Genomic DNA, 288,358 nt, shown 5'->3' with positions numbered 1-288,358 from the left:
GTACCGCAGTCCTGAGACAACAATGTTTCAGATTTTATTACATCACAGATACATTAAGATTAATTTCTATGACCACTTTAGAACATCACCATACGTAAGAACAGTCACACCTCCTGTAGACTTCACAATTCTTAATTGGTTAAAAGTTCCCATCACTGTTTAGCTTTCCGATTTTCTGATCAGTCAGAAGAAGAGAAAAACAAACAAACCACGGATCCGTTATTTTTAGCATCACTTATGATCAGTTTGCATCAATTTATGTCACTTCTGTCAGAGATCACTTATGTTTGACAGGAGAAAATGTCCTGCATGCAGAGCTTTTTCTCTCATCAAAAATAACTGATCTCTGGTCAAAACTGATCATAACCAATGTTAAAAAAAAAAAAAAAAGACCAGTTATTTTTAGTGCAAATTGATGCTAAAAATAATGGATCTGTTTTTTTTGTTTTGTTTTCTGTTTTTCTGATGGATCAGAAGAACGGAAAACAAAACGGTAATGTGAACCAGGCCTTATCTGACAACCTCCAAACATCTATATGCATAATGAGGACTTACTGCTCTTTATACTTCATGATAGTTAATTGGCTAAAGGTTTTCTAGCATGTATGAGAATGCATATTTTAACCTTTAAACCATCTTCCACCGATCTCATTGTCATTAAAAGTGTTTGTCCATAAACTAAAGAAGCTGACAGGTGTCCAATAATCAAGTTTCTAGAAGAACCAGTGAAGTACATCAGTTTGTCACTAAGGGCTGTTTCACATGAGCGAGTCTATTATCGGAATCACGCTCCATGTGTGAGCATGATCCTCCGTTCTGGACTTGCAGGAGCACATGGCATTATACTGATTTATAATGCTGTGTGCCTCTGCTTAACATTACTTCTACAGGATCATACTGACATCTTTATGTCAGTATGATCCTGTAGAAGTAAGGTCATGTAGAGACACATAGCTTTATAAATCATGATAATACTATCATGACCAATGCTCCCCATAGAGTCTAGACAGACTGTCTCGCCATTCTCGATGGGTTTGGCCAACAATTCACTAATGTTTATGGGGGCCTTAATCTGGCTCTTCTCACAAGTCCGCTGTTTAATCAATTACACATTGTCCCACAAACACAGAGAATCTGAACAGTGCTATTACTAATGATGGAATCATGCCTGGGTTGATCATGGTGACAGATGCACTTTTAGGTTAGCCATCATAGCAGGTGAGAGCGAAGTGAGAGAAATAAAAATTCAAACAAACTGCAATTCACTGGGCAATCACAATACCACCGGATTTGTATAAAAGCAACACAGTAACAAATAAAACAAAATATTTGTAACTCGTTAGCACAACGACTAGATACAGGATAAATTATATGGCCTGTAGAAAGGAGAAGGGTCTAAAGCAGTGATGCCCAACCCAGCTGTGTTATGCGGCCCGTGCAGTGAACGAAGGCAGGGCTTGCGGCGCTGTGCAGGGAGTGCAGTGCCGCCGGCAGGCCATTGCCATTCAGTGAATAATTAACTGAATGGCTCAGGCGGGTTGAGCGCAGCCAGCAGTGACAGAGACAGAGGAGGGGAGGTGACGTGGGCAGTGCCGCAGCAGGGGGATCAGCCTATGAAGTAGCGTGTGTGCTTTGAGTCAGGTAGTGTGCTGGCACCTATCACACTCACTTGTATGCTCGCTGCCAGCCGCAGCTGACCCTCCTCAAGGGAGGAAAAAAATTTCCATCTTTGCAGCCGCTCGCTCGATCCAGTGCTCCTCTCTAGTCCTCCTGAAAACGGCTGTGTGCCTTGTAGTGAATTGAAGTGACCACCAGTGTTGTGTGTCACAGACAGTGTGTGTGCAAATATAAACTGTAGCCGAGCTGAACCTGCTGCTGCTTCAGTTAATAACACCACTGTGGTGTGTGTGTGTGTGTCAGGGCATTATTACTGTGAAGGGGGCACAGAGGGCATTACTACTACAAAGGGACACAGAGGGCACCATTACTATAGAGGGGGCACAATGGGCATTATTACTATAGAGGGGGCACAATGGGCATTATTACTGTGAAGGGGGCACAAAGGGAATTACTACTACAAAGGGACACAGAGGGCACTATTACTATTAAGGAGGCACAATGGGCATTATTACTATAGAGGGGGCACAATGGGCATTATTACTGTGAAGGGGGCACAAAGGGAATTACTACTGTGAAGGGGGCACAGAGGGCATTACTATTATAAAGGAGGCACAGAGGGCATTACTATTATAAAGGGGGCACAGAGGGCATTACTATTATAAAGGGGGCACAAAGGGCATTACTACTACAAAATGCCCAGATGTGCCCCCTTCACAGGGGTAATGCCCAGATGTGCCCCCTTCCCAGGGGTAATGCCTAGATGTGCCCCCTTCCCAGGGGTAATGACCAGATGTGCCCCCTTCCCAGGGGTAATGCCCAGATGTTCCCCCTTTACAGTGGTAATGCCCAGATGTTCCCCCTTTACAGTGGTAATGCCCAGATGTTCCCCCTTTACAGTGGTAATGCCCAGATGTTCCCCCTTCACAGGGGTAATGTCCAGATGTGCCCCCTTCACAGGGGTAATGCCCAGATGTGCCCCTTCACAGGGGTAATGCCCATATGTGACCCCTTCACAGGGGTAATGGCCAGATGTGACCCCTTCACAGGGGTAATGCCCAGATGTGCCCCTTCACAGGGGTAATGCCCAGATGTGCCCCTTCACAGAAAAAAATGCCCAGATATTTGCCCCTTTACAGTAGTAATGCTCATACATGCCCCCTCAAGGTGTTTGCATTTCTTTCTGGCAAAGCTACCTGGTTCTGGCCCGCAAAATTTATACCATGTGTAGTGCGGCCCTCCGGCGAGAAATGGTTGGGCACCACTGGTCTAAATCATTCAGAGTGCACAGCTGTACATTCAATAAGAAAGAGGGTTCACCAATTAAATAGGGCAAGGATAGGAATGAGGAAAAAAACTAAATCTATAGAACATTACCACTTACAACGGCCCAGCTAAATGAGAGTACAGCCAACATCTATGTATACAGAAGAGCTAGAGCACCATCTAGAGGAGAAGTTCAAACTAAAAATCCATAGGAACTAAAATCTATTCTGATAATTAGCTCAGATAGAGCCAAAGTCATCAAAAACATAGGGATAAAATCTAAGGGCACAGAGGCAAAAATAAATACATGCCCATCTGCGAGGTACTTCCACTCAAAATGGCATGGCAATATACATGGTATCAATAAAGGATGCTACCAAAAGTAAGAAAATGAAGAAGAATAGAAAACAGAGAAGAATCAAATAGAATTAACATTACAAGTTACCAATTTCTTGACAGTAATAGCGGATCAGTAGAAAGTACCACAGTGTATAAGTTTAACTCTAAACAGGGTGTGTCAGGTAACCATAAAGGATACCCATAGGTGGCAAATACAGTTGCAAGAAAAAGTATGTGAACCCTTTGGAATGATATAGATTTCTGCACAAATTGGTCATAAAATGTGATCTGATCTTCATCTAAGTCACAACAATAGACAATCACAGTCTGCTTAAACTAATAACACACAAAGAATTAAATGTTACCATGTTTTTATTGAACACACCATGTAAACATTCACAGTGCAAGTGGAAAAAGTATATGAACCCTTGGATTTAATAACTGGTTGAACCTCCTTTGGCAGCAATAACTTCAACCAAACATTTCCTGTAGTTGCAGATCAGACGTGCACAACGGTCAGGAGTAATTCTTGACCATTCCTCTTTACAGAACTGTTTCAGTTCAACAATATTCTTGGGATGTCTGTTGTGAATCGCTTTCTTGAGGTCCTGCCACAGCATCTCAATCGGGTTGAGGTCAGGACTCTAACTCGGCCACTCCAGAAGGCGTATTTTCTTCTGTTTAAGCCATTCTGTTGTTGATTTACTTCTATGCTTTGGGTCGTTGTCTTGTTGCAACACCCATCTTCTGTTGAGCTTCAGCTGATGGACAGATGGCCTTAAGTTCTCCTGCAAAATGTCTTGATAAACTTGGGAATTAATTTTTCCTTCGATGATGGCAATCCGTCCAGGCCCTGACGCAGCACAGTAGCCCAAACCATGATGCCCCCACCACCATACTTCACAGTTGGGATGAGGTTTTGATGTTGGTGTGCTGTGCCTCTTGTTCTCCACACATAGTGTTGTGTGTTTCTTCCAAATAACTCAACTTTGGTTTCATATGTCCACAGAATATTTTGCCAGTACTGCTGTGGAACATCAAGGTGCTCTTGTGCAAACTGTAAATGTGCAGCAATGTTTTTTTTGGACAGCAGTGGCTTCCTCTGTGGTATCCTCCAATGAAATCCATTCTTGTTTAGTGTTTTACATATTGTAGATTCGCTAACAGGGATGTTAGCATATGCCAGAGACTTTGTAAGTCTTTAGCTGACACTCTAGGATTCTTCTTCACCTCATTGAGCAGTCTGCGCTGTGCTTTTGCAGTCATTTTTACAGGACGGCCACTCCTAGGGAGAGTAGCAGCAGTGCTGAACTTTCTCCATTTATAGACAATTTGTCTTACTGTGGACTGATGAACAGCAAAACTTTTTGGAGATACGTTTATAACCCTTTTCAGCTTTATTCAAGTCAACAATTCTTAATCGTAGGTCTTCTGAGAGCTCTTTTGTGCGAGGCATCATTCACATCAGGCAATGCTTCTTGTGAAAAGCAAACCCAGAACTGGTGTGTGTTTTTTATAGGGCAGGGCAGCTGTAACCAATACCTCCAATCTCATCTCATTGATTGGACTCCAGTTGGCTGACACCTCACTCCAATTAGCTCTTGGAGATGTCATTAGTCTAGGGGTTCACATACTTTTTCCACCTGCACTGTGAATGTGTACATGGTGTGTTCAATAAAAACATGGTAACATTTAATTCTTTGTGTGTTATTAGTTTAAGCAGACTGTGATTTTCTATTGTTGTGACTTAGATGAAGATCAGATCACATTTTGAACAATTTGTGCAGAAATCCATATAATTCCAATGGGTTCACATACTTTTTCTTGCAACTGTATATACTTGAGTGGATGCATCAAAAGCTATGAACAGGAGAGGGATAGAAAAGAGAAACTCAGAGATGTGAGAAGGTATGTGGCAATAATGAATGGGCATCAAAATTTGGAGTGCCTGGCTCTACAATAGCTTCATCAGTATGTGGCGTCAATTCCGCGCTGCAGGCGCCATCTTGATTTTTGTTGCAAGCATACTCTCTCAGCTTCTCTGCGGCAGTAACAGGTTGAGATGGACCCATTTCAGTTCTAGAGGGTCTTTCACGTCTTTTTCTAAGCTAGAGGGAAATCTTGGCTGCAATCAGTCTCTGAAGGAAATGGGCTCAAAAGGATGCTGGGTTGAATCTAGAGCACCACACTTCTGATCACATCAAGATCGAGCCACTCGTCCCAGTCTTCATTGTTAATGGCTTTGCTGTAACCGACAAAACTGTGTTCCCATTAACAAATGAATACTGAATAAACAATGTGTTCTAATTAAAAGGGGTTATTTTATTTTGCTGTTACTAAGGTGACATAAGATTACCGTAAGTCATGACCTCCAGGTGGCAGTACATGGGAGCTACAGAAACAGCGTAGCACAGCAAGCTATGCTGTTTCTATGGTAGGTAAACTTTAATATAATGCTGCTGTGCCTTGTACGGCCATCGGTACTTGGCCGCAACCCAGCTGCATCTCAACCATAGGAGGACCGCTCCGTGGGGCTGTACCCTTTGACATCAAGTCTGAAATGCAGGTGTTTTTTTTTATCACACAGGACTGTCTAGACTTGATACAAGTTGAACAAAGCACGAGCAGTGATTAGGATGAGGGAGTAAGGGAGGTCAGTTTTTGAATGTGATCATGGATGTTTTCATACAATAAGGATGGGTTTCCACACTGCAATTTTCTCACTGAATAAAAAAATAAATAATTAACAAAAACAGCATCGTAAAAAATGCATTTGCTCTTTTCACAGGCAAATTGCGTAACATTTTACCTGTAAAACCAGTATTTTATTGTAACAAGGACAGCACAGTGTAACCCAGTTTTAAAGTGTCCCTCAACATTTATAATAACTTTATTTACAGGTGAAACTCAAAAAATTAGAATATTGTGCAAAGTTCATTTATTTCAGTAATGAAACTTAAAAGGTGAAACTAACATATGAGATAGACTCATTACATGCAAAGCGAGATATTTCAAGCCTTTATTTGTTATAATTTGGATGATTATGGCTTATAGCTTATGAAAACCCCCAAAGTCACAATCTCGGGTACCTTTTGCTCAGGGGGTATGGATTAATTAGCTGACTAGAGTGTGACACTGAGCCTAGAATATTGAACCTTTTCACAATATTCTAATTTTAAGCTGCATTAATGCAATTCCTTTTAAGTTGCATTACTGAAATAATTGAACGCTTGCATGATATTCTAATTTTTCGAGTTTCACCTGTAAACCTGTTCTAGATGTGCTGACATTTTTTTTTCTTATATGCTTTATATTTTTTTCCTAGCAAAATAAACACCTGAAATTCGGGTGGCTATTGCGCTTTAGAATCCGTACCCTCATACACTGTTGTGTATGGGAGTACAGATTCCCCAGCAGCTGCACTGAGCGATGTACAGGTAGGAGCTCCATAGCACAAGGCAGCTTCTGTCTGTACCAACTCCCGCTGCTCTGCTAAAGCCTGGATTACACAGGCTGTGTCAGGCACTAGCCCTGTGCTTGCTCCTCTCTGCTAATAGCGTGCACCGATCTGCAGGCTATTAGCAGAGCGAAGTGGAGTGAGCGCAGGGCAGGAGCTTTCAGGTACACTTTTACAGTGAACACATTTTCAAATTAGTGAAGAGTTGTATAACTATAATATACCAAGTATATCAGAAAATTATAGAATGTCTCATTACACAATGAATTCAGTTTTTTTTTTACATACAACAGACAAAGAGAATACCACACTTGGTAAGACCTGAGCGCAAAGAGTTTGATACGAGGTAAAACTGATTAACATCATCACAAATGCTATCACAAGGAGAAACAGCACAGTGAGTGTCAAAATGAGTGATAATAAATAGGTTAAATATAATAACTTCAAATGTGTGGTTTCCTGGGCAGTCATAGACATTATTTAAAATTATTAAATCTATTCAAATTTGTCTGATATAATTAGAAGATTGACGTTTGATATTTAATCGAGTGTGTCATCTCTAAAATCGGTTTCAAAGTAAGCATATCGTCATGCAGGGCAAGTGCCCCGGAGCAGAACCATACCTTACTTCTGAAAGTCTCAGCCTTCAAGTCTGACAAATGCCTCTTTTTATTTTTATGCAAATAAGATTTTTGGAGCACTACAGACTCTGTTTGATGCACCTTTGTTCCGATAGCCCTCTTGTTTGATTGATAGACCCTGAGACTTCAGAACCAGTAGGGATGACACAGAGGAAGCCAGGTGCACCGAACGAAGCAGCCGTACCCAGGTGTCACGGCGGACGGGATCTCAGATACACAGATAAACCAACAAACCAGATACTAGGCGAGAAGCAGGGGAAGGGTCACCTCCTAGCAAATCCCTGACTTCTCTCCCTACCCTGCTAAGCCCACATTCAGACCTTGATGGTAGGAATAATGTGTCCTCGTGCCTGGGCTAAAATACCCTAGGATCCCTGAGATGGTGAAAAGGGGAATAGGAGCAGCCTGCTCCCTCAGAACCTGGAGGGGACAGAAGACACACAAACAACCTAGACAGCAAACAACGAAAACAGAAACCAAACTTATCTGATCTGAGCTGGAACAGACAATCCTTCCTTCCTTGCTTCCAAGGCCAGACTGATTTCTATAACCCGCACAGAACACTGGGATTGAGTGAGATTTAAACCAATGACCCCACCCAGTGCACCTGAAGGGAGGCGGATCCAGCATGACTCCAAAACAAAAAACTAAACACGTGCTGCTATTCTGGCCGACCTCCGCACATAGTCAGAGCAGGGTATGACAGTACCCCTCCTTCTACGGGTGACCTCCGGACACCCCGGACCAACCTTATCCGGATGGGATCTATGAAAAGCCCTCACCAGTTGGCTGGCACTGACATCCAGCACCGGAACCCACATCCTCTCCTCAGGGCCGTATCCCCTCCAGTGTACCAGGTACTGAAGGGAACCCCGAAGAACTCTAGATTCGAGAACCCTGGAGATCTCCAACTCTAAATTTCCATCGACCAGAACAGGAGGAGGAGGCAATGGTGATGGTTCCACGTATTTTTTCAGTAAAGACCTGTGGAACACATCATGGATCCTCCAAGTCTGCGGAAGATCCAGCCGAAACGCTCCTGGATTGATCACCGCAGATATTTTGTACGGACCAATAAATCTTGGACCCAGTTTCCAAGATGGCACTCTCAATTTAGTGGACAACCACACCAGATCACCCACACACAGGTCCGGACCAGTCACACGTCTCTTGTCAGCCATTCGCTTATACCTTTCACCCATCTTCTCCAAATTCCCTTGGATCCTCCGCCAGATAGAAGACAAGGCAGAAAAAAATCTCTCCTCCTCTGGCATCCCAGAAGAACCAGTCCCAGAAAAGGTACCAAACTGAGGATGAAAACCGTATGTGCCAAAAAATGGCGACTTACCCGTGGACTCCTGCCTACGGTTATTCAAAGCAAATTCTGCTAGGGACACCCAAAACATTATTGGCATAAAATAAAAAGATGCATTTCTTAGGGTTAGAGTAATGGATTTTCACAAGAAAGTTATAGATGTGATTCGGGCCTTCTACGCTACATTGTGGAATTAAACTGATTTTGAAGGTGACAGACTCCCTTAAAATATTTTGTTCCCTCCTCCAGGACCCTCGTATCTCCCAAGCCTGCTAAAATTCATTAAACATTTGGTGAACTATGATTGTGTAGTAGCACTTCTCAGAGCGATCTTAAAGGGGTATTCCCATTCCCATCGCTAGGATTTGCCCCCATTGTCAGATAAGTGTGGGTCCCACCACTGGGACCCGCACCTACAACGAGAACGAAGCGGGGAGCGCTGTGGCTGATTTCCCGGGGTCCGTCCACCACCAAGTGCTGCTCCCATAGAAGTGAATGGGAGCGCACCACGCATGCGCGGTTCATGCTCCCATTCATTTCTTTGGGGCAGACGGCAATAGCCGAGCCTCGGCTATTTTCGGCGGCCGCATAGAAATGAATGGAGGGCGGCTGCACATGCGCAGTGTGCCTTCCGTTCACTTCCCGACTCCGTTCTCATTGTAAGTAGGGGTCCATAGCAATATGCCCCTATATACCAATTGAACAAGTGATGATAGGGTCATTTCAGTTCATTGTATCTCAATTGAATGTAAACGTGCACCATCTGTAATATGGAAAATTATAGGATCTGTCTTTTTGGACTGGCTATAGGGTTGGTGACCTATTGCCGGAGCACAAAGATGAAACTTTCCTATGAACAACTGTGTACAAAACATCTGTAGACAGACAGTATAATGTACTCTCTAACAAGTTCCTTGTAGGCATCTTGAACGTCTGTCTTTTCTCTTTTTGGGACGTGATATGTGATCTGAATAATCATCCAGCTATCACTTTGTCTACAGAAAATTGAACATTTCTTACCTCATCAACTGTCTGGGCTGGGTGAAGTCGGAAGTTGACAGTAGCTCTTGCCGTGTGAGGGATCACATTTTCCTGAATAAAAATACATGCAAGCGGTAAGAAACTGGATGAAACATATTCCCTACTGTGGTGCCATATATGAGACAGCAGACAGGTAATGATACAGAGTTAGGAGTGCTAATTTCTGCAACAAATACTTTATGATCACCCCAGCCAATCAGCTGTTATCTTGTGTTAACTTGGAAAGCGGCGATAGAGTTACAAGGTAACAACTGATTGATTGTTGTAGGGGCGTTGGACCCTTACAGATCAGATATTGATGGCCTAGCCTGAGGATAGGCCTCCAATATCAAAATCCTGGACATCCCTTTTTTGAATATGTCATGACTCCTATAAAAATAATGGCAATGTGGACAAAGTCTTATAGGGGTATTCCAGGACTTAAGGCAATACACAGCAGATAGCTGAAAGACATCTCTCCTGACCTCCCCATACACGCTAGGATGCGTAAGCATGTATTAATGGAAATCAATAAGCCGCTGCCAAACATCTTTGACAGTGGCTTACCTCTTGTGAGAACAAAAGATCAGGCACAAAGAAATCCAACACCTGGGCCTTCTTTTCTCATACATCATCTGTCTCAGGAAAGTAGGGCACCTCATAGACATTACTTGGTCAGATGGTCCTGCTAAAAATGATGGGTTTGGCCTAAGTGAATGTGATATGTATCGGCACCTCAACACTTTAGTGTCTATTCTTTAGTGTTTATCCAAGAACAGTTTGTCCATACGTCAATTCATAAAAATTTTAGCCAGTTATTAAAGAGGACCTTTCACCGATTCTTACCCTATGAACTAAGTATACATACATGTGGAGCGGAGCCCGGGGATCTCTCTGCACTTACTATTATCCCCGGGCGCCGCTCCGTTCTCCTGCTATGTCCTCCGGTATATCCGTTCCCTAAGTTATGGTAGGCGGAGTCTGCCCTAGCGCTGGCCAATCGCATTGCAGAGCTCACAGCCTGGGAGAAAATAACCTCCCAGGCTGTGAGCTCTGCGCTGCGATTGGCCAGCGCTAGGGCAGACTCCGCCTACCATAACTTAGGGACTGGTATCTCCGCCTACTATAACTTAGTGAGCGGAGATACCAGAGGGGAGAACGGGAGAACGGAGCGGCGCCCGGGGATAATAGTAAGTGCAGTGAGATCCCCGGGCGCCGCTCTACATATCTGTATAGTTAGTTCATAGGGTAAGAATCGGTGAAAGGTCCTCTTTAAGTAATCTGCATAAAATTTCTGATGATTGGTAAACCCTCATTATTGGGAATGGTACACATTTAGGGTCCATTCACACATCCGCAACTGTTTTGCGGTCTGCAAATTGCGGATCCGCAAAACGCGGATACCGGCAATGAGCGTTCCGCATTTTGCTTTATGATAGAAATGCCTTTTCTTGTCCGTGGCTGCGGACAACAATAGGACATTCTCTATTTTTTTGCGGGGCCATGGAATGGAAGTGCGGATCGGGACAGCACACGTGGTCCAACCGCATCTTTTGTGGACCCATTAAAACGAACGGGTCCGCAAAATTGCGGAACGGATAGACCCATTATGTGGATATGTGAATGGACCCTTACTGTATATCCTTAAAGTGAATGGTGGTCGGTGGTTAAATTTTCCATGTCACTATTAAGGTTTTCAAAAAATCCTAAAACTCTGCAGTTTTTACTCTGGCCACTAAGCCTAATAATAGACACCACTTCTTGGTTTGTTCAGATCAATGAATCTCAGTCACAGAGCATGCCTAGAAAACTTTCCCACAGAAGTCAATGAGGTCCCCTCTTATCTATTTTGTCTACGGCCCATGGGGCTGCTGTAAAGCAACAGCTCAGGTAAGATGGTCACCCTCATAAAATATTTGCAATCAGAAAAAAATAAAAATAAATTATTTCTCCATGGTAACAGATGAAAAAAAAACCTGTGTAGTCTGATCCTGGTCAAACGGTAGGGATCATAACTCCAGGATCAGACTGCATATGGTTTATTTGCTGTCTGGTAGCATGGAGATACATAGGTCTCCATAGCAGCTGTAGACACAAAATGGTAGAAAGGCTCACTTCAGCAAATGGCATTTATCATGTACAAGGCACTTACTAATGTTTATCGCCTCCTTTGCTGATCACATTATACACTGCTCATTTCCAGGGGTTAAGACCACCCTGCAACCCAGCACACTATAGGAAAAGGAGCCGGCCTCTCCAGTGCCCAGGACTAATGTGATGGAAACATCATACAAGCCAGCAAAAGAGGCAATATGGGTAATAAAAATACATTGGTAACTGCCTTGTATTAACTTTGTCTACATAATAAATGCCCCTTTAAGGGGGCACGTCCATCACACTTTATATCACATACTAATAGCCTAAATATGAATATTTTATTTATTTTGGGTGGATAATTTTTTAAAGTCACTCCATGTATACTACTTCCTGTCCTGGCTCTTTAACGTCTTCTTTGTTGGACTTTTAAAAAGCATGGCAAATGGTCTCGCTTAAAGGGGAACTAAACCCTGAATAAACATAAATAACTTAAATGCATTTAATCCATACTGCAAACATAACTACATATATCTACAAGGTCTCATAAGCAGTTTAGTAGAGATCTTGCTCCAGAATGGCTAGCTGAACGTTCTCTGCTAGATCTATATCAAGCTGACATCCGAAGGGGAGTGTCTTTTCTGTTACAGCTCAGGGGGCGTGTCCATGCTCTCCCTATCACAGCTCTGGAGGCAGTTGAAAGTTGAAACTGAGCATGTGCGGCCTTCTCAGTGAGCAGGTCAAAGAAATAAGAAATTAAGTAGCACTGTACAGATACATTTTACTGAATAACTCAGTAGCTATACAAAAATTTTAATTACATGCAATTACAAAAATATTTAGATCCAGGTGTTGATTTGAAAACTGTAGAATATTTTTCGTGGGACAACCCCTTTAAAGTGGCCCTGGAAAAAGCAAACTAAAAGTGGCTTCATGTTGTAGGTGGGACAACACAAATAGGCGGGGTCAGCAATACCATAGCAGAAAATATCATAGTGCAGCAACATATATTGCCCCAAAAGCTGTCTCACTGTGGTGGCCATCAATAGATACAGCCAGAGAATTCAGGTACATGAGCACCTGATTCTTACAGCTTAATTACCCCAGAGAGCTTATTATGTATCCCACAGCGGCAAAAAGGAGGGTCTGGGTGGCCCCCTGGGCATCGGCCCACCGGTTAGTTTCCCTGTAAGGTCTATGGCCAATCCGCCCCTGGCCTGCAATACTATAGGAGTCCCTGCCCTTGGTACCCAAAGCCACTTTGTCTCCCTCTCTTAGATCTATCACCTACCAGCCTTTTTAACTTGTTCATTACACTCCAACCAATTTGGTTTTACCCCATTTACCCACTGAGACACAGCTCAACAGTACAGAGAAGTGTTGAAGGACCTATAAAGACCTGAGTGGTGTCACCATTTTGGCAAAGCTCATGTGCTGTATGTGTGAGAAGTTAGGTTATTTACTAACAGAAATACATCTATACTATGCACCACATATAGCGGCATGGTTAGTCCTAGAGGACATTGATACGTAATTGTTCCAGGTTATATTGTAGGCTGCTATCCATGCGGGACTCCATATGGTGGTGTCATTAGAGGAATGCTAGCTATTGCACGTTGGCACTTTATTCTGTTTCCACATTTTGTGTATGTATATGTGTATTTAATGATAAGACAATACATTTTGATATATGTACTGGTATTTGGGTACTTCGTTTTGTTGAGTTGAGTAATATATAGAGGAAGTACACCTGTGTACGCACGTGCTGTATTGATCCATTTGAATAATAAAAACACCAGGTGTTGTAGTTCTTGCCTTATAATCACTACCTGTAAAGTCCTCTGATAGCCCATAACATCCTAAAATTGCTGGGAATTGTTGTTCTCTCCTCTTATACCCCTCTCCATGTACTGGCCATTGATGCCCCATAATAACAGCTTTACATGCTTGAGTAGCAACAACTATCACTAGAGACGAAGATCTAAAAGATTTATGCCAGATGCAAAAGGTTTCCATCAGAATAGGCAGTTTCTCTCACTGACTGTTGCTGCAAACTCTTTTTTTGTTATATTTAGATATATATTTAGTATTTTGTAGTATATTACAGTTTCACATGCTGTAACCCAGCTTTTTCTTTTTAGGATCCTGAATAGCAAATCTGCCCCTGTGGTATCATTTAGGAATGGGGAGTGGGATTTATTTTGATAGATATAGTATTCTGTAGTCTATTCCAGTTCCACATTGTTGTAACTAAATCTATTTTGTACTATTACTAACTAGGAGATTTCTTCTGACAAAATATTTACACTCACTGTGTAGACAAAAGTTATCCAGACTAAACCTAGACCCCTCCACATACACTTCCTGGCTCATGCGCACTAACATGAGAGGTGGGAAATGACAGGGCTGCAGCTTGAGAGAGCAATGTGCTGCTTTTCTATTGTGTTTTTCAGGATCTGCAAATAACAAAGACACATAAGGATATTATGTTTTGTTGTTGTTTTTTTGTGTTTGGATTCTGTCTTTAGTTCCCCTTTAACTTTTTAGGTAGACCATTGGTGCAACCAGAGCAAGCCTCCCTATAAAGACTCAATTAGAGCGACACACATTACACTAATCAATGCAATGCTATTCTGTGGGCATCTTTATCTAGACCTATCAAGAGAACAATGGAGCAGTTATACTATTAATCAAATTCTACACCTGCAGGTAAATTCTTCCCCTCACATCAGCAGTAAACCGACAAAGGATCAGACTACTTTCACACCTGCAGCACAACGATCCGGCTGCAAGAACAGCCTGCCAGAATTAAAACCGCAGGTGTAAAAGTAGCCTTACCTATCTTTCTTATGAATATAAAGGAGGTTTTATCAATTTGTATTTCGTTTTCACTGGAAAGTATTCTTGAAATGAAAAAAATAAATAAAACTGCCACAATTCTTCAAAATTCTTTTCCTATGAATATTGAGTTTAAAAAAAAACATTCCTTTCTGGAAAAGTGGAAGTGTCCCTTAACCCCTTAAGGACTCGGCCCTATTTCACCTTAAGGACTTGGCCATTTTTTGCAAATCTGACCAGTGTCACTTTAAGTGCTCATAACTTTAAAACGCTTTGACTTACCCAGGCCGTTCTGAGATTGTTTTTTCGTCACATATTGTACTTCATGACACTGCTAAAATTGGGTCAAAAAAGTTAATTTTTTTGCATAAAAAAATACAATTTTTACCGAAAATTTTGAAAAATTAGCAAATTTCAAAGTTTCAGTTTCTCTACCTCTGTAATACATAGTAATACCCCCAAAAATTGTGATGACTTTACATTCCCCATATGTCTACTTCATGTTTGCAGCATTTTGGGAATGATATTTTATTTTTTGGGGATGTTACAAGGCTTAGAAGTTTAGAAGCAAATTTTGAAATTTTCAGAAATCTTCAAAATCCCACTTTTTATGGACCAGTTCAGGTTTGAAGTCATATTGTGAGGCTTAGATAATAGAAACCTCCCAAAAATGACCCCATTCTAGAAACTACACCCCTCAAGGTATTCAAAACTGTTTTTTCAAACTTTATTAACCCTTTAGGTCTTCCACAAGAGTTAATGGCAGATGGAGAAACAATTTTGAAATTTAAATTTTTTGGAAAATTTTCCAATATAATCAATTTTTTCCAGGAGTAAAACAAGGGTTAACTGCCAAACAAAACTCAAAATGGGTTGCCCCGATTCTGTAGTTTGCAGAAACACCCCATATGTGGTCGTAAACTACTGTTTGGCCGAACGGGAGCACATAGAAGAAGGGGAACACCATATGGGTTTTGGAAGGCAGATTTTGCAGGACTGGTTTTGTTTATACCATGTCCCATTTGAAGCCCCCTGTTGCACCCCTAGAATAGAAATTTCAAAAAAGTGACTCCATCTAAGAAAGTACACCCCTCAAGGTATTCAAAACTGGGTTTACAAACTTTGTTAACCCTTTAGGTGTTCCACAAGAGTTATTGACAGATGGAGAAACAATTTAGAAATTTCTATTTTTTGGAAAATTTTCCAATATAATCAATTTATTCCAGGAGTAAAACAAGAGTTAACTGCCAAACAAAACTTAAAATGGGTTGCCCTGATTCTGTAGTTTGCAGAAACACCCCATATGTGGTCGTAAACTACTATTTGGCTAAACGGCAGGACATAGAAGAAGGGGAACGTCATATGGTTTTTGGAAGGCAGATTTTGCTGGACTGGTTTATTTACATCATGTACCCTTTCAAGCCCCCTGATGCACCCCTAGAGTAGAAACTCCATAAAAGTGACCCCATCTAGGAAACTACGGGATCAGGTGGTTGTTGTTTTGGGACTATTTTAGGGGTAAATATGATTTTTAGTTGCTCTTCATTACGCTTTTTTGAGGCAATGTAACAAAAAAAAAAATTAAAAATTGTTTCTACATTCGCTATTTAGTTTTGTGGAACACCTAAAGGGTTAACATAGTTTGTAAAGTAACTTTTGAATACCTTGAGGGGTGTAGTTTCTTAGATGGGGTCACTTTTTTGGAGTTTCTAGTCTAGGCTACATCAGGGGGGGCTTCTAATGGAACATGGTGTCAAAAAAAAAACTGTCCATCAAAATCTGCCTTCCAGAAACCGTATGGAGTTCCCTTCGTTCTATGCCCTGCCGTGCGGCTATATAGCCATTTACGACCACATATGGGGTGTTTCTGCAAACTACAGAATCAGGGCCATAAATATTGAGTTTTGTTTGGCTGTTAACCCTTGCTTTATTACCGGCAAAAAGGATTCAAATGGAAATTTTGCCCAAAAATGGGTGTTTTGGCACCGTTTTTATTTTATATTTTTAACACCGTTCATCCGAGGCGTTTGGTCAAAAGTTATTTTTATAGCGACGACTTTTACGCACGCGACGATGCCCAATATGTATGGCTCTCAGACTTTGGAGACACTAAGCAGGCATCCTAAAAACTGCGGCCCTCCAGATGTTGTAAAACTACAATTCCCACCATGCCCTGCTGATGGCTGTAGGTTGTCTGGGCATGCTGGGAGTTATAGTTTTACAACATCTGGAGGGCCGCAGTTTGAGGATGCCTGCTCTAAAACTAATATTTTTTTGGGGAAAAAAAATTGTTTCCGTGCCTCCAAAGTCTGAGAGCCATAGTTTTTTATGTTCTCTAGTGGACTGTTGGGGATTATAAAAATTTAGTACTCCATGAAAGTGTGATACTCCCTGAAGCAATTGATAATGCAGAGGCCCGGATGATCGGGGCACGTGTCACATTGAGTAGTGGTGTCCTTCCGTATCCCCCTCTTGTGACACACTCTGCATCTTTTTTGGGTTCGTCCCTTCTTTCCAGTATGGGGGACCACACCTGGAAAGTGTTGGCCAGGGACGATCCGGGCGCCTCCAATTCCCGAGGTACTCCGGCCTGCTCTTTCCCGGTCCGAAAAGATCAGGTCTTTGAGGACTGCCTCATAGAATTGGAGGAATGTCCCTGTGCTGCCAGCGCTTCGGGATAGTACAAAAGAGTTGTACATGGCAACCTGCACCAAGTAGACCGCAACTTTTTTGTACCATGCCCGGGTTTTGCGCATGGCATTATATGGCTTGAGGACTTGATCAGAGAGATCAACTCCTCCCATATACCGATTGTAGTCGACGATACAATCGGGCTTGAGGACCGTTGCCGCGGTACCTCGCACAGGGACTGGGGTGGTGCTGTTACCGTGGATTGTGGACAGCATAAGGACATCCCTCTTGTCCTTATATCTGACCAGCAACAGGTTTCCACTGGTAAGTGCACGGGTCTCACCCCTGGGGATAGGTACCTGGAGGGGGTGGGCAGGGAGGCCGCGTTGATTTTTCCGCACGGTCCCACAAGCGAACGTGGATCTGGCGGCAAGGGACCTGAACAAGGGAATGCTGGTATAAAAGTTGTCCACGTACAAGTGGTAACCGTTATCCAGCAGTGGGTACATAAGGTCCCACACGAGTTTCCCGGTAACACCCAGAGTGGGGGGACATTCTGGGGGTTGAATCCGGGAATCTCGCCCCTCGTACACACGAAATTTGTAAGTGTACCCTGAGGTACTCTCACAAATTTTGTATAGCTTCACGCCATACCTCGCCCGCTTTGTGGGAATATATTGGCGGAAACTGAGTCTCCCCTTGAACGCAACGAGAGACTCATCAACCGCGACCTCCCTTCCAGGTACGTAGGCCTGCTGAAATGTGGCCCCAAAGTGATCGATGACCGGCCGTATCTTATACAGCCGGTCATAGGCAGGATCACCTCGGGGTGGACATGCTGCATTATCGGAATAATGCAGACATTTCCGGATGGCCTCAAACCGGGGACGTGTCATAACCATACTGTACAGTGGGGTCTGGTATAGGACGTCCCCACTCCAGTATTGTCTGACACTGGGTTTTTGGACTAGACCCATATGCAGCACGAGGCCCCAAAATGTCCTCATCTCGGCTGCACTGACCGGCGTCCAGCCACCGGGTCTAGCCAAAAATGAGCCTGGGTTTTGAGCGACGAACTGTTGGGCATACAGATTCGTCTGCTCCACCATCAGATTCACCAGTGGGTTACTGAAAAAAAAACTAAAATAGTCAATTTCAGTAAACCCCACTGTGGGAATCTGGATTCCAGGATTGCCAGCAAAATCCGGAATCTCAGGCTCAAAGTCCACTGGGGGACACCAGCTAAGTTCATCGGCAGGGGGCTCCGGTGGACTTATTTGGTGGGCCGGGAAACCAGTACGAACCCCAGGGCGGCTCGTACTAGGGTGGGCCACAGGATCCCTAGCATGTGGGGCCCCTGGCTCCGCCTGGCGGCGTCTCCGCCGCCTTGGTGGCTCATCGTCATCCGATGATGATGAGGAGGATGCGGATGACAAAAGGAACGTGGGGTCATCCTCATCCTCACTGGGGCTCTCGGAGTCGGAGGCAATCTGGGCGTATGCCTCCTCGGCCGAGAACATCCGGCGGGCCATGGGTGTGTGTGCGTGTATGTGTGCGTGTGTGGCAAACTTTATTATATGTGCGTGTGTGTGGGGGCAACGGGTGTTCGCGTACTAAATAAGGAAAAAAAAGGGGCAAGTGTTTAGAAAAAAAAAAAAGTTCAAAGTTGCTGATCAGCGGTACAACGCTGATCAGCGGTGGGGCGGTGAGGCGGGCGATGCGCTAACAGTGGCCGGACAAAAAAAGAAAAGTGCCGGACAGTCAGCGCACGCAGAAAAAAAAAATAAAAAAAAAAGTGGTGGTAAGGGTGGGGGGGGGGGGGGGGGGGGGGGGGGGGGGGGGGGGGTGGTGAGGTGGGGGCTGGTGGGGGGAAGGGTGGGGGCGCTGGTGGTGGTGGGGGGTTGGTGGGGGGGGGGCAAGTGGCAGGGGGGGGTCTGGGGATTAGATGGATCAGAAAGAAAGAAAGAAAAGAAAGTTTAGTAAAAGTTTTTTTTTTCCCCTAACTTTTTCCTTCTTTCCCTTCCTAACGGTGCCTCTCCCTCACTGACCCTAACCTACCTGGGTGGCGATGGGTGCAGGAGGGTGATGGACTACGATTAGGGGGACTCAGGAGCTGGACGCTGGACGGTGCTGCACGGTCAGGGTGCTGGACAGGAAGAGGAGGGGAGAGAGGAGCGCAGGAAGTTTGAATCTCGCGCCTCTCTCCCCTGCACCAATCAGCACCCTGGACAGCAGCGTTCAGCACCAGGGCCAGCGCCGCCTCTCCAAATCCTCGGACTGCGATAGGTGGTGTATAATTACGCCACCGATCGCAGTCTTTTTCCGGTTCATCGGGTCACAGGACACCCGAATGGACCGGAAACGCAGAAAACCGCAGGTCTGAATTGACCTGCGGTTTTCTGCGATCGTCGATACGGGGGGGTCAAATGACCCCCCCCTGCATTGTTACGGGATGCCGGCTGAATGATTTCAGCCGAAATCCCGTTCCGATTAACCCCCGCGGCGACGGAATAGCAAATTAAAGCCATGACGTACCGGTACGTCATGGGTCCTTAAGGATTCGGGAACCATGCCGTACCGGTACGTCCTAAGTCCTTAAGGGGTTAAAGGGGTTGTCTCATCTTGCCGTTACTAAGGCGAGATGAGACTCAGTCCCGACCACCGCCCAGCTGGGAAACAGCAGAACACTCCAGCGCTCGCTGTTTCAGTAGCTCCCATTGCCATGCATTAGAGCTACAGAAACAGCGTGGCAAAGCAAAATATGCTATATCCCTAACTCAGAAACAGTATAGCTTGCAGTGCTAAGCTGTTTCCGTAGCTCTCATGCTGGAGCACTCTGCTGTTTCCCGGCTGGCTGGTGGTCGAAACGGTGTCTCATCTTGCCTTAGTAACTGCGAGATGAGACAGCCCCTTTAATGAATCCAATTTACAAAGTTGCAAAGTTTTTCTATTGCAGATTAACTTACTTTTACATATCTTCTAAATCAGAATTTCTAAAGTATGTCAGATGTTGTGCTAAACAGTAATATTCCAATGGTTTCCATACACAAGCTCTGCAGGATAACTAAAGCTTGGACTGACATGAAGTATCCTAAGGGGCTGACGTTTCCAAAACATTCGGGATCCATCACATTCCAAATAAAAAAATCTCTGCATTACACTGCAATCTCCCACTGTGTATTCCATTGGTCTCATGAAGATTTCATTGCACCAAGGAAATACTGATGTAGTAACCGTACACTGCACAGTACCTTCACTCCAGCGTTAAAGATGGTTATGGCAGTAGTTGTCCGCACAATGGCACTGCTCGATGGTTTCTGCTCTAACACTCTAAATAAAAAACCAAGGCAGCAATTACATATACTGATTTAACATTATGTATAGGGTACATGTCTGCACTTCAGAATGGAGGTGTCTTACCTACTGATGATAGGAGAGAAGAGCCACAGGTTTGCCATCATAACATTAAGTGGGAATGCAAACTGTAACACAGAGTAAATGTCACATAGTATACGCTAACCGGGCGATCACACAGTCATTCAGTTTTACTGCACGAGAAGTCAGTTATACAAAAATGATAATTACACTTACTGGTAATTTGATTTTCAAGAGTCCATGACAGCACCACGAGAGAGGGTCCGCCTCCCAGGACAGGAAACCCACAAGTATAAAAAAGGAGGAAACTCTCTATTTCTCAGTGGTTTTCAGAGACGAGAAACCCTCCAAAATCCAATCCTGCGACTTTTCTCACTTGTTTGGCTGAAGGCATATGCACTCTCCACGTTTAATTATATTTATATTTTCTTCTTTTTTTTTTTTTTGCACACCTTGTGACAATACCCAAGAACCGTCACCAACACCGAAGTAAACATGGTGGGAAATTTAGGGGTGCTGTCATGGACTCTTGAAAATAAAATTACAGGTAAGTGTAATTATCATTTTTGCCTATCGTCCATGACAGCACCATGAGAGATTCCAGAGAAAAACTAGGATGGGACCACGGCCTGGAGAACCTTACGACCAAAGGACAAGTCAGAAGAAGAAGAAAGATCCAACCTATAGTGCTTAAAGAAGGTCAAAGGAGATGACCAAGTTGCGGCTTGGCAGATGTCTTGGATTGAAGCTGCTGCTCTCTCTGCCCAAGAAGTTGCCACCGATCTTGTTGAGTGAGCCGACCATCACCGGGGAACCGGCTTCTGTAGGGAAACATAAGCTAAACAGATAGCCTGCCTTATCCACCTAGCTATTGAACTTTTTCTAGTTGATTTTCCTTTATTAGGAACTGCAAATTGTATAAACAAAGTGGTTGTCTTCCTCCACCCTTTGGTAGCCTCTAAACAAGCCACCACACATCTCCTAACATCCAAATGATAGAGCACAGTTTCCTTAGGGTTCTTAGGGTCATCACAAAAGGAAAGGAGAAACACTTCCTGGCCCTTGTGAAAATCCAAGACTACTTTGGGGAGAAATGCTGGATTGGGGCGAAGAGTAATCCTGACCTCCTGAATGGACATATAAGGAGGGTTGATGGAAAGAGCTTGCATCTCACCTAATCTCATGGCCGATGTGATGGCCACTAAAAAGACACATTTTAATGTTAGAATCTTAATGGAGACTTCAGAGAGGGGTTCAAAGGGCGCTTTAACCAAAGCCTGAAGAACCAGGCCAAAGTCCCAAGGAGGGACCCTTGCGATCCTAGCCGGGGTGTTCCTGGCAACGGCCTTACAAAATCTAACAATCAAAGAATGAGCAGCTAGACTTGAATCAAACAAAACAATTAGGGACGAAATCTGAACCTTTAAGGTACTTAAGGCCAACCCCTTATCTAATCCCCTCTGGAGAAACTCTAAAATCCTAGGGATGCTAAGCTGACAAGAAGATGAAGGAGGTATCCCTAAAAACTAAAAAAAAAACGACCATACTAGTATTTGCTTGTAGTCACTTCCTTCCTACTCTTTAATAAGGTAGAGACTACCAACCCCGGTAGCCCTTTTTGGATCAATAGCGAAATTTCAAAAACCAAGCCTGGGGGATGTATCAATTAGGCCTTGACACAAGAGATCCAGATTTTCCGGAAGGACCCATGGCTCCCTGACTGACAGTAGTCTTAAAAAGGTGAACCAAAAGGGGGCTATCAAGATCAAAGAAACTCTGTCTTCCCTTATTTTGTTCAACATCCTGGGAATCAATTGTAATGGAGGGAAAGCATACAGAAGACCCCTGCCCCAGGGATGAAGGAAGGCATCCACTGCTGTGGAAGAATTCCCTGGACAAAGGGAAAATAAACTGTTTCTTCTTGTAGCAAAGATGTCTATGTCTGGCAACCCCCACAGGATTAATATCTTTTCAAATATGTCCTGATTCAGGGACCATTCCCTCTAGTCTAGTCTGTTTCGACTTAGGTAGTCTGCTTTCCAGTTGTCTATACCCCTGATATGTAGAGCTGAGAGTGACAACCTTCCCTTCCAACAAGGGGAATATTTAATTTGTAATTCCCATCAACTCCTTGGATCAGGTTCCCCCCTGATGATTTAAGTAGGCCACCACGAAACCATTGTTGGACAAAACCTTTAAATGACGGTTCTTAAGCCAAGGCAGGATCTTCTGTAGAGTCTTCAGAACTGCTGTCAATTCCTTTGCATTTGAAGAAATCTCCCAATCTGCACTCTGTCCAGAAAATGGGCCCCCCACCCAGACGGACTGGTGTCTGTAGTGACTACTCAAGGGTTTACCACCTTCCATTGGACCTCCTGATCTAGATTCTCCTGTAACAGTCACCATTCCAGTGACCGACGGGTCTTCCTGGAAATTAGAATCTTGCTGTTCAGCTCCTCTAGTCTCCCTGACCATGACTGGAGAATCTCCCACTGGAGATCCTTGGAATGAGCTTGAGCCTACAGAACTGCTGGAATGCACAATGTCAAGGTACCGAGGACGGACATAGCTTTCCTGACTGAAACATGAGGGCACAGAATTAGATCTCGCACCACTGACCTTACTTTGTTCACTTTGTCCAAGGTCAGAAAGGATCTCTGGGAGGTCGAGTCGAGCAAAATCCCCAGGAACCTCTGCGACTGTAGGGGGATCATTCTGGATTCCTCAATGTTCACTATCCAACCCAATGATTCCAGGATCTGAATTACTTGGTCTGCCTGTGAAAGACAACTCTGCCTGAATGAGGCTACTATAAAAAAAAATCGTCCAGGTAGGGAACAAACAAGATGCCCTCTTTTATGTGAGCAGCTATCTCCGCCACCAGCTTGGTAAATATACGGGAAGCCATAGAAATCCTGAATGGAAGCACCTGGAACTGAAAGTGTCTTACTCTCCCCTTCAGATGCAGTGCCACTCTGAAATTTTTGATGACCAAGATAAATCGGCAGATGGTAATACGCATTCTTTATATCCAGGACTACCATAAAACAATCTTTGTAAAGGAGGTCTACTACAGATCTGAATGTCTCCATCTTGAACTTTCTGCAATTCAGAAATCTGTTCAACCCTTTTAAATTTATAATTGTCCTGTAATCCCCATTTCATTACTAGAAATAGATTGGAATAATAACCTAAACCCTCATCTCCAGGAGGGCAAGGAATAAGAGCACGTTTTCTTAACGACGTATCCACCTCTCTTCCTAGCGCCCCTTGCGAATTTCTGACACAAAAATTTGCTATGGCCGGGTACATCAATCTCTGGGGCCCGATCCCAAGATTGACAATCTGACTCCTGAAAGGGATACTTCCGCTTCACAGATGACAGAATAAATCTCTGTTTATCTGGATTTTTCCATTAATTTGATATTAAGGAAGATACATTTTTATGAATAAAAAAATTATGCTACTTTTTTCCTTCTAGACCTTCAAACTGTTACAGCTGTGTCTCAGTCTCTGTGTTGTTTGCCGCGACACGTTTGCTGTGCATGCTGGTTGCCTGGGGCAACGTGTAATTTATGCAGCATGTGTATACACTTCTCTTTTAAGGTCTGTTTCCCTTCCCTGTCTGGTGCTTCTGGGGTTGACTACCTGGCTAGGTGTGGTCACTAGGTGCTTATATTGCCTGTGGCTGGTAGCCTGGAGTTTAGTTGTCCTCCAGCCTCTGTTGGTGCTGGAGCTATTCTCCTGTCCTGGGTATTCCATCTGCCCAGTTACTGGCGTGCTGGATTCTGTGCTTGTTGTTTGTACTGTGTCCTGTATGGCAGGGATGCTCAACCTGCGGCCCTCCAGCTGTTGTAAAACTACAACTCCCACAATGCCCTGCTGTAGGTTGATAGCTGTAGGCTGTCCGAGAATGCTGGGAGTTGTAGTTTTGCAACAGCTGGAGGGCCGCAGGTTGAGCATGCCTGCTGTATGGTGTTTGGGTTCCAGTACATATTCATGGGTTCCAGTTGTTGTGGTGTGGACTGCTGGTGTTCCTTTCAGCAGCTGCGGCAGGTAAGTGACCAAGTATACCTGTGCTCTTGTTCCAGTGGTTATTCTTGCCACTGGTTTCTTACCTGTCGATCCAGTTTTGCTGATCACTGTCTTCTCTTTATATGTGCATGTTATGGGGATTCCTTTCGTTGTGGAATGTTCTAGGGGTTAGGTGAACCCGCTCTGGAACATGGCAGTTTGTTTTGTCTTTCCCCTTCATTGCATCTAGACTGGTGGGAGAATCCTGTTCATCCGTGTCTTGGAATAACAGGTCGTCTCAGTCCTGTCACTATTCTAGGGATCTTTAGGGTTAGTAGGGCCCGAGGTTCCTGTGTATGAGCCCTCCTACCATCTGGGTCTGCTCATACGGATAGGAGTCAGGGCGAGGATTAGGGATGCTCTAGGACAGTGATGTCGAACGTTTTAGAGGCCGAGTGCCCAAACTGCAACCCAAAACCCACTTATTTATCGTAAAGTGCCAACACGGCAATTTAATCTGAATACTATAGTTCAATATAGTATATATTCCATGTACTTTATCATTTAGCTATAATATCCTGCCTACATTCAGTGCCCTGCCTGTGCTGTTCATAGTGTGTTCTGTGCTGATGAATGGCAGAAAAAGTCTAAGGCATATTGGTACACCATAGACTTTTTTCACAGTGCGGGTGCCCACAGAGAGGGCTCTGAGTGCCGCCTCTGGCGAACCGCCATCACTGCTCTAGGAGGTTACTTGCTCCTTTTTCCGGGTGTCCTGGCCTAGTTTCTATTCCCATTTACATTCGGTGTTCAAAGGGGAGTTTCCCCCCACTCCCCACCGTGACACAAACATTACATCCTGAATGGAAAGGACCTATTTTTGGTCTTCAATGTTCATGGTAGCTCAGAAAAAGAATCCGAGCCCAGCTCCCCGATTTCTAACAAAAAGTCTTCTTCTTCTGAACTAGAGATATCAGGAGTAAACCGGAGATTTATCTTGAGATTTATGAGGAACTTTCTTGGATTTAAGCGCGTTCCCCACTTCCTCTCTAATTAACTTCTTCATGCATTTCATCATGGAAAGTGATTCTTCTGCAATTGCAGACTCAATACAAGGGCGACAAAGTAGCTTAGTATAGGCGGGAGCTAACTTTGCTTTACACAATCCACATTCTTTGTATTTTGTTTTAGAGGATGCCTTTTTAGTTTTATTCTGAAAAACAACAAGACTGCCATAAGCCCGTATCCATAGAATGTCACATACCACCGTACATACCCTCCATCCATACCACAGGCGCAGGGGTAGACGGCTCCTTTTGGTCACTAGTACTCTCCATGACCTTAAACAGCCTGGATTCGGACCTTTCCGACAAGGATCTCGGCTTGTAGCTGGGTTCTGACTTTTAAAACCGGCTTTATTCCCGCCTTCCTGGCCTGCAGGGCCAAATCTCGCGGGATTTATGACGTTGCATGCTCACGCCTCTTCGCACGCGTGATCCATCAGGCCGCCCTTTATTATTATAATGGGACTCCGCCCCCTTCCTGACATAGCGTGCCGCATAGGAGCTGCTCAACGTTCAACAGCCTGGATCCCCGTGCCTGCCTTCCGCCGGAGATGCCTGCAATAGCGGCGGGTTCTGCCACCCGGTTAGTAAGGGAAGAGTGAGCAGAGATGGGGTTTGAAAACACATCGCCCACACAGTCGCCAGTACAGACCTCAATCTTTGGGGCCCCCGTACTCTGATGCTTCCCGCGTCTTCCGGGTTTGTGGAGCTGGGAAGCTCCTCCTTTTTTATATCTGTGGGTTTCCTGTCCTGGGAGAGGCGAACCCTCTCTCATGGACGATAGGGAAAAAAGGGTCAACTGTTTCTCTAGAAACAGCCCTACTCTTGTTCCCTGTGTTTGTTCACTTCCATGGGGCAGAGCTGCAGTACCAAAACATAGCATGACTGTTGTCCATGGGCTATCTTTGGAAATAAAGTATACACTTTCCTAGACAAACCCTTCAAATGATGGTTCTGAAAATCATCAAAATAGAAGACAAAGGCTTGAGTCAAGAGGGTTGCTTTTAGTGATGAGCGAAGCAAGCTTCAGATGCTATATTTGAAGTTGCTTCATTCAAAACTTCAAATTAATACTGTACAGAGATCCTTCTCCGTAAAGTATTAAAATGTATGGGCTCTGCTTTGGCACCAGTCAGAACCGAAGCAGAGTTCAATTCCAAGTTTTCTAGTGGTTTTCCAGTGTAAAAATCAACTACCAAAGTTATTTTTTTTAAACTCGCTTTATTGAAAAATGGTAAGCAAATTATGTGACAGTACATTCCAAAATTACTGTGATGAACATAGTCATACAATGTTATAAGGAGATCAATGCACAATTATACATTTCGCATCAGTACATACAGTAATATACAGGACACAGTATCCATATTACCTCGTTTTGACTGACGTCATTGGGCAGAGCAATACATTTATGCTGTGAATTATTTCAGTTGAATCTAATTAACAGACCCTGATATCGTACAATTGGACGGGTGCATCCCTCAATCCATCGAATACAGATGGGCCGTCGTAGCAGTCAGATGGGAAGCACACCAAGGTCCCCATATTTTCTTGAATTTTTGAGGACAGCCCCTACGAGAATAAATGATCCTTTCGAAGGGAATAATATTATTAACCATGGTTTTCCATTGTCCAACCGTAGGAGGTCTGTCCGCCATCCATCTGATTGCAATGGCTTTCCTAGCCATAAATAGGGTTTCTCTAATGAAGGTGAGGGTGTAACGTGATCGTGATTCATCTTCCACAATACCCAGAAGACAAGATTTAGGGCACACCACCAGTGAGCCCGGGATCAGGGACGAGACCACATCCACCACCCCTCTCCAGAACAGTTGTATGTGACTACAATCCCACATTAGGTGCCAAAAATCCGCATTCAGTTGTGAACACCTGTGGCACTCTGTGTGCTGTCTCCTACCCATTCTAAAGAGCCTGGTTGGGGTCAAATAACACCTATTTAAAATGAAGAGCTGTGTCAATCTGTTATTGAGAGATGGAGATGCCGCCACTGGAGCCTCCAGAGCTCTACCGAAGTTATTTAACAAAGTCACGCGCGACTTCATGAAAAACTGGCTTCGGCTCATCGGAGCCCAAACATTTTAATACTGTATGGAGACGGATCTCCGTACAGTATTAATCTGAAATTTTGAATGAAGGGACTGTAGCTTCGAAAGCTTGCTTTGCTCATCACTAGTTGGTTTATTTTTATACACAATGTAGTGAGGTCAAGAATATTACATATGATAATTTTGCTCTAATGGTCCCTTTACACGGGATGGCTATCTAGCAGAATGTCGGGAACGCTTCCTGACAATCTGCTGATCGCTAGCGGAGAAGACCGGTGCATTCATATGCACCTATCTCCTTCAGAGTATGGGGAGAAGCGATCGCTAATGCCGTCACTCTTCCCCATAACGACTTGCTGTTTCCCGGCAGCAGACTGTGTGTACACAGCACAATCTGCCACTGGAAAACAATGATATTCTGTGCTGCACAAAAGATCCAATTACCCGATGAACAAGTGTTTTGCTCCTTCATTGGGTAATTGGTCGTGCATTTACACCTCAAGATCATCGCTAACGAGTGTTACTACTAACGCTGGTTCGCGATGATCTATTCAATTGTCGGCCAGTGTAAAGGGCCCTTTAGATGACCTTCCTCAACAACATAAGTCTGATAACAACATATCAGACTTATGTTGTCGCCGAACATGGACTTTGCATCCGGGTTTCTATTGTCTAAACAGAAACCTGGTGGCTATGGAGCCAGCTCAGCTCCTGAGCAGGAACTATCTGTATGGTAGATGTCGGTAAGGGGTTAAATCCCAAATCAAATCCTCCAGTCCACTCCTAAATATTACTATTAGACGTAAATGACAATGGTACTGTGGGGAAAACATTTCTTACCTCTCCTGCCAACTGCTCAAACATGGAAACCTCTGGACCTTCACCAAACATATTAGGCATCGGATTTTTTTCCAATCTGTGCAGGTTTGAAAAATAGAATTGTGCAAGAATAAGAACAAATATATTATTAAAGGGCTATTCTGGTTTCTGGAAATATTTCATTGTATCATATAAATTCCAAACAGCTCTCAGGAGGTTTGCTTGAAGACACTGAATGGGACCCTTCAAAGAATATAAATCTGTCCTTGTCATGTGAATCTCACAACACATGCAGGTCCATCACACAAGCAGGATGGATTTACTTTCTTATATGGAAGTAAACAATGAAAGTCCTCATTCAATTACTACAAGCTGAGATCTTGAAAACTACACGATGCAATGTTGTTAGTGAGAAACAATCCACGTTGACCATCAGATCAAGATGCAAAACACTGTGCTCCCCCCTTATAAGCCATGTAAGAAGCAATACTATCTGACTGCAGACAATACACTGGGTTGACATTGCCTGGCAGGTAAAAATAAATAAATCACATCCTTTCTCTTGTAGAAAAACAGTTAACCCTTTGTGACAGAACAGCTCAATACTTTTAATAAAGGCCACTTAAAAAAATATGATTACCTGGACACAGCTGCTGCAAGGATCCCAATGCTAGTCTCAGCAGGAGGCATCGAGGAATGCCCCGGAGGTTGGTTCACAGTCAAGTTCAAAGTAATGGATCCTTTCTCAGTGATACCAATCCTGTGGAAAAAACAAACCATATTTACTCCTCTGTAATGTAAAGGATCTGCTTCTTCTGAAAGACTGCACAATGATTTTCAAAATTCCCTCTGTGTACAGTAGTCTGAAAGCGTTGAAGGGCACCCAGGCTAAAGACTGCACAAAACAAGTCTACAAGGAATCTGGGTTTATCACAGCAGCCATGCAAAAGATCTTCCTTTATCTGGATGACTAACTGGAGGCATTCCAATAACAACATTATAACAATTTCCTTTAAACAAAAGACAATTTCACATAAAATTTTAAATTCTGTTCATCTTCTTGTCCTTACTTTGGGCGGCATGCCTTAAAGGGAACTTGTCACCGGGATTTTGGGTATAGAGCTGAGGACATGGGTTGCTAGATCGCCGCTAGCACATCCGCAATACCCAGTCCCCATAGCTCTGTGTGCTTTTATTGTGTAAAAAAAAGATTTGATACATATTCAAATTAACATAAGAGTCATATCTTACTTGTGTGACCAGAGAAGAGCATTTTCAAGCTCTGACTCATCTCAGGTTAATTTGCATGTGTATCAAATCGTTTTTTATACACAATAAAAGCACACAGAGCCATAGGGACTGGATATTGCGGATGTGCTAGCAGCCATTTAGCAACCCATGTCCTCAGCTCTATACCCAAAATCCTGGTGACAGGTTCCCTTTAAGGCCCTATTAGGGCTTTTTCACACGAGCGGATGCCGTGCGGGTAATTTGCTGCGTGAAAGTAAGCCAAGCCCCGTTTCGGACAGCAGAGACACGGAGCATTAACATTATTGATAATGCTCCATGCCTCTCTGTGACCTTTTTACTAAAAAATCTGTGAGATAAAGTTGTCACCGTGATTTTGTAGTAAAAATGTCACAGAGAGGCAAAGAAAATTATCAATTATGTTAATGCTCCGTGTCTCTGCTGTCCGGAAGGGGGCTTGGCACTCTTTCACACAGTGGATTCCACGCACGGGATCCGCTCGTGTGAAAGAGCCATAAAAGGGCCTAAAGGCATGCCGCCCAAAGCAAGAGCCCTTATACAGGTCGATCTGATGATACCTGATGTCGTCTAGTATGAACGTTCCTTCCCAACCACTGCCCCATGTAAATATGCCTAGTGGTCAGCTGGGTGATGGCATCTTTCATGCGGGATTAATCATTATCTGTCAGCAGCACATTAACCTCTAAAAATGGGATGTATTACCAACAAATGCAAACTGTATGGGGAGGAACGATGAGTTTGTTCTCCTGCAATATGATGTCTGCCACACGTAAAAGGCAGTTAACAAGCACTGGTCAAAAATCTCCTCTGTAAAACGAGTCTTAACCCTTTCAGCCCCAGAGGGTTTTTCGGTTTTGCATTTTCATTTTTCACTCCCTGCCTTTCCGGGACATAATTGTTTTTATTTTTCTGTTCACATAGCTGTATAAGGCTTTGTTTTTTGCTGGACAAGTTGCACTTTCTAAGTCCACCATTTAATATTGCATGCGATGTGGTGGGGATCTGGAAAAAAATTCAAAATGGGTTGGAATAGGAAAAAATAAAATAAAAAAAATAACACTTTCGCAACAGTTTTATGGGTTTTGCTTTTAAAGCGTTCCCTATACAATAAAACTGGTCAGTACGATTATAGCGATACCATATATGTATAGTTTTTATTGCATTTTAATTACAAACAAAAAGATAAAAACTTTGAAAAAATATTATGACCCCTGTTGAGGGACGTGTTGAATTTAAATATATATGTATATATGCCCTTGCATACAGTTGCAAGAAAAAGTATGTGAACCCTTTGGAATGATATGGATTTCTGCACAAATTGGTCATAAAATGTGATCTGATCTTCATCTAAGTCACAACAATAGACAATCACAGTCTGCTTAAACTAATAACACACAAAGAATTAAATGTTACCATGTTTTTATTGAACACACCATGTAAACATTCACAGTGCAGGTGGAAAAAGTATGTGAACCCCTAGACTAATGACATCTCCAAGAGCTAATTGGAGTGAGGTGTCAGCCAACTGGAGTCCAATCAATGAGATGAGATTGGAGGTGTTGGTTACAGCTGCCCTGCCCTATAAAAAACACACACCAGTTCTGTGTTTGCTTTTCACAAGAAGCATTGCCTGATGTGAATGATGCCTCGCACAAAAGAGCTCTCAGAAGACCTACGATTAAGAATTGTTGACTTGCATAAAGCTGGAAAGGGTTATAAAAGTATCTCCAAAAGCCTTGCTGTTCCTCAGTCCACGGTAAGACAAATTGTCTATAAATGGAGAAAGTTCAGCACTGCTGCTATTCTCCCTAAGAGTGGCCGTCCTGTAAAGATGACTGCAAGAGCACAGCGCAGATTGCTCAATGAGGTGAAGAAGAATCCTAGAGTGTCAGCTAAAGACTTACAAAAGTCTCTGGCATATGCTAACTTCCCTGTTAGCAAATATATGATACGTAAAACACTAAACAAGAATGGATTTCATGGGAGGATACCACAGAGGAAGCCACTGCTGTCCAAAAAAAACATTGCTGCACGTTTACAGTTTGCACAAGAGCACCTGGATGTTCCACAGCAGTACTGGCAAAATATTCTGTGGACAGATGAAACCAAAGTTAAGTTGTTTGGAAGAAACACACAACACTATGTGTGGAGAAAAAGAGGCACAGCACACCAACATCCAAACCTCATCCCAACTGTGAAGTATGGTGGTGGGGGCATCATGGTTTGCGGCTGCTTTCCTGCGTCAGGGCCTGGACGGATTGCTATCATCGAAGGAAATATGAATTCCCAAGTTTATCAAGACATTTTGCAGGAGAACTTAAGGCCATCTGTCCACCAGCTGAAGCTCAACAGAAGATGGGTGTTGCAACAGGACAACGACCCAAAGCATAGAAGTAAATCAACAACAGAATGGCTTAAACAGAAGAAAATCCACCTTCTGGAGTGGCCCAGTCAGAATCCTGACCTCAACCCAATTGAGATGCTGTGCCATGACCTCAAGAAAGCGATTCACACCAGACATCCCAAGAATATTGCTGAACTGAAACAGTTCTGTAAGGAGGAATGGTCAAGAATTACTCCTGACCGTTGTCCACGTCTGATCTGCAACTACAGGAAACGTTTGGTTGAAGTTATTGCTGCCAAAGGAGGTTCAACCAGTTATTAAATCCAAGGGTTCACATACTTTTTCCACCTGCACTGTGAATGTTTACATGGTGTGTTCAATAAAAACATGGTAACATTTAATTCTTTGTGTGTTATTAGTTTAAGCAGACTGTGATTGTCTATTGTTGTGACTAAGATGAAGATCAGATCACATTTTTTGACCAATTTGTGCAGAAATCCATATCATTCCAAAGGGTTCACATACTTTTTCTTGCAACTGTATATGCATGTATATTGGCCCTTTTGCATGGGCCGGTCCAGGTGGTATGGGTGTATACATGGAGATGTATGTATGCCCCCTTGTCAGCATACATCTCTATGTATAATATATCCATATGCAGGTGGACTTATTTATTACTGCCCATTTATGATATTGTGTATATGGACATGCATGTAGATGTGCCCCAAACATCTATATGGATGTATATACCTAAGTGCCCCCAGGTTGGGTAGTATGTATATGTGTACATATATATGTATATATATTGATCAGCCTGGTTCGTTTATGACGTGGGAGTGTGTGATGTTATGTTGTAGCAGCTGGGGGCTTACAGCTTGTGCAGGAAGTCCTTTGTTTCAGTTCTAGCATTCCGTCACACGACCCCACGATGATGTCATCACCCTCCTGTTGAAGAAGGAGGAGGGGGCTGCTTTTGTGCTATAAAACCCCAAACCGTACAGAGGTGCGGTCTCTGGGATTCCTGGACTGCAATGAGAGACACATGGGAGCTGCACCCTGAAGGAAGAGAGGCCACATGGCCCTGAGAATGGCTGAGTACCCCTTTCCCTCCAGACCCCTAATACACCTGCCCTGATTCACCCCTTCCCTGCCACCAACTCATACCCCTGTAGCTGCCCTGTAATCTGCCTGCATACCCCAGTAGTAGCTGAGTGTTGGGTGTGATGCTAAGGAATGTATGTATGTGTATTGTACAGCTAGAGGGTGGGGTGGAATTGGGAATTGTCTAGTGTAGTGAGGTCTGTATTGTGGTGTGTACGTCTATATGTATATATATTTATAACCATTGATCTATAAATATATATAGATATAGCGTATAATTAGATTTGTATTGTTGTAAGTGATCCCCCCCTGGTTCCCTTGCCTGCCCATGATTTAACCCCTACATTCCCTGATCCACACCCTGGGCCCTGATTAACCCTTGCCTTGCTTGTGACACCCTGGGCCCTGATTAACCCTTGCCTTGTTTGTGTCCCTGGTACTGGGCACCCTGGTCCCCCAAACCCCTGCCCTGATTTCCCTTATCCTGTGCCCCTGATTGTATTTGTGGTTTACTCACACCCCTGTAAGACCACCGTTAACCCTCGTCGTACCCCGTAGGGATAGAAAGTAGTCAAGTGGGTGGGTTGTTATATACTTGTATGTGTGAACTGTATAGTTAGTTGATGGGTGGAAATGGGAACGTGTAGTGTAGTTTAGGATTGTATATTTGTAGTGCTGTGTATTGTTAGTGTATTGCGTGCTTAGTGTATTAGGTTGTAATAAATACCGTTATATTTGTACCCTTTGTGTAGCGTGTACTTGTTAGCGGTAGCGAGTTAGTAAGGCGCATGCAGCTAGCGTAGTGATTAGTGTAAAGCATAGCGAAAGTATTGTATTGTTATATAAAGGTATAAACGGGCGGAGTCATCAATAGACGGCTCCTCCCATTTATGAATATTAATTATTGATATTTGCATAAATATTGGTGATTATTATTCCCCCTTTACAACCCCTATGTAGTTATGTATACAGAGCTGTTTGGGGGCTTATTTTTTGCAGGGCAATCTATACTTCTCAAATAGTATTCCAATAGGTTACTGGCACTCCTGTGGTTAATCTCTTCCCGCTGTGTATATTTGGTCATGCTGGATTTTATCAGAGGGAACTCTCCTCAGTGCTGCTCTATGCAGTATAGATATATAATTCTATGTTTAACCCCTTAAGGACTGATTTTTGGTTGCTCTATATTACACTTTTTGTGAGGCAAGATAACAAGAAATAGCTGTTTTGGCACCGTTTTTATTTTTTGTTATTTACAACATTCATCTGACAGGTTAGATCATGTGATATTTTTATAGACCAGGTTGTCACGGATGCGGCGATACCTAATATGCATACTTTTTATTTTATTTATGTAAGTTTTACACAATGATTTCATTTTTGAAGCAAAAAAAATCATGTTTTAGTGTTTCCATAGTCTGAGAGCCATAATTTTTTCAGTTTTTGGGCGATTATCTTAGGTAGGGCATGATTTTTGCGGGATGAGATGGCGGTTTTATTGGCACTATTTTGGGGTGCGTGTGACTTTTTGATCGCTTGCTATTACACTTTTTGTGATGTAAGGTGACAAAAAATTGTTTATTTAGCACAGTTTTAATTTTTTATTCTTTACGGTGTTCATCTGAGAGGTTAGGTCATGTGATCTTTTTATAGAGGCCGGTCGATACAAACGAGGCGAGATCAAATATGTATACTTTTATTTTTTTTATGTAAGTTTTACACAATAACAGCTTTTTTCAAAAAAAAAATATGTTTTAGTGTCTCCATATTCTGAGCCATATAGTTTTTTTTTTTTTTTTGGCGATTGTCTCAGGTAGGGCCTCATTTTTTGCGGGATGAGCGTGACCGGTTAGATTGGTACTATTTTGGTGGGCAAACGCCTTTTGATCGCTTGCTGTTGTCACTTTTTGTGATGTAAGGTGACAAAAAAATGGTTTATTTAGCAGTTTTTATTTTTACGGCTGTTCATCTGCAGGGTTAGGTCATGTGATACTGTTTATAGAGCCGGTCAGACTACGGACGCGGCGATACCCAACTATGTATACTCCCCCCCCCCCCCCCCCCCCCCCCCCCACTTTACCTAATTTTTTTAACTTTATTTTGGGAAAATTACGTTTTTGTTTATTTTTACTTGAAAACTTGAAATTTTTTGGGGGGAAAACTTTATTTTTCAAACTCTTTTTTTCACTCTTATTTTTTGTCCCACTTTCGGACCTTGAACTTTGGGGGGTATATTGCTTTATAATGCATTCCAATACTTCTGTATTGGAATCGCATTGGCTGTATGAGTAATACTGTGTGTAATTACTCATACAGCTTCGGGGCCTCTGACGATCCAGGGGGCTGGATCTCACAGGCTCGTCACCGGAAGGCAGCGCAGATGCCTCAGGAAGGCATTGAGCTGCCTTCCATGCCATCGGGTCCCCCCCACAGCCCCATGGGGACCCGATGGCACCACGGCCGCACCAGGTAAAAGCCGCAAACCGCAGGTCTGAATTAACCTGCGGTTTGCGGCGATCGCCGACACGGGGGGGTCACGGGACCCCCCCCTGCGCATTTAGCCGAGGTGCCTGCTCAATGATTTGAGAAGGCACCTTGTTCCGATCACCGCCCGCCGGCAATCGGAACAACACATGACGTACCGGTACGTCATGTGTCCTTAAGGACTCGGGAAACATGCCGTACCGGTACGTCATGTGTCCGTAAGGGGTTAAGAGACAAAGGGGGTCATTTATTAAGAACGGCGTTTCAGATGCCGGTCTTAGTAAGCCCTATATCTGGAGGTGGATACGCCGAAGTTATCAAGAGGCGCCGCCCTCTACATAACTTCGGCGTATCCACCGAAAGTCTGAATGTAAGATAGCTTACATTTAGACAATTTTCTATGCCTAAAACAGGCATTAAAAAATTATGACCGAGATGGGCTGCTGACCCGTCCTGAGGATAGGTCATGAGTGTCAAAATCTCGGAAAAACTCTTTAGGCTACTTTCACACTAGCATTCGGGTGTCCGCTTGTGAGCTCCGTTTGAAGGGGACTCACAAGCGGCCCGGAACACATCCGTCCAGCCCTAATGCATTCTCAGTGGACGCGGATCCGCTCAGAATGCATCAGTCTGGCAGCGTTCAGCCTCCGCTCCGCTCAGCACGCAGACACCTGAACGCTGCTTGACAGCGTTCGGCTGTCCGCCTGGCCGTGCGGAGGCAAGCGGATCCGTCCAGACTTACAATGTAAGTCAATGGGGACGGATCCGTTTGAAGATGACACAATATGGCTCAATCTTCAAACGGATCTGTCCCCCATTGACTTTCAATGTAAACTCTGGACGGATCCGTTCAGGCTACTTTCACACTTAGAATTTTTTCAAACTATAATGTAGACGGATCCGTTCTGAACGGATACAAACGTCTGCATTATAGGAGCGGATCCGTCTGAGCAGACATCAGATGGACCCGATCTGAACGGTAGTGTGAAAGTAGCCTCAAACGGATAGTTCCATCTAACCGTTACTAAGGCGAGATGGGACTACGTGACAATCACCAGGTGGCCAGGATACAGTAGAGCACAGCAAGCTATGATAGCTTCTCTAATTCAGAAAAGACATAGCCCTTGCTGTGCTGCGCTGTTTCTGTCGCTCCCATGCACTGCAATTAGGACCTACTAAAACAACGGATCGCTGGCCCACTTCCCTGTCTCCTGCCAACTTCCCTGGCCGGCACCATTTCGACTTACGGTAGTAACGGCAAGACAGGACAAACCGTTTTACCAGGGGCGTAACTAAATGCTCATGGGCCCTTGTGCAAGAGTTCAGATTGGGCCCCCCTTCCTCAGTGCTTGTGGCCAGGGAAGCACATTGCCTTTGTGCTGCCTGAGGCAGAAATTGAAACGGCACCTCCACCCATGCCAAATACTTGACCTAACACCCTTCCCTCCAGTCAGAGATCTAACTAGAACAACATGCACTTTCTATAATACTGGTGTCTTCATATGCAGCACAAGGGTCGTTGGGCCCCCTCAGGCTCCTGGGCCCGGTAGCGACCTGCTACTCTGCAACCCCCACCCCCCCTATAGCTACGCCCCTGCCTTTTACTTAAATTCTAAAATTTTCAATGCTCGTTACCGATAATCTGCCCGGCAGTCTAAAGGGCCTTTACACTTAGACACTATTAGTAACTCTGTCCTAATGAGTTAATATTTACTGAAAACTTATCTCAGTGAATAAGCATTAAATCCTAACTTGAGATTCTCCTTGAGATTTTATAATGTCAAAGTCCAAAAACACTGGCTGAAGAGTAAAAGAACTGAAGTTGTACATTTATATGGCCTCTGAGTAACAAAGTAACATAGTACATAAAGGCAAAAAAAAGACATTTGTCCATCAGTTCGGCCTGTATCCTGCAAGTTGATCCAGAGGAAGGAAAAAAAAAAAGCTGAGGTAGAAGCCAAATTTTCCCCACTTTAGGGGAATAAAAGATTCTTCCGACTCAATCAGAATAAGTGCCTGGATCAACGACCCCTCTAGTAGCTATAGCCTGTAATATTATTACGCTCCAGAAATACATCCAGACCCCTCTTGAATTCCTTTATTGTACTCACCATCACCACCTCCTCAGGCAGAGAGTTCCATAGTCTCACTGCTCTTACCGTAAAGAATCCTCTTCTATGTTTCTGTACAAACCTTCTTTCCTCCAGACGCAGAGGATGTACCCTCGTCACAGTCACAGTCCTGGGGATAAATAGATGATGGATAGATCTCTGTACTGACCCCTGATATATTTATACATAGTAATTAGATCTCCCCCTCACGTCGTCTATTTCTAAAGTGAATAACCCTAATTTTGATAATCTTTCAGGGTACCTGTAGTTGCCCCCATTCCAGTTATTACTTGAGTTGCCCCTCCTCTGTACCCTCTCCAGCTCTGCTACTGTCTGCCTTGTTCACAGGAGCCCAGTACACACGTACTCCATGTGTGGTCTGACTAGTGATTTGTAAAGTGGTAGGACTATGTTCTCATCACGGGCATCTATGCCCCTTTTGATGTAACACCATTATCTTATTTGCCTTGGCAGCAGCTGCCTGACACTGGTTTTTACAGCTTAGTTTGCTGTTCACTTAATTTCCTAGGTTCTTTTCCATGTCAGTGTTACCCAGTGTTTTACCATTTAGTATATACGGGTGACCTTGCATTATTCCTTCCCATGTGGATAACCTTACATTTGTCAGTGGTTAAACCTCATCTGCCACTTATCTGACAAGCCTCCAATCTTTCCAGATCCGTCTGCTAGCTGTATACTGTCCCTTTCTGTGTCAATTACTTTACACAGTTTAAGTGTAATCTGCAAAAATATATATATTTTACTGTGCAAGACTTCTACAAGATCACTTAATAAATATATTGACGCAGAATAGGCCCCAACAGTGACCCCTGAGGTACTCCACTACGTGACTGTGACCCCATCTGAGTGTGTTACCGTTAATAACCACCCTCTGTTTTCTATCATTGAGCCAGTTACCCACATACAGATGTTTTCTCCCAGTCGAGCAATTCTCATTTTATATACTAACCTTTTATGTGGTACAGTGTCAAATGCTCTTGCGAGAGGTCCAGATATACGACATCCATTGATTCGCAGCTGTCAAGTCTAGAACTTACCTCCTCATAGAAAACTGATTAAATTAGTTTGGCATGACCGATTCCCTCACGAAGTCATGCTGATATGACGTTATTTGCTGACTTCCGGTGAGATGCTCTAAGATAGCATCTCTTAGAAAACCTTCACAACTGTTTAACCCCACAACAGATGTTAAACTTACCGGCCTTCATAAGTTTCCAGGCTCTGTTTTCTGGACCCTTTTTGAATATTGGCACCACATTTGCTATGCGCCAATCCTGTGGGACATTCCCTGTCAGTATAGAGGTCCGCAAATATCAGAAATAAGGCAGTCTGGAGTAACTCGTAAGAAGATGATCCTGTACTATACAGAGCTACAGGCTTTTTGACTCCTTCGTAAAGACCTCCCTCCACGACTGCCAACCCCTTCATCTATCACAAAACAACAACTTTACTCCACGAGACTTGTAGTTTCTCTACAACTTTCATGGCTCCTTTGTGTCCAGATACCTGAAACCACAGCAGAAAGACTTTAAGAGAAAAATAAGAAAAAGGGGAAATGGAATAGCACTTCTGTTGCCATCATAACAGAACGCCCAGCTATCTTTGGTAGACATTGAAAATGAATGGGTCGGCACCGTTCTGCAAAATTGCGGAACGGATCTAGACCCCCACTTGATACGGACGTGTGAATGGACCCTAAAGGGCTTGTCTCACTTCACCAAATAGCATTTATTATGTAGAGAAAGTTATTTCACACCACTTACTAATGTACTGTGATAGTCCATATTGCTCCCTTCGTTGTCTGGATTACTTTTTCCATCACATCATACACTGCTTATTTCAATGGTTACGACCACCCTGCAATCGATCAGTGGTGGTTGTGCTTGCACACTATAGGAAAAAGCACCAGCCTATGTGTGCTCCCACGGCCCCGGCCACCAGAGAGGCTGATGCTTTTTCCTATAGTGTGCAAACACGACCACCGCTCCTAGGGTGGTCGTAACCATGGAAATGAGAAGTGTGTGTGACGGAAAAATGAATCAAGACAGCAAAGGAAATAATATGGACAATCACAATGCATTAGTAAGTGCCTTGTATTAACTTTCTCTACATGATAAAAGTCATTTGCTGAAGTGAGACAACCCCTTTCAGCACATAACATGCCAGGGATCGAATAGGATAAAGATTCCCTTGATGATCTTACATTTACCGCTGATTCCCTTGATGATCTTACATTTACCGCTGACATTAAGGGGTATGCACATATACACTGCCCATCCAAAAAAAAAAAATCGCCACCAAAAATATTTAGTTGGACCGCCTTTAGCTTTGATTACGGCACGCATTCGCTGTGGCATTGTTTCGATAAGCTTCTACAATCTCACAAGATTTATTTCCATCCAGTGTTGCATACATTTTTCACCAAGATCTTACATTGATGATGGTAGAGTCTGTCTGCTGCGCAAAGCCTTCTCCAGCACATCCCAAAGATTCTCAATGGGATTAAGGTCTGGACACTGTGGTGGCCAATCCATGCGTGAAAATAATGTCTCATGCTCCCTGAACCACTCTTTAACAATTTGAGCCCGATGAATCCTGACAGGGTCATCTTGGAATATGCCCGTGCCATCAGGGAAGAAAAAAATCCATTGATGGAATAACCATGTTCAGGTAGTCAGCTGACCTCATTCTTGGAGCAACATACTGTTGCTGAACCTAGACCTGACCAACTGCACCAACCTCAAATCATAGCACTGCCCCCACAGGCTTGTATAGTAGGCACTAGGCATGAAGGGTGCATCACTTCATCTGCCTCTCTTCTTACCCTGATGTGCCCATCACTCTGGAACATGGTAAATCTGGACTCATCAGACCACATGACCTTCTTCCATTGCTCCAGAATCCAATCTTTATGCTCCCTATCATACCTTTTTTTTTCTGGTTTGCCTCACTCATTAGTGGTTTTCTTACGGCTACACAGCTGTTCAGTCCCAATCCTATGAGTTCCATTCGCATTGTACGTGTGGAAATGCTCTTGCTTTCACTATTAAACATAGCCCTGAGTTCTACTGTTGTTTTTCTTCGATTTTATTTCACCAAACGTTTAAGAGATCACCGATCACGATCATTTAGGTTTTTTTCCCCACCACATTTCTTCCTCGAATACGATGGGTCCCCACTATCCTTCCAGTTTTTAATGCATTTTAGTAGTTTCTGCAATCTCCTTAGATGTTTTCTCTGCTTGATGCATGCCAATGATTTGACCCTTCTCAAACAGACTAACATCTTTTCCACGACCACGAGATGTGTCTTTCGACATGGTTGCTTAAGAAACGAGAAGAAACTCATTGCACTAGTTGGGGTTAAATAACTTGTTGCCAGCTGAAAGATAATCGCCCATGCAGTAATTATCCAATAGGAGGCTCAAAACTATTTGCTTAGTTAGATCCAGGTGGCGACTTTTTTTTTGGGACAGGCAGCGTATAACAATCATGTGTGTTCAAAGCAATCTGTATAATAGACAGCGGCTATCCTGGTTGTGTATAAAAATATATTACAACGTTAGGAACTGGGCTCCAAGTTCTTTTATATGTTCTGTAACATACTTCAAAATGGACTTTGTTATCTGCCATTTACCTCCTCATCATGTCCTAGTCCGATATAGAATGATCGTTTGGGTTTGTAGCCTCTTTTTAGCAATAAATCAAGAGCTTGAAGAGCTCCCTGTGGAATAGAGAAAATGGAGATATAAATTATCATTGGAGAGAGGGTTTTCTGACAGTCTGGTTGTAAGGGAAACATTAACGCAAAATTTTCACTGGGGTTTTCATGAAGCAACCAGTCTGCCTCAGATTACACAGGTTTTCTCTCAATGGATTTTACAGGCTAAAAAGAGTTGTGCATGTTTGTCACCTGGGCAGACCTGAGAAGGGAAGCCTACTAACCTGCTTCCCAACGCTGGCTCCTGCACTCTTTGGACCTATGCTGATCTGCTTGGGTCCCAGGATGTAAACTTCTAGTTTGATGCTGCTACAGCCAATTCATGGCTGCAGCAGTGACCTGCTCCCCTGACTTCATGTCAAGCGGTCAAGTGATTCAAAAGGAGCAGGTCACAGCTACGGCCAGTGACTGGCTGCAGTGGCGTAAAACCAGACAGCCTGTTGGTATTGCTGACAGGTATCTTTTAACATCAGATTGACATGGGGTACAATAAAGACATACTTGTACCCCAAGTTCTCCCATGAGAATTTAATGACTGTTTTTAAAGGGAACCTGTCACCTGGATTTTGGGTATAGAGCTGAGGACATGGGCTGTTAGATCGCCGCTAGCACATCTGCAATATCCAGTCCCCATAGCTTTCTGTGCTTTTATTTTGTCAAAAAAATGATTTTGTAGATATGTAAATTAACCTTAGATGAGTCCTGTCTCCTCCATGCTTCAGAAAGGAGTCCAGCATTCTCTGACTCTGAGCCAAGCCACACCCACTGTGAAGGAGTCCAGTACCGCCCGCAACTTCCGAATCTCCTCCTTGCTCTCCGACGTCACAAAGCTAGAGCTTCACAATTTCAGTTCGTCCCCTGAGGCTGATGCCAGCACAGGAAGGGAACACTATGCCAACACTGCGCATGTGCTAGCTCGCGCATCGCCAGATTATGGCGCTCTAGCTTTGTGACGTCGGGGAGCAAGGAGGAGATTCGGAGTATGCGGGGCGGTGCCGGGCTCCGGAAACGTTAGTAACAGCTCCTTGGGCTTCTTACTTGCCTCATTTACATATATATAAAATAGTTTTTTTGACACAATAAAAGCACTATCCTCAGCTCTATACCCAAAATGCAGGCGACAGGTTCCCTTTAAACAATCCAATTTTAATGGTCCCATGGTCTCTTAAAGTTTTCCTATTTACAGCTCAGCAGTAAATCACTGGTTTCAGTGATGATGATTTAACTGTACTGATATTGCCGCTGCGGGAGACGTAAATATAGGGGATGCAGCAACTGGGCCCACAAGGACCCCCACACCACACTATTTGTTTAAATAATGCCAGGTTCCAAACACACAAAAAACAACCAAGAAAACATGACATCATATCCTAGAGTGTCTTTATTTGTTCTTGTTTGATTAGATATCACAATTGCAAAATACGAAAAATACAATAGAAAAGCAGTGTATTGTTCTCTCAGGCTGCAGCCATGTAATCTCCCCCTCCTTCTCCCTCCTCTTATGCTGGTGTATATGGGGTAGGAAGTTTAGGAGGAGGGCGCTGGGTGTAGTCTGGATAACTTATGTCACACATTTCGAAAGGGGCCATTTTATTGGAAGGAATCTCCAAGTTAGTAACAGTATAAAATAGATTTGGTTACACCATGTGGAATTGGAATAGACTACAAAATACAAACTCTCCCAAGATAAATCCCCCTCCGCACTCAAATATATACATATATAATCCAGAGAAGGGTTTGTAACAACAGGAGGTGAAAGAAAATGTCTCTTCTGATGGACACCTTCCCCATCTGTCAGAAATCTATCTGATCTTCCTCTTTAGTTATAGTTGTTATTATGCAAGTGTGTAAGGCTAGGTTTATACAGTGTATTTTGGGCATGGATTTTGGTGCAGATTCCATGCCAAAAACATACAGCCAGATTTACAATTAGCTCAAGTCAAAATAATGGAGTGAAAAAGTCGCATTTTTATGTGCAATCGCTAAAACTGCGCAAAAATTTGCTACTTTTATTGGCTCTGCGCTATGCTCGCTAGTTTTCTAAAAGTGGGCGTGTTTCCTTATGTAAATGAATCTCTAGACAGATTTACTATTGCGACAATTTAAAAAGTCGCTAAAAATTGCACAATTTCACTCCGGTGAGGACCATGATTATCTTATGCGACTTTTTCGTAAAGATATGCGACTTTTGTAAAGCTGCTTACTGAAGAATAAACTGCTACTGTCAAACCACATTTATCACAGTATTAAAGGACCATTAATAAATCTGACTTAGCCTAAAGTGACTTTGGACATATGTAAAAGTGGAGTAAGATGTAAGTGTAATGATAAATCTGGCCCATAGTATCTGAGCTGAAGGCAGCGTGTTATTAAGCCAGAGAAGCTGAACAGATTGATGTGTAGCTTTGTGGGAAAAGGTTCAGTAAAACTTGTATTTTATACATTTATATCCACGCTGTCAATCACTGATAGGACCGTCTCCTTGACTTCAAAGCCCAGAATGAGCAGGAATTTAAAAAGGTATAAAATACAAGTTCTACTGATCTTTTCCCATTAAACTATAGATCAATGTGCTCAGTTCCTCCTGTTCTACAACCACAATGTTTGTAGCTTACATTGCGTTTTCATGGTGACTAAACCATACCAGCGCTTTTTTGGTTCCGCTAGCGATTTAAAAAACCCCACTGTGGAAAAAATAAGGGCCCTATCCATTCTTGCGTGAATTCAGTGTCCAGAATTTCCATTGAAAATGGGCACGAATAAAAATCCTCACCGAAACCCACCCCCAAAAACCACATAAAAATGATGAGGAAATACAAGTGCATGCAAAAAAAAACCCATATCAGGTTGTTTTCAGAGCTGAAATCCTCATGTGAACCTAAAGGGTGATATTATGGAGCAACCAGTGGACATTATAGGAAGAAGGGTGTAAGAGGAAGAACTATAACTTCCAGGAGGTCCAGGCCGTTATGGGCAATCAGTGCTCATTAACTGGAGAGGGTTATAAAAGCACAGAACTACAACGCCCAGAATTTCTATGATATTATTAAGGACTGTCAGAGGACATTACAGGGGGCAAGTATAAGGAAAGTACTACAACTCTAGTTTTTGACAACTTATAGAGGGAAATACGAACCTCACACACAGCAGAGGTGCTCCGCCCACATGGTGATATCACCCAGGTCCTTCACCACTTCTCTGCCCTGCTGAGCTCTGTCTCATTGGATTAAATGGGGTGAAATGAAGCTGGCTGAAGTGGAGTGACCCAGTTTGAAAAGGCTGGAAAATTTTGCAGCAAGTCGCCCTGCAAAAATGAAGCCCTGACACAACTTCCATAGAAAGAAAAATAAAAAAATGATGGGGATGCGGCCATGCTAAAAGAATTTTGGGGCACATTATTAAGACCAGCGTATTAGACACCGGTCCTAATAAAGGCCCTGTGCTGGCAGTGGATTGGCTGGAGTATGTAGAGGAGCAGGCCTCTTTAAAACTTTTGGCGTATTCACTGCCCGCCTCTAATTGTAAAACAGCTTCCTAGTTGTCTTACATTTAGAACATTTTCTACCCCTAAAACAGGCGTAGAAAATGGTAAATCACCACATCCACAGTTCTACACTTGGCGTGAGCGGGGTGAGTTTGCAGATAGCGGTGCAACTAACAGTTGCACCGTCACCTGTGCCTGAAATACACCTAATATAGACGTATTTCAGTATAGTAAATGACCCCCTTTCTTCTTTTTAGAAAAGAGGTTTTATTACACAAAAGTAGTAAAACGTAAAAAAAACGATATGTATTTGGTATCGCTGAAATCGTACTGACCCAGAGAATAAATATATCATGTTATTTATGCTGAAAAATGAACGTTGCAAAATTTATAACGTAAAAACTCAGTGGCGATTTTCACGCATGGTTGCTAGGAGATGATCGGGATTTGGACCCGATCATTATTATTTTCCCTTATAACATGGTTATAAGGGAAAATAATAGCATTCTTAATACAGAATGCTAAGTAAATTAGGGATGGAAGGGTTAAAAAAATAAATAAAATTAAACTCACCTTATCCACTAGTTAGCCCAGCCCGGCTTCTTTTCTTAATTCTTCTTTGCTGACCTGGCAGGAAAAGGACCTTTGTGACGTCACTGCACTCATCACAACGTCCATCACATGATTCATCACCATGGTGATAGATCATGTGATGGACCATGTGATGAGCGCAGTGACATCACCAAAGGTCCTTTTCTCAAAGAATAAGACAGAAGAGAAGTCGGGCTGCGCGACAGAAGAGAAAGGGATTCTTTACGGTAAGAGCAGTGAGACTATGGAACTCTCTGCTTGAGGAGGTGGTTATGGTGAATTCACTAAGGCCTCTTTCACACGGGCGTTGCGGGAAAATGTGCGGGTGCGTTGCGGGAACACCCGCGATTTTTCCGCACGAGTGCAAAACATTGTAATGCGTTTTGCACTCGCGTGAGAAAAATCGTGCGTGTTTGGTACCCAAAGCCGAACTTCTTCACAGAAGTTCGGGCTTGGGATCGGTGTTCTGTAGATTGAATTATTTTCCCTTATAACATGGTTATAAGGGAAAATAATAGCATTCTGAATAGAGAATGCATAGTAAACTAGCGCTGGAGGGGTTAAAAAAATAATAATTTTTTTTAACTCACCTTAATCCACTTGCTGGCGCTGCCGGCATCTCGTCTGTCTCCTTCTGTGCTGAACAGGACCTGTGGTGAGCATTAATTCCAGGACCTTTGATGACGTCACTCTGGTCATCACATGATCCATCACCATGGTAAAAGATCATGTGACGTACCATGTGATGACCGGAGTGACGTCATCAAATGTCCTGTAACTGTACTTAATGCTCACCACAGGTCCCATTCAACAAAGGAGACAGAAGCAGATGCCGGGCTACGCGATCAAGTTGACTAAGGTGAGTTAAATTATTTTTTTTTTTTATACCCTCCAGCGATGTTTTACTATGCATTCTGTATTCAGAATGCTATTATTTTCCCTTATAACCATGTTATAAGGGAAAATAATAATGATTGGGTCTCCATCCCGATCGTCTCCTAGCAACCGTGCGTGAAAATCGCACCGCATCCGCACTTGCGGATGCTTGCGATTTTCACGCAACCCCATTCACTTCTATGGGGCCTGCGTTGCGTGAAAAACGCACAAAGAGGAGCATGCTGCGATTTTCACGCAACGCACAAGTGATGCGTGAAAATCATCGCTCATGTGAACAGCCCCATAGAAATGAATGGGTCAGTATTCAGTGCAGGTGCAATGCGTTCACCTCCCGCATCGCATCCGCGCGGAATACTCGCTCGTGTGAAAGGGGCCTAAGAGTTCAAGAGGGGCCTGGATGTATTTCTGGAGTGTAATAATATTGCAGGCTATAGCTACTAGAGATGGGTCGTTGATCCAGGGAGTTATTCTGATTGCCTGATTGGAGCCGGGAAGGAATCTTTTTTTCCCCTAAAGTGTGGAAAATTGGCTTCTACCTCACAGTTTTTTTTTTGCCTTCCTCTGGATCAACTTGCAGGATGACAGGCCGAACTGAATGGACAAATGTCTTTTTTCGGCCTTATGTACTATGTTACTAGTCCTGCAAAAAAACAAGCCCTTATATGGCCATAAATGGAAAAGTAAAGTAAAAAAAAAAAAAAAAAATTATGATTTAGACGTGAAAATTGTTTATGGCACAAAGGGTTAATGCCAAAAGAGGCTCGTTTCTGACCGTGCACTGAGGTTATAGGTTGATGCAATAACATTTCTTGATGTAGAGATAAAAATCACCTGAGGTAATTCAGGTAATACCCGCTAACAAGATAGTCCAGAAAAGAATGATAATCTCTACAGACCCATTGTGTCAGCAATCATTGCCTGGATTCAATACACCATTAGCAATCAGTGATGCTTTAAGGTTCTGTTCACATCTGCACTGAAGGCATCTTTTGGAGCCTCTGTTGTAGATTCTGTCAAATGTGATAGAAAAAGAAACTCAGTATTCAGCGCTATTTTTGGCACTAAATTCCAAAAGACCAAACTGTAAGTCACCTGGGTCCATTGGGCTACACTGGTGGCCATGGCCTGACAGATCCGTCAAAGTTTGAATTCTACTTTTCTGCTCCTAAGATGGAACAAAAAAACTGAATTCCTAACAGAGATGTGAGCTCAGATTCTGTTTGCATCCACAGTCATAATCAATATATACTAATTACCGGTATCACATTATTAATGTATTAACAGCTTTGTGTTTACAGACTTACAATTACGCAACATTTGTTGTCCAGGGCTCCTCTTCCATATATGTAACCATCACGCTCTTCTCCAGAGAAAGGTGGCACGTCCCAACCTTCAGGAGGGGCTGGTACAACATCCAAGTGAGCAAGGATCATGTAGGGCTTTAGACTTTGGTCTGAGCCTTGTACTGCAAAAAGGTGACTGTATTCTGCCACCACTTCATGTTTGATAATGCTTGAGGAGAACACGCTTGGAAACACTAATTTGCACAAAAGAAAAAAAAAGTGAAAGTACATAAAAAAAAGCCAAAGTGTAATGGTGGAAACAAATGGGTTCATCACAGTCTATATTTAAAGTTCACAAGATTCCCACACTAAAGGGCCACCAGTCAAACCATAATTTATGGGGTCTGATGCCTCCAATAACATGAACAGGGATGCTGTTTCAATAAGAGTGCCCATACATGTAGTGGCTGTATGAACTGCAAATTGGAGGTGTACAGCAAATTGGTTTGGTTTTGCAATGTTATTTTCAACCAAATGGAAATCACATAAACCAAGCTTGCCCTGTGGCAGAAAACCACATTGTGAAACTGCAGCAATTCACAGCAAGCAAATCACTTTTTATTTACTTGTCATATTCATATTTTTAACTTGGGCTGTTTCATTTTTATTCTGTAATTTATTGTTTTACTTTATTGCTTTACTTTATTGATCGATCTCTGCCTGGGACTAGATGTAGAGTGCCGGCCCACATTATCAATCGTTTGTAACAATTTGTTCCGATTAGGTTAATCAGGTGGACCTAGAGCACCTACCATTTAGTAATAGCCGGGTGAGCCACCATTACCTTTTCTTGTACTGAAATCACTAGTCAAACCGACATCAACCTTAAAGGGGTTATCCCATGACTAATGTAAAAAATTAAAACCAGAGATCATATAGTACATGCCAATCTCTTTCTAACAAAGCTAGAACCAGCCCTGTACCTCACATGGATCCAGAGATCTCTCCATTCATTGCTCTGCTAGATTTATATCAAGCTGACAGCTCAAGGGGCGTGTCTTTTCTGCTGCAGCTAAGGGGGCGTGTCTCAGCTCTCCCTATCACAGCTCAGGAGGCAGCTGAAGGATGAAACGGAGCATGTGCGACCTTCTGAGTGAGCAGGTCAAAGAAATAAGAAATAAACAAACAGCAGGTTGCGCTATACAGATACATTTTATTGAATAACTCAGTGGCAATGCAAATTTTTTATTACATGCAATTACAAAAGTATTCACATCCTGGTGCTGGTTGGAAAACTGTAGAATATTTTTCATGGGACGACTACTTTAATGATTATGGATGGCTTCTTCAGCTTTTTTTCCCAGACACAATGCCGCTCTCGACAAGGAGCTGGGTGAAATACGGCAAATCTCATGTTCAGAAATAACATAGTAACATAGTGTATAAGGCCGAAAAAAGACATTTATCCATCCAGTTCGGCCTGTTATCCTGCAAGTTGATCCAGAGGAAGGCAAAAAAAAAAACTGTGAGGTAGAAGCCAATTTTCCCCACTTAAGGGGAAAACAATTCCTTCCCGGCTCCAATCAGGCAATCAGAATAACTCCCTGGATCAATGACCCATCTCTAGTAGCTATAGCCTGTAATATTATTACGCTCCAGAAATACATCCAGGCCCCTCTTGAACTCTTAGTGAATTCACCATAACCACCTCCTCAAGCAGAGAGTTCCATAGTCTCACTGCTCTTACCGTAAAGAATCCTTTTCTATGTTAGTGTACAAACCTTATTTCCTCCAGACGCAGAGGATGTCCCCTCGTCACAGTCATGATGGGATAGATCTCTGTACTGAACCCTGATATATTTATACATATCAATTAGATCTCCCCTCAGTCGTCTTTTTTCTAAAGTGAATAACCCTAATGTTAATAATCTTTCAAGGTACTGTAGTTGCCCCATTCCAGTTATTACTTTAATTGCCCTCCTCTGTACCCTCTCCAACTCTGCTATGTCTGCCTTTTTTTACAGGAGCCCAGAACTGTACACAGTACTCCATGTGTAGTCTGACTAGTGTTTTGTAAAGTGGTAGGACTATGTTCTCATCACGGGCATCTATACCCCTTTTGATGTAACCCATTATCTTATTTGCCTTGGCAGCAGCTGCCTGACACTGGTTTTTACAGCTTAGTTTGCTGTTCACTAAATTTCCTAGGTCCTTTTCCATGTCAGTGTTACCCAGTGTTTTACCATTTAGTATGAACGGGTGACTTGCATCATTCCTTCCCATGTGCATAACCTTACATTTTTCAGTGTTAAACCTCATCTGCCACTTATCTGCCCAAGCCTCCAATCTATCCAGATCCCTCTGTAGCCGTATACTGTCCTCTTCCGTGTCAATTACTTTACACAGTTTAGTGTCATCTGCAAAAATATATATTTTACTATGCAAGCCTTCTACAAGATCATTAATAAAAATATTGAAGAGAATAGGGCCCAAGACTGACCCCTGAGGTACTCCACTAGTGACAGTGACCCAATCTGAGTATGTACCGTTAATAACCATCCTCTGAGCCAGTTACTAACCCACATAGAGACAATTTCTCCCAGTCCAAACATTCTCATTTTATATACTAACCTTTTATGCGGTACAGTGTCAAATGCTTTGGAGAAGTCCAGATATACGACATCCATTGATTCGCCGCTGTCAAGTCTAGAACTTACTTCCTCATAGAAACTGATTAAATCCAATCCCTCATAAAGCCATGCTTATATGGCGTTATTTGCTTATTTTCCTTGAGGTACTCCAAGATAGCATCTCTTAGAAAACCTTAAAACAGTTTACCCACGACAGATGTTAAACTTACCGGCCTATAGTTTCCAGGCTCTGTTTTTGGACCCTTTTTGAATATTGGCACCACATTTGCTATGCACCAATCCTGTGGAACACTCCCTGTCAGTATAGAGTCCTTAAATATCAGAAATAAGGGTCTGGCTATGACATTACTTAATTCTCTTAGAATAAGGGGGTGTATGCTATCCGGTCCTGGCGATTTGTCTATTTTAATCTTTTTAAGACGCCGCTGTACTTCTTCCTGGGTCAGACAGGGCACTTTTAATGGGGAATTAACTTTTACATTCTCCATTTCATCTGACAGTTTATTTTCTTCAGTGAACACAGTGGAGAAAAAAAATATTTAATAACTTTGCTTTCTCCTCATCGCTTTCTGCAACTCCCCTCATTACTCTGTAGAGGGCCGACACCTTCAGATTTATACTTTTTACCACTTACCGTATTTTTCGCCCTATAAGACGCACCGGCCCATAAGACGCACCTAGGTTTTTGGGGAGGAAAATAAGAAAAAAAATATTTTTAACCAAAAGGTGTGCTTTTGGTGGGTTTGGAACTAATGGTGGTCTGTGGATGGCACTATTACTGGGGATCTGTGAAGGACACTGTTATGGGGGGATCTGTGGATGACGGACACTGTTATGGGGGGATCTGTGGATGACGGACACTGTTATCCCTTTTTTTTTTTTGTTTGAGTCAAAATATAAGTTCTTATCAACAAATGGATCTAGCTTTTTGCCAGTTATTTCATGAAATGGCTTAGTTACAGCAACTGAAGTGTACGGACTTCAGTTGCTGTAACAAAAAAAAAAATTGCTTCTTTTGGCCTTCCATTAAAAGTAACCTAAATAGTCACATTTGTCCCGTGTCATAACTCCTCCCCCAAAAATGACACAAGTGTGGAAATGCTTTTATTTATTGTTCAAATACATTCTTAAATGGGAAAAAAAAAAAATATTTTATATGATGACGGTAATCTTATGGTCCTCAAAGGGTTAAGGGGGGATCTGTGGATGACGGACACTGTTATGGGGGGGATCTGTGGATAACGGACACTGTTATGGGGGGATCTGTGGATGACGGACACTTATGGGGGGATCTGTGGATGACGAACACTGTTATGGAGGGATCTGTGGATGACGAACACTGTTATGGGGGGATCTGTGGATGATGGATACTGTTATGGGGGGATCTGTGGATGATGGATACTGTTATGGGGGGATCTGTAGATGACTGATACTGTTATGGGGGGATTTGTGACGGACACTGTTATGGGGGGGGATCTGTGGCTTGCACTGTTACAGGGGGATCTGTGGCTGGCACTGTTACAGGGGGGGGATCTGTGGCTGGCACTGTTACAGGGGGGGATCTGTGGATGGCACTGTTACAGGGGGGGGATCTGTGGATGGCACTGTTACAGGGGGGGGATCTGTGGATGGCACTGTTACAGGGGGGGGATCTGTGGATGGCACTGTTACAGGGGGGGGATCTGTGGATGGCACTGTTATATATGTGCCATCCACATACCCCCCACCCCATAACAGTGCCATCCACAGACCCCCCCCAGCTCATAACAGTGCCATCCACAGACCCCCCCTCCCTCCCCCGCCGCTCCAGTATACAAATATAAAATGTCTTATTCAATTAAAAGTGATTACACATGCCCCCTCACTCCTAATAGTACCGTACATCCTAACAGCTTCTGTACAATGCAGGCAGGCAGGCCGGCGCGTCACTCACTGACATCACTTGCCTGCGCCGCCTGCTTCATTCATAAAGTAGGCGGTGCAGGCACGTGACATCAGGGAGTTACGCTGCCGCCCGGCCTGCCTGTCTGCATTCTACTGAAGCTGTTAGGATGTACGGTAATAATAGGAATGAGGGGGCATGTGTAATCACTTTTAATTGAATAAGACACTTTTAATTGAATAAGACATATTTGAATATTGCAGCACTTGAGCGGTGGGGCTATAGTACAGTGACTGCACCGCCCCGCCGCTATTGCCGGCCCCCAGCTCCTCCCAGTTCCTCCCAGCTCGCTCAGCATTCGCCATTTTGGGGGGAGAAAAAGTGCGTCTTATGGGGCAGAAAATACGGTATATAATTGAAAAACATTTTAGGGTTATTTTTGCTCTCTTTGGCAATTAATCTCTCGGTCTCTAGTTTGGCTGCTTTTATTTGTTTTTTACATAATCTATTTTTTTCCTCATAGTTTTTCAGTGCTTCTGTGCTACCCTCCTGTTTTAGTGATTTATATGCTTTATTTTTGTCATTTATTGCTTTCTTTACAGATCTATTTATCCACATAGTTTTTTTCTTGTTCCTTAACCTTTAATTCCCATAAGGTATGTACCTCTCACAATTAGATTTTAGGATGCTTTTAAAAATATCCCATTTTGTGGCTGTATTTTTATTTTTGAGGACTTTGTCCCAGTTAGTTAGGCCTATGGCCTCTCTTAGTTGGCTAAATTTTGCTTTTTTGAAGTTTGGTGTTTTTGTTCCTCCCTGAAGAAACACTCTTTTGAATGATAATTGGAAGGTTATTACTTTATGGTCACTATTTCCCAGGTGTCCCCCTGCACATCTGTTGTTCTGTCAGGTCTATTGGTTAATACTAAGTCCAGTATGACCGTCCCTCTAGTCGGGTCCTAAACCAGTTGAGAAAGGTAATGGTCTTTGGTTATTGCCAAGAACCGGTTTCCTTTATGAGATATATACGTTTCAGTTTCCCAGTCTATATCTGGGTAGTTAAAAACCCCTTAATAACCACCTCATTATGATTTGCCGCCTGGTCTATCTCGTTTAGGAGCAGATTTTCAGTGGACTCTGGTATATTATGTGGTTTATAATAAACTCCTATTAGTAATTTATTATTGTTTGTGCCTACATGTATTTCTACCCACAGTGACTCCACATGTTTATGTCCCTTACTTATATCTTCCAGGAGTGTGGGCTTTAGACAGGACTTTACATAAAGGCAGACCCCTCTCCGGTTTTGGCGATCCTTTCTAAACAGACTGTAACCCTGTACATTAACCGCCCAGCCATGTCTCAGTTATTCCCACTATGTCATAGTCCTCATCACACATCACTAATTCCAGTTTCCCAGTTTTATTAGTCAGGCTTCTGGCATTAGTATACATACATTTAAGAGGTTTATGTATATTTTGTACCCCACACTTTTCCATCTGAGCTGTTCTAGTCCCTCCTTCTATTTCTCCCCAATCCCATTACCTTGCCCCTGGTCTCTATTTGCACTATCTTCCCATACTATAACAAAACTATCCTCCACCCCAGTCCCTAGTTTAAACACTCCTCCAACCTTCTAGCCATCTTCTCCCCCAACACAGCTGCCCCTTCCCCATTGAGGTGCAGCCAATTTCTACGATAGAGCCTGTAGCCAACAGAGAAGTCGGCCCAGTTCTCCAGGAACCCAAACCCCTCCTTCCTACACCAGTTCCCGGTCTTTGTGCCAGATTGCCCTATCTGTACCCCTAATAATTGAGTCTCCCACTACCAGCACCTGTCTGGCCTGCCCAGCTCTTCTGGTCCCCTGCTTCCTGGAGCTGACATTCCCCTGACTGGCAGAGGAAGTGTCCGGCTGCAGCAGTGCTCTCCCTGAACTGACATCCCCCTCATCTTCCAACCGTGCAAACTTGTTGGTGTGTGTCAGATCAGGGCTTAGCCTCCCTGGCACTCTTCCCTCTACCTCGCTTCCTAACTGTTATCCAGCTAGCTATCTCACTTTCCTGACCCTACTCGCTACCACCCTCCCCTACATCTATCCCATAGAGTGCTTGCTCAGTGAGCAGCAAACTCTTTTCCAAATTGTCAACACTTCTCAGTGTTAAAGTTCGCCCATTTAGATACTCAATGTGCGATTTGCTCACATTTTGAACAAAGATATGCACCCTCAAAAGGGTGCTCCTGGACTGGATACATTAGACAAGATGTGCACTGGACTGCACTGTCAATAATGGAACACATACTAAGTGGGGATTATGCAAGAAAAAAAAGAGAAAAATACAATATATAGTCCAGTGATAAGAACCTAACTTACTATAGTCCCCTCCTAAAGTCCCTGAATCTCAAGTTACATAATCTAAAGTCACACAGTTAATACAAACACACACTTGAACTCAAACGCTCACAAACTCGCATTATTTGCTGCTTGTATAAATGCAGTTCTCAAACCAGCCTGCTTTTTCCCCTCTGGATTCAAAGGACTGAGCTGCCCTCAAGGCTGGCTATTTAACTTCTCCTAATTAGACAGCCTATTTGCTGTAAAGGACCCTATCTGGGAAGGGTTTATTTATTACACAACCACTGATGCCTAAACGGCTACTAACCACTCTTGTCCCAGACTAATAAAACATAACTTTTACTTATTAATCTTTAAAACTCGTGAAAAGATATTTAGTGAGCTGACTAAAGAGTTAAAAACACTGTGCCCCATGAGAGATGCTATGAATGATAGGTCAGTAAGGTGTATAGGTAGGCGGGAGTGCACTAACACCGCTCTACCACACACCACCGTCCCAGCTGTATTAGACAGAGTACTTTGCTGTGCCTGATGTCTACTAGACCCCCATACCTGGGGTGTAAGCACCAATGTAAGATAAGCCTTATGCCACTGAGTGTTTTACATCAAGCACAAAAATTGCAGCATAACTCAATAGAGTACAGCAAATTAAAACCTAAATTCTGCCCCCCAACATGTTTCGCCAGCTACTCTGGCTTCATCAGGGGTATCGGGCAGACTTGAGTAACAAACGCTGGTAAGAGAATTTATCGGCTACTCTCTCACTTCCTGTGAGAGAAAGCACCAATCCGAAGGGGGTATGCATCTAACTAGTTAGTTGTAACCTATCGTTATCGGTGTTGTTTTTATGACAGGTTAGTAGCGTCACTCTTAAGGGGGAGGTCCTGAATGACCAGGTGCGCAGTAGTGATCGCCGCAAGCACTTACCCTCCGTACGTATCCATTGCCTTCTAGTGCGCATGCACTGGGACTTAAAAGAAGGAGCCAGCTGCGCAGTGGCGATCGCCGCAAACACCCTCTATTCTCGCCAAATGATTTCCACTACGCATGCGCTGGGACTTAGACAAAAAACAGGCTAGGAATGACACTGCGGCTGCTCCTATACTTAGTTCGTATTTACCGCTAGCTCATATGCGCATGCGCGTGCCATTATGTGGCCATTGCGCATGTGGGAGAAATTAGCAACAAAACAGCCCATTATTTTCCACTGCTCATGCGCTAGGACTTAGCCAGAGAAAGCCTGGCTAAAGATGACACTGCAGTTGCGCCTATACTTGGTTAGTATTCATGAAGGTTGGTATGCGCATGCGCGTGCCAATTAGTGGCCATTGCGCATGTGGGAGAACCTAACAATATAACAGCCCATTACCTTCTACTGCGCATGCGTTGGAACTTCAAAGTGAGACTCCACCAGAGAGTAATACTGCGGCTGCGCCAAAAACTTAGTTCAGATGTACCAGAAGGATCACATACGTCTGCGCGAGCCAATTGATAACAATTACACTTATGAGAAACCTCAAAAAAAGGGGGGAAGGCCAACAGGGGAAACTCCTACACCTGCACCCATACTTTATTCGTATGTGCCAATGATTAGTCGATGCTTGCGCTACAGTTTCCTAGTTTCCTCATAAGGGGAATGGTACGAATAGATTATTCTAGTTTACAGACCTGCCAGAAGAGACCCTAAGGCTCCATTCACACGTCCGCAAAATGGGTCCGCATCCTTTCTGCAATTTTGCGGAATGGGTGCGGACCCATTCATTCTCTATGGGGACGGAATGGATGCGGACAGCACACAGTGTGCTGTCTGCAGCCGCAATTGCGGAGCGCGGCCCTGATTTTGGGTCCGCAGCTCCGCAAAAAGATAGAGCATGTCCTATTCTTGTCCGCAGCTTGCGGACAAGAATAGGCATTTCTATGGGGGTGACGGGCTGGTGTGTTGCGGACCCGCAAATTGCGGGTCCGCAACACACAATGGACGTGTGAATGTAGCCTTAGGACTACATGATTCCTCTCTCTCATCATGTTGTGATGGTAGTTATCTAGATCTATTTTTTTTACCGTATTAGGCTACTTTCACACTAGCGTTCGGAGCGGATCCGTCTGATGTTTCATCAGACGGATCTGCTCTGATAATGCAGACGTTTGCATCCGTTCAGAACGGATCCGTCTGCATTATTACTTAGAAAATTTTCTAAGTCTGAAAGTAGCCTGAGCGGATCCGTTCAGACTTTACATTGAAAGTCAATGGGGAACGGATCCGCTTGAAGATTGAGCCATATAGTGCCATCTTCAAGCGGATCCGTCCCCATTGACTTACATTGTAAGTGTGGACGGATCCGCTCGCCTCCGCACGGCCAGGCGGACACCCGAACGCTGCAAGCAGCGTTCAGGTGTCCGCTCACTGAGCGGAGCGGAGGCTGAACGCTGGCAGGCGGATGCATTCTCAGTGGATCCGCCTCCACTGAGAATTCATTGGGGCCAGACGGATGCGTTCGGGGCCGCTCGTGAGCCCCTTCAAACGGTGCGCACGAGCGGACACCCGAACGCTAGTGTGAAAGTAGCCTTAGTTTTGCATTTATAATGCTATACTTACGATAGCTTGTGGCTTAAAGCTAGCATTAATATATCACATGCTTACTGTCTTTATAGCTTATCACAGTAATCAGCATTGATATGAAAGGGTGTTAACCAATTAGCCTCACCCTAATTACTCAACTGGTCAACACCCTGGAGAAGGAAGAGAGAAAAAATATTTAATCACAGTATACTCTCAGCAGCAAAAGCAAGTCACAGTGTACAAAGTCAGGCACAGCCACTCAGCAATGCACACAAATAATTTAGCTCTCTCAGATACTCCCTCACGTAATCTAAAGTCACACACTTAATATAAACACACAATTGAACTTAAACACGCGAACGCTCAAAAACTTGCGTTATTTGTCTGCTTGTATAAATGCAGCTCTCAAACCAGCCTGTTTTTATTACTCTGGAATCAAAGGACTGAGCTATGATTCTGAACAGCATGGGAAATGTATTTGAGCCTCACGTCGTAAGAGATATTATGATAAGTTAAAGGGGTTCTCCAGGAATTAAGAAAATGAAAATACTTAAAGAGAGTCTGTCACCACTACCTGGCGCTGTAGCATACCTATACATGATTCTAATGGTACCTTTGTTATTTTCTTTAGACATCCAGAAGCAGGAAAAACAACGTTTATTTCATATGCAAATGAGCACTCGCAAGTGCCATGGGGCGGTGTTCCGTGTGTAGGTGCCCAGGCTGCCCTGCCTTTTTAACCGTTACTCCTCCCCCAGCCTCTGACTTTGCCCGCCCTCCTATTCCCTTGTATCATCCCTAGGTCCGGCCGAGATCCCGCGCCTGCGCACTGCTTCGCCGGGCCGGGGCATGCTCACTGCAATGCCCATTTTGGGTACGGCATCAATTCAACTAGTGCGCATGCGCCAGCAAAGCAGTGCGCAGGCGCGGGATCTCGGCCGGACCTAGGCATGATACACGGAACACCGCCCCTGGGCACTTGCGAGTGCTCATTTGCATATGAAATAAACATTGTTTTTCCTGCTTCTGGATGTCTAAAGAAAATAACAAAGGTACCATCATGTTTAGGTGTGCTACAGCGCCATGTAAGTGCTGTATATGGTCATGGTCATATAGTGGTGACAGACTCTCTTTAAATATTACTTCATTATAAATAAATTCCCAAATACCGTACATTAGTAATAATGGCTCATTTTGTCTGGGGAGCAATTATTAGGAGAAATTAAATGGCAAACGTCCTGTTAGTGCACACAAAACCTGTCCTAATCACACAGGAGGACAAGATACTTCAAACACTGAGGTAAAGGGCTTCCTCATCTCCTCTCTGCTTGTCAGGGATTATGATCCTGAATACAAACGATAGGATCTTTAGTTGAATTTCTGTTGGGAATTCAGTTTATGAGCAGATGTAGCTAATGAGCAGCAGCAACTTGTCCATTACCACAGACCCATATTACCACAGTCTGTACTGTCCTTCCGCTCTGTAATTCATGTCCCCTCATGGACTCCATTCCCACAAAGATTCAGCTAAATATCACTAATAAACTGTATTCAGGATCATAATCCCTGACAAGTAGAGCAGAGAGGAGGATAAGGCAGCTCTTTACCTCAGTGTTGTGAAGTATCTTGTCCTGCTGTGTGATTAAGACAGGTTTGTGTGTACTAATAGGACAGCGGCCATTTGTATTTCTCCCTAATAATGCTCCCCGTACAAAATGAGCCCATTATACCAAGTGGTACCTGGAACCCGAACCAGAGTTCGGGAAATGTTTTTTTACAGTAGAAGTCGATTTATGAAGTTATTATGCGAAGTCTCGCGAGACTTTGAAGTAATAACTTTGGCTCATAGGAGCCAATACATTCTAATACTGTATCGAGCGCTCGCTCCGTACAGTATTCAAACAAAGTATTATGCGAATCGATTTCAAGTGTTTAATCCGAAGTCGATCTGCTCGTCCCTAATTATAACTAATGAAAGGTATTTGGGAAATAATTTCAATAAAGTAATATTTACGTATTTAAATTTTCTTAATTCCCGGAGAACCCCTTTAAGGTGGCCATACATATTAGCTTAAAGGGACACTGACAGGCCGTTAGAGCATATAAAGTGACATATATTCTTCTATTGGTCTTAATATGATAAATTAAACTATACCATTATCACCCCTCGCTGCCTTTCCGTTACTTATAAAAAGTGTTTTTATCAAAATGCAAATTACCTTACTTTGCGCCCAAGGGGCTGTCCCTCATTCAGTGCTGTGCCCAGCCGTGCCCCAACTGCCGTCTCCTAGTGCCGCCCAGCTCATTAGTATTTACTGCACTGGGCGGCTTTTTCTTCTCCCGACGCGGCGAAATCCTGCGCATGCCCAGTACTATCTTCTACTGGAGCTAGAGGGTGCCAGGGACCTTATCAGCGCGCAGGCACGGAAGCGACAAGATGAGGCTGATGCAGGAAGATAGTAATGGGCATGCGCGGGGAATTCGCCCCTTCGGGAGAAAACTAAAAGCCGCCCAGTGCAGTGAATACTAATGAGCTGGGCGGCACTAGGAGACGGCAGTTGGGGCACGGCTGGGCACAGCACGAATGAGGACAGCCCCTTGGGCGCCACAAAGTAAGGTAATTTGGCATTTTGATTAAAAAACACTTTTTATAAGTAACGGAAAGGCAGTGAGGGGTGATAATGGTATAGTTTAATTTATCATATAAGACCAATAGAAGAATATATGTCACTTTATATGCTCTAACGGCCCTGTCAGTGTCCCTTTAAGTCAATCAAAAAAACAATTTCAACCAAAAGGAACGTTTGTCGAGTGCTATAAATTGAACCACCTAGACTCTCTAGAGCTTGCGCTTCCTGAGGTTTTGCCTCTACTAAGTGGGCTTCATATTAAGTGGAGTTAAAAAAAAAGGAGTTTAAGAAAAGGAGTTGGAAACTAAGGTTGGAGATAATTTCCTTGTTGTTGTTGGCTTAATTCTGGTAGTCCTTAAACTACAGCAGACAGGGTCTGATTCTAAATCATATTTACCGTTTTACTTTTTTTACTGTTGCTATCCCTTTTTAGTATGTGTTGCACAATTGACAACGCAGTCCAGTGCACATCTTGCATGATGTATGCAGTTCTGCAACAGCCGTTCGAGGGTGTATATCTTTGTTCAAGATGTGAGCAAATTACCCATTTGGAATCGCAAATCGAGTTCCTAAACGGGCAAATTGCAACACTGAGAGGCATTGACAATTTGCAAAAGAGTTTGCTTCTCACCGAGCAAGCACTGTTTGCGGTAGTGAGGGGGGGGGGGGGGTGACAAAGAGGAGGCTGAGGAAAGTGAGGTAGCTAGCTGGGTAACAGTTAGAAAGCGGGGTCGAGGGAAGAGTGCCAGGGAGGCTAAGCCCTGATCTGACACACCCCCAACAAGTTTGCACGTTTGGCAGATGAGGGGGATGTCAGTCCAGGGACGGCACTGCTGCAAGCCGGGACACTTCCTCTGCAGTCAGGGGAATGTCAGCTCCCAGTAAGCAGGGAACCAGGAGAGCAGGGCAGGCCTACAGGTGCTGGTAGTGGGAGACTCATTATTAGGGGAACAGATCTGTCACAAAGACCGTGATCGCCGAACAGTGTGCTGTCTTCCTGGCGCTAGAGTTTCGACACATCGCGGATCGGGTCTGACAGATTACTGGGAGGGGCTGGAGAAGATCCCAGCGGTCCATGGTCCCATATCGGAACAATGAGAAAGTTAGAGGTAGGTGGAGAGTCCTTAAAAATGATTTCAGGGATTTAGGTCAAAAGCTTAGGGCAAGGACCCTCAAAAGGTAGTATTTTCCGAAATACTGCCTGTACCACGAGCCCACACAAGAAAGGCAGTGGGAGATTAGGGAGATTAACAAGTGGCTCAAGAACTTGTGTAGGAAGGAGGGGTTGGGTTCCTGGAGAAACTGGGCCCCGACTTCTCTATCGGCTACAGGCTCCTATCGTAGGGACGGGCTGCACCTCAATGGGGAAGGGGCAGCTGTGCTGGGGCGAAAGATGAGCTAGAAGGTTGGAGGGAGTGTTTAAATAGGGACTGGGGGGGAGGGAAATTACACTATAGGAGGGGAAGATAGTGCAGATAGAGACGGGGCAAGGTAGTGGGACTGGGGGAGGAATGGAAGGAGGGACTAGAACAGTTCAGAAGGAAAGGTTTGTAGGTTTTAAAAAAATATACATAACCTCTCAAATGTATGTATACTAATGCCAGAAGCCTGACTAATAAAACTGAGAAACTGGAAATTAGTGATGTGTGAGGAGGACTATGACATAGTGGGAATAACTGAGACATGGCTGGATGATAGCTATGACTGGGCTGTTAATGTACAAGGTTACAGTCCGTTTAGAAGGATCGTCATAAACCGGAGAGGGGGAGGAGGTTTGCCTTTATGTAAAGTCTTGTCTAAAGCCCACACTCTGTGAGATATAAGTGAGGGACATGAACATGTGGAATCACTGTGGGTAGAGATACATGGAGCTAAAAACAACAATAAATTACTAATAGGAGTTTACTATAAACCACCTAAATATACCAGAGTCCACAGAAAATCTACTTACTAAATGAGATAGACGAAGCGGGAGAAATCACAATGAGGTGGTTATTATGGGGGACTTCAACTACCCAGATATAGACTAGGAAACTGAAACTTGTATATCTCAATAGGGAAACAGGTTCTTGGCAATAACACAAAGACAATTACCTCTCCCCAACTGGTTCAGGACCCGACTAGAGGGACCAGCCATACTGGACTTAATATTAACCATTAGGCCTGACAGAACAAACAGACGTGCAGGTATGGGGGACACCTGGGAAATAGTTACCATAAAGTAATAACCTTCCATTATCATTCAAAGAGCGTTTCTACAGGGAGGAACAAAAATACCAAACTTCAAAAAAGCTAAAAATTTAGCCAACTAAAAGAGGCCATAGGCCTAACTAACCTGGGACAAAGTCCTCAAAAATAAAAAATACAGCATCAAAATGGGATATCTTTAAAAGCATCCTAAAATCTCATTGTGAGAGGTACATACCGTATGGGAATAAAAGGATTAAGGAACAAAAAGAACCAATGTGGATAAATAGAACTGTAATGAAAGCAATAAATGACAAAAAGAAAGCATATAAATCACTAAACAGGAGGGTAGCACGGAAAGCACTGAAAAACTATAAAGGAAAAAACTACAACATGTAAAAAAAACTAATAAAAGCGGCCCAAACTAGACGGCCGACGAGATTAATTGCCAAAGAGAGTAAAACTAACCCTAAAATGTTCTTCAATTAATATAAATGTTAAAAAGTATAAATCTGAAGGTGTCGGCCCTTTAAAGAGTAATGAGGGGGGGAGTCGCAAATAGCGACGAGGAGAAAGCAAAGCTGTTAAATATTTTTTTTCTCCAATGTATTCACTGAGGAAAATAAACTGTCAGATGTCATGCAGAATGTAAAAATAAATTCCCCATAAAAAGTGTCCTGTCTGACCCAGGAAGAAGTACATCAGCGACTTAAAAAAGATTAAGATAGACAAATCGCCAGGACCGGATGGCATACACCCCCATATCCTAAAGGAATTAAGTATGTCATAGCCAGACCCTTATTTCTGATATTTGCGGACTCTATACTGACCAGGGGCAATGTCCCCACAGGATTGGCGCATGGCAAATGTGGTGCCAATATTCAAAAAGGGTCCAAAAACCGAGCCTGGAACTATAGGCCGGTAAGTTTAACATCTGTTGTGGGTAAACGGTTTGAAGGTTTTCTGAGCGATGCTATCCTAAGCATCTCAACGGAAATAAGCAGATAACGCCATAATCAGCATGGCTCTCGTGAGGGGACCGGTCATGCCAAACTAATTTAATCAGTTTCTATGAGGAGGTAAGTTCTAGACCTTGACAGCGGCGAATCAATGGATGTCGAATATCTGGACCTCTCCAAAGCATTTGACACTGTACCTCATAAAGGTTAGTATATAAAACTGAGAATGCTCGGACTCGAGAGAAAACGTCTGTATGTGGGTAATGATCCAATGATAGAAAACAGAGGGTGGTTATTAACGGTTACACACTCAGATGGGTCACTGTCACTAGTGGAGACCCTCAGGGGTCAGTATTGGGCCCTATTCTCTTCAATATATTTATTAATGATCTTGTAGAAGGCTTGCATAGTAAAGTATCAATTTTCGCAGATGACACTAAACTGTGTAAAGTAATATACACTGAAGAGGACAGTATAACTACTACAGAGGGATCTGGATAGATTGTAGGTTGGGCAGATAAGTGGCAGATGAGGTTTAAACACTGACAAGTGTAAAGTTATGCACTGGGAAGGAATAATGCAAGTCACACGTACATACTAAATGATAAAACACTGGGTAACACTGACATGGAAAAGGATCTAGGAATTATAATAAACAGCAAACTAAGCTGCAAAACCAGTGTCAGGCAGCCTGCTGCCAAGGGCCAATAAGATAATGGGGCTGCAATCAGAAGGTGCATAGATGCCCCATGATAAGAACATAGGTACCTACCCACTTTACAAATCGCTAGTCAAACCACACTCGGAGTAAGTGTACAGTTCTGGGCTCCTGTAAACAAGCCCAGACATAGCAGAGCTGGAGAAGGTCCAGAGGAGGGCAACTTAAAGTAATAATGGAATGGGCAACTACAGTACCCTGAAAGATTATCAAAATTCAGGGTTATTCACTTTAGAAAAAAGGACGACTAAGGGGAGATCTAATTAAAATGTATAAATATATCAAGGGTCAGTACAGAGATCTATCTCATCATCTATTTATCCCCAGAACTGTGACTTGTGACAAAGGGGAACATCCTCTGCGTCTGGAGGAAGGAAAGAGTTTGTACACAAACATAGAAAAAGCATTCTTTATGGTAAGAGCAGTGAGGACTATGGAACTCTCCTGCCTGAGGAGGTGGTGATGATGAGTACAATAAAGGAAGTTCAAGAGGGGCCTGGATGTATTTCTGGAGTGTAATAATATTACAGGCTATAGCTACTAGAGAGGGGTCGTTGATCCAGGGAGTTATTCTGATTGCTGAATTGGAGTCAGGAAGGAATTTTTTATTCCCCCCTAAAGTGGGGAGAAAATTGGCTTCTACCTCACAGGTTTTTTTTTTTGCCTTCCTCTGGATCAACTTGTAGGATAACAGGCGAACTGGATGGACAAAGTGTCTTTTTTCGGCCTTATGTACTATGTTACTATATTTAACAATGAAACGATCATTTTAGTCAAACGATTTGAGACCTTTACTGTTGATAAGAAGTCGTGGTTTAACCCCTTAATGACCGGGCCATTTTGCACCTTCGTGATTTTTGCAAATCTGATATGTGTCACTTAGGCTACTTTCACACTAGCGTTGTTTAAATCCGGCGTTCAATTCCGACACCGGAATGCCCGCCGGATCTGGAAAAAACGTGTGAAACGGATTACATTTGAATCCTGATCAGGATTTTGATCACAATGAAAAATTGCATTGGAAAAAACGGATCCGTCATTTATGGACTAACTTTTTTTTCAAATTTTTCGGGGTTTAACATGCAAAAGCCAGAACCGGTTTGACTGAACAGACGGCGCCGGATCCGGCCGTTAATGCAAGTCAATGGGAAAAAGACTGTATCTGGCGTTCAGTCAAAGTGTTCAGGATTTTTGGCCGGAGGTAAAAATACAACATGCTACGGTTTTCTGAAAAGCCTGATCAGGCAAAAAGACTGAACTGAATACATCTGATACATCCTGAATGGATTACTCTCCATTCAGAATGCATTAGGATAAAACTGATCAGTTCTTTTCCGGATTTGAGCCCCTAGGACGGAACTCAGCGCCGGAAAAGAAAAACGCTAGTGTGAAAGTACCCTAAATGTGGTAATAACTTTGGAATGCCATTCTGAGATTGTTTTCTCGTGACATATTGTACTTCATGTTAGTGGTAAATTTGAGTCAATATGTTTCACCTTTATTTATAAAAAAAAAATTAAAAAAATCACAAATTTACAGAAAATTTGGAAACAATTAAAAAAATTTGAATTTATCTGGCTTTTGAGGCAGATAGTGATACCTCACAAAATAGTTACTACTTTACATTTCCCATATGTCTACTTTATGTTGGCATCATTTGAAAATTACATTTTATTTTTTATTAGAAGGCTTAGAATTTTAAAAGCAATTCTTATATTTAAGAATATTTCTAAAACCCACTTTTTAATGACCCAGTTTAGTTATGAAGTCACTTTGTGGGCCTTACATAGTAGAAACCACCCAAAAATTGCCCCCATTTTAAAAACCACCCCCAAAATTGATGTTACAAACTTTGTTAACCCTTTAGGTGCTCCACAAGAATTAAAGGAAATGAAGATGACATTTCAAAATTTCACTTTTTCCGCAGATTTACAATTTTAATAATTTTTTTCCTGTAACACAGCAAGGGTTAAACAGCCAAACTAAATCAATATCTATTACCTGATTCTACAGTTTACAATAACATCACATAAGTGGTTGTCGACTGTTGTATGGGCGCACGGCAGAGCTTAGAAGAGATGGAGCACAATATGGCTTTTGGAGGGCTGATTTCACTGGAATCATTTTCAGGCGCTATGTCGCATTTGAAGGTACCCCTGAGGTACCCCACAGTGGAAAACCCCAAAAAGTGACCTCATTTTGGAAACTACCACCCCCCAAGGAATTTTTCAAAAGGTGTAGTGAGCACTTTGGCCCAATATACTTTTTATAGAATTTAGAAACCCATGGCTGTAAAAAAGAAAAATTACATATTTTACAGAAAAATGTCACTTTAGGCCACGTTTTTCAGGCGCTGTGTCGCATTTGAAGTTACCCTGAGGTACCACAAATGTGACCCCCATTGTGGAAACTACACCCCCTAAAGTATTCATCTATTAGTGAGAATTTATTTTTACATTTTGGAGTTTTTCTAATTTTCCAAATATAATTGGCTAATAATATAATGAATGTGGAGTGTTAAACAGTGGATTGCATAATAAATTATTAAATGGCCAAAAGTGCATAAAAGAAGTAAAAAAAATGTAAATTGATTAAATTAATAATCTAGGGAAGTATGGTAAATGCGGGAAACACTGCTTAATGCAAAGTCCAGACTTATCTGGACAGGTGTCACATTGATATATGGTATCCTGCCATATCCCATATCAACATCTCTTTTGGGCTCTGCTTTTTTTCGCAGTAGGGGGCACATCTGCTGGGAAATGTTGCCCTGGGATAATTCTGCCGGCATGACTAGATGATGCTATCCCACTGCTATCAGGCGCTGCTCTCCAAATATTACATTTTTAATGATTTGTTCTTAAAAATCAAGATATGTTTCTTGGTTCCTGCTTTTTGGAACATGACAAAAGAATTATACAGGGCTACTTGTTAAGGTGGGCTGCAAGTTTCTTATACCAAATGCAGGATTTTCTGACCACACTATAGGGCTGCAGCATTTGGTCTGCAAGGTCCACCCCACCCAAATATTTATTGTAATCCTGTATGCAGACAGGCTTACAGACGGTGGTATTTGTGCGTGCACAGGAACAGGGTTGATACTGTCTGGATGTATAGATGTCATTATGAGGACATCTTTTTTGTCTCACTATTTTACAAGTAAGATGTCCCTATGTCCCCCTGACTTCAATTTTTTTGTTCACAAAAGGCTTGGGCAGGCCTCTCCGTTTGCAGCGTATGGTGTCACATGCCACTGTCTTTCTGACTGAAAGGCACCCTGAAAAGGGGTATGCTGGTGTAATAATTGTCAAAGTACAAGTGGAACCCCTTATCTAAAGAGGGTGCAAAGATCCCACACTATTTTACCTGCCACACTGAGGAAGGGAGGCATTCAGGAGGGCAAAAACTGGGTATCTTTGCCTTCATACACTCTAAATGTATAGGTGTAGCCAGATCTTCTCTTACAGAGCTTATACATTTTTAGTCCAAATCGTGCCCTCTTCCTTGGCAAATATTGGCGAAATTGAAGCCTGCCTTTAAAAATGACAAGTGACTCATCCACGGCAATATTTTTTTCTGGGGTGTAGGCCTCTCAAAAAATTTTATTTTAATAATTTATAAGGGGCCTAATTTTATAAAGCCTGTCATGGCTGGGGTCATCACATGGGGGGCACTGTGTGTTGTCAGCTAAGTGCAGAAATTGCAGGATTGTCTCAATCACTGTCTTGTCATTACTTCCCTGTACTTGGGGGTATCAGACGACCAATAAGATCTCTGTGTTTTTTTTTTATGAGACCCATATTTAGAAGAAGGCCCCAAAAATTTTTAAATGTCCGCCACAACAACAGGGCACCATACGCCATTCTTGGCGTAATATGAGGTGGGGTGACTAGCGATGAATTGAGCAGTGTATCAATTGGTCCTTTTTAACCATCAAACTTACCAGTTCTTCTGATAAGAAGATTTTAAAAAATTCCACCCCTCCTAAACCCCATACCATCATAACTGATGCCTGTGACAGAATTAAATTCTGGAACAGACGGAAGTATACTAACTGTGGGCAATCCATTAAGGGTCAATAGCGCTAGTCTGGTCTGCGACTTTGCTGTGGCTTGTCATCACTAGTGTTAGCGGACGATGACAAAATTTGAAAACTGTTCTGTGTCAGAACAGAATAAATGCGTATGCCTCCTCTGCCGTATACATACGCTCTGCCATTCCAAACAATTTATATATATAATATATTCTTGTATATTTTTTTTACATTTATTTTTCAAATCTCTTACCCTAACACTACTTTAAACTATTTCTATCTAACTGCCAGTACTGAGGCTAAACTAACTACGGCTAATTACCAGAAATTTTATATACGTACAGACCAAAAGTTTGGACACACCTTCTCATTCAAAGAGTTTTCTTTATTTTCATGACTATGAAGGCATCAAAACTATGAATTAGCACATGTGGAATTATATACATAACAAACAAGTGTGAAACAACTGAAAATATGTCATATTCTAGGTTCTTCAAAGTAGCCACCTTTAGCTTTGATTACTGCTTTGCACATTCTTGGCATTCTCTTGATGAGTTTCAAGAGGTAGTCCCCTGAAATGGTCTTCCAACAGTCTCAGTTCCCAGAGATGCTTAGCACTTGTTGGCCCCTTTTGCCTTCACTCTGCGGTCCAGCTCACCCCAAACCATCTCGATTGGGTTCCAGTTCCGGTGACTGTGGAGGTCAGGTCATCTGGCGCAGCACCCCATCACTCTCCTTCATGGTCAAATAGCCCTTACTTTCAAAGTTTTCCCAATTTTTAGGCTGATGACTGACCTTCATTTCTTAAAGTAATGATGGCCACTCGTTTTTCTTTACTTAGCTGCTTTTTCTTGCATAATACAAATTCTAACAGTCTATTCAGTAGGACTATCAGCTGTGTATCCACCCGACTTCTCCCTCAACGCCACTGATGGTCCCAACCCAATTTATAAGGCAAGAAATCCCACTTATTAAACCTGACAGGGCACACCTGTGAAGTGAAAAACCATTTCGGGGACTACCTCTTGAAGCTCATCAAGAGAATGCCAAGAGTGTGCAAAGCAGTAATCAAAGCAAAAGGTGGCTACTTATGTATATAATTCCACGTGTTAATTCATAGTTTTGATGCCTTCAGTGTGAATCTACAATTTTCATAGTCATGAAAATAAAGAAAACTCTTTGAATGAGAAGGTGTGTCCAAACTTTTGGTCTGTACTGTATATATTATTTTTGTATATTTTTCTTTTTTTCTGTGAATTTTAAAAACACAAAGACGGCCAGAAGTTTTGCATGACTTTTTGACGGCAATTTTATAGCATGCAGCCCTTAATAAATTCCTCCCTTTACCCATGGGTAGCTTTCCTCTTCCATCTAGGTGGACAGTGCTGAGCAGTGTACATTTATTGGAATGTGCATGTTAGCACTGTAGGGGCCAGATGGGGATTGAGCAAGGTTTATGCCCTCCCCCAAACTTTATTAAATGGGTTTTCCGGGAGTTTTGATGACCTATCCTTAGAGAAGGTTTATTGATATCTGATTGGCAGGATCCAGATCCAGAACTCCCACTTATTAGCTGCTGGAAGAGGACATGACGGTTTGGCGAGCACTGCAACCTCTCTTTTGCCCTGTAACATCACGTCAGTAAGTCACATGACCTCTGTGCAGCTCAATCCCATTTAAGTGAATGGGCCTAAAATAAGTTAATTGTGCTGAGCTCAGGAGGCCATGCCCCTATTTACTAATCTTAATAACTCTGTAAGTAGAGGAAAATCTTAAGACGTCTCAAATCTGGGCACAATATGCCATGATTAAACGTGTTTTCCCATTTGGACATTTATAGCATATCCTTGGGATATGCCATAAACGTCTAATAGGAGCAAGTCCCAGTGGTGAGACCTGGACACACTGTATCTTGGCTCCATCTCACACAGCTGTGAATAGAGCCATGGCTGCGCATGTGCAGCTTTCTTAATTCAATCTTATGGGACTTCTGACAACAGCCAAGCAGGCTTACGGGACTATTTTAAGAACTGTATAGCATAGCCTGGCCACCTCTCCATTGATTGTGTAATTCCTGGTTAGCACTCTAGCCAATAACGCTGGTGCTCTGTGGTAGGATACTAACCATAATCTATTAGAAACAATGGCCAAGGAACTCAATGTAAGATTGCAATTAATCAATATCTCCTTTATTCATCCATCCAGTATCACGTCATGTATGGCTATATCTCCTACAGCGGTGCTTGAGCACGCTACAAATACGGCTTCCTAATCCCAAAGGCTTTAAACAAGGTCAGAAGAACCTCTCCATTCATGGCAGCATAAGAGGACCCCACTAGGACCTCTTCCTCATTTATGCCATATCCTGTGGAATGTCAACATGGGGATACTCATTTACCTTTTATTTAACGTGTCCAACTTTTTTGTCAAATTATTTCACTATATGCTGGGTCCATGAATCAGAAAGTCACTGACTCGGGAATGGACAAAATACTGTCACTTTAGGAGACAGCTAATTCAGAGGACTTTTTCAGAGGCCCATCAATAAAGTTATTCTATAAACATCTGTAGAATAAAAGCACACAAGGCAGCAAACTTCTAAATGAACTGGCTACTGGGCTTCAGGAATGTGTCCTACTATAAAAGCAAAGATGCGAGAGGTAGTAAAATGTTCTGCCAAACCTGTGAAAGGAACCTGCCGTGATAATGTATACGGGGCAGTGGTTACTTCTATAACTACTAGAAAGTCTTCAGAACCTTTCACTTTTTATGTTGCAGCCTCGTGCTTAAATATTAAAAGTTAATAATTTCCCCCATCATTCTGCACTCAATACCCCATAATAGGAAAGTGAAAACTTAGAAGAATAATAATGTTCAAAATCCTTGCTAATTTATTAAAAAGGAAGAACTAAAATCTTGCATTGACATAAGTATTCAGACCCTTTACTCAGTATTTAGTTGAAGTACCTTTGGCAGTGATTACGACCCCACAAGGTTTGCACAACTGGTTTTGGGGATTTTCTGCTGTTCTTCTCCACAGTTCCTCTCAAGGTCTGTCAGGCTGAAGGGGGGTCTCGATAGACAGCCATTTTCAGGTCTCCCCAGAGACGTTCAAGTCAGGGCACTGGCTGGGCCACTAAATGACATTCACAGTTGTCCATAAGCCACTCCTGTGTTATCTTGGTTACAGGGAATGAGGGAGGGAAATGCATAATACTTTATGTAGGGCTTAATTGCTTGTTGTCTAGGGGGATAAAGGGTTACTCAGTCAAGGTTGCTCGTCTTCTAGGGGATGATCCTCAGCAGGGGCTACTCAGCTTAACTGCTAAGCGATCCACCGCCAGGTTATTTAAATCTGGCAGGGCACGCTCTCTGCTACACGTCAGCTGGGGTGGTGATATGACAGCTCACATGCACTTCCCTCTACAACTCTGCCATAAAGCCCAGATTGGTGGAGTGCTGAAGTCATGGTTGACCTTCTGGAAGTTTCTTCCATCTGCACACAGGATCTTTGGAGCTCAACCGTTGGGTTCTTGGTCACCTTTCTTACCAAGGCCCCTTTCCCTCAATTACTTAGTTTGGTGGGGAGGCCAACTCTAGGAAGAATCCTGATTCTTACAAACTTCTTCCATTTAAGAATTAGGAATGCTGCTGTGCTCTTGGGGACTTTCAGTGCAGCAGAATTTATTTGCACTCTTGTGTCTTTACACAATCCTGTCCCAAAGATGATCAAGAAAAGAGGAGGCCCCAGAGCTACATTTCAAGTGTCATAGCAAAGAGTCTGAATACTTATGTCCATGAAAAATTTTAGTTTTTCATATTTAATAAATTTGCAGACATTTCTTAAATTCAGTTTTCAATGTTTTATTAAAGGGGGATTGAATGCAGATTGATTTTTATTTTAGAAAAGGCTGCCACATACTGTAAAATGTGACAAACATAAAAGGATCTGAAGACTTTCGAAATGCACTGTACTTATCATCCACACCAACTGCTACACAAAAACAGCAATGAAAGTATACATAACTAATTAGAAAGGATTTGTGGGGGGGCGGAGCCTAGAGGCGCATGGAGTAAGGCCCACATCGCATCAGCTCCGGCAAGCATCCTGTATTTTTCACCTTCAGCGGTGGCGATTCGTGCTGTAACTACTCAGAGAGGCAGGGGACATACTCTACAAGCGATCCGGCTCAGTGCTCAGAGATCATGCCGGCGAAAAGAGGCAAAACACCGAGCCGACAGGAGAAGGAGAGCCGGTTTATTGAAGGTTATTACTGCCAAATGTACTAATGATAGTAATTATAAGATGTTGAGACGTACAGTCCTTGTTCACCTAGAAGGGGGAAATGAGGAAGAGATGGGAGACTATGCTATGTTGATTAACATTACTTTTTCTTGCAGCTTGTGGGATTTGGAGATGTATGTGACCCTAACCTACTTTTATTTTTGTACACGCTCTTATGGGATCTGTTACAAGAATACTTAGCTGGAATGTGAGGGGAATGGCGGATGCTACGAAGAGACACGGCTTATTTCGTTACTTAGCTAGATATCAGCCAGCAATAATATGCTTGCAAGAAACGCATATGACCAAACAATCTATACATGTTCTGCAAAAGCCGTGGTCCGGTTATTCGGTGCATTCCGTCTTCTCCTCACATTCCAGGGGGGTTAGTATCCTGGTCCATAAAAACATTAAATTTGAATGCCTTAGGGAGTGTGTGGATGAGGAGGGAAGGTTTATAGGGGTGCATTGTGTGGTCCAAGGGTTGAGAATGGTCTTGGCGACGATCTATATACCCCCACCATTTTCCTCGGTACCTTTGAGAAGGCTTCTGGGTTTTATGGCAGAGTTTTCTGAGCTTCCAATGCTAATAGTGGGAGACTTTAATAACGTGCTTAATAGCTCGCTTGATAGATGCCAGGTCACACCTAGTGATGGTAATTCTGGTGAAACTCCATTTGCGAGACTACTGAGGGAAGTAGGTCTGACGGACGTATGGAGGGAGACCCACCCCCTGGACAGGAAGTACTCGTGTTGCTCCTCGACCTATGGCTCCCTGTCGCGTATAGATATGGGTTTGGTGAATGCTCCCATGTTTCCACTTGTACGGAACTCAGAGTATCTTGCCAGGACCTTATCGGACCACTCCATATTTAGTGTCGCCCTTCAGATTTGTAATGCTTTGAAGGCTAGGCAGGAGGAGCTGAAGTGTCACCTCTTGGAGGTAGCGGAGAGGAAACGGCTCTTTTACAAGCAAAAATTTTTTACAGAAGGGGAGAGTGTCGGTCATATGCTCTCGATTATAGCGAAAGCTCAGCAAGGTGCGCAATGTATTACTGGCCTGATAGATTCCAATGGCATCTTGAGGCGTGATACTGAGAACATCTTAAATATACTAAACCATTTTTATTCCTCTCTGTATACCTCCAAGGTGTCATGTTCAGATGAGGAGATTGACGCCTTTTTGAATACATTGAATCTGCCTAAGTTGTCAAGGGAGGATAGCATGCGATTAGAGGAGCCGATTGAGTTTGAGGAAATGATGGCGGCACTGGGTGCTATGGCTAACGACAAAGCGCCAGGTTTAGATGGGCTTCCAGCGGAAGTTTATAAAACCTTTGCGGAAGTACTGCTCCCGGAACTTTTGAAGGTACTTAAATACTCCAAGGAAAGAGGGGTGTTACCTCCGTCTATGCAGGAGGCGCTTATAGTCGTCATTCCTAAGCCGGACAAGGATCACTCTCTCCCTGACTCATATAGACCGATCTCCTTGCTCTCCACAGATGTTAAGGTGCTTGCGAAGGTATTGGCCACGCGTATTGGCCACGCGTCTATTTAAAGTTATTTTGTCTATCATACACTCTGACCAAACTGGCTTCATGCCTCAGAAATCCACGTCAATTAATATAAGAGTGTTTGCCAGTATTCAACTCCCAGCTGAAAATGTTGGAGATAGAGCAATCCTTTCTTTAGACGCGGCCAAGGCCTTTGACAGCATTGAATGGCGATTCCTGTGGAGAGTTTTGGTGTGTATGGGATTTGGAGAAGAGTACATATCCTGGGTCAGGGTGCTATATTCTAGTCCAAAAGCATGTATTAGGGCGAATGGTGGGGTGTCCCCCAAGTTCTGTTTGGGCCGGGGCACTAGACAGGGGTGCCAGTTGTCACCTCTGCTATTTGCAGTTGCGATTGAGCCCTGTAGCTGCAGCGATTCGCAGGTCCTTAGACATTCGGGGTTCCAATATGGGGCAGTTAACAATAAAGTGGCGATGTATGCAGATGACACCTTGCTCTTTTTAGGGGACACTGGCCCATCCCTGGCAACGGCTATGACAATTATTGACCTGTCGGGTCTGACTATAAATTGGAGTAAGTCGGCAATTATGCTGCTTGACGGGCAAGCGCAGTCGCAGATTGTGCATGAAATAAATATTCAGTGCGTGGTATCCTTTAAGTACCTGGGTATACATGTGTCTCCAAGATTTCGAACGCCTTAACTTTGATCCGCTAGTTATTAAGTTTAGGAGTAAAGTTAGTGCGTGGTGTAAACTATATTTATCGGTGGCGGGAAGAGCAAATCTTATTAAAATGGTGTTGATGCCCCAGTTACTTTATATTTTGCATAATTCCCCGGTCTGGCTGTCAAAGTCTAAATTTGATCAGATTAATACTATTTTCAGGGAGCTCATCTGGCGCAAGGGGCAACCGAGAATTAAAATTGAAACACTGCAATATCCTAAAACGGAAGGGGGTCTTGCAATACCAAACCCTTGGGTATATTTCTTAGCTGCACAATGCCAGCACTTCAAAGGGTGGATGGACCCGGACCCGAGTGAGGTGACATGTCAGTTGTTTACTCATTGCTTGTCAACTAGGGACCTAATGTTGCTCCTGGAGACTAAAGGTGCCGGGAAAGGTGGTCCGATGGGGGATCTGGGGTATTTGATGCAGTCTACATGGAACAGGGTTAAGCAGCTAAGGGGAATTGTTGGCAATACGGAATACACTCCACAGTGGGGCAATCCTGTGCTGCCAGAGTTCCTTTCTCTGTCTGATTTTGGAGCATGGAAAAGGAAAGGAATCCTAAGATTAGGCCACTTGCTGGAAGATAAAAATTTCATGTCCTTCTCCAGGCTGCAAGAGATGTATGAGCTACCCAGGACTCACTTCTATAAGTACCTTCAAGTGAGGCACGCATACAATTCCACATTTAAGGGTCCGACTGTGATGGCTGGGAGAGATATCGCACTACATCAAATTCTCTCCAAAGGGGAGAAAAGAGGGATGATCTCCAGTGTATACAAGTTTCTACTAGACAAGTTTTTACTATTACATCCGCTGGTGGCTAGGGGCAAGTGGGAAAAGGATGTGGGCGAAATAACGGATGAGCAATGGTCTGACATACTAGAGGCAATACCTCTCTCTTCCTTAAGCGAGGGTCGTAAACTCTCGCAGCTGTTTATAGTCCACAGGGTCTACAAGACACAGTTTTTTTTGTTCCGCACAGGTTATAGACCTACGGCTGACTGTCCAAGGTGCTCTGTGGAAGCTGCGGACTTGATGCATATGCTATGGAAGTGTGAGAGGCTAGGGAGATACTGGAAAATGGTAACTCAGACTATACATGACGTGTACGAGGTACGGATACCGCTTGATCCTAGAGTGTGTGTGCTAGGCTATGTTTCTGAACTGGCCACTAGTCAGGTACATAAAATAGCGATAGGCAGAGTGCTATATGTAGCTAGGAAATTAATTGCCTTGCATTGGATACAGACAGCGCCGCCCACCTTAGGCGAATTCTTAGGGGCAGTAGACACGATGTTAAGTTATGAACGGGTGGTATACCAGAAGTGTGGATGCCCATCAAAATTTGAGAAGTTATGGGAACCCTGGCTGTCGTTTCGACGTCTGAACAACAATGTCTAAAATTGTATTTTTGTAATTTTGTGCTATAGTGGGGCGGGAGGGGAAGGGTGGGGGGAAGGGTGAAAATTAGTGTAATGATGATTGTTTGGTAGCCTGTTTGTTGTCAGCATTATAAAAGTTATGTCTGTATATCATTTTTTATGTAAGATCTGTACAACAATGTATTTACACTGTAAACACTCAATAAAAAAAGATTTGTGGGAATATTATTCTACATGTCAGCAGGACCTGGTAGTAGCATACTAGGAGAGGATATCACTACTCATCCACTTGTAATATTTAGTAACATGAACACTCCAGATGGCAGACATACTATACCTCTTCTAATGTATGCTCCAAGCTCGGCCAGAGCTGTAACGTTTTGCTCCGTTTCAGAGATGGAAACGGTGGGAATGCGTAGGGCACCTGGATATGGAATCAGAAGATTTGAGCTATAATTGGCCATATACATAAGGCACACATGACATTCTCACTAAAGGCTATATTACAAATAGTAGCAATACAAGAAAATGTAGGACTTAAAAAAAAAATAACTTTCACCCATTATACATGATATATATTGTTTATACATCTTGAATACGACTATACTGAAGGTCTTACACTATATAATACCATATACACAAATTGTATACTAGCCATGCCAATTCTATTCTACACAATTATACCATCTATACAGGTTATACATCACATACAATATTAATATAGCATTTATAATACTGGGTCTATATCATATGAACACGTTATATAGTAGCCTATACACTATAATCAGATTGAATATGTAATACAGTATATACTGTATTATACAGTTCATACATCATATACTCCGGTATAAACTCAGCACCTTTAATCCAGGATGACTCCCAATGTAAAAGTCCTCCCAAAAGTCCCACCAATAGCAATAATTCTCTGCCAGAGTGCACTATGTGGTAAGAGTTTACCCAATAGTAATAATGTCCCTCATTTTGCCTCCAGAAGTAATTATGCCCCCATAGTGCCCCCAGTAGTAATAATCCCCACTATAATGTGTGCCTGTACAAAAAATACCTCCTTATCTGTGGCATTACAAAAAATTACCCTTTATAATGTTTGCCAGAAAATAATTCCCCCCTTGCAATGTGTGCTAGTACAAAAATGCTCCCTTATAATGTGTGGCAGTACAAAAATACCCTCATGTGTTCCGATATAAAAAATGTTCCCTTATGACGTGTGCCAGTACAAAAAAAAACCCATGCAGAAGAAATGTCCCCACCTTAGGCCTCATGCACACGACAATTGTTTTTATCGGTCCGCAAAATGGGGTTCCTTTGTTCCGTGATCCGTTTTTGTTTCCATGTGTCTTCCTTTATTTTTGGAGGACCACCAAACATAAAGGAATGTAAAAAAAAAGTCTAAGACAGGTTTGCCATGCAAATGATGGGGAAAAAAATGGACGCAGACGCACGGACGTGGATGACAATCTTGTGTGCCTCTGCGTTTTTTAGCGGTCCCATTGACTTGAATGAGTCCGCAAACCGTTTTCCGCGAAAAAAATAGGACAGGTTACATTTCTTTGACGTACTGGAACCACGAAACACGGACGCGGATGGCAAACGGTGCAATGGGTCCGCTGAAAAATGGCGCAACGGACACGGAATAAAACAACGGTTGTGTGCATGAGGCCTTGGAATGTGTGTCAGTACAAAAAAAAAACTACCCCCTTTTAGTGCCCCCTAGTACAACAAATGTCCCCACAGAGGCCCCCTTATAATGTGTGCCGGTACAAAAATGCTCCTTTTTACAGCTGCAATGTCCCTATAGTGCTTTCTCCAATTACAAAATAATAACTCCCACCATCTCCATTCTGCTGTCAGCCATAGAGTGCAAGACAGACCTCTTCTAGTCTGTGCCCTGAGCTCTATGCAGCTCGGCTCAGGCAGCGGGATAATGATGACACCGGCCTCTGATAGGCTATAGTCCTAGTTCCTGTAGCCTATCAGAGGCAATGGTGGGCCAGGGAGACGTCACTCCCATGCCCTGAGTACAGCCATGCAGTTGAATATGTAGAGATGAGCGTTTCCACAACGGAACCGCTTATTGCCCATCGCTCTTCCGCTGCCCCCCCCCCCCCCTCTTGCCTCTACCTGGTGCTTCCTGAGGCAATCGCCTCACCTCGCCTCGTGATTTAGGGTGGCAGATATTGGAATATGTAGAGAACAAGGAAGAGAGAAGCATTTTGGATTCAGCATCTTGAGACGCTGAATCCAAAAGGGCTAAATGACCTCTGCCATTAATAGCCTGTCGGATCGGTCCTGCCGCTAGTGTAAAAGTAGCCTTAGGCCTCTTTCACACGGACGAGTATTCCGCGCGGATGCGATGCGTGAGGTGAATGCATTGCACCCGCACTGAATACCGACCCATTCATTTCTATGGGGCTGTTCACATGAGCGGTGATTTTCACGCATCACTTGTACGTTGCGTGAAAATCGCAGCATGCTCTATATTCAGCGTTTTTCACGCAACGCAGGCCCCATAGAAGTGAATGGGGTTGCGTAAAAATCGCAAGCATCCGCAAGCAAGTGCGGATGCGGTGCGATTTTCACGCATGGTTGCTAGGTGACAGTCTATTCACTGTATTATTTTCCCTTATAACATGGTTATAAGGGAAAATAATAGCATTCTGAATACAGAATGCTTAGTAGGTGATCAATTGAGGGTTAAAAAAAATAAAATAATTAACTCACCTTCTCCTCTTGTTCGCGTAGCTCCCGGTCTCTTCTTTACTTCTCAAAAGATGAACTATCGGCTAGGACCTGTGGTGACGTCAGATCACATGCTCCAATCACATGGTCCATCACCACGGTGATGTACCATGTGATTGGAGCATGTGATCTGACGTCACCAAAGATCCTTTAGCCCACAGCTCATCATTAAAGAAGTAAAGAAGAGACCGGGAACTACGCGAACAAGAGGAGAAGGTGAGTTAATTTTTTCATTTTTTTTTTACCCTCAATTGATCACCTACTAAGCATTCTGTATTCAGAATGCTATTATTTTCCCTTATAACCATGTTATAAGGGAAAATAATACAATCTACACAACACCTAACCCAAGCCCGAACTTCTGTGAAGAAGTTCGGGTTTGGGTACCAAACATGCGTGATTTTTCTCACGCGAGTGCAAAACGCATTACAATGTTTTGCACTCGCGCGGAAAAATCGCGGGTGTTCCCGCAACGCACCCGCACATTTTCCAGCAACGCCTGTGTGAAAGAGGCCTAACCCTCAGTTCAGACCTGAGCGTTTTACAGCGCGTTCCTACGCGCTGTAAAACGCTCAACAAGGAGAAACCAATGCTTCCCTATGGGAATGGTTCTCACCTGGGCATTTTACAGCGCGTACGATCGCGCTGTAAAACGCCCGACGCTCAAACAAGTACATGAGCGTTTTTTTGGGCGTTGGTCGCTCGTTCCCGTACATAGACTTTCGGGAACGCGCGACAATGTGTGTTCACTTGTCTCTGTATGCGCGCTTGTAAACGCCCGTACAATCGCGCATACAGAGCGCTCCTTTCAGAACGCTCTGGTGTGAACCCAGCGTAAGACTGTCATTGGGGTGTGCTAATTTTTGCAACAGGATCTTGAATAAATTTGTTAGGCTACTTTCACACCTCTGGTTTGAGTTCGGGCAGGCTGTTCCAACACAGAACAGCCTGCTGAAATTCTCTGAATCTGGCGCTGCAGGATGCGGATGGAATGTTCACTGGCCCTATTAAGTATAATGGAGATCCGTATGCATACATTCCTCTAGATTTCGAACTTAGCAGGTGATGTCAGTGGTCAACTTTTCTTCCTAAGTAATTTCCCCCCACACTGCCCCATATAGTAATTTGCATCCACATAGTAATTTCCCCCACACTGCCACACAGTAATTTCCCCCCACACAGAAATTTCCCCCCACACTGCCCCCACACAGTAATTTCCCCCCACACAGTAATTTCCCCCCACACTGCCCCATATAGTAATTTGCCTCCACATAGTAATTTCCCCCACACTGCCCCAACACAGTAGTTTCCCCCACATAGTAATTTCCCCCCATACTGCCCCATATAGTAATTTGCCTCCATATAGTAGTTTCCACCACACAGTAATTTCCCCCCACACTGCCCCATATAGTAATTTGCCTCCACACAGTAATTTCCCCCACACTGCCCCACACAGTAATTTCCCCCCACACTGCCCCATATAGTAATTTGCCTCCACATAGTAGTTTCCCCCACACAGTAATTTCCCCCACACTGCCCCAACACAGTAGTTTCCCCCACACTGCCCCATATAGTAATTTGCCTCCACATAGTAGTTTCCACTAGGGATCGACCGATTATCGGTTTTACCGATATTATCGGCCGATATTGAGGATTTTGAACGTTATCGGTATCGGCATCTATTTTGCCGATATTCCGATAACGTATTGGGAACACAGAACGCGCTGCTCTCAGCGCGTTCTGTGTTCCCTCCGCAGCACAGGGGAGAAGGAAGCAGTGTCTCCTCCCCCTGTGATGCCGCTGCCGCCAATAGCAGGAGAGGAGACAAGAGGAGGGGAGGGGCTGTGGCCGCTGCGCCACCAATGAAGATGAGTCTTTCATTAATTCATATACAGGAGGCGGGAGCAGGATGCAGAATCACATAGCCGGCTCCCGACCTCTATGAACGGCAGCTGCAATCCGCGGTAGTTAACCCCTTAGGTGCCGCGGATCGCAGCTACCGTTCATAGGGGTCGGGAGCCGGCTAGGTGATTCTGCAGCCAGCTCCCGCCTCCTGTATATGAATGAGAGACTTATCTTCATTGGTGGCGCAGTGCGCCCCCCCCCAAGCCCCCTAGTATTAATCATTGGTGGCGCAGTGCGCTCCCGGCCCCATCCCAATAGTAAAAACATTGGTGGCGCAGTGCGCCCCCCCACCCAGTATTAATCATTGGTGGCAGTGGCCACAGGATCCCCTCTCCCCTGCTCCTCCGATCGGAGCCTCAGCAGTGTAAGTCTGGGGCTCCGATCGGTTACCATGGCAGCCAGGACGCTATTGAAGCCCTGGCTGCCATGTTCAGCTCCCTGCTGCTGTGTGCACAGAGCACAGAGCAGCAGGGACAGTGTGATCTCCTATTCACCCTGATAGAGCTCTATCAGGGTGAACAGGACAAGGGTTCTAGTCCCTAAGGGGGCTAAAAGTTAGTAAAAAAAAAAACCACAAAAATATTAAAGGGTTTCTGTCACCCCACTAAAGTGATTTTTTTTTTTTGGGCTAGTTAAATTAGTTATATAGCGATATATGAAAATATAATAGTGTTCCTTACTTTGATCCAGCAGTTTAGTCAAAAAACGAAGTTTTATCATATGCAAATTCGGTCTCTACCAGCAAGTAGGGCGTCTACTTGATGGTAGCTGCTGCAGAAATCCGCCCCCTCCTCTTGTTGATTGACAGGGCCAGCCGTGATCTCCTCCTCCGGCCAGCCCTATCGGCATTTCAAAAATTGCGCGCCCGTGTTGAATCTGCGCAGGCGCTCTGAGATGAGGAGGCTCGTCTCCTCAGAGCTCCCTCAGTGCGCCTGCGCCGATGACATCATCGAAATAGAAGACGTCATCGGCGCAGGCGCACTGAGGGAGTTCTGAGGAGACGAGCCTCCTCATCTCAGAGCGCCTGCGCAGATTCAACACGGGCGCGCGATTTTTGAAATGCCGACAGGGCTGTCCGGAGGAGGAGATCCCGGCTGGCCCTGTCAATCAACAAGAGGAGGGGGCGGATTTCTGCAGCAGCTACCAGCAAGTAGACGCCCTACTTGCTGGTAGAGACCGAATTTGCATATGATAAAACTTCGTTTTTTGACTAAACTGCTGGATCAAAGTAAGTAAACTAGTATATTTTAATATATCGCTATATAACTAATTTAACTAGCCCAAAAAAAAAAAACACTTTAGTGGGGTGACAGAAACCCTTTAAGTATAAATGAAAAAGATTTTCAAAAAAAAAAAAAAATAATAATACACGTTAACAATAAAGATTAATTTTCAGCAGATTTGTGTAGGAAAAACATTTTTTTCCTCAAAAATAAAAATACCCAGAATATCGGTATAAATTATCGGCTATCGGCCTGAAAGTTGACAAATTATCGGTATCGGCCCTAAAAAATCAATATCGGTCGATCCCTAGTTTCCACCACACAGTAATTTGCCTCCACATAGTAATTCCACCCACACTGCCCCAACACAGTAGTTTTCCCCACACTGCCCCACATAGTAATTTGCCCCCACATAGTAGTCCCCCCCATAATAATTTGGCCCCACACAGCCCCCACATAGTAATCCTTCCATAATATTTTCCCCCACATAGTAATTTGCCCTAATACAGAAGCCCTAATATAGTAATTTCCCCCCGATGTAATCGATGACTCTTCACAAATGTCCTCCTGTGTGTCCCCACCCCACATGTCCCCAAAAGCAGGCACATGAAATAAAAAAATTAAAAATTAAAATTAAAACGCTAAATACTCACCTATGTCCAGGGCTAAGCGCTTGCTCGCAGAGTAAGGCGGGATGAGGCAGGCGCGCGCACATCACAGTGCTGCGTCCCGACACAGGCACGCGATGACATCATCACGCCCGCCTGCGCTGGGAATTCACTAAGGCCTCTTTCACACGGGCGTTGCGGGAAAATGTGCGGGTGCGTTGCGGGAACACCCGCGATTTTTCCGCGTGAGTGCAAAACATTGTAATGCGTTTTGCACTCGCGTGAGAAAAATCGTGCATGTTTGGTACCCAAACCCGAACTTCTTCACAGAAGTTCGGGCTTGGGATCGGTGTTCTGTAGATTGTATTATTTTCCCTTATAACATGGTTATAAGGGAAAATAATAGCATTCTGAATACAGAATGCATAGTAAAATAGCGCTGGAGGGGTTAAAAAAAAATAAAAAAATGTTTAAAGGGCTTCTGTCACCCCACTAAAGTGATTTTTTTTTTTAGGGCTAGTTAAATTAGTTATATTGCGATATATGAAAATATAATTGTGTTACTTACTTTGATCCAGCAGTTTATTCAAAAAACAAAGTTTTATCATATGTAAATTCGGTCTCTACCAGCAAGTAGGGCGTCTACTTGCTGGTAGCTGCTGCAGAAATCCGCCCCCTCCTTCTGTTGATTGACAGGGCCAGCCGGGATCTCCTCCTCCGGACAGCCCTGTCGGCATTTCAAAAATCACGCGCCTGTGTTGATTCGGCGCAGGCGCTCTGAGATGAGGAGGCTCGTCTCCTCAGCACTCCCTCAGTGCGCCTGCGCCGATGACGTCTTCTATTTCGGTGATGTCATCGGCGCAGGCGCACTGAGGGAGTTCTGAGGAGACGAGCCTCCTCATCTCAGAGCGCCTGCGCCGAATCAACACAGGCGCGCGATTTTTGAAATGCCGACAGGGCTGGCCGGAGGAGGAGATCACGGCTGGCCCTGTCAATCAACACGACGAGGGGGCGGATTTCTGCAGCAGCTACCAGCAAGTAGCCGCCCTACTTGCTGGTAGAGACCGAATTTACATATGATAAAACTTCGTTTTTTGAATAAACTGCTGGATCAAAGTAAGTAACACAATTATATTTTCATATATCGCAATATAACTAATTTAACTAGCCCTAAAAAAAAAAATCACTTTAGTGGGGTGACAGAAGCCCTTTAACTCACCTTAGTCCACTTGATAGCGCAGCCGGCATCTGCTTCTGTATTCTTTCTTTAGGACCTGGGTAAAGGACCTTTGATGACGTCACTCCGGTCATCACATGGTACGTCACATAATCTTTTACCATGGTGAATCACCATGGTAAAAGATCATGTGACATACCATGTGATGACCGGAGTGACGTCATCAAAGGTCCTGTAACTGTATTTAATGCTCACCATAGGTCCTTCAACAAAGGAGACACAAGGAGATGCCGGGCTACGCGAGCAAGTGGATTAAGGTGAGTTAAATTATTTTTTATTTTTTTAACCCCTCCAGCGCTATTTTACTTTGCATTCTGTATTCAGAATGCTATTATTTTCCCTTATAACCATGTTATAAGGGAAAATAATAATGATCGGGTCTCCATCCCGATCGTCTCCTAGCAACCGTGCGTGAAAATGGCACCGCATCCGCACTTGCTTGCGGATGCTTGCGATTTTCACGCAACCCCATTTACTTCTATGGGGCCTGCGTTGCGTGAAAAACGCAGAATATAGAGCATGCTGCGATTTTCACGCAACGCATAAGTGATGCGTGAAAATCACTGCTCATGTGAACAGCCCCATAGAAATGAATGGGTCAGGATTCAGTGCGGGTGCAATGCGTTCAACTCACGCATCGCATCCGCGCGGAATACTCGTCCATGTGAAAGGGGCCTAACGCATAGGCCTCAGGCCTACTAGGTGATTGGCGGCGGGGCAGGGAACTATGTGCCGTGCCCAGCTGCCCCGAACGCCCCTATTGTAATCCTGCACTGTGAATAGCTGTTGTCAAAAAATATGATATACTCTCCTGTATGTAGCAGTCACATATAATATACTCTCTTGTATGTAGCAGTCACATATGATATACTCTCCTGTACGTAGCAGTCACATATGATATACTCTCCTGTATGTAGCAGTCACATATGATATACTCTCCTGTACGTAGCAGTCACATATGATATACTCTCCTGTATGTAGCAGTCACATATGATATACTCTCTTGTATGTAGCAGTCACATATGATATACTCTCCTGTATGTAGCAGTCACATATGATATACTCTCCTGTATGTAGCAGTCACATATGATATACTCTCCTGTATGTAGCAGTCACATATGATATACGTTATGTAGCAGTCACATATGATATACGTTATGTAGCAGTCACATATGATATGCTCTCCTGTATGTAGCAGTCACATATGATGTACTCTCCTGTAGGTAGCAGTCACATATGATATACTCTCCTGTACATAGCAGTCACATATGATATACTCTCCTGTATGTAGCAGTCACATATGATATACTCTCCTGTACATAGCAGTCACATATGATATACTCTCCTGTATGTAGCAGTCACATATGATATACTCTCCTGTATGTAGCAGTCACATATGATATGCTCTCCTGTATGTAGAAGTCACATATGATGTACTCTCCTGTATGTAGCAGTCACATATGATATACTCTCCTGTATGTAGCAGTCACATATGATATACTCTCCTGTATGATGCAGTCACATATGATATGCTCTCCTGTACATAGCAGTCACATATGATATACTCCTGTATGAAGCAGTCACATATGATATACTCCTGTATGAAGCAGTCACATATGATATACTCTCCTGTATGAAGCAGTCACATATGATATACTCTCCTGTATGTAGCAGTCACATATGATATACTCTCCTGTATGTAGAAGTCACATATGATATACTCTCCTGTATGATGCAGTCACATATGATATGCTCTCCTGTACATAGCAGTCACATATGATATACTCCTGTATGAAGCAGTCACATATGATATACTCCTGTATGAAGCAGTCACATATGATATACTCTCCTGTATGAAGCAGTCACATATGATATACTCCTGTATGAAGCAGTCACATATGATATACTCCTGTATGAAGCAGTCACATATGATATACTCTCCTGTATGTAGCAGTCACATATGATATACTCTCCTGTATGTAGCAGTCACATATGATATACTCTCCTGTATGTAGCAGTCACATATGATATGCTCTCCTGTACATAGCAGTCACATATGATATACTCCTGTATGAAGCAGTCACATATGATATACTCTCCTGTATGAAGCAGTCACATATGATATACTCCTGTATGAAGCAGTCACATATGATATACTCTCCTGTATGAAGCAGTCACATATGATATACTCCTGTATGAAGCAGTCACATATGATATACTCTCCTGTATGTAGCAGTCACATATGATATGCTCTCCTGTACATAGCAGTCACATATGATATGCTCTCCTGTACATAGCAGTCACATACTACAGCTCAGAAATAAGATCACTCACCTATTAATGCTCTCTTCAGCAGCTGCCTCTCATCAGGTGTAAACTTCACTTCTGCCACCCCTGGCCCCTGCCAGCTGACCTGGCTGCTAGGAAGAGTGTAGGTCCTCACAAGCAGCGCTGCCACCAATATGCCCACTCCAAAGAGCAGCAGTCCGAGCAGGGTACCCCCTACCCCTCTCCAGCGGGCTCTAGACATCCTAGCTACCAGGCTGCCTCCCTTCACAGTCATAAACACTGGCTGCAAAGCACCCCGGGAAACGTAGTCAAGAGCTCAGGTCCTCCTGTCAACCACGTGACTGCAAGAGGGGCGTGCACACTGAGCTGTGGCATGTGGGTGGCTAGATGAGGTCCTCCCTCTGGAGTTTGAAGTCTGGGCAATTCCAGGAAGAGCAAGCTATAGAATAGAGTGGGTAAAGGAGGTCCTCCTATTATCTCTCCATGTGCCAACCGCCCACAGTTCCCTTTTCTACTCATGGCTCATTATACCTCAGAATAGTACCTAATGCCTCACTGATTCTCATACCTCAAAGTGCCACATTATACCTGACCTGCACCTCATACCTATGTACTGCAGACAACAACCCCTAATACCTCATGTACCTCACACAGTGACAGTAATTGATAACTGACCACATACACCTGAACTCACTGCATCTATTATACCTTACATCAGTACACTGCTGTATATACTTTCTATATATACACACTGCATCTATTATACCTTGTACTTCACATATCGGTACACTGCTGTATATCCAATATACCTGTACACACTGCATCTATTATACCTTAAGTTACATCAGTACACTGCTGTATATACTTTATATATGTACACACTGCATCTATTATACCTTGTACTTCACATATCAGTACACTGCTGTATATTAAATATACCTGTACACACTGCATCTATTATACCTTACATCAGTACACTGCTATATATACTTTCTATATATACACACTGCATCTATTATACCTTGTACTTCACATATCAGTACACTGCTGTATATTCAATATACCTGTACACACTGCATCTATTATACCTTACATCAGTACACTGCTGTATATACTTTCTATATATACACACTGCATCTATTATACCTTGTACTTCACATAGTACACTGCTGTATATCCAATATACCTGTACACACTGCATCTATTATACCTTACATCAGTACACTGCTGTATATACTTTCTATATGTACACACTGCATCTATTATACCTTGTACTCCACATATCAGTACACTGCTGTATATACTATATACCTGTACACACTGCATCTATTATGCCTTACGTCAGTACACTGCTGTATATACTTTCTATATATACACACTGCATCTATTATACCTTGTACTTCACATATCGGTACACTGCTGTATATCCAATATACCTGTACACACTGCATCTATTATACCCAGGGCCGGTGCAAGGATTTTTGCCAACCTAAGCAAAGCTACATTTTGGCGCCCCACCCCCCTAACACTTGGGGGCCCTGTATATATGCATTTTGTCCTCTGTATATATTCCATAATCATTTGTTTTTTTTTCTCTCAGGCTATGAGCTGAGCGCAGTGATTGGCCAGCGCTACAGCATGGGAGAGACGCCGGCAGGTTCCACTGGGTGGAGCCTAACATGTGAAGATACCGGAGGCTATACCGGGCGAACGGAGCGGCGCCCAGGGATAACAGTAAGTGCAGGGAGATCCCTGGGCACCGCTCTACATGTCTGTATACTTAGTTTAGATTTTTTAATCTAGTGAAAGGTCCTCTTTAAACACATAAAAAAAGGCACAGAAGGGGGATTGGAAGGGGAGGTCCTGACCCCTCCACATGTTCCAGTAATGCGCATGTGAGGTGGCATGCAAATTAAAATAATATTTATATAAGAGTTACTAGTAGGTAAAACATTGGTGGTCTAAGTGGTTTGTGCAAAGAAATCCCCCAAAAAATAGTTTTAATCAATGGAGTGGTGTCCGGCTGAGAGATAAAGCCGGAACACATCGCTCTGCTGGGTGCGGTCGCATGACTACAGCAGCGGTCACGTGACCGCTCAGTAACCCAGCAACCAGACGCTACTCCTCCTGCCCATTTAGAATGTATGGGCGGGCGGGATGAGGATCCCATCTGTGTATATCAGTGCGGAGCAGGGCCGTCTTTAATATTGATTGGACCCTGGGCAAAAATTTACTTGGGCCCCCTGGATCCCGCCTTCCCACACCTTAGCAGGCAATCACACCCTCCACCACAAAACACACACAAAAAATCCACACATCTGGTAGAGTACAGTGAATGACTGTAAATACTTCCAGTTCTGAAGACTCCAGCGGCTCGGGATCAGTGCTCTGGGCAGCTGGGCTCAGGCTGGAAGTGGGCACCGCTCTGCAGGAAGGAGACCAGGGCTCGGCTCACCCTAGTGTTACAGTGCACCCCAGCACCCCACAGTATGCAGTATAGCACCCTATAGTATACAGCACCACACAGTATGCAGTATAGCACCCTATAGTATACAGCACCACACAGTATTCAGTATAGCACCCCACACTATACAGTACCCTACAGTATATAGTAGAGCAGTATAGCAGCCCACAGTATACAGCACCCCACAGTATACAACACCTCACAGTATACAGTAGAGCAGTATAGCACCTCACCGTATACAGCACCCCAAACTATACACGATACAGCACCCCACACTATACAGTACAGCAGTATAGCACTCCACACTATACAGCACCCACAGTATACAGCCCCCCACACTATACAGGCCCCCCCACAGTATACAGGCTCCCACACAGTATACAGGCTCCCACACAGTATACAGCCCCCCACACAGTATACAGGCCCCCCCACAGTATACAGGCCCCCACAGTATACAGGCTCCCACACAGTATACAGCCCCCCACACAGTATACAGGCCCCCACAGTATACAGGCCCCCCATAGTATACAGGCCCCCCACAGTATACAGGCCCCCACAGTATACAGGCCCCCACAGTATACAGGCCCCCCACAGTATACAGCCCCCCCCCACAGTATACAGGCCCCCACAGTATACAGCCCCCCACACAGTATACAGCCCTTCACACAGTATACAGCCCCCCACACAGTATACAGGCCCCCCACAGTATACAGGCCCCCACACTATACAACACCCCACTATACAGGGAGTGCAGAATTATTAGGCAAGTTGTATTTTTGAGGATTAATTTTATTATTGAACAACAACCATGTTCTCAATGAACCCAAAAAACTCATTAATATCAAAGCTGAATATTTTTGGAAGTAGTTTTTAGTTTGTTTTTAGTTTTAGCTATTTTAGGGGGATATCTGTGTGTGCAGGTGACTATTACTGTGCATAATTATTAGGCAACTTAACAAAAAACAAATATATACCCATTTCAATTATTTATTTTTACCAGTGAAACCAATATAACATCTCAACATTCACAAATATACATTTCTGACATTCAAAAAACAAAAACAAATCAGTGACCAATATAGCCACCTTTCTTTGCAAGGACACTCAAAAGCCTGCCATCCATGGATTCTGTCAGTGTTTTGATCTGTTCACCATCAACATTGCGTGCAGCAGCAACCACAGCCTCCCAGACACTGTTCAGAGAGGTGTACTGTTTTCCCTCCTTGTAAATCTCACATTTGATGATGGACCACAGGTTCTCAATGGGGTTCAGATCAGGTGAACAAGGAGGCCATGTCATTAGATTTTCTTCTTTTATACCCTTTCTTGCCAGCCACGCTGTGGAGTACTTGGACGCGTGTGATGGAGCATTGTCCTGCATGAAAATCATGTTTTTCTTGAAGGATGCAGACTTCTTCCTGTACCACTGCTTGAAGAAGGTGTCTTCCAGAAACTGGCAGTAGGACTGGGAGTTGAGCTTGACTCCATCCTCAACCCGAAAAGGCCCCACAAGCTCATCTTTGATGATACCAGCCCAAACCAGTACTCCACCTCCACCTTGCTGGCGTCTGAGTCGGACTGGAGCTCTCTGCCCTTTACCAATCCAGCCACGGGCCCATCCATCTGGCCCATCAAGACTCACTCTCATTTCATCAGTCCATAAAACCTTAGAAAAATCAGTCTTGAGATATTTCTTGGCCCAGTCTTGACGTTTCAGCTTGTGTGTCTTGTTCAGTGGTGGTCGTTATTCAGCCTTTCTTACCTTGGCCATGTCTCTGAGTATTGCACACCTTGTGCTTTTGGGCACTCCAGTGATGTTGCAGCTCTGAAATATGGCCAAACTGGTGGCAAGTGGCATCTTGGCAGCTGCACGCTTGACTTTTCTCAGTTCATGGGCAGTTATTTTGCGCCTTGGTCTTTCCACACGCTTCTTGCGACCCTGTTGACTATTTTGAATGAAACGCTTAATTGTTCGATGATCACGCTTCAGAAGCTTTGCAATTTTAAGAGTGCTGCATCCCTCTGCAAGATATCTCACTATTTTTGACTTTTCTGAGCCTGTCAAGTCCTTCTTTTGACCCATTTTGCCAAAGGAAAGGAAGTTGCCTAATAATTATGCACACCTAATATAGGGTGTTGATGTCATTAGACCACACCCCTTCTCATTACAGAGATGCACATCACCTAATATGCTTAATTGGTAGTAGGCTTTCGAGCCTATACAGCTTGGAGTAAGACAACATGCATAAAGAGGATGATGTGGTCAAAATACTCATTTGCCTAATAATTCTGCACTCCCTGTACAGTAGTTTACAGTATATTAGTATAACAGGCCCTGTCACCTTTTTCTGATGTAATCTTCACAAAAAAAGCCAAACTTCTCCTGCAACACTCCTGATAGGACCTGTGATGACCTCATAGCCATGTGACCAGTAATATTGCTAGGTTACTGGTCACATGGTGATGATGTCATCTAAGGTCCTAGATCACAGCTTAGCTCTCACAGTACGCTAGCTGGCATGGCATGGCAGCACCTCCTGTGTAGCTGACAGCCTGACACCCGGGGCAGTGGCTAGCAGGGCTCAAGAGGCAGCTGCCTTGGGCCCCCCAGGAGCAACTGGGCGCGGGGCAGCTGCCCCTTTTGCCCCTTGGTAAAGACGGCCCTGCCTATCACTCATACTGAGCGCCCATAACAATTACATCCACAGCGCCCCCATAACAGTGACATTCACAGTGCCCCCATAACAGTGACATTCACAGTGCCCCCATAACAGTGACATCCACAGCGCCGCCATAACAGTGACATCCACAGCGCCCCCATAACAGTGACATCCACAGCGCCCCCATAACAGTGACATCCATAGTGCATCCATAACAGTGACATCCACAGTGCCCCCATAACAGTGACATCCACAGCACCCCCATAACAATGACATCTAGTGACCTATAACAGTGCCATCCAGTGTGCCCCATGTGCCATCCAGTGTGTCCCATGTGCCCTCCACTGTGCCCCAGTGACATCCTGTCCCCCTATGTGCCATCCACATGGCCCCAATGTGCCATCCACAGATCCCCAGTTACATCCAGTGCCCCCATGTGCCATCAATAGTGCTCCCATTGCCATCTAAAGTGCCCCATGTGCTATCCTCATTGCCCCAATGTGCCATCCACAGTTCCACAGTGCCAGTCAGTGCCCCCAGTGAGATCCACAGCTTAGCAATCAGCCACAATCAGTCACATAGAATGCTAGTGCGCTTGCGCAGTGAGTGAAGACGGCCGGCCTTTTGCAGGATGCAGTGACGTCATTCATGACGATCCGTCTCCTGCCCTAAGAAAGGAAGAGAAGAAGACGGAGACTTACCGGGAGACCAGAAAGCCCGACAGGAGAAGTCACGTGACCGGGAGGCGAATCTTGGAAAGTGGTGTGCTGTGGAAGGTAAGTACCAGACCAACATTCTTCCCTCCACAGGTTAGAATTATGCCCCAAATTTACGGTTAGCCCGGAAAACCCCTTAAGTTAAAGAAATATGAGACCACTCTCGTGAGCTTTTAATACAGATAATAATGTCATAGCCAGACCCTTATTTCTGATATTTGCAGACTCTATACTGACAGGGAATGTCCCACAGGATTGGCGCGTGGCATATGTGGTGCCAATATTCAAAAAGGGGCCAAAAACAGAGCCTGGAAACTATAGGCCGGTAAGTTTAACATCTGTTGTGGGTAAACTGTTTGAAGGTTTTCTGAAAGATGCTATATTAGAGCATCTCAACGGAAATAAGCAAATAACGCCATATCAGCATGGCTTCGTGAGGGATCGGTCATGTCAGACTAATTTAATCAGTTTCTATGAGGAGGTAAGTTCTAGACTTGACAGCGGCGAATCAATGGATGTCGTATATCTGGACTTCTCCAAAGCATTTGACACTGTACCACATAAAAGGTTAGTATATAAAATGAGAATGCTCGGACTGGGAGAAAACATCTGTGTGTGGGTAAGTAACTGGCTGAGTGATAGAAAACAGAGGGTTGTTATTAACGGTACACACTCAGATTGGGTCACTGTCACTAGTGGAGTACCTCAGGGGTCAGTATTGGGCCCTATTCTCTTTAATATATTTATTAATGATCTTGTAGAAGGCTTGCATAGTAAAGTATCAATTTTCGCAGATGACACTAAACTGTGTAAAGTAATTTACACTGAAGAGGACAGTATACTACTACAGAGGGATCTGGATAGATTGGAGGCTTGGGCAGATAAGTGGCAGATGAGGTTTAACACTGATAAATGTAAAGTTATGCACATGGGAAGGAAAAATGCAAGTCACCCGTACATACTAAATGGTAAAACACTCAGTAACACTGACATGGAAAAGGATCTAGGAATTTTAATAAACAGCAAACTAAGCAGCAAAAAACAGTGTCAGGCAGCTGCTGCCAAGGCCAACAAGATAATGGGTTGCATCAGAAGGGGCATAGATTCCCGTGATATGAACATAGTCCTACCACTTTACAAATCGCTAGTCAGACCACACATGGAGTACTGTGTACAGTTCTGGGCTCCTGTAAACAAGGCAGACATAGCAGAGCTGGAGAAGGTCCAGAGGAGGGCAACTAAAGTAATAACTGGAATGGGGCAACTACAGTACCCTGAAAGATTATCAAAATTAGGGTTATTCACTTTAGAAAAAAGACGACTGAGGGGAGATCTAATTAATATGTATAAATATATCAGGGGTCAGTACAGAGATCTATCCCATCAGCTATTTATCCCCAGGACTGTGACTGTGACGAGGGGACATCCTCTGCGTCTGGAGGAAAGAAGGTTTGTACACAAACATAGAAAAGGATTCTTTACGGTAAGAGCAGTGAGACTATGGAACTCTCTGCCTGAGGAGGTGGTGATGGTGAGTACAATAAAGGAATTCAAGAGGGGCCTGGATATATTTCTGGAGTGTAATAATATTACAGGCTATAGCTACTAGAGAGGGGTCGTTGATCCAGGGAGTTATTCTGACTGCCTGATTGGAGTCGGGAAGGAATTTTTTATTCCCCTAAAGTGGAGAAAATTGGCTTCTACCTCACAGGGTTTTTGCCTTCCCCTGGATCAACTTGCTGGATAACAGGCCGAACTGGATGGACAAATGTCTTTTTTCGGCCTTATGTACTATGTTACTATGTTACTAATACTTATCAGTCTAGTGATTTCAAGTAGTTGGTCTGGTCAAGGTAGAATGTTGCGGCTGTCGGTTGTTCTACCAGAGTCTTGCAGGGTGCTGAGGAAGTGGGGCTTTTGAACTGGACTGTGGATGAGAGTCCATCGGTATGTTTTCTAGTCGCAGTGCTTCCTGCCCCTCTTCCAAGGACCGAATACTGTGGTCTTTGCCTTCGACTTGGACTGACAGCTGAAAATAGAAGCCCCAGCGATATCGAATCTGTGCCTTATGTAGGTCCAACGTAACGGGTCGTAGCTGTCGCCTGCGCTCCAGCGTGGAAGGGGCAAAATCAGCAAATAGTTGAACAGTAGAGTTCATTCCTGGTAAGGGTAAGATATAATGTGCTATAGCAATTAGCATGTACCTAGCTTTAGGGTAAGTGTAATTTAACCCCTTAAGGACCTAGGACGTACCGGTACGCCCTATTTCCCGAGTCCTTAAGGACCTAGGACGTACCGGTACGCCCTATTTCCCGAGTCCTTAAAGGGTTTCTATCACTTTGTTTCACCTATTTAGCTTTCAGACACTAGCGATCCGCTAGTGTCTGCTTTATCTAACCATCCTAATATAAGAGCTTATTGTCCTGCCGTTTAGCTAAAAAAATAACTTATATAGATATGCAAATGAGCCTCTAGGTGCTATGGGGGCGTGATTAGCACCTAGAGGCTCCGTCTACCTTAACAAACTGCCGCCGCCCAGCGCGTCCCTCCAGCCCTCCCATCTCCAGCTGAAGCGATCCTCTCCGTGCGCGTCTCTGTTCTGCGCATGCGCAGTGAATGTCTGATCGCTTCCCTGCTCAGACATCTCCACTGCGCCTGCGCCGATGACGTCATAGTGCTCCGAGGAACAGGCGCAGTGGAGATGTCTGAGCAGGGAAGCGATCAGACATTCACTGCGCATGCGCAGAACAGAGACGCGCACGGAGAGGATCGCTTCAGCTGGAGATGGGAGGGCTGGAGGGACGCGCTGGGCGGCGGCAGTTTGTTAAGGTAGACGGAGCCTCTAGGTGCTAATCACGCCCCCATAGCACCTAGAGGCTCATTTGCATATCTATATAAGTTATTTTTTTAGCTAAACGGCAGGACAATAAGCTCTTATATTAGGATGGTTAGATAAAGCAGACACTAGCGGATCGCTAGTGTCTGAAAGCTAAATAGGTGAAACGAAGTGATAGAAACCCTTTAAGGACCGAGGACGTACCGGTACGTCCTGACTTAAAATCAGAACTCCGGCGCCGCAGGGGTTAATCGGAACGGGATTTCGGCTGAAATCATTCAGCCGGCATCCCGTAACAATGCAGGGGGGGGTCATTTGACGCCCCCGTATCGGCGATCGCAGAAAACCGCAGGTCAATTCAGACCTGCGGTTTTCTGCGTTTCCGGTCCATTCGGGTGTCCTGTGACCCGATGAACCGGAAAAAGACTGCGATCGGTGGCGTAATTATACACCACCTATCGCAGTCCGAGGATTTGGAGAGGCGGTGCTGGCCCTGGTGCTGAATGCCGCTGTCCAGGGTGCTGATTGGTGCAGGGGAGAGAGGCGCGAGATTCAAACTTCCTGCGCTCCTCTCTCCCCTCCTCTTCCTGTCCAGCACCCTGACCGTGCAGCATCGTCCAGCACCAGCTCCTGTGTCCCCCTAATCGGAATCCATCACCCTCCTGCACCCATCGCCACCCAGGTAGGTTAGGGTCAGTGAGGGAGAGGCACCGTTAGGCAGGGAAAGAAGGGAAAAGTAAGTTAGAAAAAAAAAAAAAAAAGTACTTTTATTCCAAACTTCCAAACTTCCATCTAACCCTAACCCAGACCCCTCCTGCCACTTGCCCCCCCACCCACCCCCCACCAGCCACTTCCCCCCCCCCACCTGCCTCCCCCCCCCACCCACCCCCCACCAGCCCCCCCCACCCCACCCACCCCCCACCAGCCCCCCCCCACCCCCCACTCACCACCACTTTTTTTTTTCTGCGTGCGCTGACTGGCCGGCACTTTTTAGCGTCCGTCCACTGTTAGCGCATCGCCCGCCCCACCACCCCACCGACCGCTGATCAGCGTTGTACCGCTGATCAGCAAGTTTTAACTTTTTTTTTTTCTAACACTTGCCCATTTTTTTGCCTGGACTTTTTAGTACGCGAACACCCGTTGCCCCCACACACACGCACATATAATAAAGTTTGCCACACACGCACACCTACACGCACACACACCCATGGCCCACCGGATGTTCTCGGCCGAGGAGGCATACGCCCAGATTGCCTCCGACTCTGAGAGCCCCAGTGAGGATGAGGATGACCCCACATTCCTTTTGTCATCCGCATCCTCCTCATCATCATCTGATGACGATGAGCCACCAAGGCGGCGGAGACGCCGCCAGGCGGAGCCAGGGGCCCCACATGCTAGGGATCCTGTGGCCCACCCTAGTACGAGCCGCCCTGGGGTTCGTACTGGTTTCCCGGCCCACCAAATAAGTCCACCGGAGCCCCCTGCCGATGAACTTAGCTGGTGTCCCCCAGTGGACTTTGAGCCTGAGATTCCGGATTTTGCTGGCAATCCTGGAATCCAGATTCCCACAGTGGGGTTTACTGAAATAGACTATTTTAGTTTTTTTTTCAGTAACTCACTGGTGAATTTGATGGTGGAGCAGACGAATCTGTACGCCCAACAGTTCGTCGCTCAAAACCCAGGCTCAGTTTTGGCTAGACCCGGTGGCTGGACGCCGGTCAGTGCAGCCGAAATGAGGACATTTTGGGGCCTCGTGCTGCATATGGGTCTAGTCCAAAAACCCAGTGTCAGGCAATACTGGAGTGGGGACGTCCTATACCAGACCCCACTGTACAGTATGGTCATGATACGTCACCGGTTTGAGGCCATCCGGAAATGTCTGCATTATTCCGATAATGCAGCATGTCCCCCCCGAAGTGATCCTGCCTATGACCGGCTGTATAAGATACGGCCGGTCATCGATCACTTTGGGGCCACATTTCAGCAGGCCTACGTACCTGGAAGGGAGGTCGCGGTTGATGAGTCTCTCGTTGCGTTCAAGGGGAGACTCAGTTTCCGCCAATACATTCCCACAAAGCGGGCGAGGTATGGCGTGAAGCTATACAAAATTTGTGAGAGTGCCTCAGGGTACACTTACAAATTTCGTGTGTACGAGGGGCGAGATTCCCGTATTGAACCCCCAGAATGTCCCCCCACTCTGGGTGTTAGCGGGAAACTCGTGTGGGACCTTATGTACCCACTGCTGGATAATGGTTACCACTTGTACGTGGATAACTTTTATACCAGCATTCCCTTGTTCAGGTCCCTTGCCGCCAGATCCACGTTCGCTTGTGGGACCGTGCGGAAAAATCAACGCGGCCTCCCTGCCTACCCCCTCCAGGTACCTATCCCCAGGGGTGAGACCCGTGCCCTTACCAGTGGAAACCTGTTGCTGGTCAGGTATAAGGACAAGAGGGATGTCCTTATGCTGTCCACAATCCACGGTAACGGCACCACCCCTGTCCCTGTGCGAGGTACCGCGGCAACGGTCCTCAAGCCCGATTGTATCGTCGACTACAATCGGTATATGGGAGGAGTTGATCTCTCTGATCAAGTCCTCACGCCATATAACGCCATGCGCAAAACCCGGGCATGGTACAAAAAAGTTGCGGTCTACTTGGTACAGGTTGCCATGTACAACTCTTTTGTACTATCCCGAAGCGCTGGCAGCACAGGGACATTCCTCCAGTTCTATGAGGCAGTCCTCAAAGACCTGATCTTTTCGGACCGGGAAAGAGCAGGCCGGAGTACCTCGGGAATTGGAGGCGCCCGGATCGTCCCTGGCCAACACTTTCCAGGTGTGGTCCCCCATACTGGAAAGAAGGGACGAACCCAAAAAAAGTGCAGAGTGTGTCACAAGAGGGGGATACGGAAGGACACCACTACTCAATGTGACACTTGCCCCGATCATCCGGGCCTCTGCATTATCAATTGCTTCAGGGAGTATCACACTTCCATGGAGTACTAAATTTTTATAATCCTCAACAGTCCACTAGAGAACATAAAACACTATGGCTCTCAGACTTTGGAGACACGGAAACAATTTTTCTTTCCCCAAAAAATATTAGTTTTAGAGCAGGCATCCTCAAACTGCGGCCCTCCAGATGTTGTAAAACTATAACTCCCAGCATGCCCAGACAACCTACAGCCATCAGCAGGGCATGGTGGGAATTGTAGTTTTACAATATCTGGAGGGCCGCAGTTTTAGGATGCCTGCTTAGTGTCTCCAAAGTCTGAGAGCCATACATATTGGGCATCGTCGCGTGCGTAAAAGTCGTCGCTATAAAAATAACTTTTGACCAAACGCCTCGGATGAACGGTGTTAAAAATATAAAATAAAAACTGTGCCAAAACACCAATTTTTGGGCAAAATTTCAATTTGAATCCATTTTGCCGGTAATACCGGTAATAAAGCAAGGGTTAACAGCCAAACAAAACTAAATATTTATTGCCCCGATTCTGTAGTTTGCAGAAACACCCCATATGTGGTCGTAAATGGTTATATAGCCGCACGGCAGGGCATAGAACGAAGGGAACTCCATATGGTTTCTGGAAGGCAGATTTTGATGGACAGTTTTTTTTTTGACACCATGTCCCATTAGAAGCCCCCCCTGATGTAGCCTAGACTAGAAACTCCAAAAAAGTGACCCCATCTAAGAAACTACACCCCTCAAGGTATTCAAAAGTTACTTTACAAACTATGTTAACCCTTTAGGTGTTCCACAAAACCAAATAGTGAATGTAGAAACAATTTTAGAATTACATTTTTTTGTTACATTGCCTCAAAAAAGACTAATATAGAGCAACCAAAAATCAAATTTACCCCAAAAATAGTCCCAAAACAACAACCACCTTATCCCGTAGTTTCCTAGATGGGGTCACTTTTATGGAGTTTCTACTCTAGGGGTGCATCAGGGGGCTTGAAAGGGTACATGGTGTCAATAAACCAGTCCAGCAAAATCTGCCTTCCAAAAATGACGTTCCCCTTCTTCTATGTCCTGCCGTTTAGCCAAATAGTAGTTTACGACCACATATGGGGTGTTTTTGCAAACTACAGAATCAGGGCAACCCATTTTGAGTGTTGTTTGGCAGTTAACCCTTGTTTTACTCCTGGAAAAAATTGATTATATTGGAAAATTTTCAAAAAAATAGAAATTTCAAAATTGTTTCTCCATCTGCCATTAACTCTTGTGGAACACCTAAAGGGTTAACAAAGTTTGTAAACCCAGTTTTGAATACCTTGAGGGGTGTACTTTCTTAGATGGAGTCACTTTTTTGAAATTTCTATTCTAGGGGTGCAACAGGGGGCTTCAAATGGGACATGGTATAAACAAAACCAGTCCTGCCAAATCTGCCTTCCAAAACCCATATGGTGTTCCCCTCCTTCTATGTGCTACCGTTCGGCCAAACAGTAGTTTACAACCACATATGGGGTGTTTATGAAAACTACAGAATCAGGGCAACCCATTTTGAGTGTTGTTTGGCAGTTAACCCTTGTTTTACTCCTGGAAAAAATTGATTATATTGGAAAATTTTCCAAAAAATATAAATTTAAAAATTGTTTCTCCATCTGCCATTAACTCTTGTGGAACACCTAAAGGGTTAACAAAGTTTGTAAACCCAGTTTTGAATACCTTGAGGGGTGTACTTTCTTAGATGGAGTCACTTTTTTGAAATTTCTATTCTAGGGGTGCAACAGGGGGCTTCAAATGGGACATGGTATAAACAAAACCAGTCCTGCCAAATCTGCCTTCCAAAACCCATATGGTGTTCCCCTCCTTCTATGTGCTACCGTTCGGCCAAACAGTAGTTTACGACCACATATGGGGTGTTTTTGCAAACTACAGAATCAGGGCAACCCATTTTGAGTGTTGTTTGGCAGTTAACCCTTGTTTTACTCCTGGAAAAAATTGATTATATTGGAAAATTTTCCAAAAAATATAAATTTCAAAATTGTTTCTCCATCTGCCATTAACTCTTGTGGAACACCTAAAGGGTTAACAAAGTTTGTAAACCCAGTTTTGAATACCTTGAGGGGTGTACTTTCTTAGATGGAGTCACTTTTTTGAAATTTCTATTCTAGGGGTGCAACAGGGGGCTTCAAATGGGACATGGTATAAACAAAACCAGTCCTACCAAATCTGCCTTCCAAAACCCATATGGTGTTCCCCTCCTTCTATGTGCTACCGTTCGGCCAAACAGTAGTTTACGACCACATATGGGGTGTTTTTGCAAACTACAGAATCAGGGCAACCCATTTTGAGTGTTGTTTGGCAGTTAACCCTTGTTTTACTCCTGGAAAAAATTGATTATATTGGAAAATTTTCCAAAAAATAGAAATTTAAAAATTGTTTCTCCATCTGCCATTAACTCTTGTGGAACACCTAAAGGGTTAACAAAGTTTGTAAACCCAGTTTTGAATACCTTGAGGGGTGTACTTTCTTAGATGGAGTCACTTTTTTGAAATTTCTATTCTAGGGGTGCAACAGGGGGCTTCAAATGGGACATGGTATAAACAAAACCAGTCCTACCAAATCTGCCTTCCAAAACCCATATGGTGTTCCCCTCCTTCTATGTGCTACCGTTCGGCCAAACAGTAGTTTACGACCACATATGGGGTGTTTTTGCAAACTACAGAATCAGGGCAACCCATTTTGAGTGTTGTTTGGCAGTTAACCCTTGTTTTACTCCTGGAAAAAATTGATTATATTGGAAAATTTTCCAAAAAATAGAAATTTCAAAATTGTTTCTCCATCTGCCATTAACTCTTGTGGAACACCTAAAGGGTTAACAAAGTTTGTAAACCCAGTTTTGAATACCTTGAGGGGTGTACTTTCTTAGATGGAGTCACTTTTTTGAAATTTCTATTCTAGGGGTGCAACAGGGGGCTTCAAATGGGACATGGTATAAACAAAACCAGTCCTACCAAATCTGCCTTCCAAAACCCATATGGTGTTCCCCTCCTTCTATGTGCTACCGTTCGGCCAAACAGTAGTTTACGACCACATATGGGGTGTTTTTGCAAACTACAGAATCAGGGCAACCCATTTTGAGTGTTGTTTGGCAGTTAACCCTTGTTTTACTCCTGGAAAAAATTGATTATATTGGAAAATTTTCCAAAAAATAGAAATTTAAAAATTGTTTCTCCATCTGCCATTAACTCTTGTGGAACACCTAAAGGGTTAACAAAGTTTGTAAACCCAGTTTTGAATACCTTGAGGGGTGTACTTTCTTAGATGGAGTCACTTTTTTGAAATTTCTATTCTAGGGGTGCAACAGGGGGCTTCAAATGGGACATGGTATAAACAAAACCAGTCCTGCCAAATCTGCCTTCCAAAACCCATATGGTGTTCCCCTCCTTCTATGTGCTACCGTTCGGCCAAACAGTAGTTTACGACCACATATGGGGTGTTTTTGCAAACTACAGAATCAGGGCAACCCATTTTGAGTGTTGTTTGGCAGTTAACCCTTGTTTTACTCCTGGAAAAAATTGATTATATTGGAAAATTTTCCAAAAAATATAAATTTCAAAATTGTTTCTCCATCTGCCATTAACTCTTGTGGAACACCTAAAGGGTTAACAAAGTTTGAAAAAACTGTTTTGAATACCTTGAGGGGTGTAGTTTCTAGAATGGGGTCATTTTTGGGAGGTTTCTATTATCTAAGCCTCACAATATGACTTCAAACCTGAACTGGTCCATAAAAAGTGGGATTTTGAAGATTTCTGAAAATTTCAAAATTTGCTTCTAAACTTCTAAGCCTTGTAACATCCCCAAAAAATAAAATATCATTCCCAAAACAATTCAAGCATGAAGTAGACATATGGGGAATGTAAAGTCATCACAATTTTTGGGGGTATTACTATGTATTACAGAGGTAGAGAAACTGAAAATTTGAAATTTGCTAATTTTTCAAAATTTACGGTAAAAATTGTATTTTTTTATGCAAAAAAATTAACTTTTTTGACCCAATTTTAGCAGTGTCATGAAGTACAATATGTGACGAAAAAACAATCTCAGAACGGCCTGGGTAAGTCAAAGCGTTTTAAAGTTATCAGCACTTAAAGTGACACTGGTCAGATTTGCAAAAAATGGCCTGGTCCTTAAGGTGAAAATGAGCCTGGTCCTTAAGGTGAAAATGAGCCCGGTCCTTAAGGGGTTAAGGATGACATCACAGGGCAAGGAGGGGTTTCTTGGTGTAGCCAGCGCTCTATGTATGTGATCTATACATAAATTCTGAGTATTAGTTTGTGGTAGTAGAGCGTGGAATAGGTTTAGAGCCGTGTATTTTAAGGCCACAATCTTCTGCGGGAAACCTCTAATACGAAGATTAGCCCGTCTTCAGCTATTTTCTAGGTCTTCTAATTTCAGTTTTAGTTGTGCCAGTTTCATCTCGTGATCATCTAGACGTGTTTTATCAGCATCCAGAGTATCTATTATTTCATCTGTTTTGGTCTCCATGTCGTCCACTCTTTGACCAAGATCATGCATTTGTGTGGAGATTTCTGATACAGCAGTGTCAAGGTCCTTGAGTTTGCTGGTTCCTGATACTCTCGTGTGCTCCTGATTCATACTTCGTTCCTGGACTCTGCTTCTCGTCTGATCCCTGCCTGCTTGCTTTGACTCTCCTGTTGCCGATCCGGATTGCCTGACCTGTACTGCCTGCCCTGACCTATTATCATGGCTGTGTCTCGGTCCTGGTGTAGTTTGCAGTGACATGTCTGCCGTGCATGCAGTTGCCTGGGGCAACGTGTTGTTTTTGCGTGTGTGTACTGCTCCTGTTTCCTGGCCTCTCCCCAGTCTGGTGGTTATGGGGTTAAGGTGTGGATCTGGGTGTGGTCTCAGTGTCACGGCTGTGTCTCGGTCCTGGTGTAGTTTGCTGTGACACATCTGCCGTGCATGCAGTTGCCATTGATGTCAAACTAGGGGGCCCTCACACTGGACAGATGGAATATCCAGGAAAGAAGCAAGGCTCCAGCACCAACCAAGGCTGGAACACAACTGACCTCAATCTCACAGCAACAGGATAAGTAGAGCTATGAGACCACACCCAGATCCACACCTTAACCCCATAACCACCAGACTGGGGAGAGGCCAGGAAACAGGAGCAGTACACACACATGCAGAAACAACACGTTGCCCCAGGCAACTACATGCACGGCAGACGTGTCACGCCAAACTACACCAGGACCGAGACACAGCCGTGACACCTATTGCCTGTCTGACCACATCTCTTTGGTCCTGCACCGTTGCTCCTGGTAACGTCTCTGCCCAGCTGACTATGCTTGTACTTCTGGTACCTACTCAGGTATCTCCTGGTCCGCCCTGACCAGCTGCTACTGACTTGGGGATTGCTCTGGAGTAGTCCCTGGCAACTACCCTAACGGCTCAAGTCTATCCTCGCCACCAAAGGCTCTAGTGCACACCAGGTAGTTGCTTAGACACGCCCCTCCAGAGTATAGCCAGCCAGTGGCACAGTGGGTTCACACCCGCTGATCCGTGACAAACAGTAGGTCACATGACAGAATTAATATAATTATTCATTTTTGTTTATTAAATATTATTTTATATTTACATTTTTTTAATTCTTTTTCACTATAATAAAAAGCACCTGTATAATATAGTACTTAATTCACATGAAAATATCCAGTGGAATTTTTCATATCCACTTCCCCACTCTCGTCTGCTTTGCTGTATCAACATTAGGTTACTTTGGATACTTTGTATCCTGTTAGGCCATATTCACATCTCCGGTGAATATTTCCGGTAGCCTGTCTTGGCAGAGAACAGCTTGCCGGCGTTCACCGGATCCAGCATTGCAGAATTTAATAGATCACTGCAAGATCCCTTTTGACGATAATGGAATCTGCCTGTTTTTTTTACATAAATGCAGTGTTTTGGCTGGACAAATACTACTGCATACGTTTATCTGGCCAACAGCTGGCATTTATGCTGGATCATCTCTAAGGCTACTTTCACACTAGCGGCACAGACCTCTGGCAGGCTGTTCCGTTGGGTGAACAGCCTGCCGGATCCGTCCTGCTGCTAGTGACCGTGTTCCCCCGGACTGCCGCTCCGTCTCCATTGACTATAATGGGGGCGGGGTGGAGTTTCGGCGGAGGCACGGCGAGAGTCTGCCGGAATAAAACTACATGTCCGACATTTATTCCAGGAGCCTCTCGCCATGCGTTGCCGACTTGCCGTGCCTCCGCCGAAACTCCTCACCGCCCCCATTATAGTCAAACGGATTGTTTCTCCCAGACCCATTTGTACCCATCAGAGCCGAGTCTATTGACTTTAATCTCATCGCTCCAAATCACCCGTTTCCAATCTTCTACTGTCCACTGTTAGTACTTGTTTGCAAACTCGAGCCAAAGCTTCTTATGAGGATATCGAAGTCGGGGCTTCTTCACCTTTTTTCAGGCCACCATTTCAGACTTGTATAATGGGTATCGCATGGTGCTTGCATGGAAGTCTGTGATCTCACTATTACGAAGCATACAAGCCACCTCCACTGCTGTGTTTGTTGCGCCCAAACTGATAGACCTTGTCATGAGCCGAAATGTTGACTCTGATAATTTGCGTGGACGTCCACCTCTTGGCTTTGGAATGGATGGACGGACTTCATTTCGTATTCTTCCAACTGTCATGAAACTCACATAATGCAGTTTGGCAATTTTCTTGGCCAAGATACCGCAACCGATGAGCTGGATGATGCTGTTTCTCTTTTCTTGTGAAATCTTCTTCATGGCTGCTCCTCAATTTGAACCAGTGACCTTTTGCTTGGGAATCAACCTAATAAACACACTGAGCTATTGTGAGAATGTGAGAACAGGTTGTAATTGGTAGTATACAAGAAGAAAAAGATTGTTCCACCACCAGGAGCTAAACCATAACAATGCAATTACATGACAAGAATCTGTATAACTAATCATACGCTAAATAGTTGCAAGTCCAATTTATGTATGAGATAGACAAGATGGTTGTCTATAAAATGATTGTAGTCTCACTTTCGAAGCTGTAGTGGATGGTAGGATATGGAGTCTGAAAGTCAAAAGTTCAAAACATTGTTACCCTTTAGCTCATTAGTGTATGTTGTGTTTGGGGGTAATCTGGACAAATAAAAAAACATTTCATTATGAAACCGGAGTACCCTTTGAAGAACAAAGGATCGGGTATGTTGAACCCTTCTCCTCCAACCCCCTCCCCCCATACACACACATATCTTCTGCTGGGAGAGTCGAGATAGCCCCAGCCACATTAGATTGTTTCTCACTCCCAATGTATATGGCCACCTCTAGTTCTGCCCTGGTTTCTGCTTCAGTTTGATTTGTGGGTAAATATGGATGTATTATTGGCATTTACATTCTAATTCTATTACAAGCAGAGAAAACAAAATAAATACATAAAGATGTTTAATTATTTTCTATTCAATATTATCTTTATTTATTGGGCTTTTGAGTTACAAAATTTCACAAAAATAATTTTAACTATTAGCTTATCTTCAAAACAGCATTCACAAAAACTATATTTTTTTTAAAACATATGCATTTTTACTGGGCCGCACCTATGTTAAAAGTGGCAAATCCAGATGGAGCCTGGTAATTAGTGGCAATCAAGGTGCTGTACCTGAGGCTCAAACTGCACAGGTAAGAGCACCCAGAGGCTAATCTCAGACAAGCGAGTTCACTGCAAGAAACATGCTGCTTGTGTGAACATAATTTGTCGTCCTTAACTCTGCTCCTCTGACAGGATCGCAGAGCATTAGAATGATTTATAATGCTGCAATTCCCTGCCAGACCTCAGATCTACTGAACTGTACTGACGGCATTTGTCAGAATACTGCCGTAGATCCCAAGTTTGGCAGGGACACACAGCATTATAAATCATTATAATACACTGCGATTCTGTCATAGCGGCAGAGTTCAAAATGAGAAATTTAGGGTGACACACAGCGTGTTTCTCGCAGTGAACTCACTCGTCTGAGACTGGCCTAAGGCATTCAAATAAATCAGCATTAGGCTAAATTAACCTCGTTTCTGCCTTCATAAATTTAAACTTGAAATAATGTAAACATTTTTTAATGAATATTCAAATAAATGCTTTGGCAGAATTAAACATGAAAAATGCTAACAAGTATAGCACATGCATAAGCATTTTAGAGTTGTTGTCAGCCTTCTAAGGATGTGTGCAGACAAAATGTGTATTTCTTTGTTGAAAAAATCCAGCACACAATCTGACCCCTGCATTTCTGTTACAAAATTGAAATTTTTCATGCAGTGGAACCACATATAGATTTAGCCCCATTCAATGGGACTAATCTGCATTAGTGATGAGCGTCAGGGGCAATATTCGAATTCGCGATATTTCGCAAATATTCATCATAAATTCGCAAAGTTGCCATTATTTTCTTGATTGTGAAAATTGGCAATGTAATATGCGCGTATTGCACATGCAATACAGGCGTGGGTCACTTTTGCTACATTTTTCAAGCTGCTAGAAGTTTCCTGAGACTGGAGAAAATGGTTGGCACGGCAGAATATTACAATAGCTTTATATGAAGATAGAGTGCTCCAATATATTCGCGATTGCGCAAATTGGCAATTATTGATGCGCATATTTTTGCACAATACGTGTAAGTTCACATTTTAGGAGGTCTGAGTACATATTAGGCCTCTTTCACACGACCGTATGGCTTTTTCAGTATTTTGCGTTCCGCATAAAATCCGGATGACGGTTTGTGGAATGGAACAGCTGGACTCTGATAGAACAGTACTATTCTTGTCCGTTATGCGAACAATAATAGGACATGTTCTATCTTTGAAACGAAAAAATGGAAATACGGAAACTGAGGACATATGGAGTGTCTTCCGTTTTTTTCGCGGATCCATTGAAATGAATAGTTCCGTATACGGTACGCAAAAAACTGAACGAAAAAAAAAAAAGTTTGTGTGCAAGAGGTCTTACTGATTGGTGCACTAAGTATTGTTCTGAACCTGTGACATCACAGCACTATGTCTGTAGCATGAATGTATGGACAGCAGAACCTATCACACTACCTAACACCCTGCACTGGAACCAGTTACACTATATCAACATCTAACCTACACCGACTATCTCCCACTAACTATTTGTAATAAATATATATATATATATATATATATATATATACACTCACCTAAAGAATTATTAGGAACACCTGTTCTATTTCTCATTAATGAAATTATCTAGTCAACCAATCACATGACAGTTGCTTCAATGCATTTAGGGGTGTGGTCCTGGTCAAGACAATCTCCTGAACTCCAAACTTAATGTCAGAATGGGAAAGAAAGGTGATTTAAGCAATTTTGAGCGTGGCATGGTTGTTGGTGCCAGACGGGCCGGTCTGAGTATTTCACAATCTGCTCAGTTACTGGGATTTTCACGCACAACCATTTCTAGGGTTTACAAAGAATGGTGTGAAAAGGGAAAAACATCCAGTATGCGGCAGTCCTGTGGGCAAAAATACCTTGTGGATGCTAGAGGTCAGAGGAGAATGGGCCGACTGATTCAAGCTGATAGAAGAGCAACGTTGACTGAAATAACCACTCGTTACAACCGAGGTATGCAGCAAAGCATTTGTGAAGCCACAACACGCACAACCTTGAGGCGTATGGGCTACAACAGCAGAAGACCCCACCGGGTACCACTCATCTCCACAAAATAGGAAAAAGAGGCTACAATTTGCACGAGCTCACCAAAATTGGACTGTTGAAGACTGGAAAAATGTTGCCTGGTCTGATGAGTCTCGATTTCTGTTGAGACATTCAAATGGTAGAGTCCGAATTTGGCGTAAACAGAATGAGAACATGTATCCATCTTCTGATGGCTACTTCCAGCAGGATAATGCACCATGTCACAAAGCTCGAATCATTTCAAATTGGTTTCTTGAACATGACAATGAGTTCACTGTACTAAAATGGCCCCCACAGTCACCAGATCTCAACCCAATAGAGCATCTTTGGGATGTGGTGGAACGGGAGCTTCGTGCCCTGGATGTGCATCCCTCAAATCTCCATCAACTGCAAGATGCTATCCTATCAATATGGGCCAACATTTCTAAAGAATGCTATCAGCACCTTGTTGAATCAATGCCACGTAGAATTAAGGCAGTTCTGAAGGCAAAAGGGGGTCCAACACCGTATTAGTATGGTGTTCCTAATAATTCTTTAGGTGAGTGTATATACTAACTATCTAATGTAATGTCACAGCAAAGCACAGAGAACAGCAATGACACTGCTGTCTCTCTTAGAACTGCAAAAACTGCAGAAAATGGCTGCTGAGGAGGTTCTTATATAGTAAGGGGTAGGCAACTTTCCTATTGGTTGCTAGGGATGTTGCTAAGCTCAGACAAAGACATTGCAGCCTTCTCATTGGCCCACAAGCAAGAAGCAGGTAGGGATCATGGGTTCAGATGAAAAAAAAATCTAGAATATTCACAAATACATAGCACTATATTCAAAATCTTTGCTAATTATCAAAAGTGGTGATATTCGCAATTAAAATTCGCGATTCTAATATTTGCGCCCAACACTAATCTACATGTGGCCACCCACTGTGGTTTCCTCTCCACGTTGTGATATGATATGTCTTCCTGAGCTGCACATTTCACATAAGAGTCATAGTTTATCAACAACTGGAGGAGGATTAAGTGAATTTCACATGGATTTTGGCACGGAATAGGTACCGAAGTGCACATGGATAATTTGCCATGAAAACATACCTAAAAGGGTACTACTATACCTCTTTGGGGAAGGCTTTGCATATCCTGCATGCGGCTCTGAATCTACTTCTGCAGGCAGCTATATTACACTAGTGTAAAATTGGCATTAAAAGCAATAGTTAGTTATATTGAGTACTCGCCTTACCAACCTGAAAACAAGTTATTGTAGTTATGTCTATACTTATTTTTCAGGCAAAGGCTGTACTTTCACAGTGCATCAGTCATCTTAGACTTAGTAGTCATTAGTAGTCTTCACTTCAAACAGGTTTTTATCACCTCATTAAACACTCCCTATTTCTGGTCAACAAATTAAATTTTCAAATACAATTTAACAAAAATAACCACCCAAAAATACCATCAACCATTCAAGTATTCTGGATTGTTTAACAATTAGTCTAACTGCTAGACTAATCATCATTATAGCTCATGGGTGGCTCGATGAGCAACGGGAACTTTATCAAAGTCAGCATTCTGGATCAGTTGATAGTAGAACTGCGTAAGCTGCTCTAAGCCCTCCACAGAAATGCGTTCATTTAACCCATGGATCCTGAAAAGATCAAAAGCAACTCATAGTTATAATAATGCAGACTAAATTTTTTGTTACATACAACATTTAAAGTTGAGTTGGTCAAGGACAAAACACAATTCACTTTTATGAGAGCAAAGTAGGAAATAAGGATGCATAAGCAACATGTACGCACCCAAAAAGGATGAAGAAAAATGTACATTAAAAACACACAAAAATAATGTGACCCCGTAGGTTAAGAATATCATCAATTACATTAAAGCCAAAATAAATTAGTATAATGGCCACATACAGTGCTGCCCATAATTATTCATACCCCTGGCAAATTTTGACTTAAAGTTACTTTTATTCAACCAGAAACCAGCAAGTAATTTTTTCATGGGAAATGACATAGGTGTCTCCCAAAAGATAATAAGACGATGTACAAGTGGAAAATCTCAGAGGACGTGGTCGGAAGCCAAAAGTGACACCTGTGCTGGCCAGGAGAACAGTTAGAGAGGTGAAAAAGAATCCAAGGATCACCACCAAGGCTATCCTGGTGAATCTGGGCTCTGCCTGGTGGCAATGTCTCAAGGCAGACAATCCACACTGCTGGGTTCCACGGATGCAGACCAGGCACACAAACGCTCGCTTGGCCTTTGCAAAAGCTCATCTGGACAAAGAAGGAGACTTCTGGTCTTCTGTGTTATGGTCAGATGAAACAAAAATTTAATTGTTTGGTCACAATGATGTTTTCTTCATTTGGCGTAAAAAAAAGGAGAAGCCTTCAACCCAAAGAACACCATCCCCACTGTCAAACATGGTGGTGGGAACCTAATGCTTTGGGGGTGTTTTTCAGCCAATGGACCAGGGAACTTAATCACAGTAAACGGCACCATGAAAAAAGAGCAATACATGAGGATTCTCAACGACAACATCAGGCAGTCTGCAGAGAAACTTGGCCTTGGGCACCAGTGGACATTTCAGCATGACAATGACCCAAAACACACAGCAAAAGTGGTGAACAAAGGGTTAGCAGACAACAACATTAATGTTTTGGAGCGGCCCAGCCAGAGTCCAGACTTGAATCCAATTGAGAATCTGTGGAGGGAGCTGGGAGCTAAAGATCAGGGTGATGGCAAGAAGACCCTCCAACCTGAAAGATTTGGAGCTCATTGCTAAAGATGAATGGGCAAAAATACCTGTGGAGACATGCAAAAAGCTGGTCTGCAATTATAGGAATCGTTTGCTGTAATAGCCAATAAAGGCTTTTCTATTGATTATTGAGAAGGGTATGAATAATTTTGGACTGGACACTTTTTGCTCAAATGTAAATAAAAGAGCAATAAATCCAGGGAACCTGTCACCAGGATTTTGTGCATAGAGCTGGGGACATGGGCTGCTAGATGGCCGCTAGCACATCTGCAATACCCAGTCCCCACAGCTCTCTTCTCTTTTATTGTGTTAAAAAACCTTTTTGATCAATATGCAAATGACCTGATATGAGTCCTGTGTCCGGAGATCAGTCAAGCGGAAAGGAGCCCAGCACCGTCCCGCGTCCTCCGAATCTCCTCCTTGCTGGCTGACGTCACAGAGCTGGAGCGCCGAAATCTCGCGATGCGCGAGCTAGAGCATGCATAGTTCGTTCCCTGTGCTGATGCCAGCACAGGGAATGAACATGATGCCGACACTGCGCATGCGCTAGCTCGTGCATCGCGAGACTTCGGCGTTCCAGCTCTGTGACGTCAGCCAGCAAGGAGGAGATTCGGAGGATGCGGGGCGGTGCTGGGCTCCTTTCCGCTTGACTCATCTCCGGACACAGGACTCGTATCAGGTCATTTGCATATTGATCAAAAAGGTTTTTTAACACAATAAAAGAGCAGAGAGCTGTGGGGACTAGGTATTGCAGATGTGCTAGCGGCCATCTAGCAGCCCATGTCCCCAGCCCCGTGCACAAAATCCTGATGACAGGTTTCCTTTAAAGTGATAGTGACATAAATGGCTATTAAATGGCTATGGGTAAATGAATGGTTGGCGGTGACAACAAACAGCCTGTCAAATTTGTTATTTTTTTATTTAAAAATGGTCCAAAAATGATCCCTTATTAGGGGACGTGGTCTTCCACTGCTTGCACACACACATACACACACACACACACACGGTAGTACTGTATTTGAAGTAGCAATGGCTTTTTCTGGACAAGAGGTCCACAAATGAAGCCTTAAAGGGGGCAGATGCCTTCTTGTGTTTATACACACACGGTAGTATTGGAAAAAGTCTGCTAAATAGAATTTCTGTAATAAGATTTTGAAAAGTAGAAGCAGTCTTCAGCAAAAATATATACACTGATGGTGATGCTGGAAAATATACGTATTGTCCACTTATTAATTGTAGAAATTTTGCAACAAGTTTTTGAAAAGAAAAGCAATTGCACAGTGTCCAGTAAACTATGATGCTTAAAACATCATCAGCAAGTAGACTTAGGTTTTTTGTTATATTAATTTGTCTGGTAGCTGGCTCCTGCACATAAAAAGAGCACTGTCTCTTTAAAATGTGATGAGCAGTGCAGCAGAGTCTATATATAGGTGAGCCGCTAAAGCCTTGATTGGATGTGAGGCTGACTGCAAGGCATTACGGGCAAGCCGGCCAACTAGGGCATCACCTGGTGTCATGTGATCCTCCTTCTTCATATTCCCTCCATTACTGTGCTCGCTAGTGTGATATCTAAATGGCGGATTTGATTTGGACAATTTGCCTGAATCAAATCTATTAATTTTCTATTCATATGTATAATGCTGATATGGAAATATATATGTGTAAAATCAATGTCAACTTGTATGAGTAATTGCCAACTTAGCACTGATTACAAACAAGTGAGATTTCTGTCAGTCATCCCGTACCTGCTCAGATCTTCAGTTTTCAATTTGAAAGGGCTAAAACGATAGATACTGTCAGTAAGATTGACAAAATGCCGGCTGTCTGTATTTCCAATGCAGATTCCTATTAAAATACACAAGGTTGAGATTAGTTTTGTGCTATATATAATGCAGACACATGTTCTACTCTAATGTACGAGTGTCAACATTGCTGTAAAGAAGTCTGAAGATACTAATTCACCCAGGTCATGGTATATCAGTAGTAATAAGTCACAGCAACTGGACTTGTGTTTTTCTTGAAAACATTTCACTAATCATCCAACTGGCTTTCTCAATTAGAATGGCCTGAATGCGAATTGTTCCACGTTATATACTGGTGACTCATGCTTTAGTCATGGAGGTCAGGTGTTGATTGCATTTGCATGACTATGTGTGGTTAAAGTGTCTCGGGATATGAGTTAGAGCCGCACTGTAAGATTGAATAGAGGTGAAGGGGTGCCACATCTTATGTCTGGCACTTACTATGTGGCTTTAATACCTCTTCCAAGACAATTTAACCACACCTAATAGCTTCAGACATGCAAATGCAATCAACATCTTACCTTCATGACTGAAGCACGAGTCACCAGTATTTATTGCGAGAGAATTAGTGTACAAGACATTTTAGTCCAAAGTCCACATAAATCTGGCATATTACTACCGATATTGCTGTGAAGAAATATTTTGTCATCATTCAGGTTCCTGCTCTCATCTTTTAAAGGGGTTGTCCAGCTTTACGATTGTCGGTACTCTTCTGTTAAAGAAAGAAGAACTCACAATGATCACTTAAATAGCTTGAAACTGCCAAAAGTAATAAATAAAATTTACTGATAATCAGACATTGCTTTTGAACTGTGGTTCAACAGAATAATAAAATAAAAAAAACATACTAATCAAATTGGCTTGGACAAAAATGATGGTACCCCTAGAAAAGATTGAAAAAAATTTGACTAAGGTGTGTCTAAGTTAATGTTTGCTGTGAGAATGATGATCGCCAAACAATGGTTCTCTAATAAGGTACCGATCCTTACTATATGGCGGAATGCAGTAATTCATTATATGGTGATGAAAGGCAGAGTCTATAAATCGGTCTGGTTTGATGCGGTCTGGTTTGATATATGGCCATGGTGGATAAATACTTTGGATTTAGTCGAGAGGAAAAAAATTTAGTTAATATACAGTTAAGTTGGAATTGATGAGGGAACTCCCCTCCCTGGGCGGTTAGTAGGGGGGTATAGGAAAGGGTGGATATGGGTTTGTTTACTTTTTTAAATTGGTACATTTATATATGCTGTAATTGCTTTTTCTTTTACAATAATAAAAATAAATAATAAAAAACTAAGGTAAGAAAAGTAGTCACGGTGCTATTTGGTATCATGGTGTGTATCACAATGAACATCGACCAAAGAAAGCTAAGGAGAGAGTTGTCTCAGGAGTGTAGGAAGAAAATTATAGACAAACATTTTAAAGGTAAAGGCTATAAGACCATCTCCAAACAGCTTGGTGTTCCTGTTACTACAGCTGCACATATTATTTACAAGTTTAAGGTCTGCATGACTGTAGCTAACCTCCCTGGATGTGGCCACAAGAGAAAAATTGATGACAAATTAAGGAGACTGACAATACAAATGGTAACCAAAGAGCCCAGAACAACTTCCAAAGAGATTAGAGGTGAACTCCAAGGTCAAGGTACATCAGTGTCAGATCGCACTACCCATTTCCGTCTTAACCAAAGTAGCATTAAAAGGGTTGTCCCAAAAACTATTCTACAGTTCAAACCAGCACCTGGATCTGAATACTTTTGCAATTCCATGTTATTAAAAATTTTGTATAGCCACAGAATTATTTAATAAATTGTATCAGCATAGCGCCACATGCTGTTTGTTTTTATTGTTATTTCTTTGACCTGCTGTGTGAGAAAGCTGCACATGCTCAGTTTCGTCTTTCGACTGCCTCCTGAGCTGTGATAGGGAAAGAATGGACACACCTTCTTAGCTGCCACAGAAAAGGCACTCCCCTTGAGCTGCCAGCTTGATATAAACCTAGCAGAGCAATGAATGGGGAGATCTGTGGATCCATTTGAGATACAGGATTGTTTCTAGCTTTGTTAGAAAGAGATTGTCATGTACTATATGATGTCTGATTTTTATTGTTTATATTAGTCACAGGATAACTCCTTTAATGGAAGACAACCAATGGGGAAACCCCTGCTGAAAACAAATCACAAGAAAGCAAAACTGGAATTTGCCAAAATCTATACTGACAAGCCACAAAGCTTCTAGGTGTAATGACCGGCGTCACGCACAGGGAGGGAAAAGGGAAAGCCCTGCCCAAGGGAGAGGGTAAGGTGGTGACCCCTGACTCACCTTGCAGCTGGCACCTGACTGCCCTGACGTCCCTAGACAGATTCCTCACCCGTGCGGCGATCACGTGCCTAAACCCTGGCTTTCCCTGAAATGAGCCCTAGATAGTGAACGGGCCGGTGGGATCGCTAGTCCGCACCACTGAACTAAGAGGGAAACACCAGGGAGAGGACAGACAATACAGACAAACACATACACCCAGGTGGGCGACCACAGCAGTCCACAAAGGTCCAACAGGGATCCGGAGGGTAGCGTTCTGGATCAACAACCAGAGAACGCAGCAACACAGCTCCAGAAGGTCAGAATAGATGTCCAGGCAGGAAGCTCTATATCTGGCAACCAAAAAAGTGTGAGAGGGGAATATAAGGAGGTTTGGGAGTGCTGGACAAGGAACAGCTGAGGAGAAGGAGCTACGGATCCCTGAGTGAGCCAAAAGGGTTTGCAAAGCAAACCCAGAAAGCTACCATAAGGAAACAGCCCTATCTTACATGGAGCGCACAGCCAACCGCTGCGACCTCCTGACCCCGGGTACAACGGAGTCAGGCGTGGCTCTTGACACCCTTGTGACAGTACCCCCCTCTCTATGAGGGGCCTCCGGACAATCAGGACCAGGTCTCTCAGGATAAGAGGCATGAAAAACCCGAACTAGCCTGTCGGCGTTTACCTCAGACGCAGGAACCCACATTCTTTCCTCGGGACCGTAACCTCTCCAATTCACCAGATATTGAAGAGAGCGGCGGACCCGACGAGAATTAATAATTTTGGATATCTGAAATTCTAGATTACCATCCACGACAACAGGAGGGGGTGGCAGCGGTGACGGTTCTAGAGGTGGAACATATTTTTTGAGTAACGACTTATGAAAGACATTATGGATTTTAAAAGTCTGAGGTAGCTCCAGGCGAAAAGCCACGGGGTTGATGATGGCTACAATTTTGTAAGGACCAATAAACCTAGGACCCAGTTTCCAAGAGGGAACCTTCAATTTGATATTCCTAGTAGACAACCACACATAGTCATTCACTCCTAGGTCCGGACCTGGCGACCGTCTCTTATCAGCCATGCATTTGTATTTACCTCCCATATTTTTCAAGTTAGCTTGCACCTTCTGCCATACCGATGAAAGAGATGACGAAAACCGTTCCTCTTCGGGAACCCCAGAAGACCCCCCCTCTTTGAAAGTACAGAATTGGGGATGAAAACCATATGCACCAAGAAATGGTGACTTGCCAGTGGATTCCTAACGACGATTATTTATGGCAAACTCAGCTAACGGTAAATATGATGACCACAACTCTTGGTTTTCAGACACAAAACATCTTAGATATGTCTCCAGGTTTTGGTTGGTACGCTCAGTCTGTCCATTCGACTGAGGATGGAAAGCTGAGGAAAAGGACAAGTGTACCCCCAAACGGGAACAAAAAGCTTTCCAAAATTTAGAAATAAACTGGGTACCCCGATCCGAAACAACATCAGAGGGGACCCCGTGAAACATAGAAACATAGAAACATAGAATGTGTCGGCAGATAAGAACCATTTGGCCCATCTAGTCTGCCCAATATACTGAATACTATGGATAGCCCCCGGCCCTATCTTATATGAAGGATGGCCTTATGCCTATCCCATGCATGCTTAAACCCCTTCACTGTATTTGCAGCTACCACTTCTGCAGGAAGGCTATTCCATGCATCCACTACTCTCTCAGTAAAGTAATACTTCCTTATATTACTTTTAAACCTTTGCCCCTCTAATTTAAAACTGTGTCCTCTTGTGGTAGTTTTTCTTCTTTTAAATATGCTCTCTTCCTTTACCGAGTTGATTCCCTTTATGTATTTAAAAGTTTCTATCATATCCCCTCTGTCTCTTCTTTCTTCCAAGCTATACATATTAAGGTCCTTTAACCTTTCCTGGTAAGTTTTATCCTGCAATCCATGTACTAGTTTAGTAGCTCTTCTCTGAACTCTCTCTAGAGTATCTATATCCTTCTGGAGATATGGCCTCCAGTACTGCGCACAATACTCCAAGTGAGGTCTCACCAGTGTTCTGTACAGCGGCATAAGCACTTCACTCTTTCTACTGCTTATACCTCTCCCTATACATCCAAGCATTCTGCTGGCATTTCGTGCTGCTCTATTACATTGTCTTCCCACCTTTAAGTCTTCTGAAATAATTACTCCTAAATCCCTTTCCTCAGATACTGAGGTCAGGACTGTGTCAAATATTCTATATTCTGCCCTTGGGTTTTTACGCCCCAGGTGCATTATCTTGCACTTATCCACATTAAATTTCAGTTTCCAGAGTTCTGACCATTCTTCTAGTTTTCCTAAATCCTTTTCCATTTGGCGTTTCCCTCCAGGAACATCAACCCTGTTACATATCTTTGTGTCATCAGCAAAAAGACAAACCTTACCAGCGAGGCCTTTTGCAATATCACTTATGAAGATATTAAACAAAATCGGTCCCAGTACAGATCCCTGTGGAACCCCACTGGTAACATGACCTTGTTTTGAATGTTCTCCATTGACTACAACCCTCTGTTGTCTGTCACTCAGCCACTGCCTAATCCACTCAACAATATGAGAGTCCATGCTCAATGACTGCAGTTTATTGATAAGTCTTCTATGTGGGACAGTGTCAAAAGCCTTACTAAAATCTAGATATGCGATGTCTACTGCACCTCCACCGTCTATTATTTTATTCACCCAGTCAAAAAAATCTATAAGATTTGTTTGACATGATCTCCCTGAAGTAAACCCATGTTGTTTTTCATCTTGCAATCCATGGGATTTTAGATGTTCCACAATCCTATCCTTTAATAGGGTTTCCATTAATTTGCCTACTATTGATGTCAGACTCACTGGTCTATAGTTGCTCGATTCCTCCCTACTACCTTTCTTGTGAATGGGCACGACATTTGCCAATTTCCAATCTTCCGGGACGACTCCTGTTACTAATGATTGGTTAAATAAATCTGTTAACCGTTTTGCCAGCTCACCACTAAGCTCTTTTAATAATTTTGGGTGTATCTCATCAGGCCCCTGGGACTTATTTGTCTTCACCTTAGACAGTAAACTTAGAACATCTTCCTCTGTAAAGATACATGCATCAAACGATTTATTAGTTATTCTTTCTAGTGGAGGTCCTTCTCCTTTTTCTTTTGTAAAAACTGAACAGAAGTATTCATTAAGGCAGTCGGCTAGCCCTTTATTCTCTTCTACATACCTTCCGTCCTTTGTTTTTAATTTAGTTATTCCTTGTTTTAATTTCCTTTTTTCATTTATATATCTGAAGAATGTCTTATCCCCTTTTTTCATAGACTGAGCTAGTTTTTCTTCTGCCTGCGCTTTAGAAGTTCTTATAACTTGCTTGGCCTCTCTCTGCCTAATCTTGTAGATTTCCTTATCTTCATTGCTCTGGGTTTTTTTATAATTACAAAATGCTAGCTTTTTATTTTTAATGATTTGGGCCACTTCTGCTGAGTACCACAGTGGTCTCCTCCTTTTTTTGCTTTTACTGACAAGTCTAATGCAATTTTCTGTTGCCTTCAATAATGCACCTTTTAAGTAGTCCCATTTCTCCTGGACTCCATGTAATCCGTTCCAGTCTGATAAGGACTCATTTATGACTAATTTCATTTTTGAAAAGTCTGTTTTTCTAAAATCTAAAACTTTTGTTTTTGTGTGGTGGGACTCTTTCACAGTTCTTATATTAAACCACACTGACTGGTGATCACTAGATCCCAAGGTTTCGCCTACAATGACATCATATACCGAATTCCCGTTTGTGAATACCAAATCCAAAATGGCCTCCCTCCGGGTTGGCTCCTCAACCACTTGTTGTAGAGATAACCCCAGTACGGAATTTAGAATATCTGTACTCCTGGTAGAACTTGCTATTTTGGTTTTCCAGTTTATATCTGGAAGATTGAAATCTCCCATAATGATAACTTCTCCTTTCATTGTCATTTTAGCTATTTCTTCAACTAGTAGATCATCTAGTTCTTTAACTTGACCAGGTGGTCTATATATCACACCTACACGAGTTACTGCATGGTTAGCAAACTGCAACGTAACCCAAACTGACTCTATGTTGGCCTCACCAACTTGTATTAGGTTAGATTTAATGCTATCTTTCACATACAGGGCCACTCCTCCTCCTTTCTTGCCTTCTCTGTCTCTTCTGTATAAAGAGTACCCTGGTATGGTTATGTCCCAGTCATTTCTTTCATTAAACCATGTCTCCGTAACAGCCACTAAATCTACATTCTCAGATGCCATTATTGACCCAAGTTCATTGATTTTTTTACCTAAACTGCGAGCATTTGTAGACAGGACTCTGAGCTTATCATTTCTTAACCTCTGTGCTTCTGACCTGTTCTGGCATTGTTTCGGGGGGCAATTGGACTCTTTTATTTTCACTCTTTTGCCCCCCCCCTTCCTAGTTTAAATACTCTTCCGCAAATTCTTGGAGTTGTTCACTGAGTACATTTCTTCCTTTGAGAGAAAGATGCAAACCATCTTTTTTGTACAGTTCCTTTCTATTCCAAGTAGAGCTATCATGAGAAACAAAGCCAAATCCTTGCTCTTGACACCATTTACCAAGCCATATGTTGAACTCCTTTATGCGCCTCTGCCTATCATTATGAACATTATGCACAGGCAGAACTTCAGAAAATGAAATGGTGGATGCAAAATCCTGTACGTCATTACCAAGTGTGATAAAAGATTTTTTCACCTCTGACACTTCATTGCAAGCCAGGTCATTTGTCCCTAGATGGACAAGAACATCCACGTCCCCTTCCTGCTTTGCTTGCTTAACAATATTAATAATACGTCTTCTATCTCTTCTAGCAGTAGCCCCAGGGAGACATCTCACAAAACCATTTTCTTTAAGCTCCACACTTCTTATGATTGAATCACCCAGCAACAGCTGCTTCCTTTGAGACTTCACTTTATCTTTTTTGTTGTATACATTAGACATAGGAGTCCATGGTTTCTCACCCTCTGTGCTTGAGTCCATATCCATGTTGTCCTTACATTCTGAGAGTGCTGCAAATGAATTATGGAGAACCACCGACTGTGGGACATGTCTTCTATCCACCACTCTAAGACTTCCAGAACCTACATTAACCCATCTGCCATTTCTGGGGGTCCTCTGTGGCAGTGGCATTGCAGCAGTCCTAGCTGGAGTTTGTTTAACAGATAATTTAAATATTTCAGCTTTCAAAAATGCAATTTCCTGCTGCAGTAAGGAGAACTGTCTACAGATCTGACAGCATCCGAATCTCCAAAGAGTGGAACATGAAATAAATGCACAACAATTCCTGCACTGAACCAAGTCTGCCATTTTAAAGAGGAGAAAAAAAAAAAAATGTATAACTTTAAATCAAACAAATCAAACAAATCTTACCTTTTTTTTTTTTTTGTATTGTTTCCACCTTCCAGCCTACCTCCTGACTATCTTCTGCAATATCTCTTTACTAGTACTTAATGTAGTACTTGAAGCTAGTACTTGCAGCTAATGAATTAGGCCAGCTAATGAGTCTGTCTCTATATATACACACACTCCTTCCCAAACTCCTCCCCCAGCAACAAATGTAACACCTTAGTGAGCTAGGCTCATTAGCAAACGCACAATAGCAAACAGCTGACCGAATTCCTTACCTCTTCTCAAGCAATGATCAGCAAAAACAACACAGATGAGCCAGTTGGAGACTCTAAGTCAATCTCTTGCAGTATCTCTTGAATCTCTTCAGTCTCCTGCAATATCTCTTTACTAGTACTTAATGTAGTACTTGAAGCTAGTACTTGCAGCTAATGAATTAGGCCAGCTAATGAGTCTGTCTCTATATATACACACACTCCTTCCCAAACTCCTCCCCCAGCAACAAATGTAACACCTTAGTGAGCTAGGCTCATTAGCAAACGCACAATAGCAAACAGCTGACCGAATTCCTTACCTCTTCTCAAGCAATGATCAGCAAAAACAACACAGATGAGCCAGTTGGAGACTCTAAGTCAATCTCTTGCAGTATCTCTTGAATCTCTTCAGTCTCCTGCAATATCTCTTTACTAGTACTTAATGTAGTACTTGAAGCTAGTACTTGCAGCTAATGAATTAGGCCAGCTAATGAGTCTGTCTCTATATATACACACACTCCTTCCCAAACTCCTCCCCCAGCAACAAATGTAACACCTTAGTGAGCTAGGCTCATTAGCAAACGCACAATAGCAAACAGCTGACCGAATTCCTTACCTCTTCTCAAGCAATGATCAGCAAAAACAACACAGATGAGCCAGTTGGAGACTCTAAGTCAATCTCTTGCAGTATCTCTTGAATCTCTTCAGTCTCCTGCAATATCTCTTTACTAGTACTTAATGTAGTACTTGAAGCTAGTACTTGCAGCTAATGAATTAGGCCAGCTAATGAGTCTGTCTCTATATATACACACACTCCTTCCCAAACTCCTCCCCCAGCAACAAATGTAACACCTTAGTGAGCTAGGCTCATTAGCAAACGCACAATAGCAAACAGCTGACCGAATTCCTTACCTCTTCTCAAGCAATGATCAGCAAAAACAACACAGATGAGCCAGTTGGAGACTCTAAGTCAATCTCTTGCAGTATCTCTTGAATCTCTTCAGTCTCCTGCAATATCTCTTTACTAGTACTTAATGTAGTACTTGAAGCTAGTACTTGCAGCTAATGAATTAGGAAGCTTCACGATCTCACTGACGAATACCTGAGCAAGAGTTTTAGCATTAGGTAGTGCGGGTAACGCAATGAAGTGTACCATTTTGCTAAACCTGTCCACTACTACCAAAATAACTGTTTTACCCGCAGACAAAGGTAAGTCAGTGATAAAATCCATTGACAGATGTGTCCATGGTCTATTGGGAATGATGAGTGGTAATAGAGACCCTGCAGGACGTGTATGTGAAACTTTTGCGCGCGCACAGGTAGAACAAGAAGACACAAAATCCAATACATCCTGACGCAACCTTGGCCACCAAAAACGACAAGACAATAGCTCCAAGGTTGCTTTACTACCCGGGTGCCCAGCAAGTGCCGAATTATGATGTTCCTTTAATAATTCGAAACATAGGTTCAACGGTACAAACAATTTCTCTGAGGGGCAAGAGACCGGGGCGTCCACCTGGGCCTCTAACATTTTCCCCTCCAGAACAGAGTGTACCGCAGAAACAACCACTCCTCTTTGAAGAATGGGCACCGGATCACTCACATTACCCCCTCCAGGGAAACAACGAGATAGTGCATCAGCCTTGGTATTCTTTGCCCCAGGACGATAGGTAATCACAAAGTTAAACCTGGTAAAAAATAGCGACCACCTAGCCTGTCTAGGGGTGGGACGCTTAGCTGATTCGAGGTACAGAAGATTTTTGTGGTCCGTAATCACAGTGACGGGGTGGACTGCCCCCTCTAAAAAGTGACGCCACTCCTCAAACGCAAGTTTAATAGCTAACAGTTCCCTATTGCCAATATCGTAGTTCTTTTCTGCTGCAGATAGTTTTTTAGAAAAGAAAGCACAAGGACGCCATTTGCCAGGAGACGGACCCTGAGACAGTACAGCCCCCACTCCCACCTCTGATGCATCGACTTCAACAATAAAAGGCTCCTGCACACGACCGTATTTTTTTGCGGTCCGCGGGTCTTCCTTGATTTTTGGAGGATCCACGGACATGAAAAAAAAGTCATTTTGGTGTCCGCCTGGCCGTGCGGAGCCAAACAGATCCGTCCTGAATTACAATGCAAGTCAATGGGGACGGATCCGTTTGACGTTGACACAATATGGTGCAATTTCAAACGGATCCGTCCCCATTGACTTTCAATGTAAAGTCAGGAGTTAATATACCATAGGATCTGAGTTTTCTCCAATCCGATGGTATATTTTAACTTGAAGCGTCCCCATCACCATGGGACCGCCTCTATGTTAGAATATACCGTCGGATTTGAGTTACATCGTGAAACTCAAATCCGACAGTATATTCTAACACAGAGGCGTTCCCATGGTGATGGGGACGCTTCAGGTTAGAATATACTAAAAGAACTGTGTACATGACTGCCCCCTGCTGTAGTTAACACATTGGTGGCCAGTGCGGCCGCCCCCCCCCCTCCCTCCCCTGTAGTTAACTCATTGGTGGCCAGTGGGCCCCCCTCCCTCCCCTGTAGTTAACTCATTGGTGGCCAGTGGGCCCCCCTCCCTCCCCTGTAGTTAACTCATTGGTGGCCAGTGCGGCCGGCCCCCCTCCCTCCCCTGTAGTTAACTCGTTGGTGGCCAGTGGGCCCCTCCTCCCTCCCCTGTAGTTAACTCGTTGGTGGCCAGTGGGCCCCTCCTCCCTCCCCTGTAGTTAACTCGTTGGTGGCCAGTGGGCCCTCCCCCCTCCTAATTAAAATCTCCCCCCTATCATTGGTGGCAGCGGAGTGTACCGATCGGAGTCCCAGTTTAATCGCTGGGGCTCCGATCGGTAACCATGGCAACTAGGACGCTACTGCAGTCCCGGTTGCCATGGTTACTTAGCAATTTGTAGAACCATTATACTTACCTGTGAGCTGCGATGTCTGCGTCCGGCCGGGAGCTCCTCCTACTGGTAAGTGACATCCGGCCGGGAGCTCCTCCTACTGGTAAGTGACATGACCTGTCACTTACCAGTAGGAGGAGCTCCCGGCCGGACGCAGACATCGCAGCTCACAGGTAAGTATAATGGTTCTACAAATTGCTAAGTAACCATGGCAACGGGACTGCAGTAGCGTCCTGGTTGCCATGGTTACCGATCGGAGCCCCAGCGATTAAACTGGGACTCCGATCGGTACACTCCACTGCCACCAATGATAGGGGGGAGATTTTAATTAGGAGGGGAGAAGGCCCACTGGCCACCAACGAGTTAACTACAGGCGAGGGAGGGGGGGCCCACTGGCCACCAACGAGTTAACTACAGGGGAGGGAGGGGGGCCGGCCGCACTGGCACCAATGAGTTAACTACAGGGGAGGGAGAGGGGCCCACTGGCCACCAATGAGTTAACTACAGGGGAGGGAGGGGGGTCCACTGGCCACCAATGAGTTAACTACAGGGGAGGGAGGGGGGGGGGCGGCCGCACTGGCCACCAATGTGTTAACTACAGGGGGGGGGGGCTGCCCCCTGCTGCCTGGCAGCACCTGCCAGGCAGCAGGGGGCAGTCATGTACACAGTTCTTTTAGTATATTCTAACCTGAAGCGTCCCCATCACCATGGGAACGCCTCTGTGTTAGAATATACTGTCGGTTCTGAGTTTTCACGAACTGAAAACTCAGCTATGAAAAAGCTTTTATGCAGACGGATCTTCGGATCCGTCTGTATAAAAACTAACCTACGGCCACGGATCACGGACACAGATGCCAATCTTGTGTGCATCCGTGTTCTTTCTCGGACCCATTGACTTGAATGGGTCCGTGAACCGTTGGCCGTGAAAAAAATAGGACAGGTCATATTTTTTTCACGGCCAGGAAACACGGATCACGGATGCGGCTGCAAAACGGTGCATTTTCCGATTTTTCCACGGACCCATTGAAAGTCAATGGGTCCGCAAAAAAAAACGGAAAACGGCACAACGGCCACGGGTGCACACAACGGTCGTGTGCAGGAGGCCTTAGAGAGGAAAAATCAGTCCCCTTCCTAGTCATGTCAGTAAGGGGTTTTACAATAAGTGAATAATTTTTAATGAATTTCCTATAGAAATTCGCAAAGCCCAAGAACCGTTGTAGTGCTTTGAGGTTCTCAGGAAGATCCCAATCCAAAATTGCCTGGACCTTCCTAGTATCCATACGGAAACCTGAAGCAGATAAAAAATTACCTAGGAATTGTATCTCTTGAACGGCACATTTTTCAATTTTAGCATATAATTTATTCACCCGTAGGACCTGCAGTACTTGTCTGACATGCAACTCATGTGTTCTCAGATCAGACGAATAAATTAAAATATCTTCTAGGTATATTACCACAAACCTGCCGATTAGATCACTAAAAATGTCATTAATGAAATGTTAAAAGACAGCAGGAGCATTGGTCAGACCGAAAGGCATAACTAGATTTTCATAATGCCCCTCAGGGGTGTTAAAAGCTGTCTTCAACTCATCCCCCTCCTTAATACGAATCAGATTGTAGGCCCCCCTAAGATCAAGTTTGGAGAACCACCTAGCACCCGCAATCTGGTTAAACAGGTCAGGAATGAGAGGAAGAGGGTATGGGTCTCGGATAACAAAAATCTAGGCAAGGACGCAGGCCCCCATCTTTCTTTTTAACGAAGAAAAACCCTGCAGCCAAGGGTGAAGAAGAGGGTCTGATGTGTCCCTTAGCCAAACTCTCGGAGATATAATCTTTCATGGCTTGTCTCTCTGGACCCGAAAGATTATATAACCTGGTCTTGGGTAATTTTGCGCCGGGAATAAGGTTAACCGGGCAATCATAAGGACGATGAGGTGGTAACTTCTGACAACCCTTTTCAGAAAAAACGTCCTCAAAATCCGAAATAAATGTAGGTAGGGTAGTTATGGAGGCGACTAAGCAATTGCTATTTAAACAATTTTCTCTGCACTGCTCACTCCACTCCAATATCTCCCTGGCCTGCCAATCCACCACTGGATTGTGCGTTACCAACCAGGGAAGACCCAGCACTACCGGAGTGGGAAGCCCCTCCAGAACATAACATGAAAGCATCTCGTTATGGTGGTCCCCTACCCGAAGGTGTAAATTATGAACAATGTGGGTGAGGTTTCTCTGAGACAGAGGAGCAGAATCAATTGCAAATATGGGAATAGGTCTCTGTAGCGTACAGAGAGACAAACCCATAGTGCGGGCAAAATGGGCATCTATCAAATTTACCCCTGCTCCACTGTCTAGAAAGAAAGAAATAGTCTCTGTCTTATCACCAAAAACAATAACCGCTGGCAACACAAATTGCAAAGTACGTATGGAGGAAACGTATACCCCCCGGCTGACATCCTCCACACAGCCTGGGGTTAGTAGTTTTCCGACAGTCTTTTGTTTCTGAGGAAAGAAGGACAGACATTAATGAAATGACCCCTCTCCCCACAAAAAAAACAAACCCCACGCCTACGGCGAGCCACAGGAGGACGGACCTGACGAGTAGTTCCTCCTAGCTGCATAGGCTCGTCTAAGTCCGTACAGACTAACTGCTGCTTGGGAGGGGTTACCAATGGCTCCGGTTTTTTCAACCTGTCCCTAAGGCGTCTATCTATTCGGATAGAAAGGGACATAACGGCATCAAGGGAAAAGGGGGTCTCATATAATGCAAGCGCATCCTTAACCCTTTCGATAACCCAGAGCAGAACTGACTCCTGAGAGCCGGGTCGTTCCATTGGGTATCCGTAGCCCACTTACGGAAGTCAGAGCAATATTCCTCTACCGGCCTCTCTCCTTGTAGGAGTCTCCGTAATCTTGATTCAGCCAGTGTGACTCGGTCAGGGTCGTCATATATGAGACCCAAGGCCCCGAAAAACTCATCCACTGACCGAAGCGCCTGCGAATCAGTAGGTAAAGAGAACACCCAGGACTGCGGGTCCCCCTGCAGCAGGGAAATAACAACCCCCACCCGCTGTTCATCATTACCAGAGGAGTAAGGGCGCAGTTTAAAGTATAATTTACAGGCCTCACGGAATGTCAAAAACTTGTCCCTTCCCCCAGAAAATCTGTCAGGGAGAGGGACCTTGGGTTCCGCAACAACCTGGTTACCAGTAGCAACCGCTGGGCTTGCGGTCTGTTGTAATTGCTGCTGTTGCTGGAGGACCGACGCCTTCAATCCTGCCACCTCCAAAGACAGGCCATGAAATTGTTTGGACAGAGCAACAATTTGATCCATACTGGATTCTAAGTAGGTAAAAATTATATATATATTTTTTTTACCTACACAAAAATAAGGGCCAGATATAATGTAATGACCGGCGTCACGCACAGGGAGGGAAAAGGGAAAGCCCTGCCCAAGGGAGAGGGTAAGGTGGTGACCCCTGACTCACCTTGCAGCTGGCACCTGACTGCCCTGACGTCCCTAGACGGGTTCCTCACCCGTGCGGCGATCACGTGCCTAAACCCTGGCTTTCCCTGAAATGAGCCCTAGATAGTGAACGGGCCGGTGGGATCGCTAGTCCGCACCACTGAACTAAGAGGGAAACACCAGGGAGAGGACAGACAATAAAGACAAACACATACACCCAGGTGGGCGACCACAGCAGTCCACAAAGGTCCAACAGGGATCCAGAGGGTAGCGTTCTGGATCAACAACCAGAGAACGCAGCAACACAGCTCCAGAGGGTCACAATAGATGTCCAGGCAGGAAGCTCTATATCTGGCAACCAGAGAAGTGTGAGAGGGGAATATAAGGAGGTTTGGGAGTGCTAGACAAGGAACAGCTGAGGAGAAGGAGCTACGGATCCCTGAGTGAGCCAAAAGGGTTTGCAAAGCAAACCCAGAAAGCTACCATAAGGAAACAGCCCTATCTTACATGGAGCGCACAGCCAACCGCTGCGACCTCCTGACCCCGGGTACAACGGAGTCAGGCGTGGCTCTTGACACCCTTGTGACACTAGGAGAATGTCGTTTGGACACATGAGACAAAACTGAACCTTTCTGGTAAGTTACATGAGCTCTATGTTCCCAGATGCAAAAATGAAGGATACAAAGAAAAGAACATTGTACCTACTGTGAAACATGGAGGAGGCTTGGTTATGTTTTGAGGGCTGTTTTGCTGCATCTGGCACAGGGAATCTTGAATCTGTGTAGGGTACAAGGAAATCTCAAGACTATCAAGGCATTTTGGAGCAGAATGTGCTGCCAGAGTCAGAAAGCTTGGTCTCAGTCGCAGGTCTTGTGTCCTCCAACAGGATAATGACCCAAAACACACAGATAAAACCATCCAAGAATGGCTTAAGAGCACAGCATTGGACTATGCTGAAGTGGCCTCCTATGAGCCCTGATCTAAATCCAATTGAACATTTGTGGAAGGAACTGAAACGTGCAGTCTGGTGTAGGGCACCCTTCAAACTAGAGATGGCTGAAGCAGTTTGCTCACAATGGAGAGTTACAGAAATCTCATAATTGCAGTGATTACCTCAAAAGGTTGTGCAACAAAATATTAAGTTAAGGGTACCATCTTTTTTCTCCAGGCCAGTTTCATTTGTCTGTTGAACCACAATTCGAAAGCAATGTGTGATTTTCATTGGTTGATTTTCACATTTTTTTTACAAACCGGATTCCAAAAAAGTTGGGACACTATACAAATCGTGAATAAAAACTGAATGCAATGATGTGGAGGTGGCAACTTCTAATATTTTATTCAGAATAGAACCTAAATCACGGAACAAAAGTTTAAACTGAGAAAATTTACCATTTTAAGGGAAAAATATGTTGAATCAGAATTTCATGGTGTCAACAAATCCCCAAAAAGTTGGGACAAGGCCATTTTCACCACTGTGTGGCATCTCCCCTTCTTCTTACAACACTCAACAGACGTCTGGGGACCGAGGAGACCAGTTTCTCAAGTTTAGAAATAGGAATGCTCTCCCATTCTTGTCTAATACAGGCCTCTAACTGTTCAATCGTCTTGGGCCTTCTTTGTTGCACCTTCCTCTTTATGATGCGCCAAATGTTCTCTATAGGTGAAAGATCTGGACTGCAGACTGGCCATTTCAGTACCCGGATCCTTCTCCTACGCAGCCATGATGTTGTGATTGATGCAGAATGTGGTCTGGCATTATCTTGTTAAAAAATGCAGGGTCTTCCCTGAAAGAGATGACGTCTGGATGGGAGCATATGTTGTTCTAGAACCTGAATATATTTTTCTGCATTGATGGTGCCTTTCCAGACATGCAAGCTGCCCATGCCACACGCACTCATGCAACCCCATACCATCAGAGATGCAGGCTTCTGAACTGAGCGTTGATAACAACTTGGGTTGTCCTTGTCCTCTTTGGTCCGGATGACATGGCGTCCCAGATTTCCAAAAAGAACTTCGAATCGTGACTCGTCTGACCACAGAACAGTCTTCCATTTTGCCACATTCCATTTTAAATGATCCCTGGCCCAGTGAAAACGCCTGAGCTTGTGGATCTTGCTTAGAAATGGCTTCTTCTTTGCACTGTAGAGTTTCAGCTGGCAACGGCGGATGGCATGGTGGATTGTGTTCACTGACAATGGTTTCTGGAAGTATTCCTGAGCCCATTCTGTGATTTCCTTTACAGTAGCATTCCTGTTTGTGGTGCAGTGTCGTTTAAGGGCCCGGAGATCACGGGCATCCAGTATGGTTTTACGGCCTTGACCCTTACGCACAGAGATTGTTCCAGATTCTCTGAATCTTCGGATGATGTTATGCACAGTTGATGATGATAGATGCAAAGTCTTTGCAATTTTTCGCTGGGTAACACCCTTCTGATATTGCTCCACTATCTTTCTGCGCAACATTGTGGGAATTGGTGATCCTCTACCCATCTTGGCTTCTGAGAGACACTGCCACTCTGGGAAGCTCTTTTTTTACCGAATCATGTTGCCAATTGACCTAATTAGTGTTAATTGGTCTTCCAGCTCTTCGTTATGCTCAAATTTACTTTTTCCAGCCTCTTATTGCTACATGTCCCAACTTTTTGGGGATTTGTTGACACCGTGAAATTTTGAATCAACGTATTTTTCCTTTAAAATGATACATTTACTCGGATTAAGCGTTTGATCTGTCATCTACGTTCTATTACAAATAAAATATTGACATTTGCCATCTCCAGATCATTGCATTCAGTTTTTATTCACAATTTGTTTAGTGTCCCAACTTTTTTGGAATCCGGTTTGTAATTTATTATTACTTTTATCAGTTTCGAGGTATTTCAATGACCATTGTGGGTTTTTCTTTCTTTAACGGAAGGGTACCAACAATTTTGTCCACCTGTGTACATAAGCTGTTACATCCCCATGGTAAATGGTAGATCCCGAGTTATCTATACACATAGGTATTATCTGTCATTGTAATTCTGTTGGTGATGATAATGAGATGACTGCTGATAAGTTAACATGTCTAAACTTACTGTTCTGCACAGGTATTAGGCCTTGTGACCAGAGCAAAAACTGCAGGATTTTCGGTATTTTTTAAAACTGTAGTGACATGGAAAATGAAAACCAAAATCACCAGTAAAAAAAAAATATAGGTGTAACAAAGAAATGCTATTTTACAACAGGTCGTTTTCCCTTTAGACAGACAGATTAGATGTTCTTGAAATGGCAAGAAATGCCCAGGAATGATGCTCTGGCAATCACTGGTACCAATGATGTACTGTTTTAGCCAGTGATTGGCTGAGCGGCATTCTCAGCCATCTCCTGCAGTATCAAGAACAGAAACAGGAAGTAGAACGCAGCATGACATAGGCAATGTGGGAACGGCAGTGCTGTTGGATGAGCAAAGCGAGTATAAAATCCTTTTTTTTTTTTTTTATCTTATCTGTAACTATTTTAGTTGCAGCAAGAAAAAGTTAAGCAAATAATAGATTCCATACAAAATCATACCTGGGGCAACTGGGGTTACAGTGAAGACCGAATGAATAGTTTTCTTCAAAGTCTGGTACCCAAAGTTTGAGTCATCATGTGGGCTATTAGGCAGAGGATTAAATGAGTTAAGAACCAAAATGTCCACTCTTTCATCATTTATGGTGTTCCGCACTATGTCCAACACCTGCAAAGTAACAGATGGCAGATGAATTATCACAATATTTCTATTTTCAGATTCTATCCCACCATACAAACATTCCCTTATGAGTTTTCTGTATTCATGAACTGGTGCTGCCCCCTCTTTCTCTTCTTATGCCAACTTTTGTATGAGAGTATAGGAATACATACGAGATGGAGGAAGTTGGAAGCAGCAACAGCCTAAGGCTACTTTCACACTGGCGTTTTGGTTTCCGTTTATGAGATCCGTTTCAGGGCTCTCACAAGCGGTCCAAAACGGATCAGTTTTGCCCTAATGCATTCTGAATGGAAAAGGATCCGCTCAGAATCCATCAGTTTGCCTCTGTTCCGCTCTGGAGGCGGACACCAAAACACTGCTTGCAGCGTTTTGGTGTCCGTCTGACGATGCGGAGGCAAACGGATTAGTCCTGACACACAATGTAAGTCAATGGGGACGGATCTGTTTTCACTGACACAATATGGCACAATAGAAAACGCATCCGTCCCCCACTGACTTTCAATGGTCTTCAAGACGGATCCCTTTTGGCTATGTTAAAGATAATACAAACTGATCCGTTCATGACAGATGCATGCGTCCATGACAGATCCGCACCAAATGCGAGTGTGAAAGTAGCCTAATAAATACAGTAGACTAAAGCAGGCCATACACGCTCAATAACCATTAGCCGAACGGTCCTTTTGGTTCAGTTTGCCTGAACATGTAGGTGTATTCAATGGCGAGGGGAGAAAGTCACTGCATTTGGAAATCGTCCGCAGCAGTATGAAATTCCTAAAACAAATTCTTCTTCGGAAGATTCTTAGGTTTATTTGCAACAGAACAGCAAGGTATAAAACAGGAAATAATATAGGCGGAAAGTACACAGCAATGAGGTGAAGTATGGTAAGGCTAATGGTAGTGATAACAATTGTCCCCTATCTCACCAAACTCAAACTTTTATACCCCAGAGAACAAAGGAGAGATCGTTCGTATAATTCAAGTTTGCCGCAGTGTACCGCAGTCCTGAGACAACAATGTTTCAGATTTTATTACATCACAGATACATTAAGATTAATTTCTATGACCACTTTAGAACATCACCATACGTAAGAACAGTCACACCTCCTGTAGACTTCACAATTCTTAATTGGTTAAAAGTCCCCATCACTGTTTAGCTTTCCGATTTTCTGATCAGTCAGAAGAAGAGAAAAACAAACAAACCACGGATCCGTTATTTTCAACATCACTTATGATCAGTTTGCATCAATTTATGTCACTTCTGTCAGAGATCACTTATGTTTGACAGGAGAAAATGTCCTGCATGCAGAGCTTTTTCTCTCATCAAAAATAACTGATCTCTGGTCAAAACTGATCATAACCGATGTTCAAAAAAAAAAGACATCAGTTATTTTTAGTGCAAATTGATGCTAAAAATAATGGATCTAGTTTTTTTTGTTTTCTTTTCTGTTCTTCTGATGGATCAGAAGAACGGAAAACAAAACGGTAATGTGAACCCGGCCTTATCTGACAACCCCGGCCTTATCTGACAACCTCCAAACATCAATATGCATAATGAGGACTTACTCCTCTTTATACTTCATGATAGTTAATTGGCTAAAGGTTTTCTAGCATGTATGAGAATGCATATTTTAACCTTTAAACCATCTTCCACCGATCCCATTGTCATTAAAAGCATTTGTTTCCATAAACTAAAGAAGCTGACAAGTGTCCAATAATCAAGTTTCTAGAAGAACCAGTGAAGTACATCAGTTTGTCACTAAGGGCTGTTTCACATGAGCGAGTCTATTATCGGAATCACGCTCCATGTGTGAGCATGATCCTCCGTTCTGGACTTGCAGGAGCACATGGCATTATACTGATTTATAATGCTGTGTGCCTCTGCTTAACATTACTTCTACAGGATCATACTGACAGCTTTATGTCAGTATGATCCTGTAGAAGTAAGGTCATGTAGAGACACATAGCTTTATAAATCATGATAATACTGTGTGCTTCTGCAAGTCCAGAACGGAGGATCATGCTCACACATGGAGCGTGATTCCCACAATGGACTCTCGTACATCATCTGTGTGTGTGTGTATGGGGGGGAGGGGTTGTTTGGGAGCTCCCCATAGACAGACTGTCTCGCCATTTTCGATGGGTTTGGCCAACATTGCACTAATGTTTATGGGGGCCTTAATCTGGCTCTGGTAAAAGGAAGGGTCTAAAGCATTCAGAGTGCACAGCTGAACATTCAGTAGTAAATAAGAGGGTTCACCAATTAAATAGAGGAAGGATAGGAATGAGGGAAAAAAACTAAATCTATAGAACATTACCACTTACAACGGCCCAGCTAAATGAGAGTACAGCCAACATCTATGTATACAGAAGAGCTAGAGCACCATCTAGAGGAGAAGTTCAAACTAAAAATCAATAGGAACTAAAATCTATTCTGTTAATTAGCTCAGATAGAGCCAAAGTCATCAAGAACATAGGGATACAATCTAAGGGCACAGAGCCAAAAATAAATACATGCCCATCTGCGAGGTACCTCCACTCAAAATGGCATGGCAATATACATGGTATCAATAAAGGAGGCTACCAAAAGTAAGAAAATGAAGAAGAATAGAAAACAGAGAAGAATCAAATAGAATAAAAGTTACCAATTTCTTGACAGTAATAGCGGATCAGTAGAAAGTACCACAGTGTATGAGTTTAACTCTAAACAGAGTGTGTCAGGTAACCATAAAGGATACCCATAGGTGGCAAATATATACTTGAGTGGATGCATCAAAAGCTATAAACAGGAGAGGGATAGAAAAGAGAAACTCAGAGATGTCTTCATTGTTAATGGCTTTGCTGTAACCGACAAAACTGTGTTCCCATTAACAAACGAATACTGAATAAACAAAGTGTTCTAATTAAAAGGGGTTATTTCATTTTGCTTTTACTAAGGTGACATAAGATTAAGTCATGACCTCCAGGTGGCAGTACATGGGAGCTACAGAAACAGCGTAGCACAGCAAGCTATGCTGTTTCCATAGTAGGTAAACTTTAATATAATGCTGCTGTGCCTTGTACGGCCATCGGTACTTGGCCGTAAACCAGCTGCATCTCAACCACAGGAAGACCGCTCCGTGGGGCTGTACCCTTTGACATCAAGTCTGAAATCCAGGTATTTTTTTTTATCACACAGGACTGTCTAGACTTGATACAAGTTGAACAAAGCACGAGCAGTGATTAGTATGAGGGAGTAAGGCTGGGTTCACATGGGCGTTGCGGGAAAATGTGCGGGTGCGTTGCGGGAACACCCGCGATATTTCTGCGCGAGTGCAAAACATTGTAATGCATTTTGCACTCTCGCGAGAAAAATCGCGCATGTTTGGTACCCAAAACCGAACTTCTTCACAGAAGTTCGGGCTTGGGATCGGTGTTCTGTAGATTGTATTATTTGGCCTTATAACATAGTTATAAGGGAAAATAATATCATTCTGAATACAGAATGCATAGTAAACTAGCGCTGGAGGGGTTAAAAAAATAATAATAATAATTTAACTCACCTTAGTCCACTTGATCGTGTAGCCCGGCATCTCCTTCTGTCTCCTTTGCTGAACAGGACCTGTGGTGAGCATTAATTACAGGTAAAGGACCTTTGGTGACGTCACTCCGGTCATCACATGATCCATCACCATGGTAAAAGATCATGTGATGGATCATGTGATGACCGGAGTGACGTCACCAAAGGTCCTTTACCTGTAATTAATGCTCACCACAGGTCCTGTTCAGCAAAGGAGACAGAAGGAGATGCCGGGCTACGCGATCAAGTGGACTAAGGTGAGTTAAATTATTATTATTTTTTAACCCCTCCAGCGCTAGTTTACTATGCATTCTGTATTCAGAATGCTATTATTTTCCCTTATAACCATGTTATAAGGGAAAATAATAATGATCGGGTCTCCATCCCGATCGTCTCCTAGCAACCGTGCGTGAAAATCGCACCGCATCCGCACTTGCTTGCGATTTTCACGCAACCCCATTCACTTCTATGGGGCCTGCGTTACGTGAAAAATGCAGAATATAGAGCATGCTGCGATTTTTACGCAACGCACAAGTGATGCGTGAAAATCACCGCTCATCTGAACAGCCCCATTGAAATGAATGGGTCGGGATTCAGTGCGGGTGCAATACGTTCACCTACCGCATTGCACCCGCGCGGAAATCTCGCCCGTGTGAACGCAGCCTAAGGGAGGTCAGTTTTTGAATGTGATCTTGGATGTTTTCATACAATAAGGATGGGTTTCCACACTGCATTTTTCTCACTGAATAAAAAAAAAAAAATGAACAAAAACAGTATCATAAAAAATGCATGCTATTGCTGTTTTCACAGGCAAATTGCGTAACATTTTACCTGTAAAACCAGTAAAAACAGAATTTTATTGTAACATGAACAGCATAGTGTAACCCAGTTTTAAAGTGTCCCTCATCATTCATAATAACTTTATTTACAGGTGAAACTCAAAAAATGTATATTTTGTGCAAAGCTTATTTATTTCAGTAATGCAACTTAAAAGGTGAAACTAACATATGAGATAGACTCATTACATGCAAAGTGAGAGATTTCAAGCCTTTATTTGTTATAATTTGGATGATTATGGCTTATAGCTTATGAAACCCCAAAGTCACAATCTCAGGTACCCTTTGCTCAGGGGGTATGGATTAATTAGCTGACTAGAGTGTGACACTTTGAGCCTAGAATATTGAACCTTTTCACAATATTCTAATTTTAAGTTGCATTAATGCAATTCCTTTTAAGTTGCATTACTGACAGAAATGAACGTTTGCATGATATTCTAATTTTTCGAGTTTCACCTGTAAACTTGTTCTAGATGTGCTGAATTTTTTTTTTCTTATATGCTTTATTATTATTTTTCCTAGCGAAATAAACACCTGAAATTCGGGTGGCTATTGCGCTTTAGAATCCGTACCCTCATACACTGTTGTGTATGGGAGTACAGATTCCCCAGCAGCTGCACTGAGCGATGTACAGGCAGGAGCTCCATAGCACGTGGCAGCTTCTGTCTGTGCCAACTCCCGCTGCTCTGCTAAAGCCTGGATTACACAGGCTGTGTCAGGCACTAGCCCTGTGCTTGCTCCTCTCTGCTAATAGCGTGTACCGATCTGCAGGCTATTAGCAGAGCGAAGTGGAGTGAGCGCAGGGCAGGAGCTTTCAGGTACACTTTTACAGTGAACACATTTTCAAATTGGTGAAGAGTTGTATAACTATAATATACCAAGTATATCAGAAAATTATAGAATGTCTCATTACACAAAGAATTCAGTTTTTTTTTTTTACATACAACAGATGAAGAGAATACCACACTTGGTAAGACCTGAGCGCAAAGAGTTTGATACGAGGTAAAACTGATTAACATCATCACAAATGCTATCACAAGGAGAAACAGCACAGTGAGTGTCAAAATGAGTGATAATAAATAGGTTAAATATAATAACTTCAAATGTGTGGTTTCCTGGGCAGTCATAGACATTATTTAAAATGATCAAATCTATTCAAATTTGTCTGATATAATTAGAAGATTGACGTTTGATATTTAAAGGAGTGTGTCACCTCTAAAATCAGTTTCAAAGTAAGCATATCGTCATGCAGGTTAAGTGCCCCGGAGCAGAACCATACCTTCCTTCTGAAAGTCTCAGCCTCTAAGTCTGACAAATGCCTCTTTTTATTTTTATGCAAATAAGATTTTTGGAGCACTACGGACGGCCCCTCTGTTTGATGCACCTTTGTTCTGATAGCACGCCACCACAGAGATCCTCGCCCTCTTGTTTGATTGATAGTCCCTGAGACTTCAGAACCAGTAGCGATGACACAGAGGAAGCCAGGTGCACCGAACGAAGCAGCCGTACCCAGGGTGCACCCAAAACATTATTTGCATAAAATAAAAAGATGCATTTCTTAGGGTTAGAGTAATGGATTTTCACAAGAAAGTTATAGATGTGATTCGGGCCTTCTACACTACATTGTGGAATTAAACTTAATTTGAAGGTGACAGACTCCCTTAAAATATTTTGTTCCCTCCTGCAGGACCCTCATATCCCCCAAGCCTGCTAAAATTCACTAAACATTTGGTGAACTATGTGGTAATAGGAAAATGAGCGAGCACTCATACACTTGGCAACCAGATTGACATATGCAAAAAATATTTATTAAATACCCATAAAATACAAGTAATAAAATTTATAAGAACAATGTAGCAATAATATACAACATTACAGTCACATATATTGTAGTAGATATGATCGATACTATATTCAATAAAAATATATTCGATAGAAATATTCGATAAATTAAATGGTAGAAAATTCAATGTTGAAATATTCGATAGAATATTCAATACCACTCAATAGTGTCAATAAATTCAATAATATAAATCACACCAAAAAACTTCAAGCATATGCTGTTATTTGGGAAAGAGGGGGTATTATCTTCTAGCACTCTATCCCAATTTGGGAAACTGAATGTCACTGAAAATGTTGTAGGTGTATTTACTGGGAGCGCAATATGTTCATAAAGTGTCCACAGGAATCCTGATAATATGAAAAGTCTCTTATAGCTGATCCTTTTAAGGTCGATATGAGCTTTGAATTGAAGAAAACTTTAAATCGATATTTGGCTTACCGTCTAGCGTCTGCTGTCTCCCTATTGCTTCAATGGAGCTTTAAAGATTTGCCGGCTTATTCAGTCGCTCTATACAGCAAGCTGGTTTAAATTTCGCGGGAGTTCCAAAGATCGCGGGAGTTGCCACTCTATTCCGCAATTTCCTTTGGTGCAGCTTTCGACAATAAGAATAGTTAATCCTTTACTGTAGAAATTTTCTTCTGTATGGCCATACAGTATTATCGGAGGCTTTTCAATGCAGGTACATCACTTGTTTCACCATACGCGTTACGGGTAGATTCACTCTCCCTTCCTCAGTGGACTACTGAGGAAGGGAGAGTGAATCTACCCGTAACGCGTATGGTGAAACAAGTGATGTACCTGCATTGAAAAGCCTCCGATAATACTGTATGGCCATACAGAAGAAAATTTCTACAGTAAAGGATTAACTATTCTTATTGTCGAAAGCTGCACCAAAGGAAATTGCGGAATAGAGTGGCAACTCCCGCGATCTTTGGAACTCCCGCGAAATTTAAACCAGCTTGCTGTATGGAGCGACTGAATAAGCCGGCAAATATTTAAAGCTCCATTGAAGCAATAGGGAGACAGCAGACGCTAGACGGTAAGCCAAATATCGATTTAAAGTTTTCTTCAATTCAAAGCTCATATCGACCTTAAAAGGATATGCTATAAGAGACTTTTCATATTATCAGGATTCCTGTGGACACTTTATGAACATATTGCGCTCCCAGTGAATACACCTACAACATTTTCAGTGACATTCAGTTTCCCAAATTGGGATAGAGTGCTAGAAGATAATACTCCCTCTTTCCCAAATAACAGCATATACTTGAAGTTTTTTGGTGTGATTTATATTATTGAATTTATTGACACTACACTGCGTGCAGAATTATTAGGCAAATGAGTATTTTGACCACATCATCCTCTTTATGCATGTTGTCTTACTCCAAGCTGTATAGGCTCGAAAGCCTACTACCAATTAAGCATATTAGGTGATGTGCATCTCTGTAATGAGAAGGGGTGTGGTCTAATGACATCAACACCCTATATTAGGTGTGCATAATTATTAGGCAACTTCCTTTCCTTTGGCAAAATGGGTCAAAAGAAGGACTTGACAGGCTCAGAAAAGTCAAAAATAGTGAGATATCTTGCAGAGGGATGTAGCACTCTTAAAATTGCAAAGCTTCTGAAGCGTGATCATCGAACAATCAAGCGTTTCATTCAAAATAGTCAACAGGGTCGCAAGAAGCGTGTGGAAAAACCAAGGCGCAAAATAACTGCCCATGAACTGAGAAAAGTCAAGCGTGCAGCTGCCAAGATGCCACTTGCCACCAGTTTGGCCATATTTCAGAGCTGCAACATCACTGGAGTGCCCAAAAGCACAAGGTGTGCAATACTCAGAGACATGGCCAAGGTAAGAAAGGCTGAAAGACGACCACCACTGAACAAGACACACAAGCTGAAACGTCAAGACTGGGCCAAGAAATATCTCAAGAGTTTTATGGACTGATGAAATGAGAGTGAGTCTTGATGGGCCAGATGGATGGGCCCGTGGCTGCATTGGTAAAGGGCAGAGAGCTCCAGTCCGACTCAGACGCCAGCAAGGTGGAGGTGGAGTACTGGTTTGGGCTGGTATCATCAAAGATGAGCTTGTGGGGCCTTTTCGGGTTGAGGATGGAGTCAAGCTCAACTCCCAGTCCTACTGCCAGTTTCTGGAAGACACCTTCTTCAAGCAGTGGTACAGGAAGAAGTCTGCATCCTTCAAGAAAAACATGATTTTCATGCAGGACAATGCTCCATCACACGCGTCCAAGTACTCCACAGCGTGGCTGGCAAGAAAGGGTATAAAAGAAGAAAATCTAATGACATGGCCTCCTTGTTCACCTGATCTGAACCCCATTGAGAACCTGTGGTCCATCATCAAATGTGAGATTTACAAGGAGGGAAAACAGTACACCTCTCTGAACAGTGTCTGGGAGGCTGTGGTTGCTGCTGCACGCAATGTTGATGGTGAACAGATCAAAACACTGACAGAATCCATGGATGGCAGGCTTTTGAGTGTCCTTGCAAAGAAAGGTGGCTATATTGGTCACTGATTTGTTTTTGTTTTGTTTTTGAATGTCAGAAATGTATATTTGTGAATGTTGAGATGTTATATTGGTTTCACTGGTAAAAATAAATAATTGAAATGGGTATATATTTGTTTTTTGTTAAGTTGCCTAATAATTATGCACAGTAATAGTCACCTGCACACACAGATATCCCCCTAAAATAGCTAAAACTAAAAACAAACTAAAAACTACTTCCAAAAATATTCAGCTTTGATATTAATGAGTTTTTTGGGTTCATTGAGAACATGGTTGTTGTTCAATAATAAAATTAATCCTCAAAAATACAACTTGCCTAATAATTCTGCACTCCCTGTATTGAGTGGTATCGAATATTCTATCGAATATTTCAACATTGAATTTTCTACCCTTCAATTTATCGAATATTTTTATTGAATATAGTATCGATCATATCTACTACAATATATGTGACTGTAATGTTGTATATTATTGCTACATTGTTCTTATAAATTTTATTACTTGTATTTTATGGGGATTTAATAAATATTTTCTGCATATGTCAATCTGGTTGCCAAGTGTATGAGTGCTCGCTCATTTTCCTATTACCACATTTGCCTTTTAAGAGAGGGTGGGGTGATTCCCTCTATATGAACTTGCAGCACCATACCTTAACTACTTGCTAGTGAGCCACCACAACCTACCACTATATTTGGTGAACTATGATTGTGTAGTAGCACTTCTCAGAGCGCTCTTAAAGAGGTATTCTCATCTCAGACAATGGGGGCATATCGCTAGGATATGCCCCCATTGTCTGATAGGTGCGGGTCCCACCACTGGGACCCGCACCTACAACGAGAACGAAGTGGGAAGCGCTGTGGCTGGAGGACCCCGGATTTCCCGGGGTCCGTCCACCACCAATCGCTGCTCCCATAGAAGTGAAAGGGAGCGCACCACGCATGCGCGGTCCATGCTCCCATTCATTTCTTTGGGGCAGACGGCAATAGCCGAGCCTCTGCTATTTTCGGCGGCCGCATAGAAATGAATGGAGGGTGGCTGCACATGCACAGTGTGCCTTCCGTTCATTTCCCGGCTCCGTTCTCATTGTAGGTAGGGGTCCATAGCGATATACCCCCATTGTCTGAGATTTGAAAACCCCTTTAAGTTTTCATCAGAAATGCTCAACTTTTCCAGCATGCAGAATATGGATTCATAGATAGTATAAGGGATCCGTTCTCTGGAAAAGCTGAGTAAATTAAACCTGATGGTGCAGAGGGCTCTTAGAAGCACTGCTGCATGATCGTGGTTTCATCAAAGGCCCCCATATACCATTTGAACAAGTGATGATAGTGTCATCTCAGTTCATTGTATCTCAATTGAATGTAAACGTGCACCATCTGTAATATGGGAAATGATTTGATCTGTCTTTTTTGACTGGCTATAGGGTTGGTGACCTATTGCCAGAGCACAAAGATGAAACTTTCCTATGAACAAATGTGTACAAAACATCTGTAGACAGACAGTATAATGTACTCTCTAACAAGTTCCTTGTAGGCATCTTGAACGCCTGTCTCTTCTCTTTTTGGGACGTGATATGTGATATGAATAATCATCCAGTTATCACTTTGTCTACAGAAAATTGAACATTTCTTACCTCGTCAACTGTCTGGGCTGGGTGAAGTCGGAAGTTGACAGTAGCTCTTGCCATGGGAGGGATCACATTTTCCTGAATAAAAATACATGCAAGCGGTAAGAAACTGGATGAAACATATTCCCTACTGTGGTGCCATATATGAGACAGCAGACAGGTAATGATACAGAGTTAGGAGTGCTAATTTCTGCAACAAATACTTTATGATCACCCCAGCCAATCAGCTGTTATCTTGTGTTAACTTGGAAAGCGGCGATAGAGTTACAAGGTAACAACTGATTGATTGTTGTAGGGGCGTTGGACCCTTACAGATCGGATATTGATGGCCTAGCCTGAGGATAAGCCTCCAATATCAAAATCCTGGACATCCCTTTTTCGGATATGTCATGACTTCTATAAAAATAATAGCAATGTTGACAAAGTCTTAAAGGGGTATTCCAGGAATCAAGGCAATACACAGCAGATAGCTGAAAGACATCTCTCCTGACCTCCCCATACACGCTAGGATGCGTAAGCATGTATTAATGGAAATAAATAAGCCGCTGCCAAACACCTTTGACAGTGGCTTACCTCTTGTGAGAACAAAAGATCAGGCACAAAGAAATCCAACACCTGGGCCTTCTTCTCTCATACATCATCTGTCTCAGGAAAGTAGGGCACCTCATAGACATTACTTGGTCAGATGGTCCTGCTAAAAATTATGGGTTTGGCCTAAGTGAATGTGATATGTATCGGCACCTCAACGCTCTAGTGTCTATTCTTCAGTGTTTATCCAAGAACCATTTGTCCATAAGTTAATTAATACAAATTTGATCCAAAAAAGAAAAAGAATACCGAGATAAGAGCCGCACATCTAAAAAGTATCAAATTTATTCAGGACAACAGACACAACAAAAATAACGTAAAATCATTGTATACAATAAATCATGGCTATGTGGACCAGATACGTACCACACACCACTCTGGCTAACCACAAAACCATGAACATCCTCCCACATGAATAAGTAAAATTCAATTAAAAAGGCAATGAAATCCATCAACATGAATGATATAAATGGAGTACTTATCATTGAGGTAGCATAGTGGGAGTATGCGTGGTGGTCAGGGAAAGAAAAGCCCAACGCGTATCGCCAGGCTCTGCTGGCTTCCTCAGGGGTGCCTGTTTCTGTATCATATATGGGCTCGTATATATATGCATAATAATGAAGTAATAATGATCATCACCTGTGGTATGGGCATACATGTGGTCTATTAGAGGAATCCCCCCCCACACTCGGGGGGAGGAGGTGCTGCTCATCAGTATGGATTCAGCACAGAGGCAGATGCGCGCCAAGGCAAGCGGCGGGCGGAACTGCGCATGCTTTCAGTCGAACCAGCGTGCGCCGAGTTCCAAATAGCGGAAGCAGCAGATCACGCTGGATCAAGAAGTGCCTGCTGCGTACCATGGACCGGAAGCAGCGTCACGTAATGAAGGCGCAGCCTGCACGCATGGAGAACCATGTGGGAGAGAGAACAAAACGGGAGAGGAAACGAACAAACGAAGGATAGGACATAAATGATAACATAAATAGATATCTTATAAAGGGGCAAATGATAGGCAAAAACCCATATATATGTGCATATTAAATTGTGCTTGTGAAACATCAAAAATGAAAAGAAAAATTAAACATTGAAAGTGCATACAGAATCCACATAATATATAATATATAACACAGTGACCATGATTAGTGTATATTATTAATGACCATGATTAGTATATATAGATATATAGAGGGAAACCCCTTATATTAACCCATCGCTTTAGATTCACTATCAATTGTGTCCATTATTTAATATTACTCGTATTGATTAATCTATACATTATTTAATAATCCACATAATTTATCATTTTTATTTCTTGTGTTAAATTGATTATATTCCCATAATTTTTTGTTATTTTTTATATTTATTTTTTATTATTATTATTATTATTTTTATATTATTTATTTTTTATATTTTGTATATATTTTTTTAATCTTTTTTTTTATTTTTTTTATTATATTTATTTTTGTTTATTTTTTGTTTTTTATATGTTTTTTTATTTTTTATTACTCAATATTGTATATTCTAAATTATATCTATATTTATATCTTTATCATTTAGGTCCTAAGAAAAAAAAAAAAAAGGGGAAGGGGGGGAGGAAAGAAGAGGGAGAAAGGGGAAAGAGAAAGATTGCTGGAAAAAAGATGTTTTGTCCTGTCGCCCACAGAGTAAAAGTTCTCAGCTGAGAACCAGAGGAGGATACTTCACGTAGTAAGGCATAAAGGAGACAGATCATTCATCAAATTAATACAGTCCAAGAGATGTATATAGGACGAACAAGGAATGTCCTCCACTATGTGTCCAAGCAGAGGTTCTGCAGACGATCCAGGAAGTAGTCGATACGGAGATGTTCCAGGGAAGGAAGGGAGAAGAATATTCTAAGTACACCAAGTGAGATTATCCAATCAATTTGCGTGCAAGAAAAAAATCATCTGTAAAAAATAATAAACAAAAAAGTGTATAAATAAAACAGAACATACAGTGCATTACCTAGTATAAAAGCCAGCGAACAAAGGTTCTTCATTAAGACCCTGCGGAGACAAACATTCCAAATTATAGATCCATCGGGATCCAGCTTTAGGGTCCATTCACACGTCCGTTTTTTCTTTCCTGATCTGTTCCGTTTTTTGCGGAACAGATCTGGACCAGATCTGGACCCATTCATTTTCAATGGGTCCTGTAAAAAATCGGACAGCGCAATGTGTGTTGTCCGTTTCCGTTGTTCCGTTCCGTATGTCCGTTTAAATATAAAACATGTCCTATTCTTTTCCGCAAAATTCGGATCCTGGTACAATACAAAGTCAATGGATCCGCAAAAAACGGAAGACATTCGGATGTCATTACGTATGTCATCCGTTTTATGCGGATTCCGTTCCTGGAAATGACATTTAAATTTTTTTTTTTTTTTAAAGAAATCTAAACAACTTTATTTGCTTATTGAAATTTATACATGTTTCCTTTTTTTTGCGGATCCGCAAAAAACGGATGACATACGGAAACATTTTCAGGAACAACGGATCCGCAAAAAAACTGACCGAAAATCGGGATATAGAAAAATACTGACGTGTGAATGTAGCCTTAAGCAAACATTGTGTCATATGTGTACCCCTAATGTTATAGTGAATTTTTTCTAGACCCACCACCTGCAAGCCATTATACTTTCCTCCATGGTGGTCCAGAAAATGTGTAGCCACAGAGGTAAGTGGTTTCTCCTTTTCAGCCCTGTCCTGAGCAGCCAAAGCAATATTCGACATATGTTGTTGGATCCGTTCCTGCAATTCCTGTGTGTCCCACATACAATTTCTTGCATGGGCAAATGATTGCATAGACAACATTTCTGGTACGGCAGTTGACATATTGTTTGAGGCGTATACACTCCTTATCATTTGAAAAATTGTCCTTGCCCAGCATAAATGGACAAACGTTACATTGGCCTCACGGATGTGTGCCCTTTAGTTTGACGCCTCTATTCAACCCATGTGAAGGGCGCTGGAAATTACTCTGTACAAGTTGATCCTTAAGGGAAGGTGCCTTGCGTGCAATAATCTTTGGTTTATTATCCAAATAAAGAGTCAATTTTTGATCAGACGTGAGCAAGAACCAATGATTCTCCAAAATCCTGTGCTGTCCACTGGTTATTGTAGTGGGTGATCAGATGTATCTTACCATCCCTAATTTTGTGCTTGGGGATAAACAACTTTGTTCGATCCGAGCCCTTAGCATCCTGATAGGCACGGGATATGAGCTTCTTGGGATGACCCCTGTTCCGAAACCGTGATGACAAATCTGCTGAGGCTGAACTGAAATCGGTCACCCGGGTGCAATTACGTCGTAATCTAAGAAATTGGCCTTTCGGTATTCCATTTTTCATATGTGCCGGATAAAAGCTCCGGTAATGTAGCAGACTGTTGGTAGCAGTTCTTTTTCGAAATAAAGAAGTGACGATCCGTTCACCCTCTTTACGTAATTTTAGATCCAAAAAATCCACTGCATCCTCCGAGATAGTATATGTTAAACGGATATTCAGATTGTTCTCATTTAATGCATCAATAAATTGTACACAGGCATCCTTGGGACCCTGCCAGAGAAACAAAATGTCATCAATATAACGGAACCAGCCCACCACACAGTCACGGAAAAACGGCGACGGGTACACGCATGCCTCCTCCCACCCACTGATTTTGAGAATAAACAGGCTTTTAAGTGGAAACATGCAGGTAATATGCGGAGCCAGGGTAGGGGCAATGCTATAAATCCATCAACAAAGAATGTGGGGGGTCACTCTGAGCCAAGCGATCATTGCCTGAGTGAGGGCGATTTTTTATCAGAGGCCAGCGACGATGGAGGACAAGGAGGGGATTACGCAAATCCAAGAAAAAGAGGACCTCAACATCGCAGGGGCAACAATTATCCACTCTTTCAGAAGAGACGCCTACAACAATACTAAACGGTATTGATGCTAATGCCCTCCAAGTCATAAATCTATCTTCGTACAACCTGACCCCTCATAAAAAGTCAATACTAGAAAAGGGACTCTTTTTCTCCTATGCGTATTCTGGATAAGTTTGAATTCGTCAAAGATACATATTTGTTTTGCAGACAACTGTGCTTCAAACTTTTATACAATCAACCGTCGATACTACATAATTTGGCTGTGGACGAACGTGGTGTATTTATGGATCTCATGGATCTTCTACGGGAAAATGATTCAGAAACAGGTAGGAGGTGTTTCACTTTGCACAAACCCTCCTTACTCACTCCCTCCTTGAACCTATTCCCTAACATTCAGTTTTTTTTTCAAGCTGTTGTACATGAAATACGCAAACTTAAATCTATCCTTTACATGGTAGAAACTTGGACAAGATGGAATCCGATACCATACGAAAATTACAGGTGAACCCCACCTTTGTTATCAAAGAAGCCGACAAGGGCTGGGAACGTGGTCCTATGGGATATGGACTTATACATACAGGAAGCTAATCGACAACTTAAGAACAGAACCTTTTATACATCTTTGCCCTCTGACCCTACATTGGTCTTTAAAAAGAAATTGGATCAGTTATTGAAGGCAGCTTGGGAGATGTTTATTATTACTAAAAAGGAACATAAATTCTTGGAGGTTAGTCAAACAATTATTCCAACATTTTATATGCTTCCTGAAGTCTACGAGGACCTCCATAACCCTCCACGGCGACCAATTGTGTCCTGCATTGGTGGCTTATGCAAACAGGCCTGTACCTATATTGACTTCTTTCTCCAACCCATGGTTTTAGGATTATCATCTTATGTACGGGATTCTCTTCATCTGATTGAGATGCTGGAACATGTTCTAATTACATCTGACGTATTATTAGTGACCTGCGACGTCAAATCTTTATACACCAGCATCGCGCACAAGGATGGCATTAGAGCTACTACCTATTTCCTTGGAGAAATCGGATTCCAGGGAGCCAGCCCACCACACATTCTTGGTGAGTCTTCTGCAATTTATTTTACATCATAATTATTTTGTTTTTGATCAGATTTTTTATAGGCAGGAGTCTGGAACGGCTATGGGGGCGCGTTGTGCGCCCTTGTACGCAAACCTGTTTTTGGGTTGGTGGGAGGAGGCATACGTGTACCCGTCGCCGTTTTTCCTCGACTGTGTGGTGGGCTGGTTCCGTTATATTGATGACATTTTGTTTCTCTGGCAGGGTCCCAAGGATGCCTGTGTACAATTTATTGATGCATTAAATGAGAACAATCTGAAAATCCGTTTAACATATACTATCTCGGAGGATGCAGTGGATTTTGTGGATCTAAAATTACGTAAAGAGGGTGAACGGATCGTCACTTCTTTATTTCGAAAGAGCACTGCTACCAACGGTTTCAGAACTGGGGTTATCCCAAGAAGCTCATATCCCGTGCCTATCAGGATGCTAAGGGCTCGGATCGAACAAAGTTGTTTATCCCCAAGCACAAAATTAGGGATGGTAAGATACATATTATCACCCGCTACAATAACCAGTGGACAGCATTTTACAGGATTTTGGAGAATCATTGGTTCTTGCTCATGTCTGATCAAAGATTGACACCTTATGTGGATAATAAACTGAAGATTATTGCACGCAAGGCACCTTCCCTTAAGGATCAACTTGTACGGAGTCATTTCCAGCGCCCTTCACGGGGGTTGAATAGAGGCGTCAAACTAAAGGGCACACATCCGTGTGGCCAATGTAACATTTGTCCATTTATGCTGGGCAAGGACAATTTTTCAAATGTAATGTTGTCTATGCAATCATTTGCCCATGCAAGAAATTGTATGTGGGACAGACTTCACAGGAATTGCGGAAACGGATCCAACAACATATGTCGAATATTGCTTTGGCTGCTCGGGACAGGGCTGAAAAGGAGAAACCAAACCACTTACCTCTGTGGCTACACATTTTCTGGACCACCATGGAGGCAAGTATAATGGCTTGCAGGTGGTGGGTCTAGAAAAAATTCACTATAACATTAGGGGTACACATATGACACAATGTTTGCTTAAAGCTGAATCCCGATGGATCTATAATTTGGAATGTTTGTCTCCACAGGGTCTTAATGAAGAGCCTTTGTTCACTGGCTTTTATACTAGGTAATGCACTGTATGTTCTGTTTTATTTATACACTTTTTTGTTTATTATTTTTTACAGATGATTTTTTCTTGCCTTACTACGTGAAGTATCCTCCTCTGGTTCTCAGCTGAGAACTTTTACTCTGTGGGCGACAGGACAAAACATATTTTTTCCAGCAATCTTTCTCTTTCCCTTTCTCCCTCTTCTTTCCTCCCCCCTTCCCCTTTTTTTTTATTTTTTCTTCTTAGGACCTAAATGATAAAGATATAAATATAGATATAATTTAGAATATACAATATTGAGTAATAAGGTAAGATGGTCACCATCATAATCATGTTCAGGAAATGGGATAAAAAATATTTGCAATCAGAAAATAAAATTAAAAGATTATTTCTCCATTGTAACAGATGAAAAAAAAACCTGTGTAGTCTGATCCTATACATAGATACATAGGTCTCCATAGCAGCTGTAGACACAAAATGGTAGAAAGGCTCACTTCAGCAAATGGCATTTATCATGTACAAGGCACTTACTAATGTTTATCGCCTCCTTTGCTGATCACATTATACACTGCTCATTTCCAGGGGTTAAGACCACCCTGCAACCCAGCACACTATAGGAAAAGGAGCCGGCCTCTCCAGTGCCCAGGACTAATGTGATGGAAACATCATACAAGCCAGCAAAAGAGGCAATATGGGTAATTAAAATACATTGGTAACTGCTTTGTATTAACTTTGTCTACATAATAAATGCCCCTTTAACCACCTCCGGACCGCTGTACGCACAGACGCGTCCTGGAGGTGGTTGATTCATTCCTCCTGGACGCGCCGGCGCGTCCTCTCGCGAGACGCGAGATTTCCTGTGAACGCGCGCACACAGGCGCGCGCGCTCACAGGAACGGAAGGTAAGAGAGTTGATCTCCAGCCTGCCAGCGGCGATCGTTCGCTGGCAGGCTGGAGATGTGTTTTTTTTAACCCCTAACAGGTATATTAGACGCTGTTTTGATAACAGCGTCTAATATACCTGCTACCTGGTCCTCTGGTGGTCCCATTTGTTTGGATCGACCACCAGAGGACACAGGTAGCTCAGTAAAGTCCCACCAAGCACCACTACACTACACTACACCCCCCCCCCGTCACTTATTAACCCCTTATTAGCCCCTGATCACCCCTAATCACCCCTGATCACCCCATATAGACTCCCTGATCACCCCCCTGTCATTGATTACCCCCCTGTCATTGATCAACCCCCTGTAAAGCTCCATTCAGATGTCCGCATGATTTTTACGGATCCACTGATAGATGGATCGGATCCGCAAAACGCATCCGGACGTCTGAATGAAGCCTTACAGGGGCATGATCAATGACTGTGGTTATCACCCCATATAGACTCCCTGATCACCCCCCTGTCATTGATCACCCCCCTGTCATTGATTACCCCCCTGTAAAGCTCCATTCAGACGTCCGCATGATTTTTACGGATCCACTGATAGATGGATCGGATCCGCAAAACGCATCCGGACGTCTGAATGAAGCCTTACAGGGGCATGATCAATGACTGTGGTGATCACCCCATATAGACTCCCTGATCACCCCCCTGTAAAGCTCCATTCAGATGTCCGCATGATTTTTACGGATCCACTGATAGATGGATCGGATCCGCAAAACGCATCCGGACGTCTGAATGAAGCCTTACAGGGGCATGATCAATGACTGTGGTTATCACCCCATATAGACTCCCTGATCACCCCCCTGTAAAGCTCCATTCAGATGTCCGCATGATTTTTACGGATCCACTGATAGATGGATCGGATCCGCAAAACGCATCCGGACGTCTGAATGAAGCCTTACAGGGGCATGATCAATGACTGTGGTTATCACCCCATATAGACTCCCTGATCACCCCCCTGTCATTGATCACCCCCCTGTCATTGATTACCCCCCTGTAAAGCTCCATTCAGACGTCCGCATGATTTTTACGGATCCACTGATAGATGGATCGGATCCGCAAAACGCATCCGGACGTCTGAATGAAGCCTTACAGGGGCATGATCAATGACTGTGGTGATCACCCCATATAGACTCCCTGATCACCCCCCTGTAAAGCTCCATTCAGATGTCCGCATGATTTTTACGGATCCACTGATAGATGGATCGGATCCGCAAAACGCATCCGGACGTCTGAATGAAGCCTTACAGGGGCATGATCAATGACTGTGGTTATCACCCCATATAGACTCCCTGATCACCCCCCTGTCATTGATTACCCCCTGTAAAGCTCCATTCAGACGTCCGCATGATTTTTACGGATCCACTGATAGATGGATCGGATCCGCAAAACGCATCCGGACGTCTGAATGAAGCCTTACAGGGGCATGATCAATGACTGTGGTGATCACCCCATATAGACTCCCTGATCACCCCCCTGTCATTGATTACCCCCCTGTCATTGATCACCCCCCTGTAAAGCTCCATTCAGACGTCCGCATGATTTTTACGGATCCACTGATGGATGGATCGGATCCGCAAAACGCATCCGGACGTCTGAATGAAGCCTTACAGGGGCATGATCAATGACTGTGGTGATCACCCCATATAGACTCCCTGATCACCCCCCTGTCATTGATCACCACCCCTGTCATTGATCACCACCCCTGTCATTGATCACCACCCCTGTCATTGATCACCACCCCTGTCATTGATCACCCCCCTGTCATTGATCACCCCCCTGTCATTGATCACCCCCCTGTCATTGATCACCCCCCTGTCATTGATCACCCCCCCTGTCATTGATCACCCCCCCTGTCATTGATCACCCCCCTGTCATTGATCAACCCCCTGTCATTGATCAACCCCCCTGTCATTGATCACCCCCCCTGTCATTGATCACCCCCCTGTCATTGATCACCCCCCTGTAAGGCTCCATTCAGACATTTTTTTGGCCCAAGTTAGCGGAATTATTATTTTTTTTTCTTACAAAGTCTCATATTCCACTAACTTGTGACAAAAAATAAAATCTCACATGAACTCACCATACCCCTCACGGAATCCAAATGCGTAAAATTTTTTAGACATTTATATTCCAGACTTCTTCTCACGCTTTAGGGCCCCTAGAATGCCAGGGCAGTATAAATACCCCACATGTGACCCCATTTCGGAAAGAAGACACCCCCAGGTATTCCGTGAGGGGCATATTGAGTCCATGAAAGATTGAAATTTTTGTCCCAAGTTAGCGGAACGGGAGACTTTGTGAGAAAAAAATAAAAAATATAAATTTCCGCTAACTTGTGCCAAAAAAAAAAAAATTCTATGAACTCGCCATGCCCCTCATTGAATACCTTGGGGTGTCTTCTTTCCAAAATGGGGTCACATGTGGGGTATTTATACTGCCCTGGCATTCTAGGGGCCCCAAAGCGTGAGAAGAAGTCTGGTATCCAAATGTCTAAAAATGCCCTCCTAAAAGGAATTTGGGCCCCTTTGCGCATCTAGGCTGCAAAAAAGTGTCACACATCTGGTATCTCCGTACTCAGGAGAAGGTGGGGAATGTGTTTTGGGGTGTCTTTTTACATATACCCATGCTGGGTGAGATAAATATCTTGGTCAAATGCCAACTTTGTATAAAAAAATGGGAAAAGTTGTCTTTTGCCAAGATATTTCTCTCACCCAGCATGGGTATATGTAAAAAGACACCCCAAAACACATTCCCCAACTTCTCCCGAGTACGGAGATACCAGATGTGTGACACTTTTTTGCAGCCTAGGTGGGCAAAGGGGCCCATATTCCAAAGAGCACCTTTCGGATTTCACTGGTCATTTACCTACTTACCACACATTAGGGCCCCTGGAAAATGGGGTCATTTGTGGGGTGTTTGTACTGTCTGGGCATTGTAGAACCTCAGGAAACATGACAGGTGCTCAGAAAGTCAGAGCTGCTTCAAAAAGCGGAAATTCACATTTTTGTACCATAGTTTGTAAACGCTATAACTTTTACCCAAACCATTTTTTTTTTTACCCAAACATTTTTTTTTTTATCAAAGACATGTAGAACAATAAATTTAGAGCAAAATTTATATATGGATGTCATTTTTTTTGCAAAATTTTACAACTGAAAGTGAAAAATGTCATTTTTTTGCAAAAAAATCGTTAAATTTCGATTAATAACAAAAAAAGTAAAAATGTCAGCAGCAATGAAATACCACCAAATGAAAGCTCTATTAGTGAGAAGAAAAGGAGGTAAAATTCATTTGGGTGGTAAGTTGCATGACCGAGCAATAAATGGTGAAAGTAGTGTAGGTCAGAAGTGTAAAAAGTGGCCTGGTCTTTCAGGGTGTTTAAGCACTGGGGGCTGAGGTGGTTAAGGGGGCACGTCCATCACACTTTATATCACATACTAATTAGCCTAAATATGAATATTTTATTTATTTTGGGTGGATAATTTTTTAAAGTCACTCCATGTATACTACTTCCAGTCCTGGCTCTTTAACGTCTTCTTTGTTGGACTTTTAAAAAGCATGGCAAATGGTCTCGCTTAAAGGGGAACTAAACCCTGAATAAACATAAATAACTTAAATTATTAATTCAATCCATACTGCAAACATAACTACAAGGTGTCATAAGCAGTTTTAGTAGAGATCTTGCTCCAGAATGGCTAGCTGAACGTGCTTGACGTCACACATACACAGACATCATATAGTCCATGACAATACCTTTCTAATAAAGCTAGAACCATCTCTGTACCTCACATGGGACCAGACATCTCTCCATTAATTTCTCTGCTAGATCTATATCAAGCTGACATCTGAAGGGGAGTGTCTTTTCTGTTACAGCTCAGGGGGTGTGTCCATGCTCTCCCTATCACAGCTCTGGAGGCAGTTGAAAGTTGAAAATGAGCATGTGCGGCCTTCTCAGTGAGCAGGTCAAAGAAATAAAAAAATTAAGCACTGTACAGATACATTTTACTGAATAACTCAGTAGCTATACAAAATATTTAATTACATGCAGTTACAAAAATATTCAGATCCAGGTGCTGGTTTGAAAACAGTAAAATATTTTTCGTGAGACAACCCCTTTAAAGTGGCCCTGGAAAAAGCAAACTAAAAGTGGCTCCATGTTGTAGGTGGGACAACACAAATAGGCGGGGTCAGCAATACCATAGCAGAAAATATCATAGTGCAGCAACATATATTGCCCCAAAAGCTGTCTCACTGTGATGGGCATCAATAGATACCATTTTCTGTCTAGGTGTCTCCGATTAGAATATGGAGCAGTGGGCTTGGGAGGTGAGATACGGCCATAGAATTCACGTACATGAGTACCTGATTCTTACAGCTTAATTACCCCTGAGAGCTTATTATGTATCCCACCAGCGGCAGAAAGGAGGGTCTGGGTGGCCCCCTGGGCATCGGCCCACCGGGTAATTTCCCTGTAAGGTCTATGGCCAATCCGCCCCTGGCCTGCACTACTATAGGAGTCCCTGCCCTTGGTACCCAAAGCCACTTTCTCTCCCTCTCTTAGATCTATCACCTACCAGCCTTTTCAACTTGTTCATTACACTCCAACCAATTTGGTTTTACCCCATTTACCCACTGATACACCGCTCAACAGTGCAGAGAAGTGTTGAAGGACCTATAAATACCTGAGTGCTGTCACCATTTTGGCAGAGCTCATGTGCTGTATGTGTGAGAAGTTAGGTTATTTACTAACAGAAATACATCTATACTAGGCGTATTTCTGTCGCAGATTGTGGCCCAAAGGTTCTTTGTGCAGCTATCTGCAACTTTTCTCCGCTCACGCTATGTCTACAAAAGTGGGTGGAGAAAGCCACGGGCTGGCTCCTTCATAATTTTTTACACCTGTTTTAGGTGTAGAAAATGGTCTAAACCTATACCTGCAAGGGAACTGACGTAGATTTAGAAGCGGCGGTGGTCCCGCCAAAGTTATGTAGAGGCCAGCGTCTCTACCGCCAGCGCAGGGCCTTATATCACCTCCTTAGTGTTTCCCTCTACAAGTTGTCAAACACTAGGTGTTGTAGTTCTTGCCTTATAATCACTACCTGTAAAGTCCTCTGATAGCCCATAACATCCTAAAATTGCTGGGAATTGTTGTTCTCTCTTCTTATACAGCTTTACATGCTTGAGTAGTAACAACTATCACTAGAGACGAAGATCTAAGGCCCCTTTCACACGGGCGAGTATTCCGCACGGGTGCAATGCGTGAGTTGAACGCATTGCACCCACACTGAATCAGGATCCATTCATTTCTATGGGGCTGTTCACATGAGCGGTGATTTTCACGCATCACTTGTGCGTTGCGTGAAAATCGCAGCAAGCTCTATTTTGTGCGTTTTTCACATAATGCAGGCCCCATAGAAGTGAATGGGTCTGCGTGAAAATCGGAAGCATCCGCAAGCAAGTGCGGATGCGGTGCGATTTTCACGCACGGTTGCTAGGTGACGATCGGCATGGGGACCCGATCTTTATTATTTTCCCTTATAACATGGTTATAAGGGAAAATAATAGCATTCTGAATACAGAATGCATAGTACAATAGCGCTGGAGGGGTTAAAAAAAAAAAAAAAAAAAAATTTAACTCATCTTAATCTACTTGCTCGCGCAGCCCGGCTTCTCTTCTGTCTTCTTCTTTGCTGTGTGCAGGAAAAGGACCTGTGGTGACGTCACTCCGGTCATTACATGGTCCATCACATGATCCATCACCATGGTAAAAGATCATGTGATGGACCATGTGATGACCGGAGTGACGTCACCACAGGTCCTTTTCCTGTACACAGCAAAGAAGAGAAGCCGGGCTGCACGAGCAAGTGGATTAAGGTGAGTTAAATTATTATTATTTTTTTTTAACCCCTCCAGCGCTATTGTACTATGCATTCTGTATTCAGAATGCTATTATTTTCCCTAATAACCATGGTATAAGGGAAAATAATACAATCTACAGAACACCGATCCCAAGCCCGAACTTCTGTGAAGAAGTTCGGGTTTGGGTACCAAACATGCCGATTTTTCTCACGCGCGTGCAAATCACATTACAATGTTTTGCACTCGCGCATAAAAATCGCGCATGATCCCGCAAAGCACCCGCACCTTTTCCCGCAACGCCCGTGTGAAAGAGGCCTAAGGGTACTTTCACACTAGCGTATTTCTTTTCCGGCACTGAGTTCCATCAAATGGGCTGAATGCCGGAAAAGTACTGATCAGTTATATCCCCATGCATTCTGAATGGAGAGTAATCCGTTCAGGATGCATCAGGATGTCTTCAGTTCAGTCATTTTGGCTGATTAGTCAAAAGATAAAACCGCAGCATGCTCCAGTTTTATCTCCGGACAAAAAAACGGAAGACTTACCTGAATGCCGGATCTGGCATTTTTTCCATAGGAATGTATTAGTGCCGGATCCGACATTCAAAAAATGCGCAGACCGAAAAAAAGGTGAAAAAAATAAATGCCGGATCCGTTTTGCCGGAGGACACCGGAAAGACGGATCAGGCATTTCAATGCATTTTTCAGACTGATCAGGCATTTTTAAGACTGATCAGGATCCTGATCAGTCTTACAAATGCCATCAGTTGGCATACGTTTTGCCGGATCTGGCAGGCAGTTCCGGCGACGGAACTGCTTGCCGGATCACTCTGCCGCAAGTGTGAAAGTAACCAAATAGATTTATGCCAGATACAAAAGGTTTCCATCAGAATAGGCAGTTTCTCTCACTGACTGTTGCTGCAAACCCTTTTTTTTTGTTATATTTAGATATATATTTGAGAGGGGAGTAGGATTTATCTAGGTAGATTTAGTATTTTGTAGTCTATTACAGTTTTACATGCTGTAACCCAGTTTTTCTTTTTAGGATCCTGAATGGCAAATCTGCCCCTGTGGCATCATTTAGAAATGGGGAGTGGGATTTATCTTGGTAGATATAGTATTCTGTAGTCTATACCAGTTCCACAGGGTTGTAACCAAATCTATTTTGTACTATTACTAACTAGGAGATTCCTTCTGACAAAATATTTACACTCACTGTGTAGACAAAAGTTATCCAGACTAAACCTAGACCCCTCCACATACACTTCCTGGCTCATGCGCACTAACATGAGAGGTGGGAAATGACAGGGCTGCAGCTTGAGAGAGCAATGTGCTGCTTTTCTAGTGCGTTTTTCATGGTCTGCAAATAACAAATACACATAAGGATATTATGTTTTGTTGTTGTTTTTTTGTGTTTAGATTCTGTATTTAGTTCCCCTTTAACTTTTTTAGGTAGACCATTGGTGCAACAAGAGCAAGCCTCCCTATAAAGACTCAATTAGAGCAACACACATTACACTATCAATGCAATGCTATTCTGTGGGCATCTTTATCTAGACCTATCAATAGAACAATGGAGCAGTTATACTATTAATCAAATTCTACACCAGAAATATAAAGAGAATTACCTTGCAGGTAAATTCTTCCCCACACATAAGCAGTAAAACGACAAAGGATCAGGCTATTTTCACACCTGCAGCACAACGATCCAGCTGCCTGACCCGGCAGACAATCCCGGGAATAGGCCAGACACAAACCGCAGCATGCAGTGGTTTGTGTCCGGCTGATTCTCAGCATTTTTGCCGGAATGTGGCTGAATCTTCACCAGACCCCATTATACTTAATGGGGCCAGCGGGCATTCCGGTTGAATCCAGCACGGCCTGATCCAAAGAATTCCGGCAGGCTGTTCTCTGCCAGAACAGCTTACCAGAATTAAAACCGCAGGTGTAAAAGTAGCCTTACCTATCTTTCTTATGAATATAAAGGAGATTGATTGCTACAAAAACTTGATTTTTGTACTCACAGTAAAATTTGTTTCGCTTCCGTTCATTGGGGGACACAGGCATTGACCATGGGTATAGCTGTTGCCGCTAGGAGGCGGACACTAAGCACACAATGTGTAAGCTCCTCCCTCTTCAACTATATCCCTTCCTGCAGGGACCAAGATAATCAGCTTAGTGTAAAGCAGTAGGAAAAGCCAGACACAAGAAAATCACATTATGTGCAAACCCAGAACCACACAGGCCCGAAAAGGCCCATAAACGAAAAACTGGGTGGGAGCTGTGTCTCCCCTAATGAACGGAAGAGAAACAGATTTTACAGTGAGTACATAAATCTAGTTTTCTCATCCGTCTGATTGGGGGACACAGGCATTGACCATGGCACATTCCAGAGCAGTCCCTGAGGGTGGGCTTAACTACAACCCCCCTGCCAATCAGAGAACCACTGAAGCGTCAGAAGATGCAAAGGTGTGCACCCTGTAAAACTTACAAAAAGTATGCAAAGACGACCAGGTTGCTGCCTTGCACACCTGAAGGGCCGAAGCCCCGTGATGCATGGCCCAAGAGGCCCCCACTGCCCGAGCCGAATGAGCAGTCACCTGGAAGGGTCTGGTCCTTAACGCGGTACGCTTCCACAATAGCCAAACAAATCCATCTGGAAATGGAAGTCTTTGAGGCTGCCAACCCTCGTCTCGACCCCTCTGAAATCACGAACAGGGAATCTGTCCGCCTGATAGATTCCGTCTGGGACAGATAAATATGCACTGCACGCACCAGATCCATAGTATGGAGCGACTGTTGTCGAGGATGAGACGGGTCCGGACAAAATGAAGGAAGAATAATCTCCTCATTTAGATGGAATGTCGACACCACCTTCGGCAAGAAGGACTGCACAGGGCGAAGGACCACCTTTTCCTGATGGAGGATCAGGAAAGGCGACCGACATGACAAAGTCGCGAGTTCCGACACTCTACGGATAGAAGTAATTGCAACAAAAAAAGCCACTTATAAGACAGGAAGCGCAGCGACACCTGCTGCAAAGGCTCAAACTGAGAAGATTGGAGAGCGTTGAGCACCAGATTAAGATCCCGATGATCCAATGGAGGACGGAAGAGGGGGACAGCATGCGCCACCCCCTGCAGAAAAGTACGAACCTCCGAAAGCGAAGCTAAATTTCTCTGAAAAAGAATACTTTGAGAGAGCTGAGAGCCAGCCCCAAGTCCATGCCCAACTGCAGGAAAGCCAAAAGTTGCGGCAAAGAAAAACGAAAAAAATGCACCAACTAAAGTAGGACTTCCAAGTCTGGTGGTAGATTCTAGAAGATGACGTCTTCCTGGCACGAATCATAGTTTGGACCACTGCATCCGAAAAACCCAGAGCCTTCAGTACGGCGGCTTCAACAGCCATGACGTTAAATGTAGCGACCCTAAATTCGGGTGGAAGATCGGCCCTTGCAACAGCAAATCCTCCCGAAGAGGAAGACGCCAAGGTTCGTTGGCGAGAAGTGCGACTAGAGATGCATGCCACACCTTACGCGGCCAATCTGGGGCGACGAGAATGACGGGCAGTCCCTTGGACCTGATCTTCCGGAGGAGATGTGGAATGAGGGGAAGAGGCGGGAACACGTAAGGAAATGTGAACCGACTCCACGGGATCACCAGCGCATCGCATGCCAGGGCCATGGGGTCCCTGGACCACGCAACAAAGTCCTCGACCTTGTTGTTGAAGCGTGAGGCCCTGAGATCCACATCCGGCCGACCCCACCTCTCACAGATGGCCTGAAAGACCTGTGGGTAAAGGGCCCACTTGCCGGGATCGAGAAGCTCCCGGCTGAGGAAGTCCACGATCCAGTTGTCGAAGCCGGGTATGTGAACAGTGCCAACATGTTTCTCCGCCCAGCTGAGAATCAGCGCCGTCTCCTCCATGACTGTTGGGCTCCGGGTGCCGCCCCGGTGATTGATTTCCGCCACCGGTGTGGAGTTGTCGGACTGCACCCGCAGCGGACAACCCCTGAGATGGTCGGCCCAATGTCGCAGAGAGAGCCGAATCGCCCTCAACTCCAGAACATTGATTGGAAAAGAGCGCTCCTTGCGTGACCATACCCCTTGAACAGAGAGATTTTCCAACACTCCCCCCCAAACCTTGAGGTTTGCGTCCATTGTTAACACCTTCCAACAAAAGGGGCGGAACGAGCGACCCGAGGACAACATCGAAGAGACCATCCGACCATCCACCATCTGAGGGCCCGACGCACTGGGGCAAGGAGACGCATTGGCTGATCTAAGGAGGCTGGGGAGCGATCCCAGCTGGGCAGAATGGCTCGCTGAAGCGCTCTGGTATGGAACGGAGCATAGAGAACTGCTTCAAAGGCAGAAGCCATGTGCCCCAGAGCCCGCATGCAGCGACAAATGGGACCGGAGCTGGCCGCAACAATGAGCAAATCTGAAGATGGAGAGCTGATAGTTTTTCCGGAGGCAAGAACACCTTGGCATGACAAGTGTCCAGTACCATGCCCAGATAAGTCAATCGCTGCGATGGATAAAGACAAGACTTCTGTTTACAATCCATCCAAAGCACTCCAGGGTTTCCAGGACTATGCTCAGGCTGTCTGCCGTCCCCTGGAATGACAGACCCTTCACCAGGATGTCATCTAAGTAAGGGTTCGCCACGATTTCCCTCGCATGGAGCAGGGCCATGACTGCCGCCTGAACCTTCGTAAAGACCCTGGGAGCCGTGGCCAGGCCGAACGGGAGGGCTACAAATTGGTAGTGAAATGGACCCACTGCGAACCGGAGAAACCTCTGATAACTGACGCATATGGGCACGTGAAGATAAGCGTCCTTGATGTCTATCGAGGACAGGTACTCCCCTGGTTCCATGGACGCAAAGAGGGGAGGATTTGAAATCCAGCTTGTAGCCCTCTACAATGACGTCGCTCACCCACGCATCTAAAACGTGAGCCAGCCAAACATGCCGAAACACATGAAGCCGGCCGCCAACCGAACGGAGGGCGCCGGGAGCCGCATGTCATGCAGCGGAGCTCTTAGGGTTAAAGGACTTGGAGCCCTGTTGACGGGTATGCCAGACAGGCCATGGCTTGAAGGAAGCTCCGAAAGGGACGAAAAAAAGGCTTCCACTTGTTTGACTTATTAGACTGCCCCCTGTTCTGAGGTAAATGGCTGCTCTTACCACCTGTAGCGTCCGATATGATCTTATCCAGGCGCTTACTAAAAAGTCTGCTGCCGGTAAATGGGAGGGCTGTCAGGGTCTGCTTTGAAGCATTATCTGTCGCCCAGCATGAAAGTCATAGGGTACGGCGAATAGCCACCAACAGGGCTGACGAGCGAGCCATAAACCTGACCGCGTCCAAAGATGCTTCACAAATATATGCACTGGCATGTGAGAGCTGCAGGGCCACATCTGCAAGTTCCTCCGAGGGGACTCCCGACTCAAGACCCCAACGTAGGTTATTTGCCCACTCCCCCATAGCGTTGCTCACCCATGTAGAGGCAAACACCGGCTGCAGCGCTGTGCCCACTGCTTCAAAGGCAGATTTTGCAAACACTTTCAGCTTCTTATCTTTGATATCAGAAAAAGAAGCCCCATCCACCATTGGCAAGGTAGTATGTTTAGCCAAGTGGGAAACTGGAGGGTCCACTACAGGTGGAGCCAACTATTTCTTAGTCAAATCCTTTGGGAGAGGATAAAGGACGCTCAAGCGTTTTGGCAACATGAAATGTCTATCAGGAAAATTCCACTCCTTTTTAGAAAGAGGAATCAAACTCCTGGTGGCTGGGGAAACACTTGTGCGAATGACGGGAATTCCTAAAGAAAAACACCCGTGCTGGCAGATGATAGAGCTGGATCCTCAACCTGCAACCTGCCCGTTTTGTGGGGCGGGCGCGATGATCCCCAGAATCGGACCGGTCAGAGGACTACCTTGCCGACAAACGTCCCAATATATCCACAATAGCTTTGTTGGTACTGGAGAAATCCTGCACCACCCTAGACAGGGAACGCGCCCATTCCGGTTCTTCCGTAGCTTGGGCAGCGGGAATCAATGGGTCTGGACCCGAGCCACTAGATGGCGGCTCAGCACACGCAAAGCAGAGGGGATGGAAAATTTGCGCAACATGATGCGCAGGCAAAATGACGCACCAAAGGGACCGCTTGCTTCTGGACCTGGGGCCTGGGTTCAGACATAATGATACCCCTGGCACCCCAATAAGGAAAAGAGAAAGGTAAGGCCATGTAAGAAGGGACAAACAACACTCACCCAGCCTGTGTCCCTCCAAGCAGCAAGCACCATCAGCGTCCCGCCAGGTGCCTTAAAGGGAACCTGTCATGTGGATATTTGATTATAATCTAACTAATTATATACAATCATTAACTACTAAAAAGTACCTTAGATGTATTCACTTACTGGTGTGACAGATGGTTACCTCATAATATACACATAAAGATGCCACATGCCGCATGCTAATGAGCTGATTTGAGTCCAGCATGATGTCATTGAGTCCAGCGTTTTTTTAATTCAGAGCTATAGCCACTCCCCTGCCCACCTGCTGCTGATTCATATGGAAAATAACTGTCAATCAGCAGCAGGTAGGTGGGGAGAGTCAGAAGCTCATGAATATTCCGGACTCATCATTATGAGCTGGAGCTTTTCAATACAAGATGTTGGCAGATTGACTGGGTCAATTAAAGAAAGTGACCCAGCATTTTGCTAAGAGAATCAGTCACTTATTTATGTTGCCCTTAGTTAGGACACCATAAAACTGGTGACAGGTTCCCTTTAAATCCCAGAAGAGCCCACTCTCCCTCTGCCGCTTGTGTGGGGGTGGGGCAAACACAAGCCCCTGCCCCAAAATGATGCATGCTCTCGTTGCCAGTAGGGCCACGCCCCCTCACTCTCAGGCCCCTCCCCCGCCAGAACACATGTCGGCATACCTGGCCAAACCCAGACGCCGGCCAGGGAAAAATAAACCACGGGGGGGCCTGCAGGGGTAGGCCACACAGAAATCGGGGCCTCAATTAATAATGGCCCCGGCTTCCCCAGCAGATGCGCCGACTAGGAAGTGGCACTCAGGAGCAAACTCCGCTCCCTCTCCTCTCCCCGGCGCGTTCAGGAGGACGCCGCCGTTGAAACGTACTCCCCCAGTAGTCGGCCCCAAATGCAGCCGGGGCCTCAATTACCAATAGCCCTGGTGGCCTTTTGGAAGCGGCGATGAGGACGACGACGCTGGACCAAGGAAGTGCCGCGCGTGCGGCCACACAGCAGGAGCAGCCCCCTGAGCCCTGCACCAGGTACCATTTTTTTTTCATTACCGTCCAAAGTATCTAGGGCGACAACATGGAGACCATCACATGAGGGGAGAAGAGGGTAATGGAGGGGGCACTGTGGGCAGCCTCCTACTTACCAGTCCGAAGTCTTCTGCCCCCCTGGCTCCAGCCGGATCACCACCTTCGGTGTGCGGCCCCTTGGTGAAAAATAGGGAACTTTTGCTGGGGCGGCCATGGTGACGCGATTACTGGCGGGAGACAGAGTTTTTTACGGGAACCTGTGGTTCTTTTCTTATGGAGAGTGGGAACGAGCAGGGGGTTTGGGTGACCCCCTGATCTCCCGTCTCCTGGTTGGGAGTGCAGGCTGTTTAAGAGACTGCCTTAAGCTTCCTGTTAGATGGAAAAAAGACAAAATTAGTAACTAGCAGACCTGCAACGCAGAAAGGTCTGCCTCCTACAGACAATAAGCTAAAACTGATTAGCTTGGTCCCTGCAGGAAGGGATATAGCTGAAGAGGGAGGCGCTTACACTTTGTGTGCTTAGTGTCCACCTCCTAGCGGCAACAGCTATACCCATGGTCAATGCCTGTGTCCCCCAATGAGACGGATGAGAAAAACAAACAACAATTTGTATTTCGTTTTCACTGGAAAGTATTATTGAAATGAAAAAAACAGCCGCAATTCTTTTCCTGTGAATATTGAGTTTAAAAAACATTCCTTTCTGGAAAGGTGGAAGTGTCCCTTAAAGGAGTTGTCTCATCTTGCCGTTACTAAGGAGAGATAAGACACAGTCCCGACCACCGCCCAGCTGGGAAACAGCAGAGCACTCGCTGTTTCAGTAGCTCCCATTGCCGTGCATTAGAGCTACAGAAACAGCGTGGCAAAGCAAAATATGCTATATCCCTAAATCAGAAAAACAGTATAGCTTGCAGTGCTAAGCTGTTTCCGTAGCTCTCATGCTGGAGCACTCTGCTGTTTCCCGGCTGGCTGGTGGTCGGAACGGTGTCTCATCTCGCCTTAGTAACTGCGAGATGAGACAGCCCCTTTAATGAATCTTATTTACAAAGTTGCAAAGTTTTTCAATTGTAGATTAACTTACTTTTACATGTCTTCTAAATCTGAATTTCTGATGTATGTCAGATGTTGTGCTAAACAGTAATATTCCAATGGTTTCCATACACAAGCCATGCAGGATAACTAAAGCTTGGACTGACATGAAGCACCCTAAGGGGCTGACGTTTTTCAAAACATTTGGGATCCATAACATTCCAAATAAAAAATCTCTGCATTATACTGAAATCTCGTACTGCGTATTCCATTGGTCTCATGAAGATTTTATTGCACCAAGGAAATACTGATGTAGTAACCACGCTGCACCGTACCTTCACTCCAGCATTAAAGATGGTTATGGCAGTAGTTGTCCGCAAAATGGCACTGCTCGATGGTTTCTGCTCTAACGATCTAAATAAAAAACCAAGGCAGCAATTACATATACTGTTTTGACATTATGTATAGGGTACATGTATGCACTTCAGAATGGAGGTGTCTTACCTACTGATGATAGGAGAGAAGAGCCACAGGTTTGCCATCATGACATTAAGTGGGAATGCAAACTGTAACACAGAGTAAATGTCACATAGTATACGCTAACCGGGCGATCACACAGTCAGTTTTACTGCCCGAGAAGTCAGTTATAAAAAAATGATAATTACATTCACTGGTAATTTGATTTTCAAGAGTCCATGACAGCACCATGAGAGAGGGTCCGCTTTCCAGGACAGGAAACCCACAGGTATAAAAAAGGAGGAGCCTCTCTCTTCCTCAGTGGTTTTCAGAGACGAGAAGCCCTCCAAAATCCAATCTTCCGACTTTCCTCACTTGCTTGGCTGAAGGCATATGCACTCTCCACGTTTAATTATATTTTCTTCTTTTTTATTTTTATTTGCACACCTCATGACAATACCCAAGAACCGTCACCAACACCAAAGTAAAAAGGGTGGGAAATTTATGGGTGCTGTCATGGACTCTTGAAAATCATATTACCGGTAAGTGTAATTATAATTTTTCCCTATCGTCCATGACAGCACCATGAGAGATTCCAGAGAAAGACTAGGGTGGGACCACGGCCTGGAGAACCTTACGACCAAAGGACAAGTCAGAAGAAGAAGAAAGATCCAACCTATAGTGCTTAAAGAAGGTCAAAGGAGATGACCAAGTTGCGGCTTTGCAGATATCTTGGATTGAAGCTGCTGCTCTCTAACCTAATCTCCTGGCCGATGTGATGGCCACTAAAAAGACATATTTTAATGTTAGAATCTTAATGGAGACTTCAGAGAGGGGTTCAAAGGGTGCTTTAACCAAAGCCTGCAGAATCAGGCCAAAGTCCCAAGGAGGGACCTTTGCGATCCTAGCCGGGGTTTTCCTAGCAACGGCCTTACAAAATCTAACAATCAAAGGATGAGCAACTAGATTTGAATTAAACAAAACAATTAGGGCCGAAATATGAACCTTTAAGGTACTTTAGGCCAACCCCTTATCTAATCCCCTCTGGAGAAACTCTAAAATCCAAGGGATGCTAAGCTGACAAGAAGGTGAAGGAGATATCCCTAAAGACTTAAAGAAAACCGACCATACTCGTATATGCTTGTAGTCACTTCCTTCCTACTCTTTAATAAGGTAGAGACTACCGACCTCGATAGCCCCTTTTGGATCAATAGAGACCTTTCAAAAACCAAGCCGTCGAGTGAAGGCCTTTGACTGGGGGATGTATCAATGGCCCTCGACACAAGAGATCCGGATTTTCTGGAAGGACCAATGGCTCCCTGACCGACAGTAGTCTTAACCAGGTGAACCATGCCCAACCGGGCCAAAAGAGGGCTATCAAGATCACAGAAGCTCTGTCTTCCCTTATTTTGTTCAACATCCTGGGAATCAATTGTAATGAAGGGAAAGCATACAGAAGACCCCTGCCCCAGGGCTGAAGGAAGGCATCCACTGCTGAGGAAGAATTCCCTGGACAAAGGGAAAATAACCTTTTCACCTTCTTGTTTCTTCCTGTAGCAAATAGGTCTATGTATGGCAACCCCCACAGGATTAATATCTTTGCAAATATGTCCTGATTCAGGGACCATTCCCTCTGGTCTAGTTTGTTTCGATTTAGGTAGTCTGCCTTCCAGTTGTCTATAACCCTGATATGTAGGGCTGATAGTGACAACACCTTCCCTTCCAACAAGGGGAATATTATGTAATCCCCATCAACTCCTTGGATCGGGTTCCCCCCTGATGATTTAAGTAGGTCTCCTCGGAACCATTGTCGGACAAAACCTTTAAATGTCGGTTCTGAAGCCAAGGCAGGATCTGCTGCAGAGTCTTCAGAACTGCTGTCAATTCCTTTGCATTTGAAGAAATCTCCCAATCTGCACGCTGTCCAGAACATGGGCCCCCCACCCAGACGGAATGGTGTCTGTAGTGACTACTAAAGGGCTTACCACCTTCAATGGGACCCCCTGATCTAGATTCTCCTGTATCAGCCACCATTCCAGTGACCAACAGGTCTTCCTGGAGATTAGAATCTTGCTGTTCAGCTCCTCTGGTCTCCCTGATCATGACTGGAGATTCTCCCACTGGAGATCCCTGAAATGAGCTTGAGCCCACAGAACTGCTAGAATGCACGATGTCAAGGTACCGAGGACAGACATAGCTTTCCTGACTGAAACATAAGGGCATAGAATTAGATCTCGCACCACTGACCTTACTTTGTTCACTTTGTCCTAGGACAGAAAGGATCTCTGGGAGGTCGAGTCGAGCAAAATCCCCATGAACCTCTGCTACTGTAGGGGGATCATTCTGGATTTCTCAATGTTCACTATCCAACCCAATGATTCCAGGATCTGAATTACTTGGTCTGCCTGTGAAAGACAACTCTGCCTAGATGGGGCTCCTATAAAAAAAAATCATCCAGGTAGGGATCAAACAAGATGTCCTCTTTTATGTGAGCAGTCATCTCCGCTACCAACTTGGTAAATATACGGGAAGCCATAGAAATCCTGAATGGAAGCACCTGGAACTGAAAGTGTATCACTCTCCCCTTCAGATGCAGTGCCACTCAGAAATTTTTGATGACCAAGATAAATCGGCAGATGGTAATACGCATCCTTTATATCATAAAACAATCTTTGTAAAGGAGGTCTACTACAGATCTGAATGTCTCCATCTTGAACTTTCTGTAATTCATAAATCTGTTCAACCCTTTTAAATGTATAATTGTCCTGTAATCCCTGTTTCTTTACTAGAAAGAGATTGGAATAATAACCTAAACCCTCTTCTCCAGGAGGGCAAGGAATAAGAGCACGTTTTCCTAACGACGTATCCACCTCTCTTTCTAGCGACCCTTGCGAATTCTGACCTATTTCTGAAATTTTTTTTTTTTCAATCAGAGTAGAGCTGAACTCCAACTTGAAACCCTCTTTTAGAGAGGTTAAGATCCAATTGCTGTTTGAAATTTTGGTCCAGGCGGGGAGGAAGTTTGACAATCTTCCTCCAACCCTGGCGTCATTGTGTATTATCCTTCCTGGGGGCAGAGCCCTGACCCCTGAACATGAAGCCCTTTGATTTAGAAGAGGAGAATTTCCCTCTGTTATCCTTTCTACCCGTGTAACTTTACTGGGAAATCTTTTATTCTCAAGAAAGGGATTATATTGTCTGCGGAACCTTAGGAAAACCCCTTTTTCCTATCACCAGCCTTTTCTAATATCTAAGGTGGAGCCAAATACTTTCCTTCGCAAGGGATGTTACATAGGCGGTTCTTGGATGCTACATCGCCTGACCAATTTTTTAACCATAAGGCCCTCCGGGCAGAGTTAGATAATGAAGCAGCTCTGGCAGAATCTAACAGTGTCTACAGAGGCATCTTCTAAAAAGTCCGCCGCCTTAGCAATAACTGGAATATTTTCCAATAATTGTTCTCTGGGGACTCTATCTTTAATCTGAGACTCGAGCTGTTTGATCCATAAAGATCAGGGCTCTGGCTGTACAAGTAGTGGCAATATTGATTCCCATGTTTGTCTCAAAAAACTGTCTGCCTTGGGGGCGTGGCCAGGAAGCCGAGGAGTATGGCCGCTTGAACCTAGAGCTCCTGCTCCAGCTAAGCGTTTACAATAAGCAGAACCCTCATCAAAACAGCCACTGAGCTAATATCGGTACCGACCGGTACCAGAGACATCCCTGATGATGACGAGAGGAAAGAGAGGCGTCAAGAAACAAGGGAAGCTGGAGTTTTTCTTCTCTCAGGATCGGGACAAAGATGGCGCCGACACACGAGGCGCGCAGGCGGAACCCTCCCCCAGCCCGATATCTTCGGCGAATGCTTCTACCCCCCGACCATCTGAAGATGGAAACTCGACTCACCGGAGCCCGCAGAGTTCACCTCGGCGTACAGACAAGGGTGAGGAAATGTTGTTTAGTGAAACGGGGGTCGGAATGGGGCGTGAGGGGCCTGCTTCCTGTAGCGGTGCGGGACAAAGCTCCCCTTCTACGAGCCCGGAAAAGCAGAGGCCCAGGTTACAGAATCAGGCTATAGAGGTCCATGAGACCAGTGAAGCTCAAGAATTACATAACAATGGGTCCTTTAGAGAGGCGATTCTCAAGTTCCCTATGGATGATAAACCAGCGTCTAGTGCCTTACTCAAGGACATGTTCTTAGCCTTTAACCATTCGGTCACCTCTCATATGTCTCAAATATTAAAGCCCATTCAGCGGGATATAACAGATCTTAAAAGCAGGGTACACCATGTCGAACACAAGATGGGCGAATTCGCAGATTCACATAATAATCTCATAGATTCATGTGATACACAATCAGAAGAAATTGCGTACCTAAAAGCAAAAGTTGCAGACTTAGAAGATCGTTCCCGCAGGAACAACTTAAAATTAAGAGGTGTACCAGAATCAGTTCCAGCAACAGATCTGCAGGCATATATTAAAAGGTTGATCACAATTCTACTACCCAACAGTACTGAGCAAGACCTCATTATAGATCGGGCGCATAGAATTGCAAAACGGAAGCATCTCCCTGATTACACACCGAGGGATGTTTTAGCCCGCATTCACTTCTTCCATATTAAAGAAGAAACCCTGTTGGCAGCGAGGAAAGCTGATATTTTACCGGAACCGTACCAACAGGTGAAGCTGTTTGCAGATTTGTCTATAGCAACCCTTCAAATACGTCGCACGCTGGCACCCATTACCGCGGCGCTGCGATCACACTCTATCTTATATAGGTGGGGATACCCAGTAAAGCTGCTCATCCAGAAAAACGGAGTGCTAACTGTTATTCGATCGGTGGAGGAAGGGAAAGCGGTGCTGGCTAACTGGAACATTTCAGTAGATGACGTCCATACTGCAACTCAGCACCAGCGGCTACCTGATGAAGGAGAATGGCACCGGGTTGAAAGTCGTCGCCAGAAAAAACACAGATGAGTGGTTCTTCAAGTATCCTGCTTTCTGCAGGAGCGGGGACATGTTCTACCCATTTAGAGTCTCCAGGTGGTAGGCTGGACTGTTTTCCCCCAAAATGAATCACAAGGGATTGTGAGTTTTAACCCTTGTGCTACCTCATTTCTGCCCCTCTATTCGGGCGGTAGGTTTTGGTTTAGCAGGTTAATGTTTCTATCCTGTTATTATTTAAATTTTCACAGGTCGGGTCCTCTTTTCACAGTACAGATGAATGTTTTGCAATTAACATGGTATGGTTCTCTCCACGTCATCCGAGCATCTTCCAATAAGCATACTCTCATGTATCAAGATGGTGCTTAAACTAGTCTCATTGAATGTTCGAGGCCTAAATAGCCCATATAAGAGGCGGATGATGTGGAGAGAAGCTCTTTTGACCAAGTGTGACATATTCTGTGCACAGGAGACACACATGATCGCAGCAGACAAAGAGAGATTGAGACACCCAGCTTTCCCGACGATTATACAATCTCATGGCATGAGGAAAAAAAGAGGGGTAATGCTGGCGATAAAAAATTCAGTTGCTCACACAGAGAAAAAAAACGTTGATAGATGAAGGGGGTCGTTACATCATTCACGTATGCTGTATAAACAACATCCCTTATACTTTGGTGGGAGTGTACGCTCCGAACGTTAGGCCCATGAGGTTTCTGAATAGGGTTTTCAAAAAAGTTCAATTGGTGAAGGAGGGCAGAGTTATAATTTGTGGAGACTTTAATATGGTCCTTGACCCACTTCAGGACTCTGCCACAAGAAATAACCCCGCCTCTCTTGCGCAGTCACTACTGGCCAACTCCTTGTTTGATGTGTGGCGTATTCATCATGCATCGGAAAGGGATTTCTCCTATTATTCGCCTGCGCACAAATCCTATTCACGCATTGATATGATCCTAGCCGATAGAATTTCTTTGGAAGCAGCTACAAGTTCCTCCATAGGGACAATCACGTGGTCGGATCATGCTCCAGTATCTGTGGAGTTGACAGAAGAATTCATTTCCCAACCGAACCCCCTGTGGAGGGCTAATGAATTTATTCTGGCTAATAATAAATACAATCCAGAGGTATCGGCTGCACTGGCAGAGTACTTTAAATTTAATGCCAACTCAGGCCCAGATCCCTCGATAGTGTGGACGGCCCATAAGGCATATATAAGAGGAATTTTATTGAAAATTGGTCATAAACACAAAAAATTAAGAGAAAAACACCAAAACGACCTAATAGCACAAATTCAGTCTATAGAAATACAGAACAAGTCCTCTCTCTCGGTTGAACTCTCTGATAAACTCAGATTACTTAGACTTCAACTAAGAGAAAGTTACTTACATTCCTATGAGCTCTCGCTTAAAAAGACTAAGGCTAGATATTATTCTCAGGCTAACAAAGCCGGGAAACTGTTGGCAAGCAGAGTAAAAGCAAGAGCCCTTAAATCAAAAATACCATTCTTGTGGGATTCCTCTAAGTCACATAAATTGTACGATCCTAAGTCTATAGCTAATAGATTTATGTCTTATTACGCCCAGTTATACAATTTGAAGGCAGAAACGTGTTTTATCCCTGCCTCTCCAGAGAACATTGATAATTTCCTAAACACATTATCAATCCCTTCCCTAGATGAAGCTCATAAGTCCTCCCTCTCGGACCCTATCTCACAAGAAGAGATCTCCAGAGTAATTAAAAATTTGCCACACAATAAAAGCCCAGGACCAGATGGTCTCCCAAACTTGTACTATAAATTGTTCAAAGATAGCTTACTTCCTCATTTACACGCGGCCCTGTCTCGTGCCATGGCAACTGGGAAAATGCCTAAAGAAATGCTGGAGGCAGTCATTGTCACTTTGCCCAAACCAGGGAAGGAACCTTCAATCCCTCAAAATTTCCGCCCTATCTCCTTACTCAATACGGATCTAAAAATCTATGCAAAGATTCTGGCGGCCAGATTAGCAGACATCATCCCCACTCTGATAGATCCAGATCAAGTAGGGTTTGTGAAAGGGCGCCAGATTACGGATAACTCCAGGAAAATATTGAATATAGTAGATTTTGTGAATCGTATGAGGATCCCGACAGTATTAGTTACACTAGATGCCGAGAAGGCTTTCGACCGCGTGAACTGGTCGTTTGTCTTCTCGGTACTCCATAAAATGGGTTTTCCTGATCCTATAATACGAGCCATTCAAGTTCTGTATTCTAATCCCTCGGCTAGAGTATTGGCTAATGGAGTATTATCTGATCCGTTTGCATTGTTTAATGGCACGAGACAGGGTTGCCCCTTATCACCACTGATATTCATCCTATCTTTAGAACCCTTGGCACAGGCAATCCGCCAGGAGACTGGGGTGACAGGAGTTAGTATCGGGAGTAGGCAACACTGCATATCCATGTATGCGGACGATATAATATTATCATTAACAAATCCTAAGGAGTCTTTGAGGAGGGTTATGGACATCATTCGTTCCTATGGAGCCCTTTCATACTACAAAATAAATGAAAGTAAATCCCAGGCCCTCCCGCTAGGTATTTCTGATCCGGTACTGTCCTATATGAAAAAAGAATTTGCGTTAGATTGGCAGGAGTCGTCAGTCCAATACTTAGGTTTTAAGGTAACAACTACCCCTCAGGAGTTGTTTAAGGTGAACTTCCCGCCTCTTCTGCAATCTCTCCAACCTGAGCTTACCCATATGGCCAGGGCTGAGTTATCTTGGTTGGGTCGTATTGCGGCTTTTCAGCAACACACACTCCCAAAACTATTATACCTGTTTAGAACCATCCCTATCCCTATTCCAGTGGCATTCTTTAACTCAGTTAACAAAATGCTAAATAGTTTCATTTGGAATAAGACTAGGCCAAGAATAGCAAGAAGCATTATGTATAGGCATAAAAAATTGGGTGGTTTAGGGCTGCCTAACATTTATGATTATTTTCTAGCCTCTAGAATTAACCAACTTAAGGAGTGGTGGAAAGGAGATGTGGATAAACATTGGGTGCATATAGAACAAGCGCAAACTCCAGGACGAAACTTGCGTGCTCTTCTAATGGCTGCACTGCATGAAAGCTATTTGGGTATTCAACCTGCATACTACGTATCCACTTCACTGGCATTATGGAAAATATATCATGAAAAAGGACCATCTACAGTCATATCTTTAGCGCACATTACCCCGATAGAATCTCTTCAATGCTTTTCCAATGATCTTAATTTAAGAGGATGGAGGGACAGAGGGATTAATACAGTAGCAGACCTAGTATCTGGTACGGCCTTAAAAACGTTTGATACCATTTTACAATCCTTCCAAATTCCCCCTACTGAGGTTTTCTCATATCTTAAGATTAGACATATTTTAGGGAGTAACCCGACCTTTAGCATTAAATGCCATGTCCAATTATTAAATAGATGGTCTGCATCAAATGCAGTATATTCGGGAATCAGATTCCTATATTTGTACTTAGGGGACAAAGACAAGTTTATTAAGACTGCCCCAATATTAGCCTGGGAAGCTGATTTGAAAAAATCATTTACTCTATCACAATGGAAAACCGCAAACAAAGTCGCCACCTCAACCCTTAATTGTGCCTCACATTTGGAAGCTTATATAAAAACTATACTAAAATGGTACTTTACCCCAGTTAGGCTACATGCATTTTTTCCCAATGTAAGCATGCTTTGTTGGAGGGGTTGCAGTTGTAGGGGGACATTGCTGCATATCCTGTGGTCCTGTCCGAGGATCTACGCTCTTTGGAAGTTGGTATTTCACAAGATGTCTGGGATAGTGGGTCATCAGATCTCTCCAGATCCAGCCTTGGCCTTACTGCTTATGGATTTAAACAAATTCCTGCCTAAACACAGGGTCATCTTGACCCATCTATTGATTGCTACCAAATTAGCAATCACTAGAAATTGGAAAAGTGATAATATCCCTGATATACAAGAGATTGTTGGAATGGTAGATGTGACTAGATCCTATGAGTATATGCTAGCACACCAGAACTTCCAAGTGAGTCGTCACATTCAGGCTTGGGAATCCTGGAGAGGTCTAGACCCGGCGATGTCGGGAAGATCAGGGATAGGATAGTTATATCCAATAGAGATGATGGTGAAAAATCTACGCTTATCGGTACCCTGTGGGAATAAACTGAACCATGATATATTCAGTGAGTAAACGTATTTCGATGTGGAGGAGAGACTCGACCCGGAGTTTGTTTGTTTGGTGTTAATTTTAATTTTATATTATTTGCTGTTTTTACCCCTTTCCTTCCAAAACAAAAATGTGGAGTTACTTGCTTGAATTTTACTGTAAAATCTAGCGATTGTAAAACTGTATTCTTGAGCAATTACTCTGACAATAAAAACTTATTGAAAGTAAAAAACTGTCTGCCTTCCTATCCATAGGGTCTTTTAACTGACCCAAATCATCAAAGGGAAGGGAGGATCTACGGGATACCTTTGCTATGGCCGGATACATCAATCTTTGTGGCCCGATCCAAAGATTGACAATCTAACTCCTCAAAGGGATACTTCCGCTTCACAGATGACGGAATAAAAATCTGTTTATCTGGATTTTTCCATTCATTTGATATTAAGGAAGATACAGTTTTATGAATGAAAAATTCTGCTTCTTTTTTTCCTTCTAGACCTTCAAACTGTTACGGCTGTGTTTCGGTCTTTGTGTTGTTTGCCGTGACACGTTTGCCGTGCATGCTGGCTGCCTGGGGCAATGTGAAGTTTGTGCAGCATGTGTATACACTTCTCTTTTAAGGTTTGTTTCCCTTCCCTGTCTGTTGCTTCTGGGGTAAAATACATAGCTGGGTGTGGTTACTAGGTGCTTATATTGCCTGTGGCTGGTAGCCTGGAGTTTATTTGTCCTCCAGCCTCTGTTAGTGCTGGAGCTATTCTCCTGTCCTGGGTATTCCATCTGCCCAGTTACTGGTGTGCTGGATTCTGTGCTTGTTGTTTGTACTGTGTCCTGTATGGTGTTTGGGTTCCACATATTCATGGGTTCCAGTTGTTGTGGTGTGGACTGCTGGTGTTCCTTCCAGCAGCCGCGGCAGGTAAGTGACCAAGAATACCTGTGCTCTTGTTCCAGTGGTTATTCTTGCCACTGGTTTCTTACCTGCCGATCCAGTTTTGATTATCACTGTCTTCTCTTTATATGTGCATGTTATGGGGATTCCTTTCGTTGTGGAATGTTCTAGGGGTTAGGTGAACCCGCTCTGGAACATGGCAGTTTGTTTTGTCTTACCCTTTCATTGCATCTAGGCTGGTGGGAGACTCCTGGTTATCCATGTCTTGGAAGGACAGGTCGTCTCAGTCCTGTCACTATTCCAGGGATCTTTAGGGTTAGTAGGGCCCGAGGTTCCTGTGTATGAGCCCTCCTACCATCTGGGTCTGCTCATACGGATAGGAGTTAGGACGAGGATTAGGGATGCTCTAGGAGGTTACTTGCTCCCTTTTTCCGGGTGTCCTGGCCTAGTTTCTATTCCCATTTACGTTTGGTGTTCTAAGGGGAGTTTCCCTCCACTCCCCACCGTGACTAAACATTACATTCTGAATGGAAAGGACCTCTTTTTGGTCTTCAATGTTCATGGTCGCTCTTATTGCTTTTAAAAGCTGATCCGTATCCTGAATAGGAAACAGGGGTTTACTACCTCTGTCCCCCTCAGAAGAAGAATCCGAGCCCAGCTCCCCGATTTCTAACGAAAAAATCTTCTTCTGAACTAGAAATATTGGAGTAAACCAGAGATTTATGAGGAACCTTCTTGGATTTAAGCGCATTCTTCCTCCCTAACTTCTTCATGCATTTAATCATGGAAGGTGATTCTTCCGCAATTGTAGACTCAATACAAGGGCGACAAAGTAGCTTAGTATAGGCGGGAGCTAACTTTGCTTTACACAATCCACATTCTTTGTATTTTGTTTTAGAGGATGCCTTTTTAGTTTTGTCCTGAACAACAAGACTGCCATAAGCCCGTATTCATAGAACGTCACATACCCACCGTACATACCCTCCATCCATACCACAGGCGCAGGGGTAGATGGCTCCTTTTGGCTACTAGTACTCTCCATGACCTTCAACAGCCTGGATCCAGACCTTCCCGACAAGGATCTCGACTTGTAGCTGGTTTCTGACTTTTAAAACCGGCTTTTTTCCAGCCTTCCTGGTCTGCAGGGCCAAATCTCACGGGATTTATGACGTCGCATGCTCCCGCCTCTTCGCGCGTGATCCACCAGGCCGCCCTTTGTTATTATAATGGGACTCCGCCCCCTTCCCGGCATAACGTGCCGCATGGGCGCCGCTCAATGTTCAACAGCCTGGATCCCTGTACCTGCCTTCCACCAGAGATGCCTGCAATAGCGGCGGGTTATGCCACCCGGTTAGTAAGGGAAGAGTGAGCAGAGATGGGGTTTGAAAACACATCGCGCACACAGTCGCCAGTACAGACATCAATCTTTGGGGCCCGATCTATCGGGTATATAAAGCAAATGCAAAAATAAATATTTAAAAAATTTAACGGATCAAAAGAAAAATTATTCAAACGATATTGACCCGCGAGATTGACAAACATCTCAAAAAAGAGTTCAAATCGAGAATCTAATTATTTTGTGCAATCAGTAAAACAGGGTACAAGCGTCTATGCAAAAATATAAATAGTTTATTATACAATAGTTTAAAATACAATCAAAACTTAATCAACATCAATTTCAATAATATACAATGATATTCAGTACCCAGAATCCACCACTATATGGTGCCAACAAAACACTACTCAACCAACACAAGAATATTATGCAATACGGCTTTAAAATTGTGAAAGATATACAATTAATGGATTATGCGAAAAACTCAATCAAGAAAATGACAGATACGAGCCCTTTCTCTGCCCCAAAATGATGACCAAATCTCAGATAATGGTAGTATTGCAACAATACTTATAAATTATTGGCTTGATATCAAACTAGGGAATATAAAGATTCCCAACAGAGAGTTTCTCCAATATTATCCCCTTTATTCAGTTATATGCATCGTAACTGAAATCAGAGAGAAAACTGATGTAGCAACTAACATTACACGTCCGCAAATGAGCGGGTATCTGGCTAAGTATCAAGCCAATTAATTTAGATCAATTCTACATAAAACAAAAATATACATTACCCAAGGGTCAAGTGATGTGCAGAGTCTTGGGGCAGCCAGCTCTCAAGAGTTTTTCCCGATAATCCAAATGTTTCTCCAGAAATCTATAATCTAAAATGTTTCTCCAGAGATCTCCCTTTTTTTTTTGGTATCTGGTTTCTTAACCCAAAACTTATCAGATGAACACACCCTCCTAGTTTGGAACTTTCCAATCATTGTTGGATGGGTGTGTGCATTGATAAGGAGCACAACGTCATAACACTACCCAGAATGCACTTTTGCTACTGGTGTAGTATTAACTGCTCATATCTAGGTGGCACTGTTATATAAGCCAGTGTTTCCCAACCAGTGTGCCTCCAGCTGTTGCAAAACTACAACTCCCAGCATGCCCGCACAGCCAAAGGCTGTGCGGGCATGCTGGGAGTCGTAATTTTGCAACAGCTGGAGGCACACTGGTTGGGAAACACTGATATAAGCTATAAGCATCATACCATTAAGGGTTAACTCATACATGCCTGATATTTTCAATACTATACACCTCTGACATCTGGAGGCCTTGTCTCAGAGCCGAGGGACAAACTTTGATACATGAATGTATACTTTGAGGAACATCTAGACAATTCTCACACTGTGGAATTCATGTTCAGATAGGAAAAACAATGAAGCCTCAGAATCTGCAGGTGCGGTGTATCTTCTAACCGTCTAAATGTATAATATATTGTTACAATAACACTAGCTTTTGAACGTCACAGTAATCTTCTCATGGACTTACTTTGGCCTACATGAAAATCCATACAAAACAGTGAATATAAATCAACATTGCTCTTAAAGGCAATGAATACCCATTATAACTAAAATAATAGATATAACTGTTTACACTTATGAAAAAGCACAACAGATCCAAGTACAGTGCTCCCGTACTCTGATGCTTCCCGCGTCTTCCGGCTTTGTGGAGCAGGGAACTCACCCGGCGCACACAGCCCCAGCTTGATAAAAACTTTTCCTAGTTGTCCAGGGAAAAACGACTCCCCTCTATAGCCATACCTGTAAGATCCACTTCCTAGGACAGAGAACCACTGAGGAAGAGAGAGGCTCCTCCTTTTTTATACATGTGGGTTTCTTGTCCTGGGAGAGGCGGACCCTCTCTCATGATGCGGTCATGGACAATAGGGTTCCCTGTGTCTGTTCACTTCCATGGGGCAGAGCTGCAATGTCAAACATAGCATGACTGTGTCCATGGGCTATCTTTGGAAATAAAGTATACACTTTCCTAGACAAACCCTTCAAATGATGGTTCTGAAAATCATCAAAATAGAAGACAAAGGCTTGCGTCAAGAGGGTTGCTTTTAGTGATGAGCGAAGCAAGCTTCGGATGCTACATTTGAAGTTGCTTCGTTCAAAACTTCTAATTAATACTGTATGGAGATCCTTCTCTGTACAGTATTAAAATGTATGGGCTCTGCTTCGGCACCATTCAGAACCGAAGCAGAGTTCGATTCCAAGTTTTCTAGTGGTTTTCGAGTGTAAAAATCAACTACCGAAGTCATTCAACAAAGTCACGCCCGACTTCATGAATAACTGACTTCGGCTCATCAGAGTCCATATATTTTAATACTGGACGGAGATGGATCTCCGTACAGTATTAATCCGAAATTTTGAATGAGGGGACGGTAGCTTCCAAAGCTCGCTTCGCTCATCACTAGTTGCTTTATTTTTATACACAGTGTAGTGAGGTCCAAAATATTACATATGATCATAGTATAATAGTATGCAGCCAATCATGAATAGGAGCGTTTCGCTCTAAAGGTCCCTTTACACGGGAGCGTTCCTTCCTGACAATCTGCTGATCGCTAGCGGAGAAGATCGGTGCATTCATATGCACCGATCTTCTTCAGAGTATGGAGAGAAGCAATCGCTAATGCCGTCGCTCTTCCCCATAACGACTTGTTCTTTCCCGGCAGCAGACTGTGTGTACACAGCACAATCTGCCACTGGCAAACAATGAACTTCTGTGCTGCACAAAAGATCCAATTACCCGATGAACAAGTGTTTTGCTCCTTCATTGGGTAATCGGTCGTGCATTTACACCTCAAGATCATCGATAATGAGTGTTACTACTAACGCTGGTTCGCGATGATCTGTTCAATTGTCGGCCAGTGTAAAGGGCCCTTTAGATGACCTTCCTCAAACTTATGTTGTCGCGATCATGGACTTTGCCTCCGGGTTTCTATTGTCTAAACAGAAACCCGGTGGCTATGGAGCCAGCTCAGCTCCTGAGCAGGAACTATCTGTATGGTGGATGTCGGTAAGGGGTTTAATCCCAAATCAAATCCTCCAGTCCACTCCTAAATATTACTATTAGACGTAAATGACAATGGTACTGTGGGGAAAACATTTCTTACCTCTCCTGCCAAATGATCAAACATGAGAGCCTCTGGACCTTCACCAAACATATTAGGCATCGGATTTTTCTCCAATCTGTGCAGGTTTGAAAAATATAATGGTGCAAGAATAAGAAAAAATATATTATTAAAGGGCTATTCTGGTTTCTGGAAATATTTCATTGTATCATATAAATTCCAAACAGCTCTCAGGAGGTTTGCTTGAAGACACTGAATGGGACCCTTCAAAGAATATAAATCTGTCCTTGTCATGTGAATCTCACAACACATGCAGGTCCATCACACAAGCAGGATGGATTTATTTTCTAATATGGAAGTAAACAATTAAAGTCCTCATTCAATTACTACAAGCTGAGATCTTGAAAACTACACGTTGCAATGTTGTTAGTGAAAAACAATCCACGTTAAGCCTACACGATGTATCGCCAAAGCAATTGTATTGCGATAATCGACGATTGCGATATGGCCGACCCAAAAATGCTGCGATTATTTTTCACTTTATAAGACACACTGTTCATCTCATAAAGCGATGGTTGACTTTTTACGTGGCTGACACTGATGTATCGCCGGCCGCTATGCTGTACATAGTTCAGTACATCAGTTACAGTGCGGGGAGGGGCTGGAGGCATTTCGTGGCAGGCCCCGCGCACATAACTGTCTTTGTATGCAAAGTCTTTCTTTACTGCTGAAACAATCGCTCTCCTATTGATAAAATCACCAGCCTCTGTACTCACTATGAATGCACTGCAGCGAGCGGGCCGGCCGGCGCATGACTTCAGTCAGTCGCGTTCCTGCTTCATTAATGAAGTGGGAGGAGCGTGACTGACTGAAGTCATGCGCTGGCCGGCCCGCTCACTGCAGTGCATTCATAGTGAGTATAGAGGCTGGTGATTTTATCAATAGGAGTTTATCAATAGGAGAGTGATTGTTTCAGCAGTAAAGAAAGACTTCACACATATAGCATCTTATGCTGGCCCCCCTCATGGCCCTATGTGTTATAGCACACATCCCCCATAACAGTGCATCCTCCACAGATTTCCCCCCCCCATAACAGTGCCATCCAAATCATCCCCCATAACAGTGCCATCCAAAGAATTCCCCTTAACAGTGCCATCCACAGATCTCCCATAACAGTGCCATCCACAGATCTCCCATAACAGTGCCATCCACAGATCTCCCATAACAGTGCCATCCACAGATCTCCCATAACAGTGCCATCCACAGATCTCCCATATCAGTGCCATCCACAGATCCCCCATAACAGTGCCATCCACAGATTCCCCATAACAGTGCCATCCACAGGTCCCCCATAACAGTGCCATCCACAGATCCTCCATAACAGTGCCATCCACAGATCCCCCATAACAGTGCCATCCACAGATTCCCCATAACAGTGCAATCCACAGATCCCCCATAACAGTGCCATCCACAGATCCCCCATAACAGTGTCATCCACAGATCCCCCATAACAGTGCCATCCACAGATCCCCCATAACAGTGCCATCCACAGATCCCCCATAACAGTGCCATCCACAGATCCCCCATAACAGTGCCATCCACAGATCCCCCATAACAATGTCATACCCAGACCACCATTAGTTCAAAATCCACCAAAAGCACACCTTCTGGTTCAAAATCTTTTTTCCCTTACGCCCATGACAGCACCCTTGAGAGACCGCCTCTATCCAGGACAGGAAACAGGAACTTTCGTGGAGAGCTCTTAAGGAGTAGCATGGCCCCTTGACCACCAGTTCCTGTTTCCTGTCCTAGGGATAGGATGGTCTTGTGGAGAGCAAAGGATTTTAGGCTGCAGGGCCCCTGTATTGTGGTGGAGAGGGGTTACCTGGTCCGCTGGAGTGAGTCTGGTGCTGGCTTCTGGGATCCTGGAATTTGTCGTGCTGGTGCTCTGCTGCAGTCCCGGTCGCACTGTGAGGTGCGACCGGCACGCCGGCACTTCCTGGCATTGTTCAGGGGGGCCGGGGCCACCCTCTCCTTCATCCTAAGCGGAGGCGTCCGAGAGGGCTGAAATCTCGCGCGACAGGCGAGAACCGGATGTACCCAATGCAACTTCCGGTGTTTGGAACGCAGGGTGCGTTCCGGAAGTAGGAAGTGAATTCCCTACTAAAAGGCTGCAGCAAGCACCAGCAGGGACCCGACCGAGGGATTCCATACTCCCTGAATCGCGCGGTCAGAAGCAGGCCAGCCAGCCTACAGAGGACCTGGATTCCCCTCTGGACAACGCTATATCCTGTATCTGCTATGGAGGATGAGAGTGCCCATCGCGCTGAGCTGCAGGAGGGTCATGAAGTCAGACCGGTACTCCTGGTGGGGTAAGGGGGATCGTTCCCCAGCCTTATTTTTCTCTGTCATGCTAAGGCGTTCTTTTTCTCTTGTCTTGATTTTTAGACAATAAAAGAGGGGCCTAGAAAGGCTGTCTCAAAGACCAGAGGGAAAGAATGCGCTATGTGTAAAAATAAGCTCGCCCCCTCTTGGCCAAAGATGTTATGTCAACATTGTGTCGACAAAGTAGTGGAAGAGGAGTCCCCATCCCTACTTCAGAATATTAGAGATATGGTGAAATCGGAAGTATCTGATTCCTTGAAAGTATTTTAAAAAAAAGTATTTAAAAAGAGCCTCCCTTCCGTGATCTCGGGCAAACAAGGCACGGCTACTAAAACGTCAGATTCGGATTCGTCAGAATAAAGTGACCTAGGGGAAATCCTAGATAGTTCGGACTCGTCGCAGGATGAAAAACCACTGGCAGGCCACTCTTTTCTCCTGATGATACGGAAGCTTTACTAAAAGCAATCCGTGCTACAATGAAAGTTGATGAATCCAGAGATCCGAAATCTGTTCAGGATATTATGTTCAGTGATCTAGGACAGAGAAGATCCAGAGTTTTTCCTGTAAATGAAAACATAAAATTCCTGATCCAAAAAGAGTGGAAAAAACCTGCTAAAAAATTTTTTGTTCCTAAAAACTTAAAAAGGAAATATCCTTTTGATTAGGCACACTCTGTTAATTGGGACAGGCCTCCTAAACTGGATGCACCAGTTGCTAAAATCTCAAAAAAGTCAGCATTACCATTTGAGGACCTTGGCACTCTTAAGGATCCTATGGATAGACGAGCTGATGTTTTCCTCAAAAAAGTTTGGGAGACCTCAGCTCAGGCCTTCATGCCAAATATTGCCGCCACATCCACTGCTAGATCTTTAAAATTATGGCTACAAGAATTGGAATCTCACATCCAAAATAAAACCCTGAGAGATAAATTGCTAGCTGTTTTTCCCACTATCCTTAAAGCGGTTGATTTCATTTCAGACGCCTCAGCAGATGCGCTGAAATTGAATGCTAGATCAGCCGCACTCTCTAACTCAGCAATGAGTGCTATTTGGCTCAAAGGGTGGTCTGGAGACACAGGATCTAAAAATAAACTTTGCGTCATACATTGTCAGGACGATTATTCTTTTTCCTGACAGGATTTCCTGTCTCCAGACCCCCCAAAAAACTGTTTTTTTCGAAAGAACAAAAAGGAATTTTATAGGGGCAAAGAAAGGATTTCAGAGCAGGAAATAAAAATAGGAAAGACAAGGGTTTCCTGTTCAATTCCCAATCTTCCTCAGGTTCCAGACCCACTCAACAATGACGGTTTCTCTCCTGTGGGCGGCAGACTCTCTCATTTCCTTCACGCTTGGGAGAAAATCTCCTCAAGCCTCTGGATTTTGAGCATTATAAGGGAAGGTTTTCGTCTGGAGTTTGTCTCTCGCCCACCGGACAGATTCAAAGTCACAAACATCTTAAGAGATTTGGTTAAAAACCTAGCTTTGCATCAGGAGATTCTTTCTCTTTTAGAGAAAAATGTCCTGGTTCCAGTACCAGAGTCAGAGAAAGGAAAAGGTTTCTATTCTTCCTTTTTTCTGGTTCCCAAACCAGATGGCACGTTCAGAACTATTATAAACTTAAAAGATCTAAATCAGTTTCTCTCTTACAAGAAGTTCAGAATGGAGTCAATATAGTCAGTTTTAAAACATCTATTCGAGGGCTGTTTCATGGCCACAATAGATATAAGAGATGCATATTACCACATCCCAATTCACGCAGACTATCAAAAATATCTCAGTCGCAGTTTCAATAGAGGATCAGGTTCATCACCTACAATATACATCTCTTCCGTTCTGAATTTCTCAGGCTCCCAGACTCTTCACAAAAGTAATGGCAGAAGTCATGGCCCACATAAGAGAAAGAGACATTCTAGTAATCCCATATCTAGACGATCTTTTGGTGGTAGCAGAGTCCAAGAACCGTCTGGACTTGCATCTCAAAGAGGTGGTGCGGATCCTAGAAAAACTCGGTTGGCAGATAAACTGGGGGAAATCGCATCTAATAGCCTCCCAAAAATGTGTCTTTCTAGGAATGATCCTGGACTCAGAGAAATCATGCTGTATCCTTCCCCAGAACAAGATACAAAAATTAACAGAAGGAGTTCAGTCCCTGATAGTGGCAAAGTACCGTACTATCAGGCAGGCAATGGCGGTGTTGGGCAGAATGACTTCCACCATACCGGCGGTCAATTGGAGCCAGCTTCACTCCAGACCCCTCCAATGGCAAATCCTGAAAGAATGGCAGGGCGCCCTTTTTCCGCTGGATGCACCACTCCCACTCACCCCTCAGTTAATTCAATCTTTACGCTGGTGGCTGAATCCTTTAAATCTGTCCCAAGGTCTCCCTTGGAATCAACAGAATTTCGTAACCCTTACCACCAATGCAAGTCCTTTCGGCTGCCTTAAAAGAATTTCTTCCTTTACTTCAGGGGAAAGCTATAAAGATTTTCTCGGACAACGCCACAGTCAGTTCCTATTTGAACAGACAACCATATCAGAAAGTCTTATGCTGTTGGCCGCAGACATTTTTTCTCTTGTAATACCTTGCGTTCCGTCTATCAGCGTGGTACATATAAAGGGAAGGGAAAAAAAGGTAGCAGATTTCTTAAGCAGAAACACACTAGACCAGGGGGAATGGTGTCTAAATCAAAAAATCTTCAACCAAATAACTCTCCTCTGGGGTCGTCCGCATCTAGAATTGTTTGCAACCAGGGAGAACAGAAAATGCCAACTTTTCTTTTCCCTCAGGTCAAGAGACTCCCCAATGGGGATAGATGCCTTCTCCCTCCATTGGCCGAATCAGCTTCTCTACTCGTTTCCTCCGCTAAGACTCCTTCCAAGGTTTCTCCAAAAATTAAGACAAGAACGAACGAGAGTGATCCTAATTTCTTCATTTTGGCCCCGAAGAACCTGGTTCACCTGGTTGAGGAAACTCTCCCTAGCAGACCCTTGGATTCTCCCGGAGAGGCAAGATCTTTTGTTTCAAGGCCCTGTCGTCCATCCGAATGTAAAACAGTTGCATCTAACAGCATGGCTTTTGAGGGGAAATCCTAGAAAGTAGAGGCCTCTCCAATAAAGTAGTTTCCACCTTGCTATCTTTCTCAAAGGAGGTTACCTCCTCGATTTACCTCAGAATTTGAAAGAACTTCCAAAAGTTTGCTAAGGATGCGGTGAATCCTTTAAACCCTCCTCCTATGTGTAAGATCTTAGATTTCTTACAAGCCGGTCATGAGAAGAATTTGAGGCCTAGCACTCTCAAGGTACAGGTATCTGCCCTAAGTGCCTTTTTTGACTCCCCGATCGCTAACCATCCCTGGGTTAGGAGATTTTTTAAAGCCATCAGCAGAGTTAGACCGATACTCAGACCCTCAGTTCCCCCCTGGGACCTCAACTTAGTCCTCACTAGTCTCATGGAGCCTCCCTTAGAACCGTTACAGGACTTATCTATAAGACTCCTTTCCTTCAAAACTGCTTTCCTGGTGGCGATCACCTCAGCCAGAAGGGTCGGGGAAATTTCAGCCTTTTCAACATCCCCACCTTATACTAACATCTTGGATGACAGGGTACTTATTAAGCCAGACCCTTCTCTTCTGCCGAAGGTAGTTTCTATGTTCCATAGAACACAGGACATTGTCCTTCCCTCTGTGTGCCAAAAATCCAAATAATGAAAAAGAGAAGAAACTCCATTGCTTAGATGTAAAAAGATGTCTATCCCATTACTTGGACGTTACTAGTCAATGAAGGAAAACCTCTAAGCTTTTCATTCAATTCAGTGGAAAAAACAAGGGTCTCTAAGCCTCTCCTAAATCACTTTCCAGATGGATTGTGAGCGCCATTACTTGGCCTATTCTTCAGTTGGGAAAACTCCCCCGAAAGGTTTTGGTGCTCATTCCACCAGATCAGTTTCTACTTCTTGGGCAGAGAGGGCTGATGCTTCCTTAAAACTTATTTGTAGAGCAGCCACATGGCAGTCTCCGTGTACCTTTTTTCATCATTACAGACTAGACCTAGGCTCTAGAGAGCAGCTAGCTTTCGGTAGGAAAGTCCTCCAGGCAGTATTTCCCCCCTAAAAGGATTACTATTCTAGTCGTCTCTCAAGGGTGCTGTCATGGGCGTAAGGGAAATTTAAGATTACACTCACCGGTAATCACTTTTCCATAAGCCCATGACAGCACCCGGGGTTTATTCCCGCCCTATATAGATGAAATATTTAAATGTCTTTATGTAGGTGTATACACAAAAAAATATAAAAAATAATATATACACTCACCTAAAGAATTATTAGGAACACCATACTAATACGGTGTTGGACCCCCTTTTGCCTTCAGAACTGCCTTAATTCTACGTGGCATTGATTTAACAAGGTGCGGATAGCATTCTTTAGAAATGTTGGCCCATATTGATAGGATAGCATCTTGCAGTTGATGGAGATTTGAGGGATGCACATCCAGGGCACGAGACTCCCGTTCCACCACATCCCAAAGATGCTCTATTGGGTTGAGATCTGGTGACTGTGGGGGCCATTTTAGTACAGTGAACTCATTCTCATGTTCAAGAAACCCATTTGAAATGATTCGAGCTTTGTGACATGGTGCATTATCCTGCTGGAAGTAGCCATCAGAGGATGGATACATGTTCTCATTCTGTTTACGCCAAATTCGGACTCTACCATTTGAATGTCTCAACAGAAATCGAGACTCATCAGACCAGGCAACATTTTTCCAGTCTTCAACAGTCCAATTTTGGTGAGCTCGTGCAAATTGTAGCCTCTTTTTCCTATTTGTAGTGGAGATGAGTGGTACCCGGTGGGGTCTTCTGCTGTTGTAGCCCATCCGCCTCAAGGTTGTGCGTGTTGTGGCTTCACAAATGCTTTGCTGCATACCTCGGTTGTAACGAGTGGTTATTTCAGTCAACGTTGCTCTTCTATCAGCTTGAATCAGTCGGCCCATTCTCCTCTGACCTCTAGCATCCACAAGGCATTTTTGCCCACAGGACTGCCGCATACTGGATGTTTTTCCCTTTTCACACCATTCTTTGTAAACCCTAGAAATGGTTGTGCGTGAAAATCCCAGTAACTGAGCAGATTGTGAAATACACAGACCGGCCCGTCTGGCACCAACAACCATGCCACGCTCAAAATTGCTTAAATCACCTTTCTTTCCCATTCTGACATTCAGTTTGGAGTTCAGGAGATTGTCTTGACCAGGACCACCCCCCTAAATGCATTGAAGAAACTGCCATGTGATTGGTTGACTAGATATTTGCATTAATGAGAAATAGAACAGGTGTTCCTAATAATTCTTTAGGTGAGTGTATATATATATATATATATATACACATACACTCACCTAAAGAATTATTAGGAACACCTGTTCTATTTCTCATTAATGCAATTATCTAGTCAACCAATCACATGGCAGTTTCTTCAATGCATTTAGGGGGGTGGTCCTGGTCAAGACAATCTGAATGTCAGAATGGGAAAGAAAGGTGATTTAAGCAATTTTGAGCGTGGCATGGTTGTTGGTGCCAGACGGGCCGGTCTGAGTATTTCACAATCTGCTCAGTTACTGGGATTTTCATGCACAACCATTTCTAGGGTTTACAAAGATTGGTGTGAAAAGGGAAAAACATCCAGTATGCGGCAGTCCTGTGGGCAAAAATGCCTTGTGGATGCTAGAGGTCAGAGGAGAATGGGCCGACTGATTCAAGCTGATAGAAGAGCAACGTTGACTGAAATAACCACTCGTTACAACCGAGGTATGCAGCAAAGCATTTGTGAAGCCACAACACGCACAACCTTGAGGCGGATGGGCTACAACAGCAGAAGACCCCACCGGGTACCACTCATCTCCACTACAAATAGGAAAAAGAGGCTACAATTTGCACGAGCTCACCAAAATTGGACTGTTGAAGACTGGAAAAATGTTGCCTGGTGTGATGAGTCTCGATTTCTGTTGAGACATTCAAATGGTAGAGTCCGAATTTGGCGTAAACAGAATGAGAACATGTATCCATCCTCTGATGGCTACTTCCAGCAGGATAATGCACCATGTCACAAAGCTCGAATCATTTCAAATTGGTTTCTTGAACATGACAATGAGTTCACTGTACTAAAATGGCCCCAACAGTCACCAGATCTCAACCCAATGGAGCATCTTTGGGATGTGGTGGAACGGGAGCTTCGTGCCCTGGATGTGCATCCCTCAAATCTCCATCAACTGCAAGATGCTATCCTATCAATATGGGCCAACATTTCTAAAGAATGCTATCAGCACCTTGTGGAATCAATGCCACGTAGAATTAAGGCAGTTCTGAAGGCAAAAGGGGGTCCAACACCGTATTAGTATTGTGTTCCTAATAATTCTTTAGGTGAGTGTATAATGTGAGGCAGTGACAGGCCTCACGGCTGCTAGGGGAGAGATATGGCAGGAGTTTCCATTTCTTCGCTGTCAATCAGCAGGTCAGAGGCCGCACCAGGTGGAACAATCAGTCTGGGATAAGAGCCCAGTCCAGACTGTTAGGAGGAGGAAGAGTCTGTGTGCAGCAGAGGCCTGGGAAGGCTCTGTACAAGTGGGCTCAGCCGAGCTGGCTGAGGGGCCACGGGGCTAGGTGTTAGCCTGAACTTTGGGGGACTCCGCGAGGTCTTGGAATCGACGGTCGCTAGTCCAGAGTCAGGAGGACTTCTGGGCCACAATCCCCCAAAAGGTACTGGACTTTGTTACAGCCTGGAAGTGCTGGATTGTTAGGCTGGGAAAAGCCGCATGTTTTTCCCGTGTGTGAACGGGGCTTTCAGTGAGGTAGGGAGTCCTCATGTTTAGTTAAGAGCCCAGCCGGGCAGGTGTTTTATTTGTATTGTTTGTTTTGGTTTTGCTGAGGTGCCAAATAAAAGCAATGTTTGGCCCCTAACCCTGTGGTCGATGAAGATCATTGTGAGAATGACCCCCGAATAAGAGGCGATCCCTTACATATGGTGGAGGACGTGGGAAATAACAACAGCAGGTTGCTAGGGGCAACGACCTGACGGAAAAGAGCAGGTGCTGCTGAATGTTGCCAAGGAATTCCTGTGTTGCTGTGCAGTGATTTAAAGGGCCGGAAGCCTGCTTGTTCGCTGGAGCAGGTGCTGCTGGAAAACTGCTGGTTAATCTGGACTTTTTTTTCTGAGGTGCAAGCTGTGCAGGGATTTAAAGGGCACAGTAAAAGAAACTGACCTGTCAAAATGGCTGCCAAATGGTGGAGCGCGTGGGAAAAGTCCTGTGAGATGGTGATCGGGGGGATCCCGCTGAGGGTTATACTAGACTCCCGCCAACAAGTGTCTCAGGTCCTGCCCGAAATTCTGGACTTTGTGACAAGAGGGCCAGAGACAACAACTAAGGTGTCACTTACCTTTATAACAGACTATGGCCCTGTGCAATGGGAGCTCTTAAAATGTGAGACTCTGGAAGTGGAGTTTGTGCTTGGCAAAGACTTCCCATTATTTTGGCAGCTGTGGAGCGGAGAAAATGCTACAAATTGTGTACCTGGAGAATCCGATGAACAGCAGATATGTGCCGTTGCCAAGGGCAACTGTCGGGAAGACAAAGAGGTGGAGAGCAGTGCGGTTCTCAGGAGTGCATATCTTCCCTGCGACTGTGTCCGGAGTCCTAGAGAGGAAGTGCGGAGGTGCAGTAAAGCTGTTGCTAGGAGCAACCACAACCTTGATGATTCCGCGGGAGAGAATGTCACTGCTTTACCGGAATGGTTGACTACAAGGGGTAAGATCGTTACAGCAATTACTTGTATAGCTGACAAAGTGACAGTGAGCTCAGCTCTGGAGGGTGGGCATGTTAATGACCCGTGCCCTGGTACCTCAGAAGCCGTGAACTGGGGTGTGAGCTGGCGGCAGTTGCTACCTGCCGAGCTGGGAGGTGTTGAGACACCGGGAATAGAGACTGCTAAACAAATGTGTGACATTATGGTAAAGGGAAGTCCAGTCCAAGTGTTGGTGGACACCGAAAGCCAGGTGAGCCTGGTACATGCCAGCTTGGTAGCTGGGGAATATGCGAGGAAGCTGCACAATGGTTTAAGTGATATTACCATTGAAAACAATGGTGCCAAGTTTGCGGATAGGCATAATGGCAATATGGATACTAGTGAAAAATATCATGATAGTGGTGATGATGATGATGATAATCCTTTTCCTTTGCAGGCTGTGATTGGGGAAGGAGCTCCCCCTCTTGGTAAAAATGTATGCGGTATAAAAATGCTGATTGATGTTGAGAGCTCACCGCTGAGTAAACCCACTGTAGTGAATGTGCAGGAAACTGTGGCAATGCTGAGGGGTGTACCACACGTACCAGAGGTGGATATGCAGTCTCCACAGGTTTCTATGATTAATAAAATGTCCCAGGTGGGGATTGACTCATGGGTGCCCCTAGAGGTCAGGGTTAATAATGACACGAGCAGTATAAGTGGCGTATGTGCCGTGACAGTTAGCAACTCTGAGAGTGAGGCTACCATGTCAAGACCCAGCAAAACTAAAGTGGTTACTAGTAGCGACCAGATGATAGTTATATCTGACGAGACGAAAGTTCAGTCGGGTGACAGCCTAGTGTCTGAAGCTCATATCCAGACAGTTGTAGATGACCTGACAGGACAGTACAGCTACAAACTTGAAGATGTTTTCGCTCGCTCTGCACAGTCCCTAAATACACTAGAGATGGGGCTAGCGGTTCTCGCAGAGCAATGCAGGAATCTCCAGAGGAGTCACAGAAAGAGATGAATGAACTGAAGGAACTAGAGTCACTAATAGAAGCGGAAATTCTCCAATTTCAAGAGGAACTTGCAGCTTCTGAGCGATCCAGACTTCATGCAGAGCAGGAAAGAGATGTGCTGGCTGATGAGGTTCTAAACAGCGCCTCAGAAAAATCTGCTCTCTTGGAGGAGAAAAGACATTTGGAAGCCAGGATGGCTCAACTTGATCAAGAGTTGCGTAATCGGATGGTAGACCTGGACCACCAGAAACAAATTGTGTCTAAATTGGAGAAGAAACAAAAGATGTTGGACAAGCTCCTGGCTGAAGAGAAAACCACCTCAGCCAGATATGCAGAAGAACGTGACCAAGCATAGACTGATGCTCTAGAGAAGGAGACCAAGGCCCTCTCCTTGGCCAGAGCTCTTGAAGAAGTACTTGAGGAGCGAGATGAATTTGAGAGGCTGAACAGGCAACTCAGAGCGGAGATGGAAGATCTCATGAGCTCAAAAGATGACGTCGGGAAGAACGTCTATGAGTTGGAGAAGTCTAAGCGTGCTCTCGAGCAGCAGATGGAAAATGAGAAACCTGAAGAGGAGAGTCCTCTGAAGGATGTCAAGAGGTCTAAGCCAGAGCCTGTTAGGAGGCGGTCTGGAGATGGTGGCGCTGTAGTACCGCCCGAGGCAGAGAAGATGGAACGTCTTTCTGCTGAACCCGTTGATGGGGCTGATGTGGATGCAGAGGCCAAGAGTCTCATGACAGTGTGTAACCAAGACCAGGTCGCAGAAGACGTCCCCTCCTCCTACAAGGCCTTCCAAGTAGCCAGCAGCCTGCTGGGGAAGAAATATGAGGAGATGGACGACCAGTATGCAGATCCTGTCTACTACTGTGGGCTGGCTCTTCCGAATTCCTCCCAAAAGGAGAACAGTGTCCTGGGTGAGCCTCTGGAGAAAAAGGAGAAGGACTTAAAAGGGCGAGTATATGATGCCGGGTCCAAGGAAACAAAGGCTGAAGAAGTTAAGGCCGAGGTGTTGGGGGACGTGAAGTCCTCAGGTGCTGCACAGACCGAAGGAGTGGCTACTGATGTGGAAAAAGCCACTAAAGAAGCAGAGGTCTCTGAAACTGCTGACAAAGTGGGGGAAACCACAGCTGGGAAGATGAAAGATATGCACCGGAGGCACTTTAAAAAAGCGTGCGGGGACAAGCCTGCTCTGCCGAAAGAGAAAGGGTCGAGACACAACCATGAACTGGAACCGTTCAGTCAAGAGTTGCAGCAGTCCAAGAAAGGACACGAGGAGCATGTACAGAAGCCTGAGAATCAAAAAAGAGAGCTTGCCGATCATATAAAAACATCTTCTGAGAGAAGTTCCAGAGGCCGAAGGCCATATGTGGAGAGAAAAAGAAAGAAAAGAGAGAGGCCACGGGTGCGAAGGCGTAACATCCTCGCTCGTGAAAGAGAGTACCTGCTCATGAGATGGGGAAGAAAGTCCCATAGATATGATCTACTCCATAATAAACTCGTGTTCGTGACAAACCAAGCGCTGTTGTCCTGAGTCTGGCAGAATAAAGGGAAGACTGTAGGCCAGGTAGATGCCCTCTCACAAGCATCTGGGTTTGGTGCTAGTGTTCACCCCTACGGGCTTGAACAAAGGGGGGGGGGGGGATATGTGAGGCAGTGACAGGCCTCACAGCTGCTAGGGGAGAGATATGGCAGGAGTTTCCAGGTCAGAGGCTGCACCAGGTGGAACAATCAGTCTGGGATAAGAGCCCAGTCCAGACTGTTAGGAGGAGGAAGAGTCTGTGTGCAGCAGAGGCCTAGGAAGGCTCTGTACAAGTGGGCTCAGCCGAGCTGGCTGAGGGGCCACGGGGCTAGGTGTTAGCCTGAACTTTGGGGGACTCCACGAGGTCTTGGAATCGACGGTCGCTAGGCCAGAGTCAGGAGGACTTCTGGGCCACAATCCCCCAAAAAGTACTGGACTTTGTTACAGCCTGGAAGTGCTGGATTGTTAGGCTCGGAAAAGCTGCATGTTCTTCCCGTGTGTGAACGGGGCTTTCAGTGAGGTAGGGAGTCCTCATGTTTAGTTAGAGCCCAGCCGGGCAGGTGTTTTATTTGTATTGTTTGTTTTGGTTTTGCTGAAGTGACAAATAAAAGCAATGTTTGGCCCCTAACCCTGTGGTCGATGAAGATCATTGTGAGAATAACCCCCGAATAAGAGGCGATCCCTTACAATATATATATATAGTGTATATAAAAAAAAAAAATATATATATATATATATATATCTTTTTGTGTAAGTGTGTGTTTTAGGACAAGTTCTCGCAATTAACTGGTGGTCTAGGGGCCATGCTCCTCCTTAAGAGCTCTCACGAAAGTTCCTGTTTCCTGTCCTGGATAGAGGCGGTCTCTCAAGGGTGCTGTCATGGGCTTATGGAAAAGTGATTACCGCTGAGTGTAATCTTAAATTTTTCTTATTTTCCTTCTCAAAAACCTAGGTGCGTCTTATAAAGCAAAAAAATACGGTACCTGGGTGACAGGTCACGGCAGGGGCTCCTGTGGCGGCATCAGCGGCTCATACGGGAAAATCCAAGCAAATAGACCTCTAGCACAATTCCCTTAAAATATCGCAACGCATATCGTTAACCCTTTGAGACAGAATAGCTCAATATTTTTTAATAAAGACAACTTGAAAATATGATTGTTTTGATCATTACCTGGACACAGCTGCTGCAAGGATCCCAATGCTAGTCTCAGCAGGAGGCATCGAGGAATGCCCCGTAGGTTGGTTCACAGTCAAGTTCAAAGTAATGGATCCTTTCTCAGTGATACCAATCCTGTGGAAAAAACAAACCATATTTACTCCTCTGTAATGTAAAGGATCTGCTTCTTCTGAAAGACTGCACAATGATTTTCAAAATTCCCTCTGTGTACAGTAGTCTGAAAGCGTTGAAGGGCACCCAGGCTAAAGACTGCACAAAACAAGTCTACAAGGAATCTGGGTTTATCACAGCAGCCATGCAAAAGATCTTCCTTTATCTGGATGACTAACTGGAGGCATTCCAATAACAACATTATAACAATTTCCTTTAAACAAATGCAATTTCACATAAAATTTAAAATTCTGTTCATCTTCTTGTCCTTACTTTGGGCGGCATGCCTTAAGGCCCTATTAGGGCTCTTTCACACGAGCGGATGTCGTGCGGGTAATCTGCTGCGTGAAAGTGAGCCAAGCCCCGTACTGGACAGCAGAGACACGGAGCATTAAAGGGAACCTGTCACCAGGATTTTGGGTATAGAGCTGAGAACATGGATTGCTAGATGGCCACTAGCACATCCGCAATACCCAGTCCCCATAGCTCTGTGTGCTTTTATTGTGTAAAAAACCCCGATTTGATATATATGCAAATTAACCTGAGATGAGTCCTGTCCCTGACTCATCTCACATACAGGACTTATCTCAGGTTAATTTGCATATGTATCAAATCGTTTTTTTTACACAATAAAAGCACACAGAGCTATGGGGACTGGGTATTGCGGATGTGCTAGTGGCCATCTAGCAATCCATGTTCTCAGCTATATACCCAAAATCCCGGTGACAGGTTCCCTTTAACATTATTGATAATGCTCCATGCCTCTCTGTGATATTTTTACTAAAACAAAAAATCTGTGAGATAAAGTTGTCCCCGTGATTTTGTAGTAAAAAGATCACAGAGAGGCACAGAGCATTATCAATCATGTTAATGCTCCGTGTCTCTGCTGTCCGGAATGGGGCTTGGCACTCTTTCACACAGTGGATTCCACGAACAGGATCCGCTCATGTGAAAGGGCCATAAAAGGGCCTAAAGGCATGCCGCCCAAAGTCAGAACCCTTACACAGGTTGATCTGATGATATCTGATGTCGTCTAGTATGAACGTTCCTTCCCAACCACTGCCCCATGTAAATATGCCTAGTGGTCAGCTGGGTGATGGCATCTTTCATGCGGGATTAATCATTATCTGTCAGCAGCACATTAACCTCTAAAAATGGGATGTATTACCAACAAATGCAAACTGTATGGGGAGGAACGATGAGTTCGTTCTCCTGCAATATGATGTCTGCCACACGTAAAAGGCAGTTAACAGGCACTGGTTAAAAATCTGGTTTTTCGGTTTTGCGTTTTCATTTTTCACTCCCTGACATTCCGGGCCATAATTTTTTTATTTTTCTGTTCACATAGCTGTGTAAGGCCTTGTTTTTTGCTGGACAAGTTGCATTTTCTAAGTTCACCATTTAATATTGCATGCGATGTGGTGGGGAGCTGGAAAAAAAATTCTAAATGGGTTGACATAGGAAAAAAAAAACAAACACACTTTTGCAACAGTTTTATGGGTTTTGTATTTACAGCGTTCCCTATACAATAAAACTGGTCAGTACGATTATGGCGATACCACATATGTATCGTTTTTATTGCATTTTAATAATTAAAAACAAAAAGATAAAAACCTTGAAAAAATGTTTTGACCCCTATAACTTTTTTGTAGTTATGTATGCGGAGCTGTTTGGGGTCTCATTTTTTGGCAATCTATACTTTTCAAATAGTATTCCAATAGGTGACTGGCACTCCTGTGGTTAATCTCTTCCCGCTGTGTATATTTGGTCGTTCTGGATTTTATCAGAGAGAACTCTCCTCAGTGCTGCTCTATGAAGTATAGATATATAATTCTATGTTTAAAAGACAAAGGGGGTCATTTATTAAGAACGGTGTTTCATATGCCGGTCTTAATAACCCCTATATCTGGCGGTGCATACGCTGAAGTTATGAAGAGGCGCCGGCCTCTACATAACTTCGGCGTATCCACCGAAAGTCTAAATGTAAGATGGCTTACATTTAGGGCTCATGCACACGACCGTATGCCTTCCGACACATACGGTCCGTAACGGTGAGATACAACAATCCGTTTAAAAAGTTTTTCAGAGATTTTGATACGGATGACCTATCCTCAGGACGGATAGGATCGGTCTGTTTTAGGCATAGAAGATTGTCTAAGGACTCATGCATACAACCGTATGCCCTCCGAGACATACGGTCCGTGAGCGGGCCATATCTCCCAGAGCAGCATACATTGTGCGCACGGGAGTACACAGCATCACAGGTTACTATGATGCTGTGCTCATCGGGCCACCCGCGGGGCTATTGTCCTCCACTCATAATACCATATGAGTGCAGGACAATAGTCCGGCGGGCGGCCCGATGCGCACAGCATCATAGTAACCTATGATGCTGTGTACTCCCGTGCGCACGATGTATGCTGCTCTGGGACATATGGCCCGCTCACGGACCGTATGTCTCGGAGGGCATACGGTTGTGTGCATGAGTCCTTAGACAATCTTCTATGCCTAAAACAGGCCTATCCTATCCGTCCTGAGGATAGGTCATCAGTATCAAAATCTCTGAAAAACTTTTTAAACTGATTGTTCCATCTCACCGTTACTAAGACGAGATGGGACTACGTGCCAATCACCTGGTGGCCAGGATACAGTAGAGCACAGCAAGCTATGATGCTTCTCTAATTAAGAAAAGACATAGCTTGCTGTGCTGCGCTGTTTCTGTCGCTCCCATGCACTGCAATAGGACCTACTAAAACAACGGATCGCTGGCCCACTTCCCTGTCTCCTGCCAACTTTCCTGGCAGGCACCATTTCGACTTACGGTAACGGCAAGACAGGACAACCCTTTTACATAAATTCTAAAATTTTCAATGCTTGTTACCGATAATCTGACCGATCAGGCAGTCTAAAGGGGCCTTTACACTTAGACACTATTAGTAACTCTCTCCTAATGAGTTAATATTTACTGAAAACTTGTCTCAGTGAAATAAGCATTAAATCCTAACTTGAGATTCTCCTTGAGATTTTATAATGTCAAAGTCCAAAAACATGCTGAAGAGCAAACTGTGTGTAAGCAGAGAACAAAGAACTGAAGTTGTACATTTCTATGGCCTCGGAGTAACTAGTAAGAAGATGATCCTGTACTTACAGAGCTACAGACTTTTTGACTCCATGTAAGACTCCCTCCATGACTGCCAACCCTTCATCTATCACAAACAACAACTTTACTCCACGAGATTGTAGTTTCTCTACAACTTTCATGGCTCCTTTGTGTCCAGATACCTGAAACCACATGCAGAAAGCCTTTAAGAGAGGAAAATAAGAAAAAGGGGGAAATGGAATAGCACTTCTGATGCCATCATAACAGAACGTCCAGTATCTCTGGTAGACACATTTTATGATTTAGGGTCCATTCAGATGTCTGCAAGTGTTTTGCGATTCGCAAATTGCGGATCTGCAAAACACCGGACTGCACATGGCCGGCACCCCAATAGAAATGCCTTTTCTTGTCCGTGTCTGCGGACAAGTATAGGACATGCTCTATTTTTTTGCGGGGCTGTGGAACGAAAGTGCGGATGCTCCGCGGCCCCATTGAAAATGAATGGGTCCGCACCGTTCCGCAAAATGGCGGAACGGATCCGGACCTATTCATACGAACGTGGGTTGTCTTACTTCACCTAAAGGGGTTGTCTTACTTCACCAAATAGCATTTATTATGTAGAGAAAGTTATTTCACACCACTTACTAATGTACTGTGATAGAACACATTGCTCCCTTCGTTGCCTTCGTTGTCTGGATTCATTTTTCCATCACATCATACACTGCTTGTTTCAATGGTTACGACCACTCTGCAATCCATCAGCGGTGGTCGTGCTTGCACGATCCCGGCCACCAGAGAGGCTAACACTTTTTCCTATAGTGTGCAAACACGACCACCGCTGCTAGGGTGGTCGTAACAATGGAAATGAGCAGTGTATAATGTGATGGAAAAATGAATCAAGACAACAAAGGAAGCAATATGGACAATCACAATGAATTAGTAAGTGCCTTGTATTAACTTTCTCTACATACGGTAAGTCATTTGCTGAAGTGAGACAACCCCTTTCAGCACACAACATGCCAGGGATCGAATAGGATAAAGTTTCCATTGATGATCTTACATTTACCGCTGACATTAAGGGGTATGCACATACAGTATAGACCAAAAGTTTGGACACACCTTCTCATTTAAAGAGTTTTCTTTATTTTCATGACTATGAAAATTGTAGATTCACACTGAAGGCATCAAAACTATGAAGTGTGAAACAACTGAAAATATGTCAAATTCTAGGTTCTTCAAATTAGCCACCTTTTGCTTTGATTACTGCTTTGCACACTCTTGGCATTCTCTTGATGAGCTTCAAGAGGTAGTCCCCTGGAATGGTTTTCACTTCAAAGGTGTGCCCTGTCAAGTTTAATAAGTGGGATTTCTTGCCTTATAAATGGGGTTGGGACCATCAGTTGCGTTGAGGAGAAGTCAGGTGGATACACAGCTGATAGTCCTACTGAATAGACTGTTAGAATTTGTATTATGGCAAGAAAAAAGCAGCTAAGTAAAGAAAAACGAGTGGCCATCATTACTTTAAGAAATGAAGGTCAGTCAGTCAGCCGAAAAATTGGGAAAACTTTCAAAGTAAGGGCTATTTGACCATGAAGGAGAGTGATCGGGTGCTGCGCCAGATGACCTGGCCTTCACAGTCACCGGACCTGAACCCAATCGAGATGGTTTGGGGTGAGCTGGACCGCAGAGTGAAGGCAAAAGGGCCAACAAGTGGTAAGCATCTCTGGGAACTCCTTCAAGACTGTTGGAAGACCATTTCAGGGGACTACCTCTTGAAGCTCATCAAGAGAATGCCAAGAGCGTGCAAAGCAGTAATCAAAGCAAAAGGTGGCTACTTTGAAGAACCTAGAATATTACATATTTTCAGTTGTTTCACACTTGTTTGTTATGTATATAATTCCACATGTGTTAATTCATAGTTTTGATGCCTTCATAGTCATGAAAATAAAGAAAACTCTTTGAATGAGAAGGTGTGTCCAAACTTTTGGTCTGTACTGTATACACTGCCCATCCCAAAAAAGTCTCCACCAAAAATATTTAGTTGGACCGCCTTTAGCTTTCATTACGGCACGCATGGCATTGTTTCGATAAGCTTCTGCAGTGTCACAAGATTTATTTCCATCCAGTGTTGCATTAATTTTTCACCAATATCTTGCATTGATTAGAGTCTGACTGCTGCGCAAAGCCTTCTCCAGCACATCCCAAAGATTCTCAATGGGGTTAAGGTCTGGACACTGTGGTGGCCAATCCATGTGTGAAACAGATGTCTCATGCTCCCTGAACCACTCTTTTCACAATTTGAGCCCGATGAATCCTGACATGGTCATCTTGGAATATGCCCATGCCATCAGGGAAGAAAAAATCTATTGATGGAATAACCTGGTCATTCAGTATGTTCAGGTAGTCAGCTGACCTCATTCTTGAAGCACATAATGTTGCTGAACCTTGACCTGACCAACTGCACCAACCCCAGATCATAGCACTGCCCCCACAGGCTTGTACAGTAGGCACTAGGCATGAAGGGTGCATCACTTCATCTGCCTCTCTTCTTACCCTGATGTGCCCATCACTCTGGAACAGGGTAAATCTGGACTCATCAGGCCACATGACCTTCTTCTATTGCTCCAGAATCCAATCTTTATGCTCCCTAGCAAATTGAAGCCTTTTTTACTGGTTTGCCTGACTAGTGGTTTTCTTACAGCTACACAGCTGTTTAGTCCCAATACCTTGAGTTCCCTTCGCATTGTATGTGTGGAAATGCTCTTGCTTTCACTATTAAACATAGCCTTGAGTTCTACTGTTGTTTTTCTTCGATTTAATTTCACTAAACGTTTAATTGATCGCCGATCACGATCATTCAGGATTTTTTTTCCTGCCACATTTCTTCCTCTAATACGATGGGTCCCCACTATCCTTCCAGTTTTTAAGAATGCGCTGGACAGTTCTTAACCCAATTTTAGTAGTTTCTGCAAACCCCTTAGATGTTTTCTCTGCTTGATGCATGCCAATGATTTGACCCTTCTCAAACAGACTAACTTCTTTTCCACGACCACAAGATGTGTATTTCGACATGGTTGTTTAAGAAATGAGAAGCAACTCATTGCACCAGTTGGGGTTGAATAACTTATTGCCAGCTGAAAGATAATCACTCATGCAGTAATTATCCAATAGGAGGCTCATAACTATTTGCTTAGTTAAATCCAGGTGGCAACTTTTTTTTTGGACAGGCAGTGTATAACAATCATGTGTGTTCAAAGCAATCTGTATAATAGACAGCGGCTATCATGGTTGTGTATAAAAATATATTACAACGTTAGGAACTGGGCTCCAAGTTCTTTTATATGTTCTGTAACATACTTCAAAATGGACTTTGTTATCTGCCATTTACCTCCTCATCATGTCCTAGTCCGATATAGAATGATCGTTTGGGTTTGTAGCCTCTTTTTAGCAATAAATCAAGAGCTTGAAGAGCTCCCTGTGGAATAGAGAAAATGGAGATATAAATTATTATTGGAGAGTGGGTTTTCTGTCTGGTTGTAAGGGAAACATTAACGCCAAATTTTCACTGGGGTTTTCATGAAGCAACCAGTCTGCCTCAGATTACACAGGTTTTCAATCAATGGGTTTTACAGGTTTAAAGGAGTTGTGCATGTTTGTCACCTGGGCAGACCTGAGAAGGGAAGCCTACTTACCTGCTTCCCAACGCTGTCTCCTGGCTCCTGCACTCTCTGGACCTATGCTGATCTGCTTGGATCCCAGGATGTAAACTTCTGGTTTGATGCTGCTGCAGCCAATTGCTGGCTGCAGCAGTGACCTTCTCCCCTGACTTTATATCAAGTGGTCAAGTGATTCAAAGGGAGCAGGTCACGGCTACAGCCAGTGATTGGCTGCAGTGGCGTAAAACCAGACAGCCTGTCGTTATTGCTGTCCAGTATCTTTTAACATCAGATTGACATGGGGTACAATAAAGACATACTTGTACCCCAAGTTCTCCTATGAGAATTTAATGACTGTCTTTAAAGGGAACCTGTCATCTGGATTTTGGGTATAGAGCTGAGGACATGGGCTGCTAGATCGCCGCTAGCACATCCGCAATATCCAGTCCCCATAGCTGTGTGTGCTTTTATTGTGTCAAAAAAAACAATTTTGTAGATATGTAAATGAACCTTAGATGAGTCCTGTCTCCTCCATGCTTCAGAAAGGAGTCCAGCATTCTCTGACTCTGAGCCAAGCCACACCCACTGTGAAGGAGCCCAGCACCGCCCGCATCTTCCGAATCTCCTCCTTGCTCCCCGACGTCACAAAGCTAGAGCTCCACAATTTCGCGATGCGCGAGCTCGCGCATGCGCAGTTCGTTCCCTGAGGCTGATGCCAGCACACGGAAGGAACACTATGCCAACACTGCGCATGCGCTAGCTCGGGCATCGCAAGATTACGGCGCTCTAGCTTTGTGACGTCGGGGAGCAAGGAGGAGATTCGGAGTATGCGGGGCGGTGCCGGGCTCTGGAAACATTAGTAACAGCTCCTTGGGCTTCTTACTTGCCTCATTTACATATATATATATATATATACACACACACAATAGTTTATTTTACACAATAAAAGCACATATTGCGGATGTGCTAGCGGCGATCTAGCAGCCCATGTCCTCAGCTCTATACCCAAAATGCAGGTGACTGGTTCCCTTTAAACAATCCAATTTTAATGGTCCCATGGTCTCTTAAAGTTTTCCTATTTACAGCTCAGCAGTAAATCACTGGTTTCAGTGATGATGATTTAACTGTACTGATATTGCCGCTGCGGGAGACATAAATATAGGGGATGCAGCAACTGGGCCCACAAGGACCCCCGCACCACACTATTTGTTTAAAGGGGAAATAATGCCAGGTTCCAAACACACAAAAAACAACCAAGAAAACATGACATCATATCCTAGAGTGTCTTTATTTGTTCTTGTTTAATTAGATATCACAATTGCAAAATATGAAAAATACAATAGAAAAGCAGTGTATTGTTCTCTCAGGCTGCAGCCATGTAATCTCCCCCTCCTTCTCCCTCCTCTTATGCTGGTGTATATGGGGTAGGAAGTTTAGGAGGAGGGCGCTGGGTGTAGTCTGGATAACTTATGTCACACATTTCGAGAGGGGCCATTTTATTGGAAGGAATCTCCAAGTTAGTAATAGTATAAAATAGATTTGGTTACACCATGTGGAATTGGAATAGACTACAAAATACAAACTCTCGCAAGATAAATCCTCCTCCGCACTCAAATATATACATATATAACCCAGAGAAGGGTTTGTAACCACAGGAGGTGAAAGAAAATGTCTCTTCTGATGGACACCTTCCCCATCTGTCAGAAATCTATCTGATCTTCCTCTTTAGTTATAGTCGTTATTATGCAAGTGTGTAAGGCTAGGTTTATACAGTGTATTTTGGGCATGGATTTTGGTGCAGATTCCATGCCAAAAACATACAGCCAGATATATTATTAGCTCAAGTCAAAATAATGGAGTGAAAAAGTCTCATTTTTTTGTGCAATCGCTAAAACTGCGCAAAAAGTTGCTACTTTTATTGGCTCTGCGCTATGCTCGCTAGTTTTCTGAAAGTGGTCGTGTTTCCTTATGTAAATAAATCTCTAGACAGATTTACTATTGCGACAATTTAAAAAGTCGCAAAATATTGCGCAATTTCACTCCGGTGAGGACCATGATTATCTTATGCGACTTTTTAATAGAACATGCAACTTTTTCGTAAAGATATGCGACTTTTGTAAAGCTGCTTACTGAAGAATAAACGGCTACTGTCAAACCACATTTATCACAGTATTAAAGGACCATTAATATATCTGACTTAGCCAAAAGTGACTTTGGACATATGTAAAAGTGGAGTAAGATGTAAGTGTAATGATAAATCTGGCCCATAGTATCTGAGCTGAAGGCAGCGTGTAATCAAGCCAGAGAAGCTGAACAGATTGATGTGTAGCTTTGTGGGAAAAGGTTCAGTAAAACTTGTATTTTATACATTTATATCCACGCTGTCAATCACTGATAGGACCGTCTCCTTGACTTCAAAGCCCAGAATGAGCAGGAATTTAAAAAGGTATAAAATACAAGTTCTACTGAATCTTTTCCCATTAAACTATAGATCAATGTGCTCAGTTCCTCCTGTTCTACAACACAATGTTTGTAGCTTACATTGCGTTTTCATGGTGACAGATTCCCTAAACCATACAGCGCTTTTTTTTGTCCGCTAGTGATTTAAAAAACCCCACTGTGGAAAAAATAAGGGCCCTGTCCATTCTTGCGTGAATTCAGTGTCCAGAATTTCCATTGAAAATGGGCACGAATAAAAATCCTCGTCGAAACCCACACCAAAAACCACATTAAAAATGACTGAGGAAATACAAGTGCATGCAAAAAAAAAACATATCAGGTTGTTTTCAGAGCTGAAATCCTCCATGTGAACCTAAAGGGTGATATTATGGAGCAACAGTGGACATTATAGGGAGAAGGGTGTAAGAGGAGAGAACTATAACTTCCAGGAGGTCCAGGCCGTTATGGGGCATCAGTGATCATTAACTGGAGGGGTATAAAAGCACAGAACTACAACGCCCAGAATTTCTATGATATTATTAAGGACTGTCAGAGGACATTACAGGGGGCAAGTATAAGGAAAGAACTACAACTCCTAGTATTTGACAACTTATAGAGGGAAATACAAACCTCACACACAGCAGAGGTGCTCCGCCCACATAGTGATACCACCCAGGTCCTTCACCACTTCTCTGCCCTGCTGAGCTCTGTCTCATTGGGTAAATGGGGTTAAATGAAGCTGGCTGAAGTGGAGTGACCAAGTTAAAAAGGCTGGAAGGTTTTGCAACAAGTCGCCCTGCAAAAATAGAAGCCCTGACACAACTTCATAGAAAGAAAAATAAAAAAATGATGGGGATGCGGCGATGCTAAAAGATTTTGGGGCACATTATTAAGACCAGCGTTTTAGACACCGGTCTTAATAAAGGCCCTGTGCTGGCGGTGGATTGGCTGGAGTTATGTAGAGGAGCAGGCCTCTTTATAACTTTGGCGTATTCACTGCCGCTTCTAATTGTAAAACAGCTTCCTAGTTGTCTTACATTTAGAACATTTTCTACCCCTAAAACAGGCGTAGAAAATAGTAAATCACCACATCCACAGTTCTACACTTGGCGCGAGCGGGGTGAGTTTGCAGATAGCGGTGCAACTAACAGTTGCACCATCATCTGTGCCTGAAATACATCTAAGGCCTCTTTCACACTTGCGTTGTCCGGATCCGGCGTGTACTCCACTTGCCGGAATTACACACCGGATCCGGAAAAACGCAAGTGTACTGAAAGCATTTGAAGACGGAGCCGTCTTCAAAATGCTTTCAGTGTTACTATGGCAGCCAGGACGCTATTAAAGTCCTGGTTGCCATAGTAGGAGCGGTATACTTACAGTCCGTGCGGCTCCCGGGGCGCTCCAGAATGACGTCAGAGCGCCCCATGCGCATGGATGACGTGCCATGCGATCACGTGATCCATGCGCTTGGGGCGCCCTGACGTCACTCTGGAGCGCCCCGGGAGCCGCACGGACGGTAAGTATGCTGCTCCCCTGCTCCCCGCTACACTTTACCATGGCTGCCAGGACTTTAGCGTCCCGGCAGCCATGGTAACCATTCAGAAAAAGCTAAACGACAGATCCGGCAATGCACCGAAACGACGTTTAGCTTAAGGCCGGATCCGGATCAATGCCTTTCAATGGGCATTAATTCCGGATCCGGCCTTGCGGCAAGTCTTCAGGATTTTTGGCCGGAGCAAAAAGCGCAGCATGCTGCAGTATTTTCTCTGGCCAAAAAACGTTCCGTTCCGGAACTGAAGACAACCTGATGCATCCTGAACGGATTTCTCTCCATTCAGAATGCATTAGGATAAAACTGATCAGGATTCTTCCGGCATAGAGCCCCGACGACGGAACTCTATGCCGGAAGAAAAGAACGCAGGTGTGAAAGAGCCCTAATATAGACGAATTTTTAGTATAGTAAGTGACCCCATTTCATCTTTTTAGAAAAAGTAGGTTTTATTGCACACAAGTAGTAAAACGTAAAAAAACTATATGTATTTGGTATCGCTGAAATCGTACTGACCTAGAGAATAAATATATCATGTTATGTATGCTGAAAATGAACGTCGCTAAATTTATAACGTAAAAACTCAGTGGCAGTATTGCTGTTTTTTCCCATTTCCCTCCCAGAAAGAGTTAATACAAGTTAATCAGAAAGTTGTGTACACAGTTAAAAACTACACCTTGTCTCTCAAAAAACAAGCCCTCATATAGCTACATAGATGGAAAAATAAAAGTCAGTAAAGTCCAAATCAGGCTGGTCACTAAAGGGTTAACTGCTTTCTGCACCCGCTTGCAGATGTCCATGAAGAAAGGACTAAAGAAATTTTCCAGAGAAGGTTATGCTCCATTTTTCTTGCATTTCACAGTTTAGTGGTCCTTTAATTTCCTTTCTGATTTCATTTGATGTCTGGCATCTATGATGTCATTTGATGTCTGGCTAATCGGATACACTGGAGTGGAGGAGACAGGGGGAGAAGATTTATGATGCTGGACACATCCCGTTCTTAGAACGGAGATCACTAACCTTTTAATGCCAAACATAGCAACAGGTCAGCATACAAAGCACAATATGGTCCCCTCCCCCTGTCATACACCTTAGATGCTGTGGTCACTATTTGGAAGCAGACATCTCCAATTAGAGAAGATGTAACTGCACTGTAATCACTGGCTGCCAGTGCTGAATCATTGGGTTACTTAAGAAATCCAACGATTCTGCAAGGTAGAAAAATGCTGCAGCTGGCAAGAATAAGGCCTCTTTCACACGACCAGGGTTTTCTGCGCACTGAATCCGGACCCATTCATTTCTATGGGGCTGTGCACATGAGCGGTGATTTTCACGCATCACTTGTGCGTTGCGTGAAAATCGCAGCATGCTCTATATTGTGCGTTTCTCACGCAACGCCGGCCCCATAGAAGTGAATGGGGATGCGTGAAAATCGCAAGCATCCGCAAGCAAGTGCAGATGCAGTGCGATCTTAACACATGGTTGATAGGAGATGATCGGGATGGGGACCCGATCATTATTATTTTCCCTTATAACATGGTTATTGTCATGGTCATATTGGTGTTTGACCGTGACGCGGTTGCCGTGCAGACTCGTTGCTTGTGGCAACGTGTAGTTTGTGGTTCGCACGTGCACTTTCCCTTTAAGTTGTGTCTCCCTGCTGTGTGGTGTGCGTGGGGTTAATATCCTGACTTGGTTAGATCAGGGTGTGGTCTCTTCTAGCTATTTAGCCTTTGCTTGTAGCTTGGAGTTTGGAGTTTAGTTATGCTCTAGCCTTGCTGTGGGCTGGAAGCTATGCGCCATTATGTGGCTATTCCATCTGCCCAGTCTTTGAGAGCCACCTTGTTGGACATCGAGGTCCTTGCCTATGTCTACCCTTCCCCATTGTTATGTGTGGTGCTGCACTTATGGGTTGATGTTTGTCTAGTTGTTTGTTCCATGTGTGGTTTGTCTATGGTGTGGTTGATCCCGCATGGTTGATAGACATGTCCTGTTTGTTGTACCTCCGAAAGGGGGTCCCTGGGGTTCCCCGGAGGGGGAACTACAAGACAGCAAGCTGTGGCTTCCGGTAAGTGATCTCGTCATTCTGTTTCTGTGGTCATCTGGCCACAGGATACTTACCTGACATTCAGTTGTTGCTTGCTGTCTCCTCCTTGTTACTAGGCCTGTGGGAGACTCCAATTTATCCTTGTTGTGGATGAATCGGCCGTCTTATTCCTGACTTCCATATTGCAGGGACTGATAGGGTCAGTAGGGCCCAGGTTCGAGAGTATGAGCCCCCCCTCGAGGGCGGCTCATACAGTCAGGAGGTCAGGGATAGGATGAGGATGGCAATAGGAAGTGCCCTTCTCCTTTATCCTGGCTTCCAGGCATAGTGGCTTTCCTTAATTTCAGACTTTGGATGGTGGGGAGTTTCCCCCACTCCCCACCGTGACCGTTATAAGGGAAAATGGCATTCTTAATACAGAATGCTAAGTAAATTAGGGATGGAGGGGTTAAAAAATAATAATAATTAAACTCACCTTATCCACTTGTTCGTGCAGCCCGGCTTCTCTTCTTTCTTCTTCTTTGCTGACCTGGCAGGAAAAGGACCTTTGGTGACGTCACTGTGCTCATCACATGGTCCAACACATGATCCATCACCAAAGGTCCTTTTCCTCAAAGAAGACACAAGTGGATAAGGTGAGTTTAATAATTAATTTTTTTAACCCCTCCATCTCTAATTTACTTAGCATTCTGTATTAAGAATGCTATTTTCCTGCGTACCAAACCTGCTGATTTTTCTTACGCGCATGCAAAACGCATAAAAACGATTTGCACTTGTGCGGAAAAATCCCGCGACGCACCCGCTTCCTATCCGGCCCTCACACTCGACACCCATGTGAAAGAGGCCTAAGGAAAAGGTATGGGGGGTGGACAATGCCGGACTGCGCAGAGGTACAGCAGGCTGTTCCCTTCCGGAACAGTCTGCCGCATCTGATACTAGTCTGTAACTAAAACTGTTGGGCACTCTGATTTGCTCCAGTGTTCTAATGGGCCAAAATAAATTAAAGTTTTTTAAATTTGTGAACAGTAAAATAAAATAAACTTAATATAATAAAAAGTAATTTTATTATGCAGAAGTGTTAAAAAAAAACTTCATGTCACGCAATCGTAATGACTCCTATAATAAAGTCAACATATTTAAAATAGAAAAAAAAGGGGGGGCTAGATGCACAGTCACAAATAAGCAGCGGAACCCTTATCCAGGAGTAGGTTCAGTCTCCTTAAAACAGTCAAATCCACAAGTAGTTGCAGGGACCGCGCTGATACCAGCAGTAATAGACACAATGCAGACTTCAAGGGCTCCAACTGTTAGGAATAAGATCGTACATGGATGCCCTAATAAAGAAAAGGGATCCCGCATCCATCGGGATGTGTTCACATGGTGCGGCTTTTGCATAGGATGTAAAAATAGGGCCAAGGAAGACAAGAAAAACATCAATACGAGTATGGTGACGTCAACAACAAAACATAAGGGGCCAGATTTATCATTACTCTGACAGCTCACTCCACTTTAACATATGGCTAAAGTCAGTTTTAGCCAAGTCAGATTTATGATCGGCCCTTTAAGACTGTAATAAATGTGGTTTGACGGTAGCAGTTTATCCGTCAGTAAGCAGCTTTACAAAAGTCGCACATCTTTACGAAAAAGTTGCATGTTTTTATGAAAAAGTCGCATGTTCTATTAAAAAGTCTCATAAGATAAGCATGGTCCTCACTGGAGTGAAATTGCAACTTTTTTGCGACTTTTTAAATACTCCCAATAGTAAATCTGTCTAGAGATTCATTTACATAAGAAAACACGCCCACTTTCAGAAAACTGACGAGCATAGTGCAGAGCAGAAAAAAGTCGCAAATTTGTGCGCATTTTTATCGTTCGGGACTTTTTTTGGGACTTTTTCACTCCATTATTCTGACCTGAGCTAATGATAAATCTGGCCCAAGGAGTGTAAAATAAAAGGGAATCTGTCATGTGAAACAGCGGGGGTAATCTACTTGTTAGAGTGCCCCTGCAAGACACAATATATAGGTCGTACTCTAAGAAAATTAAAAACCCGCATTGCTGAACACGTCCGAAACATTAAGAAGGGTCTGGAGACCCACAGTGTTTCGGCGCATTATAAAAAAGTGCACCAGAAAAATCCGAGCAGTTTAAGATTCTGTGCCGTTGAACTGGTGCGGAGACACTGGAGAGGGGGAGACCCTGTTAAACAGATAAACAAAAGAGAAGCAGAGTGGATATATGAGGTGGGCACCCTCCTACCACACGGCCTCAACATAGAATGGGATATTAAGGCAGCTTGCATGTCATAATTGCAGGCTGCACAGTTTGTGTAAACTCTGTCATATTTTAATTTTTTTGTATTGCCCATGCGAAGCGCATGTGGATAATGTTTGCAATTTGTTTTTTATCTGATATTGTGTATGATTTTTGTATTATGGATGTTTTTAGTGTTGTTTGGATTTAATGCATGTCACCCGCCCTCCGGACCAATCGGAAGTTGGGTGTTGTCCTAGAGCAATTTAGGAAGGATATTTAACACTGAGTCTGAGGGAATTCAGTTCCTCAACCCCTGACGAAGCCTAAGGCGAAACCCGGGTCGGGTGTGATTTTATGAAATGTCTTATCACATGGACTTTGTAAGTACAATAAATTGGATACTTACTTTTACCACTTGGGTATTGCGCTGTGTGTCTCTGTCTTGTGAAGGAATTGGTGCCGTATATTGAAGTTTTCGGTTGGAGACGTCCATAGGAGTGGATTTATAACAGCTGCCTGCTGGAGCGTGTGTTGAAGTCTGCATTGTGTCTATTACTGCTGGTATCAGCGCGGTCCCTGCAACTACTTGTGTATTTAACATATTTAAAATGCACAGTGAATGACAGATGCAAAAAACTATGGTGGAATTTTTTCCATACCCTTCTCCAAAATAAAGGGTATCAGATCAGACCCCAATGTAAATGACGCCCAATCAGACCTCAGATAAGAGCCCCATGCCTCTCATATGCCCCCATATCAGCCCCTATGCTCTCATCACCCTCATATCGGCCCCCATACCTCTTATCAGCCCCCATTATCAGCCATTATGCCTCTCATCACCCCCATTGTCATCCATTATGCCTCTCATCCCCATGGCCTCAGATCAGCCCCAAGTTTTATCAAATAAAAAAAACACTTACCTCTCCTGCTCCTGGATGCCGCCGCTCCTCACTGCCTGCGATCTTCCTTCTGCTGTGCTGTGAACTGGCGCGCACAGTGCGAGGTCACAGAGCGCCCTCATGCTGTGCGCAGCCCCTACACAGCTGACAGCTGAGGACCAGGAAGTGGTGAGTACAGAGCCTTCACCGCTTCTCGGTCCTCCGGTACTAAATAACGCTTCCATAATGGAAGCGTTCATTAGTATTCGCCCCATAAGGCGCAGGGGCATTTTTTTCACCACTTTTGGGGGAAAAATGCATCTTATGGGGTGAAAAATACAGTACTTCCATGAACTATGCCATTATTGTGCACAAAGTAGCATAAAAGAAACGATATAAATCTGGTACTAAATAAAGGTAACATTGTTTATATTGCATGATCAATAGTGCAAAATTTAATACGAAAACACCATAAAGATTTAACAAAATGTAATACACAGAAAGTTATGTGTAACCCAAAATGGTGCCACTGAAATATATAATTCATCAGGAGAACCCATATGGCTATGACTACAGAAAAACTAAAAAACTTATGGTTGTCTGAATGCAGTGACATAAAAATCACCACGGACTCCCTATAACGGCCTGCCATTGTAAGGTTAAAGGGTAACTAAACCTTTTTTAAAAAAAACAAATGGGCAGAAGTGTTGCTGACAGCTCTCTGCCTTTCATTAGATCTGCTCAGGTTTTCCAGTGTGTGGAGCTCGGATCCATAGAAAGTACATGGGACCCATACTTCACATGCTCGAAAAGGCAAACAGAGCCGATAAAAGCAGAAGGAGCAGAGAACTCTAATCAGCCCTTCTGCTCCTTCCTTTTTTAAACAAAGGTTTATTTACCCTTTAAGCCTCATCTCAGGCAAGGCTTAATTGAAACATAAGGGGTCATAAGATAAAAAACGTACTTAAAAATATATAAAAATAACCCAAAAGAATGAAAGTGTAACCACCTCCAATCTTACTAATAAAAATAGACAAAAAAAATATATAAACATCATCAACACTGTCCAAAAATAGACACACTATTCAAATATAAAAAAATATTTATCCTGTACGGTAAACAATGTAACCAGAAAAAACTGAAGTGTCTAAATCACCAATTTTTAATCACTTCAAGTTCCCCCCCCCAAGAAAAATGGGGGTGTCGGACCCCCGCTGATCATATACTGATGACCTATCTAGAAAGTACTACTTGTCCTGCAAAAAAAACAAGCCCTCATAAGGCCATGTGAATGGAAAAGTAAAAAAAAAAAAAGTTATGACTTGGACATGAAAATTGTTTGTCACAAAGCGTTAATGCCAAAAGAGGCTCGGTTCTGACCGTGCACTGAGGTTATGGTTGATGCAATAACATTTCTTGATGTAGAGATAAAAATCACTTGAGGTAATACCCGCTAACAAGATAGTCCAGAAAAGAATGATAATCTCTACAGACCCATTGTGTCAGCAATCATTGCCTGGATTCAATACACCTTTAGCAATCATTGATGCTTTAAGGTTCTGTTCACATCTGCACTGAAGGCATCTTTTGGAGCCTCTGTTGTAGATTCTGTCACATGTGATAGAAAAAGAAACTCTGCATTCAGCGCTATTTTTGCCACTAAATTCCAAAAGACCAAACTGTAAGTCACCTGGGTCCATTGGGCTACACTGGTGGCCATGGCCTGACAGATCCGTCAAAGTTTGAATTCTACTTTTCTGCTCCTACGATGGAACAGAAAAACTGAATTCCTAACAGAGATGTGAGCTCAGATTCTGTTTGCATCCACAGTCATAATCAATATATACTAATTACCGGTATCACATTATTAATGTATTAACAGCTTTGTGTTTACAGACTTACAATTACGCAACATTTGTTGTCCAGGGCTCCTCTTCCATATATGTAACCATCACGCTCTTCTCCAGAGAAAGGTGGCACGTCCCAACCTTCAGGAGGGGCTGGTACAACATCCAAGTGAGCAAGGATCATGTAGGGCTTTAGACTTTGGTCTGAGCCTTGTACTGCAAAAAGGTGACTGTATTCTGCCACCACTTCATGTTTGATAATACTTGAGGAGAACACGCTTGGAAACACTAATTTGCACAAAAAAAGAAAAAAGTGAAAGTACATTAAAAAAAAGACAAAGTGTAATGGTGGAAACAAATGGGTTCATCACAGTCTATATTTAAAGTTCACAAGATTCCCACACTAAAGGGCCACCAGTCAAACCATAATTTATGGGGTCTGATGCCTCCAATAACATGAACAGGGATGCTGTTTCAATAAGAGTGCCCATACATGTAGTGGCTGTATGAACTGCAAATTGGAGGTGTACAGCAAATTGGTTTGGTTTTGCAATGTTATTTTCAACCAAATGGAAATCACATAAACCAAGCTTGCCCTGTGGCAGAAAACCACACTGTGAAACTGCAGCAATTCACAGCAAGCAAATCACTTTTTATTTACTTGTCATATTCATATTTTTAACTTGGGCCGTTTCATTTTTATTCTGTAATTTATTGTTTTACTTTATTGCTTTACTTTATTGATTGATCTCTGCCTGGGACTAGATGTGGAGTGCTGGCCCACATTATTAATCTATCGTTATTAACAATTTGTTCCGATTGGGTTAATGAGGTGGACCTAGAGCACCTACCTCATTCATTATATGTTGGATCCCTTCATACTTGGGGACACTCTACCCGGTGCTGGATTGCTGAGTTTTGGCTGTGGCGCTGTGGATGCCGACGGATTGAGGGAGAGGAGCGGAGGGACGCAAACTGAGGAGAGTGTGGAGTGAGGTCGGGGCACGATCCGCCGCAAGGTACACAGCGCAGGTACGGCTTGCCGAAAGTTGCTAACAACTTACCTTGGACTGCTGCCGATACCTGCTGGAGTCTTGAGCCCAGCAACCGAGGCGGGAAGAAGCCGCGCGGTGGGCGCCATCTTGCCGTTAAGTGTATGTGCAGCGGCGCTCCTCTCTGCCCCAGCAAACGGAGTGGATCAGCGAAACGCTCTATCTCCCTACTTCCACTATTGTCCTGAAGTGGTAATCCTCTTAGGAGCCCTTATATATGAAAGCTGCAGAGTTCACCGCAGTTTATATGAAAGTTTAATGGTGGTGCTGGTGTACTTATCCCCCTCCCCCCTGAGGAATGTAAAGATATCTGGCAGTCTACCTGGCTGTGTGGAAGGACTTGCTGAATTTAACAAAGCCTTATCTTGTTTAGCTGCATGAGTGACAAACCCCAGCAGATCTTTAAAGTGTCTGTGGACTATTTCTATGGGCCGCAAAACTTCTTCTGTGGCTCCATCATCTGTTAAACGATTCATGGACGTCATGAGTCAAACTGAACAGGAAAGTGAGGGGTCTCCTGTCCCTGGTGCCTCTGCTGAAGCCTCTCAAATTATGAAAGCTATAGCTGATTGTCAAGCTGCTCTTACATCAAAGATAGACCATTTACAGTCTGACCTTAGCTGTTTGCGACACGATTTTGACAAAATACGTGAAAGAACATCTGCAGTGGAGCAAAGAGTGAGTGATGTGGAAGATGCGTCCAGAGCAGCTGGAAATGACACCAGGCAGCTGCTGCAACAGGTACAGATGCTGCAAGCCAGGGCGGAGGACGCTGAGAACCGCAATAGACGTAACAATGTCCGTATCCTGGGCTTACCGGAGCGAGCAGAAGGCTCTACCCCAGAGATTTTTGCGGAACAGCTAATAAAAGTGTTACATCCCACCTCACTTTCCAGTTGCTTTGTTATAGAAAGGGCACATCGGATTCCAACCAGGCCCTTACCGCCGGGATCCCCTGCTAGACCTTTCATCATGAAGATCCTGAACTACAGGGACAGAGACGCTATTTTGCTAGCTGCTCGACAGAAGGGAAATGTCAGCTATGAGAATGTCCGTTTGTCCTTTTACCCAGACTTTACTGCAGAGGTCCAGAAGAAAAGGAAGCAGTTCACCGAGGTCCGAGCGCGGCTGAGGGACAAAAATGTGAAATATGCCATGATCTACCCTTCTCGCTTGAGGGTGCAAGATGGTGAAACAGTCCGGTTTTTTTAGTACTCCTGAAGAGGCTAATGAATGGATTGAGAGAAATCTAAATGCAAGGCCTCACCGCTGATGGTTTATACTATAGTGTTGGCTGCTGGAGCAAATAATACATGATTAAATGTTAAATTGTTTTGCTGACAAGATGGTTGGGGGAGGGGGGGAGTATCTGGTTTAAATGCACCATTATAACTCCTGTTAGAATCCCTGTTCTTTGACTTTGTCTATTGATCAGATGTTTAACCCCATATTGGTATGCTGGGTGGCAACACCCTGTATGACTATGCACTGTTGTGGGTAGACGTATATACTTGCTTCCTATCACCAACGTACCTATATGGTATATATGTTCTAATGAGTTAGGGTAGGTTATTGTACCCAGGAGTTACTAGTTTGGGGTATCGGGCTCAACCATGTTAGGAAGGTTTGGGCAGGGTGGGTTGGGGAGGTTGGGAGCGGGTGGGTTGGAGAGGGTTTCTCTGTTGAGGGGTTCTTTGATGTGGATTGTATGTGTGCGTGAATGTGCCTTCATTGGTCGGAGATTATGGAGATGTTATCTTTGGAAGAATAAATGGCGGTAATTAAGCTACTTTCGTGGAATGTTCGGGGTCTGAATGATAAGATTAAACGGTCTTTAGTGTTCAATTATCTGAGGTATAACCCTGACATAATGTTATTGCAAGAAACGCACCTGCAGGGCCAGAAAGTACTAGCTTTGCGGCGCCCATGGATAGGCCCCACATATCATGCGGTTTACTCAAATCACGCTAGAGGCGTGTCTATTTTAATTGCTAAGAGTCTTCAGTTTCAAATACTGTCTGTACAGCTGGACCCTTATGGTAGGTATGTGATTTTACATGCTTGTGTCAGAGGCCTGCAGTACCTATTTGTGGGATTATATATCCCTCTGCCATTCCGCAGAGAGGTCCTAGACTTAATTACAGCTAAAATAGCAGGATTTCCAGCAATGCCTTATATTATTATGGGTGACTATAATGCCACTTTAGATCCTATACGGGACAGAAGGGTTCCCCAGGCCTCACACAACAATGTCCTATCACATTGGGCTAATACTTATGATTTAGTAGAGACGTGGCGCTATTTCCACCCCACAGATGCACAATTCTCTTGCTATTCAGCTTCTACTGGCTCACTCTCTCGTATAGATCTGGCCTTTGTCAGCAGAGATTTATCCCCCTATATCAAGTACAGTGATTATTTACCGAGAGGAGTTTCAGACCATGCCCCCCTCCTTCTGATACTGTCACAGCCGCTGGCTTCGACTGATAAGCAGTGGCGGTTAAACCCTATGTGGCTCGAGGTATTACCTGTGGTGAGCGAGAGTCTAGATGCAATGGGGAATTACTGGGCAGAAAATGAAGGGTCTACGAATCCTCTGGTAGAATGGGATGCTTTCAAGTCAGTAATGAGGGGGGCATTGATTGCTGCTATTGCAACTCATAGAAAGGAACTGAATATCAAACGGATAAAACTAGAGACGGAACTAGCTGATAAGGAGAGGTTATATATACACTAGATCCGTGCCCTGAGAAACAGACTCTGTGGCTTGAGGCGCAGCGTAGGTTTACTTTGCATTTAACTGAATATACTGAGAAGAAACTTTTAAATCAGAGGCAAACAATTTTTTTCAGATGGTGATAAGTGTGGCAGGGCCTTGGCGTACTTGACTAGATCTGAGACTCAACAAACGGTGGTGGCGGGAGTTCTGAATGACCAAGGGATCTTATTGAGGGAGCCTAGAGATGTCTGCCGACAGTTTGCCTCCTATTATGAGACATTGTATGCCCCCAAGATCACGTGTACTTCGGAGGAAATTGTCAATTTCTTAGCAGGTATTAATATCCCTTCTTTGGACAGAGATGACAGGGGGGCCCTGGCGGCAGACATATCTGACCTGGAGATTGAAACTGCCATTAGTTCCTTAGCAACCAAGAAAACCCCGGGACCCGATGGATTTCCTGCTGAATGGTATAAGCGATTTTCTAAAGACCTGGTTACTAGATTTGGGAAGCTGTTGAGGTATGCACTGGAAAGTGGTTCGTTGCCACCGTCCTTTCTGGAGGTAACGATAGTAGTGATTCACAAGTCGGGGAAGCCATCTGACCAGTGTAGCTCTTATCGACCTATCTCACTTCTGAATCTTGACGTCAAAATCTTTGCGAAGGTACTGGCGTTAAGATTGCGGGGGGTAATTCTCTCCTTGGTTGGGGTAGATCAATCGGGTTTTATGCCAGGGAAAACCACAGATATTAATTTAAGGCGATTGTTCACTAATCTTCAGGTCAAACATGATAACAGAGGTATGAAGGCTCTTGCGTCCTTAGACAATGAAAAAGCATTTGATTCAGTAGAATGGGAGTTTATGTGGGCAGTGCTGACTCAAATGGGCTTTCCGGAGAATTTTTTTGTGCTGGTTACAAATGCTTTATAGATCCCCTTCGGCGAGAGTCAGGGTGAATGGGTACACATCGGACTCCTTCCCCTTGGGTAGAGTCACTAGACAGGGCTGCCCTCTCTCCCCCATGTTATTTGCATTAATCATGGAACCTTTGTCGATACTCATATCCTCTAACTCAGGTATAGAAGGTTGGGAAATAGCTGGAATATCAGAAAAGCTTTCATTATATGCTGATGACATGCTGGTTTACCTAGCAGATTCAGGGAAATCCTTGGATACCCTTTTAGGTGTTGTTGATCAATTTGGGGGTTTCTCGGGTCTCCGTGTGAACTGGGCTAAGTCTAGTCTATGTCTGGTTGATGATGTTGACCCAGCTCGCATTTCGGTGAACAATAAGCTTCAGATTGTGGAGCAATTTACATATTTGGGGATTATTGTTCATAAAGAAGTGGCAAAATTTTATGATTTGAATGTTGCTCCTACAATGCAATCCATTACTCGAAAGCTAGAGGCTTGGGAAACCTTCCTTTAACTCTGGTTGGGCGTATCAATGTGGTAAAAATGATTCTTCTCCCAAAATTGCTATACTTATATAGGGCTGCCCCAGTGTTACTCCCCAAGAGACATTTTGCTACTTTGGATAGGATAATCGCTCCCTTTCTATGGAATAAGTCTTCTCCCAGAATAGCGAGATCCACCCTCCAGGCGTCTTACCTGCGGGGGGGTCTTGCCTTGCCAAACCTGTACATGTACTATGTAGCGGTGCAGCTGAGCTATGTGGCGTGGTGGGTACGGGCTGACTCAGGTAACCCGGTGGTAGTGTTGGAGGCAGCTTTATTGGGGTCCTATGAGGCACTTACGAACTTGGCATATAGGAGGGGGGCTAGGTCTACAGTACACTACACCCAATCGATGGCTGCTGCAGTACAGATGTGGGTCAAATGGGGTCAGAAATGTAACCCTGATGAGAATGATATTACTTGGTCGCCATATTTGCCTTTGTGGAGAAACAGAGTGCTTCCGGAGCTGTTCTCATTACTGGAGTTAGAATTTTGTCCTCAGAGGGGGGTGCGCTACCTTACCCAACTATATGATAAAGGCCTATTTAGAACCTTTAATAGTTTGAAACAGGAATTTAATTTTCCCCAGCGTTGTTTGTATAGATATATTCAACTCAGGCATGCCTGTCAGGCTCAGTTTGGTAGAGAACCTTTAAAACTGGAGTGTGGTACAGTTGAGGCAGCAATTAGGAGGGTTCCGTTGGTCAAACCAGTGTCGACCCTGTATGCGTCGTTGATGGCGTTGCAGGACTCCCCCCTGGACAGGGCATTTGTTAGGTGGAAAAGGGACATTGAAGGTTTGGAAGATGTTCATGTTAAAGAATCCAGCTGTACATGGAGATCTACAGTGGTAAGTGCTAGGGATCAGTTGATTCAAGTTAAGTGGCTTCATAGGATTTATTATACTCCTGTGAGGCTATTTAAAATGGGTAAATTGCCGAACCCTCATTGCACAAGATGTGGACATGAAACCGGTTGTCTTATACACCTGGTTTGGCAGTGTCCGATTATTCTTGGCTTCTGGGAAGAAATCCATAAATATCTTAATGACAAACTAGGCTTTCCTAACGTCTGTACTGAGCTCACTAGTCTGTTGCGAGTAGCCAACGAGATTGTTCCAACCAAATTTGGCAGGAAGCTGTATAGAATACTCTTATATTATGCTAGGAAAACTATCCTTCTCAACTGGAAACCTCCTAAGAATCCTACTGTGCAACAATGGGTACATCTAGTTAATGCTGATCTTGAATTATACAAGTTTGTGTTTGAGAGAAGAGGGACCCCTGATCGCTTCATGAAGATATGGGACCCCTGGATTGGAGCCCAGACTCTAGTACCATAGATGACTGAAAGACTGTTCTGACCAATGAAGGCGTGTGTGAATGTGTGTGTGAGTGCAGTACTTTGAATCTTCCTTAGGATTGATATCTTGGGTACTGTTCATCCTGAAAGTGATATCTTTTTCTTCTGTCCCGAACTTGGGTCATGAGGAACTGTTATGATTGATCCCATGTATTTGATTTGTACTGGACTCAATTGATTGTCTGTATTTGATGTGTTTGTTATGCTTTTTGCTAAATTAATAAATAAAAAGATACTATTAAAAAACCTAGAGCACCTACCATTTAGTAATAGCCGGGTGAGCCACCATTACCTTTTCTTGCACTAAAGTCACTAGTCAAACCGACATCAACCTTAAAGGGGTTATCCCATGACTAATGTAAAAAATTAAAACCAGAGTTCATATAGTACATGCCAATCTCTTTCTAACAAAGCTAGAACCAGCTCTGAACCTCACATGGATCCAGAGATCTCTCCATTCATTGCTCTCCATTCATTGCTCTCAAGGGGCGTGTCTTTTCTGCTGCAGCTAAGGGGGCGTGTCTCAGCTCTCCCTATCACATCTCAGGAGGCAGTTAAAGGATGAAACTGAGCATGTGCGACCTTCTGAGTGAGCAGGTCAAAGAAATAAGAAATAAACAGCAGGTGGCGCTATACAGATACATTTTATTGAATAACTCAGTGGCAATGCTACATTTTTAATTACATTTTTTCCAGACACAATGCCGCTCTCGACAAGGAGCTGGGTGAAATACTGCAAATCTCATGTTCCGAGATAACATAGTAACATAGTATATAAGGAAAAAAAATAGATATTTATCCATCCAGTTCAGCCTGTTATCCTGCAAGTTGATCCAGAGGAAGGAAAAAAAAAAACTGAGGTAGAAGCCAATTTTCCCCACTTAAGGGGGGAAAAAAATTCCTTCCCAGCTCCAATCAGAATAACTCCCTGGATCAACGATCCATCTCTAGTAGCTATAGCCTGTAATATTACACTCCAGAAATACATCCAGGCTCCTCTTGAACTCTTTTAGTGAACCCACCATCACCACCTCCTCAAGCAGAGAGTTCCATAGTCTCACAGCTTTTACCGTAAAGAATCCTCTTCTATGTTTGTGTACAAACCTTCTTTCCTCCAGACGCAGATGTCCCCTCGTCACAGTCACAGTCCTGGGGGTAAATAGATGATGGGAGAGATCTCTGTACTGACCCCTGATATATTTATACATAGTAATTAGATCTCCCCTCAGTCGTGTTTTTTTCTAAAGTGAATAACTCTAATGTTGATGATCTTTCAGAGAACTGTAGTCCCCCCATTCCAGTTATTACTTTAGTTGCCCTCCTCTGTACCCTCTCCAACTCTGCTATGTCTGCCTTGTTCACAGGAGCCCAGTACACAGTACTCCATGTGTGGTCTGACTAGTGATTTGTAAAGTGGTAGGACTATGTTCTCATCACAGGCATCTATGCCCCTTTTGATGTAACCCATTATCTTATTGGCCTTGGCAGCAGCTGCCTGACACTGGTTTTTACAGCTTAGTTTGCTGTTCACTAAATTTCCTAGGTTCTTTTCCATGTCAGTGTTACCCAGTGTTTTACCATTTAGTGTGTACGGGTGACTTGAATTATTCTTTCCCATGTGCATAACCTTACATTTGTCAGTGTTAAACCTCATCTGCCACTTATCTGACCAAGCCTCCAATCTATCCAGATCTGTCTGTAGCTGTATACTGTCCTCTTCTGTGTCAATTACTTTACACAGTTAAGTGTAATCTGCAAAAATATATATATTTTACTGTGCAAGCCTTCTACAAGATCATTAATAAATATATTGAAGAGAATAGGGCCCAACACTGACCCCTGAGGTACTCCACTAGTGATAGTGACCCAATCTGAGTGTGTACCGTTAATAACCACCCTCTGAGCCAGTTACTTACCCACATACAGACATTTTCTCCCAGTCCAAGCATTCTCATTTTATATACTAACCTTTTATGCGGTACAGTGTCAAAAGTCAAGATATGACATCCATTGATTCGCCGCTGTCAAGTCTAGAACTTACTTCCTCATAGAAACTGATTAAATTAGTTTGACATGACCGATCCCTCTAAAAGCCATGCTGATATGGCGTTATTTGCTTATTTTCCTTGAGGTACTCCAAGATAGCATCTCTTAGAAAACTTTCAAACAGTTTACCCACAACAGATGTTAAACTTACCGGCCTGTAGTTTCCGGGCTCTGTTTTTGGACCCTTTTTGGATATTGGCACTACATTTGTTATGTGCCAATTCTGTGGAACACTCCCTGTCAGTATAGAGTATAGACTCCTTAAATATCAGAAATAAGGGTCTGGCTATGACAAGTACTTCTTCCTGGGTCAGACAGGGCACTTTTAATGGGGAATTAATTTTTACATTCTGCATTTCATCTGACAGTTTATTTTCTTCAGTGAATACAGTGGAGAAAAAAACCTTCAGATTTATACTTTTTACCATTTATATAATTGAAAAACATTTTAGGGTTGGTTTTCCTCTTTGGCAATTAATCTCTTGGTCCCTAGTTTGGCTGCTTTTATTTGTTTTTTTACATAATCTATTTTTTTTCCTCATAGTTTTTCAGTGCTTCCTCGCTACCATCCTGTTTTAGTGATTTTTAAATGCTTTTTTTTTTTGTTCTATTTTTACACATTGTTTTTTTCTTGTTCCTTAACCTCTTATTCCCATAAGGTATGTGCCTCTCACAAATAGATTTTAGGATGCTTTTAAAAATATCCCATTTTGTGGCTGTATTTTTATTTTTGAGTACTTTGTCCCAGTTAGTTAGGCCTATGGCCTCTTAGTTGGCTAAATTTAGCTTTTTTGAAGTTTGGTATTTTTGTTCCTCCCTGAAGAAACACTTTTGAATGATAATTGGAAGGTTATTACTTTATGGTCACTATTTCCCAGGTGTCCCCCGACCTACACATCTGTTGTTTTGTCAGGTCTATTGGTTAATACTAAGTCCAGTATGGCCGTCCCTCTAGTCGGGTCCTAAACCAGTTGGGAAAGGAAATGGTCTTTGGTTATTGCCAAGAACCTATTTCCTTTATAAGATATATAATTTTCAGTTTCCCAGTCTATATCTGGGTAGTTGAAATCCCCCTTAACCACCTCAGCTCCCCTAGCTTAAAGGGAACCTGTCACCTGAAAAACGCATATTAAACCGACCACAGTACCTTACAGTATCCCCCAGTGTTTTGCTAATCATGTTTTTCTTGCCTCTTTGTGTTTCTTCATACTTGTTAAAAACGATGTTTTAATGTCGGTTGGCGCTGTCTCCGAGTCAGGCTTGGAGTCAAGGGGGGCAGCGGCCTAGGCATCTCCAATCCTGCTCTCCCCGCCTCCCGCCGCCTTGATTGACACGCCGCATCTCAGTGCCGGGACTGCGCTCTCAACCCGCATGCGCAGTAAAGGGCTGCTGTAGCGCGATCCCGGCTCCAGCTCGTACACTCAGCCGGCTTCAGTCTCGCTACAACGCATGCGCCCGCCAGCCTTACATACTCGCGAGCATTCCGGCGTGATCCCGAGGGAGCCGCTGTGGCAGTGTTCAAGCGGCTTCCCTCATGCTGTTCGGCGTTTTGCCCGGTTTCCTGTTGGCGTCGGGGAGGCGTCTGCGCATGCGCGCGCCTCCGGAGCGGCGGGGCTTAACCCGGAAGTAGGGGAGAAGCGCCGGAATAGCTTAGGTGCGTCCTTTAAAATATAAATGAGGCTGCGGGGGAATCCAGCCAGCTGATGTAGCACACAGTGCTGTGCTGAAGAGGCTCCTTCCTGCAAAGATGTCAGAGCCAGCAGATGGACGCGCCGAACCCTTGAGGCCCGGTACCGGTCCTGAGGAGTGGGGACAAAGATCAGTGGTGAGGTGGATCTTTTTATTAATGGGGTGTTGTTTTTGACTTGTTTTAGGTTGCAAAGACCCCCCAAAAAGCGGCTTCAAAAACAAAGCATAAGGAGTGTGCGGGATGCAGAGTGGCCCTAGCATCCTCTTATTCTAAACCATTATGCACGCCGTGTATCGATAAATTGGTGGCGGAGGAGTCTCAGAGCCTCTCCAAAAACATGAGGTCCCTAATACGTTCCGAGGTCAGGGCCTCAAAGTCATTGAATAAAGGACGCCATAGGTCACCAGACAAGTCCCCGGATGTTAGAAATTCTGATATAGACCTCTCGGACGTGGAAGAAAGGGAAGCGGGTCAGTTATTTTCCAACGACGTTACATCGTCAGAAGATGAGGAAGCAGGGAGTTGCTTATTTTACTGAGGACACCCAAAACCTACTTAAAGCTGTCAGAGCGACAATGCAACTTGAGGATGTGAAACAGCCTAAGTCAACAGCAGATCTAGCTTTTCAGGGATTAGACCCCAGAAAGCATAGGGTCTTCACCATTCATGAAAACGTCCAAGCATTAATTAAAAAGGAGTGGAAAAATCCTGATAGGAAGTTCTTTATCCCAAACTCAGTTAAAAGGAAATATCCCTTTGATGAGAAAGTAGCAGCTATTTGGGACAAGGCCCCTACAGTAGACGCCCCGGTAGCAAAGATCGCCAAGAAATCTGCTTTACCGTTTGATGATTTGGGTAGCCTGTCTGACCCATTAGACAAAAAAGCGGATATTTATTTAAAAAAGGCGTGGGAATCGACCTCTGCTTGCCTGAGACCTGCTGTCGCAGCCTCTTGGGTTTCAAGATCACTGCATATCTGGTTGGAACAGTTAGAACAGCATCTCAGTGAAAAGAAGCCAAGAGAGGAAGTTTTGGCCTCCCTTCCTACCTTTTTTAAAGCCGCTGACTTTCTTGCAGATGCCTCCACGGATATGATTAGGTTTTCCTGGAATCCTGGAAGGCAGATCAGGGCTCAAAGGCCAGGCTGTGCACCATCCCTTGTGAAGGTGACAGACTTTTTGGGTCGTCTCTTGACGACATACTTGAAAAAGCCTCAGACAAAAAGGTCTTTCCGGTTCCTCCACGCCCCCCCCTTTATTCGTAAATACCAGAATAAAAAACAAAGGGGTAGACCAGTGTTTCCCAACCAGTGTGCCTCCAGCTGTTGCAAAACTACAACTCCCAGCATGCCCGCACAGCCAAAGGCTGTGCGGGCATGCTGGGAGTTGTAGTTTTGCAACAGCTGGAGGCACACTGGTTGGGAAACACTGGGGTAGACAGTACGATCGAAAGGGAAAAGGATAGATTTCCTAAGAAATCCGGAGGTTTCCTTTTTAAGCCCCAGGACCCAAGACCTAAGGATAAGCAATGATGCCGAATCCCAGGTGGGGGGAAGATTATCTTTTTCTCCTAGCCTGGAAAACGGTAACCAAGAACGGTTGGATACTGGGAGGGATTGGAGAAGGGTTCCGGTTGGAATTTCTGACCCTTCCCTGGGATTCATTCGTTCGGACAGACTGCCCCAAGGACCAGATCAAAAAATAGGCCTTAGAGTCAGAGGTGTTGCTTCTTCTACGCAAAGGGGTGGTAGTCCCAGTTCCACAGGTAGAGAGGGGCAAGGGATTTTACTCTCCTCTTTTATTAGTGAGAAAACCCAACGGCTCCTTCCGAGTAATCCTAAACTTAAAGAAACTAAACAGGTTTCTCAAATACAAGAAGTTTCGCATGGAGAACATAAGATCAACCATAGATCTCCTTTGAAGAGATTGCTGGATGGCGACTCTAGACTTAGAGGACGCATGTTACCATGTGCCAATTCATGCATCCTCTCAAAATTTTTTAAGGACGGCGGTCTGGGTTCAGGGAGAGTGTCTACACCTGCAGTACAAAGCCCTACCTTTTGGGGTTTCACAAGCCCCCAGAATCTTTACGAAGGTGATTGCGGAGGTGGCTTCCTTTCTAAGATTGTCAGGGGTTCCGTTGCTGCCATATCTAGACGACTTCCTGTTTATTTCCCAAACAAAAGAAAAATTAAACCAAAACATCAGTGTTTCCTGCTCCCTGTTAAAGAACCTGGGCTGGAAAATAAATTGGAAAAAGTCTTGCCTGTCACCATCTCAGACCTGTGTGTTTTTAGGCATCCTGTTAGATTCCCGGGTAGAGATAATCTCCATCAGGGAACATGTTTGGGACCTTTTCAGGTCTTACCTCCGCTCATTCAGAAAGGCGATGGCAGTACTGGGTCACCTGACAGCAACAATCCCGGCGGTCCCATATGCGCAGGCTACAGTCATGCATCCTGCACCAATGGGACGGTTGTAAACAGTCGTTGGATCGGACTTTCCATTTATCCTCGGAAGCGAGGATGTCTCTCCTTTGGACGGTGCCAGAGAATCTTTCAGCAGGGGTACCCTGGTCTTTTCAGGATCCGATACTAATAACTACGGATTCCAGCCCACGGGGGTGGGGGGCTCACTCTGAGAACAAAGGCTGGCAAGGGAGGTGGAATTTGAACACTAGGAATGCCACCTCAAACTTCAAAGAGCTAAAGGCAGTGGAAATGGCATTAAAATCAATAGTTCCGGGCATATCCCACAAGAAAATAATTCTATACTCTGACAACTCAACAACAGTCGCATACATCAACCATCAAGGTGTAACGAGGGTACCTTCTCTGGCAAAACTTTGCCACCAGATTTTCTAGCTAGCAGAACAGAAACATCTGTCCCTGTCGGCGGTCCACATAAAAGGGAAGGAGAACATAGTGGCAGATTTTCTGAGCCGCGTCCAGCTAAAACAGGGAGATTGGTGTCTAAACCCAGAGGTATTCTCCCAGTTAACTCAAAAATTTGGCCTCCCCACGGTAGACCTATTTGCCTCCAGGAAGAACAAAAAAGTAGAGAGATTCTTCTCCCTGAATCGTTTGGACAATCCAACAGCCCTAGACGGATTGGCGCAGGACTGGTCTCAGGAGGAGGGTTATTCCCTAATTCCGCAGGTCCTAAAGAAAGTCCAGAGGGAGAGAGCAATAATTACCCTGATTGCAACCTCCTAAGTTTAGCGATAGCCGCCCCCCCCCCCCCCCCCCCCCCCCCGGGAGGATCTATTGCATCAAGGCCCAATCCTGCATCCCAATCTAGAAATCTTTCACCTGGCAGTGTGGAGACTGAAAGGGGGATTTGGTTAGGTCGGGGCCTGTCCCAATCAGTAGTTACCACCATTCTGGGAAGTAGCAAATCTACTACAGCTAGGAAATATAATAAGATCTGGGAGGTCTTCTCCTCCTTAGGGATCAGTCCTGACCCTTTCTCTCCTCCAAATGTCTCAAGAGTCCTAGACTTTCTACAAGCTGGTCTGGATAAGGGGCTTAGGGCTTCCACCCTGAGAGTGCATGTGGCGGCTTTAAGTTACTTTTTCGATGTACAGTTGGCCCTTCATCCTTGGGTAAAGAGGTTTCTTTCAGCGGCCTCTAGGATCCGCCCTTCGATAAGACCTTTGTCCCCTCCTTGGGACTTAAACACAGTCTTGACGGCCCTGTCACAGGAATCTTTTGAACCCCTGTCAGAGATCCCCATAGACATGCTCTCTTTTAAAATGTCCTTTTTACTGGCCATTACATCAGTTAGAAGCATTTCAGAGATCCAAGCCTTCTCGGCTTTTCCACCGTATACCCAGATCTTAGATGACAAAGTTATTATTAGGCCACTCCCGTCCTTTCAGCCAAAAGTGGTTACGGACTTCCACAGAAGTCAAGATGTTATTCTTCCATCTTTTTGTACAAATCCTTCCAATGATTTAGAAAGGGAGTATCATTGCCTGGATGTTAAAAGATGTCTGTTAACTTATTTGGAGTCTACCTCGGCCTGGAGGTTGGAAGAAAACCTCCTTATTCAGTTTTTGGGTAAAAATAAGGGGCGAAAAGTGTCCACGGCAGTCATTGCCAGATAGGTCAAAAGGGCCATTTCCGAGGCCTACCTAGCACAGGGTCTCTCTCCCCCTTCAGGGTTTGGAGCTCACGCCACCCGAGCGGTGGCTACGTCCTGGGCCGAGAAGGCGGATGCCTCTCTGGCTCAAATTTGTAGAGCAGCAACGTGGAGTTCTCCACATACGTTCTTAAAGCATTACAGGCTCCAACTTCACGCGGATACCGACTTTGGTAGGAAGGTGCTTCAGGCGGTGGTCCCACCCTAATTTCCTCATTAATAGTCTATGTCGCATGAGGTGCCGTCATGGGTGAGGGGAAAACAACATTGCTTACCGGTAATTGGTTTTCTCGATACCCATGACGGCACCCTCAAAATTTTTCCCTTCCCCAAAAAAGAAAGATTTATAGGTATTCTAGTTACCTTAATAGGTTTAATATGGAGTAGCCTTCTACTCCTCGGTAAAATTCTTAGGGAAATTCCCTAATGAACAGTCTAATTCAGAAGAGATATAATGTACCGTATTGAATCTCTCTCTCTCTTTTCTTATGTGTGTTCACCTCCGGAGTACTGTTTATTACTATCACTGGTGGGGGTGTGAAACTTTTTATCTTCTCAGGTTTCCTGTCCCGGATGGGAGGTCCCTGGTCGCATGGGGTGCAGTCATGGGTATCGAGAAAACCAATTACCGGTAAGCAATGTTGTTTTCCCATTTTTTTTAAACAAAGTTGTCATTTTACAGAGATATTTCTCTCACCCAGCATGGGTATATGTAAAAAGACACCCCAAAACACATTGCCCAACTTTTCCTGAGTACGGCGATACCACATGTGTGACACCTTTTTTGCAGCCTAGGTGCGCAAAGGGGCCCAAATTCCAATGAGTACCTTTTAGGAGGGCATTTTTAGACATTTGGATTCCAGACTTCTTCTCACGCTTTAGGGCCCCTAAAATGCCAGGGCAGTATAAATACCCCACATGTGACCCCATTTTGGAAAGACACCCCAAGTTATTCCGTGAGGGGCATGGCGAGTTCATAGATTTTTTTTTTTTTGCCACAAGTTAGCGGAAATTGATGATTTTGTTTTCTCACAAAGTCTCCCTTTCCGCTAACTTGGGACAAAAAGTTCAATCTTTCATGGACTCAATATGCCCCTCAGCGAATACCTTGGGGTGTCTTCTTTCCAAAATGGGGTCATTTGTGGGGTGTTTGTACTGCCCTGGCATTTGAGGGTCTCCGCAATCATTACATGTATGGCCAGCATTAGGAGTTTCTGCTATTCTCCTTATATTGAGCATACGGGTAATGAGATTATTTTTTTTCCGTTCAGCCTCTGGGCTGAAAGAAAAAATGAACGCCACAGATTTCTTCATTCGTACCGATCAATGTGGATGAAAAAATCTCTGCCAAAAAAAAGGAGGGGAAAGGCGTCTTCCAGGACATAGAAGCTCCGCCCAACATCCAAACCCACTCAGCCCGTATGCCCTGGCAAACCCGATTTCTCCATTCACATCAATCGATGTGGATGAATAAATCATTGCCGGAATTTTTTTAATTTTTTTTATATACAAAGTGTTTGCCAAAGCATATGAACACCGCCCCTCGGCTCATAAGCCTCGGCAAATGTATCTTTTTTACTGCAGAGGAGAAATCTCGTCTTGCAGCGCTGCATACACCTACCAGAATGCACATCAGTGCTGCAGCTGGTTCATCTATTGGTCCAACTAGAAGGTAAAAAAACAAAACAAAAAAAAACCCAGGCCGCAACACAATCAATTTATTAACATTAACTTTATATAACATTTGAAAAAGAACATTAACTTTTATAAACTTTATTGAACTTTTGGAACATTAACTTTTTTGCTTACCTGTGATTTTTTTTTTTTTACCTTTATAGGACAAACCTCTCCTTCCCCATGGGACAATGTGCAAAGCGCAAAGCGCCCAGAGATGTGGCGGAGTACATTATGCACTTTGTCCCAGGTGAAAGTAGAGGTTTGCAGCAGCTCTGTGTGAAAGGGCCCTAAGACCCCTGTGTGCCTGTCCTGTGTCACGCAATCCCTATACTAAGTGTACCTGTGTGTGGTACTTCCGGAAACACTCCCCTAAGCATAGGGCAGGGTGGTCAGGGCAGTCAGGACAGAAATAGCGGGTGTCACGCCTTATTCCACTCCTGCTACAGACACAACATCTTTTTCGGCGTGGCGGTTGGTTTGAGGTACCAGCAACGACATTGGGGAAATGTCGCTCGTGTAGACGGCTCACTACACTGGTGGATGGGGCCACGGAACCTCCTGGATACAGGAGGTTCTCGATGATCTCTTCCTGAAATTTGAGGAAGGATCTTGTTCTCCCAGCCTTACTGTAGAGAACAAAACTATTATATACAGCCAATTGAATTAAATATACAGACACCTTCTTATACCAGCGTCTGGTCCTGTGGGATAGTAAATTAGGAGCCAACATCTGGTCATTGAAGTCCACCCCTCCCATGAGCAAATTATAATCGTGGACCAAGAGGGGCTTTTCAATGACTCCTGTTGCTCGTTCAATTTGGATTGTCTTGTCTGCGTGAAGGGAGGAGAGCATGTAAACGTCACGCTTGTCTCTCCATTTCACCGCGAGCAGTTCTTCGTTACACAAGGCAGCGCTCTCCCCCCTTGCAAGACGGGTGGTAACGAGCTGTTGGGGGAAGCCCCAGCGACTAGGTCGCGCGGTGCCACAGCAGCCAATCTGTTCTAGAAACAAATGCCTGAAGAGGGGCACACTTGTGTAGAAATTGTCCACATAAAGGTGGTACCCCTTGCCAAATAAGGGTGACACAAAGTCCCAGACTGTCTTCCCACTGCTCCCCAGGTAGTCAGGGCAACAGACCGGCTCCAGGGTCTGATCTTTACCCTCATAGACACGAAATTTGTGCGTATAGCCTGTGGCTCTTTCACAGAGCTTATACAATTTGACCCCATAGCGGGCGCGCTTGCTTGGGATGTATTGTTTAAAGCCAAGGCGCCCGGTAAAATGTATCAGGGACTCGTCTATGCAGATGTTTTGCTCAGGGGTATACAAATCTGCAAATTTGGTGTTAAGGTGGTCTGAGGGGCCGAATTTTGTGGAGCCGGTCAAAAGCTGGATGGCCTCTGGGACGAGAGGTGCTATTATCACTAAAGTGCAGGAAACGCAGGATGGTCTCAAATCGTGTCCTGGAAATGACAGCAGAGAACATGGGCATGTGATGAAATGGGTTTGTGGACCAATATGACCGCAATTCATGCTTTTTTGTCAGGCCCATGTTGAGGAGAAGGGCCAGAAAAGTTTTAAATTCGGAAACTTGGACGGGTTTCCACCGGAAAGACTGGGCATAAAAGCTTCCCCGGTTGGCGGCTATAAATTAAGTGGCATACCAGTTTGTTTCTGCCACGACTAAGTCTAAGAGCTCCGCAGTGAAGAACAGCTCAAAAAACCCCAGTGCCGAGCCGATCTGAGCTGTCTCAACCCGAACTCCAGACTGGGCGGTGAAAGGGGGAACTACTGGTGCGGCTGAAGATGGGGGCTGACAATCAGGGTTTGCCAGCACCTCAGGGACTCTAGGGGCTCTACGGGCCTGTCTGTGCGGTGGCTGCGACGAGGAAACTACTGCACGTGCCACCGTACCAGCTTCAACTGCCCTTCTGGTGCTCGCCACTTCACCATGTTTTACGGCAGTGCTGGAACTAGGTCCAGGATGGGCTGCGCTGCTGGTGTATGCCTCACCATGTAATCCGACAGCGCCACCCCAACTCTGCTGCCCATGAAGCGGATCCTGCGCAACCTGTGGTCTAGCAACACGGGGCCGGGTACGCCTGGTGGTATCAGGGACCTCAACCTCCTCGGCCAAACTTTGGGTCAGACTGCCACTGCTTTCTACAGGTTCGTATTCTGACCCGCTGGATTCGTCAGATGAGGGTTCCCATTCCTCATCCGATTGGGTCAGAAGCCTGTAGGCCTCTTCAGAAGAATACCCCTTCCTTGCCATTTGGTCAACTAAATTTAGGGGGTATTCCCTGAGACTACCCAAGAATAAAAGCAAGCCTGTCTTACAAATGGGAGGCTAGCGAAGTACAGGAAGCTGCTGCGATTGATCAAAAATAACAAAACAGATTTTTTTTATCGCCGCAGCACTTGTGTAGTAAATGTGCAGTGATAAAAAAAAATTAAAAAAATTTTGTCACTGCGGCGGGGCGGGCGTGGGTGAACGCACGTGTGGGCGACCGATCAGGCCTAATCGGGCAAACACTGCGTTTTGGGTGGAGGGAGAGCTAAGGTGACACTAATACTATTATAGATCTGACTGTGATCAGTTCTGATCACTTACAGATACTATAAAAGTACCAATGCTGATTAGCGATACGCTAATCAGCGAATCGGTGACTGCGGTGGGCTGGGCGCTAACTGAAGCTAACTACCAAAGAGGCCTAAACTAATCTAAACCTAACAGTCAATACTGGTGAAAAAAAGTGACAGTTTACACTGATCACTTTTTTCCCTTTTCACTAGTGATTGACAGGGGTGATCAAGGGGTTAATTGGGCTGATGAAGGTGTGATCTGGGGCTAAGTGTATAGTGTTAGGTGTACTCAGTGATGTGTGCTCTCTGCTGGGACCAACCGACTAAAAGGAACCAGCAGAGGAGCACAGAAGCCATTTAACACATTATATTTATAAATATAATGTGTTAAATGGCTTGTGATTAGATTTTTTAAAAATCGCCAACCTGCCAGCGATGATCATTGGCTGGCAGGCTGGTGACAAACTCCTCCTGTAACTTTTGCCAGCCCGCACTGCGCATGCGCGGGCCGGCTATGTGCGTAATCTCGAGTCTCGCGAGATGACGTGCCGATGCGTCTTCGAGGAATAAACCGACCGACCGCCCGCAGGACGCATCCCTGCATTAGGCGGTCGGGAGGAGGTTAATAACCACCTCATTATGATTTGTCGCCTCTTCTATCTCGTTTAGTAGCAGATTTTCAGTGGACTCTGGTATATTAGGTGGTTTATAATAAACTCCTATTAGTAATTTATTATTGTTTTTGCCTACATGTATTTCTACTCACAGGGACTCCACATGTTCATGTCCCTCATTTATATCTTCCCGGAGTGTGGGCTTTAGACAGGACTTTACATAAAGGCAGACCCCTCTCCGGTTTTGGCGATCCTTTCTTTTTTTTTGTTTGTAAACTTCTCTTTATTGAAAAGTACGGGTTAATACAATGTTCAAGTAAAAGAGAAACAACTCTCAATATACATTTATAATAACATGCATAGCTTTTACAGTACATAGTTCCTTAATCTGGTGGTATAAGTATACATGCTAAAGACACTTCTGTTCTTTCCTTTCCTTTTTTTTTTTTTTTTTTTATAACCTCATAACATATTCCCTCTCCCTCCACCCCCCTCCCATCCCCCCTTCATCTCAGATACTCACTTATTTGCCAAAGTTTCGTTAAACATGTACCCGTTACCATGTACCTATCGGATTACAGCACACATGATGACCCAATCAAACCTAACTTCTTACTTTCGACAGTTGTGAGACATGTTTCGTATGAATTTGGTACCATTTATCTGATGTTCCTAATTACAAGATCCCCCCTCCCCCCCCCTGAAACAATCCTCCTATTAATACATTCAGACCTCACTTCTTCCCAACACAGCCTCACAACTCCCCTCAACATCTCGCTGAGACAATATGTTAAAGTATAGTTCTAACTCTAACTTTAGCCCTATGTATGATCTATAAACATAGTGAAAGAACATTTGTAAAAGAAATAAAAATAAAAAATAATTTTCTAGGCATCCAGGTCAACATGCGTCTCAACAACACATAGCAGTTGCAGCAAAGATATCCGGAATGTCTAGTATTTAAACGGCTCCAAGAATGCAATCTTCATTATGTGCCTTATAACATGTCGATCCATTTCTGACAGGGACATAAATTGGTGACAGTCCTGTCCCGAATCATGAGTGTATCCGGCGATATCCTCACCGATTTCCTCACTCACTGACCTGAGTCCCGCTGGAATGAGCGTCTCCCAAAATTATTATCCTCCCTCGGCGAACGATCTCTCTCAGAGCGAAGGACGTGCTGTAAGGCTCTTCTCGCCTCTATCGGGTCCTGGTATGTATCTATGTTCCCCTCTGCATCATGGACCCTCAGTGTCGCTGGGTATATCAGGGGAAATTTCACTTGCGCTTTATAAAGATCTGAGCAGATTGAGAAAAATTCACGCCTCTTCCTGGTAACTTCTGCTGAAAAATCCTCGAACAACAGTGTCCTGGATCCCCTTAGCATCAGGGGTGCTTTAATATTTTTATAGGCTCTTAGTATGGCCGCTTTCTCTGAGAAATCAAGGTAACGCACGATCACCTGTCTTGGTCTTTGATTTAACACCACTTGTGACGCCGATTCTGTCTTCCCGCCGGAGACGGTGGTCGGCCTATCCGATGGGCTCTCTCAACTTTACACTGTACAGAGAGATTTAGTGCCTGGGGAAGCTCCTGCTCACATAATTTCACTAACTCATGTAATGGTACAGTTTCAGCAACCCCCACTAACCGCAGATTGTTCCGTCTTGAACGGTTCTCCAGGTCATCCAGTTTCATTAGGATCTTCTTATTCTCTTGTTGGAGCCTGGAGCATTCTGCTCGGTACTGACCCTGGTCATCTTCGATCGCTGCAATCCTCCCCTCTGTCTCAGTGAGACGGCGGCCATGTTCGGCCAGGTCATGGTGGATCTGCGACAGGGAGGCAGTCACTGTCGTAGAGAGAGAGTTCTGCAGGTCAGGTAATATTCGCGCCGCAACTTCTAGAGCCAGCCGCTTGTAGTCGACCATAAGTTCATCTCCGTGCTCGGGATCCTCTGCGACCTCATCACCTGCTTGAGACAGCGGTTCCTCTGCAAGAGATTCTTGAGCGGCCATGTCCACCAGGTTCCGCGCCACTGACTGAGACCTGGTACCTTTCATCAGTCCTTTCTGCTTATTTTTGCCCCCCATTGTAACCAGGAACCGGTCCATATGAAACCGGGTGTAATCCCTGAGTGATAGGCCCAGACTGTCACTATTGTCAGGTCCGGTATGTTGGGGAATCAGACTTTTAGTTAGCAAGCGTCAGCAGAGCTCCTACTCAGCGCGACTTGCCATGTTGGCGCCGGAACCGGAAGTCGGCGATCCTTTCTAAATACACTGTAACCCTGTACATTAACCGCCCAGTCATTGCTATCATCCAGCCATGTCTCAGTTATTCCCACTATGTCATAGTCCTCCTCACACATCACTAATTCCAGTTCCCCAGTTTTATTAGTCAGGCTTCTGGCATTAGTATACATACATACATTTAAGAGGTTTATGTATATTTTGTACCCTACACTTTTCCATCTGAGCTGTTCTAGTCCCTCCTTCTATTTCTTCCCCCAGTCCCATTACTTTGCCCCTGGTCTCCATCTTACCTAGGGTCTCTATCTTCCCATCCTATAACAAAACTACCCTCCCCCAGTCCCTAGTTTAAACACTCCTCCAACCTTCTAGCCATCCTCTCCCCCAACACAGCTGCCCATTCCCCATTAAGGTGCAGCCCATCCCTACTATAGAGCCTGTAGCCAACAGAGAAGTCGGCCCAGTTCTCCAGGAACCCAAACCTTTCCTTCCTACACCAGTTCCCAGTCTTTGTGCCAGATTGCCCTATCTGTACCCTTAATAATTGAGTCTCCCACTACCAGCACCTGTCTGGCCTGGCCTGGCCTGCCCTGCTCTCCTGGTCCCCTGCTTCCTGAAGCTGACATTCCCCTGACTGGCAGAAGAAGTGTGTGGCTGCAGCAGTGCAAAAATCCATATTATTCCAAAGGGTTCACATACTTTTTCTTGCAACTGTATATATATTCTTGTGTGTGTGTGTGTGTGTGTGTGTATGTATATATATATATATATATATATATATATATATATATATATATATATTTTTTTTTTTTTTAAAACCTCTTACGCTAACACTACTCGGAACTATTTCTATCTAACTGCCAGTACTCAGGCTAACTAACTACAGCTAATTTTATATACAGGGTGGGCCATTTATATGGATACACCTTAATAAAATGGGAATGGTTGGTGATATTAACTTCCTGTTTGTGGCACATTAGTATATGTGAGGGGGGAAACTTTTCAAGATGGGTGGTGACCAGGCGGGCCATTTTGAATCCAACTTTTGTTTTTTCATAGAAGAGGGTCATGTGACACATCAAACTTATTGGGAATTTCACACGAAAAAACAATGGTGTGCTTGGTTTAACGTAACTTTATTCTTCATGAGTTATTTACAAGTTTCACTTTGTTTCAGCCATTGACATGTCACCGAGGTTAACACGTGAGGAGCGGATAGAAATTGTGTTGATGTCTGGTGAACGCAGTAACCGGGTCATTGCAGCAGATTTCAATGCAAGACACCCTACGAGACCGCCCATCTCCCATGCTACAGTTAGCAAACTGCTTGCTAAGTTCGTGAAACAGGTTCAGTGTTGATTGCCAAAATGTGGACACATGAAATCTGTCTCTAATGAAGAAACATCAGAGGCTGTCCTAGCTTCATTCAGCAAGAGCCCACAGCGTAGCACTTCGCCGCATGTCACTGGAGAGTGCAATAGTCGAACATCCCTTGGGCGAATATTAGCTACTCACAGAATGGCAGACCCTTACAAACTCCAGCTACAGCAGCAACTCAACGAGGATGTACCCAGATCGGCGCACTGAATTGCAGAAATGGGCAACAAAAAAAAACAGGACCTTCAGTTTAACGCAGAAAGAGTTTGTTCGAGTGATGAGGCAAACTTTTATGTGAATGGTGAAGTTAACAAACAAAACCCGCTATTGGTCTGACACTAACCCACATTGGATAGATCCCTCCAAGACTGTTGGAACAAAAAAATTGATGGTATGGTGTGGTATATGGGGTACAAAGATAGTGGGGGCCATCTTCATCAATGGAAACCTCAAGGCCACTGATATGCAAAATTGCTACATGATGATGTGTTTCCCTCTTTATGCACTGAAGCTGGCACGTTCCCTGAGTTTTTCCAGCAAGATGGTGCACCACCACATTATGGGTGACAGGTCCGAGCATTCCTAGATAAACAGTTTTCCTGGAAGTGGATTTGGTCGTCGTGGGCCAGTTGAATGGCCCCCAAGGTCTCCTGATCTGACCCTTTTTAGACATTTATCTTTGGGGTCATCTGAAGCAATTGTCTATGCTGTGAAGATACAAGATTGCAGCACCTGATACTACGGATACTGGAAGCCTGTACTAGCATTTCTCCTGCGGTGTTTGCTATCAGTGTGTGAAGAGTGGGAGAAGAGGGTTGCATTGACAATCTAACTCAATGGGGCACACATTGAACCACATTTTATAAGTGTCAGAACTTGTAAATAACTCATTAAGAATAAAGTTACCTTAAAACCAAGCAATACCATTGTTTTTCTTGTGAAATTCCCAATAAGTTTGTGTCACATGACCCTCTTCCTATTGAAAAAACAAAAGTTGATTCAAAATGTCCGACTCAAATGGCCGCCATGGTCACCACCCATCTTAAAAAGTTTCCCCCCTCACATATACGAATGTGCCACAAACAGGAAGTTAATATCACCAACCATTCCCATATTTATTAAGGTGCATCCATATAAACATTCCCTTTTATTAAGTTGTATCCATATAAATGGCCCACCCTGTATATTATTTTTGTAATTCTTTTTTTCAAACGCCTAGAACTACTTCTAGCTAACCTGCCACTACTCTAGCGAACTAACAAACGATCTAATTACTAATATATAAATATATATATATAAATTATATATATATACATATATACACACACACACTGCTCAAAAAATAAAGGGAACACAAAAAATAACACATCCTAGATCTGAAATAATTAAATATTCTTCTTAAAATACTTTGTTCTTTACAAAGTTTGAATGTGCTGACCACAAAATCACACAAATTAAAAAAATGGAAATCAAAATTTTCAACACATGGAGGTCTGGATTTGGAGTCACACTCAAAATAAAGTGGAAAAACACACTACAAGGGCTGATCCAACTTTGATGTAATGTCCTTAAAAACAAGTCAAAATGAGGCTCAGTAGTGTGTGTGGCCTCCACTGCCTGTATGACCTCCCTACAACATCTGTGCATGCTCCTGAATGAGGTGCGGACGTCTCCTGAGGGATCTCCTCCCAGACCTGGACTAAAGCATCTGCCAACTCCTGGACAGTCTGTGGTGCAACGTGACGTTGGTGGATAGAGCGAGACATGATGTCCCAGATGTGCTCAATTGGATTCAGGTCTGGGGAACGGGCGGGCCAGTCCATAGCATCAATGCCTTCGTCTTGCAGGAACTGCTGACACACTCCAGCCACATGAGGTCTAGCATTGTCTTGCAATAGGAGGCACCCAGGACCAACCGCACCAGCATATGGTCTCACAAGGGGTCTGAGGATCTCATCTCGGTACCTAATGGCAGTCAGGCTACCTCTGGCGAGCACATGGAGGGCTGTGCGGCCCTCCAAAGAAATGCCACCCCACACCATTACTGACCCAATGCCAAACCGGTCATGCTGGAGGATGTTGCAGTCGGCAGAACGTTCTCCACGGCGTCTCCAGACTCTGTCACATGTGCTCAGTGTGAACCTGCTTTCATCTGTGAAGAGCACAGGGCGCCAGTGGCGAATTTGCCAATCTTGGTGTTCTCTGGCAAATGCCAAACCGCCTGCACGGTGTTGGGCTGTAAGCACAAACCCCACCTGTGGACGTCGGGCCCTCATATCACCCTCATGGAGTCTGTTTCTGAACATTTGAGCAGACACATGCACATTTGTGGCCTGCTGGAGGTCATTTTGCAGGGCTCTGGCAGTGCTCCTCCTGTTCCTCCCTGCACAAAGGCGGAGGTAGCGGTCCTGCTGCTGGGTTGTTGCCCTCCTACGGCCTCCTCCATGTCTCACGATGTACTGGCCTGTCTCCTGGTAGCGCCTCCATGCTCTGGACACTACGCTGACAGACACAGCAAACCTTCTTGCCACAGCTCGCATTGATGTGCCATCCTGGATAAGATGCACTACCTGAGCCACTTGTGTGGGTTGTAGACTCCGTCTCATGCTACCACTAGAGTGAAAGCACCGCCAGCATTCAAAAGTGACCAAAACATCAGCCAGGAAGCATAGGAACTGAGAAGTGGTCTGTGGTCACCACCTGCAGAACCACTCCTTTATTGGGGGTGTCTTGCTAATTGCCTATAATTTCCACCTGTTGTCTATCCCATTTGCACAACAGCATGTGAAATTGATTGTCACTCAGTGTTGCTTCCTAAGTGGACAGTTTGATTTCACAGAAGTGTGATTGACTTGGAGTTACATTGTGTTGTTTAAGTGTTCCCTTTATTTTTTTGAGCAGTGTATGTGTGTGTATATGTGTGTGTGTGTGTATATATATATATATATATATATATATATATATATAATTTTTTTTTTTTTTTGGGGGGGCGGGGGTGGCTGGGGGAATTTTGTATGCTAGTCTTAGTCCAAAGTATGGAGGCACAGGCTTCTTAAAGGGGTTATCCGACTTAAGTAAATGTATTCTGATTGCTTTTATTGTAGTCTAGTGAAAGTTTCATAAAATCGTTTTCATAACCTATCTATCACTATTTGGCCAGTTCAGTTCTGACCCCCGACGTCAGCAAGCCTGCTCTGCTGATGACGTCTCGTTTACAGCCGTCTCCCTGCTTGAGGGAGTGGCCAGGCTCTGTAAACGAAACGTCAGAGCCTCTGGTGCCCGCCCCTCTCCAGCTCTTCTAACACTGCCTCGGCTCTGGTATGCGATCGCTCATGCGCAGTACATACCAGAGCCGAGGCGATCTCTTCTCTGGCAGCAGTGTATGTTTCTCCCTCCTGCATTCACTGGGGCTAGAGGTGCCAGTTTGTAAACGTTCCCCTCTGCATCTGGGGATCGTTATTACAGCCCTGTCTCCCCCCCCCCCCCCCCCACCCCCACTAGTACACATTGAACACCCCCTGGGAAATATAAATAACTAATTGGCGATCATTATTATCATCATCATTATTCAGCTATATAAAATCCTTATCTGCCACCAATATAAGGTGCCGCTGGACGGATCCGTTATTGCAATGCATTTCTAGACGGATCCGCACCTGGATCTGTCTACAAATGCTGTTAGTTGTCACACTGATCGGTGGATCCAGCAGGCACGCAGCTCCGACGACTGAGCTGCCTTGCGGATCCGGCGTTGCAAAACTACTGAAGGACGGATCCGTCCTTCCGGTCTACGCCTGAGCAGACCATGAAAACTGTGAAAAAGACTGACAGAGGGATCCGTCCATCCGCATGACAAGCGGATAGACGGATTTGTTCTTGCAATGCATTTCTAGACTGATCCGCACCTGGATCAGTCTACAAATGCTGTCACTTGTCACACTGATCGGCGTATCCGGCAGCTGCAATGTGACAGGAAGATCTTCTGCCAGTGTGAGCTAGGAGATGATCGTGTGTTTTTTTGTTTTTTTTTTTGCAAAAAGTGCAGAGCAGGGTGCAGGAAAGGTCAGGCTGTTCACGCCCAGAAATATCCATGAGGCAGAGCTCAGGCTTTGTTGTTATACGCCCCCTCAGCATGTACTTCAGCATGTAAACAAAGCAATGACAGAGCCATGAAAAGGTGTACCTATGGGTTTTAATGATGTCATCGGCGCAGGCGCATTGAGGATGGAGCGCCGAGCGAGCGTCCGCCTCTCAGTGCGCCTGCGCCGACTGAATACCGTTACGGCGCAGGCGCGAGATCTTGATAGCAGACAGGACCAGCCAGAGGACGATCCCATCCGTTGGCCCTGTCAATCAACATGCGGAGGAGGCGTCTTTAGGATAGGAGGATGTTTTTAACATAATCTGCTGAACCGAAATGATTAATTACAGTATGTATGCAAAAATCGCAGTATAGGGATTAAAACTAACAAAAAAAAAAAAATGTTTAGTGGGGTGACAGAAGCCCTTTAACTTGATGAAATCTAGCTTAACCAAATTATATGTATATCCTGATGGATTTTAAGAGGTTTTTATTTTTTTTTTAACTCGGATAACCCCTTTAATGAATTTGTCACATCTTTGCCTGTCCATGCGCCAGGAAATTAAATCTACACTAGCTACGAGTATATTTGTATTGCTGCTGGAGGCCATGCCCTCCTTTTTAGGCTCCCCCTCCAATTTTCAAACATGACACGTGAATTTTAAAAACACAAAGACGCCCAGAAGTTTTGCATGACTTTTTAACGGCAATTTTATAGCATGCAGCCCTTAATAAATTCCTCTTCCATCTAGGTGGACAGTGCTGAGCAGTGTACATTTATTGGAATGTGCATGTTAGCACTGTAGGGGCTAGATGGGGATTGAGCAAGGTTTATGCCCTCCCCCCAAATTTTGTTAAATGGGTTTTCCAGGAGTTTTGATGACCTATCCTTAAAGAAGGTTATTGATATCTGATTGGCGGGATCCAGATCCAGAACTCCCACTTATTAGCTGCTGGAAGAGGACATGACTGTTTAGCGAGCACTGCAACCTCTTTTTTGCCCTGTAACATCACGTCAGTAAGTCACATGACCTCTGTGCAACTCAATCCCATTTAAGTGAATGGGCCTAAAAAAGTTAATTGTGCTGAGTTCAGGAGACCATGCCCCTATTTACTAACCTTAACTCTAAGTAGAGGAAAATCTTAAGACGTCTCAAATCTGGGCACAATATGCCATGATTAAATGTGTTTTCCCATTTGGATATTTATAGTATATCCACGGGATATGCCATAAACGTCTAATAGGAGCAAGTCCCAGTGGTGGGACCTGGACATACTGTATCTTGGCTCCATCTCACACAGCTGTGAATAGAGCCATGGCTGCGCATGTGCAGCTTTCTTAATTCAATCTTATGGGACTTCTGACAACAGCCAAGCAGGCTTACGGGACTATTTTAAGAACTCTGATAGAGGTGAATGAAGATAGCCTCATAGCCTGGACACCTCTCCACTGATTGTGTAATTCCTGGTTAGCACTCTAGCCAATAACGCTGGTGCTCTGTGGTAGGATACTATCCATAATCTATTAGAAACAATGGCCAAGGAACTCAATGTAGGATTGCAATTATTCAATATCTCCTTTATTCATCCATCCAGTATCACGGCATGTATGGCTAGATTTCCTACAGCGGTGCTTGAGCATTCATGGCAGCATAAGAGGACCCCACTGGGACCTCTTCCTCATTTATGCCATATCCTGTGGAATGTCAACATGGGGATACACATTTACCTTTTATTTAACGTGTCCAACTTTTTTGTCAAATTATTTCACTATATGCTAGGTCCATGAATCAGAAAGTCACTGACTCGGGAATGGACAAAATACTGTCACTTTAGGAGACAGCTAATTCAGAGGACTTTTTCAAAAGCCCATCAATAAAGTTATTCTATAAACATCTGTAGCATAAAAGCACACAAGGCAGCAAACTTCTAAATTAACTGGCTACTGGGCTTCAGGAATGTGTCCTACTATAAAAGCAAAGATGCGAGAGGTAGTAAAATGTTCTACCAAACCTGTGAAAGGAACCTGCCGTGATAATGTACAGGTCCTTCTCAAAAAATTAGCATATTGTGATAAAGTTCATTATTTTCTGTAATGTACTGATAAACATTAGACTTTCATATATTTTAGATTCATTACACACAACTGAAGTAGTTCAAGCCTTTTCTTGTTTTAATATTGATGATTTTGGCATACAGCTCATGAAAACCCAAAATTCCTATCTCAAAAAATTAGCATATCATGAAAAGGTTCTCTAAACGAGCTATTAACCTAATCATCTGAATCAACTAATTAACTCTAAACACCTGCAAAAGATTCCTGAGGCTTTTAAAAACTCCCAGCCTGGTTCATTACTCAAAACCGCAATCATGGGTAAGACTGCCGACCTGACTGCTGTCCAGAAGGCCATCATTGACACCCTCAAGCAAGAGGGTTCAGAAAGAAATTTCTGAACGAATAGGCTGTTCCTAGAGTGCTGTATCAAGGCACCTCAGTGGGAAGTCTGTGGGAAGGAAAAAGTGTGGCAGAAAACGCTGCACAACGAGAAGAGGTGACCGGACCCTGAGGAAGGACCGATTCCAGACCTTGGGGGACCTGCGGAAGCAGTGGACTGAGTCTGGAGTAGAAACATCCAGAGCCACCGTGTACAGGCGTGTGCAGGAAATGGGCTACAGGTGCCGCATTCCCCAGGTCAAGCCACTTTTGAACCAGAAACAGCGGCAGAAGCGCCTGACCTGGGCTACAGAGAAGCAGCACTGGACTGTTGCTCAGTGGTCCAAAGTACTTTTTTCGGATGAAAGCAAATTTTGCATGTCATTCGGAAATCAAGGTGCCAGAGTCTGGAGGAAGACTGGGGAGAGGGAAATGCCAAAATGCCTGAAGTCCAGTGTCAAGTACCCACAGTCAGTGATGGTCCACTGTGTTTTATCAATGGCAGGGTCAATGCAGCTAGCTATCAGGAGATTTTGGAGCACTTCATGCTTCCATCTGCTGAAAAGCTTTATGGAGATGAAGATTTCATTTTTCAGCACGACCTGGCACCTGCTCACAGGGCCAAAACCACTGGTAAATGGTTTACTGACCATGGTATTACTGTGCTCAATTGGCCTGCCAACTCTCCTGACCTGAACCCCATAGTGAATCTGTGGGATATTGGGAAGAGAAAGTTGAGAGACACAAGACCCAACACTCTGGATGAGCTTAAGGCCGCTATCGAAGCATCATGGGCCTCCATAACACCTCAGCAGTGCCACAGGCTGATTGCCTCCAAGCCACGCCGCATTGAAGCAGTCATTTCTGCAAAAGGATTCCCGACCAAGTATTGAGTGCATAACTGAACTTAATTATTTGAAGGTTGACTTTTTTTGTATTAAAAACACTTTTCTTTTATTGGTCGGATGAAATATGCTAATTTTTTGAGATAGGAATTTTGGGTTTTCATGAGCTGTATGCCAAAATCATCAATATTAAAACAAGAAAAGGCTTGAACTACTTCAGTTGTGTGTAATGAATCTAAAATATATGAAAGTCTAATGTTTATCAGTACATTACAGAAAATAATGAACTTTATCACAATATGCTAATGTTTTGAGAAGGACCTGTATACGGGGCAGTGGTTACTTCTATAACTACAATACATTTAGAAAGTCTTCAGAACCTTTCACTTTTTATGTTGCAGCCTTATGTTAAAATATTAAAAGTTAATAATTTCCCCCATCATTCTGCACTCAATACCCCATAATAGGAAAGTGAAAACAAAATAATAATGTTCAAAATCCTTGCTAATTTATTAAAAAGGAGGAACTAAAATCTTGCATTGACAGTATTCAGACCCTTTACTCAAGGTTTGCCCAACTGGTTTGGGGGATTTTATGCTGTTCTTCACAGTTCCTCTCAAGGTTCTGTCAGGCTGAAGGGGGCTCTCGATAGACTTAGACAGCCATTTTAAGGTCTCCCCAGAGACGTTCAAGTCAGGGCACTGGCTGGGCCACTATATGACATTCACAGTTGTCCTTAAAGAGGATCTTTCACCAGAATAAAGTATCTAAACTGACTATACAGACGTTTAGAGCGGCGCCCAGGGATCCCCCTGCACTTACTGTTATCCCCGAGCGCCGCTCCGTTCTCCGGTTATAGCCTCAGGTATGTTCATAGTTAGGCTCCACCCAGGGGAACCTGCCGCGGTCTCTTTCTCCTATGCTGTAGCGCTGGCCAATCGCAGCGCTCAGCTCATAGCCTGGCTATAACAGTAAGTGCAGGAGGATCCCTGGGCGCCGCTCTACACGTCTGTATAGTCAGTTTAGATACTTTATTTTGGTGAAAGGTCCTCTTTAAGCAACTCCTGTGTTATCTTGGTTACAGGGAATTAGGCAGGGAAATGCATAATACTTTATGTAGGGCTTAATTGCTTGTTGTCTAGGGGGATAAAGGGTTACTCAGTCAAGGTTGCTCGTCTTCTAGGGGATGATCCTCAGCAGGGGCTACTCAGCTTAACTGCTAAGCGATCCACCGCCAGGCTATTTAAATCTGGCAGGGCACGCTCTCTGCTACACGTCAGCTGGGGTGGTGATATGACAGCTCACATGCACTTCCCTCTACAACTCTGCCATAAAGCCCAGATTGGTGGAGTGCTGAAGTCATGGTTGACCTTCTGGAAGTTTCTTCCATCTGCACACAGGATCTTTGGAGCTCAACCGTTGGGTTCTTGGTCACCTCTTACCAAGGCCCCTTTCCCTCAATTACTTAGTTCGGTGGGGAGGCCAACTCTAGGAAGAATCCTGGTTCTTTCAAACTTCTTCCATTTAAGAATTTGGAATGCTGCTGTGCTCTTGGACTTTCAGTGCAGCAGAATTTTTTTTTTGCGCTCTTGTGCCTTTACACAATCCTGTCTCAAAGATGATCAAGAAAAGAGGAGGCCCCAGAGCTACATTTCAAGTGTCATAGCAAAGAGTCTGAATAGTTATGTCCATGAAAAATTTTAGTTTTTCATTTTTAAGAAATTTGCAGACATTTCTTAAATTCAGTTTTCAATGTTTTATTAAAGGGGGATTAAATGCAGATTGATTTTTATTTTAGAAAAGGCTGCCACATACTGTAAAATGTGACAAACCTAAAAGGATCTGAAGACTTTAGAAATGCACTGTACTTATCATCCACACTAACTGCTACACAAAAACAGCAATGAAAGCATACATAACTAATTAGAAAGGATTTGTGGGAATACTATTCTACATGTCAGCAGGACCTGGTAGTAGCATACTAGGAGAGGATATCACTACTCATCCACTTGTAATATTTAGTAACATGAACACTCCAGATGGCAGATATACTATACCTCTTCTAATGTATGCTCCAAGCTCGGCCAGAGCTGTAACGTTTTGCTCCGTTACAGAGATGGAAACGGTGGGAATGCGTAGGGCACCTGGATATGGAATCAGAAGATTTGAGCTATAATTGGCCATATACATAAGGCACACATGACATTCTCACTAAAGGCTATATTACAAATGGTAGCTATACAAGAAAATTTAGGACTTAAAAAAAACTAAACTTTCACCCATTATACATGATATATATTGTTTATACACCATATACACAGACAATACATCTTGAATAAGACTATACTTAAGGTCTTACACTATATAATACCATATACACAAATTGTATACTAGCCATACCAATTCTATTCTACACAATTGTACCATCTATACAGGTTATACATCACATACAGGTCATATACAATATTAATATAGCATTTATAATACTGGGTCTATATCATATGAACACGTTATATAGTAGCCTATACACTATAATCAGATTGAACATATAATACAGTATATACTGTATTATACAGCTCATACATCATATACTCCGGTATAAAGGTCCATTCACACGTCCACGGATCCGTAAAACACGCACATCGCAGACACTTAATAGAAAATGCCTATTCTTGTCCGCAATTGAGGTCAAGAATAGGACATGTTCTATTTTTTTGGGGATCGGAATTGCGGACCCGGAAGTGGGGATCCGCAATTCCGGATCCGGGCAGCACATTGTGCTGCCCCATAGAAATGAATGAGTCCGCAATTCCGTTCCGCAAAATGCAGAACGAAAATGCGGACCTGTGAATGAACCATTAACTCAGCACCTTTAATCCAGAGTGCACTATGTGGTAAAAGTTCACCCAATAGTAATAATGTCCCTTATTTTGCCCCCAGAAGTAATTGTGCCCCCATAGTGCCCCCAGTAGTAATAATCCCCGCTATAATGTGTGCCTGTACAAAAAATACCCCCTTATAATGTTTGCCAGTAAAATAATTCCTCCATTGCAATGTGTGGCAGTACAAAAATACCCTCCTATGTTGCCAATACAAAAAATGTTCCCTTATGATGTGTGCCAGTACAAAAAAAAAAAACAGAAATGAAGATGTCCCCATCTTAGAATGTGTGCTATCTTAGAATGTGTGCCAGTATAAAATTGGCCCCCTTATGTGTCAGTACAAGAAACGACCCACTTTTAGTGCCCCCAGTACAACGAATGTCCCCACAGTGGCCTCCTTATAATGTGTGCCAGTACAAATTGCTCCTTTTTACAGCTGCAATGTCCCCATAGTGCTTTCTCAAATTACAAAATAACTCCCACCCACTGTGGCCCAACACCATGATGCCAAATAAAAATAATAAACTGTCAGCCATAATAAACTGTCAGCCATAGAATGCAAGGCACAGACCTCTTCTAGTCTGTGCCCTGAGCTCTATGCAGCCCCCATAGTGCCCCCAGTAGTAATAATCCCCGCTATGTGTGCCTGTACAAAAAATACCCCTTATGTGTGGCATTACAAAAAATGGACGGAATGGATGCAGACAGCACACAGTGTGCTGTCTGCAGCCGCAATTGCGGACCGCGGCCCCGATTTTGGGTCCGCAGCTCCGCAAAAAGATAGAGCATGTCCTATTCTTGTCCGCAGCTTGCGGACAAGAATAGGTATTTCTATGGGGGTGACGGGCTGGTGTGTTGCGGACCCGCAATTTGCGGGTCCGCAACACACCACGGGCGTGTGAATGTAGCCTAAGACTCTGAATCCAAAAGGGCTAATTGACCTCTGCAAATTAAATGTATTTTTATAAAATAGAGTCAAAATAATAGTGCTACTGCTAAATATCATCAGGTTTTTATGGATAATCTAAGAGATGACATTTTGTAATGGATATCATGTGCTGTATACGGAAGGTATTTAAATGAAGCAGCTGACATAATGATGATGAGAAAGAGATCATGCCCTGGAAACATTGGATAGATGGTGCTGGAGCTCCCAGTCACTAGTGAGAATATGCCCTGAGAAGACAACGCTGAGCAGAGAGCACAAAGTCTGCTTACCACTATAAGATGCACGGACGTTTGGAAAGTCAAGTGGACTAAGGTTTTTACAATAATAATATTGTTAAAGAGGACCTTCCACTGGTCCTGACATTACAATATTAGTACCTGGCAGTGTAGGGCATGATGAGTAGATGTCAGTGCACTTTTCGTTTTCCCCGCTGTGCCCTCCCGTTCTCTTTACCGTCCTGTAGGCTAATTAATAGCATCGGTACAGGGAGGAGGAGACGCTCGCCTTCGCTGAGATTGGGCAGCTGACAGCCAGGGAGAAGGAGCCGCTCCTTCAGAAAAACGGCTGTCTCCTCCTCCATGTACCGACTATTAATTAGCATATAAGCCGGCAAAAGAGAACCGAGGGAACGCAGCAGCACATCTGAAAAAAACAAAACAAAACTCATGGACATCTACTGATCATGCCCTATATACTGCCAGGTACTAATATTGTAATGCCAAGACCAGTGGAAGATCTTCTTTAAAGAGGACCTTTCATCTGAATCAAGTAAGTAAACTGAATATACATACATGGAGAGCGGCGCCCAGGGATCCCCCTGCACTTACTATTATCCCCGGGCGCCGCTCCGTTCTCCGGTTATAGGCTCCGGTAAAGTCACAGTTAGGCTCCACCCATTTGAGCCTGCCGGCGTCTCTTTCTCCTATGTTGTAGCGCTGGCCAATCGCAGCGCTCAGCTCATAGCATGTCTAAGAGCTGAGCGCTGCGATTGGCCAGCGCTACAGCATAGGAGAAGGAGACCGCGGCAGGCTCAAATGGGTGGAGCCTAACTGTGACTTTACCGGAGCCTATAACCGGAGAACGGAGCGGCGCCCGGGGATAATAGTAAGTGCAGGGGGATCCCTGGGCGCCGCTCTCCATGTATGTATATTCAGTTTACTTACTTGATTCAGATGAAAGGTCCTCTTTAAGCTACTTTTAAAGTTCTTTGGATACAAAATAAAGGAATAAGAGATAAATTTAAAGTGCCATTGCTGACAGCATGAAATGGGAAGGGGTTTTCTGAACACCTGTTCAAGGAATTAGACTTGCCTGGGGATGAATTCTTAATTAGAATTTTGCAGTCTAAACTTTAGCTTTGCTCCTAAGGGTACTTTCACACTAGCGGCAGGACAGATCCGACAGGCTGTTCACCACCGGACCGCCGCTTTGTCCCCATTGACTATAATGGGGACGGGGTTGGAGCTCCGGCGCAGCAAGGCAGTTTGCGATGAGAGACCGCCAGACTAAAGTCAGACATGCAGTACTTTTAGCCCGGCGGCCTTTCGCCGTGCACTGCTGTGCTGCGCCGGAGCTCCGCCCCCGCATTATAGTCAATAGGGATGGAGGGGCGGCACCGCGAAATAGCGGCAGGACGGATCCGACAGGGTGAACAGCCTGTTGGATACGTCCTGCCACTAGTGTGAAAGTAGCCTAAGACTTTCATTGGGGTGTGCTCATTTTTGCAACAGGGTCTTGAATAAATTTGTTAGGCTACTTTCACACCTCTGGTTTGAGTTCGGGCAGGCTGTTCCAACACAGAACAGCCTGCTGAAATTCTCTGAATCTGGCGCTGCAGGATGCGGATGGAATGTTCACTGGCCCTATTAAGTATAATGGGGTTCAGCGGAGATCCGTATGCATACATTCCTCTAGATTTCTTACCTAGCAGGTGATGTCAGTGGTCAACTTTTCTTCCTAAGTAATTTCCCCCTACACTGCCCCATATAGTAATTTGCCTCCGTATAGTAGTTTCTCCCACACAGTTATTTCCCCCCACACAGTAATTTCCCCCCATACTGCCCCATATAGTAATTTGCCTTCACATAGTAGTTTCCCCCACACAGTAATTTCCCCCCACACTGCCCCATATAGTAATTTGCCCCCACAAAGTAATTTCCCCCACACTGCCCCCACATAGTAATTTCCCCCCACACTGCCCCATATAGTAATTTGCCTCCACATAGTAATTTCACCAACACTGCCCCAACACAGTAGTTTCAAACCACACTGCCCCATATATTAATTTGCCTCCACGTAGTAGTTTCCACCACACAGTAATTTCCCCCCACACTGGCCCATATAGTAATTTGCCTCCACATAGTAATTTCCCCCACACTGCCCCAACACAGTAGTTTCCCCCACACTGCCCCATATATTAATTTGCCTCCACGTAGTAGTTTCTACCACACAGTAATTTCCCCCACACAGTAATTTCCCCCCACACTGCCCCATATAGTAATTTCCCCCCACACTGCCCCATATAGTAATTTCCCCCCACACTGCCCCATATAGTAATTTCCCCCCACACTGCCCCATATAGTAATTTCCCCCCACACTGCCCCATATAGTAATTTCCCCCCACACTGCCCCATATAGTAATTTCCCCCCACACTGCCCCATATAGTAATTTCCCCCCCCCCCCCACACTGCCCCATATAGTAATTCCCCCCCCCCCCCACACTGCCCCATATAGTAATTTGCCTCCACATAGTAATTTCCCCCACACTGCCCCAACACAATAGTTTCCCCCACATAGTAATTTCCCCCCATACTGCCCCATATATTAATTTGCCTCCACGTAGTAATTTCCCCCACACAGTAATTTCACCAACACTGCCCCAACACAGTAGTTTCCCCCACATAGTAGTCCCTCCCATAATAATTTAACCCCACACAGCCCCCACATAGTAATCCTTCCATAATAATTTCCCCCACATAGTAATTTGCCCCAATATAGTAATTTTCCCCGATGTACTCGATGCCTCTAAACTAATATGTCCTCCTGTGTGTCCCCACCCCACATGTCCCCCAAAGTAGGCACATGAAATAAAAAAAATAAAAAATGTGTTGCTTTTTTAAAAAAGCTAAATACTCACCTATGTCCAGGGCTAAAACCTTCAGAATCACAGGTGCATATCCATGAAGCAAACAGAATAAAAAAAAACAAAATGGCTGCACATCATTATATATACAAACAATAGAGCTAAGAAATGTGGGTAATTTTAGATAAGTGGTGCAATACCGACTATAAATGAGTATAAATAAATAATGGAAGCTCTTAGCGCACATACGTGTCGGGCCCACCTACCAGGCGTCAAGGTGGCTTCCGCAGATGGGTCCCTATCACTAAAGATACTGCCTCACTTTGGACTTACTTAGGGCTCATGCACACGACAGTATTTTGCGTTCAGTATACTGGACGTTTTTTGAGGTCAGTATGCGGTATATATACTGAACCCATCATTTCAATGGTTCAGCAAAAAATACTGAAGTGTCTCCGTGTGCATTCCGTTTCAGTATTTCCGTACCGTGAAAAGATAGAACATGTCCTATTCTTGTCCGCAAATCACGGTGCTTGGCTGCATTCAAGTCAATGGGTCCGCAAAAAAAACGGAACACATACGGAAATGCATCGTATGTCTTCCGTATCCGTTCCTGCTGAACCATCTATTGAAAATGTTATGCCCAGCCCAATTTTTTCTATGTAATTACTGTATACTGTATATGGCATACGGAAAAACGGAACGGAAAAAACGGAAACGAAACGGAAACAAAAAACGGAACAATGGATCCGTAAAAAACGGACCGCAAAACACTGAAAAAGCAATACTGTCGTGTGCATGAGCCCTAAGGCTGAGTTCACACGGGCGTTGAGGGAAAAGGTGCGGCTGCGTTGCAGGAACATGCACGATTTTTCCATGCGAGTGCAAAACATTGTAATGCGTTTTGCACTCGCGTGAGAAAAATCACGCATGTTTGGTACCCAAACCCGAACTTCTTCACAGAAGTTTGGGCTTGGGATCGGTATTCTGTAGATTGTATTATTTTCCCTTATAACATGTTTATAGCATTCTGAATACAGAATGCAAAGTAAAATAGGGCTGGAGGGGTTAAAAAAAAAAAAAAAATTTAACTCACCTTAAGGACTAAAGAGGACCTGTCACCACAAAGTGCAATGCAATCCGACAGCACCACGTTGTAGAGCAGGAGGAGCAGAGCAGATTAATATATCATTTTGTGGGAAAAGATTTAGTAAAACTTGTCATTTAAACCTTTGCCTTTTTTACTTCCTGTGAATACCTATCGGTCAGAGACATAGCTGTAGGGGAAGCAGCTACCACGGGGTCAGAACTCAGAAGGGGCCCGTCTGGGAAGAAGACTGATACATTTTATTGTCAGGGCCCCTTCAACAGTATTATATAATGTGATAATAGTTGTGTATTAATATAGTAAACAATATAGTACAGCGCAAGTTGATGCTTGACGGTAAATTGGCAATTACATTATCAAAATCCCTGATCCTCAGGTTAAGGGTCCATTCACACGTCCGTAAGTGTTTTGCGGATCCGCAAAACACGGACACCTGCAATGTGCGATCTGCAATTTGCGGATCCGCACATGACAGACACTATAAGGCTACATTCACACGTCCGTGGTGTGTTGCGGACCCACAAATTACGGGTCCGAAACACACCAGCCCGTCACCCCCATAGAAATGCCTATTCTTGTCCGCAAGCTGCGGACAAGAATAGGACATGCTCTATCTTTTTGCGGAGCTGCGGACCCAAAATCGGGGCCGCGCTCTGCAATTGCAATGTGTGCTGTCCGCATCCATTCCGTCCCCATAGAGAATGAATGGGTCCGCACCCATTCCGCAAAATTGCGGAAAGGATGCGGACCCATTTTGCGAACGTGTGAATGGAGCCTAATAGAAAATGCCTTTTCTGGTCCGCAATTGCGGACAAGAATAGGACATGTTCTATTTTTTTCAGGAACGAAATTGCGGATCCCGAAAAAACGGATGCGGATCCCGAAAATGCGGATGCGGATTCAGGAAATGTGGATTTGCATCCATTCCAGCCCTATTGAAAGTGAATGGGTCCGCAAATTGCGGAACGAATGCGGACCCAAATTACGGACGTGTGAATGGACCCTTTTAGTGAGGTTCTTTTTACAAACCTGGTGGCAGACCGTATAGGGTGTGGGGAGTTAATGCTTTGATTTTCAGCACCCATAAATTGTCGCAGCCGTGTTACGCGGACAGGCTCTTTCCGGCTGGTGCCTGTGTTACCAGTAGCAAATGGAGGTGGTTGCGCCGGAGTTAGCTTGGCTGTGGGCGCCTTACATGTCATTATATACAATGACATAACGGACGGCGCGGCTACAGGACCTGGTCTGAGAAAGCAATTGTGACGAGGGGGTTGCGAAGAAGTTGCTGAGGGGGGTCCAGTTCAAAAACGTGCGATGGTGCCCTGTTTCTAGTTACGCCACTGCTATCCGTACAGGGAGGAGGTGTTATCAGTGACTGACAGCATTGTGTGCACATGTATGGATATATGATGCCTGAACTGTATATAGGGGGAGATGTGAGTGTAATGGTATGAATATAAGATAAATGAAGTTCTGTATATATAGAGTATGTGATGTGAGCTGTGTATATCATGCGTGACTGAAAGAATATATATTATGCATTAACTGCATATGTGTTGTGCATATGGTTAGTCTATACGGCAGTTTATTATAGATCATGTTGAATAATATGTCCATACATTAGTATATTACCGGTATATATGAGCAGGTTATATCATGTATAACATCTATATAATGTATATGACTAGTCCAAATATTTTTTACATTCAGTGTAAAAAAGGTGTATTATTAATTCCTAATATTAAAGAGGACCTGTCACCACAAAATGTGTTACAATCTGACAGCACCAGGTTATAGCGCAGGAGAAACTGAGCAGATAGAGATAGAGATATATATATATTATGGGAAAAGATTCACCAAACCTGTAATTCTTACAATTATATCTTTGCTTTTTCAGCCTCCTGTGAACAGCTATCGGTACAGGAGGGAGGTGTTCTCATCAGTGATTGACAGCTATCTCTGTATATACTGTCCGTATACACAGCTCACATATGATATACTCATGTACATACTAATCATATGCTCTCCATGTATACAGCTCACATATGATATACGATATGTAGCAGTCACATATGATATACTCTCCTGTATGTAGCAGTCACATATGATATACTCCTGTATGTAGCAGTCACATATGATGTACTCTCCTGTATGTAGCAGTCACATATGATATACTCTCCTGTATGTATGTAGCAGTCACATATGATATGCTCTCCTGTACGTAGCAGTCACATATGATATACTCTCCTGTACATAGCAATCACATATGATATACTCTCCTGTATGTAGCAGTCACATATGATATACTCTCCTGTATGTAGCAGTCACATATGATATACTCTCCTGTATGTAGTAGCAGTCACATATGATATACTCTCCTGTATGTAGCAGTCACATATGATATACTCTCCTGTATGTAGCAGTCACATATGATATACTCTCCTGTACATAGCAGTCACATATGATATACTCTCCTGTATGTAGCAGTCACATATGATGTACTCTCCTGTATGTAGCAGTCACATATGATATGCTCTCCTGTACATAGCAGTCACATATGATATACTCTCCTGTATGTAGCAGTCACATATGATATACTCTCCTGTATGTAGCAGTCACATATGATATGCTCTCCTGTACATAGCAGTCACATATGATATACTCTCCTGTATGTAGCAGTCACATATGATATGCTCTCCTGTACATAGCAGTCACATACTACAGCTCAGAAATAAGATCACTCACCTATTAATGCTCTCTTCAGCAGCTGCCTCTCATCAGGTGTAAACTTCACTTCTGCCACCCCTGGCCCCTGCCAGCTGACCTGGCTGCTAGGAAGAGTGTAGGTCCTCACAAGCAGCGCTGCCACCAATATGCCCACTCCAAAAAGCAGCAGTCCAAGCAGGGTACCCCCTACCCCTCTCCAGCGGGCTCTAGACATCCTAGCTACCAGGCTGCCTCCCTTCACTGTCATAAACACTGGCTGCAAAGTAGTCAAGAGCACAGGTCCTCCTGTCAACCACATGACTGCAAGAGGGGCGTGCACACTGAGCTGTGGCATGTGGGTGGCTAGATGAGGTCCTCCCTCTGGAGTTTGAAGTCTGGGCAATTCCAGGAAGAGCAAGCTAGAATAGAGTGGGTAAAGGAGGTCCTCCTATTATCTCTCCATGTGCCAACCGCCCACAGTTCCCTTTTCTACTCATGGCTCATTATACCTCAGAATAGTACCTAATGCCTCACTGATTCTCATACCTCAAAGTGCCACATTATACCTGACCTGCACCTCATACCTATGTACTGCAGACAACAACCCCTAATACCTCATGTACCTCACACAGTGACAGTAATTGATAACTGACCACATACAGTACAGACCAAAAGTTTGGACACACCTTCTCATTCAAAGAGTTTTCTTTATTTTCCTGACTATGAAGGCATCAAAACTATGAATTAACGCATGTGGAATTATATACATAACAAACAAGTGTGAAACAACTGAAAATATGTCATATTCTAGGTTCTTTAAAGTAGCCACCTTTTGCTTTGATTACTGCTTTGCACACTCTTGGCATTCTCTTGATGAGCTTCAAGAGGTAGTCACCTGAAATGGTCTTCCAACAGTCTTGAAGGAGTTCCCAGAGATGCTTAGCACTTGTTGGCCCTTTTGCCTTCACTCTGCGGTCCAGCTCACCCCAAACCATCTCGATTAGGTTCAGGTCCGGTGACTGTGGAGGCCAGGTCATCTGGCGCAGCACCCCATCACTCTCCTTCACGGTCAAATAGCCCTTACTTTGAAAGTTTTCCCAATTTTTCGGCTGACTGACTGACCTTCATTTCTTAAAGTAATGATGGCCACTCGTTTTTCTTTACTTAGCTGCTTTTTTCTTGCCATAATACAAATTCTAACAGTCTATTCAGTAGGACTATCAGCTGTGTATCCACCTGACTTCTCCTCAACGCAACTGATGGTCCCAACCCCATTTATAAGGCAAGAAATCCCACTTATTAAACCTGACAGGGCACACCTATGAAGTGAAAACCATTTCAGGGGACTACCTCTTGAAGCTCATCAAGAGAATGCCAAGAGTGTGCAAAGCAGTAATCAAAGCAAAAGGTGGCTACTTTGAAGAACCTAGAATATGACATATTTTCAGTTGTTTCACACTTGTTTGTTATGTATATAATTCCACATGTGTTAATTCATAGTTTTGATGCCTTCAGTGTGAATCTACAATTTTTATAGTCATGAAAATAAAGAAAACTCTTTGAATGAGAAGGTGTGTCCAAACTTTTGGTCTGTACTGTATATCTGTACTCACTGCATCTATTATACCTTACATAGCTTGAAATGTCGCAATTTTTTTTCGGTGTTAATAAACACAAAATTGGATTCAAGACTGGGAGTGCTGCGGTTTTTCATCTATTTTTTGGGCTACCAAGGGGGCCCTCAGGTCAGGGCCTGGCACTGCGAGCACTGCCGCCATTTTACACAGAAATCAACTAACAAGTGGTGCTGTCCTGTCTTCACTTTGACGAATACCTTACATCAGTACACTGCTGTATATACTTTATATATGTACACACTGCATCTATTATACCTTGTACTTTACATAGTACACTGCTGTATATCCAATATACCTGTACACACTGCATCTATTATACCCAGGGCTGATGCAAGGATTTTTGCCAACACAAGCGAAGCTACATTTTGGCGCCCCACCCCCCTAACACTTGGGGGCCCTGTATATATCCATTTTGTCCTCTGTATATATTCCATAATCATTTGTCCCTTGTATATATAAAAAATTTTGCCCCCTCTGTATCTTTTTCATTTTTTGCTTAGTTTACTTATTGCCAGTGCCATATACAGTGGATACACATCCCTGTTAAAATTTTAGGTTTCTGTAATGTAAAACAATGTGACAAACTATACCATTCAATTGAAAAACAAACTGAAATCTTTTAGGTAGAGGGAAGAAAAAATATAAAAATAAAATAATATGGTTGCATAAGTGTGCACACCCTTAAACTAATACTTTGTTGAAGCACCTTTTGATTTTATTACAGCACTCAGTCTTTTTGGGTAGGAGTCCATCAGCATGGCACATTTTGACTTGGCAAGATTTGCCCACTCTTCTTTGCAAAAACACTCCTGTGCACAGCCCTCTTCATATCACCCCACAGATTTTCAATCGGATTCAGGTCTGGGCTCTGGCTAGGCCATTCCCAAACTTCAATATTCTTCTGGTGAAGACATTCCTTTGTTGATTTGGATGTATGCTTTGGGTAGTTGTCATGCTGAAAGATGAAGTTCCTCTTCATGTTCAGCTTTCTAGCAAAAGCCTGAAGGTTTTGTGCCAATATTGACTGGTATTTGGAACTTTTCATAATTCTCTCTAGCTTAACTAAGGCCCCAGTTCCAGCTGAAGAAAAACAGCCCCAAAGCATGATGCTGCCACCCAGGGGCGTAGCTAGAAATGCATGGGCCCCCACATATCTATCGGACCTCCCACCACCCCTTCCAGAGCTCCCACCCAAACACTCCATCCCTGTTGGATCCGTCCTGCCGCTATTTCGCCTTGCCGCCACTCCATCCCCATTGACTATAATGGGAACGGGGACAGAGCTCCAGTGCAGCGCGGCAGTGTGCGGTGAAAGGCTGGCGGCCGAAAAGTACTGCAAGTCCGACTTTTTCGTCCGGTGGCCTCTCACCGCGCAGTGCCGTGCTGCGCCGGAGCTCCGCCCCCATCCCCATTATAGTCAATGGGGACGGAGCAGCGGTCCAGCGAAATAGCAGCAGGACGGATCCGACAGGGTGAACAGCCTGCCGGATCCATCCTGCCGCAAGTGTAAAAGTACCTTTATGTCTGTCATATAAGAGTGTGCCCCCCAAAAGAAGGAAGGGGCGCCCTCCTTATCACTGCTGGCATCTCTTTTTAACATCAGATCATCAGACTCTCACTTACTAATTACAGCACACACCCCTGTAGTGTCCACCATCAGACAGGGGAGGGAAGAAAAGAAACCCCAGAACTAGAGTCAGTGTGCCCCCCAATGTGTTGGGAGCCACACTCTAGTTCTGGGGTTTCTTCCCTCCCCTGTCTGATGGTGGACACTACAGGCCAGGGCGCAGGGTGTGTGCTGTAATTAGTAATTAGTGAGAGTCTGATGATCTGAATTCTGATGTTAAAAAGAGCTGCCTGCATACCTGCAAGGATAAGGAGGGCGCCCCTTGCTTCTCTTGGGCCCCAAGAGAATCCTGAGGACTTGGGGGCCCCACTCTGAGTTTGCTCTTTTTAACTTAAGAATTTAGATTATCTCAGACATCATAAATTCTCAATAATCTCACTTCCTTAAATTCAAGTGAATCACATCACTTACTTTTACAGTCACTGTCACTGTCACTGTAGTCACACAGACAGCAGGCACAGACTTGAGTGGCACTGGCACGGCAGGACTGTCACTGGACTGGACGGAGACTGGAGTCTGGACTCTGGAGACCACTGACTGAGGACTGGTCTGGACTGGAGTGAGTAGGACTAGTGACTGTGTCTGTGAGGTAAGGTTCCTCTCTCTCACTCTGAGTCTGAGCTGCGCCTGCTCTGCTCAGCCTCAGACTGGTTTCGGGCAGTCAGACTCAGATAGCGATAGCGCGAATCTGACTGGCTCCAGTGCGGCCGCACTCCCTCTCCCTCCCTAGTCCCTCCACAACAGGTAACCCCCCCTCCACGGCCCGGCCTGCCCCGCCCCCTCCACCGCCTGAGTCCGCCTCCTCCTCCCAATCTAGTTACTAGGAGGAAATCTTTCCTGCGCTGCGGCTCTGGTGCCTGGCTCCGCCTCCGTCCCTCAGGTACGCCCCCATTCCGGCCCCCTCCACCGCCTACCTCTTCTTCTGCTCGTGCGGCAGTGCGCCCCAGGCCCGCCTGCTTCAGCCTCCAGTCCTGACCTGACTACTCCTCCTTGCCTTCCCCCCAGCCAGGCCCGAGCCGCGGACCGCCCGCGCCCCGCCCACTACACTGGGCGGGCGGTCGGGCCTGGCTGCCTGTGTGTTTTTACTGTGTGTTAATAAAAAAAAAATAAAAAAATATGAATGCGGTCTGGACGGGCCCCCAGTGGCGTAGGGCCCCATAGCCACTGCTATGGTTGCTATGGCGATCCCTACGCCACTGCTGCCACCACCATGCTTCACTGTGGGTATGGTGTTCTTTTGGTGATATGCAGTGTTGTTTTTGCGCCAAACATATCTTTTGAAATTATAGCCAAAAAGTTCAACCTTGGTTTAATCACACCATAACACCTTTTCCCATATGCTTTTGGGAGACTTCAGATGTGTTTTTGCAAAATGTAGCCTGGTTTGGATGTTTTTCTTCGTAAGAAAAGGCTTTCGTCTTGCCACTCTACCCCATAGCCCAGAGATATAAAAAATATGGGAGATTGTTGTCACATGTACCACACAGCCAGTACTTGCCAGTTATTCCTGCAGCTCCTTTAACCCTTTCATGACCAAGGGTCATTGATGCCCCAGTGTCCAGGTCAAAATTTACAAATCTGACATGCGTCACTTTAAGTGGTAATAGCTTTGGAACACTTTTACTTATCCACGCCATTCTGAGATTGTTTTCTCGTGACACATTGTACTTCATGACAGTCATAAATTTGAGTCAATATATATCACCTTTATTTATGAAAAAATCCCAAATTTACCAAAAATAAATAAAAATTAGCAATTTTCTAAATTTCAATTTCTCTGCTTCTAAAACAGAAAGTGATACCTCATAAAATATTTATTACATAACATTCCTCATATGTCTACTATATGTTGGCATCATTTTGGAAATGTTATTTTATTTTTTTAGGACGTTACAAGGCTTAGAAGTTTAGAAGCAATTCTTAAAATTTTTAAGAAAATTTCCAAAACCCACTTTTTAAGGACTAGTTCAGGTCTGAAGTCACGTTGTGGGGCCTATATAGTAGATACCCCCATAAATGACCCCATTGTAGAAACTAGACCCCTCAAGTTACTTAAAACCAATTTTACAAACGTTATTAACCCTTTAGGTGTTCCACAAGAATTAAAGGAAAATGGAGAGGAAATTTCTAAATTTCACTTTTTTAGCAGATTTTCTATTTTATTACATTTTTTTCTTTAACACATTAAGGGTTAACAGCCAAACAAAACTCAATATATTACTCTGATTCTGCGGTTTACAGAAACACCCCACATGTGGTCGTAAACTGATGTAAGGGCGCACGGCAGGGCGCAGAAGGAAAGGAACACCGTATGGTTTTTGGAAGGCAGATTTTGCTGGATTGGTTTTCTGAACGCCATATGTTTTTTATTTTTCTACCGATCGTCTTGTGCAGGGGCTCATTTTTTGCAGAAAGAGTTGAGGTTTTTATTGGTACCATTTTTGGGTACATAGGATTTTTTGATCATTCATTATTACACTTTATGGGACAAGGTGGCCAAAAAATTGGCTGTTTTGGAACAGTTTTTTTTTTTGTTTTTTTACAGCGTTCATCTGAGGGGTTAGGTCATGTGACAGTTTTATAGAGCAGATCGTTACGGACGTGGCAATACCCAATATGTATACTTTTTCTTATTTAGGTTGTACACAATAATAGCATTTCTGAAACCAAAAAAATGATGTTTTAGTGTCTCTATAGTCTGAGAGCCATAGCTTTTTTATTTTTTGGGCGATTGTCTTAAATAGGGTATCATTTTTTGCGGGACGAGGTGACGGTTTGATTGGTACTATTTTGGGGGTCATGAGCCTTTTTGATCGCTTGCTGTTGCACTTTTTGTGATGTAAGGTGACAAAAATAGCTTTTTTGGCACTGTTTTTTTTATTTTATTTTTATGGTGTTTATCGGACAAGGTCTATCATGTGATATATTTATAGAGAGGGTCGTTACGGACGCGGTGACACCTAATATGTGTATTTTATTTTTTCATTTTTTTTATAGGAAAAGGCAATTTCTTTTTTGAATTTACATTTTTATTTATTTATTTTTACTTTTTATTATTTTCACTTTTTTTTTTATCAGTTCCCTCTTGGATCTTGAAGATCCAGTGGGGCTGATAGTTGTACTATACTTTGCAATGCTCTTGCATTCCAAAGTATAATACTTCCAGATGTCCTGTAGGTGGCAGCACTGGACGCTTTTGCCATGGCAACCGGACGCTTTTGCAAAGCGTCCGGTTGCCATGGCAACCATCGGGTGCTGCAATCACAGTGCTGCAGCCCCGATGGTGGAGAGAGGGAGCTCCCTCCCTCTGTTAACCCCATGGATGCTGCAACCGCAGCATCTATGGGGTTACTGGAGAGTGTCAGCATAGAGCTGACACTCTCTGCTGATGGCGGCGGCTCAGTAATGGAGCCGCCGCCATCACACACACAGCAGGGGGATCGGGGGCAGCGGGGATCGGGGGCAGCACTGGAAAAGGGGGGGGGGGGTCGGGGGGTACGGCTGAGACTGGTGCGGGTGAGACTGAATGCGTGGGGCGGGGAGGGGGCGGACCGCACCGCATCAGGGCAGCTGCCTCTTGGAGATGAGCTGCAGGCAGACACAAGGGGGGGGCACAGCCACAGATTGGGGGCACAGATCGGGGGGGGTATCACGAGGACCCTACCTGATTTCATGCTCTGATCTGCAGAGCGCAGATCAGAGCATGAAACCGGCATTTTTTTCACTGCCGCGATCCGATTGGTTAGTCTGTACAGACTAACCAATCGGATCGATTGTCGGCAAGGGGCCACTCTGATTGGTCCCTTGCCGGCATTACTGGCCTGTATGCTGTCCGTGACAGCAGCAGGGCTCGGGCAGAAGCTTTAATCCAAGCGTTTTGCAGCGCTTGGATTAAAGAACTGTCTTGACGTTTATAGACGTGATAGCTGCACGAGGTATGTGCAGCTATCACGTATATATACAGATTGCGGTCGGGAAGGGGTTAATGTTGCTGTAGGCCTCTTGGTAGCCTCACAGACCAGTTTTCTTCTCGTCTTTTCATCAATTTTGGAGGGACGTCCAGTTCTTGGTAATGTCACTGTTGTGCCATATTTTCTCCACTTGATGATGACTGTCTTCACTGTGTTCCATGGTATATCTAATGCCTTGGAAATTCTTTTGTACCCTTCTCCTGACTGATACCTTTTAACAATGAGATCCCTCAGATGCTTTGGAAGGTCTCTGTGGACCATGGCTTTTGCTGTGGGATGCGACTAAGAAAATTTCAGGAAAGACCAACTAGAGCAGCTGAACTTTATTTGGGGTTAATCAGAGGCACTTGAAATGATGGCAGGTGTATGCTGACTCCTATTTAACATGATTTTGAATGTGATTGCTTAATTCTGAACACAGCTACATCCCCAGTTTTAAGAGGGTGTGCACAATTATGCAACCACATTATTTTAGTTTTTTTTGTTTTCTTCCCTCCACCTGAAAGATTTCAGTTTGTTTTTCAATTGAGTGGTACAGTTTATAGGTCACATTAAAGGTGAAAAAAGTTCTGAAATGATTTATCTTTGTCTCATTTTTTTACATCACAGAAACCTGACATTTTAACAGGGGTGTGTAGACTTTTTATATCCACTGTACATACGGTGGTGTGCAAGAGGCCTTAGGATAGTACTGTTCTATCAGGGGCCAACTGTTCTGTTCTGCAAAAAACGGAATGCACATGGACATCATCTGTATTTTTTGCTGATCTGTTTTTTTGTGGACCGCAAAATACTGAAAAAGCCATACGGTTGGGTGCAATAGGCCTAAGGATTACATTCAGGTTATACTTAATGTTACACGTCTACTAAGTTACAACCTGTAGAACTGAGCAAAATCTCAAACATTATGAAACAGTCAGTGTACACGAATGTCAAAAGACAAAACGTTCTACAATGGACATTACACAGTAATCGCTCACATTTACTACACTACGTAGCCTTTCTTGATAGGTTTAACCCCTTAAGGTGAAAATGACCAGGCCATTTTTTGCAAATCTGACCAATGTTACTTTATGTGTGAATAACTTTAAAACACTTTTACTTATCCAGGCCATTCTGAGACTACTTTTGTGGAACACCTAAAGGGTTAACAAAATTTGTAAAATCTGTTTTGAATACCTTGAGGGGTGTAGTGTCATGGCCATTGCTGTGTGCGCTGTGACACTGGTGCCATGCTTGCTGCTGCCGATGGCAATGTGTTGCTGTTATGACATGTGGTGGCAGTGTCTCGGCTTTGGCTGTGTGCGACGTGACATGGTTGCCAGGGGGCAACGTTGTGGCTGGTGTGTGCACTTCCCCAAAATAAAAAAATTTAAAAGTAGCAGAATCAGCGTCAGTGCAAGGGAGTCTCCCCAGAACTGCTGCCAGCCCCTGGAGCAACACACAGGAACCAGGGCGCCAGCCACCAAACAGCCAGGAGAGACCGCACTGATCACTGCGTCCACACTCAGACACGGTTCACACCAAGTCGCTGCCAGCATGCATCCCCCACCAGCATACACCAAAGCCAGTTCAACAAGGACTGCAGCCAGCCATCATGACACAAGCGACAGAACCACTGAGACGTGGACGAGGGGAGACCCAAACACAAGTGCCAGTTCACACCAACTGCAACCACTGTTACAGAGAACTGCACTGTAACAGGATCCCCCCCCCCCTCCGGAGGATAAGCATGTGCGCCAGAAAATGGCAGGCGACACATGCTGGGCCCTCTTCCGAAGGCATGCACAGAGTGGCCAGCAGTGGGACATACTGTCACTGTGGGGAGTGGGGGAAACCCCCCACCGTACAATGTAATGTATAATAGGGAAGCAGCTAGGCCAGGATGAGGGAGCATGTCACCTCCTACAGTGTCCCTAATCCTCACCCTAACACCTCACTGTATGAGCGGACCCAGGGCCGGCCTTTGGGGTGTGCGGGCTGTGCGGCCGCACAGGGCGCCATAGTAACAGGGGCGCTGGGAGGCCGACAGCTCGCAATGTAATCTGCGGCAGGCAAAGCTGTACTTGTGTTCTCCCTCGGGGCGCCCCCTCCATCTCCCCCTCCCCTGTCTGACCTGCCTGCTGCCCCCGCCGCTGCCAATAAGAAGAGAGACAGGAGGAGGAGGGGAGGGGCTGTGGCCACTGCGCCACCAATGAAGAAAACTGACCTTAATACAAATACAGGATGCGGGTGCCGGAATCAAATAGCCGGCACCCGACCTCTGTGACAGGGAGCTGCGATCAGCTGCATGTTGATTACCCTTCAGGTGCGGTACCTGAGGGGTTAACTTGCCGCTGATCGCAGCTCCCTGTCACAGAGGTCGGGTGCTGGCTATATTGATTCCCGGCACCTGCCTCCGGTATTTGTATAAGAAACGTTGGGTGGCACAGTGCGCCCCCCCCCCCCCCCTAGTATAAGAAACGTTGGTGGCACAGTGCGCCCCCCCCCTAAACACCCCAGTATAAGAAACATAATTGGTGGCTCAGTGCGCCCCCCCTAGTATAAGAAACGTTGGTGGCACAGTGCGCCGCCCCCCCCCATGTATAAGAAACATTGGTGGCTCAGTGGAAGTGCCAATGAGGGTTAAAAAATAATTTAAAAAAATTAACTCACCTCCTCCAGTTGAATCGCGTAGCTGCCGTCCTTTCTTCAGGACCTGTGGGTGACGTCACTGAGCTCATCACATGACCCATTACCATGTGATGGATCATGTGATGTATCATGTGATGAGCACAGTGATGTCACCACAGGTCCTTTGACAGGTCATGAAGAAAGAACAGAAGACGATCAATTGGAGGAGGTGAGTTAATTATTTTTTTATTTTTTAACCCTCATTGGCACTGCCCACTGCGCCACCAATGTTTATTATATTGAGGGGGGGCGCACTGCGCCACCAATGTTTATTATATTGAGGGGGGGGCGCACTGCGCCACCAATGTTTATTATATTGAGGGGGGGCGCACTGCGCTACCAATGTTTATTATATTGAGGGGGGCGCACTGCGCCACCAATGTTTATTATATTGAGGGGGGCGCACTGCGCCACCAATGTTTATTATATTGAGGGGGGGCGCACTGCGCCAATGTTTATTATACTGGGGTGTTGGGGGGGGCGCACTGCGCCACCAATGTTTATTATACTGGGGTGTTGGGGGGGGGGGGCGCACTGTGCCACCAATGTTTATTATATTGGGGGGGCGCACTGCGCACAACGATGGGTTAGGGAAATTTCACAGCAGAGTGCGCATGCGCTGGGAGCCTCGCCGGCGGTTAGGGTAGGGAAAAATTATGGGCCAGTGCACAGGTGCGGTGATCGGATGGATGTTCTCAGCAGGACACCGGCCGACACTGCGCATGCGCTGGGAGCCTCACCAGCGGTTAGGGTAGGGAAAAAGCACTGGCCCGTACGTAATTTTTCCCTTCCCTAACCGCTGGTGAGGCTCCCGGTGCATGCGCAGTGTCGGCCGGTGTTCAGCTGAGAACATCCATCCGATCACTGTGCCTGCGCACTGGCCCATAGTTTTTCCCTACCCTAACCGCCGGCGAGACTCCTGACGCATGCGCACTCTGCTGTGAAACTTCCCTAACCTGACGTTGTGCGCCTGCGCGGCGCTGCACACTTCCTCACGTCATGTCCGGTGCGACCGGAAGTGACGAGGGTAGGGAAATCTCACGAAGTAGGGAAGTATAACATTACACCGGCCTTTGGGGTGTGTGGGCTGGTAACTACTTGGTTGGATAGTCAGCCAGCCTATGCCATGATGCCAGCAACAAGCAGGGTTTTTTTTTTTTTTTTGGGGGGGGGGGGGGGCGCCACAAGGTTAGCTCGCACAGGGCGCCTGGACACCTAAGGCCGGCCCTGAGCGGACCTGGATGGTAGGACGGATCATACCCAGGATACCTTTGGCCCTGAGTCGCCCTGATAACTAAGCATGCTGTATTAAGAATGCTATTATTTGTCCCTTATAACCATGTTATAAGGGAAAATAATAATGATCGGGTCCCCATCCCGTTCATCTCCTAGCAACCATGTGTGAAAATCGCACCGCATCCGCACTTGCTTGCGGATGCTTGCGATTTTCACGCAGCCCCATTCATTTCTATGGGACCTGCGTTGCGTGAAAAATGCACAAAATATAGCATGATGCGATTTTCACGCAACGCACAAGTGATGCGTGAAAATCACCTCTCATGTGCACAGCCCCATAGAAATGAATGGGTCCGGATTCAGTGCGGGTGCATTGCGTTCACCTACCGCATTGCACCCACACGGAAATCTCACCCGTGTGAAAGAGGCCTTAGTCTCCCTGCCTAATCTAACCTTTCCCTAAACCTGTCCCTGCGAACTTTGGTGGCTCACGTGGGGGTGCTGGGCTCAGTGATAGACGGACGGGCTCCTCTCTCCACGTAAGCAGTGTGGAGGAGGAGAGCAGAGCTGGGGGAAGTTAACTCCCGCCTGCCCCTCCAGCCAATAGGATGCGATCCTGAGAGGTGATTTCACCGCCACCTCTCAGGATCTAAGGATGGTGATTGGCTGAATGCTAGTGTGCATGCGCAGTGAGTGAAGGCGGCCGGCCGTAGCTTTCTTTTGCAGGAGGCAGTGACGTCATTCATGATGATCCGTCTACTGCTCAAGAAAGGAAGAGAAGAAGACGGAGACTTACCGGAAGACCAGAAAGACCGACAGGAGCAGTCACGTGACCGGGGGGCGAATCTTGGAAAAGGGTGTGCTGTGGACGGTAAGTACCAGACCAACATTCTTCCCTCCACAGGTTAGAATTATGCCCCAAATTTAGGGTTAGCCCGGAGAACCCCTTTAAGTACAAGAAATGAGACCACTCTCGTGAACTTTTAATACAGATAATACTTATCAGTCCAGTGATTTCAAGTAGTTGGTCTGGTCAAGGTAGAACTCTTCCAAGGACCAAATACTGTGGTCTTTGCCTTCGACTTGGACTGACAGCTGAAAACGGAAGCCCCAGCGATATCGAATCTGTGCCTTATGTAGGGCCAACGTAACGGGTCGTAGCTGTCGCCTGCGCTTTAGAGTGGATGGTGCAAGATCAGCAAATAGTTGAACAGATAAGATAAGATAAGATGCCTTTATTGTCACTGTACAATACAATGTAATACAATGAAATGTTGTTTGGAGCAATCCTAGATGCCATGGACAGAGGAACAAGAACTGACATTTAAACTAAAGCATTACACTAGAAAAAAACAAAACATTGCACTAGAAAGCATTACTATTCACAGTTCACAGCATACATATAGCAAGAGCAGGCAAGTAGGAAGTGCTTATGAGTATACAGTACAGACGAGAAGTGTGGACACACCTTCTCATTCAAAGAGTTTTCTTTCTTTTCATGACTATGAAAATTGTAGATTCACACTGAAGGCATCAAAACTATGAATTAACACATGTGGAATTATATACATAACAAACAAGTGTGAAACAACTGAAAATATGTCATATTCTAGGTTCTTCAAAGTAGCCACCTTTTGCTTTGATTACTGCTTTGCACACTCTTGGCATTCTCTTGATGAGCTTCAAGAGGTAGTCCCCTGAAATGGTTTTCACTTCACAGGTGTGCCCTGTCAGGTTTAATAAGTGGGATTTCTTGCCTTAGAAATGGGGTTGGGACCATCAGTTGCATTGAGGAGAAGTCAGGTGGATACACAGCTGATAGTCTTACTGAATAGACTGTTAGAATTGGTATTATGGCAAGAAAAAAGCAGCTAAGTAAAGAAAAACGAGTGGCCATCATTACTTTAAGAAATTAAGGTCAGTCAGTCAGCCGAAAAATTGGGAAAACTTTGAAAGTAAGGGCTATTTGACCATGAAGGAGAGTGATGGGGTGCTGCGCCAGATGACCTGGCCTCCACAGTCACCGGACCTGAACCCAGTCGAGATGGTTTGGGATGAGCTGGACCGCAGAGTGAGGGCAAAAGGGCCAACAAGTGCTAAGCATCTCTGGGAACTCCTTCAAGACTGTTGGAAGACCATTTCAGGGGACTACCTCTTGAAGCTCATCAAGAGAATGCCAAGAGTGTGCAAAGCAGTATTTAAAGCAAAAGGTGGCTACTTTGAAGAACCTAGAATATTACATATTTTCCATTGTTTCACACTTGTTTGTTATGTATATAATTCCACATGTGTTAATTCATAGTTTTGATGCCTTCATAGTCATGAAAATAAAGAAACTCTTTGAATGAGAAGGTGTGTCCAAACTTTTGGTCTGTACTGTATATACACACTGATTCAGACACCACTGCAGACAAGAGATCATCATGGGTTCATGAATGCAGCAGTCACTTTCAGTCTGTGGTAGTTTCTATCCTAGGAAGGGGCAATAATCTCTGAGCATTTAGGAGACTGATAGTTTTGGGGTAAAAGCTGTTCTTCAGCCTAGTGGTGCGGGCATGTAGGGCTCTAAGACGCCTACCAGAGGGTAGGGGAATGAAAAGGCTGTGGCCGGGGTGAGTTGGATCCCCGCAGATAATTTTTGCCCTGTTGCTGCAGCGAGCAGTGAAGATGTCCTCCAGTGATGGTAACTGAGTACCAGTGATTCTGCCAGCCATTCTGATGATGCGCTTGAGGATCTTCTTGTCCTCAGAAGAGCAGCCGGAGTACCACACTGTAATGCAGTATGTGATAACAGATTATATGGTGCACCTGTAAAAATTGACTAGCAGCTGTTTTGGGAGTTGTGCTTTCTTCAGACTCCTCAGAAAATAAAGCCTCTGAAGGCCTTTTTTGGTAATTTCTGTTGTGTTTTTTATCCATGACAGGTCCTGACTAATATGAACTCCCAAGAATCTGAAACTTTGAACTATCTCCACGTTTCCACCATTAATTCTAATGGGATGGTGTTTTTCTCTCTGAGCTTGGCCAGAATTTCATTTTTCTAAAGGGCCGCTCCTTCCATTTGTGCAAGGAGAATTTCCATTTACTGTTCTGCTGACACAGGGTATAATCTAAATATAGCCAACAGTTTTTCTTTAAATTCCCTTAAAGTATGAGCTTCCCCTGCGTATCATGGGCACCCAGGTGCTCCAAAGAAATAAGGCATTGTTAAAGCCATCATGCTTGGTGCTGCAGCGTCTGGTGATGCACTAGGACCAGCTGTGGCTACTGCAGGGGACCTGTTATGGTCAGGCTGCACACTATTTCCTTGTTCAGACATGACAGTGATAGGCCTTCAATATAATGCAGGTTAAATATAGTTTTACACACTTTTTGCATTGCGTTGCTATGGACAACCGCTACTTTGTAAGTGTCTGGCCCTTTAAGAGACGCTGTGACAACTTAATACAGAGCAGTATGGTGCTCTGTAAGGCACATTATGCTCCCAAACAGTCCAGCTTAAGGTTACTTCTTCCCAGCAGCACTCACTATTATATTTGTTTTGTGGAGAAGGGCTGTTGATCTCCCTATTTTTTCCGTTCACCCTCACGTAGTCTCGCGTCTCTTTTGCGTGCGTACGCACGTCATGCTCCCTTCTCATGCGCAGCCCTCCCCCTAGGTCCGTTTGCAAGGCAGGAGGGGCGGCGCTGATTTGCAAGTATTAGCAGCAGCGAAAGTATTGGCACAATTGTAATAAGTTATGTTGCATAAGAGGATTGCCTACTCTTTTCCCGCTCTATAGGGGGTGTAACTCAGTTTTCCCGCCGCTAGCAGTGCGCAACTTAAAATAATGGCACAAAAAATTAATCAAGAAGGTTTCCGACGGCCATTTTAGGTCTATTCACTGACAGCAAGCAGTGATAGTAATACAGAAACGTGCGATTTTTCCAGTTTTAACACTGCAGTTGAATAACAGGTGACTAGTACTGCTTGTGCAGGCAACTATATTTGGACAGTTCTGAAGCTTAATAAAAACTTTTAAAGTTTGCACTGTATTAAAGCACATTGACAGTCTCTCTTAGGCAAACAAGTGGGGCTTATTTTCATAAGGCAATGGCACGCAGTTATATTGCACGAATCCTGTTCATAGTGACGCCAATTCATGCAACATTCCGGGGCTCCCTATGGAGGATGCACGCGTGAGTGTACTAGTGATAAGGTGCCGAGGATAGTAGTACTCACGGTTTAGTTGTCCCTTGGCGCCGGCAGTGCAGTGGATGGGAAGACAGCACAAAATCCTCCGGGGCACTCTCTGTTGCAGGAAACACCAGCCAGATGTTGGTTTGAGGTGCCCTTGATGGTAATTGGTGTAAGGTGCTTTTGCGGCTGGGCCCCTGGTTCGTGACGCCAGCACCATTAGGTGCAAATGTTGGTGGTAGTAGTTGAAATGATGATATAGAATAAGGGGGACTAGAGCTTTTAACAAACTCCCAGTACTTTACTGAAGCTGTTCCACAGATCATCAAGGTATGCAACAGTCATTTACATAAAGGCAGCTTTTAAGGTGATTCACATTAGTTCCCAGAAGTTGCATAAGGAATTGTCCTCTATAACAATCAGTCTTTCTCTCTCTTATTTCTCCAGGTAGGAGGGATGAACTATCTCGGTTGTACTGTATAATGTTGTACCTCTGTATCCTCTTCTAGGAATACTCTACTCAGACAAATGGCCCTTTTGTCTTTTATTATGGTGGGTAGCTTGTAGCTTTGATTCTTTCCACCTGAAGCAAAGGAGTCTGGAGTCTGATAAATGACAGTTACCTTCCTTCGTCAATATCCTCATTCTCTCTCTGGGTAGCCTGGAGATACTGTAATCTTTTCCCTTCTATGGGCTGGTACATGGAACCAAGTATGGAGTTTGGATAACTCTCCAAAATGGCTGCTGAGATTCAGCTTGTCCTCAGACATCACCACACACTGACCTTCTTCTTCCTGCACTGTGCATACACACTGAGTGTAGGGCGAGTTAGCCCTGGGAGGCTTGTTAGAACCTCCCCCTCCCTATGCAACTTTATGAGAACATATTTCTAAGCACAATTTACATGAAACAAAGTCTCAATATTAAGCAGTGTGTTTCAGGACACTGCATCCGGTGGCATTAAATCCCTGGGCGGTGTGGTTTTCTGGGGCTGTTGTATTACTCAGGTCCCCTGGCGAGTTAGGCGGAGATGATGTGCTGGCCATGTCCGGGGCATGCTGAATACGGAAGAGCGCAGGGAGGGACTGTAATAATGCAGTTGTGGTATTCACATAAGGGTCCATTCACACGTCCGCAACTTGGGTCCGGATCCGTTCTGCAATTTTGCGGAACGGGTGCAGACTAGAGTTGAGCGGACACCTGGATGTTTGGGTTCGACAGGTTCGGCCGAACTTCAGAAAAAAGTTTGAGTTCGGGACCCGAACTTCACCCGAACTTGACCCGAACCCCATTAAAGTCAATGGGGACCTAAACTTTTGAGCACTAAAATGGCTGTAAAAATGTAATGGAAAGGGCTAGAGGGCTGCAAATGGCAACAAAATGTGTAACAGCATGGCAAGTGCTCTACAAACAAATGTGGATAGGGAAATGACTTTAAATAATATAAAATACGTAAAAATAAAAAATAATAATCTTGATCTTAGAGGACGAGGTCCATATAGAATAGGAGGTTGAGGAGGCAGTGGATGTGGCGGTGTAGGTGGAAGCGGCGGTGGAGGAGGAGGAGGTAGCCTACACTGGTTTTTGGTTTTAAATTACATTTTTTAAATTAGGGTACACCCCAAAACATTGGGAAATATAACCTGTGATAACCCCCTGCAGTCGTGCTAAACACACGTTCACACAATACACTGACTGCAGGGTAGGCCAGTACCTCCAAGGGGTAAAGGGCAAGCTCAGGCCATGTGCCCAATTTGGAGACCCAGAAGTTGAAGGGGGCAGACCTGTCATTCAGTACGTTTAGACGTGTGCACACATACTGCTCCATCATGTTGGTGAAATGCTGCCTCCTGCTAAGACGTTCCATATCAGCCGGTGGTGCTGGTTGTTGTGTCGTGCTGACAAAGCTTTTCCACATTTCGGCCATGCTAACCCTGCCTTCTGAGGTGCTGGCGGTGCCCCAGCTGCGTTGGCGACCTCTTCCTTGTCCTCTGACTTCGCCTTGTGCTTCCACTGTGCCCCCGCTGTCAGGTGGGAATGCCACCAGCAGCGCGTCTACCAGCGCGCGCTTGTACTCGCGCATCTTACGATCATGCTCCAGTGACGGAATTAAGGACGGTACGTTGTCCTTGTAACGGGGATCCAGTAGCGTGGCCACTCAGTAATCAGCACAAGTTAGAATGTGGGCAACTCAGCGGTCGTTGCGGAGACACTGCAGCATGTAATCGCTCATGTGTGCCAACGAAAAGCTGTCCTCTGTGGGAGGTGTATCGTCTGTGTCCTCTGTATCCCTGCAGCCACGCACCAGTGATGGCCATGAGCTGGTCTGGGTGCCACCCTGCTGTGAACATGGTTCCTCCTCCTCAATCTCCTCCTCCTCATCCTCCACCTCGTCATCCTCCAGAACTGTGCCCTGGCTGGACAATTGTGTACCTGGCATTTGTGGGTGCAGGAACCCACCCTCGGAGCCACTTCGGAATGACTGGCCGGAAACCCTATGAAATTATCCCTCTTCCTCCTCCTCCTCCTGTGCCACATACTCTTCCATCATCGCCAGCAGAATTTTTTCAAGGAGGCATAGTGGGATAGTAACGCTGAGAACAGCGTTATCGGCACTGGCCATGTTTGTGGAGTACTCGAAACAGCGCAACAAGGAACACAGGTCTCGCATGGAGGCCCAGTCATTGGTGGTGAAGTGGTGCTGTTCCGCCGAGCGACTCACCCGTGCGTGCTGCAGCTGAAACTCCACTATCGCCTGCTGCTGCTCGCACAGTCTGGCCAGCATGTGCAAGGTGGAGTTCCACCTTGTGGGCACGTCGCATATGAGGCGGTGAGCGGGAAGGCCGTAGTTACGCTGCAGCACTGGCAGGCGAGCAGCAGCAGGGTGAGAACGCCGAAAGCACGCACAGACGGCCCGCACTTTATGCAGCAGCTCTGACATATCGGGGTAATTTTTACGGAATCTCTGCACCACCAAATTCAGCACATGTGCCAGGCAAGGGATGTGCGTCAAACCGGCTAGTCCCAGAGCTGCTACGAGATTTCGCCCATTATCGCACACACCACCAGGCTTGAGGCTCACTGGCACCAACCACTCATTGGTCTGTTGTTCAAGGCCCGTCCACAGCTCCTGCGCAGTGTGGGGTTTGTCCCCCAAACAGATAAGTTTTAAAACTGCCTGCTGTCGTTTACCCCTGGCTGTGCTGAAGTTGGTGGTGAAGGTGTTATGCTGACCGGATGAGGAGCTGGTAGAGGATGAGGAAGCAGAGTAGGAGGAGGAAGCAACAGGACGCAAACTGAAGCACCCTGCAATCCTCGTGGTGGAAGGACATGCGCCAAACTGCTATCCGCCTCAGGCCCAGCCGCCACTGCATTTACCCAGTGTGCTGTTACGGAGATATAACGTCCCTGACTGTTCTTACTGGTCCACGTATCCGTAGTGAGGTGCACCTTGCCACAGATGGCGTTGCGCAGTGCACACCTGATTTTGTCCGTGGAGGCTGGGCACGACGTACTGTGGGACAGCCACCACCATAAGGCCTTTGAAACTATCCGTCTCCACCAGACGGAATGACAGCATTTAAAAGGCCAATAATTTAGAAATGCTGGCATTCAGGGCTAGGGATCGCGGGTGGGTAGGGGGGTACTTCCTCTTCCTCTCCAGCATTTGGGAGATGGAGAGCTAAACGCTTCCGTGGGACATTGTGGAGATGCTTGGTGACCCAGGTGTTGGTGTTGCTGGCAGATCCTCTGTTTATGGGGTGGCAGGTGGCACTGTCACTCCAGAGGTGGATGAAGAGGCCGAGACTGCAGCAGAAGAGGAAGCAGGAGTAGCCAGTAGCCAGTCTACTCCACTGCAGCTCGTGCTTTGCACTTAAATGCCTGGTCATGCAGGTTGTGCTCAGGTTGAGAACGTTTATGCCTCGCTTCAGGCTCTGATTGCACAGCGTGCAAACAACTCGTGTCTTGTCGTCAGCACATTGTCTGAAGAACTGCCACGCCAGGGAACTCCTTGGAGCTGGCTTTGGTGTGCTCAGTCCCTTGCTGCGGTGGGCAGTAGCAGGCGTACTGTCTAGAGGACGGCCGCTCCGCTTTTGCACCCTGCTCCCTCTTCTGCTGTGCTGGTGGCTCTGTGCGACCACCGCCTCTTCCTCCGAACTATATCGGTCACTCGCATGACCTTGATTCCATGTGGGGTCGAGGACCTCATCGTCCTCCACATCATCCACCCAGTCTTCACCCCTGCCTTCCCTGTCGGTCTGCACACTTTCGAAAGCCACAGCAGTTGGCACCTGTGTTTCGTCATCATCCGAGACGTGCTGCGATGGTCCTCCCATGTACTCATCTTGAAAGATAAGTGGTTAGGCATCGGTGCACTCAATCTCTTCCACTTCTGGGGCAGGGCTAGGTGGATGGCCCTGGGAAACCCTGCTAACAGAGTCATCAAAAAGCAGAAGAGACTGCTGCATGACTTGGGGCTCAGACTGCTTGGCTGATTTGCAAGGGGGTGAGGTAAAAGACTGATGGACATTGGCTGCAGGTGACAACTGTGGTCTTTCAGCAGGAGACTGGGTGGGAGACAATGTGAAGGAACTGGATGCACTGTCAGCAACCCAATCTACTATCGCCTGTACTTGTTCAGGCCTCACCATTCGTAGAGCCGCTTTAGGCCAGACCAAATACCGCTGCAGGTTCTGTCGCCTACTCGCATCTGAGGAAGGGTTTTCACTTGTGCGTGTAGCTGGCACAGATCGACCACATCCTCTTCCTGCAACAGGAGCTCCACAAGCAGCACCACGACCTGGGCCACGTCCCTTATTTGACGCTCTCCTCATATTTCTCGAATTTTGGATCTTGCCCTAAATAGGTGTTTAATAGTAGAATAGAACAACAGTATGTACAGGGTGTATCTCACACTCCCTGAACCAGACTAGGCCTTAATTAAGTTTGTTTGCCCAAAATGGCTGTATTTAAAATACCTGAATCAAACCCCTGTATTTAAAGGGTGTATCTCCCACGGCCTGAACCAGACTAGGCCTCAATTAAATTTGTTTGCCCAAAATGGCTGTATTTCAAATACCTGAATCAAATCCCTGTATTTAAAGGGTGTATCTCACACGGCCTGAACCAGACTAGGCCTCAATTCACGATTTGTGCACTAAATGGTGGTATTTCAAATATCTGAATATAACCCAAATATATAAAGGATGTATCTCACAATGACATATGCAGCAAAGGCTGCAAAATAAACTTTTTTTGCCCAAACGGGTGTTTGTTTAATAACTGAATATGGCAGCAGTATTTAGCCCTGAAATTTCAAATGTGCTGATGCTGCAAGGCCTGAAAAATTGTGTATTTTGCCCCAAAAAGGGTGTTTTATTAATAGAAGAATATAAGCCCTGTATATACAGGGTGTATCTCACACAGCCTGACCCACACTAGGCCTCAATTAAAGATTTGTGCACCAAATGGCGGTATTTCAAATACCTAAATAGAACCACACTATGTAAAGGCTGTATCTCACAATGACATCTGCAGCAATGGCTACCAACTAATTTTTTTTTGCCCAAACGGGTGTTTGTTTAATACCTGAATTTGACAGCAGTATATAACCCTGGAATTTCACACGTGCTGATGCTGCAAGGCAAAATCTGGCAAAAAAGTGTGTTTTTAAAAACCCAGAAAATGATGGCTGTATTGCTAGCCTAAATTGCACACTGACTAATCCAGATGTGCTATATTGCCAAAAAAGTGTTTTTTTGGGTAACAGAATATGAAAGCTGTATATTTTAAACTTGAATTTAACACTGGCAGATCTGGAAAATAGTGTTTTTTGGCAAAAAAGTGTGTTTTTAAACCCCAGAAAATTATGGCTGTATTTCTAGCTTAAATTGCATACTTACTAAGCCTGCAAATGCACCAGATGTAAATTGCCCACATTTTTCTTGATTTTTTTTACAATTACAATTATTTGTGCTGTTTTTAAAGCTTGAATTTCAATATCCCAAAAGCTCAGATGTAGTGCTGGTGCACTGAGCTTGCATAAAATGGCCGCTGCCGCCGCCCACCTAACTGACTTATCAAAGTTATTTTTTTTCGGGCACTGGGCTCAGGGCAAGATAAAAAAATTGTGCCCTGCACCCACACAACACAATGTATGTAGATCGCTGAGTTAGATTCACGTTTTGAGCAAAGGTTCTCTCCTATTCTCTCCCTGAAATCACCAGCAGCATCCTCTCCCTACACTAAGCACAGCAGAGTGACGTGCAGCGCTACGTGACTCCAGCTTATATAGAGGCTGGGTCACATGCTACACTGGCCAATCACAGCCATGTCATTAGTAGGCATGGCTGTGATGGCTTTGAAGGGCAAAGAGTTAAACGCTTTGTTATTGGCTGCTCTGCAGCCTTTCAAAAAGCGCCAAGAAAGCGCCGAACCCCGAACCCAAACTTTTACTGAAATGTTCGGGTTTGGGTCCGGGGTCCAAAAATTCTAAAGTTCGGTACTAACCCGAACTTTACAGTTCGGGTTCGCTCAACCCTGGTGCAGACCCATTCATTTTCAATGGAGCCGGAACGGATGTGGACAGCACACTATGTGCTGTCCGCATTTCCGGATCCACACTTCTAATTCCGTTCCTGAAAAATATAGAACATATCCTATTCTTGTCCGGCGATGTTCGGTCCGCGAAATTCGGAACACACATTGCCGGTGTCCATGTTTTGTGGATCCGCAATTTGTGGACCGCAAAACACCTACGGATGTGTCAATGGACTCTTAGGATGTTTTCCGTATTTTGGCATATTTGGAGAGGACCAGAGTGCTAAAGATCACTGTTGATGTAGTCAGGGCTCTGACTGTCACATGTCACTGTTGGTGCGTAGTGGCTGTGTAGTCACAATAATAGTTACATAGTCAGGGGGTGGTTTTTATAGTCAACGGAGACATATACGTAGTACGGCAGCAATCTTCAGGAGCACACAAGGGCTCACCAAGGCTTGGGTGTGTAAAAGGATAAGATAGCACTGAGGATGATCGCTCATAGGGGGATGGTAGAACAGTGTCCCCTGTAATACAGTGTCCACAGCTCAGTCTACACAGTGCCTGCTCTTATTTTGTGCTATATATATGCGAAGGCAGGAGGGGAGAGAAAAGCTGGAGGGTACCTGTCTAATCCTGTGATGGGCGCAGGTTGTTTTTAGGCCCTCGTCGCCTTTGTTGGAGCTTCCATGGTCCACCCCCACTTCCGGTCGGCCTTGGGAATCAGGAAAGGCCGGTGCTCCTGGTCTCAGGTAGACCTCAAACACAGATCGAGGCCAAAACGCACAATTCGCCCCTCTATGTGATCCTCTTGGGCTGAGGATACCTAATATAGCGGAAAGCGGCTAGTAAAAAGATGTTGTGGCAGCAGATGGCAGCGGATTGTTATTCTGCACTCAGAGCTCTGCCGCCGCACGTCCGGTCTCGTCCCCGGCCTAGGCCACGCTCCCCTGCTGTATATACTTTATATATGTACACACTGCATCTATTATACCTCGTACATCATATATGAGTACACTGCTGTATATACTATATACCACTGCATCTTTTATACCTTACATCAGTACACTGCTATATATGCTTTACCTCACATATCAGTACAGTCGTGGCCAAAAGCTTTGAGAATTACATAAATATTGGAAATTGGAAAAGTTGCTGCTTAAGTTTTTATAATAGCAATTTGCATATACTCCAGAATGTTATGAAGAGTGATCAGATGAATTGCATAGTCCTTCTTTGTCATGAAAATTAACTTTATCCCAAAAAAATCATTTCAGTAATCGTCTTGTTAACTCAGGTGAGAATGTTGACGAGCACAAGGCTGGAGATCATTATGTCAGGCTGATTGGGTTAAAATGGCAGACTTGACATGTTAAAAGGAGGGTGATGCTTGAAATCATTGTTCTTCCATTGTTAACCATGGTGACCTGCAAAGAAACGCGTGCAGCCATCATTGCGTTGCATAAAAATGGCTTCACAGGCAAGGATATTGTGGCTACTAAGATTACACCTCAATCAACAATTTATAGGATCATCAAGAACTTCAAGGAAAGAGGTTCAATTCTTGTTAAGAAGGCTTCAGGGCGTCCAAGAAAGTCCAGCAAGCGCCAGGATTTAGCTGCGGGATCGGAGTGCCACCAGTGCAGAGCTTGCTCAGGAATGGCAGCAGGCAGGTGTGAGCGCATCTGCACGCACAGTGAGGCGAAGACTTTTGGAAGATGGCCTGGTGTCAAGAAGGGCAGCAAAGAAGCCACTTCTCTCAGATTGACAGATTGATCTTCTGCAGAAAGTATGGTGAATGGACTGCTGAGGACTGGGGCAAAGTGATATTCTCCGATGAAGCCTCTTTCCGATTGTATGGGGCATCTGGAAAAAGGCTTGTCCGGAGAAGAAAAGGTGAGCGCTACCATCAGTCCTGTGTCATGCCAACAGTAAAGCATCCTGAGACCATTCATGTGTGGGGTTGCTTCTCATCCAAGGGAGTGGGCTCACTCGCAATTTTGCCCAAAAACACAGCCATGAATAAAGAATGGTACCAAAACACCCTCCAACAGCAGCTTCTTCCAACAATCCAACAACAGTTTGGTGAAGAACAATGCATTTTCCAGCACGATGGAGCACCGTGCCATAAGGCAAAAGTAACTAAGTGGCTCGGGGACCAAAACGTTGACATTTTGGGTCCATGGCCTGGAAACTCCCCAGATCTTAATCCCATTGAGAACTTGTGGTCAATCCTCAAGAGGTGGGTGGACAAACAAAAACCCACTAATTCTGACCAGCTCCAAGAAGTGATTATGAAAGAATGGTTTGCTATCAGTCAGGAATTGGCCCAGAAGTTAATTGAGAGCATGCCCAGTCGAATTGCAGAGGTCCTGAAAAAGAAGGGCCAACACTGCAAATACTGACTCTTTGCATAAATGTCATGTAATTGTCGATAAAAGCCTTTGAAACGTATGAAGTGCGTGTAATTATATTTCACTACATCACAGAAACAACTAAAACAAAGATCTAAAAGCAGTTTAGCAGCAAACTTTGTGAAAACTAATATTTGTGTCATTCTCAAAACTTTTGGCCACGACTGTACACTGCTCTACCTAGTATATAAAGCTGAGTGTATGTGTGTGTGTATTATGTCCGCTAAAGGAATCTGCACTGTCGCATTTACAATCATGATATTTGGCAAACATGTACATCAGGTGTCCGGGAAGGTTTTAGACCGGGTCTCAGCAGTAAGTACCGTTCCCGAGATATTCCCAAAAAATGCAAATATGGCAAATCACATGACCTACATTAGCCAATAGAAGCCTGCAGGTCTTTCTCTTCATATCCCAACTGCCATACACAGCTTATAGAGGCAGGTCCTTAGTCTCCACATACACACAGTTTTGCACCAGGTTTCCATAACAACCCAGCCATTTTTCTTCACTGTTGTAGGTCAGCTTTAAAGGGGTCGGGCGCTGGTTGTAATACAGCTGGTTTAATCTACGACATACAATCGTGCCTGAAAAATGCAGAAGCCCAAAATATCGGCGTTCACGCCAGCCTCACTCCTCTTGCTCGCATGCTCCACCAATTTTGGGGTTTTGCTCTGGTAGACAGGATTAGCGGATGCAGTATAGAGGCAACAACAAGTTGTTTGGATCAAACAGTTCAGTGTTTTATTCACACTTTATGCAAGTGACAAAACAAGCAGTCAAAATCAAACAAAAAGTCACCTTGCGGTGTTGGTGGTAATTCACACCATGCGCCAGTTCTGCCTCAAAGAGTCCTTGAGCATAGCAGCACCAACCTGTTTGCACGCCAAACAGGTAGAAAGCCTTCATCCAGACACAGGGCTCCCAAATCCCAACACAGAGTCCTGGCTTCTGAGCCCAGCTGCCTATTTAAGGACAAGTAGGTGCTGCCAAAACCCGGACTGGCATTTAAAATCCGGTCCGGCATTTGACCTCTCCTGGCTGTAAATCAGCCCAGCAGCACATGCTGGGAGGAAAATACCTGTTTTCCCAGACCAAACCTCTCACTGTGTCACAACGCCAATGGTCTCAACACACCCGAGAAAAGGTCTTCCATTCTCGGGCTCCTATGGAGTAAGAAGGTACAAATTGCATTTATACAGGAAACACATTTCCGCAAGGGTGCCCTTCCCCTCTTTAGATCTCCCAGGTACCCAGACACTTACCATAGATGTTACTAAGTTTTGAAGTCAAGAGGAGTAAGCATACTGATATCTAGAGCGGCCCCCTGGGAACTTGTAGATGTCCAAACAGATGAGGAAGGCAGATTTCTATTCCTGAAAGGATGCATCTCTATACCCCGGCCAAAGTATACCTGCCTGTAGCTGGCCAGCTAAGACCTGTCCTAGGTTGCTAATATAGCTTGTGTGTTTATACAGCTAGACCTGCCAATAACCTTAATACATTTTTTATGCTTGTGTGTTAAAGACAAAAGCAGAGTTATTTATAGTGACTTCATGTTTGGATGTCACATAACTGTTATATATTGTGTTCACAGAAGCATAAAAGTTAATATGCCTTTAAGATTAATTATTTGGATGTGAGGTAAGCTCAATGACACAGCAGAAACATCAGAAAGCATAGAGTTAAACTGTTGTTGTTGGGCAGGAGTCTAGACCAATCACAGCCAACCTCACACACAGCCTGTGTGGGAAATTCCCCTAGCAGGAACTGCTAGAATCATTACACCAGAGAAAAGCTGAACAGACATTCACTCCACTAAGAGCTGTATTTTATGGAAGCAGAGAGGCCAAAATAGGTATTTAAAACAGTTATATAATGTTCCTAATGTTAATATAGTGATTAGAACTGAATACTGAACTAGTTCTATGTGTGTTTACTTACAGTTCCACCTATTGCAAACTACAAAGTTCACAAATTTCATACCAGATTCCAAATTTAAATTCCATATTGCAATCCAAATTGCATATAACCATACCAGATCATACTCGACCAATCTGCAAATAGTTACTGCTAACTGCATACTGCCAATTGCAACCAAATTCAGCAAGTAGAACTATTAGTTAGACCTCAGATATATCTCTCAGAGAGATCATAAAGTACATGACAATGACAAGATTGAACCGTTAAACCACCATCTTATGCATACCTCCATTTTATGACTCTTTATGAAACACGTGTTTTGTACATGGACTATCTGCTGCAGAGGTGGCAGTGTTATATGAAGAAAGGTTTAAGTTAATAAAGAAGTTATTTCAAGCATTTGGTGTGCTCTTTAAACCTACTGTTTCCATAGAACGGCGCTAGAGGAATTACAGAGTAACAGACAGCCTCGTTAGACTAAAAGTCAGAGATATCAGAATTCTTCTAATGCCACAGCGCTAAAGGCACTTCATAGTGCTGCGCCTGCCACAGTGGAAGCACCAGCATATACAGCAACTGTTCCCTGAGTGAGCAAGCAGAAACACCTCAGCTGAGCTACCATAGAGGCCATAGAACGTGTGCATTAGTCAAACTGCAGCCGACTCTTAAAGTGGCAGAACGTCAAAGGCAAAATAGTCAGAGAAAGAGCGCCAACCCTACTGCGATCCCTAGAGAGAAAAATAGACGCATGGTGAAAGTCCAGAGCTAGAGTGCCAGCACCGCTACCCACGAAGAGGCCATGTACTGCAGCCAGCTAGTTTCCTGCCACTAGGCCCAAAGCCTGCAAGCAGCGTATCCAAGCCAGAGCATCGCAAGTCTGCCCAGAGCATCGCGAGTCTGCCCAGAGCATCGCGAGTCTTCACAGAGCAAGTCAGCGCAGAGCATCGCATCACAGCAAAAGACATGTTTCCTTTTAGACTGACATTTGTTCCTGCTCTTCAGATCAAGGTCAGAGCTTTCCTTTTATTTCTTATCATTGCACATAGGTTTTGTCATAAAGAGACATTTTCGTGTTCAGGAATAAAAGTCAAAGGACAGTTTGTAATACACGGACTCTATTGCATTTAAAGTGAAAATCATTTATTGCCTGCATCTATTGCTATTACATTTAAAGTGAAAGTCATTTATTTCTGCATTTATCAATATTGCATTTAAAGTGAAAGTTCCTTTACTATTCGTATTGATTGTTATAGCATTTAAAGTAAAATGTCTGAGCCTAGTATAACCATGCCACTATTAGAGGATACAAAGATAAATAGAGCAGAGGGGGAAGAGCAAGAGAACCTGTCTGAGTTAGAGTCTGATGCAGCATTAGTCTTGCCTCAAACAAATCTAGCCCAAACAAATGAACTAAGACGTTCATCACGTGCCAGAAAACTGACCCCAAAGATGCTGGAAAATTTAGAGCAAGAAGCAGCACTGAAAGGAAAATAGTTTGCCAGGATGTATGATAGGTGGAAATCATACATCAAAGTCATTCGTAGAAAGCTAAAGCAAGAAAGTATGAAAAGGAACTTGAGTGATGTGGTAGAGACGGTAGAAGAATCTGAATCGGAGCTTATGGCCGCATATGTCAACCTGCGGTCGTTTGCGACACCTTTCCAGGATATTGTAAGGAACATGGACACATGTACTGCAGTCACTAAAGATTTAGTAAAGCTCATGAGAGAACTTTCATCTGCAGCTAATTGCACTGCCCGTCCAAAAAAAAGTTGTCACCAAAAATATTCATTGGACCACCTTTAGCTTTCATTACGGCACGCATTCGCTGTGCCATATGTTTCGATAAGCGTCTGTAATGTCACTAGATTTATTTTCCCATCCCAGTGTTGCATACATTTTTCACCAAGATCTTGCATTGATGATGGTAGAGTCTGACTGCTGCGCAAAGCATTCTCCAGCACATTCCAAAGATTCTCAATGGGGTTAAGGTCTGGACACTGTGGTGGCCAATCCATGTGTAAAAAATGATTCTCATGCTCCTGAACACTCTTTTCACAATTTGAGCCCCATGAATCCTAGCATTGTCATCTTGGAATATGCCTGTGCCATCAGGGGGAAAAAAATCCATTGATAGAATAACCTGGTGATTCAGTATGTTCAGCTACCCTCATTCTTGCAGCAACTACTGTTACTGAACCTAGGCCTGACCAACTGCAGCAACCCCAGATCATAGCACTGCCCCACAGGCTTGTATAGTAGGCACTAGGCATGATGGGTGCATCACTTCATCTGCCTCTCTTCTTACCCTGATGCGCCCATCACTCTGGAACAGGGTAGATCTCGACTCATCAGACCACATGGCCTTCTTCCATTGCTCCAGAGTCCAATCTTTATGCTCTCTTGAAAATTGAAGCCTTTTTTTCTGGTTTGCCTCACTAATTAATGGTTTTCTTACGGCTACACAGCTGTTAAGTCCCAATCCCTTGAGTTCCCTTGGCATTATGCGTGTGGATATGATCTTACTTTCACTATTAAACATAGCGCTGAGTTCTACTGTTGTTTTTCTTCGATTGATTTCACCAAACGCTTAATTGATCGCCGATCACGATCATTCAGGATTTTTTTCCCGCCACATTTCTTCCTCGATACGATGGGTTCCCACTATCCTTCCAGTTTTTAATAATGCGTTGGGACCGTTTCTTAACCCATTTTAGTAGTTTCTGAAATTTCCTTAGATGTTTTCTCTGCTTGATGCCTGCCAATGATTTCACCCTTCTCAACAGACTAACATCTTTTCCACGACCACGAGATGTGTCTTTCGACATGGTTGTTTAAGAAATGAGAAGCAACTCAATTGCACCAGTTGAGTTAAATAGCTTGTTGCCAGCTGAAAGATAATGACGCATGCAGTAATTATCCAATAGGAGGGCTCATAACTATTGTGCTTAGTTAAATCTAGGGTGGCAACTTTTATTTGGACAGCAGTGTATAATGAAGTTGAGGCAGAAGTAGAATGAATGAGCTTTTAGGAGAGACTAGGTCCTTAAGGGGAACCACAATCTCAAGTGTGACTTCCTTCTCTAGCAGAAGTGCCACCCCTATAATCGAGTCCTCAAATACTTTAGCCAAAAGAAAGGAATTAGCTGAACAATTTGCTGTCAAGAGAGCAGTAATTGAAATGGAAGCTGCCATCGAGGCACAGCGATGTCAAATGGAAGCTAAAATGGAGGCACAGCGCCATCAAATGGAAGCTTAAATGGAGGCACAGCGCCATCAAATGGAAGCTGAATTGAAAAGTCTGGAAAGGCAAAAAAAAGTTAAGATCATATACACAATGAGGATATGAATCAGAGTAGTCATAGGTTCAAATCTGTACTAAGTGAAGAATCAGACTCCTATTTTCCTACATGCTCCCAGGAGAATGGAAGGAAATCTCCGGCACTTAGTGAGGAAATAAGTCATTATCCTTCCATCCCTGCTCAGAAAGTCAAAGAGAGGCCTAGTCCAGTGTTGGGAAAAAGGTGTGTGGATTTACCCTCTATCTCTACCGGAAAATAAATAGAAAGGGACTCACCTAATTCAGAACTAAGTGAGAAAATACAACCGGATGATTCTATTTCTAGATGCCACGGTAATGCTCGGGATAATGTTACAACCATTGTCCCAGCAAGACCACAGAAAACAGTCCTAGCTAGACTTCCCATTATGAAACCTACTGTATTTTCAGGAGACGTACTGAAGTTCATAGAGTGGAAGGCAAGTTTTGAAATGATCATTGAGCATCATTGCTTTAGTCCAGTCGACAAGTTATTCTACCTTCAGAGATATGTTGGTGGGGAAGCAAAGAAAGTTCTTGAAAGTAACTCTCTATAGAAAAAACGAAAGAAGCCTACATCAAGCTTGGGAAAAATTAAATGCAAGATATGGTCATCCTTTCTTAGTACAAAGAGCTTTTAGAGAGAAATTGAATAAACCTGGCCTAAATAGGTCCTAAAGAACACTTCAACTCCAAGAGTATGGTGACTTCCTGCAGGCATGCAGCAATGCAATCCCACATGTTCAAGGTATAGAAGTACTGAAACGGCTATCTAGCAACCAAAGGAATGCTAGCTAAGCTACCTGAAGAAGTGACTTCTAGATGGAATCGCTATGTGACTGAACAGTTAGATTCTAGGTAAGAACTTCCCAAGTTTTAAAGAGTTCTATGAGTTCGTCAATAAGGAAGCACGGATAGCGTGTAATCCAGTAACATCATCTTACGTCTTAAAATCTTTAGAAGAAAGGCCTGCAAGAGAGATAAGACGTGCAAGAGCAACTAGCTTTCCAACCAACGCAGCAGCTAAAGGTCCAGATACCTACGAGAGCAAGTCCAAAGTCACTACTGGGATCAGTAGAGAGACACAACCGACAAAATCTTCAGACTACCTTCAAATGTATGTTCTGTGGAGAGAACCACTCGATACACAAGTGCCAACAATTGAAGGAGAAGTCCCCAGATGAAAAGAAAAGGTTTGTACTTGAGAACTAACTATGCTTCGGTTGTCTAAGAAAAGGGCATGTTTCTAAGGAGTGTAAGAAAAAGGCCACATGCAGCATTTGCAAAGGACGCCATCCTACACCAGTACATGAAGAATGTCCAAAGAAAGATAAATCCTCAATACCTAAAGATACTGAGGAAGGAAAGAAAGTATCATTATTCTCTTGCAGAGTGAGGGAAGGAGAAAGCAACGGCACATCAATGGTGTACCAGTTTGTATTTCAAATCCTAAAAGGAGGAACAAGAATGTATACGCCTATGCGCTACTGGATGCCCAGAGTGACGCCACCTTCATTGATCAAGCAATCTGCAAGAAATTACAAGTGGCTACAGAACCAGTGAAGCTCAAACTCACCACAATGATGGGGATAGACACATTAGTGAACATTCAAAGGGTCAAAGGACTGAGAGTTAGAGGACTTCATTCAAACTTCACATTAGATCTACCTCCAGCTTATACAAAAGACGATATACCTGTAGATCAAAATCGCATACCTACTGTCACGGTGGGGAATGGGGAAAACCCCCCCACCGTACAATGTCAGAGATATAAGGTAGCAACTAAGCCTGGATGCTGGGATCAGGGAGCAGGTAACCTCCTAAAGCATCCCTAAATCTGGCCCTAGTCTCATATCTGTATAAGCCGACCCTGATTGTAGGAGGGCCCATACGCTGGAACCTCAGAACCCTGAAATCCCAGAATTACCCTGAGGTGAGGATAAAGGGACAAAAGACCAACTGGTTCATCCACAACACGGATGAACCAGAGTCTCCCACAGGCCTAGCAACAAAGGACAACAACACCAAGGAAATGACAGGTAAGTAACCAGTTGCCAGAGACAACTGAACCAACAACAGTAAATCTGGTCACTTACCTGCCGCAGCTGCTGGAGGACACCAATGAAAAACACAGCTGAAGTAACCTGGAACCCAAAAGACGCACTGCCATCCCTTCTGGATGCATTCCCTACTGACACACAGGAACCAGGACTCCAGCAACTGCACATCCTAGGAAAATGGTTCACCCCTCCTGGAAACCAACCCCCTTCCGGAGGGACAACACACACAGGCAAACATCTTGCACACATGCAGGGACAAACACCAACAACATCCCAGACATGTAACAACAAACATGATGTACAACAATCCCTGAACATAAACCCACACCAAACATACAACAAGGGAGGTTGGGTACATAGAGGATACAAGGGAGACAAAAGAATGACATTGCTAAGAGACCTTGATGTCCAACAAGGTGGCCCTCAAAGACTGGGCAGATGGAATAGCCATAGAATGGAGCATAGCTTCCAGCCTAAAGCCAGGCTAGATAACAACTAACCTCCAAGCTACAAGCAAAGGCTAAATAGCTAGAAGAGGCGACATGCAGCATGGGAGACCACAGCAGGGAGACACAACTTAAAGGGGAAGTGCACGTGCAAACCACAAACTACACGTTGCCACAAGCAACGAGTCTGCATGGCAACCGCATCACAGTCAAACACCAATATGACCGTGACACCTACCTGTGAAACAACCAATAAATGGGAGCACCTATCTGTCATATTTCATGAAATGTCCCCGCTGAAGGAGTTTGGTGTTGGACTGTTGATAGGTTACGATTGTCCCGAAGCCTTGTTAAAACTGATCTAGGATGGGGTGTTGTTGGAGGAAAACATCAGATAGCAAACCTCAAGACAGGTGACCGGATTGTGTCATCGAATATCTGTCCAAGAGTTACCAACTGTAAGTCCAACAAAAGTAATCAAGATCCCTGAATCCGACTTTGCAGACATCAGTTCTAAAGAAAAGAGTGTATCCCAGGAAGACATAAAGTTCGTACACACTCTAGAAGAAAGTATTCAGCAGAATCAACAAGGTCATCTTGAAATGCCCATACCTTTTTAGAGAACGACCTCGTCTTCCAAATAACAGAAATCTTGCCCTAGCCAGATTGAAATGTTTGAAGAAAAGGGTGGGAAGAGATCCCAAACTCAAGAATGATTATTTAAAAAAATCATGGAAGGCATCCTTGTAGAAGGACATGCAGAGAAAGTTAATAACCAACCTAAAGAAGGAGAAGTGTGGTACATCCCACATCAAGGTGTTTACCACTGAAAGAAACCAGATAAGATTAGAGTAGTATTTGATTGCTCAGCAAAGTACAATGGTGTTAGATTGAATGATCATCTACTAAAAGGACCAGATCTTACAAACACTCTGCCTGGAGTACTCTGTAGATTCAGAAATTATCCCATAGCGGTCATATGTGACGTTGAAAAGATGTTCCACCAGTTTTATGTGAAGAATGAAGATAGAGACTTCCTGAGGTTTCTATGGTGGAAAGACAGAGATACAGATTCAGAGCCAGCAGAATACAGAATGAAAGTACACTTGTTTGGAGCAGCATCGTCTCCAGGTTGTGCCAATTATGGTATGAAGTACCTGGCCAATCAGAATGAAAAGGATTGCCCATCAGTAGCAAATTTTCTGAAGAGGTACTGTCAGAGAGCTTGGATCTAATTTTGTCAGAGCAAAGAATGAATTGAAGAAAGTTATAAAAGAGATCGATAAAGAAAGAGTATTTGTTAGAGAAACAGTGTGATTTTCATATGAATGCTCTACATGCAAGCCATACAGGAGGAGTTTGGCAAAGACAAATCAGAACGGTAAGAAATAAGTTCAATGTTGAAAAAGAACGCCGGAAGAATAGATGCTTCACTTAGGACCCTATTCTTTGAAGTAATGTCTATTGTTAACAGTTGTCCACTTACAGTTGATAATATCAACGATCCAACAAGTTTGGACCCTTTAACTCCCAACCATCTACTTCACCTTAAGTCTGATTACATACAGCCACCACCTGGCAAGTTCACCAAAGAGGATTTATATGCTAAAAGGAGATGGTGAAGAGTTCAATATCTATCAGAACAGTTTTGGAATAGATGGAGAAAAGAGTACTTAGCCAATCTTATGCTAAGAAGTAAATGGCAAACACCCAGAAGAAATGTCCAGGTTGGTAGCATAGTGTTAGTTAACCTCTTCAGGACACAGGGCGTACTGGTACGCCCTGATGTCCTGGTACTTAAGGACACAGGGCGTACAGGTACGTCCTGTGTATTTCCGATCATTCATCATTGAGCAGGCACCTTGGCTAAATGCAAGGGCGGGGGTCCCGTGCAATTTTCCCCCCAAATAAAGTTAAAAAAAAAAATTGGTAAAAAAAGAGGGGGCAAAAAAGTAGACATATTAGGTATCGCCGCATCCGTATCGACCCGGCTCTATAAACATATCACATGACGTAACTCCCCAGATTAACACCAGTAAAAATAAAAATAAATCTGGTGCTAAATAACACTTTTTTTGTCACCTTACATCACAAAAAGCCCCCCAACTTACAACAATAAGCGTACAAAAAGGCGTATGCCCACCAAAATAAGTACCAATCTACCATCACACTCATTACCGCAAAAAATTAGACCCTCCCATCCCTAAGTTAATCGTCCAAAAAAATAAAAAAACTATGGCCTCAGAATATAGAGACACAAAACAATCATTTTTTTGGTTTTAAAAAAGCTGTTATTGTGTTAAACTTAAGTAAATTTAAAAAGTATACCTATTAGGTATCGCCGTGTCAGTATCGGACCGCCCTCTATGCCTCTATAGAAATATCACATGACCTAACCCCTCAGATGAACACCCGTTAAAAAAATAAAATAAAAACGGTGTAAAAAAGCCAGTTTTTTTGTCATCTTACATCACATAAAGTGTAAAAGCAAGCAAGTCAAAACGTCAATATGCCCCTAAAATAGTGCCAATCAAACCGTCATCTCATCCCGCAAAAATGAGACCCTACCTAAGATAATCGCCTAAAAACTGAAAAACTATGGCTCTCAGACTATGGAGACATTAAAACATGATATTTTTGTTTGTTTCAAAAATGATATTATTGTGTAAAACTTACATAAATAAAAAAAGTATGCATATTAGGTATCACCGCATCCGTAATAACCTGCTCTATAAAATATCACATGACCAACCCCTCAGATGAACACCGTAAAAAAAAAAAAAAAACGGTGTAAAAAATAAGCCTTTTTTTTGTCATCTTACATCACAAAAGTGTACTAGCAAGCGATCAAAAAGTCAACTGCACCACAAAATAGTGCCAATCAAACCGTTCATCTCATCCCGCAAAAAATGAGACCCTACCTAAGATAATCGCCCAAAAACTGAAAAAAACTATGGCTCTCAGACTATGGAGACACCAATAATATGTTTTTTTTTTTTTTTTTTTTAAATGAAATCATTGTGTAAAACTTACATAAATAAAAAATTGTATCATATTAGGTATCGCCGCCGTCCGTGACAACCTGCTCTATAAAAATACCACATGATCTAACCTGTCAGATGAATGTTGTAAATAACAAAAATAAAAACGGTGCCAAAACAGCTATTTCTTGTTACCCTTGCCTCACAAAAAGTGTAATATAGAGCAACCAAAAATCATATGTACCTAACTAGTACCAACAAACTTCCACCCTATCCCGTAGTTTCTAAAATGGGGTCACTTTTTGGGAGTTTCTACTCTAGGGGTGGCATCAGGGGGGCTACAATGGCACATGGTGTCAAAAAAACAGTCCCAGCAAAATCTCCCTTCCAAAAACCGTATGGCATTCCTTTCCTTCTGCGCCCCCTGCCGTGTGCCCGTACAGCAGTTTACGACCACAATTGGGGTTGTTTCTGTAAACTAAAGATCAAAGCCATAAATATTGACTTTGGTTTGGCTGTTAACCCTTGCTTTGTAAACTGGAAAAAAAATATTAAAATGGAAAATCTGCCAAAAAGTGACATTTTGAAATTGTATCTCTATTTTCTATTCATTCATGTGGAACACCTAAAGGGGTTAACGACGTTTGTAAAATCAGTGTTGAATACCTTGAGGGGCTAGTAGTTTCTAGAATGGGGTCCTTTTTGGCGTGGTTTATATTATGTAAGACTCACAAAGGTGACCCTTCAGACCTGAACTGGTCCTTAAAAAGTTGGTTTTGAAAATTTCAGAGAAATTTCAATATTTTACTTCTAAACTTCTAAGCCTTGTAACGTCCCCCAAAAATAAAATGTAATTCCCAAAATGATCCTAACATGAAGTAGACATATGGGGAATGTAAAGTAATAACTATTTTTGTAGATATTACTATGTATTATAGAAGTAGAGAAATTGAAACTTGGAAATTTGCTAAATTTTTTTACTCCATTTTACCAGTGTCATGAAGGACAATATGTGACGAAAAAACATTCTCAGAATGGCCTGGCTAAGTAAAAGCATTTTAAAGTTATCACCACTTAAAGTGACACTGGTCAGATTTGCAAAAAGTGGCCTGGTCCTTAAGGTGAAATAAGGCTGTGTCCTGAAGGGGTTAAAGAAGAAGATTTACCTAGAAGTCAATGGAAATTGGCCAAAGTTCTAGAAGTACAAAAGGTTGAAGACAAACTAGTAAGAAGAGTGTTGTTGCAAATAGGAGACTCAAAACTTGACAAAAAGGATGAACGTCTCACTACTCCACTCAAGTTGGAACGTCCTATACAGAAGTTAGTTGTTCTACTTGAGAGTGATAAAAGACACTTGGAAGTTGAGAACATGATGGAAAACTTCTCAAATTCATGTTTAAGTCCTACCACTAAGAACATAGAATTATAGGTAATTTTGGTTGGAGTGTAGCTGGCCAGCTAAGACCTTTCCTAGGTTCCTAATATAGCTTGTGTGTTTATACAGTTAGACCTGCCAATAACCTTAATATAGTTTCTATGTTTGTGTGTTAAAGACAAAAGCTTGTGACATCATGTTTGGATGTCATATAACTGTTATATATTGTGTTTACAAGAGCAGAAAAGATAATATGCCTTTAAGATTCATTATATGGATGTGAGGTAAGCTCAATGACCCAGCAGAAACAACAGAAAGCATAGAGTTAAACTGTTGTTGCTGGGCAGGAGTCTAGACCAATCACAGCCAGCCTCACACACAGCAGGAGTTTTTACCAATCACAGCCAGCCTCACACAAAGCCTGTGTGGGAAATTCCCCTAGCAGGAACTGCTAGAATCATTACACCAGAGAGAGAATCTGAGCAGACATTCACTCTACTAAGAGCTGTGTTTTATGGAAGCATACTGCAAATTGCGACCAAATTCAGCAAGTAGAACTATTAGCTAGACCTCAGATATATCTCTCAGAGAGATCATAAAGTGCTTAATAACTTAAAGTGAGTGTGCAGATACTGAAGAGAGAAATATATCCACCATTTTATGTTGAATGACAAGATTGAACAGTTGAACCACCATATTATGCATATGGCCATTTATGAATACTTTATGCAACACGTGTTTTGTACATGGACTATCTGCTGCGGAGTCGGCAGAGTTATATGAAGAAAAGTTTAAGTTATTAAAGAAGTTATTTCAAGCATTTGGTGTGCTCTTTAAACCTACTGTTTCCATAGAACGGCGCTAGAGGAAATTACAGAGTAACAGACAGTTTGGTTAGACTAAAAGTCAGAGGATATCAGAATTCTTCTAATGCCACAGCGCAAAAGGCACTTCATAGTGCTGCGCCTGCCACACTGCCCAATACTAATCAAATTTAAGGCCTTAGCGAGAATCTATCAAGACTTGATGGTTTTACAGAGGGCACACTGTTGGTCGGAGGGGATCTAAACTTTGCCAAAGGCCCATTTGGTAGATGTCTCCAGGGGAGGCCTCTCATTTAGCTTACTTGTATCTCCACCGCAATAAACGCTCCTGCATTTACACCAGCTGGTAGGCGCTTGGAGGGCTATAGCCCTGACTTTCGGGATTATACTTATTATTCTCTGGCAAGGGATGTTTATTCCAGACAGGATTACTATCCTGATCTGAAATTCGGCAATGTCCATCCTTGATTCCTCTTCTATTGACTCTGACTTTCTCAGACCATGAAATGCTACATGTTTCCCTGAAAAAAAAACCCTGGCTCCAAATTTTCTTGGCAGTGGGGATTGAACGAATCCCTGCTACAAGATATAGAAATCTCACAAGACATCCAAATGGTCCTCTCAAGTTATTTTGAAGAGAAGCAGGTGGACAACACTTCCCCTTTGACAGTCTGGACGGCCCATAAGTGTGTGGTTAGGGGGGCACTCATCAAACATGGAGCCAGACGTAAAAAAGAGAAAGCGACCGAAATATCTAAACTACTTGCTGAGGTCTCCCGCCTAAAACAGGCGCATAAACAATCGCACGCTCTAGCCTCTTGCACAGCCTTATTAGTAGCTCGGGGGAAACTTGATGTAAGCACCAAAATACTACTAACAGGGGTAGACGACATTTCTTTGAATATGTTAACAAATGTAGCAGGACGTTGGCTCACTCCTTACGAGAACAAAGAGCCAGAAATTATGTACCTTTTGATTGCTTCCCCCCAGGGGCCCAACCTAACTATTTCAGATAAGATAGCAGAGGGTTTTGCTCTATATTATAGGGATTTATATAATCTGCCTTGCTTGAACCCAAATAACCCAGCCCAGACAGTGTCAATGCGCAAATACCTATCGATTCGATCTACCGAAAAATCCCAAGGGAGGCTCTCATTAAGTGCCCGCGAGGCTCTCGCGGCTCTTAATGAACCCATCTCGGAGGAGGAATTAATGGAAGCTCTAAAATCTATGCAACCAAGTAAAGCTCCTGGTCTGGACTAAACAGCCTCTTACTACATGAAATACCGAACCCTTCTAAAAACCCCGCTCACAAAAGCGCTGAACTCGGTATCAGTAGGAAACCCGCTCCCTAGAGACATGACACATGCACACATCACAGTAATACA

At 44.0% G+C, this 288,358-nt stretch overlaps 2 protein-coding genes and 3 long non-coding RNA genes across 5 annotated transcripts in view; 3 read left to right on the top strand and 2 right to left on the bottom strand.

Moving 5' to 3' along the window:
• LOC120995014 (N-fatty-acyl-amino acid synthase/hydrolase PM20D1-like) overlaps positions 1-86,110 on the bottom strand; it is a 112,213-nt gene extending 26,103 nt beyond the window's left edge. Inside the window, 10 exon segments of the mRNA XM_040423965.1 lie at positions 9,656-9,727; positions 20,470-20,548; positions 20,639-20,700; positions 28,578-28,653; positions 29,197-29,316; positions 39,253-39,392; positions 41,523-41,609; positions 47,883-48,115; positions 76,083-76,169; positions 85,810-86,110. Of these exon segments, the coding sequence (XP_040279899.1) occupies positions 9,656-9,727; positions 20,470-20,548; positions 20,639-20,700; positions 28,578-28,653; positions 29,197-29,316; positions 39,253-39,392; positions 41,523-41,609; positions 47,883-48,115; positions 76,083-76,169; positions 85,810-86,038 (1,185 nt within the window). The 5' untranslated portion in view covers positions 86,039-86,110.
• Positions 84,286-84,843, top strand: LOC120995018. Its single transcript, XR_005777515.1, has 2 exons — positions 84,286-84,607; positions 84,699-84,843. It is a non-coding gene; the product is annotated as an uncharacterized LOC120995018 (long non-coding RNA).
• A 22,531-nt stretch (positions 86,111-108,641) lies between the features above and the next one.
• On the bottom strand, positions 108,642-250,140 carry LOC120995013 (N-fatty-acyl-amino acid synthase/hydrolase PM20D1-like). Its single transcript, XM_040423964.1, has 13 exons — positions 249,808-250,140; positions 241,098-241,184; positions 208,757-208,989; positions 197,418-197,504; positions 194,078-194,211; positions 190,774-190,893; positions 176,953-177,028; positions 162,465-162,526; positions 162,296-162,374; positions 140,148-140,219; positions 129,577-129,742; positions 111,646-111,745; positions 108,642-108,787 (listed from the first exon to the last, which is right to left on the bottom strand). The coding sequence occupies exons 1-13, from the start codon at positions 250,121-250,123 to the stop codon at positions 108,658-108,660; spliced, it is 1,662 nt and encodes a 553-aa protein (XP_040279898.1). The 5' UTR covers positions 250,124-250,140; the 3' UTR covers positions 108,642-108,657.
• Positions 132,498-140,227, top strand: LOC120995019. Its single transcript, XR_005777516.1, has 3 exons — positions 132,498-132,776; positions 135,096-135,148; positions 140,129-140,227. It is a non-coding gene; the product is annotated as an uncharacterized LOC120995019 (long non-coding RNA).
• Positions 250,141-272,745: 22,605 nt separating the features above from the next.
• LOC120993319 lies at positions 272,746-288,129 on the top strand. The gene is made up of 4 exons (XR_005777214.1): positions 272,746-272,904; positions 276,943-276,952; positions 278,048-278,051; positions 288,119-288,129. It is a non-coding gene; the product is annotated as an uncharacterized LOC120993319 (long non-coding RNA).
• Positions 288,130-288,358: the final 229 nt, after the last annotated feature.

Source organism: Bufo bufo, chromosome 3, assembly GCF_905171765.1.
Source record: "Bufo bufo chromosome 3, aBufBuf1.1, whole genome shotgun sequence".
In the NCBI taxonomy this organism is placed as follows: Eukaryota; Metazoa; Chordata; class Amphibia; order Anura; family Bufonidae; genus Bufo; species Bufo bufo.
Note: the sequence above shows the minus strand (reverse complement) of the source record. Positions and strands in the feature narration are given on the sequence as shown.

Coding starts and splice junctions, on each gene's coding strand:
- LOC120995013 (XM_040423964.1), bottom strand. CDS start 250,123: ATGCCACAGCTCAGTGTGCACGCCCCTCTTGCAGTCATGTGGTTGACA. Junction 177,029..190,773: donor CTTGCAGCAGCTGTGTCCAG/GTAATGATCAAA, acceptor AAACCTGCACAG/ATTGGAGAAAAATCCGATGC. Junction 140,220..162,295: donor TCTTTAATGCTGGAGTGAAG/GTACGGTGCAGC, acceptor ATTTTTATTCAG/GAAAATGTGATCCCTCCCAT.